Source organism: Polypterus senegalus, chromosome 1, assembly GCF_016835505.1.
Source record: "Polypterus senegalus isolate Bchr_013 chromosome 1, ASM1683550v1, whole genome shotgun sequence".
NCBI lineage: Eukaryota > Metazoa > Chordata > Cladistia > Polypteriformes > Polypteridae > Polypterus > Polypterus senegalus.
Genome location: NC_053154.1, coordinates 93,672,958 through 93,961,315, shown reverse-complemented (window position 1 = coordinate 93,961,315; position 288,358 = coordinate 93,672,958). Strand labels below are relative to the sequence as shown.

Genomic DNA, 288,358 nt, shown 5'->3' with positions numbered 1-288,358 from the left:
ATCAGGTGGAGGCCACAGACATTTTTCCCTCCTCATATTTTCTGACTGTTCTTTCACTAGTTTTGTATTTGGCTATGGTCAGTGTCAGTACTGGTAGCATGAGACGATACCTGGACCCTACAGAGGTTGCACAGGTAGTCCAACTTCTCCAGGATAGCACATCAATACGTGCCATTGCCAGGTTTACTGTGTCTCCCAGCACAGTCTCAAGGACATGGAGGAGATTCCAGGAGACAGACAGTTACTCTAGAAGAGCTGGACAGGGATGTAGAAGGTCCTTAACCCATCAGCATGACCGGTATCTGCTCCTTTGGGCAAGGAGGAACAGGATGAGCACTTCCAGAGCCCTACAAAATGACCTCCAGCAGGCCACTGGTGTAAATGTCTTTGACCAAACAAACAGAAACAGACTTCATGAGGTTGGCCTGAGGGCCCGATGTCCTCTAGTGGGCCCCTGTACTCACTGCCCGGCACCGTGGAGCTTGATTGACATTTGCCATAGAACACCAGAATTGGCACTGGCGCCCTGTGCTTTTCACAGATAAGAGAAGGTTCACCCTGAACACATGTGACAGACATGAAAGGGTCTGGAGAAGCCATGGAGAACGTTTTGTTGCCTGTAACATCGTTCAGCATGACCGGTTTGGTTGTGGGACAGTGATGGTCTGGGGAGGCATATCCATGGGTGGATGCACAGACCTCTACAGCCTAGACAATGGCACCTTGACTGCCATTGACTGCCTTGAACCCATTGTCAGATCCTATGCTGGTGCAGTGGGTCAGCGGGTTCCTCCTGGTGCACGAAAATGCCTTGCCTCATGTGGCAAGAGTATGCAGGAAGATCCTGAAGGATGAAAGAATTGATACCATTAACTGACCCTCATGCTTGCCTGACCTAAATCCAATAGAACACCTCTGGGACATTATGTTTTGGTCCATCCAACGCCGCCAGGTTGCACCTCAGACTATTCAGGAACTCAGTGATGCCCTGGTCCAGATCTGGGATGAGATTCCCTCAGGAAACTCTCCGTCGTCTCATTAGGAGCAGACACCAATGTTTTCAGGCATGCATACAAGCACATAGGGGCCATACAAACTACTGAGTACAATTTTGAGTTACTGCAATGAAATTTCAGCAAAACGGACTAGCCTGCTGCATCATTTTTTCACTTTTATTTTCAGGGTGTCTTTGTATTCAGCACTCTGTAGGTTGATAGTTTTCATTTCCATTAAACAATGTGGCATCCTTTCATTCCTATATTACCCAGTCCATATCAGTATAGATATCCAGCATAATTTTTTCCCTTTTGAGATCTGATATGTTTTCAAAGTATTCCTTTAATTTTTTTGAGCAGTTTATATACAGTAATCGGCCAATATACAGCCGACCGAGTTGAGGCAATTAATATTTGCCAAGGACCTTAGGAAAACAATAAAGTTATAATGTTCTAGAAATTCCCAAAACCAGATGCAATAATAAATCTTTTTGTTACTATTATTATGACTTTACAGGATTTCATATGTTTTCTTACTTTTGGAAAGCCTTTTAGATTTGTTTTGATCAGCACTCCTCCATGTAGCTAATGCATTCAGCCTGTACCACCATCCCTTGTACCAGTGTTTCTCATCCTTTATGGTTCTCCATCCCATCTTTGCCTTCTTAAGTTAGTTGATGACTCACTAGCAACAATTGCAAACCACCCCCTTAATTTTGGTCCCCCTAGGTAAAACAAGCTCTCTTGGAAATGGGGAAACATCCTGCAGCACTGATGATCGCTTAAACAACCCACCACTTGCCATTCAACAATGGCAACCTGCGACCCATCAATGGCAACCTGAGTGACCCAATGGTTGAAAAGCACTGCCTTAGGCAACCTAGTACCACCTACCTGCAACATACCAGCGGTGTGATGATGGTTAAGGAGCACTGCCTTACATGGACCCAGCATGTGGATGCTGAGACTGAAACACTGGTTTGTTTTACTCTGTACCAGTAGTTAAAGCATAAAACTTGTGATCCACACCAGACCCACAGATCCTCAGATTACAATGACCTGTACGCTTTCTGACTGACATACAGACAAACGGCCAGTCCCAAATGGAGCTGTAAGTCGAACCATGACTATATATATAAACATGTCTACCACAATTGCAGCCTATGTGGCACCAGAAGAAACAAAGACATGGGTGGACAAAATGTGCAAAGGATCCTGTGGACCCAGCTGGAGGAATAGAAAATGCTTATTGTTGAGGATTGTAGTAACAAACGGGCTTCTCTGTTGTGGAATTTTGAACGCTAAGTGACTGTGGTGCAAATAGGTGGATGTCTAGTGCCTTTGCATTTAAGCAGCTATGTGGAAGAAGGGATGGGACCTCTGGTTCTGTAATGGAAGTGATGTTATGGTTCATTCTAGGACTCGCCCTCTGGTGTGTGGGGAAGAGATAGTTAGCAATCACTTCCTCTCCTGTCCTGTGGTCGATTATTTTACATTGATAGAGAGACTTACTTGGTTCCTAAGTGCTCATAAAAAGCTATATACTATATACATAGTTGGGCTCCGTGGCCTCCGCCTGGGGGAACTGCACAGCCTAATGAGCTCGTCTGGGAGGAAGCGCAGCCACACTTGGAGGTGTAGCTGGAAGTAGGTCAACAAGCACCTGCAGCAGTTCCAGGTGGGCTATAAAAAGAGCCAACAGTCACCACTCTGGGTGCCAGAGTTGGGAGGAGGAGGGAGAAGCTGCCTTGGAGGAGTGGAGGAGAAAGAAGATTGTTTTGTGGTGGTGTTTTGGTTTGTGTTTTTGTGCGTTTTGGGACTGTGTTAGGGCTGAGGGAACAGGGATGAAAAACATAATTCTTTTTGTTTCATTTTTACATGCCTCCATTGTCAGTCTGTGTCGGGTTGACGCCTATATAGCACCTTTGCCACAATAGCTTATTGTATAGACAGATACTGTTTATTTAATAAAAGCTTTTTAGAAGAAGTTCAACATAAAGAAGGCTGTGTTAATTAAAGCTTTATTAATGGTTTGATTAAATGGCCATTATGACAATGTTGATTTCCCTTCATCCATTTTGTAACCCTTCTAATCAAACTCAGAGTCACAGGTCAGACCTTCAGATCAAAATAAATGTTATCCCAATTACTTAACCAGGAAATGATTGCATCACACTTTTAAAAAAGTAAAGTAAAATGTTGTCTCTTTGTGGTTATGGGTGCCTCATCATTGTCCCAAGCTATACATGCACATATCTCGAGTCAGTATTAACATTTTTTTATGGAAAACAGTATTTAAAAAATTGCAACACAGTCATTAAGTAAATACCATTACTACAGGGGTCAGGATTCTCATCACAAATAAATGTTGTAACTGTGGGAGTCCCTCGATTGCTGGAACATGCTCATAATCCTTGAGCCACACCTTGATGTTGTACAACTCAGAGCAGCAATTCTACTCACATGATGGAAATCATGAAATTACCCTCTAATAATAAATAATAATTAATAATAATAAATAAATAATAATTCCCATGCTCAAGGCACTTTAGAGAGTTTAAGAAAGAACGGCCAGGTATACAGTATATACCATTGTTCTAAACCAGATAAATAAATAAAGAAGGTTAAGACAGTAAATAAAAAAAAGCCTAACAGACAACATAATTGATGGTCTAGCACACACACAGGTTACATGAGCATCTTGACATAGAGGTAAACTGAGAGAAAGGTAGTAAAGTCAGGTAGAACTAAAAGCCTTCCTGAACAGATGAGTTTTGAGTTGTTTTTTAAAAGAATTCATGGAGTCAGCTGACCTGATTAATTTCAGTAGGTCATTCCGGAGTCTAGGCACTATACGGCTGAAGGTCCTGTCACCCATGGAGTGTAAGTTAGTGTGGGGCACAACAAAATTGCCAGAATCAAAGGACCTTAGTGGGCGGACAGGCACATAGTGATGGAGAAGGTCACTAATGTAGTTTGGCGCAAGGTTGTTTAAGGCTTTGTAGGTTATTAGTAGAATTTTATATATATAAATATATAAAATATTAATATATATTTTTATATTCTGTAAGACACGGGGAGCCAGTGAAGGTGGAGCAGGATGGGTGTGATGTGCTCGCTGCTGCTGGTTCGAGTAAGGACTATTGCAGCTGAGTTTTGAATAAGCTGGAGCTGTGATATAAGATTAGAAGGGGCACCTGCCAGTAGGGAATTACAATAACTGATGCAGGATGTGATAAAAGCATTAGAAAAGGAGAGGAAGGAGCGAACACGTGATATATTAGGGAGGTGAAAGTAAGAAAGTTACTTAATGTGATTCATGTGGGTGGAATAAGAAAGTGAGGAATCAATAATTACACCAAGATTCTTTGCAGTAGAGGCAGGTCTGTTGAGATCACTGCCAAGATGTACTGGGAATGAACTCATTTTATTAAGTTGCACTTTAGTCCCAATTTGCAGGAGTTCAGTTTTGTTGCCATTTAATTTTAGAGTTCTGCTCCATCCAGGTATTAATTTTACTGAGGCAGGTTGTGAGCTGAGAAAGCTCTGATGACGTTTCACTTTTAACATTGAAATAGAGTTGAATATCGTCTGCATAAAAATAATAACCAAGTCCAAAGCTACGAATAATATGGCCAAGGGGAAGCATATAAATACAGAAGAGGGCAGAAGACAGAGCCCTGAGGAACTCCTTGTGTGACTGGCGCTGAGCTGGATCTGCTGTTGCCAAGACTAACAAACTCTTGCCTATCAGTCAGATATAACTTGAACCACTGGAGGGCAGTGCCAGAGATACCCAGCATGTTCTCCATTCTGGACAGTAGAATGTCATGTTTGATAGTGTCAAATGCTGCACTGAGGTCTAATAGAATTAATATGCTGGTCTGTCCAGAGTCTGCTGCCATAAGCAAATCATTGGTTACCCATAGCAGAGCAGTTTCACAACTGTGCTGTGCTCTGAAACCAGACTGAAAGGGTTCCATCAAATTATTAGAGGTTAAGTAATTGGTGAGTTGGGAAGCTACAACACGCTCAAGAACTTTTGACAGGAAAGGTAAGTGGGAAATCAGAACTGTTTAGTGATGAGTGAAGAAGTTTCTCCGGAAGTAAAGCAGAATTTTCCATTAGCAAAATGAAGCAGTTGGCAAAATATGATTTGTGGTCTGTTCATCAAAAGGAGTGTGTTTTGTTGTCAATGGAAAAAAAGTACAAAGCACAGTGTTGGGGAACGTTAATTTTAAAATTGACTTAGTTACATTACTCATTACTTACTAAAAAAAGCAAATAAATGTTATATAGTTAATTATTATAAAATGTAATACATTACAAACAGTGTGCAATGCATGGCACATTTCACTGGTCAACATTTTGTATTAAATCCTGAAACCCATACATGAACCTTTGTAAAACTGATCAGAAACTTAGCCAAATTTGATCATTTTCTTGAGTTTTATAAGTACATTTTGTCCTTCATGTGGTGTGAAGTAAATAACATGCATCTCCAAAGCCCCAGAAGATTCACAGTATGAACACTGGCTGCTGTGCCACCTGATGACACTGTTTCAACATATCTATAGCAAACAGCTGGATGAATACTAAACTGACACTTAATTTGTAGGTTTCTGTTCCTGGATTGTGTGTAAGACACTCTTTTCTGCTTGACTGTGCAAAGGACCATTCACCATGTTTCCTTCTTGCTTTATACCAAGTAGTGCTGCAATATTCATTGGCACCTTTTGACTATAAACTGGACAAATTCATTTTACTCCTCAGTACATGCAGGATTAAATGTGTACTGAACTATGTGTTCAGTTCTTCTCAATTGATTTCATGCTATGCACATGCTTAACCTCTCCCTCACAAGCAGTCACCAGATGACCAGACCACATTGTTTCAGAATAAATGTAATTTCTCTGAAAAGTAGCACAATAATTTTTTTGTTTTCATTTTTGGGAATACATTTCAGTAGTAATGAATGCAGTAACACATATATATTTTTTAAATGAATGCCATTAATTTACTTCAATAAAATAAGTATTGCATTACAATACTTTTATTTTGAAAAGTTATGTGACTGCATAACAGACATTACTTTAAACATTGTTAAGACATGACTTGGTATGTGACTCTGAGCAAATCAGTCAGTCAGTCAGTCATTTCTTAACCCACTATATGCTAACACAGGGTCATGGGGGTCTGCTGGAGCAAATCCAAGCCAGCAAATGGCGCAAGGCAGGAACAAATCCCAGACAGGGCACCAGCCCACCACAGGGCACATACACACACACACATACCAAGCACACACCAGGGACAATTTAGGATCGCCAGTGCACCTACCCTGCAAGTCTTTAGACTGTGGGAGGAAACCCACTCAGAGAAGGGGAGAACATGCAAACTCCACGCAGGGAGGACCCAGGAAGCGAACCCAGGTCTCCTTACTGTGAGGCAGCAGCGCTACCATTGTGCCACCGTGCCACCCTCTGAGCAAATCACTTACCCTGCAATTACTCTAAGTGTGGATTTTACAATGGGCACCATGGGGGTGATGAAGGTAGTGCTGCTTGTCATGAATCCAGCACCCTAGGTTCAGATCTAAACCCTTGGAATTATCTATGTGCAATTAACAAGTTCTCCTCGCGTCTTTACTGGTTTCCTCTTTGGTACTGTAGCTTCAGGTTAGTTTAATGGTCATTTGGGTGACTGTTGGTGGTGAGCCCTTGAATGGACTAGTGCACTCTCCAAAGATGTTCCTGGCCTTGTACTCAGTACTGCTGGGATTTGATGTACCCCACCCACCACAAACCTGAAGTAGATTAGGCAACTTGGGAACAAGATATGAAATTACAGAAACTTTTGAAATAGGTGTTCATTTGCAGTTTCTGAATCACTTAAAAGATCAGATAAATTAAAAAGGTTTCTTCTTTCTGTTCATCCATAATGTGTTTTAGTATTCGTTATATTATAATAATTTTTACTTTCATTTTTCATTTTTATTATTTAAATTTTTTATTTCATTTTTTACTGTTTAGTACTATTTTTGTGGTATAATCTTATTAATTTATAGCATATTCCTCCCTTTTTCATTCTAGTCTAAATGCAGAAAGTTTATTGAGGATTTTTCACTTCTGCTCAATTCAAATGGAGAAATTGCATGTGATGTGGCAGGAACGGTGTTAACTGATCACAGACTCATTTAATATAAGGGGCTGCAATGAGACTGACTCTATTTACACCACCATGCAACAAATAATAAAACGGTCACATTTACTCAAAGACTTGATCCTGTTTTGCAAATAATTTCTTTTGCCATCATTTTATTCACCCTGATACTTCACATATTGCACTTTTTTATTAATTTGCTAAGTCCAGCACTGCATCCATCATAAACCAAAGAGATTAGAGGGTCCCTTACTCATATCATTTTCTCCCATCTCTCATTTTTTTATTTTCCTTTTATTCATTTTGCCTTTCTAGAACTCCAGCCTAAAGGTGGATTTCTCTCACTGAAGACAGAATGCAAAGTCTATTTGACAGATGAAGGAACAAAGGCTTATAACAGCAGGGATGCCTCTTTTATGTTCTCTTGCATCTGTAAACAATTCCCCACACTCATTGATTTATTTATTTATAATACAATAAGCCAAATCTCCTTTCCCAGGGAAGTGTCGGATCACCCAGTTCCTATCCAAAGAAATTTCATCTTTCAAAAGAAAATATAGAGGACATTTGAAAACCTAACTGAAGAAAGTTTTCTAGCATTCAGTTTGAATTTCTGACGTCTTAATTTTTCAACAATCATTTAAGTACTGGAAAATAAAAGCTGCTGTGCTTTATGCATTTTCTTTCTCAGGAAAGACTGCCCTCTAGTGATTTTCAGTTAATATTGTTCCAGTCTATATATCTTTAAGGAAGAGCATCATTCATAATGTTTCAAAAAAAGTGCATAAAATGTAATGGCCCTGATGCATACAATCTGGATTAATCAAATAAACAAATTCATTAACCAATGTTTAGTTTAGATTGCATTTGCATAGTTAATGTCATGCAAAAGCACTTTAAACATTTTTATAACAGGAATAAAAAGTGAAGGCAGCCCATACTGAGTTGGTTGACTGAGTCTGGGAACCTAGATTAACATTGTGCATGAAGGGGAAGCACCATTCCCATCTTTTCTGCAATGCTTGTGTTTTAGGGTTATTTTTTCCCTTTGTATTTTATACAAATATTTTTACTTTTGCGCAAAAAACACCATAATCAGGTTTCCAAGTTGATTTGGCAACACCCATAGTAAAGTGTAGTCCTTATCTGAATCAAAACATATATATATATATATATATATACTATATTCGTACATTTTTAAATATGACTCCTATCCGAGTGTGGATTATGCAGTGTTTGCAAGTTGCGTGGCTCAAAGTCTGCATCACGAAGTTGTAAGAAATGACTGGCAAATTTTTAATTCTAAAGCGTGCAAACTAGACCTGTGGTATATCGTGGCTCCAGGACACTGAGTTTGAATTCCCACCTGATCACTATCTGTGCAGAGATTTCAGGTTCTCATTGTACTCTTTGCAAGGTGTCCCAACATGCATTGGCTTGTTAAGAGAGAGTGAGTGAGAGGGTGTGCCATCCCATAAACGTACACCACATCCACGCTTGCTTTCTACCTTTAGTCTGATGCTGTAGAAATAGAATCTTAGCCCCTGTGGCTTCCCGTGTATCTCTGAATTGGATTAAGAATAGCCTTAAAATAGACTTGTGGATCTCTGCCATGGCCTGTAGATTAATTTATAATCACTATCACTTCTAAGAAAAATTAACTAGTAATGTTACTCTACTACTGTATGTGATTTCAAATAAGGAAATATGTGGATCAGGCACTATAAAGCACACTTTGCTAGGAATCAGAAAAGTGATCAAATCCATTTCTGCACGTACAGTATCATGGTCCCCCAGCATGACATAAAATGCAGTGAATATAAAAAGTTTTGAAATTTTATTATTATACAATACTAAATCATAATGGGTTTAATTTATCTTTTCTGACAGTAATCAATAGAAAACACTCTTTAATCTTAAAGTGAAAACAGATCTGTGCAATGTGACCTAAATTCATTAGAAATGTAAAATACATAATAATTTAATGCATAAATATTCTAGTCGGTCTTCAGTAGATTATTATTTGGCAGCCATGACAGCCTTAAGTCTGAGTGCACTGGTCTCTCTCTCTCAGCTTTGCACATCTAGACAATGATTTTCCCCATTCTTCTTTGCAACACTGCTTAAGCTCTGTTAGGTTGCACAGTGATCATAAGAGAACGACCTTTTCGTGTCCAGCTATAAATTCTCAGTTGGACTGAGATCTTGACCCTGACTCGGCCACTGCAGGACATTAACGTTGTTTTTAAGCCATATCCACGTAAATTTGGCATTAATGCTTGGAGATGTTGTCTTGTGGGAAAAGCACAAGTTCCTTGTACACTGCATCCGATTTTCCTCCTAAATTTCCCCATATTTTGCCAAATGCATTTTACTCTCTCCAGGGCCTGCAACAGATAAGCATCTCCACAGCACAATGATCTTGCCACCTTGCTTCATGGTGGGAGTGATTTGTTTTTAGTAATGTGCACTGTTCAGCTTACAGCAAACATGGAATTTAGACTGATGTTCTTGTATGCACTGTCCATTCAGTCTCAGCTATGTTAGCTTGTAACTCTTTTAGAGTTATCATAGGTCTCTTGGTAGGTTCCTTCGCTAGTCTTCTTCTTTCATGATTAGTTGTTCTTTGTGGATGGCCTACCCAAGCCAGATTTACAGCTGTGCCATACACTTTCCATTCCTTAATGATTGAATTAACTCAGCCCTGAGGGATATTCAGTGTAGGAGACGGATGCCATGGGTACTGCCAGGAGACGCTGCAGGGAGACTGGGAAGTCCCTACTGTATACATAGCCCGGAAGTACTCTAAAGTCACTGGGTTGGAAGTACAGAAGTAATTCCGGGCTGAAGAAAAAACAAGTTCTCCATTTGACCCGGTCAAGGACTATATAAACGGCTGCTGGAGACCCAGCAAGCGAGCCGGAGTTGGGAGGTAGTTGACAGAGCTTGTTGGGAGGTGTGGAGGAGATTATTGTGTTAATTTATTGTGTTTATGGTGGCTATAGTGCTTAAAAGGTGTTGTGAAGAAGAAAAGGAAAATTAAAAAACTTCTTGGTGCTTTTACCTTGTGTCCAGAGCATCTGTCTGTTGGGGAAAGGTGGGCAATAGTGCCTCCTAGCATCCACTCTCTTACATCAGACACTTGAATATTTCCTTGTATTCATCCCCTAACTTGTGATTTTCAACAATCTTTTTGTATAGTTACTTAAATGTACTTTTGTGTTCACTGTGTAGGCCAGATCATACGGAAGCTCTGAACCGCACAGTGAAAAAAATTATGGGATAACCCTTATCTCGTACGTACATGAAAATATCTCGTACGTACGTGAAAACATCTCGTATGTACGAGATGTTTTCACGTAAGTACGAGATACTTTCTCGTACGTACGAGATGTTTTCAAACAAGTTATGAAAGGAATTCATATTTCACGTATTTACTGCGTGTGAAGTTTACCCAGTTCAATGCGGGTTCACTAATTTAATTCTCTGGTAAACCTGGCACACTCAATCGCTTATCTGCACCAATGAACTGTGGGATTTAACGTGTATCTAACAGTTAAATCCAAATCGGGCCACTTTAACTCCCGCCGTTTTCAGACAAGAAATGTACCCTTGTTAAAAAGCCAAACTTGAATATCCTAGTGAAATCCACTGGCCAACCTGGCACACTGGGTCACCCGTTGCATTGTGCAAAATGAACTGCGATCTTTAAAAGTACAGCAGAGATCTAAATCGTGTTGGTGCCATTTTTATTGTCACGTTTTTGACAGGATGGATCACTAAGTTAAATTGCAGGTAATACTTGCTTAGCCCAAATGTAGGTACACTTGGTATATTAATTGGCTAACTTATGATGTCATTTTGTTTACGGTAATGGGAAAAAATAAAGACACCTTCTTTCAGTTTTATTACATACTAGCAAAATACCCGCGCTTCGCAGCGGAGAAGTAGTGTGTTAAAGAAGTAATGAAAAAGAAAAGTAAACATTTTAATAATAACATAACATGATTGACAATGTAATTGTTTCGTCATTGTCATGAGTGTTGCTGGCATATATATATATATATATATATATATATATATATATATATATAAACTGCTCAAAAAAATTAAAGGAACACTTTGAAAACACATCAGATCTCAATGGGAAAAAGAAATCCTCCTGGATATCTATACTGATATAGACTGGGTAATGTGTTAGGAACGAAAGGATGCCACATCGTTTGATGGAAATGAAAATGATCAACCTACAGAGCCCTGAATTCAAAGACGCCCAAAAATCAGAGTGAAAAAATTATGTGGCAGGCTAGTCCATTTTGCCAAAATTTAATTGCAGCAACTCAAAATTGTACGCAGCACTTTGTATGGCCCCTGTGTTCTTGTATACATGCCTGACAACATCGGTGCATGCTTCTAATGAGATGACAGATGGTGTTGTGGGGGATCTCCTCCCAGATCTGGACCAGGGCATCACTGAGCTCCTGGACAGTCTGAGGTGCAACTTGGTGGCATTGGATGGACCAAAACATAATGTCCTAGATGTGTTCTATTGGATTTAGGTCAGGAAAGTGTGGTGGCCAGTCAATGGTATCAATTCCTTCATCCTCCAGGAACTGCCTGCATACTCTCACCACATGAGGCCAGGAATTGTCGTGCACCAGGAGCCACTGTACCAGCATAGGGTCTGACAATGGGTCCAAGGATTTCATCCTGATACCTAATGGCAGCCAAGGTGCCTTTGTCAAGCCTGTAGCGGTCTGTGTGACCCTCCATGGACATGCCTTCCCAGACAATCATTAACCCACCACCAAACTGCTCATGCTGAATGATGTTACAGGCAGCATAATGTTCTCTATGGCTTCTCCAGACCCTTTCACTTCTGTCACGTGCTCAGGGTGAACCTGCTCTCATCTGTAAAAAGCACAGGGCACCAGTGGTGCATCTGCCAATTCTGGTATTCTATGGCGAATGCCAATCGAGCTGCATGCTGCTGGGCAGTGAGCTCAGGGCCCATTAGAGGACATGGGGCCCTTGGTTCACCCTCATGAAGTCTTTCTGGTAGTTTGGTCAGAGACATTCACACCAGTGGCCTGCTGGAGGTCATTTTGTAGGGCTCTGGCAGTGCTCATCCTGTTCCTCCTTGCCCAAAGGAGCAGATACTGGTCCTGCTGATGGGTTATGGACCTTCTATAGCCCTCTCCAGCTCTCCTAGAGTAACTGCTTGTCTCCTAGAATCTCCTCCATGCCATTGAGACTGTGCAGGGAGACACAGCAAATCTTCTGGCAATGACACGTATTGATGTGCCATCCTGGAGAAGTTGGACTACCTGTGCAACCTCTGTAGGGTCCAGGTATCGCCTCCTGCTACAAGTAGTGACACTGACTGTAGCCAAATGTAAAACTAGTGAAGAAACAGTCAGAAAAGATGAGGAGGGGAAAATGTCAGTGGCCTCCACCTGTTAAACCATTCCTGTTTTGGGGTCATCTCATTGTTGCCCCTCTAGTGCATCTGTTGTTAATTTCATTAACACCACAGCAGCTGAAACTGATTAACAACCCCCTCTGCTACTTAACTGACCAGATTAATATCCCATAAGTTTCATTGACTTTATGCTATACTCTGATTAAAAAGTGTTCCTATAATTCTTTTGAGCAGTATATATGTATACACATACATGTGTACATATACAGACACACACATATATATATATATATATCTATCTATATATCTATATATATATCTGTATATATCTATATATATCTATCTATATCTATATATATCTATCTTTCTACAGTATATCTATATATCTATCTATATGTATATATCTATATAATCTATATATCTATCTATATGTATATATCTATCTATATATATATATCCCACAGGGGATGCACAAACCAGTGTTTTTCTTCATTTAAATGGAGAGGGTTATGTCAGTAAGGGCATCCGGTGTAAAATTTTGCCGGATCAATATGTAGATGATAAAGATTTCTATACCAGATTGGTCAAGGCCCAGGTTAACAGTGGCTGCCACCAGTACTGTTAGTCAACAGGGTGCTTGCAGAAATTGGACCATTGTTGGCCAAAGAAAAAGAAAAGAGGGAGAACTTTGAATGTTGAATCGGAGGCAGGCTCAATTTGTTCTACCATGGTGTGAGGAGAAATGGGGTAGGGGTTATCCTGAAAGGGACAGTATGTTAAGAGTGTTTTGGAGGTTAAAAGAGTGTTGGACAGAGTGATGATTATGAAGCTTGGAAGTCGAAGGTTTGATGATTAATGTTGTTAGTGCATATGCCCTGTAAATTGGGTGTGTAATGCATGAGAAAAAAGATTTCCAGATTGAGTTGTACTGTATGAAGTGGTGGAGAGTGTTACCCAAGGGTGAGAGAGAAGTGATTGGACTGGATTTCAAAGGACATGTTGGTAAAGGGAACAGAGGAAATGAGGATGTGATGGGTAGGTATGGTGTCAAGAAGAGGAATGCAGAAGGTCAGATGGCAGTGGATGATTTTGCAAAAAGGTGCGAGCAGTTGTTGCTGGGGGTGCCAGAATCCATCGAGGAAGAAAAATTCAAAACATTATTTGTACAAAATGTTAATTTATCTATCCATTCCTAAATAATTAAATGGGCAGGCTATTTCGTGTCAGTGCAATACGCTGCTTGTTAAAACGGATGACTCCTGCTCATATGTGCACTTAGTGCTGCGTGGGTATTATGAACTATAGTATCTGTTCAAGTTCAATTTAAATTTTAAATATAAGTAATTTTTATTTAGTCGACAGAAATATGTTTAGTAGGAATGTAAGTTAAATTTAGTCATCATTGCATAAATTTTTCTTCACCATAGAAATTTAAAGACTAAATTTAACTTCCATTCCTACCAAAGATATTTTTGGCGACTAAATAGAACCTACTTATATCCGAATTCAAGCTATTGAGCTGTCGCCTGCCTGCTTGAATAAGACACCCTCGCTTCGCTCTTACTTTTTTACCGTTCATTTAATCATGGCTAGTCGCAAAAAAATTATAAAATGGAAAGGGGATTTCACTGAGTATGGCTTTACCAAAACAATTATTGATGGCGAATAAAGTATCCATTATTCATAAAGCTTCAATTGGTGATCTGCTTTTCTGCGTTAACCTCATATTTTTTCATACTTCTCAAACCAAGGGGGTGGGAGGGTAAAATGAATCGGGAAGCGCTGATCAATGTAATCGTGTACCAGGAAATCATGCATTGAGAGAAGTTCCCCTTTGCTTGGAATGCAAAGTGTGATTAAATGCGTTATTTTTTTACGCCTTATGGAGCACATGCATCGAAGCTTCTCAGCTGTGCTTGTGCTAAGAAAAGGAAACATTTTAAAAATAACGTAACATAATTGTCAATGTAACCTTTTGTAAGTAGTGCCTGCAGGATTCAGAGTGTGGAGAAACTGTAGAGGGTAAAATGAATCGGGAAGCGCAGATCAATGTAATCAGTATATCAGGAAATCATGCATTGAGAGAAGTTCCCCTTTGCTTGGAATGCAAAGTGTGATTAAATGCCATGCTTTTTTTCCGAAGTAGCTGCACTCATGAATATGGTTGTATGTGTCAGTCGCTTGCTTCTTATTGTTTCGCTGCCTTCTCAATTGTATAATGCATGTTTTCTTCAGCGCTTTTTTTGGAGCTCTTCCTTATTTTCTACGTACTGCATTGACAGTTCACATGATTATGTGGGAGGCGTGATGATGTCACACGAAACTCCACCCCCCACGGCCATCGAGCTCAACTCCATTACAGTATATGGAGAAAAATAGCTTCCAGTTATGACCATTACGTGTAGAATTTCGAAATGAAACCTGCCCAACTTTTGTAAGTAAGCAGTAAGGAATGAGCCTGCCAAATTTCAGCCTTCTATATACATGGGAAGTTGGAGAATTAGTGATGAGTCAGTGAGTGAGTGAGTGAGTGAGTCAGTGAGGGCTTTGCCTTTTATTAGTATAGATCAGAGGCATGGATGGTTATTTAACCTGATTGCCCCTTAAACAGCGGAGTCCGACTTGTTGCTAAAATGGGAATGTGTAAACTTTGCTAGAAAAAAAGGACTTGTATCCGCATTTGGGTGTCAAAATCTAACTGCAGTCTCTCTTGTTACAGAACTGTAAAATGAAAGTGAGCCAGACTGATTTAACAATTTAGAGTGTGACTTCAATATTACAATCAGTCTTGTCCCGTTTATATGAAGACAGATGTATGCTAAATTTACTAGTCAATTTGACTATACTCGGGTTGGTCTGGGCAAAATTCAATTGCATTTAACAAAATATATCTAAATATTATATATATAAATTAAAGAGATCCAAATCGATATCACTCTTTAGAGCGCATATTATATATCACAGTCGACTGAAAGAAAGTGTCTTCTTCGCATCACCGATAACAGGGCAAGTTAGTCAATGAATTTCCTTACGTTTGGGCTTAACTTAACACGATTTAGATCTCTGCTGTAATTTTAAAGATCGCAGTTCGTTTTGCACAATGCAACCCAGTGTGCCAGGTTGACCAGTGGATTTCACTACGATATTCAAGTTTGGCTTTTTAGCAAGGGTACATTTCTTGTCTGAAAAAGGCAGGAGTTGCAGTGGCCCGATTTGGATTTAACTCTTTAGATGCATGTTAAATCACACAGTTCATTAGTTCAGATATGCGATCGAGTGTGCCAAGTTTACCAGAGAATTAAATTAGTGAACCCGCATTGAACTGGGTAAATTTCACACGCACTAAATACATGAAATATGAATTCCTTTTGTAACTTGTGCGAATAACAAGCTGCGGGCTAGAAAGTAAATGTCTAACTAATGTAATTTCCTTTTACTATAAATTAGTGTATTGGTTAGTGGTGCTGCTTTGCGGATTTAACGATCTGGGCTTGAATGCATAGCCTGCCTTTATAAACTTGCCAATATTAATTTCTGTGGACTGTAACTGTGTGAGGAAAACATCAGACTGTTCAGTGATATGTCCTGTTTCCAGAAAATGATGTACAGTAGCACGCAACGGCATTTGGTGCTCATCTGAAAGTATGCGGCGCACACGCAATATTGGCAGGTGCGACTTTAAAGAACCTGGGGCCTCATGTATAAACGGTGCGTATGCACAGAAATGTTGCGTAAGAACTTTTCCACGTTCAAATCGTGATGTATAAAACCTACACTTGGCGTAAAGCCACGCACTTTTCCACAGTACCTCATGCCTTGTCGTACGCAAGTTCTCCGCTCGGTTTTGCAAACTGGCGGCACCCAGCGTCAAAGCAGTGCTACTGTTCTTGTGTGATTACTCATTATTTTCATGACGCGGCTTTATAAATACACAGAAACTAACCACATATTGTTTATTAGTGTAATGCATCTGATTGTAATTAACTCGTAACAATATAATGGTCCAGGGAACAGCCATAGTATTCCAAATACCATAACTGCTTTAGCGTTGTTACTCTCACTTCTTCTTCTTCTTCTTCTTCTTCTTCTTTCAGCTCCTCCCGTTAGGAGTTGCCACAGCGGATCATCTTTTTCCATATTGCTCTCACTGCACGACTCGGAGTATTTATATCACTGTATCTGAGTGTGAATCACAGCAGCAGCTGATCGGAAAGAGAATTATCGGTATACGGCATTAAGCACACGCTGTCTCAGCCACTGCAAAATGTTTTAAAGCCTTTCCTGTACGGACCTCGCGGTTCAGAAACAGTTTAATCCCAAGAACTTTAAATGCACTCAATCAATTGCTCCTTGTAGAACGGTTTGTACTTATAAGTACAATCACCTCACTGTAAACTTGCACTACAGTTATAATATCTCACAACCTGGGCCACTTTATAAAGCGCTTATTTACATATGATGACGATATCATTTTTAAGGTGAAATGCAGCAAAATATGTTGTAAAATTATACATATAAAACTTTAACTTCATTTAAATAATCTATATTCTTCACTGGGAGTGTCGTGAAGGATAGAATAATTAAACATGTACTACGAAGATATTTCAATGTTCTTTAAACGTTTTGAAGAATCGGCGCTAAGCTTACAGATGGCTCAACTTCTATTACGGAGCTGATTGTATGGCGATCGGTTACTTGGGGAAAGAAAAGCAAGGACTCTTGGGGCGGCCACGCCAATATATATCTATACTAATAAAAGGCAAAGCCCTCACTCACTCACTCACTCATCACTAATTCTCCAACTTCCCGTGTAGGTAGAAGGCTGAAATTTGGCAGGCTCATTCCTTACAGCTTACTTACAAAAGTTGGGCAGGTTTCATTTCGAAATTCTACGCCTAATGGTCATAACTGGAAGGTATTTTTCTCCATTAACTGTAATGGAGTTGAGCTGCAATGACATGGGGGCGGAGTTTCGTGTGACATCATCACGCCTCCCACGTAATCACGTGAACTGACTGTCAACGCAGTGCGTAGAAAACCAGGAAGACCTCCAAAAAGCGCTTAAGAAAACATGCATTATATAATTGAGAAGGCAGCGAAACAATAAGAAGCGGCGAGTGACATATACTACCATATTCATGAGTGTTGCTACCTCGGAAAGAAAGCAAGGTGTAAACCTAAACTTTAAATTAAGTTCATAGACAGGCTACCGCTGGCGTTTCACATGCCCACAGGTAATGCGGGATACAAGTTTAATGAGAGGACGAGGATATAAACGAGAGTTTTGATCACTTTGTAACTAAGTTAAAATTGTAGGTGAAGGGTGTGCTTATGCAAATTCCGGAGACTGTGTTTGTGGGGGATTGACAGTTAAGGCGGGTGGGGGAGTCACGTCATCATCACCCCTCCCATTTACCTCATTTTGCTCTGAGCTGAGCTTCGCGGCTAACGCCGTCTTCCGAAGCAACTTCGTCACACTGCCACCAAATACTCACAGAAAAATCCACAAGTTAATACACACGCTGTCTCTAGAGTTTCTTCACACTGAATCCTCCAGGCACTACTTACAAAAGGTTACATTGACAATCGTGTTGCGTTATTTTTAAAATCTTTCCTTTTCTTAGCACAAGCACAGCTGAGAAGCTTCGATGCATGTGCTCCATAACGCGTTAAAAATAATGCATTTAATCACACTTTGCATTACAAGCAAAGGGAGCTTTTGTCAATGCATGATTTCCTGGTACACGATTACATTGATCAGCGCATCCCGATTCATTTTACCCTCGCACCACCTTAGTTTGAGAAGTATGAAAAATATGAGGTTAACACAGAAAAACAGATCACCAATTCAAGCTTTATGAATAATCGATTCGCCATCAATAATTGTTTTGGTAAAGCCATCCTCCTTCCATTTTATAATTTTTCCGCCACTAGCCATGATTAAATGAACGGTAAAAAGTAAGAGCAAAGCGAGGGTGACTTATTTAGGCAGGAATATATATGACAGCAACACTCATGACAATGTCAATCATGTTACATTATTATTAAAATGTTTCCTTTTCTTTTCATTACTTCTTTAACACACTACTTCTCGCTGAGGTAGGTATTTTGCTATATATATAATATATGAATTACCTCCAAAGAGCGCTGAGACTTTTGATATCATGAACGTGTGTACAAAACTGGGGTCTCCTGCCCAGCAAAAGTCGAGCAGCCAGCGTGCATAGCTGTGCCGGCCTTTGAGACGCTGACTGCGCTTCTGCCTTAAGTCAAAGTGAGCACTTTTAATTTTTTTCTTCCTCCCCCTGCGCTATAGCCCAGACAAGTGCAAACACGGGACCCCTTTTCTACACCACGGCAAAATAATATTAAGGCGATTCACACTTTCTTTTGCACGTATACGATTATGAGGTCCTCAGCTCGGATTATGAAGATACGCACAGGAGTGAAGGACTGACAGTGCCATCACAGCCGATTAATGGCGGGACGTCTCACCAGTCTACACAAGACCCACGCGACTGTCCCCAAAAGGCGATCATAACGTCAGCAAACACATCTCTATACTATATAAAAGAAAAAGGCAACTTTCCTTTCTTTACACCTTTTTTCCTTTTATCCCAAACCAAAGCCTTTCTCTTAACACTGCAGAGGACACAAAACTAATTTTCTTTAATTGCCAGTAAGGCACATTACCAGAGGCACAAATTTGAACGTTCACATAGAAAATGTAATTTCTATACCACAGCCGTCGTGTAGCGCCTTTCAAAAGGGATCTACTACCGAGAGATGATCCATATACATTTTAGCTGCTGTTAGTTACTTACCTGTTGTGTTACACAGTCTTTAAAATGTAGTTTACCCGCAACCACTTCAGTAGTGCTCAATGTACCTCCATCCATCCATTTTCTAACCCGCTGAATCCGAATACAGGGTCACGGGGGTCTGCTGGAGCCAATCCCAGCCAACACAGGGCACAAGGCAGGAACCAATCCTGGGCAGGGTGCCAACCCACCGCAGCTCAATGTACCTGTACTTCTTAAAACGTTAATGTTTTACTGTTAAATAACTTATAGACTATATTTTATTTTTCCCTTGCACTCAGTGACCAAAGCTATACACACACATATAGACACATACAAACATACACACACATATATAATTTGTGTGTGTGTATGTATGTGTGTGTATATATGATGTAGATAGGTATGTATATATATATATATATATATGTGTGTGTGTGTATGTATGTATGTATGTATGTATGTGTGTGTGTGTGTGTGCGTGTGTGTGTGTGTGTGTGTATATGACAGCAGCAATCCAAGCTGTGAGAAAACAGTAAAAAGGAGGCGTGTCAGACGTCATGGTACATTTTCTGATGCAGCTAGACGAAAATAACTTTGTGATGCTGCCACCAAATACACAAAACAATTACTTTGACAATCATGTTACATTATTTTTAAAATGTTTCCTTTTCTTTTTCATAACTTCTTTAACACATCACATCGCTGCGAAGCGGCTATTTTGCTATATATATATATATCACAGCGACACTCATAACAGTGACAAAACAATTACATTAACAATCATGTTACGTTATTTTCAAAATGTTTCCTTTTCTTTCTCTTTCCTTCTTTAACACATTACTTCTCCGCTGCCATGCGGGTATTTTGATATATATATATATATATATATATATATATATATATATATATATATATATATATATATATATATATATATATATACATACAGATATATATATATATATATAAATAGATAGATATAACAACAACACTCATATCAATGACAAAACAATTATATTAACAATCATGTTACGTTATTTTTAAAATTTTTCCTTTTCTTTTTCGTACCTTCTTTAACACACTACTTCTCCGCTGCGAATCGCGGGTATTCTGCTAGTTGAATATAAAACAGAAAGAGAAAATAACAACACAGCTAAAAACGCAGCGACAAATTTCGACAAAAGATAAATGCTTGTCATGAGCACGAGGCTCATGAAACACATGTTTAATAATGTGCTTTAGCTCCTATCATCATGAAAATGACATCACGTATACATCTCAGTATTTTGGTTATTCAGAGAGCTGTAATATCACAAATGTAATGGACTCTGTGTCCAGTTTAGGAGAGCCAGTTTAAGAAGCAAGTAGTGATTCACACACATAGATCACATACGAGTAGAAGATCAAATACAAAACAAAGCATTTAACGTGCTACTTTAATTACGATGTAATTTTGAGAAACTGGTTAATTAAACGATTTTAAGATGAAGTTTATAATGTTCTACTAAATGACAAAATAAACTACGTGATTAAAGTGGAAAATTCGAAATTAAAGTTGACATTTCGTGCTTTTTCCCCACCGTGTGCCTTTTTTCTCTGTACCCTAATAAGCTTTCATATGACACTCAGACAGTGGGCTTACAACTCTTCTTTTCACGGCAACTTTGATATGTGACTTCTTTTTTATTTCCGGCACTGTGCGATTTTGTGAATGTGAAAGTTTCTCCAACACGCTATGTCACTCGATCAACTTCATTTTGTTGATTATACCATGGTTTATTTGAACAAATAGTATGTTTTTCCCTTGCCTCCACTTGGTATTCGCTGAAATTCTTATATTTTCCCCGTGCTTTTCCCATTGTCTTTTCACAGAAGGCTGCGCTTAAGGGCGATTTATATTGATTTGCATATTCAAATAGGCGTAATTCTGGGAGGATTTGGGGCATTACAAAATGCGCGTGCACGAGCGTTAGTTTTCACGCTGATCGGGATTTATGTAGCGGAAGAACGTGGAAGTTGAGACGCACAGATTCCTGCATCTGGATTTTCTGTGCGTAAGCACATTTCGGCTTTTGTGCTTACGCCATGTTATAGTGCGAGTTCTACGCACGGTGTTATACATGAGGCCCCTGGTGCGCAGGCTATGGTAAGTGGTGGGCACAAGATAGTAAGGTGTACGCACCAAATTGTTTCCCAGGAAGAAACAAAACACCAAATCTCCTCAGCTGCTCCGTACGAGTGTGCAGACGAATACCTGTAAACTAAACCCTTACCCTCCCACAAGCCTACTCTTAACCATAGTGTAATTGGGCATGCGATGGGCATTTTGTGACTGATGTTCTGGGCATTACCTGACGTAGGTATTGCATGCTGCTGTTAAACCCAACTCTAACCATCCCACACTCCTTTGCCCATCCGTCTGCTTTTTCATATCACCGCGCTACAAACGCTGGAAGTGACGTCAAACTGAAGCGCCACTGCCTTGGTAAGGTCGTAATTAGAAAGCCCCGAAGCACACTTTTGTAATATTTTAATCTAAGTTTATCTCTAAGTTTATCATGTACGTACGTGAAAACATCTCGTACGTACATGAAAGTATCCCGTACGTACGTGAAAATATCCCGTACGCACGTGAAAACATCTCGTATGTACGTGAAAGTATCTTGTACGTACAAGATATTTTCACGTACGTACGAGATAAGGGTTATCCCACAAATTTTTTTCACTATACGGTTCAGAGCTTCCGTAAGACCATGATAGTGACTCGCCACATTTTGAACCTCCCAGATTCAGTTGTATTTATGCTGTAATCTACTGAAGCCCCTTGACTATAGACAGATGGTCTCCAGTTAAAATAAGAATGTGATATCTACTACCAACTGGCTACACCAGTAATTAACTAAGTGCTGGCATATTACTTACACAGTCAATTATTTTGTGGTTTATATTTGTAATTTGTTTAGATCACTTTGCAATGATCACTTTCACTTTGATAATAAAGAGTTTATTTTTTGTTGATCAGTGTAAAAAGTAAACCCAATGTGATTCAGTAACAAAATGTGAAAACTTCTGATCTGTACACTTTATATAGGCACTGTACAATGTCTCATCATTGCTCCAAAGCATGTGTGGTCCTCTGTTTTATTCCATACTTATTAATGTGAGTATATACATATGTAGGACACATTGGGGACAGAGGTAATGCTATTAGTAGCAATCAGAATTAAATATGTGCAAAAAAAACTTTTAAGGATCATGTTATCAAAAAGAAAAAAGGAACATCCCATTTCTGAATTTAGAATATGCAACCACATGCAAACCAAACTGGATGAAGTATATAGAAAAGAAACAGAATTGTGTCTTATAAACATCTAGACTAAATATTATGGACATATTAGCAATTTACTTACTACGGTTCTCAGTATATTCACTCTCTCCTATACAAAATAGCACTTTGCCACATTAATCATCCAGTGTAGTTAGTTTTGTTTTGGAGAATGATGGAGAAATATTTTACATTAACAAAGTTTTAGTGTAGACTCTTCACTGGAAAGTACATACTGTGGAATTTGGCAACATTAAGCCGATGTCATATTACATGACTTTTTGTCGTGGAGTATGTTAGATTTGCTGATTGCAGTCACTGATCTCATCACTGCACCATTTCAAATTATATGACTGAAAATCACAGCCCAATTCACATTTACCAACTGGATGCCAATCTTCCATCATGGTTGTGTTCATCCCTTTTTTTGACGGCCAATAGTGTGCTGCCCGACAGAGCCACACACTACAAAATGTTAACAGCTGCAGTGAATACAGCAGCAACCCCTGCCCTTAATTTCTCTTTTACATTCCATTATGGTATGTAAAACACAAGACATCAAACAGGCAAGCTTCTCTTCTGTTTGTGAGATCTACACAAATGTGCTTCGTGACAGCTGGCTCTGTATGAAAGGTTAAAAGGTCTGGTGCATTCAACCACAGTCTCTCCTTTTTCCTTTTGTTTATACTGTTTTAGTACTTAAAACAGAAGACGTCAGACAGGCAAGCTTCTCATCAATTTGTGAGGTTCAAAACACGTGTTCCTTAGTCCTAGTCACTTACATTCTATGATTTGTACTTATTGGTTCTCAACTCTCACATGACAAAATCAAACTTTCCTAGACTAGTTGGTCTCAGTCGTTGGGTAAGTCACATTTGATGGAAGTGCACCCTTGACTGGCTAAGATTATATAAATAAAGGCTAAGACTGAAAATAATTGAAAAAGTCAGTGTGCCTTTAGAAGAAGTATTAGCTATAACAAAAAAGTGCTCTCAACTATCAGTTATATACTGACAAAACCGAGTGCCATAGGATGTCCAAGAATTATAAATTCTCAGGCATTTCAGTACCTTCCCAGTTCAGCCTGAAATGTATTTAAAGTAACTGTTGTTGGCTCCCATGATACCTTGGTATAAATAAAACACACATTCAAAGTATCCAGAAATTTAACTGATGATTTAATACAAAACAAATCCCTTACAAGAGACAGTGGTTAGGAAAATGCTCTATATCTTTATTCTATGTTAAATGCAAAGCCCTTTATTAATTTTTAGCCTTGTTGTCTTTGTTAACTGCTTTCAGGAACATTTACTTTTATTTTGCTTAGTGTCCTAGAGAGACTTTATCTCCTGAAACAGTATATTAGCATTGCAGGTGGAAGGATGGTGCAGGATTGGCAAAGAAACTAGAAAAACCTAACAAGAGTCCAGTGCAGAATTATTTTTATATTAATTTTATTGATCCAGCATTTCCTTATTGGCTTACTGTCCTACAACATAATGTCCCTCCCTGTGCCTTTAATTATATTTAAATCTGTCAATCTTGATATTTTTTAAATTGGATGAGGTTGGAACATTAAAAGTAAGATAAATTCATACTCATGCAAAGTATTAATATATAGGAGGCCGGCATTTGATTTTTGATCAAAGGAAGCAGGCAGTTCTGTATCACCACATTGTGTGTACAGTAGTTAGTAGTTAGTAGTAGTACAGTAGTAGTACAGTAGTAGATACTAATGAAAACAGTCTGTCTGTTCAAAGCAGGTGACTCTAGCAAGATAGGTACATATTTATGTCCTGTAAACAGCCATCAGCAATAGCCTGAAGCAGAATTTTCCAAAAAATGTTGCCCTTTCTTTAAAGCAGTGATTTATAGCCCATTACACTAAGCTCAACACACAGAAATGTGACTTTCTTTAAAACACTGAATTCTAGCCCATTGCATTAACACCTAAAAATGATCTGTTCTACTCTTCTGTGTCTCCCACCAGTGAATTCATGTGCGTTTCCCTACTTATAAATGTGTTTATAGACATTTATTGTTGCTTCCATAAATAGTACTGACTAAATTAGGGTCTACAATTAGATCCACAACAAACGCAAAAGTGCCATTCAGTAACAGGCAGTGCTTGAAGTTGACTGGTACTCACTTGTACTCCATACCTACATTTCCCCACTCTGCCCTAATGATAAGTGGTATTCAATGTATACATACTAATGTTTACTGGCACTTAGATAGATAGATAGATAGATAGATAGATAGATAGATAGATAGATAGATAGATAGATAGATAGATAGATAGATAGATAGATAGATAGATAGATAGAATTTTATTCATCCCTAAATGCAAATTTGGCTTGTTGAAGCACTTTAAATAAATAGATACAAAAAGAGAGAGATCTATAAATACATATATACACATCAGGAAAAAGATTTAAAAAGAAAGAAAAATTCTGACTTGGCAGGCACAGTTACAGTGATGCATTATGCAGGCATATTGCTGTTGATATAAAAGAGTCCCAGTAGCGTTTCTTAACACACCTTTGCTGAATAATTTGTTGGCTGAAAATATTCAGTGTTTTTGTATCAGAGAGCGGATGTGCATCAGTGTTCATAATGACACTCTGTCTTGCCTCACTACCACTCTGTATTTAGAAAAAAAAATCTGTCCTTTCACCAAGCCTTCACTTTTCGCAGAAATAGTTTGTATAGATGAGCATGCTTTCAGACCCCCATTACCACTCCCACTTCCAGTCTCAGCTATTGTTTTAATAGTTATCAGCCAAAACAATAGGGAGTAGCTCCGCTATCTTTTTTCCACGCCATCCATCGATAATAGGCACCCACTTCTCAGGCAAGTGCTAACTACATCAACCTATTACAAGGCTCAAGAAAGGTAAGCCTGCTGCAACGAGTCCCAACGCATTTGGTAAAATCCCAAAGAGTCCCTCAAGTGTAAGAAATACCTAGTTTTATAAGGTGAAAAGCTTGCATTATAATGATAGGATCCAAATCCCCATCTTGCAGGGTAAGTGATTCAGTGCAGTCTGACCTTGAAAAATTTCATTTCATTACATCTGTACATCTCTTTCTACTTTTCGTCCTTGATTTTAATATTACATAATATTCCCAAATACTATAGTCATAGTATTTTAAAAACTCCTCCAACTCATATGTATTCCCGAAAACCCAGTAGGTATAACCTGAAAGGACTCACTCAAAACTAACTAAAAAAAGTTTGCAAAAAAAAAAAACTCTATACATAGCAAAGGAAAAGAGATAAATTACAAGATTTATTAATGTTCTTCTGAGTGGGAACAGTCAAATTAAAATGCCATTCAAGCTGAATTGAGAAATCCAGGGAATTAAAAAATGTATTAGAGTTACATGTCAATTAGATAAGAAATAGCTAATTCCAAAAGCCTTTACAGTTATGACACCAATTAAAAGGAACTGAAGCAGCCAATGAAGGAAAATAAATTAGACAGAATGCCAAACTAAAGCTAAACTGCTATTTTATACAGAACATTTGAACCAGGCAGTAGAATTGTTTAAGGAAATGGAATGAACAGAACAGAGCTAAAACGACGATAGGTGGATAAGTTCAACTACAAGATAATCAAGGGCCAGGCTCATAAGCTACAATCAAAATGAGGCAGAGTAATATAAGGGTGCATTTAGTTAAGGAGCAAAGAAAAGAAAATATTACTCATGAATGAAATAACTATTAAAAATTTACTGAAACTGATTTGACAGCAGTTTAAATATGGAAGTCAAAGTCCAGACTACTGTCAAAAACAACTGCAATTATTGCAACACAAAATGACAACATTTGAGAATCAATGAATAAAAACAATGTGTCTTAAGGTGAGCTGGAGGTCCAACAAAAATGTTTTTCGTATTTTATACATTTTTTTAGTTATACTATCTTTTTTCTTTTTTGCAGGTCATTTGTAAAAGATGAGGAGAAATGTTCATGCATAGATGAGTGTCATTAGCTTATTCACAGAACATCATGTTATATTGCTAAGCTAGACATACCATTGACAGTAAATAGCAAAACCTCACCATCCTGTGTCATAACTGCTTGCTTTGTGCAGTTTTTTAATTGGAGCTTCCAAGTCAAAATATTACTGCTTGACTAACAAATGTAGAAAGGAGTACTGGCTGTTAGTAACTGGACGTTATAAATAACAGATAGAGTAACCACAAAAACTTAAATCCACGAAGATTAAATGAACGACAAGTCAGATGGGCTTTATTCTTCTTCATGTTTTCAATAACGTATTGCCTAGGTAGTGTGTTTTTGAGCCAGATGAGGGCAGGGAAGACCCAGTACCTATTATACCTGACGGAAAATTCATTGGTATACTCACAGTATCAGACATAGAGGGAAATTATGAGTAAGATTTGTGTGTAGCCCAAAATCAAGAAGATTCTTCTGAAAGCATAACACAAGGAAAACTATTCGTACTGTACCTGTTGAACTCAGAGGCGAAATATTCGACTTATGTCATTGTTCTGTTATGTTTGGTCACCCTGGAGGACCTCAAATTCAGCGTGATAAAAATGACCTTTTGGTGGAGGGATTTGACAGCTTGTGCCTCCATGGGTTTCCATCATCTATAATATTGGACAGGGTTCCACAATTTTTTAAGGTTTTGGAAATCTTTTTTGTGAAAAGCTTGATTGCACAGTGAACTTGACTTTAGGGTACCATCCAGAGACAAATGAGCAAACCTAACGTATTAACTGGAACCCTGAGAAATTTCTATATTGTACTATAAACTGGAATCAGGACAATTGTACTGATCTGTTGCCTATAGTTGAATTTGCTAGAAATCATCTAAACCATTCTGTATTGAAAATGTCCTCATTTAAGTGACTCTATGGATTTTGTCATTGCCTTTTTGAATTACCATCTCTAAGTGGAAAACAGAAGAATTGAAAGACGACTGGTATTTTGGCTAAATGGTTTTCTGACAGAAGGGTGCCTATTCTAAACATGGAACATTCGCCTTGGGGTCCATGCTTAAATTAGCTCCTTGATATTTTTGTCCTTATGTCATTTGGTCCAGATTGGGTCCAGTATCATAAAGCTTATACCTGTTCAGCAAGATTCACTCCACTTTTCATGTTTCATGGTTACATCATTGCAATCCATATTATTTTCCTTGTTCTCCACCCCGGCTATGTCAGTGGATGATGCAAAGGAATACGAAGTTCAGTACATTGCAATGCTAGCAGACAAGAATCTACATTTTTGTATCTTTTCCATTGGATGGGTTACGGTCCTGAGGACTGTTCCTGGTTACAGTTTGATACCCTTCATGTTCCATGCCTGCTGGCTCCCTTTCAAAGCAGGTTCCTGAAACCGGATGGTCATGGACACATCATTGATAGGGGATTATATAATGATTTGGTTTTGTTACTGATTTATAGTGTTATCTTCTGCTTGAATTGAGGGTTTTTGAGGTCAAGGATTCTATTTCTGTCATTTTTTGCTCCAAATTCTTAATTCATCAGGTGGTGTTTTTTTTTTCTTGCAACATCTTGAACACAATTGTAAGTCCTTAATCCCTGTCATTTTTAGTTCCCATCATTAAGTCTGCTTTGACATTTTTCTAATGCTGTGGCCTTAGAGGTTGTGACCTATTTGTAATGGATGCAACAAGTTAAAAGTACAGGTAGTGGTTGGCTTCCTTATTGGATTTGTGGATACCACAACTCTGTCAGAAAAACCCTTGCTCTAATATTCTCATGTGTTATGTTTATTTTATTTTCTTCTTGCTTGTTCTTTTTACCTCGATGTTTGTCTCATGTCTTGGCTTCTGTTTCTATTTGTGATTTTCCAGCTTAGTCTCTTTTTTGTTTTTGTATGCGCATCTCCTGGTTTTACTCTAAAAGTTTACGTGCCAGTTTACTTTCAGGGTAAAATGAATGTATAAAATGTGTGCCTAAAAAGCCAACCCAAGCAAAATAAGTCCAATCCACCATCCATTAGTTAGTAAAAAAAAAGCAAAAATATCCAAGGAAACAGAAAAAGTACTCACAAAGACAAACAACACTGCAAAAATCTTAATGAATCTCTGAGGGACCTTCACCTCAGCTTTTAATATAAAGGGTGAGGGCGGTACCTCAACAGTGATGTCACACTGGGCCCACCCCTTGGGGAGTTCCAAATATAAATCACAAGGAATGCAGCCATGAAACACATACCTGTATGCAATACATAACCATTAAAATCACACAATAACAATAAAATGAACATAATAGCTAAAACACACAAAAATAATTATTAGAACTTCAATAGAAATGACAATAAAAGGAAAACCAGACAGTTCTTTTCCTTGACCTGATTATGTTCTGATCCCCCATGACTCTGAACTGGAAATGAAGATTCCATAAATAGTGGGTGAACTTGCTTTTGGCTTCTTTAAAACCTACAGGCCAGAGTCAGTGCTTTTTTGAGAAGCTTCTTAGTGTTAGAATTTATGTTAACTTTATAATGTTTTGATCAGTGCCTGAGTTTATCATTCTGTTGCACAATGTTGTATTTGCCCTATTTAGGTAACTAGTTAAAATTTGAAAATTGTAGAATGAATAATGTTTATCAATCATTTATCAATGAACTGTTTAACACATATTACCATCTTCCACACCTTGGGGAAGACAGCTGAAATGTATCTTGACAGCATGTTCATTACATAGTCAAGAAAAACAAAATTGAGTAGTAAAATGCAGATGGTATGTGTTTGCTTTACAAAAGAATATGGCTGACAATTTCATTTTAACACAATAATGCAGGGGAATATTATGGTGTGCATTTATTTTTTATGTTTATTCTCCTAGTCTGTTTCAGAATATAGCAGTGGATTGGTATCCCATGCAGCAAAGATTTTAATTTATTTTCCTCCACTGGCATTTGGCCCTATTTTCTGTTGGACATACTTTCTGTTAGTATGATTCTGCTACCTTTGCATATTTTTACTTAATTCTTCATTTATAAAAAGTTAAGCCAATGTTATTTTGTTACTGTTACTTTTATTTAATTAGATGCAAGAGTTTATGTATTCCAATTTTATGTGGTTAAATGGTTTTTGCTGCTGTTTTGTATTTGCAAGTCTTTTAAAGTCTGTTTTCATTAAAGAGTGCTATTTAAAATTAGTAAAATGTGGTGTATAGCCAGGTAGCATCATTAATGCCTATCTAAGAGTGAGGCTTGAGGCTGCACTGCTAAGAAGCCAGATCTTATCTACTAGTGGGAAACACATGCCTTGCAAAGTTGGGACTGCTGGGATGTAATGCCCAGGACTGTGGAAAACATAAGGGGAAACATTCAGAGAAAGCGAGAGACAAAATGACAAGAGAAGATGATGCATTGGCAGGCCCAGTGGGATAGCATGATGGAGTTTTATCTTGACCTTTGTTTTGACCTTTAGATTCTTTGTGTTAGGCTTTATTTAATGCTTGTGTGTGTAGTTTATCACTTAAAAATAAATCTGTCACTGCAAAAGCCAATCTTAGAAAGTTAACACTTAATGTTAAATTCATGTGTTTCCTTAATTTCTATAGAATACCAACTGCCTAGAATATGATATTGCCTTTTACCTCCTGTAAGTTAACATGGGATAGAACTTTCTCAGCTGTATCTGTAGAAGCGAGTGTTAATTAAGCCAGTTAGGAAATAGTCTTACTGGTAGCATGAACTATTAAATATATCTGCAAATAGGAGATGGCATGCAGTTTTCTGAATGTGTTTACATCCTTAACTTGCCTCAGGTACGACTGTATGGCCAAACTTCAAGAATGAAACAAGACATACAAGCCTTAAACAGAACTTTTCTTTTCTTTGAGACCAGTTTTTTCTCTATTATTTTATGTGAACTATTTTGCCCTGTATATTACAAAAATATTTAAAATGAAGATATTTGGTCTGTGGAATTATTTGAACACGTATCACACTATTACCTGAATTATCCTATGAAGGAAACTAAAAGCTGCAGAACTCTGTTAATTTTGCATAAACGCAGCTACAATTACTTATGTGAGAGTTTTGTGCCCTCTGAATTATTTTAGGAATGGAAAGACACCAAGAGCATAGTCACTACTAACATATTAAGAGATTTCTGTAGCATCTATAACAAATAGTTCTAAATAGATAGATAGATAGATAGATAGATAGATAGATAGATAGATATGTTTTCTTCAGAAACAGTACATTATATTATTTAATACTAATAGTTCTAATACTATTAACAAAATTCTACTTCACCTACAGCTGCACTCTTCTCACAGAATGTGCTATGTTTTCCTTTCCTAATAGTTTTATATTTGAAGGCTGGGCATCAGTTTTGAATAATGTATTTCATATTTGTGGTTTACAATAATAACCTACATAACTATTTTTATTAACAATGTCTTTCTGTTATTATTATTACTTTTTATCTGATCAAGTGTTAAAGTGTCATTTGCACCTATGCCAGTAATGCTGAAGCATACTGTATGTTGCTGTGGATGGCTGGAGCGACACTCGAAACATTAAGGAGTTGTTGGGGTGCCAGCTGGGTTAGCTCTTTTAATCCAATCGGAAATAATCTCAAACAAAAAGAATGCTCAATGGCTTCTACAGATCACATAATCAAAATAAAGAGGTGTCTTCTTCACGTATTTACTGAAAAATCAGCTTGATAGAGCAGGTTGTCTTCAGGAACTTCGCGCTACTCCGATGCTATTCTCTGAGGCGTCCACTCTTTCATAGTCCTGTGGCCATTAGGGGCCATTAATTGTCCTCAGTGGGCATCTGCTTGCTGCTGTTGGTGATTAAAGAGACAACAATGCTAGCAAATGTGCCCCCTCTTCCTCCAGGGTAATATGGCTTACCTCCATAAACCTGAAGGTGATCCTCTGATGTTCATACAAAGACAGACATGGAAAGTACAAATTTGACTGTACCTGTACACGTGACAGTATATATAAATTTGAACATTAAAATTAACAAGTAATTTCCTGTGCTAGCATAAGAGGATGGCTTCCATTGGAATATTATAGCCATTTTCATGAGGCAAATTAAATCTTTACCAGATTTAAGCAAATAATTGACAAAGGAAAAAAGATAAAAATAAAGCTGCTAGCCAATTATGTAATCAGTATAGTATAATTTTTAATCAAGCATATTCGTATCAGCTCCTTTATGAACATTAATGGTGAAAGTTCTTTAAATATTATCCTGTTATGTGCCTGACTCTTAATATATTTTATGACCTTATCAATCGACATTGTTTTTCAGGCTGCCATCCTTGTAATATAAAGCACTGCCCTACTATACTGATATTCATTTTCAAAAGATTTGTAGGGTATGCAGAAATTTCTTTTTAATTCCACTTTTAAGGAATATGACACCGGAAACATACAGTAGCCATGCATATTAGCAATCTGAGATGACAACCAGATTGCAAAGAATTTTCAAGTCTCTGGAAAACTTTAATAATAGTAATTTGAAATGAGAATGAGAAAGTACAGTTCAATTTCCATATTCTTCTTTTTAAAGCGGAAGTCCTGTTTATCCAATAACTTTCAGTGTCACATCGTTTTAACATCATTTTAATCCTGTTTGCACTGTCATTACTGATAGTGAGGTTGTCTCCTAGGACCCTATCTCCCACAGGAAATTGCTGCAATCTTAGGTATAGTCACACCATCACAGTGCCCTCTATATGAATGGCTGGTTTAAAACACCACCTCAGCCATCTTTTTACTATTTTATTCGCCCATCTGGGACATGTTCCTCATGGCAATCTGAACTCTGTTGAGTTTGCATATGTATACATATATGTTATACAGTAACTGCCATATAATAATATATAATATAATAATAAGAGTACACAACACTCTTATTATTATATTATTAAAGGCTTTTCACCCTTATTGGGGCTCAGCAGGTTTATGTACTTTTGCATGCCCTGAGGGGAAGCCTCTGACATTGCACCACGGTGGCTGGTTTTCTTACTTGACAGGGTGATGATCAAAGTATTACATTCTTATGTTTGAAATGCAATCTGATTATCTAGAAGGTTACCTACCAGGTAATACTTATGGTTGGTTGGCCAGTCAGCAAACATCCACCATGTCCTCTCAGTTGCGAGAAGCAGATCATAGATATGTTATACAGTATCTGCCAAATAATATAAAGAGTACACAATATGTGTTTTCATAAATATATACAATATTTAGTGCAGTCAACCATGAATTAATTCTATACTTCTGAAAAAGTGATTGTTCTAATGTTTCAAGGAATTTATTGAATGTTTAAATATACTATTAGGATGCTGCCCAACAACTTTAAAGTGCTGGGTTTCAATTCCCAGCCAGTCCCTGTCTATGTGGAGTTGCACATTATCCTGTCTTTTTTGTTTTTTCTCCATGTACTCTAATTTACTTCTACATTCAAAAGCTATGTATTTTGTGCTAATTTTCAGCTTAAAACTAGTCTCATATAAGCGTGGATGTGTGCATGAATGTGCCCTGGTGATGAATTGGCTTCTAGTTCAACATTCGTTTCCTCCTTGTGCACTATTCTGAGTAGACTCAAGGCTTCGAAAAATTCCCATTTTCAGTAAGAGATTTATAGCTTAAATACAAAAAAATTAAATTAATGGATTAACATTTTAATTTGTAGTGTGGTATAAAGTGCTAGCATACCCGGAAGATCTGCTCATATCAGTCATATAAAGTCATAGCAGAATTTCTCAGAACATTAAAACCTAGAAATCACCCTAATGGCTTTACATAATCTGGTGACAAAAATGAGGCACATTTCATATTTGGTTTAAAAGCTGCCAAAATTTTTAGGATGCTGGGATGCGGTTACTAAATTAGCCATGAAATGGTGGCTTACACTGGGTGAATCAACAGATGTAATAGCAATACTGAAGACTGAAAACCTTCAGCAAGATTTTGTTGTTATTGACATTGCAATAGTGAAGTGAACATTGGATGTAATAATGCTTCAAATACATTTCTGTTTAAAGATGCCACAAAAATCAACAAACATTTGTCTTGCATTATCTGACTTTATTTGTTATGACTGAATTTGGACTCCCAGAGGTTTATTTTCACCAGGTAGTACTGCTAACTTAAGTTTTTGTTTTCCTTTCCTGCATTGTCAACAGGCCATAGCTCAACAATAATGCTTATTGTCAGGTTCCGTTAATTTAAATCAGTTTGGAACTGCTTTATTTTACTGGGTGCTAAACAAATATGTATTTGTATGTAGTTTAGACTAGACCAGTGTCCTATCATTACATCATGAAGACCTTTGAGTGACAGGTACTGGACTATATGAGTCCTCTTGTGGTAAGACCACCTGGACCCACTGAACTTTAATTATCAGACAAAGTGGATGTTGTAATTATTTATCTTCTCCACAAGGCTTATTCTCACCTGCACAAAGCTGGTAACATTGTGAAGATTATGCTTTTTGATTTTTCCAGTTATTTCAATACCATCCAGCCATCCCTGTTAAGATGTAATCTCAGTAATAGGCAGTTATCTTGGATAATGGACTCTGTTGGCCAGGCCACAGTTTGTAAGACTCAAGGACTGTGTTTCTGATACTGATGTGTGTGACACTGGAGCACCACAAGGAACAGTTCTGTCTCCTTTTCTCTTCACTTTGTATACTTCAGGCTATTAATATAACACCAGGGTCCTCATGCATAACACGCTAAAACATGGTGTACAGACAAAAGTGGAAATTTGCATATACACAAATAAAATCAGATGCACAAAACCATATGTAAGCCAATTTCCACGCACTTCCAATCCATAAATCCTAGTCAGCATAAAATGTAATGCACATGCAAGTGCCTGATACCCCACTCTGACTCCTCCCAGAATTATGCCCTGTTGAATATGCAAATCAATATAAATAGACCTTTACGTTCAGTTTTTTGTGAAATGACAATGGCAAAAACACAGGGGAAAAAAAACCTCAGTGAATGCACAGTGAAAGTCCTACTCAGTGAAGTGGAGGCAAGGAAAAACGTACCTTTTGGTGGCTTAGGCAGTGGTAAAAGCAACAAAAGGAAACCGATGGAGTGGCACTCAAAAGTTCAAGTTCAGAAAGTCTCACAGTGCCGAAATAAAAAAGAAGTGGTCAAATGTCAAAGTCAAGGTGAAAAGGTGAGTTGTAGCGCACCGCTAGAGCATCAATACGGAAGCATAGTAGTTCACAGAGAAAAGAAAAAAAAAATAGGGACACAGTGAAGAAAAAATGGTCGGAATGTAGACTTTAGTCTCAAAATTTCCACTTCTATCTAGCACTAACTAACTATCTATTTACTAACTCTTTACATTTTTTTTTGCTTCTATGTTTCACTCATGACCCCTTCTGGATAATTAGTAAAACTCCGACTATGCATTAACTCTTTCAGGGCTGATGTCGACTTTTGTCAAAAGGAGGCGCAGACGATGGTAATCAACTGGTTTCTGACAAAACGAACTGTTATGTTTTAGCTGGACTCTTGTCGCTAGAAGGAAAGTTATTTTCATAGGTTTGACCGAGATTTTCTTCGCTCACACGAGTAGCAAGGTGCAAACAACGGCAAAAATGGCACTGACATCTGGCAAGAGATCAAAGTTGATGTGTAAAGCAAAATGCTCCGTGGACAATGTTTTGCCTGTTATCTCCAAACTGGACTATGACTTGTCGAACTCCGATTTTTATACAAGTGATTAAAAATGAATGTGAGGTTCCCAGACAATGGTGCTCACAATGTTTGCCAGAGAGGACTGCCGCTTAACAATGATAAGAGGAAGACACCAGATTGCAATGCATTGCGACCATGATCACTGCTGCTGCCCCAGCCACACAAAGACAACATGGCAGCCACAGCATGCAGTGACAGATGTTTTATGTTGACTTTGGTGTGAAACCATTGCTTTTCAGAGACTATGTTTTTTGGAAAACATATTTAGCCCTCAGAGTTTATTTTTGTAAAGTCTGATGAGGGTTCTAAGAAAAGGAGATTTTATTTCCACACCTTGTCACATATTTGTTTATTAATTTGATTGTAAATGATGAATATGCATTTCATTATTCATTTCATTGTAGTCATTCGTGAAAATCCAGTTTTTAATACATGGGTACCAATATAATCCCCTATTACTTGAGATTAGAAAACTCTAAATGTGTGTCCTATTTGCCTGATCTTTGTATACATAAGGCTGTCAAACTGACAGACCAGACAGTGTATTCTTTAATTCCTTGCCATCAACCATCTGGGAGAGCAGAAGGGGAGCTGAGTAATGTCAGAAGTTTTCTTTGTTTTTAAATTTTGCTTCTTTTTAGTCATTCTGTAGTGTGCTCAGACCATATTATTTGTATATATATTTATTTATCTAGGTATTTATTTATTTAAAGCCAAATGTATCTCTGGGGACATTATAAAGATCTATCTATCTATCTATCTATCTATCTATCTATCTATCTATCTATCTATCTATCTATCTATCTATCTAATAATTTGTAAAGTTTGTAAATGCATTTTACATGTAAATGTGTTACAGTGCTCTGAGACTGCACTCATTGAAGACTGCACTAAACAAAAATTAACTAAATTGAATTAAATATCATTAAAGTATGTATTTGCGTCTCACAATGAAACAACATTTGCAGTCAAAACAAAATTATAAGGTTGGGATTGAGAATGAGCTGGGGACTGATAACCTGGGTTCATGTGAGATAATGGCTGACATTCAAAATAGAAACAATAATCATGTGGATTTGGCAGTGGTTAAAACTGATAATCAGTTGACTCAAAAAATTCAATGAATTCTATTTAATAAAAAAAACAGACAAACTCATTATCAGTCCTAGTTTTTCTCCGTGAGCACTAAAGAGTTCCATGTTTAATTTGTACATGCATTTTCTGGCTGATTGGGAACAGAAATCACTTTAACTTGAATCCATTTACAGTTGGATCTTCAGAAATGTCAAAGGGAACCATATACTATATATATATATATAATAAAGTCATGGAGTGGTCTTTCTGCTATACACAAAATATTGTTCTAAGTAAAGATGTGCCATATTTTGGTACTGTGGATAGATCTATTTTAAAACAGCGATGGGGCTGAGGACAACAAAAAGTCAATTATGAAATGTAGCAGCAACATTTTACCTATGTCCCTATGGGAAATTACAGTTAACAGTACAATTCTGACAAAATGAAACAACAAAGTGAAGCATTTTTCAAAAATGATTGAAAATATTCCAGATATTATTTGGCATATTTGCAGTGTCACCTGCAGATGGTTTTAAAGACTTGAAAAGTTGTTGATGAAAGCAATGTGATGTAAACATTAGGACTGTGTTGTAAGTGTTCTTAAGTGTAATTAATTTTAAGCAAATCTTAAGGGAGATTTAATGTCACATCTATGAAGAGAGAATCAGAACACCTGGGTCTTTGAATAGCTCTCCTGGGTTAATTTAATCTGCTGAGCCTGCTGGTTTCTAATGCAGTTTTTATATGAGGAAAAAGAGCCATATACACTCAGCATGCTATTTCACTACAATGTCAGAGTAATTCTGTTCCTTCTGAACATAATTATTATGACTAAGATATTTCTTTTCACAGCAAATGCTAGCATTATTTAAAATTTTACAGGCTTACAGAATTTTATTCGGCTGTTTTGCCAATAAATGCTGGAATGATTCTTATGAAAATATTTTATTTATGCTTTAAAATACCAGACAAAATGTAACACACACATATTTAAACATACAATACAAGAAAACAGGAGTACACCAAAATAATTAGTTGGTAGTACATAGTTGAGGTAGCAGTGGAGATTCTCAATTAGCTCCTTAACTAAGCAAAGATTCCCGGACTCAGAGCCCAAAGAATTGGAATGACCTTAAAAAAGCAGGAGCTCCTATTGAATTCAGCTGCGCAGTCAATGCTGACAGCAATGTATTGGAAGCCAGGGGGTTTAGGCAGGCATTTGAAGGAATGCAAAAGAAATGACAGAAATATTTTCTTAAATTAAAAAACACAAGTATTGAGTATCGGTGTTGTTGGTGGTATCGTAGCAGCACATTTACACAATGTATTTGTTTGTTGGAATTTTATTTTAAGATGTCGTATTTGTATCTGTCAAACATTTCAGAACTCATCAGGAAGACAGTTTTCCATCCACTTTTATAAAGTTGGTTAGTCACTTGCAGCTTAGGGTTGTGGATAGCTGGAAGGGGGGTGTTTACCCAGGCCTGAAAACCAGGGATTGGCCCAAGATTTGATTAGACTGTTCTGAAAATATGCAATAGGAGCTGCACTTTCATTGCCAATGACAGTCAACATGCTTTATCCTTGAAGTGCTAATAGCATGAGCCCCTGTTCTGAGATTGTAGTCTCTGGGAGCTGAAACTATTGAAATCAAACTGGATTGTCTGCAACAGAGAAAGGCCAGTTATTTCCATCCATCCATTATCCAACCCACTATCCAACTACAGGGTCACGGGGGTCTGCTAGAGCCAATCCCAGCCAACACCAGGCGAAGGCAGAAAACAAATCCCGGGCAGGGTGCCTGCCCACCACAGGACACACACACACACCAGGGACAATTTTGGATCTCCAATGCACCTACGCTGACACAGGGAGAACATGCAAACTCCATGCAGGTAGGACCACGGGAAGTGAACCCTGGTCTACTTACTGAGAGGCAGCAGCGCTACCCACTGTGCCACTGTGCCGCCCAACCAGTTATTTGGATGAAGTAAATATATCTGCTTAATTCTCATGATTAAGGTAAAAGGACACCATGTTGCAATTTGTTTTCCTAAACAACCAACCAACCATTTTCTAACCCGCTGAATCCGAATACAGGGTCACGGGGGTCTGCTGGAGCCAATCCCAGCCAACACAGGGCACAAGGCAGGAACCAATCCCAGGCAGGGTGCCAACCCACCGCAGGACACACACAAACACTAGGGCCAATTTAGAATCGCCAATCCACTTAACCTGCATGTCTTTGGATTGTGTGAGGAAACCGGAGCGCCCAGAGGAAACCCACACAGACACGGGGAGAACATGCAAACTCCACGCAGGGAGGACCCGAGAAGCGAACCTGGGTCTCCTAACTGCGAGGCAGCAGCGCTACCCACTGTGCCACTGTGCCGCCCAACCAGTTATTTGGATGAAGTAAATATATCTGCTTAATTGTCATGATTAAGGTAAAATGACACCATGTTGCATTTTGTTTTCCTAAACTGTTCATTTTTAATTTTACATACACTCATCATGGACATAAATGTAAGTGTGGGCTTTCAATGATGTCTTTGTACCGTTCAATTTCTGAGGTGGAATGATCATACAAAATACATTGTTAATGACTCTAAAAACAAGAATTTGGTGCACAACTTTACATTTAATTTGGATTTTCTAAAATCCAAACAGGGTCAAAATTATACATATAGGCTTAAATATATACATACAGCCCAACCAATATTTGATAAGTGTGCTGTATGTAAACTTCTGATCACAAATGTAGTTTGCTTTAGTTGAAATCAAATGATCAAATTATATCATCCAATAAGATAATTTTTTTGAATGTCTAGCAATTGCTTGCTTATCATTTTTTTCTTTGCATGTGTCACTTAAGAAAATGAATTTAAATGGGCAAAATAGCCATAAAAATGTTTATATGTGTATTGCTGTGGTTAGTGCCACTGCCTCAAAGATAAAGTGTTTTAACTTTGAATCGTACAATATATGTAGAAATATGTTTTTCCGAATGGATTTTAGTACCAGAACTCTAGTTTTCCTTCCTCATCTTTATTCTGAAAAGGTGACTGTGTTAAGTTAATTAGTCACAGGTGAGTGAGAGAGCTTTTGACTTGTTGGGTTCCCATCTAGAGATGATGCTCTAGATTGGCTCTGGAACTTTGAAACCTTGGATTAAATGAAGCAAATATAAGATGATGATGATGATGATGGGTGTTACTTGCCCAATCTGTCTTTACTGATGATCAAAAAAATGTATCTCATTTTCTCATGCAGAACAAAGAGAAAGAAAAGTTTACAATATAATACAAGCCAATGGTGAGCAATGTTGTACAATAGTGTAAAATATGAAAATAGTGGGATTTTTAAATAAAGATCTACCTCTCCCCCTCTTTCATTGGTCAGAAGTCCTGTCTTCAATTCAAAAGCTCACTATTATGTGAATGTTTCCTGTTTGTGATGTGTGGTGATTTTTCTAAAAGTATCTATCAATATTTTTTATTTTACATGTTTGAGCAAACAAATGAATAACTTACATATGGATTATGTAATATGAGTAAGGATAATTTTTTATTTTCGGTAGAAGTTTTCCAATTTATTTGCCATTGTAAAACATTAGTCAATAATGGCTCATATTATAACATAAACCTTTTAATTTTTTGTTTTCCATGAAAACATAACATTAGACATTTTTCTCAGTCATCGCTATAAAACACATTGGGAAAGTAACATATACAAAAAATATAATTTTGGGTGGAGTATTTATTTAGGTTGTGTAAAACTGTTTGTATTATAAACATTATGATTAAACAGAAAGAAAAATTAAAAGACATAAGTAAATGATGTATTATCTTTGAGTCACTAAAACATAACTATTCAATAATATTTGAGAGGAAGAGGTAAAGTGATCATTCCACTTAAAAAGTTCTACAACAGTTAATTCAAAGCCAAGAAATCAATCAAGATATCTAAAGGCAGAAATGCTTAAAAGTCAGTCTTGTAAACATAGATCTTTAAATGAGATCCCCAAATAAAGTGCTGTTTGGATATTGAAAAAACCCAAGCAGTCTCTCAGGTGATGGGAGCCACCATTATACCTTTCTAAGCTTTTCTTACACATGAATGAGATGTGTGTTTTTGTGTGTTTACTTTGCCTTAGGTTTGTGCTTTGCACTTTTTACTTTCTTGGATTCTCCTTGGAAGATACTTTGGAGATTCTTGGTTGAGTGGTTTAAGCCTTAGTCCTCACTCTCTGGATGAGTTCTCCCATCTAAGTCATTAAAGGCTGAAATTCTGGCTGATTTATGGGATGTCTCTGAACACTCATCATTTATTCCACACATTAGTATTGTAATACAGTAAACTATTTAAAAAGTCATCTTTTGCAAAGAAAGAAACATATGGGTTGTGGACCAAATGGATTTATTTGGTCAGTTTACAATTAGCTTACAGGAAACTGCAGCTAATTTTGCTTGCCTGGCATTTGTAACTCTTGAATAATTGCAGCATGTTGTAAATCACAGAGATCAATACATTTCTTTGCATAGACTACCTGTGGCACTCAAGGCCTTTGATGCTAAAGCAACAAATATGAAAGCCTGCTTTAGCAGATAATCTAGCAATGCTGTTCTTCCCTAAGCCCTCATCAAACTGCATTGCAGAGCGGATAAAATTTTGAGGATCGTTTTTGAATTGTTAAGGAAAAATATGCTCATTCTGCAGTCTGTTCTACTAGCCCACATCCAAAGATTGATATTCAACTAGACCTTTAAATTTCAACCTCAGACAAGATGTTTAGCTTTGACATTTAAGGCACCATTTAGAGGTGTAACCTACAAAACTGGATGTCATGTTGATTAATCACCAGGGGCCTCATGTATAAATGGTGCATACGCACAAAAATGTTGTGTAAGGCTGCTTCCATACTCACATCACAATGTATAAAAAACTAATCTTGACGTAAAACAACACACATTTTCACGGCAGCTAAATGCTTGGCGTACGCTAGTTCTCCGCTCAGTTTTGCAAACTGGTGGCACCCAGCTTCAAAGCAGTGCTTTTGTTCCAGTGTGGTTCCCCTTTCTTTTTTAGATTCACATATTTAACGCAGCTTTATCAAATAAATTGAAATTAACTATGTATTGTTTATTAGTTTAAGTCATCTGATTGTAATCAACGTGTAACAATATAATGGTCCACGGAATGGCCAAACTATTCCAAATACCATAGCTGCTTTAGCGTTGTTCCTCTCAATGCAATACTCCGAGTATTTATATCACTGTATCTGAATGTGGAATCACAGCTCTACAGCAGCTGATCAGAAAAAGAATTATCGGTATACAGCATCAAGCACACGCTGCCTCAGCTATGCACACAGTCTATTGAACTTCACCCATACAGCAAGCGCTTCAAAGCCTTTCCTGTAGGGACCTTGCGGCTCAGAAACAGTTTCATTCCAAGAACTATAAACGCAATCAATCAGTCTATCAAGTGCTCCTTGTAGAACTGTTTTTACTTATAAGTACAAACACCTCACTGTAAACTTGCAATACAGTTATAGTATTGCACAACCTGAGCCAATTTATAAAGCGCATATTTACATATGATGATGATATCAAGATGAAATGCAGCAAAATATGTTTATTACATTATACAGATAAAATGTTAACATCATTTAAATAATCTATATTGTTAATAATTAAACATGTGAGGACATGGTGGCACAGTGCTAATGTCGATCTTGTGCCCCATTCAGAGATTGTTTCTACCTCGCACTGTATACTTGTTGGGACTGGTGTGACCCTGGATGGATAAATGGATTGAATAATTAAACATGTACTACAAAGATATTTCAATGTTCCTTAAAAGTTTTGAAGAATCTGCGTTCTAAGCTTACAGATGGCTTAACATCTACAGTATTACAGAGCTGATTGTGTGGCGATTGGTTACTTGAAGAAAGAAAAGGAAGGACAGGAATTTGGGGTTAGTACGTTTGAATGAGACAGCAATAAATTATTTCATCAAAGGTCGCGCATGGCGCAGCAAGCATCTTGCGGGAGGCAGGAACAATCTTTGGACAGGGCTCCAGCTCATCACTATCACTGCGCCACTGTGTTCCCATGTTTAATAACATCCTTTAACTCCTATCATCATGAAAATGATATCATGTATACATCTCAGTATTTTAATTATTCAGAGAGCTGTAATATCACGAATGTAATGGATTCTGTGTCCTGTTGGAGGAAGAGAAAGCCTGGAAGCACATAGTGATTCACACACATAGAGCACATAGAAGGTCAAATACGAAACAAAGCATTTAATGTGCTACTTTAGTTGCGATGGGATTTAAGAAACTAGTAAATTAAATGATTTAAAGATGAAGTGTATGATGTTCTACTTTAATGACAAAATAAACTATGTGATTAAAGTGGAGATTTCGAGATTAAAGTTGATATTTCCTGTGATGGGCTGGCACCCTACCCAGGGTTTGTTTCCTGCCTTGCGCCCTGTGTTGGCTGGGATTGGCTCCAGCAGACCATCGTGACCCTGTAGTTAGGATATAGAAGGTTGGATAATGGATGGGTGGAAGTTAATATTTCAAGCTTTTTTCCCTACTGCGTGCCTTTTTTTTTTTCTCTGTACCTTAATAAGCTTTCATATGACACTCAGATGGTGGGCTATGACTCGTCTTTTCATGACAACTGTGATATCTGACAACTTTTTTTTTATTTCAGGCACTGTGCGACTTTGTGAACTTGAGCTTTCAAGTTTCTCCAACACTCTATGTCACTCGATCAACTTCCTTTTGTTGTTTATACCACTGTTTAAACCAACAAATAGTACGTTTTTCCTTTCCTCCACTTAGTATTTGCTGAAATTCTTCTATTTTCCCACATGCTTTTTCCATTGCCTTTTCACAGAAAACTGACCCCAAGGGCTATTTATATTGATTTGCATATTCAAAGAGGCATAATTCTGGAAGGAGTTTGGTAGTGGCGGCAGGCGCGTGCATGTGCGTTACTTTTCACGCTGACCGGGATGTATGGAGCAGAAGAACGTGCAAGATGGTGAACGCACAGATTTATGCATCTGGATTTTTTTGTGCATACATACAGTTCCGCTTTTGTCTGTACATCATGTTTTAGTGTGAATTCTATGCATGGCGTTATGCATGAGGCCCCAGGAAATGAAGCGTACAAATAAGAGGAGAATCCTCTACATGGAGTGAGGTCAACAGAGTCCTTCAGGTCTCTGTTCTTGGACTGTTACTTTTTATGATTTATATTAATGACATATTAATGATTCTAGTATAGTTAAATAAACATGAAATTCACAGATGACACTAAAATTGGAGGAATATCTGACACCATGGCAGCAGCAAAAATAATTCAAAAATGACTTTAGTTTTAGTACTGGATGAATACTTGGAAATGCATTTAATGCAGAAATGTGGGTGAAATGAATGTCATTTATAAATAAAGGATGGGAGACACTGACCTAAAAGAAGCAATCTCTGAAAAGGGTTTAGGGGTCTGTGATGACACAGTGCTTTCATTGTTTAAGCACTGTGCAGAAGCTATTAAATAAAATGTTGGTTTATATCATTAAAACTGTTCAGTATAAATCAAGGAACGTTATGCTTAGGCTATATAATGCGATAGTGAGACAACACTTGAAGTATTGTGTTCAGTTCTGGTTATTACACTACAAGAAGGACGGAGCAGCAGATCCAACAGAATTCTTTCAAATAAATGGTGAATCACGCACTTGAGGACACCAGTAGACATTAAGAGGAGTTGTATTTAGGACTGAAGCCAAGAAGCAGATCTTTACGCAAAGAGTTTTGAGGCACTGGAACAATCTACTGGGACATGTAGTTAATGAAGAAACCCTGACAATCTTTAAGAAGAATCTGCATGAAATATTGGGACAGCTTAGCAATTAGATAAACAAACAAGCTTGATGGATTGAATAGTCTCCTCTTCCTTGTCAAATTTCTTATGTTCTTAGGTAGTGTTTGATTTTAGAGTTTCTAAGCTATCATTGACTTTTGACTACACATTTGGCTTGTCCATTTTCATTTACGTACTGTTTAGAACCTTGCAATTTTCTTTTATTTGTGCTCATGCCTGAGTGGTCTGTCCTATTTTGATCTCTTTAAAGATTTCTGCAGTTAGCTGTCATTGCTCTCGGTGTTCAACTGAAACTCCTAGTCCTTGCATAGTAACTAAAATTGCAGTCTACTTAACACTGTATGTATAATGTGTCTGAATTTTTACAAGAAATGTAATGAAATATTATTTTTTCATACCTACAGATGCACAAACAATAAGCTGACAAATTACTTCCTAGGGCAATAGAGTCTTCCACTCAGTTTATGCTGATTTGGTCATGCATCCTTGCAAACTGTCATATTTTTCTGTTGGACAGTCTTCATTGTAATGAAAAGAGTCACCTGTGACATAAAAGACAGCATCATTTAAATAAAGAAATATTTTTTACAGCAGTCTTGCTTGAGTATGCCTTACTATGGCTTTAGTTATACCTTAAAAGATGCTGCCAACCCCACATTGACTTCATGCAAAAGTCAATCAAAGAGCCTTAATCAATAACTGAGAGGAAACTAATAATACAAACTTTCATTTTAATTAATTAAATGTGCTTACTTTGAAAACCTCATTGATTATAACCTTTAATTAATATGTTTTTGTTTTATAAAGTGATATGGAGGCTGTGAACCTTAAAATGACTAGATATGCCAAATTAGTTTATTGACTAATTACTTAAGCAAAATTAATTAACTGATGACTAACCAAAAGTCTAAAAGCAAGGATACAACCAGACTAACGCTAAAAGAGAGGCTAAGCTAGAATGCAATATGCTAAATGATACAAAAACAAAAAAAAAATAAACATTAACCTCAGCTAATACAATCTAAAGTTTCAGTGAAGTAAGAAATGGGAGCCAACTTCCAAACTTCCTGGCAGTAAGCCTCATTGGAAGCACACCTACATAGCTGGAACATAACTAATGTACAATAATTTAACTGATAATGTATTTGTTATGAAAGTGGCATTATCCATATTGATCCGGTGGGGACTGCAGAACTGTGGTAACAACTATGACTATGATATTAATGTGAACTTAAAAAACGTGAAAGCAATTAAGATAGGTGAATTTTATGAATTAGGACTTTTAATTAATCATTACCACATTTCGCTTAAATCTTCTTCCAATTGTGTACTTATTGTATATTTTTGTAGTCTTCAGTCTTTTATTTCTTTGAATTATTTTTGACTCTGATTGCCGCCATTTTGTTTCTCTCAGGTGCAGCCAGTATGTCGATCCAGTTGCTATGATGTGTCCTCTTGTTCCCTGGGTTGTGCTTACACAGGTCATGACAATGACCTCATTAGGTCAAAAATTTAAAAGTTGTTTTGAGTGGCCGTGTTATGCAAGTTTGTGGATACAGAACCCCTTTTGACCCCAACTTTTCAAAATAACTTTTTTTATTTATTATTTCTTATGATTTTGACCTTCAACTTTAAAGTTTTTGACTGCGATCCTGGATTCTTGTTTTAGTGATGGCAAAAGAGATTTTTTTCTTTAATCAATGTTTTATTGATAAAATGATTAAGGAATAGAGTAAAAGAAAACCAACCATAATAACTGATTTTTGAACTTTATGTTTTGGATTTTTTTCTGTTTCAGCTATGTCTATTCTCCTGGTCCTTCTCAAAAATTCTTGCCATAAATATCTAGCATAACAGCAAATCTGTCAGTAGTACAACCCTCAGCAACCAGGCTCAATAAACCAAAAGCCAATGGCCCAAAGCTAGTGATGTAGCCAGTACAGAAATATGTAATTGAAATGCATTGTTTTTACTGTGTGTGGTCCAGCAGTACTAGTGGCTGGAATATTCAGTTGTAGCAGATGTTCCTCTCCATTTTGCTTGCTAGCAGTTTATTAGCAGCTAATCTCCAGGATTATGTAGTGAAACAGCTTTCACACATCTTGGATTTAGAAAATGGAACAATATTTCAACCTCATTGAAAATATATAATGACAGAAAATCACATTGTTTTTAGATTAAAACAAGAGTTGAGAATTAAAATTGTAATGGATTCTTCCAAGGAAAAGGTAATCTCAGAAAACTGCAGGTACATTTGTCCTATTATTAAAGCACTATGTTTTGCCACCATACAGAGCTTTGCATAAATTTGTCACACAGAGAGTGAGTCATCAGGTAATAAGAGTCTTTTCTTATCTCTAATATAACCGATCCAGCAGTTGAAGTGAAAATGACTGGTGGCCCTAAAAATGACAGATGCATGTATTATACTGTAATATTTAAAATATAAAAAATTGCTTTGATGATAAGAAAAAATATTGGTGATGAAATGAAACAAGCTTGCCAGTTTGCTCTGATAGTGTTAGAGATTCTAGATATTTCTAGAAAGGGCAGATTTGTGTGCCTGCTCATTATTTTAATATTGACCGTGCTTGAACCTTGATGGAGTTTTTACATTTTATCCTTGATGAGGACCTAGATATTATTTTAACTAAGAAAATTTTATTTAATTGAAGTAAACATGCAGTCGGTAATATTGATAAATACATCACAATGATGGGCGGATAGACAGGGCTGACAGAGTGAGAGCAGTTTGTCACCTTTGCGTGGCATGCTGGCATTGTAATGCAGGAGACTATGGTGTCCATGATCAATGGTGATGTCAAAACCTGCTTTTAAAAATAGATTGTATTATTTGTATGGGAAGGAGACTGTGAGTATGAGGAAGTTTCGAGAGAGACTGAGGGAGAGAGAGAAAGCAAATATGAAGGTAGTTGTAAGGAGTGGACTTGTAAAAGACAGTTAAACAGTCTGCTCTATTAGAGGCATTCCATGTTTTACTAACAGAAGGATCATTCATTAAAGAGCACAGACAGTAGGCAAATCTTATAAATATATATATACAGTGTGTATATATATATTTATATATATATATATATATATATATATATATATATATATATTGTGACAGATTAGGGTTTTGTCGCACCCTTGTACCCTCAGACCACACGTCAGACACCAGATAAAAATCCAATAATTATTTATTATAATAATAATTGTGCACAAAGCACCACCACTCCACTATTCTTCAATAACCAATAATAAACAATACTCAATCACAATCCTCCACTCCCAGACGCTTAGCCACCCTGCCTCCCAACTCAGCTCATTGTCTGGGAGTTCCCATGATCCTTTATACTCCCTGACCGGAGGTGTTCCTGCCCAACAGTCCACAAGTCCTTATTCCTTCCGGGTCAGGGTAAATAGTCCTTTTCTCACCCCGGAAGCCCGTCACTCTTCCTATGACGAACTTCCGGGTCATAGGGCACGAAGAACTCGTTGGTCCTCCCTGCAGCTCCCTCTCGTGGCCCCCATGGCATCCAGCAGGGTGGTGCATAAAAACTCCATTGTCCATGATGCCCTGCTGGTCTTCTGGGGACCTCCATGCTGCAAGGAGGGCTCCACCTGGCGGCTTGGCGGTATTGGCCAGGATAAACAGCCGGCCATCCTCCACAATATATATATATATATATATATATATATATCCAAGTAAAAGAGAAAGTGTTATCTAGTAATCATTGTAATTTGGGAGTAATAGTGTACAAGATGAAACATTTCACAAATAATGTATGTGCATTACTTTGTGCATTAGCTGAATTTACTCTTGGTCATTTATGTGAACAATCTAAGTGGCCAAATTTTATTTAGCAATTTAATTATTTTTCTAGTTCTTTTCTCAGAACATCTACTATAAACTATTGTCACAGAACAACTTGCATTTGATTTGTGTAAGATCACCATCAAAATGAAAAGACTTTCTACGACCAAACTATGCCTAGCCTTCATTGTGCAACAAAGGAAACAGGACCGGGAGGGCTTTTAGACTGCTTTTCGGAAGAAATTTATTTTACTGGAGTAACCATTTCGGATCAGAAAAAAGGTTTGGTTATCATACAATTCCAAACTATGTTTGTTCTTGACTTTGGTTGTCTGTAATAATAAACATTCTTTACATGTTTGGTTCTCTGTATTTTTGGAGTTTGATCAATGGGAATTCAGATTCCGGCATTTATTTTATATTTTGAATTAAGGTTACAAAGTTTTAAATTACTAATCAATCAATTTTCTTTACTCATGTGACAATCATGTTCAAACAATCATTGTGCTAATAATGTAACTGAAGTGACTCTATAAATATGACGGTGATCACACTATGCATTATCTTACTGTTGATAACCCTTTTTTCAAAAATTGTTCATGCCAGTATATATTTCAAGTACGGAAACTTATTTTGGTTTTGACTTTGCATTGCTGCTGACTTTTGAATTTCGTTTTGTCTATTTATTTCATGGTTGTCTGGTTTGGATTGATCACACGGTTTCAACACTATGTCTTTCTTTTTATTATTTGTCTCTGTATTTTAAACTGCATACTCCATAGTGTCCGTAACAATCTCATTCACAGAGTAACTGTGTCACTAAATAACCAGCAATTTGCTAATGCAATTGTTATATTATATATTTGACCAACACTCTTACTCATATTGCCTTACTACATCTGGATATAATTCATTATGTATAAAATTAGGGAACAGGCAAGTTAAACTAGCTGTTCAGTTTCACACATTGAGGGACTGAACTGGCAAATTTGTGAATTAAAGTTGCTACCCCACATGGTCTGACACAAGAAATGAAGAAAATTTTTACAAAAAGAAAATAAATTGCAATCCACATTGACACAAAATGACAAACAAAAAGATAATATACACAATTTATAAATCTTCAAAATTGTACTATAGCTCTTAACAAGGACACCAACACAACTTGAACACTTTTGACTGCTACTGTAAAATGTGTTTTTATTCAGCCCATAACTACACAGTGAAAGGGTTGAGCAAATGATTTAGCAATGCTTTTTACCGGATTATGTCCATTTTAAGTGAACTGAACCCCAAACACCCCATTTTCCTGGATAGGCAGGTCTCTTCGGACATGATTAAAAAGTATTTGAAAACAAACTAGCAGTGGAGCTGCTGAAAATCTGAAACGTTCATCGCAATAGTGGAGTTGGTGACAACGCTGTAGCCCTTTGAAGATATTTTAGTCAATTGATCTGTAGAGCTGTCACACTACCTGTCGGGTGAGCTGCTTGTGTGAGCAGCTTCCCTTCCCTTGACCATCTTAAAATCTATTTGTGAAAGTGCAATGGGGATTTAAGGGCCAACAACCTGCTTCTCTTGTCAATTACTCTGACAACAGCAAATGCACCGGACAAACAATACAACCTGAAGAAAGCTTCTCACAAAGTACAGTATATTCTCTATTAGTTTTTACTGACATTAAATTATGAATTTACTTTCGGGAATGTTATTTTGATATTATTTTTCAAATGATAGGCCTAGCTACATTTAGCTGTAGGCTACTAAAGGTGCTTTGTAAATGGTTAGGCTGGTGCTAGCACACCTGAACATCCATCTACTACAAACAAGATACAGTTTCCAGCCCATTTTTATGTTTCATACCTCCACTTTAACCATTGAATTACTTATTTTCTGTACTCACTCTCAACATTTTAGGAATGAGGGCACTTTGGCCATATTTAATGGCTCTTGTATTTGGAGCTTTATAGTTGTCACTTTAACTAGCAATGAAGTGTGTGGATGCTGCAAAAAAAGTTCCCTGGGTTTAATTTACTGCTATTATATATTTGTATCACACAGACATTACACCACAAGCCGTCTGTTTAGTAACCAGAAACAATTCTGTCACTTCTCTGCTTATTAACATGTACAAACACACCATTTCAGTTGCAACAGCTATACTGTTATAATTACAGTATAAGGCTGCAGGATTTTCACTTCACTTATAAACTGCAGTCAGATTTATCACACATGTTTATGTGCATAAATGTACTTTAAGAAAATGCTATTTAAAACAAACTGCTGGTTAATATTGGATATTTCTAAATTTAAATAAATACATATAGGTAGTCTGTAGGAAAAAAATAACTTATTATGGCCAGATCAACAGGATATTTGTTGTGTTTCTTCCTTAATGTTAACAAATGTATATTCTGAAAGTTTTCTTTACTACCTTTGCTATCAGCAGTTCACTTGCTGCTGGTCAGTTATTTTACCAGAATGTTCCTGCCCCTAAATTTGCTTTACCATTAAATATGAATTAAACATATTTTAATATTGTTTTGTTTTATAATGGTCTTAAGATTTTTCTCAAATCTCTTTAATTCCATTTACTCATTTTTTAAAATCATTTTGGGAACTGTATGTGTGTGTGCCCCTGTATCTGTGTTGGTTTCTCCCCTGGTTTCCTTGATTTCTATCCTCATTCCAAAACTGAGTATTTTATGTTAAAAGAATACTCCACCCAAAAATGATATTTTTTATACAGTATGTCACTTACTACCTGTAGTTCATAGTGGTGACCAGGAAAATGTTTTATTCTCGTGTTTTCATGCAGAATGGAATATGACTTTTTTAATTGATTTTTTAATCAATGAAATAAAAAAAAAACTACTTGAGAGATTATGTTTTGTGTTGGGCAAGGGACAGTTTCGGGATAAATATAACTGGTGAAAACTCATTGGCATTGTCACGATGTGGGTTCTGCTTCATGCTCCCACTTCCCTTTTGGGAGCCTCTTGAACCTGACACCGTCGGTAATGTAACCGGAGGAGCTGGACAATGAGGACATCACAGCGAAGCAAGGGGAAAGGTGCAAAAGTGCTTTTATTACAAACATTTAAACAAATCCAACCAAAATCCCAAAAATAAGTGCAGTACTTCAAAACATTTCAATAAATAAATAATCCATTAAAACAGGGTGAAAATCTGGAGGTTAAAATCCAATAAATAGTTTAATTAAAAACGAGGTTAAAATGCTGGCTGGAAGCAGTCCCTTCTTTAAAAAGATATGGTACCTTCTTCAGCTGGTGGCTCCCTGCTTCTCCCATCCGGGCTATGAACCAGGGGAGTATGTTTTTTAGTAATCCAGTCATAGACTTCTACTGCATGCACAAATAGAAATAAGATTAAATATACAAGATGCTTAATACATAGTCAGATTCTTGCTGAATTACTGTATGCCAGTTTTGAAATATTTGTCTAAAAAGTGCTTCATACTTCATAAAGGTGTCTTAAGTAATTAGGTGCCAACCAGCAATATTTCAGAACACAGGAAGCACAGAATATGAAATGCCCACTGAGCTTGCCGCTGAGCATCAGCCTACAAAAGGGGAGTCGCCCTACCTGCAGCTGACTTCTCCTACTGGTCTGGTTGCCTTTCGGTCCATGGCTCCGTAGGGCTCTGCCAGACCGGGACTCAGCTTCCACCTCCCGAGCATCCGACTCCCACTGCCTTCCTCTGCCTTACGTGGCAGGCCGTTCTCAATCGTAGTCACTCCTGCTCCTCTGCAAAACTCAGCAACAGTGACCCAATCCATTTGCCCCTAGGAGCTGGCCAAACACCCCGCTAGGGCTCACTTCCCAGCTACCTTCCTTCTTACAGCGAGCCTGCTCTCGCTTGCTCGCTCATTCACACCCACAGTGGCTCTTGGCTTCCAGCTTCCCTATTTTTTTTTTTCCTTCTCTAACTTCCATTCTTCTGATCTTTTTTCTTCCCTCCACACTTGTGCTTCTCCTATTTATAATGGGGACATGGCACAGGTGTGGTGATTAGCAGCTCCTGGCATCAATTACAGATACAGACAATTCCTCAACTGTACACTTAAGCGAGGAAACACCCGCAACACCTCACATCCGAGAACCACTCCGTCCACACTACCACACCCCCTCTATAAGCCGCGAGTGCGGCGATTATTCATTTAAAAACTGCCCTTTTCTTCTAAGCTGCGGACCCTCTTTACCACAGGCATAAGCAATAGATACAAGAGTTAAAGGAGACAGTGAGAGATGAGCATTGAGGAGAAGTGTTTATTTTGGGGTATCAGGAGATGCAAAATTTAGGGAACTACTCTGCCTGATAGGAAGGGTTCAAAAACTGATTTAGTGAGGGTCCAGACTTTTGTTTACTGTCTATTGATGTGATACTTTACAATTTCAATGTATTCATCTCTTCTTTTTACTGTGTGTTTTATAAGCATTTACACCATTTAGATAAAGCCTTAGTTGTACGAATTTTACCAACAAGTGCTTTCCTCATACAGAAGATGACTATTAGTGATGCAAACCTCCAAAACAAGAGCTATGGATTCCCAATGTTTAGAGCTAAGATGTGACTCATCTCATTGGTAGTCTAAACACTGCCACATCATGCTTCAACAGACACCACAAGGCTCCTAGCAACTGCTTACTTGTAATTTTGTTTATTTCCGGAATGGGCCACTGAGCACACTAACATTCTTTTGCAATTGCACTGGAAAGAAAAAAAAGCTGCTATATCTTTTACAGCACAGTGTATCTGATTCTGTTTCCTTCCTTACTCAATCGCAGTTTATAATGTGACATTCTTGCTCGGTTTCTGATTTGAAGTGATTTGGTGCTGCTGATGTCTGCATCATTTCTCTTTGCAATGTGTGTATTTATTTTTTGCCTGATATATGTGTAAAGGTATTATTTTTTTATTATGTGTATGTTTTTAGTAATCCAGTCATAGGCTTCTACTGCATGCACAAATAGAAATAAGATTAAATATACAAGATGCTTAATACATAGTCAGATTCTTGCTGAATTACTGTATGCCAGTTTTGAAATATTTGTCTAAAAAGTGCTTCATACTTCATAAAGGTGTCTTAGGTAATTAGGTGCCAACCAGCAATATTTCAGAACACAGGAAGCACAGAATCTGAAATGCCCACTGAGCTTGCCGCTGAGCATCAGCCTACAAAAGAGGCCAGCATTTGATAAGATTTCTACTGGCTGCTGTTTAATTCAAATAATACCTCCAGATGCTGGTTGGCAGGTCTTTCATTCATAATAAATTATAAATCTAAATACGCACAAAAGCCAAATACAAAATCATGTTTACAAAACAAGTGTATTCCATTCAGATTTAATATATGACCAATTATGTCATAATAAGTCACCCCTCAGGAGAAAAAAATAAAATCTGCAGGGATTCCAGACCACGAGACCACCCAGTCCCCTCTGGGCATTCTACCTCATATAAATTAAACAGTTCTCTTTGTATTTTTGGTTCACACTGAAGGACTTGATGATGATGGTCATGTAGACTTCTGGCTTTTAGTCCATCAATGTTAGAGCATCATGATGCTTTGAGTAGGAGGTGGTGGCACAGACCAAAGAAACCGGAAAAAGAAACAGAAGAGAGAGTAGGGGTTAGTATGGAATTTAGAGCCACAATGAATAGTTATTATGATGAATTGAACATACAGAGTATCAGTATTAAATTAAAGTGAAGCTATGAGAAAGCCATGTTAAAGTAATGTGTTTTCAGCAGTGTTTTAAAGTGCTCCACTGTATTAGCCTGGCAAATTCCTATTGGCAGGCTATTCCAGATTTTAGGTGCATAACAGCAGAAGGCCGCCTCACCACTTCTTCTAAGTTTTGCTTTTGGAATTCTAAGGAGACAATATATAGGGTGTCAGACATTCCAATTAATAGGATGGAGCGAGATTATTTAAGGCTTTATAAACTATAAGAAGAATTTTAAAGTCAATTCTGAAAGACACAGGTAACCAGTGTAGTGACATCAAAGCTGGAGAAATGTGTTCGGATTTTCTTTTCCTAGTTAGGATTCTAGCTCCATTCTGAACTCGTTGCAAACGGTTTATGTCTTTTTTGGGTAGTCCTGAGAGGAGTGCGTTACAGTAATCTAGTCGACTGAAAACAAAAGCGTGAATTAATTTCTCAGCATCTTTCAATGATATAAGAGGTCTAACTTTTGCTATGTTTCTTAAGTGAAAAAATGCTGTCCTAGTGGTCTGATGAATATGCGATTTAAAATTCAGGTTACAGTCAACAGTTACCCCTAACTTTTTTACTTCCGTCTTGACTTTTAATCATAATGTGTCAAGTTTATATCTGATAACCTCATTGAATCTATTATTGCCAATCACTAAAATTTCAGTTTTCTCTTTATTTAGCTTGAGAAAATTACTATTCATCTATTCAGAAATACAAATAAGACATTGTGTTAGTGAATCAAGAGATTCGGGGTCATCAGGTGCTATTGATATATACAGCTGTGTGTCATCAGCATAGCTGTGGTAGCTCACGTTGTGCCCTGAGATAATCTGACCTAACGGAAACATATAGATTGAGAAAAGCAGCGGACCCAGGATAGAGCCTTGTGGAACACCATATAGAATATCATGCGTCTTTGAGTTATAATTACCACAACTAATAAAGAATTTTCTACCTACTAGGTAGGATTCAAATCAATTTAGGTCTCTGCCAGAGAGGCTCACCCATTGACCAAAGCGATTTCTAAGAATATTGTGATCAATGGTGTCAAATGCGGCACACAGATCTAGGAGGATGAGAACAGATAAATGGCCTCTGTCTGCATTTACCCGCAAGTCATTTACTACTTTAACGAGTGCAGTTTCTGTACTGTGATTTGTTCTGAAACCTGACTGAAATTTATCAAGAATAGCATGTTTATTGAGGTGGTCATTTAACTGCATAATGACTGCCTTCTCTAGAATTTTACTTAAGGGCAGGTTAGAGATGGGTCTAAAATTTTCAAAAGCAGAGGGGTCAAGATTATTTTTCTTGAGTAGGGGTTTAACTACAGCAGTCTTAAGACAGTCTGGGAAGACCCCCGTATCTAATGACGAGTTTACAAGGTCAAGAATATTACCAATTAGCACGCCTGATACTTCCTTGAAAAAACTTGTTGGTATTGGGTCAAGGACGCAGGTGGAGGGTTTCATTTGAGAGATTATTCTATGTAAATCAGGCACATCTATCCTGGTGAAAGAATTAAATTTGTTTATAACAGAGTACTGGGGCTTAGGAGGATCCACAGTGTTAGGGAGATGTACTATGATATTTGTAATATAATTAATTTTTTGATTGAAAAATATAGCAATAATCTCACAGGTTTTGCTGGAAGTATTTTGGAGGCATTCCTTTGTGTTACCTGGGTTTAGCAGATGATCAGTTGTAGAAAATAAGACTCTGGGATTACTAGCATTGTTATTTATATTATTAGAGAAATAGCAGCACCTCTCAAGGCGGACTTTGTTATTGTATTCTGTTATTTTAGCCTTCAATATCTCATAATGGATAGTTAGTTTAGCTTTCCTCCATTTACACTCAGCTCTACGACATGTTCTTTTTAAATCAGACACTCTTTGGGTCTTCCATGGAATAACAATACTAGAAGATTTTTTAACTGTCTTTTCAGGTGCAACTATGTCAACAGCAGCTCTCACTTTAGAATTAAAATTTTCCACCTTACTATTTACATTATCCTCGCTATTACAGTTGGCACTATAAATGGACTGATTGCTTAGAATGTTTGTCATTTTTAAAGCTGCTGATGAGTCAAAGAAGCGTTTTTTAACAATATGCTTCTCATGAATGTTTTCTATCATTATTTCTATATTAAATAGTAGAAGAAAATGGTCTGATAGACCAATATCAATGATCTTCCTCACATCACCTTTTAGTCCTTTGGTAATTACTAAGTCTAATGTATGACCTGCTTTATGGGTTCACCGACAAAAGCGCGATAGACATATTAGCGCCGACAAAACCGCGACGAACAAATGAGCGCCGACAAAGGTTAGGTTATAACTGTTATAACTGCTGATGGCATGACAAATAACTCAGTCGAGGGTTGGCATAACGCGTCATATACAAAGTGGAATTACCAGCAGTCAGGCAGCCAGCAAGTCTAAATACGCTCAACTATCAAGACATCTTGCTGCAATTCTTCCTACATATGCAGGGTGTGATCTTAAGGACTATCTGCATGCCGTGTCTCATAATATCGACTTCTAAAATAAACATTATTATATATGCTTTAAACTAGTAATCCATATTTATTGAAACTTTTGCGATTTTGTCGGCGCGATTTTGACGCTGCGTTTTAATTGGCGCTATTTTGTCGGCGCTCATATGTCTATCACGCAAATGTCGGGTCACAGCTTTATGTGTAGGCTGATTAATGAGCTGTCTCAAATCAAAAGAGTTCAGGAGGTTCATGAATTCCTTTACTTTTAGGTCACACTGATTATCAATATGAAAGTTAAAGTCTCCGACTATTAAGAGTGTGTCATAGCTCATAATTAAAATTGACATTAGGTCTGAGAATTCCTCAAAGAAAGACGCGTTAAATTTAGGAGGTCTATACACAGATAATACTAAAACGTGAGAAACTCCATGAATAACAACGGCGAGATGCTCAAAGGACTTGAATTTACCAAAACTAACATCTTTTCACTTTAACCGGCAGGAAGAGATGTTTGCCAAGCCGTGCCCCCTTTTTCCCTGGCTATCCGCACGAGTAAAACTGTAATCCGGAGAAGCAGATTCGATTAAAAAAACCGTGCCGTCTGAGCTAAGCCACGTTTCACTTAGTGCAATAAAATCCATTTTTCTATCACTAATAAGATCGTTGATAAAAAAACGTCCTGTTAGCTAAAGCTCTAACATTTAATAGTGCCATATTTAATGTTTCGGAGGGGCAAGGCTGAATTCTGTGTGCGTTATTTATATTTGAGACAGAAACGAAGTTATTTTTTGTTAGCGCCGCTCTGTGTGTGTTTTTTATGTAATCTATAGTCTGTTTTTATAGTTTTAATGCATTGTTCATCTAAAGTAGTAATTGCAATTAAATTATTGGTGTTTATGCCGCACTGCCTAGATTTTTTATGTGCATTAAGACTGGAACAACCTTATGGTCTCTCTGGCTGAGCTCTAAAAAGCCGAGAGATGGGAGAAACTTCCAGAAAGACAACCATTACTGCAAAACACCACTGATCTGGGCTTTATGAAGAGTGGGCAAACAGAAGCCTCTCCTTAGCAAAACACATGTGGAATCCCGCCTGGTGTTTGCAAAATAGCACATAGAGGACTCTCAGACTGTGAAGAACAAGATTCTCTGGTATGATGAAACCAAGATTAGTGTCCTTTCTGGGGGACACCAGGCACCGCTTATTACCTGTGTAACACCATTCCAGGCATGTAGCATGGTGGTGGAAACATCATACTGTGTGGTTGTTTTTCAGGAGCAGGGACTAGCAGAGTAGACATGGTTAAGAGAAAGCTGAACAGAGCAAAGTACAAAGATAACCTTAATGAAAACCTGTTCCAGTGGTCTTCAGGCCTCAGGCCTCAAAAGTTTACCTTCCAGCAGGACAATGAACCTAAGCACAAAGACCACACAGGAGTGGCTTTGGGACAACTTTGAGAATGTCCTTGAATGGCCCAGCTAAAGCCCAGACTTGATCCTAATTGAACATCTCTCGAGACACCTAAAAATAGATGTCCACCAATGGTTCCCCTTCAACCTGACAGAGCCTGAGAAAATATGTATATAATGGCAGAATCGAGGTGTATGAAGCTTGTCACATCATACCAAAGAAGACCCCAGATTTTAATTGTTATCAAATGAGCTTCTAATAGGTACTGTGTAAAGGTTTTGTACCAGTGTGTTATTTCAGTTTTTTATTTCTAATAAATTTGCAAAAATTACTTAAGTTCTGTTTTTGCTTTGTGATTTTCGGGGGTATTTAGTGTTGCTTGTTGTTTGGACAAAAATAATTGAAACAATTTTAGCACAAGGATGCAACATACCAAAATATAAAAAAGTGAGGGGGTCTGAATACCTTCTGAATCCACTGTACAGTTCATCCTCTTCCATTTGAGTTGGTACTGGCTATCATCCACTTGGGCTATTTTTAATACCTGTGCTGTTTTAACCATAGGATGGCAGCTATACAGTAAATGTTTTTGTGAGTTAGCCATATTCTGCAAACATACTTTAAAATTCTTATTTGAAATGATTATTTGGAAAAATAAACCAATCATAGTGTCACAGTTCTAAGACATGCCTCATATAGATGAATTTGCAGTCACGGGCTGTACACGTGGTGGACAGGACAATGCATTCAGAAGTCTTTTGAATGCCTAACAGATGGAACCATCTGCAACTCACCATTAGCAAAACTGGATATTGATGGTGAATTTCAGGAAGAGCAATGCTTCTCTGGCTCCAGTCGTCAGTCAGGGAGTCAAAGCTGAGCTTGTTCAGCGATAGTAGATAATTATATAGGCATGTTCCAGGATTGAAATCTGTATTTGGCTGAAAACATAGAACCCATAAACAAAAAGAACACAGCTGGCTGCTTGAAGATGCACTACTAGTGGCCTTCTTACCAGCTGCTATTAGGTGTTACCACACAGCTTTTGGCTGTGATATTTTCTACATTTCAAATCAATCTATCTATCTATCTATCTATCTATCTATCTATCTATCTATCTATCTATCTATCTATCTATCTATCTATCTATCTATCTATCTATCTATCTATCTATCTATCTATCTATCTATCTATCTATTTGTAAGATGTCAGGTATGTTTATAATACATATTCAGTGCTATCATACAATTTATGCAAATCTGTGCTTCAGCAGTCGGTCACTTGCGACTTATAGCACACAGATATTTTAAATGTGTTACATAATTTGTTACGTAACTTAACGTTAGGTAACTTAAAGAAGAGTGGTGTAAGGTGACACAGTGATTTAGCACTGCTGCCCAGTAAAAAGAAATGAAGGTTCAACCTTGTGTGTTCTCCGTGTAGAGCTTTCCTGGGAATTCTTTCTTATGTAGGTCTGTGAGTTGTGCAGTAGGAACATGGGTCAGGCTGGCAGTCAATTACACAAAGAGAAATGATGGTATGTGAAAGTTATTCTTAAAAGTAGGAGCTGAGTAATAACTGGTGGCCTTCAGGAAGTGGGGAAAATGTTGTTGGCAGGAGTGAGAACTGGATGTTTGTTGTTGACTCAGTTCACCAAAGAAGTCTCCTTGACTGGGAGACCAGCACCATGTGGAGCTGAGCTGGATTGTTTTCTGTTTCAGTGTATTTTGCTGCAGTGTTCCCTGTTTGAAGCTCAGAGCAGCAATCGAGGGTGGCATCATCAGGGTTTGTTGGATGTTTGTTTGTTCTGATCAGTGGAGTGGTAGTTGGCTTGTTCTTGTTTAGAAGCCATTCTTTGTTTTGTTTGAGCATCGATTTGCTTTTAAAAGCACAGTTTGTAAATGAATAGATGTCTTAACACGCGGCAAATTAATGGAAAGTAAATGTAAGCCTGAGAGACAAAGAGTGTGTAAATGCTTTAAACAATGTATGTTGGAAAAATATTATTATTAATAATAATAATAATAATAATAATAATAATAATAATAATAATAAAACTTGAGTAATTTTAAATGTTTTAAAGACAGTGACCTTGAGTGTGTTTTGCAGTACGTGAAAGGGATCTCTGTGAATAAAATGTGTGTTAAACAAGGTTTAAGTGAGTTTGGGAATATAATTGGTTAAAGTCAATGTATGAAAATATGTGGTGCAGTTTAAAAGAATGAAGTGATTGATAAGACTATGCATAAAATTGGGAACATGTATGGTTTTTAAATTAAAAGAGCTCTAAATTCAAAACTGAAAATAATATGATTAGGTGCAATGAAAAAGTCTCCAGGATTAGTATAGTGTGTATAGCACCTTCCCTTTGAGTACTGGCCAGACTTAAATGGAAAGAGATACTTTCAGTAATTTTAAGTTACATGTAATGTAAAAAGAGACATATTGTCTGGGACAGCAAGGAGGCTGGTGTTGAGCACTGCCCTCCAGCCTAGGTAGTGTTCCATATGATGACATGTTGCACAAAAAGAGGGTCAACTGATAAAACGTAGACTGCTTTTTTTCTACAGAACCAACACTCTAGGAAAAATGCAAGGAAAATTCCTGAAGATATCAATGCAAAAGTATACACAAACAACTAGCCTTAAGAGGAAGTTATGGGTAATCAGTGCTTTTAAGATTAAATAAAATTTTATCTTAGTCTAAAGTACTGTTTCAGTTTCCAATAGTGTAATGTACTTTGAAGGCATTTTATATACAAATATATTTTCAATTATAAGGCATTTGATACAATGTGATACATGTAATTCTTTTCCCTTTCCTTCTTGTGTTATAAGTAATGTGGATACTTTAAATGTTAAATAGCATAGAATCTTGATGTTTGAATGGCTACATAGCTGATGGAAGGTTTAGTTTTATTTTCTATAATTTGCTGTTCTAATGAAACATTCTGTACACTATGTTAAAATACTGAAACCATATGTAGACATGTATGTGTCAATCTAATTAGGTAAAAGAGATATGAATAGATGTATTTCAAGACCATTTTTTCTGATCTAAATATTCTTTGAAAAAATTAATGGACTTAATGTGGGAAATGATAAAATGGACATAGTGAAATATAAAGTTCTTTTGTAAATTATTTAAATTTTAAGACTACACATCCTTAAACAATATTTAAGTATTGCATAGAACAATGGGAAAGGGAATGTGGATCTCCGTGACTGCCTTCTTTGAAGATAGAGGAATGTTTTTTTCCGTGAGAGTAGCAGAGTGAAGTGGAGCTCTTCTCTAACTGGCTACAAAAGTGCAACACAAACGTGTAACTTCAGGCATCGCTGAGAGATACCCCATGTGTAAAACAGAGGTCAACATTTAGAGAGCAGATAAATGTTAATCAATCAATCAATAGTCATCAAGCAACCAGAAGTCAAGCACAAATATCCAAGAAACCATAGGCAAAAGGGTCAAAAACCCAAACAATCAAAAAACTCAAAATAACACAATCCTATCTAAACACTAGAACAATGAAAGATGAAAGGCAAAATGTTTGCGCTTTTTGTTTTCACACTCCTCCAAACCAGTATGGATCTTACTTTTAGTACTGACAAGCAACCCAATTTGATGGATGGGATTTGGGGCAAGCAACACAATTAGGTGGTTGGATTTGGGCATGTGGCTCATAAATGAAGGGTGGCACGTGAGAGGGGATTTAGGGTCAGAGCCCCCTAGCCTATACCTAACTATGAGCATTTTTAGAGAAGCTGTGAACCAAACTTTAATAAACTATATAATCTAGAAACTATATAATCTAGAGCAAATTACAACGTAAATGTCTACTGCAGTCTGTCCTCTGGTGAATGAATTAATAATTTTAATCTACAAGAGAACAGATTGTTCATCTCATGTTGTAACCAATGAACAGCAAGCAGTACTTAATATTAAGCGTTTTTAGCTGTAAACTTCTTGTTAAAAACATTTGATTGGCATAACCAAAGTTTAATCACAATGTATGATATCACACAACCACTGACATATATGCAGCATGTTTTGAACCCCTGGCTGTTCAACCTAAAGTATGTTTTCTTTATCTTTAAATTGAAATGTGAAACATAATCTCATACAATTAATTTAAGTTAATGTTCAAGAGTGGGCTGAAACCACCCAGTGCCATTTTTTTATTTCCTTGTTTGTTTGTTTCCTTATATTTTTCTTGCCAATATGAGTGAATTCAACAGAACAAAATATTGTTAGGGAATTTTTGACTTTGCTCACAAGAATAAAAAGCAAGTATAGGCTTCATAAAGTACAACACTGGAGTTTCACTCCATTAAAAAGTGAATCTGCCTATACAACTCATCCTGAAGCTAGTGGCCAAGAAATCAGTGCCTCAGGCACTACAATCGACACCATGTTTGCTTTTCTATAATGAACTTCTTCAATCACACAGCATGAAATATTGACTCTGTTCCCCTGTCCTGGCTGTAGACTGGCTTTAGAGTTGTTTTATGTATTAAGGTTGTAGGATGTGGCATTCACACCACATTTCCACACAAAATAATTCAGTTTGGAAGCCTTCCTGTTAGACACAGCACAGATTAGGCTCACTGAATAATCCTGGACATGCTGTGCTAAATAATGTTAAATCCCCTGCCTCCATCACTCCTACACTTCCTTTTTATTTGTCAAGGTTAACACAGACATCTCAAGATTTTGGACTGAATTAGATAAGTTTCACTACCACTGTCAATATACATTACCAGTAAAACCCAACCAGCCAATACTGATGCAACAAATATAAATGGGTTGGAAAACTCTCAATTACCACAATGTTTTACTTTTTTAATTTGGCACTTTTGTAGTTCCTGTTCTCCTTTACACAGCATTGCTGCTCTCCTGTTGCCACTTCATCTACCAGTTTTCTGGAACACAAACATCCACTTTTTCTGCCTTTAATTGACAACATTAGGCTGCCTTATATAAAGAGACAGACTGTTAGCTAGAGAAGTTTGTCTTGTTGTAGGCTGTGGGGAGAGTGGTAGGTCTTCATTGCTTATAGCAGATTCAAACTCTTTCTCTATGCCTCTCTCAAAAATAATTCTTTTTCACAACAGCTTCCCTGTCCCCGGTACTAAGGTAACAGTTCTCCAGTGAACCACAAAGATTGTTGTTACAAATCCTCCTCCTCCTCCTTCTCCAGGGTGTGAATTTTGATCTTGTATTTTGTCTGCAGCGTGTAAAAATGAACAAGAAATCTGTTGATGTAATCAAACTATTCATTTAGCCCAAATGATCTTGTTATTTGGTTTGTGGCAGTGACCATCCTGCTTGTAAAAAGCTCACACAGAAAAGGAATTGGCAAACAAAAAATAGCTTAGGTGCCTGTTGTTGCTGTGTATTTTTGTTTAATATGATAGGGTAAGTTAAAGTTAATATTTATATGTTTTTTAAATGATGGCCCTTTTGTCGTTGTTGGATGAAATGCAGATGTCCCATTTGTCATCTACATCTCTATCAGTTTTTCTGCTCCCATGAGTCAAGAATTTGTTCTTTTTATGTAAGATTGGATTCCATAATTGTGAAAACACCTTGCTGGGTTGAAACTGTAAATGCTACTTCTTTGTATTTCTGGGTTTATTGTGGTTTAAACTGGTTGCTTATTGAATAAATGAAACACGAATACAGAATGTAAGCTGGGCAAAAAAAAGTTTTTCCTTCTATTGAACATCTTGTCATGATAAAAATTTTGAAACTCTAAAACTCAATGTTAAGTTGGGTTAAATGTAATATACATAGAAAATCTCATGAATATCCACTCAGCACTCCTTGTTCTCAGGAATCCCAGACTTTTTCAAACAGACGTACACATTACATCTTTAAGTTGGCCTGGTATGAGTGTGACTGGGATGTCCAGGCTTGGTTTCTGTCTTGTGATGCTTGGGTTTGTTTGATGATGCAGTGAAGAGAGTGGGTTTGGAAAATAGAAGGGATAGATATGTGGATGGACAAAATTAGTGATTGATAACTGTTGTAGTTGTGTTTTGTTTATGTTACAAGTTATGCAGCTACTGTAATGGTAGAGTTTTAAGAGTAGGCCATGGTACGGCAACTAGCTCCAAAGGACATACTCCACAGTCCAAGTAAATCTGTTTCAAACTTTAGTGAAAAAAATTACAAACAAAAATTTGTAATTTTGTAAAATTTCATATAGACATAAACAAGTAAGGTTTACCTGTAAAAAAGTTACAGTTCTGAACTCATCTATCTTCTGTATCTTTTGTGCTTTATATCATGTTATCCTTATACTATTTTTTTGTATATAATGATTCATCATGCTATTGTTAAGAAAGTATATGTCTTCTTACCCAATCATTTAATATCCTTACTACAGAGTCACTCATACTCAGAATAATGAGATAATAGGTCAGGGAATCCACTTATATTTCAGTATGTAGAGGACAAGGCAGAAACTTCTATTGTATATCTGTTATTCTGTTTAGCTAAGTCTAGCATTTAATCATAATAACGATGTTAAATTAACACTAGCATTTAATACCTAAGAATGGCTCTTATATACTGTATATCTTAAATACAGGTGTGCAAATGTTTAATTCCTATTTTTTGATGACAGCATAGTCTTCCTTTGGTTTAAGAACCATTACTCAGTATGTTTGTACTCTATGTGCAGCCCTGGCGCTGGGATTGCTTTTCTCTGAATGTCACCTGCTGTATGTGTGTTAGCATGCAATCAGTGCATTAATTAGCCATTTAGATTTTATGATTACAACCAGCCAATAAAGATAACTTCTAAGTGGCATCCTTGCAACATGAAAGGCAGCTTGCCCAGATTAAAGTCATTATACATGATTGCATTGCTAAGATAGCCTGTCAACCATCATAACAAATACAATCTACTCTGAGAAAACAGCATGAAAATCAATCATCAGTCACTTCTCAAAAACAGAAAACTGCTTGGTAAGTATCATGTACTGTCCTCTTTGTGAACAGAAGCTGACAGAAACCAAATGGCTCTATAGCCCAGATGTCCTGCATTATGGCACAGAGTAAACTGCATAATGCTGAATTTCATCTGAAAAATGTGCAGATTTAACATAAAATACCAAGCAGGTCAATTCCAAAATGTGATACTCCTTAGAACTTCAGGACCTTTCACTAAAACCATATCATCCATCCATCATCCAACCCGCTATATCCTAACTACAGGGGTCTACCAGAGCCAATCAAAGCCAACACAGGGCGCAAGGCAGGAAACAAACCCCAGGCAGGGCACCAGCCCACCGCAGGGCAAAACCATATCAGTATCGTGTTAATATAACTTAACATTCTAAAATGTGTTAAAACCTTTTCAGCATTGCTGAGACAGAATCTACCCCTGAAATATCAGATGAAGGACAGGAAACTACCCTGGATGGGGCACCAAACAATGGCAGGGATTACTAATGTACACACTCACAAGGGTAAATTTATAATTGCCAGGTAATGTAACAGGCGGGTCATTGGAGTACGGAATGAAGAACCTGGAGGAAACCCATATGCACATCGGAGAACAAAAACAAAATACTGACAGACAATGGTGGGTGGGATAGTGGGATTCAAACACTGGAATTTGGATTCTGCAGTTCATTGCTACCCTGCATTGTTTTAATACTTCCAGTATTTCAGTTTACTGTAACAAATCAAATAATTTATGCTTAAATAAGAAATCATGAAATCATTGTACTATGTGATCCTATGTACAGGGAACATGATCAAAAGGTGCCTTGGAAAACAAATGTTTCAAAATAAGCAGAGAACCTTCAAAATGTGATAAATGTTAATGAACCAAACTTAGAAGAGAACGCTTACCTCAAATGACCTGGTAAGTGGAAGCAGGTTAATAGTATAAGATGACACTTCATTAGAAGTAGGATCAGTGAAGTTGGTACAGAACAGTCAGCCAGATAATAAATTTAAAGGTGTGGCCAATCCGAGCCACAATGCTAAGTGAATGTAGGTTGAAACAGTTTATATTACAGAAAAAGGAACCAGCATAAGAAGGTCTTGTCTGTCTGGCAGGTCAATGTGATGACAGGGTGATGACATTGTTGTAAGTTAGTAGGACAATTTTGAATATAATGTAACATGTACTTGAGCTTAGTGTAGCCAGAGCCCTCTGAGGGGTCAGAACTCCAGTAACAGCATTTTAATATTTTTTTTAATTTACTTTCAGCACAAAGACCACTAAAAATTATTGCAGTAGCCCAGATAAAGGTGATGACAGAGAGTTTCCACTTTCAAGGAAGGTGAGAATGGACAAACTATTATAATGTTCAGTAGGAGTTGGAAATATTTCTTGATTGCTATATGTTTATAAATCCAGGCAGATGAATGGACAGATGTTCTTGTAAGTGCTTTCAATTAGAAGGGAAATAATTATGAAACAATCTAATAAAAAATATATAAGTTGCCAGAGGTGGGTTGAGATTGGAGTTGAAGATGGGTGATCCTGCTGGGCTGATGCCACCTGTTTCTGCATATGTACTGTATTTGTTTGAAGCAGATGGATGCAGCACCTTTCAGTATATTTACATAGTAGGGTCAGACTAAAACTGTAAATCAGTGCTTGAATGGAAATATATACAGCTCAAAATTTAAATTTTAAATATCCCAAAAGATTTTGCTTTCCATAAAAATATATCCTGTCAAAATTATACAAATTCAAATATGAACATGCTACATAACAAAACCTGGAAATATAAATAAAATTTGTTCTTTTCAGCAATAAAAAATCAAATCATTCAGTTGCCTTTGCTCTTATATCATTTTATCAGAGCTGGACGCCTGGCATCTTTTTTTGGCAACAAGTTCGTTTATTTTTGGTGTGAGGTTCTGTGTTGTGGAGATTCTCAGGATGGACTGCAGGTGCTCATCAGTGAGGCAACTCCTGTGTGCTGTTTTGTTAGTCTTCATGACTGAGAAGAGCTTCTCACACAGATATGTGGTACCAAACATGCACAAGGTTCGAGCCGCATGTAGACGGAGCTGGAGCATTTCTGCGGGAATGGAGTGAATAAACTGTGCGGGCCGTGCAGTATCGTACTTTGCCTTCAGTGTGCCATTACACTGCAGCTCAATCACCTCCATCTGAATCTGCACAGGTGCAGTTTCCACATCGACGGCAAATGGGTTGCGAAACAACTCAAAATTCTTTTTTTGTTCTTCAAAGTCACCAAAGCGCCATGCGAACTCAGTGCGCAGTGCGCTCAGTTTATCAGTAAAGTGCGTATTTGGGAACACCGTAGTGTCGAGTTGGTTCAACATTACTTGGCAACAGGGAAAGTGGGGCAAGTTGCACTGGTAGATTTGTGTCTCCCATAAAAGTAGCTTCACTTGAAATCACTTTGTGATTTTGCACGGGTAAAAACGTCTGCTGAAGTGTCAGATTCTTCTTTAACTCTTCTGCTTTCTGTATCTTGTGCATTGCATTCAGGTCTTTCAGGTTATCTTGATGTTTTGTCTCATAGTGCCGTCTTAGATTAAATTCTGTAATTACAGCCACATTAGCTCCACAAATGAGACACACGGGTTTACCGGCAATGTCAGTAAACATATACTCAGCCTCCCATCGGTTTTTAAAGGCTCTATGTTCAGAATCACCTTTTCTCTTTGGCATTGTGTGCGATAGCTTAGCAATAACTTGCAGCATCATAAGCTAGACTTGATTAACGCGGTAAGTGTTCGGCAAGGCAGCTGAAGCGCTGCATTATGGGATCTATAGTTTATTGTGTTACCAGCGCTTCATATCCCCAGGCCATTAATAACAATAATATATAAAATAATCTCGCGGGCCAGATATAATTACACGCCGGGCCGGATGTGGCCTGTGGGCCTTGAGTTTGACACATATGGACTAAATAGAACTTGAAAAGATATATTTTTCAAATGTGATCGCAATTCAGATCGAGTTAACACGCACTACAGTACATCGAGCCCGCGTGCTATTGTGGTTTTGCCTGCATGCCTCAATAAGTTACCCTCCCCTTGCTCTTACTTTTTTACCGTTCATGTAATAAATACACTGAGTATGGCTTTACCAAAACAATCATTGATCGCGAATAAAGTATCCATTATTCATAAAGCTTCAATTGGTGATCTGTCTTTCTGCGTTAACCGCATATTTTTCATACGTCTCAAACCAAGGGGATGCGAGGCTAAAATGAATCGGGAAGCACGCGTACATACTCAGTGTATCCCCTCTCGGGAATTGAACCTCGGATGCCGGCACTAGAGGCGAAGCCTCTACTATTGCACCACGGCGTGTGGTTTGTCTATTTGAGCGTAGCAGTGTAATTCGGTTTTTGTTCAGCACTCTTTGGAACTGTTGCTTTTTGTCTGCGCACTCCGTCAGTTCACGTGAGCCGCTAAATATGGTTTTATATGTCACTCGCTCGCTTCTAATTGTTTCGCTGCCTTCTTAATTATATAATGTATGTTTTCTTCAGCGGTTTTTGGAGCTCTTCCTGGTTTTCTACATACTGCGTGATTACGTGGAAGGCGTGATGATGTCACACGAAACTCCACCCCCCACGGCTTTCGAGCTCAACTCCATTACAGTATATGCAGCAAAATAGCTTCCAGTTATGACCATTACGCGTAGAATTTCGAAATGAAACCTGCCCAACTTTTGTAAGGAAGCTGTAAGGAATGAGCCTGCCAAATTTCAGCCTTCTACCTACACGGGGAGTTGGAGAATTAGTGATGAGTCAGTGAGTCAGTGAGTGAGTCAGTCAGTCAGTCATTCAGTGAGGGCTTTGCCTTTTATTAGTATAGATTTATATATCTTAAGTCTTTGTAGATTTTCAAAGTTCATATCTTTGCAGATTTCTAGATTTCAAACATCTGCTGGTTAGGTTATGGTTTTAACTATACACTAGTGAACTATAAATGTCTGTGTATGTAAGTGTGTAATATGATGGCCTGCAGCCCGATCAGGCCTGCCTTCTGCTAACCAGGCTCTAACACCCCACAAACCATGAAATAAGATTAATTGGATTTAGTACTTGGATAAATACAGAATTTAGTGTTCATCTTGATTATTTCTTTTACCACCAAATTCAAAATATAACTCTGCCACCCAAAAATAATTTCTGGCTGAGCTGTTGAATCAGTTTGATATTTCATAAATTTATTTGATTAAATGACACTTTTAATAATGGGAATATACTTATTTACCAGCAGAAGTAACTGAGCATAGTACAGAGAAGAGAATTGGTACAAAACACACAAATTCACCTTCACGTTGGGATAATTCAGTTTCTACACATACTGTATATGAACAAAATAGACAAAAACCTGTATTATAATAACCACAGAGGCATACGGGTCACTAAGGGCAAGTTTCTTTGATGCTGCAGCATCAGACTTTGTGAACCACTGTTATAAACCATCTAGTTGGACTGTGAAATCAACAAAGATGAAAAGAGAGGTGCTTTGTGATCTGATGGAAAGGCCCACTCAGGATTCTGCTCACTGTTAGGCTGCAGCACTCTGGCTCTGAATGCTACCATAAAGAGGAACTTCTTGTGGACCTCATGAGAGAGAGTGACTCACCCCAATCAGCATTGATGAAGGCGGCTGTCTGCTTTGGATTCCCAAGAGTCATGACCTGAACAGCATTGATGCAGATGACTGACTGCTCTGAGCCTCTTGGGTTACAGATATATGGCAATCTCAGCTCACACATTTACGACTTGAAAGCTGTTGAATAATATATAGTCTCTCATAATACTTGATCACAAAAATATATATTTTCTCATAATTGTACCTTGTCTTTTACAGTATATTGTTTTATGCTTTATGCAGTGTTAACTATGCTATTCCTTAATCTTATTTTTTGTTAAATGACAGTTTTATACCACAGGAAAAAAAAATCTCTACTGACTGGTGAAATGCAAAAAATAAGTTAGGGACTGACACTTTGTAATACTGTGGCCACATTTAACTTGTGTTTGCTAATTATTGCTATATTTTAGTCTATGTAGTCATGTCCAAGTCTATCTATCTATCTATCTATCTATCTATCTATCTATCTATCTATCTATCTATCTATCTATCTATCTATCTATCTATGTATTATTACTTAATATTATTTTTCAAAGTACCTTAATAATTACCAAAACTCAGGACAATGAGTTCAAAAGTTCAGTTATATGGTGTTATACTACATGTTTCTTTATGTCACTATATCTGCGCAATACTGTTATGAGTTTTATTTACATGTGCATGTTAACTGTGGCACACAGGGGCTCAGCAGTTAGAATTGCTGACCAAGCATTGGATTAGATAGCCAAAGACAACTGGAGGCTTGTATAGTCAGCTTAAACACAGGTTAGGGTATTTCTGTCTATCAGCACAAATCTTCTTTCCTTACTGGGAGAATGAGAATCGGCATGTAAGCACTATGATATTTCTGTATTTTGTGGGAGAGGAATTCAGCCCTTGTTTGGAGACAGAGAAGACCAGCAAATGAAGCAAGACATTATAAAGGCTTGGACAACAGCCAGACCCTTAGAGGCGGAATCGACAAAGCTCGAAGAAAAACCTCCCTGCGTGGTGACGCGAAAGATGGCTGACTGTGTTAATCCACCTGGATTAAGTCTGTCCATGCGCCTCTCCATCTGTAACCGCGTTAACTGTCAGTAAATGTAAGCTAAAAGATATTTTTTCTCATGTGATTCTTGTACCGCTGTAATCACGATGGGAGGGATATCGCCTTTTCTGGTATATTATGACATCGTTTAATTATTTAATATGCCACAATTGTAAAAGAACACATTTCCAAGAGAGCTAATGCCTCTGCAGGAAACATATGGGCTTTGACTACAAATTCTATACGTATCTTTGTTACATCCTAATCTTATCTAAATTCATAGATGTGACCTACTAGAACCCATTAGCATTAATTTCTTCATAATTTATATTTTATGCATAATTTTGGTGTGACAAATTCTAAAATATGTATTGTTTGCTTGTGACATCACCCAACATAAATAATAATTAAATGTAAGTGTATAACAATGGCAGTGGTGCATGTACATTGTGAGACCTTGTGTCTTCCCAGTTTTTTGTGAATTAATAGTAATATGGTTACTATTTTCATTTATTTTTCCTTGATACAATAGTGCAATAAATTGCATAGCCGACTAGAACTTTTGAACATTGCCTCCCTTTGTAATACAGCACTGGACAATGTTCATCTCCCGCTGGAGATAGCCAAACCAGCGCAGTCTACCGTCAACAGGAAGAGCCCAGCGGTGACTTCAAGATCATAAACAAAAGAGAAGGAAGCGTGGAGGTATTCAGGTGAGGCTTCAGCAGACCCCCCATCTACATCTGCCGAGAATCCTTTTTGTCAACGTTCGGTCTCTGGAAAACAAACTAGATGAACTACAAATCTGGATCACCTCACATATGTATTACGGATTACAACATCAAATTTTCACAGAGACGTGACTATATGACTGCATCTCGGACAAAGTTATTCAACTGGAGAAGCACACCGTCTTTAGGGCTGACAGAACACACCGGTAAGACCAAAGGAGGTCTGTGCATTTATGTGAACAATGACTGGTGTGCGGACCCTTTTGTAATGGAACATCATTGCTCTGCTGATCTGGAATAGCTGATGATTAAATGTAGACCTTTTTACTTACCCTGTTTATTATTATCACTGCCGTGAACATACCACTGAATGCTAACACTAAGGTTGAATAAAAGAACTGTACAATGCTGTCAGTAAACAACAAATGCCACAACCAGATGGGGCTTTCATTATTGTGGGCGATTTCAGTCATTGCAACTTTAGAACTGTATTCCCCAAGTGTCATCAAAACATCTCCTGCCCCACCCAGGAGACAGAACCTTGAATCATGTATCTACAAACATTGCTTAAGCCTACAAAACCTTTGTGTTCTCCCACCTTGGACAACTGGATCACCTCTCTGTGCCCTTTCCTGCCCAAATACACTTATCAGACCTTCACTGAAGATGGTGAAAGTCTGGGCAGAATATTTAAACTCTGTTTTACAGCAGATGTCTTAGCACACAGATTGGAGCTTGTTTGCCACCAATGCCACTTGGTACTCGGAATAGGACATTGAAATGTATACCTCTTCTGTCCTAGATTACATCAGTACAAGCATTAATGAAATTGAAACACACAAACAGATTAAGTCCTTCCCTAACCAGAAGATTTGAATAAACAGAGTGGTAAAACTCCTGCTGGAAGCATGTGATGCCGCTTTCAGATCTGTAACACTGAAAGATACAGCACACCCAGGGCCAGCCTAAAAAGGGCATCAGGGGAGCCAAACAGAAATGCAAGCAACAAATTGAGGATCATTGCAAAAACTCTGACCCCAGACGTATGTGGTAAGGCATCCAGACCATCACAGAATACAGGAAGGTGAATACAACCTCAACAACAAGTAATGTCTCCCTTCCTGATGAACTAAACAACTTTTATGCCCGTTTTGATATGGACAATAAAAAAATTTGCAGCCAAAACTGCCCCTTCCTCAAATGCACAGCCCCTCAGACTTACCACCTGTGCTGTACATTGATCAAAGTGAATGCATGCAGGGCTGCTGGTCCTGATGGCATACCCAAGCATGTGCTTAAGGCCTGCACTGGGCAACTGTCTGAAGTCTTCATTAGCATTTTCAATCTGTCTTTGGCCCAGGCTTTCGACTCTGCATGCTTTAAGTCCACAAAGATGGTATCTGTGCCTAAGCTCTTCTCCCCAGGGAGCCTGAATGACTACCGCCCTGCTGCACTCACCCTCATTATCACCAAGTGCCGTCTACCTCTCACACTAGATCATTAGCAGTTTCCCTGTCGTCCCAATAGATCAACAGAGGATGCCATGTCCTGGGCTTTTCACTCTACCGTGACACACCTGGATAACAACAACTCCTATATTAGGATGTTATTTGTTGATTTTATATTTGTAACACCATCATCCCCTCTAGTCAGGTAAATAAACTCAGCAACCTCGGCATCAGCACCTCTCTTTGTAATTGGCACTGTACTTTCTAACCAACAGACCCCAGTCTGTCATGTTAAACAACCATACATCGTCTACCCTGATCCTGTTCCACAGGGCTGTCTATTCAGGCCATTCCTCTACTCCCTCTTCACCTATGACTGCGTCCCTTTATATGGCTTCAACTCCATTATAAAGTTCGCAGACTCAGCCACAATAATAGGACCGATCAATGACAACAACGAGTCAGTCTACAGAGAATCACCTAGCACATGGTGTGCTGACAGTAATCATGCCCTTAACACCATAAAGACCAAAGAACTCATTATGGAATAGCACAAAACTAAAGGCAGCAGACATGTTCACATCCATATAAATAGGGCTGAGGGGGTATGTGTTTCCCCTTCAAATTCCTGTGCATCTCTTAGGACCTTTCCAGGACAATAAACATTTCCAGTCTGGTTAAAAAAACTGCAACAGTGACGTTACTTTCTGTGGAGGCTAAAGAAAGCCTGCCTGTCTCCTCAGATTCTGTTGAATTTTTACTGCAGAGCATATTGACTAACTGCATTACAGTGAGTTATGGCAACTTCTCTGTAACTGACAGAAAGGCCCTGCAATGGGTGGTGAAAACTGCCCAGCACATCATTAGCATCCCGCTGCTGACTATCGCTGACCTGCAGCATACATGGTGTCCGCAACAGGCTTGCAACATCATCAAGAATGCTTCACACCCAATCCATGAACTATTTACCCTCCTTCCATCAGGGAGGCACTACAGAAGCCTTCAGTCCCACACCAGCAGGCTCACGAACAGTTTCTTTCATAATGCCATCACCATTCTCAACTCTAAATCCTTACCACTCAATACCGGACCTTTCTAAATATTAAAACCTTTTGACTGTACTCTGTGCATATTTTCACCTTTTTTATACAGTATATATCTATTCCGTACATAAAATATTTCATATCTGTATTTCATTCATATCTGTACTTACAGATCAGAATTCATATCTATATACTCTTCCTTGTATATAGTACTATCTGTACATACAAATATTGCATATTTGTGTGATATATATATATATATATATATATATATATATATATATATATATATATATATATATTATATATAAACCCCATTACCAAAAAAGTTGGAACAATCCTTTAAAACACAATCTTGATATGCACACCTGTTAACAGTTAACCAGCTAATTAAGGAACCTTACAGAATGTTACTTGTATAACCTTTAAAGATTTACTTTGCTTTTGTTCCAACTTTTTGGAGTGTATTGCAGGCATCAATTTCTAAATTTGTTTATGTTTAACAAATAGATTAAGTTTGTCAATGAAAAAGTAATTATGAGCTTGAAAAAATAATTCAAGATACTAATAAAACTGACAACGCTTTACATTTTCTCTATAGTAGGCCTAAGCTAGTAGTTGTAAAGAATTTTGTTTCTCATGAATGACACTCAGTTAAGAAGATCATCACGAAACGTTCTGTGTAACATAAGTAGTGACAACAGTAAAGGTTATACTTAGAAATGGCAAGGGTTAGGTCACTATTTTTGTAGTAACATGTTGAAGCCTGTGCAGCTGAATTCTTGTTCATGCAAGACTGAGGGAAAAGGAAACTCCCTGAATTAAAGACAGCACTTTAAGCTTCTATGTGAAAAATCTAAAAGATAGATAGATAGATAGATAGATAGATAGATAGATAGATAGATAGATAGATAGATAGATAGATAGATAGATAGATAGATAGATAGATAGATAGTGTGGTGGTTCTGCAAACAGAATCATACAAGGAGATCAACAAAGAGGCGGGGTGTGACATGGGAAACTATTTAATGATGTAGTTTTTGAAAATTTTAGCCTCCTTTTAAATAGGATTTTGCAGGGTCGCTGGACACTATTGTACCTACTCCCTGGGCTCATCATCGGCAATTTTGTTTCATCCTTGGACTTGTGACGGTCTTGGTTTTAGTCATTGCTTGTAAGAAGGAAGACTTCCAAGCCTGGTTAGCTTGTGAAACACCAGAGGCAGCTGGCAGGTACCAACAGGTTATGTTGAGTGTGGCAATGTGTGGATGAGGTCGTGCTATTGGCTGTATGACGAAATGCAGAGAAGTTATACTGCTGTGTTCCACTCAGTTATTTTCCTTGTGTTTTCTTCACAATGGATCCCTGGAAATGACAGAGTAAGAATTTGTGCATCATAAGGCCTATTCCCCTTTAGCTCTGACCTGGAGTTCAGAGCTTATCAGATAACCTGAAGTAGTTCATTAGCTTTAGAGTGTGGATCCTCTTTTCTGTATTTTACTTTGAACTTATATTGTTTTAAATCAAAGAACCACCTTGTGACATGGGAATTCACCACTTTGTGAGTGACCATCCAATGTATTGGTTCAAGATCAGTCACTAGAATAAATTCTTGTCTCAGGAGGTAGTATTTAAGGTGTGACACTGCCAACCTGATGTAAAAGGCTTCCTGTTCAACAGCTGCTTACTTACTCTATTGGTCGAACAATGTCTGGCCCAGATACATTACTGTGCTCTCTTCTAAATTGATCAATTGGCTCAATATGCATGCATTGGAGCCGGTACACCAGCTGACTATTTTGGCACACCTCTTCAGGCTCCACATAGAGGCTGCAGGGTAGATAGTAAAACACTATGCACATAGCTGACATAAAACATCACAAAACTAATAAACACCATCTATATTAAAATAAAAAATAAAAAATCCATACATTTTCTCCTGCTTATCTGGGTCCAGGTTTGGGGGGCAGTAGTCTAGTAGTACTTTGAGCTCCTCCAGAATGTCTGCACACCTGTATAAGGCAGAGCCCAAACACCCTGTGAAGGAAGCTCATTTCTACCACTTAAATCCACAGTCTAGTTCTAAGACTATGAGGCTCACCAAAAGTCTGTACTACAAAAAAGTTAATGACTTAAATCCAAGTGGAGAAAAAAAATGAATACAAGGAAGAAAGCAAAAACAAAACAATGTTGCAAAGCTCCGAAAAGATAATTTCTTTATTCTTGAAATAACATGCAGCTTGATACTAGATACTGTATTTTTGTTAGAAGAGAAGGAGGTTGAGCCTTTTTAAAATGTGGCAACAAATGCAATAGCCAAAAAGAAAAGATAGCAACTGGATAATGCGCTCCCACTGTCAGAGTGTCATAATAATAATGAATGGTAATAATGAAAGCAACACCTTGTACATTCGGGGGTGGGCAAAGTGTGACGTGTGGTGCAGGTGCAAACAGCCTGCGAGCTGCTTGTAGAAGTATCTTAATATTTCATACCTCATGAAGTGTCCTTAATAAAATGACGGTGCACTATGCTGATATAAGCGTATTAAATTACCAATTGGTGTCATCCAAAGAAACCAAGCATTTACTATAGAAACAGGGATAGACTGCAGAGAGATAAATGTCAATGTTTTAGCTGGTTGCTTGCTGTTGTCTTGCATGCTCATTTTTAAAGAATGAGCTTGTGCATGGTGATTTGATCAATGATGGATTTCTTTGGTCACAGCATCCTGAAAGCACAATTTTGGGTGTCTATAGCCAAGTTTCCATCCAGTTTTTTGCGACGTTTTGTTATCGACAAACAGAATATACGTTAAAAAAATGTGTGAAATTTGCTGTCTCCAGCCTGTTTCCATCCAACTGGCTTTTTATCGATAAAATGGTGTGCGTGATGACGTCATCCCCTCCAAAACGAACTGTCGATAAGTTTTGTTGTATCGCGAAAAAATCTGCCCTTGAGCTGTTTCCATACATAATTTTGTTTATGTCGCAAATTATCTACCTTTTGTTTTTCCATGTTACACCCCCTCCACTAAACAAAGAAACAAAGAAATGGAGAGATTATTCAGACAGTTTTTTGAAATTTGCCAGCTTACTGTTATTTCAGTTTCACAAATAATTGGAATTGTACATAATATCCGAAGACGACAGCAGAATGAAGCAGTTGCTTGTCTGATAGCCCTAGAGCTCGAAGAAAGTACCCCAGTGCGACGAAACCCACGGGTATGGGAGAGACGACGGAATAAGACCTTCTGGGAGGAGGTGGTGGGGAGACACTTCACAGAAAATGACACGGCCGATGTGTGAGATGTTGTGTGGATTCATCATTTCTGATGTTGCGCCCATCACAGGTTGTCACCGACCATCGTTTCCAATCCCAAAGTGGATTGCCATCGCCCTTTACAAACTGGCAACCTGCGCCGAGTATAGAGTAGTTGGAGAAATTTTCGGGGTTAGTAAAATTACCGTCCATTGATGTGTATATGCTGTGTGCACCGCTATTAAAGAAAAATTAATGCGGCATTATATTAGACTTCCGACTGTAGCGGAAGCCAATGAAATTGCATACCGCAATTCCTTGATGCATCTTTTGCCACAGATTTACGGTGCGCTGGATGGCACGCATGTGCCTATTCTTCCCCCGACGGAAGGCTACAGCGATTAAATTAATTGCAAAGGGTGGCCATCTATTGTTCTCCAGGCCCTTGTTGATGACAGGTGCATGATACGAGACATTTGCGTTGGCACTCCTGGAAGTGCCCATGATGCAGCTGTGTTTGCAGCATCGGATCTGTACAGGTGAGCCTACCTTTACTGTAACCTGCTTCCCTTAAGATTTTTTATTAAAACTGAAATTTGAATTAATACAAAATAATGACGTTTAATAAAAAAAAACTAAAGTTAATATTAATGAGAGAATTTCTCATATATGCTAAAACACCTGCCATTTAATAATAAGAAAAAAATGTTTAGATAATGAAACACACGGTTTATTAAATATTTTGACTGGCACAGTAAATTACCTTTGCGGTTTTTGTATTATTTAGACATCCTGAGAGACACCCCCAGGCTACAGTTGATGTGGAGGGAGTTCAGGTACCCCTTTTAGTAGCAGGAGACCCAGCCTATCCGCTACTGCATTGGCTCATCACGAGAAATAACGAGTCTCTTCATCAGACCATGTGAAATGCTCCGCTATTCTCGTTTTGATTGCACGTGATGAAAATGTATCATGTGACACATTTACTGTATTTGCGTTAAAGCCCTTTTTTCCGACAAAAAGTGTTTCCAATGTAGTTTTTGCGACATCTGAAGTATCGATATGGAATTTATGCGCTAAAGTTAAACAAAAAAATATTATGTCGACATGTACAACATTTTATCGATAATTAGCATTTCCATCAGCTAAAATTTGAAGTGCTAAATATTTTTTCGCAAAAACTCCTTGGATGGAAACCTGGTTACTGTAGCCCTGGGTATAAATTGGCACAAAAAGCACCATTTAAAAACATGACAAAATGATTATTCTCGTTCTCGCCAGACATTAGGCTCAGGTTGCCATCCTTTGATTTCAGATGTTTGAGGGCTGTATGACATCTTTTTCAGTTTTTGAGCACCTTTTGCTATTAATGAGGACAATTTGCCAAATGTGTTGCAGCTGAAAGTAATCAAACTCCTTGGCAACAAGGCAAATCCAAAATAAGCTTACCAAAGTTTCTTTTCATGAATGATGTCTACAGACTGCACCTTGCTTAGGATTTTTCTTCCAAGGCTTTACAAACATATTGGCATGGCATTATTATGAAGCATCAATTTCAATTGTGTGCAAGTCTTTTAACAACTGAAATTACTTAAAAGCATGTGTAGAAGTGTACTAACAAATAACCAATCTTTGTAATAAATTATTGCAAAATCCAGCATTTCATTTGAAAGTAACCATTTGTGCCTAAGCAAGCAGTTTTAGGTTCATGACCAGAAAAACAGGATAAAATATGTGTTACTGTTTAGTGTTTGAGCCCTGCTGTTAACGGATTTTAATAAAAACCTGTATAATACAAGCCATTTTTTAGATCAATTGTTTTTAAAGTTAATGTTTGAGATTAACACAAATTAGTTTGACCAGGTTAATTGACACATCTAGATTTTACAGGACAGACTGCATGAGTCATTATTAACAATTTGTCCCACTTCCAGAAAAGTTTGTCCACCTCTGGTTTATGCTAATAAGTACGGAAAAGTGTGATCAATGGGATTCATGAGGGCCTCATTCCTATTTTTGCCTTAGGCCCCAAAATTGTTAAATCTGCCTCTTTTACAACAACAACAACAACAACATTTATTTATATAGCACATTTTCATACAAACAGTAGCTCAAAGTGCTTTACATATTAAAGAATAGAAAAATGAAAGACAATTATAAAACAAAATAAATCAACATTAACATCGAATAAGAGTAAGGTTCAATGGCGGGGGGGACAGAAAAAACAAACAAACTCCAGACGGCTGGAGAAAAAATAAAATCTGTAGGGATTCCAGACCATGAGATCGCCCAGTCCCCTCTGGGCATTCTACCTAATATAAATGAAACAGTCCTCTTTGGATTTAGAATTCTCACGGAAGGGCTTGATGATGATGGTCACGTAGACTTCTGCCTTTTAATCTGTCCATCATTGTTTGAGCATCATGAAGCTTTGAGTAGGTGGTGGTGGCGCAGGCCACCACCACAAAGAAACCGGAAAAAGAAACAGAAAAGAGAGTAGGGGTCAGTACGGTTTTTAGAGCCACCATGAGTAGTTATTATAAGGAAATTGAACATATAGAGTATCAGGATTAAGTTAAATTAAATTAAATTGAAGTTATAGAAAGGCCATGTTAAAGTAATGTGTTTTCAGCAGTGTTTTAAACTGCTCTACTGTATCAGCCTGGCGAATTCCTATTGGCAGGCTATTCCAGATTTTAGGTGCATAGCAGCAGAAGGCCGCCTCACCACTTCTTTTAAGTTTTGTTCTTGGAATTCTAAGGAGACACTCATTTGAGGATCTGAGGTTACGATTTGGAATATAAGGTGTCAGACATTCCGATATATAAGATGGGGCGAGATTATTTAAGGCTTTATAAACCATAAGCAGAATTTTAAAGTCAATCCTGAATGACACAGGTAACCAGTGTAGTGACATTAAAACTGGAGAAATGTGATCGGATTTTCTTTTCCTAGTTAGGATTCTTTTAGAAGGCATCCTTCTTCTGCTGATTACTCTCTTTATCACAGATGTCTACCATCAGGTTTTGAGAAATTCCATTGTGACAAGCACCAACGAGCTTATGGCTGCAGTAATGTAGGCATGGAGCATAATTCAATTGAGTTCAGTGTCTCAGTCCTCCCTCGGAATTTAAGAAAAATTCATCTGGAGGCGTGTGTTGAAGATCTCCAAGAAAGGGGCCACTGTCAAGCATTCCCAGCACACAAACACAATATATTTGGGTGTACCTGGTCTAACCAGCAGTTCCCCCACCATCCGACCCAACTCAAAGCCAGGTGGTGATCAGTTTACAGCTCAGCCCCTCTCTTCATCTGAGTATCCAAGACATATGGCCACAGATCTGATTAGATTAAATAAATATTTATTAATCCCAAGAGGAAATTTATATGCCTACAGCAGTAAATATAATATAATATAATTTTATCAACCTACAGCTCATGCTGTTCAAGTGTCAAGTTATGAACACCCTTATGCTTAAATGTGGTGTTTGTTAGAAGTCCAACAAGAAATCACCAATAATCACCACATCAATAAAAATAATAATATATAAATAAAAGACAAAGTAGAACAAGAACAGAGCTAATAATATATTAAAAAAAACAACATTTAAGTATAACAAAAAAGATTTAATAAACTACAAATGAACTTGATCCAGAGCAACAACACTGATTTTACCATAACAGTATATAGGCCAGTATATTTTTTAAATTAATAGTATAGCCAGCAGATGATGTAAGTATTTTTCCCAAGTGTCTGAATATATGTCAATATCTTCCAGGTAGACTGGCTGCCAGATGTTGGAAAGTAACTCAGCCCTTTTCTCTAAAAGGAAAGACACAATACTGCCAAGATCCACTTGCGCCAAACAAGGTTTTTTCTTTGGCTAATGCAGCCAGAGGTATTTGCCAATAGTGCTTTGATGCATCAATAGTTGTTATAAAACATGTCTGTCTTAGTCTGTTGATAAGATCATCACCCCTTGGCATAGGGTGGGCATCAAATTTTGAAACTTGGTACACTCAGCCAGAAACAGTTATGGAACTGCCAAAATCAGTCTGATTTGACAACAAGCACTATGGAGCTAGACCATGGGCTTGTACTCACCTCAATAAATACCAGATCAAGCATTTTTCTGTATCTGCAAGAGTCAATACAACCACCCTGAATTATTGTAAATATTGTTTAAGACGAGTTGAGAAAGTCCTGGCTTGGCAACTATTATATGTAGCACCTTTCATAAGTCTGCTGTTAATTGACATTGGGATAGAGACACCTGAGGCCTCATGTATAACGCTGTGCATAGAATTCACACTAAACCATGTCAGGTGGACAAAAATAAATACATAAATCTGTGTGTAAGCAAAATTCCATGCACATCCTCTTTAAAAATCCCAATCAACGTGAATTTTAATACACTTACACGCGCCTATGGACCCATCCCTGCTCCTCTCAGAATTACTATTTGAATATGCAAATGATTATAAATAGCCCTTTCTGTTCAGTGTTTTGTAGAAAGACAATAGCAAAAGCAAGTGTAAAAACGAATGCGAAATGTAGTTCCTGCTAAGTGAAGTGGAGGCAAGGAAAAACATTCTATTTTGTGGCTTAGGGAGCGGTACAGTATGGTGGAGGCAATCAGTAGTTTATGTTCAAAAAGGTGAACAGTGCCTGAAATAAAAAAGAAAAGAGGCTTTGCAGCCCATGTTCTGGAAAAAAGTCGAGATTAAATTTAAAATATCGCTTTTTAATCTCGAAATTTCCACTTTAATCTCATAATATATTTTGTCATTAAAGTTGAACATTGTAAACTTCATCTTAAAATCAATGATCAATTTACTAGAGTTTCTCAAATGCTTCATATTCTAAGTGTTCCTTGAAACCAGTCACTATGTGCTTCTTAAATGAGCTTTACCTTAGGCAGGCAGGAGTGCACAGGCAGTGATAGCCACACAGAATATATTACATTCATAATATTAGATCTCTCTGAACATTTTAGAAGATTAAGATATATACTTGATATCATTTTCATTATGAAATGCATTAAAGCATGTGTTAAACACATGGGGGTACGGTGGTGCAGCAGTAGCGATGAGCTGATGCCCCGTCCAGGGATTGTTTCTGCCTTTCGCACAGTGCTTGCTGGGATGGCTGTGACCTTGGATGGAATAATTTATTGCACCAGTACTGTGTCTATCAAACATTACAACCCCCAATTTCTGTCCTTCCACTTTTTTTTTTCCACAAAAACCAATTGCCACACAATCCTTGTCTTTAATAGATGTAAAACCAGCTGTAACCTTAGAATGTAAATTATTAAAACTTTTAAGGAACATTGAGAAAATTTTCGATATACATGTCTAATTATTCCATCCATCCATTTAGGGTCATGTCAGTCTCATCAAACACAGAGTGTGAGGCAGGCACCAGCACATTGCAGGGTGAATATAAGCACATTACTATAATACATTTCTTGACACAAGCTAGGGCACATCATCAGTAATGTTACCTGAGGTCGAACATCAGATACCCTCACTCAGGTGACCCAGCTGAGGGTGATCAAGCCTTAGCTTGTGCCCTAGCAGCCTTCTCCCACAGATCCAATCTCTTCAGCTAGAGCCACCTTGAGGCTTTCTCTGTTGCCACAGTGCTATTGTAAATTGGTCCTCCACCTCCTCTCGCCTGTGTTGCCTAGTATGGTATAAGCCCTGCAGAGACATTACCCTGCAAAGCCTCTACATCCTGCCTCCACAGGCAAGTACCTTTCCTTAAAGCCTTGCCCATATATACTGTCAGATGTCAGTCCTGTACAGTGTAGAAAAGCCCTGAGCTAGCCTTCCTTTTATTTTGCCTCTCTTTAATGATGGTCTGCTTTAGGTGCTTTATCCTCATGCAGCTGCTAATGCCACTACTGATGGTTTCCTCAATTGTCTCAAGCACTTGGTTGTGCCACCAGCGATATCAACTAGGACTAGGCACCTCCTCTCTTTCCTCCGAGCCTTGTCATAACAGAGGGCTGTAACTGATCTTAGCCCCGCTCTTCCTCTGGCTACTGTTCCCAGCAGGCCTCTATGGCATAGCCATAACTCTACCTGCTCCACTGCATCCTCTGCTCTCCACTTCCCACCAGTCCTGACTGATATCCCTGCCCCCAAAACATTAGGGTTATTAGACTCTTGGAACTGCAGCACCTCCCTGACTTGCAAAATCTTGAAATTCTTGATGGATATGAAGGGGAGTTTCAGTTTGCAGGTGCTCTCATAAAGGGTGATGCTGCCCAAGCTCCTTGGTAGACCTAGCCATCTCCTCCGGTAGAAGCTAACTTTCCACCACGCCACTGTGCCCCTACATGTTTAATTATTAAGAGTATTCATTATTTAAATGAAGTTAACAATTTATCTGTAAAATAAAATATACATACCTTAATGCATTTCATCATAGAAATAATATCAGGTATACATCATAGTATTCTAACAGCAAACAACTCCAAGAGGATAACTTGGAAGCCAGTCATTATCATCTGTAAATAGTGCTCTCTTCTAATTCTTCCATTTCCAATATTTTCTAACAACGCTAAAGCATCTATAGTAGCTGGAATAGTTTGGCCATTCCATGCACCATTATATTGTTAAAGAATGATGACAATCAAGTGAATTAAATTTGTAAACGATATGCGATTAATTTTAGTGTATTTGATAGAGCCTGCATCATGGATGCGAATCTAAAAAAGAAAGGTAAAGAACACAGAAACTGTACCATTGCTTTGATGCTGGGCACCACCCGTTTGCAAAACAGCAGAAACATGTGAGCGTATAGTGTGAGGTTGCCGTGAAAATGTACGTGGCTTTATGTCAAGGTAAGTTTTTATACCACAAAGTGAGCATGGAAATGGGTGTACGCAACATTTTTGTGCATACGCACCATTTATACATGAAGCCCCTGGTGTCTGAAAATAATCCACCAAATAATAAAATTTGCAAAAGTATTTGTTTTCTTTTGGAATAGTAATGCTGATATACATTCAAATACAATGTATAATATAAATTTTTTATACCAAGCACCAAAACTTTCTTATGAACATGCGCAGCAGTCTTCAAAGAACAGACTGAAAGACAGAAATGCATATCTTTTAAATGGTGCATGATGTGCTGCACAAGTTAGAAAATGATTTTGAAGACTGAGCCTTTGAATGTATGATATATAGTAACCCATCAACTCAGCTCTTTTAATTTATTTGACTTTTTTCAGCTAGCCAACACTGGCTGTCCCCTAAGGCATGTGCCTGGGTACTTTTTCTGTAAGGTGAGTTATTCTTCCTGTCACCAGTGAACTAGGCTTTCCCACTTCAGCATTCTAGGGCATGTGTCTTTAATCTGTTCCCTAAACTGAACTCTCAGGTTTTAGTTACATGATTCTAGACAAACGAATGAAACATATGCAAAGTGCTATCAGGAATGTTTTATTGTGTGCTCAGATCACCAAACACGAAAGGTACCAACTAATCTCTTATGTTCTTTTCTTAATGGGGGATTGGAAGACATGTCAAAATCATTTATATACCTGTTAGCTTTAACCTTTTACCTGTCTCACAAGCTGTATTATACTCAACATATTCAACCCTAGGGACTTGTAATGGTAGGCTACTTGCAGACTGGGGTTGTCTTTTACTTCTAAACCTTTACTTTAACTCAGTTTTACCGCCAAATACAGCTATTCTCAAAGACGTCCCCTTGAGCCCTTAAGGGACCACAGCAGAATAAAGAATGGATAATCCTGCACTCGGCAACACTGAATAATAATTAGACAAAGGCATTGACTTTTCAGCTTTTACTTGTAAATGATATCTGTTTGCATTAAAACCAGTAACCGTGTATATATGGCAATATATAGAATCATACAACCTGGGTGCTTTAAATCTTTACTCATTCCAAGTAATAAGATGTTGTTGATCATTCTGCTCTGAGACATCTTCTTTTTATAAAAGAAGAAGGATATAGCAAGTCAAGTCAAGTTTGGGAGCATGCACTGGTACAGTGCATTACTGCACCAACTACATGGTGAAACAACTCGGGATCCCGGTTATGTGACCCGAGTACTGCCATGTAGCAGTCGATGCCTCAGAACCACACCAGTTCCAATTCCCAACAGAACTGACCCTATTGGCTCTCCAATGGTTTCTACTCTTCCTGGGATGGGGCTCCCGAGGGCTTTCCCTCAACCCCTTCATGATGTGAGCAGCCTATGGGCGGCTGTAGCAGAGATACTCCCGCAGAGAGCAAAAAGGAGTCCTTTCTGTAGTCTCTGAGCTTTGTGAAGTTTTGTGAAGTCAATCCTGCCACCAACCCCCATGATTCCCTGCAAGTTGGAGGACCGCTTGCAGGGCCAGATGCAGTTTAACGTCATATCCAGGACATATATAGCAACCAAGAGATAAATAACCCTTTGACAGCTTTAAAATAGAAGCTTAGAGAGGGGAAAGGAAAATGGGGCTCTAGCAACTGATCAGCCTTTTTGTCACCCAAACATGACGTACACATACCAGTGGCAGAGCATGTTGACATTAACATGAAAATACTTCCTACATTGGCATCATCAGAAGGTTCAGTGTCAGTTTTATAATATTACTAGCTGTACCCCGTGGCTTTGCCCACATAGTAATGAAACAGGACAAACTTTAAAAATCAATATCTATGTTTTTTGAACAAACAGGTATCGCTAGCTAAGCGGAGGCAAGGTGCACTCCAACACGCGGAAAGATGTAGACCAACTCGAACAGAGGCTGCAAATGAATGCGGAAGGCCACGCCCCCCTGCTCTCGGCCCACAGCCACTCTCTCGGATTTGCATAAATACATCGGTACCGTAAGCTAACAATGGTACTTAGCGTGACGAGAGAAGTTGCAAAATCAACCGGAAAGTTCAAGCAAATAATAGAAAACAACCAGATCTAAAGCTGTTATTTTCTCATGAAAAGCGGGCAGACATAAAGCGGACAGACATAAAACAGAATGCGCTTGGACCTAGAAATTTTTAAAACCGTTTCTTAGCATGCACCTATTGGCCAAGGGTAAACTACATTCCAAATTTCAAGTCCCAAGTCCTTATGGTTCAGGAGATTTCATGATGAGTGAATCAGTGATATTTGGCTTTTATATATACTGCTCAAAAAAATTAAAGGAACACTTTTTAATCAGAGTATAGCATCAAGTCAATGAAACTTCTGGGATATTGATTTGGTCAGTTAAGTGGCAAAGGGGGTTGTTAATCAGTTTCAGCTGCTTTGCTGTTAATGAAATTAACAACAGGTGCATTAGAGGGGCAACAATGAGATGACCCCCAAAACAGGAATGGTTTAACAGGTGGAAGTCACTGACATTTTTCCCTCCTCATCATTTCTGACTGTTTTTTTCACTAGTTTTGCATTTCGCTATGGCCAGTGTAACTACTGGTAGCACGAGGTGATACCTGGACCCTACAGAGGTTGCACAGGAAATCCAACTTCTCCAGGATGGCACATCAATGTGTGTCATTGTCAGAAGGTTTGCAGTGTCTCCCAGCACTGTCTCAAGGGCATGAAGGAGATTCCAGGAGACAGGCAGTTAGTCTAGGAGAGCTGGACAGGACCATAGAAGGTCCTTAACCCATCAGCAGGACTGGTATCTGCTCCTTTGGACAAGGACAAACAGGATGAGCATTTCCAGAGCTCTACAAAATGACCTCCAGCAGGCCACTGGTGTGAATGTCTCTGACCAAACAATCAGAAACAGACTTCTTGAGGGTGGTCTGAGGGCCCAACGTCCTCTAGTGGGCCCTGTGCTCACAACCCAGCGCAGTGGAGCTCGATCGGCATTTACCATAGAATACCAGAATTGTCAGGTCCACCAATGGCACCCTGTGTTTTTCACAGATGAGAGCAGGTTCACCCTGAGCACATGTGACAGGCGTTGAAGGGTCTGCAGAAGCCATGGAGAATGTTATGCTGTCTGTAACATCATTCGGCATGACCAGTTTGGTGGTGGGTCAGTGATGGTCTGGGGAGGCATATCCATGGAGGGACGCACAGACTTCTACAAACTAGACAAAGACACCTTGACTGCCATTAGGTATCAGGATGAAATCCTTGGACCCATTGTCAGACCCTATGCTGGTGCAGTAGGTCCTGGTTTCCTCCTAATGCACGAGAATGCCCGGCCTCATGTGGCAAGAGTATGCAGGCAGTACTTGGAGGATGAAGGAATTGAAACAATTGAATGGCCTTCACGATCCCCTGACTTAAACCCAATAGAACATCTGTGGGACATTATGTTTCGGTCCATTAGGCGCCGCCAGATTGCTCCTTAGACTGTACAACAGCTCAGGGATGCCCTCATACAGATCTGGGAGGAAATGCCACAAGACACCATCCGTCGTCTCATTAGGAGCATGCCCCGACGTAGTCAAGCATGCATACAAGCTCGTGGGGGCCACACAAGATACTGAAAAGCATTTTGAGTAGCAGAAATTAAGTTTTTGAAAAAATGGACTAGCCTGCCACATCTTCATTTCACTCTGATTTTAGGGTGTCTACACAATTGAGCCCTCTGTAGGCAGAAAACTTTTATTTCCATTAAAAGACTTGGCATCCTTTTGTTCCTAAGACATTGCCCTGTCGTTATTTGTATAGATATCCAACTTCATATTGAGATCTGATGTATCTAATGTGTTTCTTTAAAGTGTTCCTTTAATTTTTGTGAGCAGTGTATATAGATCATCTTGTAAGCAGAAATGTAAAAAAAGGTCCTGCTTACTATCCCAGCTTCCGAATCATGCACTACAGTTCTGTTCCTTGACAAGACTTCAGACTAAGATGTCCAAAGTCCTCTTACCTGAACCATTTACAATATCTCCTGCATAATACAGTGTAGCTCGAGACCAAAATTACATTCAGTGCTCCAGGTGAGGCCTCAGCATTATGAACCTTAAGCATAACCTCCCTTGACTTGTACTCTACATTTTGTTCTATATAACCTAAAATTCTGTTAGACTTCTTAATGGCATCTGTACACTGGATGCAGATAGTGACACAGTGACTCCTATGCCCCTCTTATAAGGAATACTTTCAAGTTTCAGGCCTCTTATTATGTTTCTCCGCCTAATATTTCTATTTCTTTTGTGTAATACCTTATATTTACTTACATTTTAAGCCACAGGCTCTTTGTACCATGGTGTGCTAAGAAGCACCTCTTGGGGTCTTTTCTGCCCACTGCTATCAGGAAATTCAATGCTTCCACCTAGGGAACTCATTTAAATAATTCTGAAGTATCTGCACAATGAACATTTATTTATTTATTTTTATTTACTTTCAAATGAATCATCACTTCACCCTAATGGTTAAATCACTTCTACACCCTGAATTCTATACTGGTTATTACAAAATAGTCAATCTAGTTAGGCTTCTCCTCTCTGTGGTTTTTTAGCAGTCTGCTTAAAAAATGATTACTGACACTAATAAACTCCTGGTCTTGTTTGCCTAGTTAATATTAAGGTAGTTAAAGCCACTCCTGACTATAGTATCACTCTCCAAACTTGTCTTTTTAATATTATTAAAAAGTCTGCATTGAGGGGTCTATAACACACTCCAGATATCAGGTCTCTATCCCTAATTCTTTCAAGTGTAATCCAGATGTCCTCACTAAGATGTGGATTATTTAAATTACATTTAAACTCTGTTTTACATAAATATCATACATTTCTTTTAAGTTCTGCCTATCCTTTTTAAAAATGTTTAACCGTCTAAGTTATAGTCATCCCCATATCTGGGATTTAGCCAGTTTTTGGTTATTGCTATAATATTATAATGATGCTCAACTACATACAACTGTAACTCATTTGTTTTATATTTTATCCTCTTTTCATTAAAGCTAAAAAGCTTTAACATAATACTTATCTTACATTGTCTCTTTATGCTATAAATTTCTAAGTTACCATGTGCATTTGTTTTTGCAATACTGTTTTTACACTACCGTTAATGTGAAGTTATAAACATGGCCTGTGCTAAACTCCTTACGTCCCCGTTCCCTATTTTAAACAATCCTCTACTGAACCTACTTAAAACCTTCTCAATGCAGCGGTGCTCCTCTGGTTCAATGTAACCTATTGCAGAAAAACAGTTCCCAATGTCCCATAAGCCTATGCTCCTCTATACTCTATCATGATCCACAGATGTAATTTCATATTAGTACCACTGTGTGTGAAACCTCAATGACTGTAAACTCCAGTAAATAATTAATTTATATGACATAAGAAATATTTGAGTAAGTTAACAAAATCTCATAGCAAGTGAGAATCTTAGAATTAAAAATACAAAACCTAACGTTACAAAAAAAGTGACAAAGGTCATTATTTTAATAATTAATTAAATAATTAATGTAATTTGATGTTTTGTTCTTCTGTAAATAGGTTGATCCTCTTTTGGCTGTTCTGTCCAGCCGCAGATCTTACTTGCAGCTTTGCTAATGCACTTATGTTTTGTTCTTATTCCTCTGGGAATGGCAGCCATCAGAGAGGACATTCAATGCCAGACGAGAGTGCTTTCTTTCCAGACTGACACGTCTTGATGGAAAGCAGCGTGATGACTTATAATGAGTAGGATCAAGTCTTGGCAGCCTAATTCACTTTAAAGTGACACTTCTTCAAATGACACCTGGTTTCTTGCAGAAGAAATGGATGACGCAAAACAAACCTGAAAAGCCCCTGCAGACTGTCAGTGTGCAGATGCTGCATTACCTTCCTAAAATACTCAGTTTTTATCTGGAAAGGATTTGAAAGTATAAAAAAGTTATTTTTGGTTATTATTTGTGTTGGACAGATAGTGGTAATCACTGCAGACAGGGTTTTAGAATTTGAGCTCACAATCAGGACGAGGAATCTGATGGGATTCAATTGTAAATTGGCAGATGCGTGGGCTTTAGCATCAGACATCCCATCTTCTGAAAAGCCAATATTCTAACTCTGAATCTAATTATCCACAGGCCCCAACAAATTCAACTGAAAGCCTTCATAATCATGATTGCTGAACAGGGAGGCTTTTTCATGGTGGCTACACAATCTGCCCAAGGGGAAACAAGGTGAGTAGAGATAATTTTGCTCAGAATAAAAGCAGGTATCTAAAATGGTAATGGAACTTAAGACCTGCTACTTTCAATGTTCTCACTTGGTCAAGCAGTCTCCTCAAAGTGATTATATGAGGTCAGGGATTTTGCTAACCATAATGGTGTTTACGTCTAATGATAAATCCTGGTTTCAAAATAATTGTGCACTGGGCCAAAAGAACCCTTTGGACTCTACAAGGAGTGATGACTTGGCTCACTGATGCCCAGTCAGTTATTAGGAATTCAATTTTGGTTGCTCCTGGTTTAAAACCATTTTCCTACTTTACCTCACAATGGACTGAATATTCCTACTTACAGACCATGGATGATAGCTAATAGCTTACTGGTTTTAATCCTTAAAAACAAAGCCCCATAGCAGTTCAACTATAGGAAAACAAACATGTGAGTTGGCTTGGTTCTGGGAATCAGTAGACTGTCAATGGGATGTAAGTGAACAACAAATGCCTCAAAGTCTTCATCTAATGAAGGCAGTGTGGTTGTGTGACCCTGAGCAAGTCACTTGACCTGCCTGTGTTCCAATTGGAAAACCAAAAGAAATGTGGCCAATTATATCATCAATGTTATAAATCACCTAGGATAAAGGTGTCAGCCAAATATGTAAATGAAAATGTAATGAACTGCAGAATGTTCCCTAAAGTATAGAAGGTGAAGGCATTTAACTCAAAAACACGCTAGAGTTAAACACCCAGACTAGAATCAAAACGGCAACATATCTTTTATGTAGTGTTTTCATTATTTTGTTTAACAGATAAATGAGTTTGCTTACTACGTAAATGACCTGTCATTAACTGTGATTAGGTGCAGTGTTTTTTTTAATCCTACCTATTAAGAAATAGGTAACAATCCTGGTGTCAAGATTAGACAGCTACCAAAATGCAAAAATTAGAAGTAACCAAAGTAATGTAATTTTTTGCATTCTTGCTGTAATTGTATCAAATCTGACACATTATAGTACGGTTACTAACTGAAACAGACAGGCAACGCCTTTAAAATGTTCTAGTGTCGTTAACATGTTCCATGAAAAGTGATTTTTTTTTCACATAAAACAATGGGATACAAGTAAACAAAATAAGCAGCAGGTGTTTCAAAACCAGAAAAACGTTAAATCAGCTCCTTAGATGGACTCAAGGGGCTCCTCGAGCAGTCACCATTGAAATGAGCTGTATTAGCAGAAGAAAATTATTTCTAACTTCACGCTAGTCTTACACTGGTAGGAATGAGCAGTGACAATATGCAAACACAGAAAATTAAATAAATTACAGGAGTAGCAGTTAGTTACCTGTTGGGTGTATTATTTTCCCCATAGATGATTAAATCAACACTATAATGGTGCATCATGGCAATGATAATCAAACAGCAGAAAGTATAAAGACCCCTGAAACTTTAGAGGGTTAGAGAATGTGATGGGATGCTATGTTGCAGCAGTGTAATGCTAATTATTAAAATATTGGCTGAATATGTTTTAAAATATTCATTTGTTCTTTCTTTCTTTCCTTCTTTCTTTCTGTGAACAGCCACTATTGAATGATAACCTCCTGCAATGTACTCGACATTCACCTGGCACTTTCACAGCCCTCTCCCCATTGGGAATATATAGACGTGGACTCAATGCCAGAAACTAATATTACTAAAATTGCTTCTAATCTTCACAATGACTGCCTGATGGAAATTTGATTGGCTCGCTGTTGACACCTGGACCAGGACAGCTGGTTAGCTGATGAACAAGAGAGGTGACAGCACCCATAAGTATAATTAGCTCATCTAAAAGCCATAGCTTTTCAGTATGAAGGTCGACAAAGAGAGTGAAAAATTCTACACCAAACAGTCATAATGGATAAAAGATTGTCGATTTATTAAAAAAGTGAGTCATTAACTGAAAATGCAGGTAGTGTAGCTGTGACATGGGGAACGCTTATGTCTCTAAATGAGGCACATTTGGATTACAGCCCAGTGATTCAAAACTTCAAACTGCAAACCAACTCTCCTCACATATGTTTATGGTATAACTAAACAAAGCCTGAGTCCAGATACAATAAGGAAGAAAATGCAGTTAAGATTTAGTGGAAAGAAATGTAAGTCAGAAAATAATCACAATCAGAGAAAACTGCCTTATTGATGTATAATTCTGGCCCATACAAACTCAGTGTCCGACACTTGCACCACGTCATTAGAGCCTTACTTTTAACCAATGAAATATTATTTGATAATGTAATTTTTATAATGTCATCAATTCAGTTGTACCTTTTACTTTGCCACTACCCATCATGCAAGCATCATGAGCTTAGAGGGATGAGGATCATCAAACAGTTTAATGAATTGGAGTCATCCCAACAGAAAAAATCTTCAATCGGTCTGTTAAATCTAGCAGCTAAAGTCAAGCAGCCAAGTGAGCCTGTAGACTGAAAATCAGCTAAGGTGGTGAAACCACCATTATGAGCCAAACAGATGTTTAAATTTACAGACAGCAAATAAAACATCTACAGAATTTTGTGTTTGCCAACATAATATTTCAAATTATAAAAGTATAAAATATAAAAATGGCAAATATTGCATAAGAATATTTTTGAAGCCACTGTTTTGACTTGTGAACCATCCAGAATCGGCTCCTTCATTATGTCCAGTGCAACTGGGGACCAGTAACACATAAAATCGTAGGCTGTATTTATGTTTGTTTGTTCACCACTCAATAGAGAATTTAACAGAAAATTAACAACAAAATTCAAACTAAAATGATTCAGAAAAACTGACAATGACAAAGTTCAAAAGATACCACAACCAGTATGTGGGGTTAACTCTCCATTTATATTATCTACCCTGTCACTTAATAGAGTGGATTTTTTTTTTTGCTGCTCCTCTGTTTTTATTTATTTCTTTAATTTTGGGTGGGCAACTTTTCATTGATTCTCTGGCACAAGATGACTATTATGCCATGACTTCACAGATTGTGTGATCAAGGTGACCATTTTACCATCCAGTATAACAACAGGCCTACACAGTTCTCTTCAGCTCTCCTGCTCATTTTTGTTTTGTTGTCATCCTTTTTGAAACAACAACAAAGCAATAACTCCAGATATGAGCTAATCCTTCCAGTTGTTTTTGGGTACAGGAAACGCCTGATAAACTCCTTAATGTTTTAACTGTTAGGTTTGCCCTCCTTCGCACCTCACTCCTTCAGAAGAACCTTTATCCTTACAATGGATGCTATTTACCTCCCGCTACTGTCAGACTCCTCCCACCTTCCAACATCTTTCCAAAGGTACCACAAAGACATTTCCCTTAGCTTTCACATCTCACTGCTCTCCATCTTGTTCCTATACCTACCTACCTGCCTCAGCAGCCAATACATAGATTTCTTTGTTTATGTATGATTTCAGCACTATGGTGTTTGAACACATTAATATTTATTTGAAAAAGTTCTTGGTTACATAGAATGGGGTGAAGACAGCACTTTCATGCTCTATGTATGACTGTGATTTTGCTTCCTTTTCAGGCTAGTGTTAGAGCCTATTAAATCTTCCAGAATTGTAGCTGTGTTGTGTGTGTAAATTTTATATTTATGTTTATATATCTGTCAATAGTGACAGTGCGGAGTATTCCAGTGTAAACATAGTCCTGTTACAAATGCCACCCTTTGAGCTCTTGCATCAGTTATCTGTAAGTGTGGATTTGTTCCTTTGTTTTAATACATATAAATGAGCTTCACTATGCTTCTGCCTACTGTATCTAACTGGGGAAACTTTTTCATATTTTTGTAATGTTTTATTTTGAAAACATTTTTACTTGCAATATGTGTTGCAGAGAGTCAGTGATAACACTTCCTCAACAACTTACCCCTTGGTTTGCCTATAACTGATGATTTGAGGAGGCAGATGAATCAGGAAAGGGCACAGTCCATTTATCCAAGCTGACAACCCCTTTTGAAGAACAAATCATTGTGTGATCTTTTTCAGCAGTGACTAAGGAGTTGATATAGAGTGTCTCAGAGACAGAAAAAATTGTCAAGCACTTCGGACAGAATTTTCTCGAAGTCAGTAATATGTCAGATTTACTGTTGTTGTTGTTTTCAGTTGAAGGTAGTTGGCTTTGCTGTGTTTAAGTTCTCCGATAAGGACAGGGACTGTTGTTGTTAGCACAATTATGAAATATATCCACTTTAGGAGATGACAGGATGCAGATTTTGATAGCATAAGTGTAAATATTTTATTCAAATATATTTCATTCTGTTTGGTCAATGTTTGCTTTATGAGCTAACTGGAGTTGTGTATAATTCATAAATCATGGAGGAGGTAATAAAGGATATTCAGTGGGTAAACAGGTCATAACAAAAATGTAACATTTTCATATTCATTAATCTAATTCAGTGTCAGGAGCGGCCAAAACATATCCTGGTAGCTCTGGGCACAGGGCAGGAATTGACCCTGGATGGGGCGCCAGTCCATCACAGTGACAATTCAGGCATACACCTACACAGGGCCAGTTTTGACTTGGCACTCAACCTAATATGGAGACATTTGAGGATATGTAAAAATATACAGTACATACTAATGTGTTGCTTGATCCAAAGTAACAATGGATATAACCAACATGGAACAATGCTGATCAGTATGCCCTCCACTGACATCTGTAGATGTGATTTGTTACGTTACTGGCGGTGATATTCTTTTTTTTAACTTATGACTTTTTCTGTTCTTTATGTAATTATTATGATTTGCTTCATTTTAATGCTATTGTTTTTATTTTTTATTATTTACTAGCAAAATACCCGCGCTTCGCAGCGGAGAAGTAGTGTGTTAAAGAAGCAATGAAAAGAAAAGGAAACATTTTGAAAATAACGTAACCTGATTGTCAATGTAATTGTTTTGTCACTGTTGTGAGTGATGAGTGTTGTTGTCATATATATATATATATATATATTTACACACACACACATAAACATATATATATATATACATATCTATACATATACACATATATACATACATATATATCTACATATATACACACACATATATACACACATATACATACATACACACACATATATACACACAAAGCTATTTCGTATCAGTGCAATACGCTGTTTGTTAAAACGGTTGACTCCGCTCTTACGTGCAATAAAAATCAAATCATTCAGTTGTCTTTGCTCATATGTCATTTTAGAGCTGGACGCCTGGCATCTTTTTGGCCACAAGTTCGTTTCTGTTTGGTGTGAGGTTCTGTGTTGTGGAGATTCTCAGGATGGATTGCAGGTGCTCATCAGTGAGGCGACTCCTGTGTGCTGTTTTGTTAGTCTTTATCACTGAGAAGAGCTTCTCACACAGATATGTGCTACCAAACATGCACAAGGTTCGAGCCGCATGTAGACGGACTTTTTTTGTTCTTCAAAGTCACCAAAGCGGCGTGCAAACTCAGTGCGCAATAACTCTAGTAAGCGGTAAGTGTTAGGCAAGGCAGCTGAAGCGCTGCATTATGGGATCTGTAGTTTATTGTGTTACCAGCGCTTCATATACCCGGCTTTAATAACAATAATACAGTATATAAAATGATCTCGGGCGGATATAATTACACGCCGGTCGGATGTGGCCTCGCCCTTGAGTTTGACACATATGGACTAAATAGAACTTGAAAAGATATATTTTTTTCAAATGTGATCGCGCAATTCAGATAGAGTTGATGCGCACTACAGCCTGCATGCCTCAATGAGTCATCCCTCCCCTCGCTCTTACTTTTTTACCGCTCATCTAATGAATACACTGAGTATGGCTTTACCAAAACAATCATTGATGGCGAATAAAGTATCCATTATTCGAGTATGTAGTGCGGGATATATATATATATACATATATATATACCCGCGTATCGCAGCGGAGAAGTAGTGTGTTAAAAAGGTAGAAAAGAAAAGGGAACATTTTAAAAATAACGTAACATGACTGTCAATATACAGTATTTGTTTTGTGAGTGTTACTGAGTGTTGCTGTCATCAAGGATTTGATTATCATTATTTCTTTCAATCAGGTTCGTATTTGTAGGATGTGTTGTGTTCAAGTTACATTCCGTGTTTGTCAATCGTTGTAAAGATGACAGGTTTCATTCATCGATTCGTTTCTTACTGCATCAATAAACAGCTCGTCTTCTTCTTTATCTGAGACCTGACACACTGCATGCACGGTTTTTTACACTGTCTTCCTTTAGCGGGACATTGACTTTTTCCACGTGTGCTTTGTTTCCACAGTAGCTGCATTTATGAATATGCTTATCAGACGCTTCATATTTTTGCTGCCTTTTCAATTGTGTAATTCGGTTTTGTTCAGCTCTTTGGAACTGTTGCTTTTATCTGTGCACTGCGTCAGTTCACGTGAGCCACTCGGTGTACTTGCATCGAAGGTTCCCAGCTGTGCTGGTGCCATCTCGTGCTATGTCCATAGCTTTATTTAATGTTACCTTAGTCCTGGCACTTAAAACTTTCTCTCGTAGTTTCGCTGAGTTTGTGTCAAACACCACCCTGACCATCTCATCTTCCTCTCCATAAGCACAGTCCTTCACCCGTGAATATTTACCCGTGGCAGTTTGCTATTGGATTGCCGCTGACGGACGGCCTTATATGGGCAGGCACTAAATTACAAACGCCAGCGGCAGCCTGTCTATGAACTTAATTTAAAGTGTAGGTTTACATCGTGCTTTGTTTCCGAAGTAGCAGAACTCATGAATATGGTTGTATATGTCACTCGCTCGCTTCTTATTGTTTCGCTGCCTTCTCAATTATATAATGCATGTTTTCTTCAGCGCTTTTTTGAGGTCTTCCTGGTTTTCTATGTACTGCGTGATTACGTGGGAGGCGTGATGATGTCACACGAAACTCCGCCCCCACGGCGTTCAAGCTCATCTCCATTACAGTAAATGGAGAAAAACTGCTTCCAGTTATGACCATTACGCGTAGAATTTTGATATAAAACCTGCCCAACTTTTGTAAGGAAGCTGTAAGGAATGAACCTGCCAAATTTCAGCCTTCCACCAACACGGGAAGTTGGAGAATTAGTGATGAGTCAGTGAGTGAGTCAGTGAGTGAGTCAGTGAGTGAGTGAGGGCTTTGCCTTTTATTAGTATAGATTTCAGTTCCTGAGACCCATTTTGGTGTGCCATCATTTTGATAAATTTGTCAGTTGCCATTCTCACACTCAATTAAAGTTATAGTCGGCGACAACAAAGCAGCAGTGTATTGCACTGTGTGTCCAAGATTATGGATACACTCTTTAAAACACAAACCTTTTATCACTCTTTCTATAAGATATCCCTGTTCATTACTTCTACTTTTGTTTACAGACTTTGAATTTGATTTTCTCAAGCCCTTTCCTTCCATTTTAAGACAGTTTTTATGTTGCATTATGTAAAGCAACCTTCAGTATAAGCCTTTACATCTACATTTCATCTGGCAGCGTAACCTTCCATCCTCCATCACTCCATCCTGGAATACCAGTTTTTAAAGAATCGTTTTTTCAAAATGGTCAATCAACACACTCTGTTAAAATTTGCATGAAGTGTAATTTTACACTCTTTGAATTGTAGGAAATGGAACCGGATCACTAACCTTTTGGAACTGTTCTCCTCTATCTTCCTTTTCTGGTCCTCCATTTTTTTGCGATATTCTTTTTAATGTTTTATTATAACAGCCAATCAAAGGTATTGGTAAAAGTCTACTCATAAATACACTCATTCACAGCTTGATGTTCATTTCTAATACTCTTTCCTTCATCCTCTCTGCTGATTTCTAACCCCATATACTTATCCTCATTGACCTTTTCTCTCTTTCTCTCATTTCTATACATTTGTGAATTCTAGTTCTACAAAAGTAGCACTGGCCTCTTGCTGGAAGGTTCCAAACTGTCTTTCTGTTAAATTTTCTTTTTATAACCTGGCACTTTAGTTTTCTACATCTTGGATTAATGAATACCAATATTAAGAAATTAAATCCTGCTCACTTGGCTGGTGGGAAGTTGGTCATCCAGTGACCCTCTGATCTTTTATTTTCTGCCTAATGGTGAGTCCATAGTCCTCTCTTGTAGTTGTCAAGTTAGAACCTTTATTCATCATTTTTTTTCTAATTATTTTCCAGACAAGGTGGTAGGGTGGTTTCACACCATAGGTGAAGGATTCAATGTTTTTTTCACATGTTTCTTTGAAATTAGTTGTGATTATTAATGACTCTTTTGCATTTGTTAGCTCAGATTTTAATCTAATCGAGAGGAGTCAGATGAGGTGGCTCAGGCATCTAATCAGGATGCCTCCTGGACACCTCCCTGGTGAGTTGTTCCGGACACGTCTAACTGGGACGAGGCCCCAGGGAAGACCCACGACACGCTGGAGGGACTATGTCTCTCGGCTGGACTGGGAATGCCTCGGGATTCCCCCGGAAGATCTACAAGAAGTGGCCAGGGAGAGGGAAGTCTGGGTATCTCTGCTCAAGCTGCTGCCCCCTTGACCCAATCTCGGATAAGTGGAAGAGGATGGATGGATGGATGGATTTTAATCTTCACCCACTGATAATTCAACATGCAAGCATTAAAGAATATGTTTGGTATTTTTCAAGTCAAAGTTATTTCTTCTCAATAATGGTATATATTAAAAACTTTAAAATTGTGTTCTACAGAAAAGTGTTTTTTATACATTTTAAATATACCTTTGTAGTAGCAGCTTACAATGGGGCTCCATGGAACCTGTGAAATAAAGCGCCTTAACATAAAAGAAAGGTTTGGGGCAGCCACCCGCAAAATAAGCAAAATATTCAGCGTAATAATGTAGAGAACGGAGTCCAAAACAGAACTGATCAACAGAGGAAGGGAGTGGGGTGTAATAGGGAGATCTGTGGAAGTGATGTGGTCCTCAGGGCTGGGACAGGAAGTGACATCCTCAGAGCTGAGGCAGAAGTGACGTCTTCGTATTGAGGTGGAATTTCCCATGTCTGATCTGCGGGAAACAAATAAGAGGGTTAAATGCACCCCACCCCTGGCTGGGCATGAAATTCCCTTCTTTTGGTCCCTGTGGCTGGCTCCCATGCTCACGTGTGTGACAAACCCTATATCCATAACCGATAAAAAAAAGCTTTAAAACTTACCAAATATGCTCACTTTGAATGGCAAAGTTTTTGATTTAAGAAAACACACCTTTCTTATTTATGAGGTATCCATATGATAATGGATGGAAATTAGAAATAATTATTTTATCACAGATTCTTGTTCCTATTTTCACAAGGTAAGGATATGTTACTTGCTCATTTGTGTGCGGTTACAGAGGCCTTGGAGCTATGATATCATAAATATGAACCCCACCCATCCCTAATTTTTATAGTATGTGTGGTTATTTTCCATAGGCCATGAAGCAAGATGCACGGTGAGTGGCAGTGTGGTGAGAAGAGCACAAAGGAGTTTCACTGTATTTTGTACACATGACAAATACATCTGGATTGAATTTACCACTAATTGCATTTTTAATAAAAGCCTGAGATTTTTGAATGAAGCAAGTCACTTTGGCCATGCTGTGTCTTGCACACACATAATCAAAAATAAAAAAAAATTAAAAATAAAAAAACTCAGAAGCGCAGATTAAAGCACCATAAACCCATTATTGATTTTTTTGGTTAATGCATGTTGAGTCATGACGATGATGATATAGTAATAAAAGAAGTTCTGAGTGAGTAAATTCATAACCCTAATGCCAGCCAATCCGTAAACACATGCAGACTCCAAGTAGAACCAGGCGCTCTGAGGCAGGAATATAAACTTCAGCCTTACTAAATTTAGGTGAATTGGTGTTGCTAAATTGGCCCAATAGTGTATGTGTGTGTATATGTATATGTTCACCCTGCAATTGACTGCCATCCTTTTCTAGAGATTGTTCCTGCCTTGTGTCCAGTGCTTGCTGGGATAGGCTCTAGCTGGACCACACCCCTGCCCTGGATAATTAGGTTAGGAAAGTACTGTAAAAGGATAAGTATGTGTATGCAGGACTTGAAATGGGGCAGTACACACTCATACACCATACCGGCTTTCTCCCGTTGAAGCACTGAAAGTATGCATATGATGTCTAATCAGATCTTGTCATTTCATTGCCTGCTACGAAGCTCAAATATATCTATCATTCAAGCACATGCGTGGTTTATCAATCCAGCAAGAGCATATAGTATCATCCTTATAGTGAAATATATGTGATTATATGTGTGATTTTTTCCATTAACGTTGTCTAGCTGTCTAAAAAGCAGAAAGAGAAGTGTGGTGCCATGAAGTAAGATGAATGGGAAAGTTGTCAAAGATGTGAGGGTCACAGCCAGTCCCTTTTTAAAATGGCTGAATCTCAGAACAATGGTTTGCTTTTAGCTTTTTTCCCTTGTAAAAAGACAAGATACTGTACACTGTTCTGTAATGTGTGTCTAATCTCAAGATACTGATCAATATTCAAAAATATTTGAAAAGTGGGCATATTTGGGAAGTTTGTAGGCTTTTTTTATCATATATGGATGTGGGGTTCCATAGAGCCTACTGTAAGCTGCAAGAACAAAATATTTTTTTTAATATATAAAAAAAAATTTCATTTTAGAGTTATATGTGGTAAATTAATATAATGCTGCAGTGGGTTGGCACCCTGCCCTGGATTGGTTCCTGCCTTGTGCCCTGTGTTGGCTGGGATTGGCTCCGGCAGACCCCCGTGACCCTGTATTCGGATTCAGCGGGTTGGAAAATGGATGGATGGAAATTAATATAATGTATATCATGATGGTGAAGAAATAACTTCAACTTAAAAAATACCATATTTTTACTTTAAAGTAATTAGATGAGGCAGACGGCCGGTGTCCATGTCTGGCCGGGACGTGACTTCACTGTATATTCTGGAGTAGCAGCCCTGGACGGTGCAATACCTCTCCCTGGACGCTAGATGGTCGCCCCCCTGACCTGGAGCATGGCCTCGGTTTCCCCCAGGGCTGCATGGGAATTGGAGTTGGGTGCAGCCCTGTTGGGTCAGCAGGCACCGCCAGGGGGTGCTGCAGCTGGGACTCCTGTGCCCGTATGGGCAGTGTATTCGCCACACCCGGAAGTGCAGCCGGAACTTGGCAATCAACCACCTGGAGCACTTCCGGGTGAACTATAAAAGGGCCCAGCAACCACCACTCAATGCCCAGAGTTGGGAGGTGGAGGACTACGCTTGGAGGAGGAGTGGCGGTGCAAAGAGGAAGAGTGTTAGTGTTGTGGTGGTCTGCTTTGGGAATTTATTTTGCCTCTGGGACACGGGGAAGACGTACCCCACAGGTGAAGAAAAATAAAAGTTTATTTGGGTTTTATATGTGCCTCCGGTGTGAGTCTGTGTCGGGTCAGGCGCCAATATAGCTCCTTTGTTACAATAGATTTAATTTCTAGTCAGACTGTCTAATGTAATGTGCTATTTGTAATAATAATGTTTAAAGTGCCCTTTATGCAGCTTGCAGTTAATTCAAAATACTACTACGAGAATCATTGCAAGAACAAGACAGTATGACCCATAACTCCAGTCCTTAATTCTTTACAGTAGATTCCAATTAAGCTGAGGGTGGATTTTAAATGGACTCTACTCCATTGGGCCCTTAAGCAAGGCCTTTAATTTGCTATTGCTCTGTCCTGGGTATGATGTTACCTGCATCCTGCCCTGCCAGCAGGTCCTCCAACTTGCAAGAAATACTTGGGTGTTGATGGCAGGATTGGTACTCCAGCCACTGTAAAAAAGCTCTCACTGTTCCATTCCATTTGAACTAGTGTGGTGCTGAGGTGTCACCCATTTCATGGCTGTGTTCAGGTCCTAATTTCCTAATCAGTACATGCTCCCAACCCCGCTCTCCTCTTACATAATGCCTTACATGGTCAAGTCCCTGCTTATTTATCTGAATGTGTTATTGCTTACAGACTCGAGTGCACATTAAGATCTCAGGATGTTAGCCTACAATTACAAGGATTAACAAAATAATAATGGGAGGTTGAACTTTAGCTACAGGGGCCTAAGGCTGTGGAATGATCTTCCTGCTTATGCAAGGGATGCTTTTGATGACTACTCCTGATTTAATTTAAAAGTACTGTATAGCTTTTCATAGCTATTTGTAGGTTATCTATAGAAATATAAATAATTCAAGTTGTAAAGGTATTTACCCATTGTTTTGTCCGCACCGCTCAACCCCACTGCCCCAAGCCCAAGATGCACATTGGTTCAGTTTCCCCATGAGTGTTACTTACTGACTTGGAGGTCTACATATCAGTAGACTTCTCCAGTTTTGAACCAATGGTCAATAGCTGCTATGGGAGAAAGAAATGTTTAGAGAGCCAAGTTTAAAAGGTTGCCAGCAAACACAGTGTAATTCAGGCTTAAAGTCAGCAATAAAAGTAAAAGTTCACAGCGTAACTTACCCATGAGGTGAACAAGCATTAATAATATGCAGTAGTGAAACTACATTTCAACAGATGGCGACACACGGTGTACAATTCAACATGAGTCTGTACTGGATATCCTTGGAAGGCATGGGGCAGGACTGAATAAACCAAATAGTACTGCCATGGGCAGGGGTCACCAACTCCAGTCCTGGAGGACCACCATGACTGCAGGTTTTCATTCTATCCCTTTTCTTAATGAGTGAACTGTTTTTGCTACTAATTAACTTCTTTTGAGCTAATTTTATCTGACTTGCTCTTGAAGACTCAGACCCCTTAATTTTCTTTTTCCTTAATTAGCAGCCAAAGAATAATGAGATACAAACTGAGCCAAAACAGGACCAGCAAACTGTGACCATCATACAATTTCTGAAAATAAAGAAAGATGATGGTCTCAGGAATGTTGATCTTCTCAGGTCCTCAAAACATTTTAACATTGCTCTTAGAAAAGAGAAAATCAACAATTTCGGAAATGTCTGCGCTAATGCACCACGAGAACAGCAACAAGCCACAGAATTAAAGAATTAGTTTAATTAACAGCAAGGATGGGCACCTCATTAAGCAGCTAGTTGGAGTCTTTGGGTGCCATTTAAGGAAAGAAATTAAGCAATTCAGAGGAATGATGAAGAAATTCAGGGGAACAAATCTTAAAAACCAAGTCAATTAAAATGAATTCACAAGAAGTTAATTAGCAGCACAAACAGGGCACTCATTAAAAAAAGGGTTAGAATGAAAACCTGCAACCATGGTGGTCCTCCAGGACCAGAGTTGGCTACCCCTGGCCAGGGGTCATCTTTTGATCAATGCTCTGCTGAATAACTATAGTGTAGCAGTAAGGATAGGAGCTTGAATTTTTATATAATGACAGATTTACTTATATTTGTACATATTTTTTGGGTGGAGGTAATCTGTGGCTGTGGGTGCTCATTTTGTCATTATTGTCTTTGTGCTTGATTTTGTCACTTTTTAATTTTAATTATTTTCTGTTTGTTTTTTTGTGAACATTGTGAATAGAAGAAGAAAGAAGAGTCATTTTTTAAATTATTGTAACTAGCACTTGTACTTATTTCTTGTATTTGTTAATGTTCCTGCAGTGAACACTGTTTTGTTAAATAGTTTTGCCATGTCTATAATACACCAGAAATTCTGTTCTTGAACAGTTAGTTTTGTCTTTGTCTCAATTATTTCATTCAAGTGACTGGAGTCTAAAAACTGAGTACTGAGAACTTTTTATAGATTATTTATTTCTTCTTTTATTGTGATTTTTTAAAGTTCTTATTTTGTTTAATGTTCTTTGCTTTAAAAGAGTGCTTGGGTTGTTTTAATAGTAGGGTTTTGGTTTTATATTAGTGCAGGTGCACAAGGACCATATCATGGACCTTGGCTTCCAGTTTGCACATGTTGGTCTGATCACGCATCTCTCTCATGCAACTGTCGGTTTATGAAGAGTGAAATGTGGGAAAGTGTACTAGGGGTCCATGGCTGCGCAGGATTTTTAATTAAAAACAGTATGGCTCAGACTTGGTGAGGGTGGTTGATTGCCGCTGAAAAACCATGCAGCCACAGGAAAGACATAAAAGAGAATAAGAAAGGAAGTAGACAAGAAAGAAATAGAGAAAAGATAGAAATTTGATTGGGAGAGAATCAACAAAAATAGCTATGAAAAAACTCAGATGAAAATTGGGAATGGTAACTGGAGGGTTTAAAGGAGAAAAAGAGGTAATAAGCTCGATAGGTGAATTACTGTAGATGTATAGCACTCCAGGGGCATGTCATTGCTGTTGAGCCCTGAAAGAGCAGAAGCTGCAAATGACTTTGTGGATCATTCTTTGGATGCCTGGGACGGTGGTGGGACATTGGTTTTGGGCTTCGAGTATACCAGGGTGACTGACTGAGGTGACTGGGGTGAAAGCCAATTAATGCTTGACTGCACTTGCTGTTATCTCCATCCACTGAAAAGACCTGATGGGTTTACAAGGGAGACAAGAGAGAGGGGGAGGCACGGTGGCACAGTGGTAGTGCTGCTGTCTCACAGTAAGGAGACCTGGGTTTGCTTCCCAGGTCCTTCCTGCGTGGAGTTTGCATGTTCTCCCCGTGTCTGCGTGTGTTTCCTCTGGATGCTCCGGTTTCCTTCCACAGTCCAAAGACATGCAGGTTAGGTGCATTGGCGAGCCTAAATTAGGCTTGGTGTGTGTGTGTGTGTGTCTTGCAGTGGACTGGTGCCCTTCCCAGGATTTGTTCCTGCCTTGCATTCTGTGTAACTCTCTGGCTTTATTCTTGATTTTGTCACTCACTTTGCTCGCTTTTTGTATACAACAATGTAAGTAATACAATAACTATGTAATAGTTATAATAATTACTATCCCTCCTCTATTCTCTCTCCTTGGTATCTTGCAGTAGGACTTGGTGTTACTGCTCTGCTTTCAAGCTGTATAGCTGACCATGGAAAAACTTCTCTTATACAGGTACAGTGGAACCTCAGGTCACGAACGTCTCGGAACAAGTACAAATCAGGTTACGACCAAAAAGTTCGCCAAACTTTTGCATCTGTTCATGACCACACTTGGGTGATGAATAAGCCAGTTTCCCTTCCGGTTTGTACGCGTCAATGATTTCCACACGTGTTCAGTCTCTCCCTGTACATTCGCTCTGAACATTTTGTGCTCTATTTCGTTTCCCTTCTGGTTCGTATCCGCCGGTGATTTACGCATATGTTCAGTCTCTCCCTGTACAGTACATTGTTCTCGGTCAGACGTGCATCGCGCACAGGGACTTTACCTCAAGACTGTAATCCCCTCTCTACCCAGCTTCTTGCTCACTTCCTTCATGCCAGAACTCAACTCATGCAAGGTTAGTTTTCTTGGTTGTTTATGGTTAGTTTTTGTATAAATTAAGGATTTTTCAAATGTTTATTTTTTTCCCTGTGCTTAAAACTCATTAAAAAAGTGTTTACAGTGAGCAGTTTGTAAGGCTGTAGCTTGAACTCTTGCAAAGTTACTTTTTTCTGTTCAAGGTATTTCACAGCGGTTCATAAGGCTGTAGCGTGAATTCTTGCAATGTTAGTTTTCTCTATTCAAGGTTTTCTCAGTGTTATTCAATGTTTTACATTTAGTTTACTATTACACTGTGCATTCTATGGTATAATTAACTATTTTTGTGCTTAAAAATCTTTAAAAAAATATATTTACATACAGTTTGTATGGTCTGGAATGGATTAATTGTATTTATATACAATCCTATGGGGGAAATTACTTCAGGTCACGACCAAATCGGGTTGCGACAAGAGTTTTGACCCGAGGTTCCACTGTACTAGGAATCTTGTAATCAATGAATGGAAAGATTCTGTCATTATATTATATGGCCCAACACAGCCTCTTCTGTAGAATGTTCAGGATGGCAGGATGGGGTGGGCGGCCAATTGGCTGATGTCTCCAGGTCTGTGACCATGTCTGACTTTGCATTCTGACTTTGCGTTATATCTGACTGAACTGTTTATCTTTTCCTGGGATGCCTCTGACAAGGGTGGACCAATATTGGTAGATTCTCTTTATGTTAATCAGTTTCGAACTGCACTGCCTTAAGGTTTTTTTTAAATGTATTTTTGTGTACGCATTATGTAATTAGTAATTTGTAAAGTTTGCAATTGCATTTACCTGTGAAGTTATTACAGCTCTCTGAGTGTGTGTATGTGTATATATATTGTCATCGACAGAGGGAACACACACCAAAGAAATGCTGGTACACCAACAAGGATGCCCCTTTTAATAACTAACATGTTCAAAAGAAACAAGGCGCTTGATTGCACTATTAACAGAAATGGGTAAAGCAATATCGCAGACAAGCGTTCTGACTTTATAATTGCTGAACCAGAGTCAGTTGCTGCCACTGTGCGGTTTCTTTGGGTGGTACCTCTGATAAGTCTGATTAGTACACCCTCTGACGTGACTATATATATGTGACTATATAACCTGTGTTGGTTAACTATGGCTATTCTATTTTCGTACCAAATTCAAAAGCCATGTCCTAGATTATTTGTCAACCCTAAATTTACTATGTGTGATTTCATGGTGTGCATCAATGTGCTGTATGATGGTGTGGTGTTCTATCTGTCAGTTTTTCTTCTTTTAGGATAGGCACTGGCTCCCTGTGACTGTGAACTGGAAGAGCAGAATAGAAAATACATGGATGGGTAAAAGAATCTGTTTCTAGTTTTTATGTTATAATATATGGGGTTGATATTGGTTACCCCAAAAATCATGGGGATAAGTCACTTGTGTCCAGACATAAGTAGAAAGATCAAAGAGCCCAATCTTTAGTAACAAAGCACGCAGGAAAAGTATTAGGACTGCTCCAATCAACTCATTTTCTTCTTACTGAACTACAATTCTCTGATATAAAGGGTAGAATTTTTGGATACAGGATCTAAATGATTCACATGGTAAACAAAGACTAAGTACTGTATTACATGTTCAAGCCAGAAGTAGAAAAACATGTTTGTCTAGATAAGATAAAGGTCAAAAATAAAAACAAAAGAAAAGATAAAAAGTCATCAGGAATTTGGCTCAGACATAAAGGCCTGCTGTGCCATGTCTGTCTTTTATAGTGAGGATAATCCAAGGGACCGGAAGCAGTCAGTAAGTATAACCAGCTTGTCAGAACGTGACAGTAAGTTGCAAAACAACAGCATGCTATTTGCTAACTCAACCTTGGTGCTGCAGTGCAAAATTATTATACAATTTAACATGCGGTAGATGCATTAAGGCCAGAAATGTGCTGGGCCTAAACAGATTATTGAGTCAGTAGGGGTTAAATTGTAACAAGCCTTTGTACTTTATACATCCATGCACATGCAGTAGGTAAATGCTTGACAAAACATGATTTTACCTTCAAAGAAAAAAGAAATGGCATAAAGGGAGGACAGGTGAAGCATTATGGTTGATGTATGAGAAGTGCCTCACAGCTCCTTTGGTGTTGGTTCATGTCTTTTTGGTGTTTACCCCATCCACATGGCTTTTCAATGAAATATATATATATATATATATATATATATATATATATATATATATATATATATATATATATATATATATATATTGTGAACCACCACGGGCACCGCAGCTGCCCCAACCCGAAACAAACAGGCAGATAGAGGAGTTCCAGAACAGTACGTGTTTTACTGACAAGTGGGGAAGTACTTTTCCCTCACTCCCCACAACAGTACTGTACAAAGCACCAAGCACACACTTCCTTCTTTTCTTCTTTCTTCTCCTTTCTGCTTCCACTTCTCCACTGGTAAGTTTTGTCCATCTTCCTCCCGTCTCTGGCTCCCTGAATGGAGTGAAGCAACTTCTTTTTATATTACACCTGTGAGTGCTCCAGATGGCTCATCAGGGTTAACTGGAATTACTCCAAGATGTGATGAAAACCCAGTATAGTGGTGCTCTGCCATCTCTGCATCTCCCCCTAGCAACCCCCAAGGAACCCATTAGGGCTTGATCAAACTCCAACTACCTGCGTGCCCTGAGGGAATCCATGGTGCCACAGCCACCCAGGGGGCTAGCATCCCGAGGAAGGTCGTGTCTTCTGAATGCTCTCTCCCCCAGTTCTTTCATCCAGCTAGCATCCTGACCAGGTAATGGCTGTGACCACCCGTCACAATATACTATCTACTATGATCAGTTGGTGCTCCATCCAGGTCAATATAGTGTGGAAAATCTGCAGCTTTCTGATATTCTGTTTTGGGCTGAAAACAATAGGTGGATGATAGAATGGTAAATGTCTTCCTTTAACCAACAATAATAATAATAATAATAATAATAATAAAGGGGCATCTCTAAATTAGTAAAATAATTAGTGGCATCTCAACATTAGGGGCAAGTAGTGCACTATAACCATTGCCAGCAGATGCCGCTGTTTTTCAAAAATTACATTTTCTAAACTAGTCAGTTGTATTTTGTTTCTGGTTATTGTTCTGTTGGCATCATTTGTTGCTTGAGACAGGGTGGTACAAAGGTTAACGCTGCTTCCTCAAAGCTCCAGTCATATTTTTGGCCTCAATAATGGCCAGCAGATTTGGCACCTAGCCCCCAGGTACACTTAAAAGATGATTGCACCATTATAATATATTCAAAATTACTTCAGTTTCTCCTTCCCCAATGAAGTTTATGAATATAATTTTGCTGAATTCACATCAAAGTGAACTCTGTGGGGTTCACTCCTCACTAGTTCGTACTTTTCAGTCAACTGCTGCTTAAATACGTTCCACCAGACTGTGACATCAAAATCTTGGATTAAAAGTTGTAAGTAAATGGATGGAAGAATGAATGAAGTAGTGAGGCATTTACTCATGTTTGGATGTTTTATCCTAGCCTCAGGTAATATGTTGTTTGTATGATATAATATCAAAGTTATTTTTGGCTTCGGAAGTGTGCCTGTTTCAAGTTGTCTGAAGTAAGTTAGAAATATCACTGCATGTAATAAATTACAGTAACAGCCAAATGTGCTGAGAAATGAAGGTTGCTTGTTGAATAGAAGGCTTCTCCTAACCAAAAAACAATGCTGGTTTAGGTTAAAAGAATATTACAGAATAAAAAATCCACAGAACGCTTTATATAATACTCCTAATGATGATTGCATCACTTCTAGATTTATTATGTATGCCAAGTTAGAAAATGATTGTGAAATATTGTGGCTTTTTAAATTGCTTTTATATCTGGTATAACATTACTAATAGCATGAAAAATCTTCCATCCATCCACTCATTTACAGAATCAAAGAGGAGCCACAGGCTATCCTGGCACCATTTGACAAAAGAAAGGAAATGATTCTTGGTGAAATGTCAATAAATACCAGGCCACACTCTCATTCTGTTTCATCAGCCAAGTTTAGATTGTTGGTTAGCCTAACACACACATCTATCTATCTATCTATCTATCTATCTATCTATCTATCTATCTATCTATCTATCTATCTATCTATCTATCTATCTATCTATCTATCTATCTATCTAATTATAATTAATTAGCATCTATTTATTAACAACAAAATAAGACAGTTTTGGTTACTAACTTGTCATTTTATAGGTAACTATTACCACACATAATAAAAACATAATTAATATCAGTTATTCAGTCATGGTTTAAAAATGTTACCATTTTGGTATTTAACTACCCTGTAAGATAAAAATTTTGATGTAAAAATGTGACATTTTAAGCAGAGAAAAATATATACATAACTCTAGAACAAAAGCCTACTTTTAGCAATTGACAGTTTTAATACGAAGTTCCCATTTTGGTTGAATAGTTCCCATGATCAGAACTTTTAGAGGAAGGAAAAATACAAAGAAACAAAGCAATGAACTGTGGGAATGGCATGTGATGTTCATTCACTAAAACTTATGCATAGAAGATGGAAATCCAATCTGATTTAACAAGCAGGTTCTACTTACGGAATGTAAAACAGGCTGAAAAGGCTTCTGATGAAATAATAAAATTTTATTATTTTACAATTGAACTAGGATTTTATGAGTTTGTTTAGCTTATGTTTTTTTATAAAGAGGTGGCATCCAGTTCACAAAGGGAGACAGAAGTTTCCATCAGTAATCTACTGTGGTATCAGAAGGTCTTCAGAGGTTTCAAATCACTCTGGTGAAGATTGCAGTGTCCAAAGTTGCTGGTGTTCAGTTTACCGAAGGCACAAAATAATTTGGTTGCACTGATGCTGCCTGTAAAGGTTCATCCTTATGGCTGGAATCACCTCAGTGATGACTCTTGGTGTTCATACTGTATTTTAGCTTCCCACCTTCCCTTACCATAACCTATAGTCTATAGAGGAGGAGCAAAAGCTTTAGATTTCTCAAAAATTTAAATCTCTTTTCGACGGATCTTGGTGTGTTAGGGTCCTCTGATAGAGAAAATATTGATATCTTGATGATGTGTGTCTGTCTGTGTGTGTGTGTGCGTCTGTGTGTCATGTTTCTTAAGGAAAGTCAAGAGCTAAAATGGCTGGACAGAAAAATACCAAACTCGAACTTAAAGCCCGTTATTAGATGACGAAGTGCTGATTAGTTTTTCAGCCAAATCGTGCAAAAGAAAGAGGCACTTTAGATTAACCCTTAAATACCATAATTCTGCAATTAATTATGAATTCTTCTCATCATGTGCTATAATAATGACCTGTTTTATGATCAGAAAAATCAGCATCAGAGTGGTAAATAATTACTGAAATGTTATAGAATAGTTTGGGTAACTTGGATCCTAGGCTGCAAAGCCTACTGACGCTCACATCCGAATTTTGAAAACTAAGATATAGTAGTGTATTATAGCAGCTGGGTATTAAAGATATGCATGTGCTCACAATTATGAGTTGGTTTAAGCAGGTCTGAAGATGGATGAATGGGTGGATGGATGGATGATTTTGCTTTTTACCAATATTTACAGACAAATTTTCTTTCAGTAGTCCACTTCCATTTGCTTTTCATTGTCATTACCTTGTATTCTCACATTCAGCCCCTTTTTATCCCTCTTTCTGTATTTTCACAGCAGATATGAAAGTTAAAAGCTCATATGTCAACCCCTGAGTTCTACCTACACTACAATTCTGCGGATATTCATTCTGTGATGGTGCATTGTGTAGAGTGAATCTTCGTCTAGTTAGTGCCTTCAAGCACTTGCTCTCCCATGATGCAAAACACACTCCTGAGAAGTAGGACAGGTACTGACTAGCATGAATTGATAAACCAGCCCTGCAGTGGTTTTCTGAACTGCCATCATTACGGCCCACAGCTTTCTTACAGGCCAGACCTTTATGTTGTAAAGGGTAAGCATCATATATATATAGTATATACCACTTCTAATGATGTCATGACTTCATTTAATAGCTGTATAGGTGCATATTATTGCCTAATGGCAGCACAATGCCTTCATGGGCAAGGGTACTAAAGTTTCCAAAGAATCTGATGAGACATAAGAAGAGGCCCCTCAGACTAAAAAGTGCCTGCTTTTTGAGGGACAAAAGCTAATAAGGTCAAAAGGTATCATACTTGTAAGACATAATTTTGAGGGTAACTGGCTATAACTAGCATATTACTAAGATCTGGTGTGGTCACTTCGTATTATATGACTGTCCTTTAAGCATTTCACATTATTCACATTCTAAAACATAAAAAATACAATTTAAAATGCATTACAGTAGTTTTCAGACCAAAGAAAATATGCTGTCACGATGAAAGTACACTATCCATGGCTGGTGCCTGCCTTGCAGCCAGTGTGTGCCAGGATTGGTTTCTTTCCTCACCCTGAACTAGACAAAGCAGGCACTGTAGAGTAGCAGTTAAGGCTTTGGACTTCAAACCCTGAGCATGTGGGTTCAAATCCCGCTACTGACACTGTATGAATATGAGCAAGTCAAATGCCCTGCCTGTGCTCCCATTGGAAAACCAAAAGAATCTTAACCAATTGTATCATAAATGTTGTAAGTCGCCTTGGATAAAAGCATCAGCCAAATAACTAAATATAAATATTAGAAGCATTGATGGAAGAATTACTATAAATGCAAAGAAATAAGCATCTACTATCCCACTAACTACCACTAAGCAGATCTCCCATGAGTGGATGCCATAGCTAGTTTGCCCCTACCCATGACACCACAGATGATGTGTAAACATGAGACATAAATGACCCAATCAGAATGTTTTGGAATTAATTTTGTATAATCAATGATCTTTAAGGGTATCAGGATAGAACAGTGGTTTGCATTGCAGCCTCAAGAATAAACCGTGTGGGCTTCATTCCCAGGCCTATTTTGATGTCTGTTTAGTTTACATGCTCTGCCTTTGTCAGGGTGGGTTTATCTCCAGCTACTCTTGTTTCACTTCCACATCCCAAAGACGTGAGTGTTAGGTTAAATGATGACTCTAAATTGGCCCCAATGTGAGTGTGGCTCCTGCAATACACTGGTTCTTCACTTTAGGGTTGGTTCCAATTTTCTGTTGATTTTATGGTCCTGAATTGGATTGAATGGTGTGGAAAATTTAGTGTTATGTTAAATTATGTGTAACCTATCTCTCCTTCAGGGCTCTCAGAAAGCAACAAACGTGTCAAGCATTTTAACAAAATGAGGATTTCAGGCACAGATTTATATAATATCAAAGTGTTGGAAGTCACAAAGTGACATTTCTGAAGGCATGTAATAACAGATATTTATTGCCCATAACATATCATTATCGTTAAATCTAGATAAATTGTGACAGATTAGTAAAATCAGCCAACCAATGACCAAAATGGTTATGGAGTGTCAAATAAAATTAAAATCCTGACAAAGAACATTGACATAAATAACAGTCAAAGATTTTTTTTGAAAACACAGCAGTGATGGGAACTGTCGTCTGGACTCTTTCTCTGGCATTTTGCTGTGCAAAAAGTAGGATGTTCTATAGGAGTGAGACGCGGCCAATGAATTTAACTGAATATTAAAATCACTCATTAACAGCTAAATATTTATAGCTAAATAAGATAAAAGGTGGTCAAATACAGTCATGAGCAAAGAATATGGTCCTGGTGGTTTTGAAATGAATATTACTGTGATGGTGGATTATTTTTTAATATCTAAAATAAGCACCACAAATAATGTAAATTCAGCTACATTTTTAGAGGCAGTATCGATTTCATCACACAAAATTATTCCATGTCCAATTCCTCAATCGTTATCTTTTGATTTATGACATAATGCCTCAAATAAGGGAAGAATATCAGATTTACTAAGTCAAGTTTCAGTAAGGAGAAAGACAACATCAAATTTTGTTCTGTTTATAATGTCTTTCTGTTACGAGTTAAACATATTTTTTCTGTAGTTTTTTTGGTGGTTGTTAAAGCCTTTTCTAAAAATTTGGAATATGTAGATTTCATTTATGTCTTTATTGGGCATGTTAAATTTGATTTTGAATCAGTTTAATTATTTTACCAACTTGTTTTTTGTTTACCATGACACTATTTTTGGTGCCACTATTTTATACATACTTTGGAAGCTAATATATCAAAAAAGTCATTCCAGTTAGCAACATCCTTATTTCTTTCTGTATAAATAAGGAGGCAACTGGCGTGTTTGTTATCCCCCAGTGGTTAATCTCTGCCATAAAATGTAGAGGTATTTAGCATTCAAGAGTTTAGTATTAGGAATCATGTTTGGTAATGAGTGTTTTCTGTCTATGACTTTCATTCATGTTTACTTCTTTTCATCTAAGACCCTTCAGTATTGTTTGGCTCTTTCTAGCTGGGACCCTGACACTACCCTGACCTAACAATTCTTTTGCCTGCTCCATGTTGATCAATTTCTGATTACTTACCTCATGCTCACAATTACTTCAAGTCTATTATATTCTGCCTTTAAAAGTCACAAAAGCAGCTTTATTTACAAGTTAGTGAATATTTAGTAAATAGTATTTCAAACCCAAAGATCTTTTTGAGCCAATGTTATAGCTTCTATTTGAATTTGAATTAAGTTATTCTCCTCTTATCTGATTTTAATTATTGGTTTACTTATGCTCTTTTTGGTTATAAAGTTTGACATGCTGTGAAAAAAAGGATTTTGTGTAGCAACTACAAAAGAATAGCAAATGCAATAAAAGGCAGTCTATGATTAAAGATACTTAGGCTGTGGCCTGGATGGTGCTTTGATTAGTCAACCAGGCAAGTTTGCTGCTGTATTTTTAGGGTGAGGTCGTCTCTCTTAAAAACTCTAGGTCTGCCCCAAAAATCATCACAATTATTTACAAAGGCTAGACTTTTATTTGCACACCATGTTTCTAACAAGCAGCAAAAGGATTGCAATCCGCTACGGACCATATCCCCTCAATAAAATCTGATTAGTGGCTACACACAATTAAGTTGTGACATTTTCTTTTGAGTTTGGTTAGCACAGGAAAGAAGTTCCACTTTAGTACCTCAGATTTCTGAAAAATGAAGGGAATACCTTATTGTCATTCAGGATGTCCAAATTTGCTTCAATATTGGAAACCTTGACATGCAGGAGAAATTTTACTTTAACTGCTAGAATTATAAAGTGTGCAATTTTAACATTTCACACCATTTTCACACCTCAGGAGACATACTGCTGAGTACTGGTACTGTGTCCAAATTATTGCCCTAGAAAAAAAGCATGAGCTTTGGGACCTGAGAAGCCACCTAAACTATTTTTGGCCTAATATATTCTCTGGTGTTATAACCAACACAATAAGTTTTTTGGCATCAGAAAGTGGCACGTGTTTTGTATAGGTCAAGCATGGAAATAATAATTTTATTGTGCTCTAAACAAAACTGATTAAACTGCATTATACATTTAGTCAAATCAAAACCTTAGATGTTTGAAAGAGCCAACGCCATTGGTCACCTACGTGTGGTCAATAAGTTTGCAATATTAAGCAACACTCAAATCAAAGTGTTACATGCTTTCTGTGGTCTGGCATTTGTATTCATTATAAAAAAAAAGTATTAAGGAAACAGAAAAAAAGACAGGTTATATAATATAGATCTAAACTCTGTGAAAACTGAATGAAGTACCAAAAACCAATTGCTTATTTTTTTTATAGTGCATGCTGAGACGCTGTTGTTGAGAATATGGTAGAAGACAGATAACGGCTGAGGTGACGTGTTTGAATGTGTTAGAGCAATCAGTAACTGTCACTGTTTCTGATTGGTACACATTTATTCAGTTGGATGAGACAATTCTCCTTTTAGGTTTTGATACTAATACAAAGTTAACATTTGTAGCAACTTTAAAGCAACCTTGTATGATTTTTCTCTTTGCCTAATGGTGATGTCTCCAGTAGTAGGGAGTGCTATCAGGTTATTAATGGTCCTAACTAACTCGAAGTTAACCATACATTTTTCTCAAGGGAAGATATCTGTACTACCTTCAATAAATCTAAGTTATACTTATTGCCAAACATCAAAATACAAATGTGCGCTACACAGACAGAGAATAAATTAACTAAGGACTTACGTTTAGCCTCAAGCTCATCTTCACCTGTTTGGCTATATTCCTAGTGTAGGTGAAATGAACCTGTTTTACTGGATGGTTGCGAGAGAGTTGTGTTCAGGCTTGCATCACCAGCTGGACAACCTACCACGTTCAACTATTTTCTTAAATAGTCAGATGTCAGCTTTTGTCTCACGCTGCAGTCATTAGGTGCTTATTCACACTGATTCCTTTAGGACCTTTCCAGTGCACTTGTTGATCCCTCCATGACCTCTCCCTTGTCCCCAAAGTTTTAGAATTTTTGTTGGTAAGTTCAATAATTCTCACCTTGTACCAAAAACAATATTGTTGAGTATCAGATGATGATCTGCATGATGATGTAACTTTTTTGACATCTTTTAAGGCACTTTGAGCTACATCTAGTGTAGAAATAAATGTTGCTGTTGTTGCTAGCATCTACTATATTTCATGCCTTCAGCTGACAATTCTTCTCCCAGACTGTTGCTATGTCCAAGTGACATAATTTGCTGAGATAATTTGCTTCCTCTATGTCTTCAGTCCTTATTTAGTTCTTTTTAATTTGCAGCAGCCCTCCTCTAGTGGCTTCTATACCTTATTAAAATGCAGGTCATGTCTCCATGTTCAAATAATGAATGATATAAACATAATGTCATCATTACTTGATTCTTTGACTTGAGATTAGGTTCTTATCTCATTTATTGGCTTGTTTTATTTTTATGCTCCCTTAATTGACCTTGGATTCTCCTTTTGTTTTTTCTCATTTTTCCCTTGTGCAGTGTCTGCTTCATTATAACATCTATTTACACTCTTCTTTCACATCCGTAACTTTGGCAAAACATAAAATATTTACAATAAGAATTAAGTCGTAATTGAAATATAATCACGTATTTTGTGGAGAAATCATGACAACAGTTAATATCACAATAAATACCAAAAGGCAGACATTCAGATGAGTGGATGAAAACCTAAGGACAGCAGAAAATAAATGTCAATCAAATGTACAGAATGCAACTTGTTATAATTAATAGACAAGGAGTAGTGAAACTGAACTGTGGAGCTGGCAGGCGGTAATAATGACTGGGTGGTGGGCAGGATATTGACAGATAGGAAGCCATAACTGCTGAGGTAATAATACATCAAATGTCAAGTGGAACTTAGAAACCCAGAAAGAGAAGTGGAAAGGCAGAAATACCTATGATGCCAGTGGGGTGTGTGTGACTGTGACAATAAGTGAAGGTAAGGACAACCCAAGAATAAAACAGAGGTATCAACAGTGGGGCAGCCACTAGGGTAGCCACTATGGCAAAGTCTGAGAACAGAGAGGATAAAGCGTGTCTTCCCAAGTACAATCATGTCTTGAGGAGTGAATTGTTGGCCTGAGCCCTTCAACAGTAGGACTGATTCATTGTATTAATTATTACATTATCACTCCACATTACACACCTCATTGGACTTACATGCAAAAGCAAACACCCATCTTTAACTGAAGATATTGTTGCACACCTTAAACCTTACAGGCCCTGAGAAGGTAAGCAATACCACACTGGGATGGGACAGGAAGGGGTACTGAAGCTAACTGCTGTTTCTCTCTTCACTACAGTTCCAGGAGGATGTCAGCTAGCTCTGTCCACAGTGCCCGGAGAAGGCCCTGCCCCTTCCACGAAGGACAAAATAAAAATCCAAAAATCAGATCAAAACTTTTTTTCAGTGAGTCAACAATTATAAAAGTAAACAAGAGCAAAGAATCTGATAATTAAGTCCAAAAAGTAAATACAGAAGTTCAAATTACCACAATAGCCATTCAAATGAAGAATGTTTTAAAATAAGTAAGGTACACCTAAGAATGAGTTGAACTGCTTGTAGTATAAGATTTATTCCCTTTTACAGGGCTAATAGGCTTAGTCCAGAGGCATGACATATTTTATGGTCAATATGATAAATTAAATTAGGTGCATGCAGCCTGAAAATGAACACTAAATTGATAAAATGAAAAAAAAAACAGAGCATACCACCAGGGCTGTGAATATTAATAGAGTGGGTGCAGTTATGAAGGCCTAGGCTAACAGTTTGTAGAAAGAAAGTCCTTATAGTAGTGAGGGCACATTAATGATGCCCCTGCATCCCTTATGAGGCAGAGGAACCTCTAAGCCCATAAGGTTCCCCTTGTCATTGTATCCAGCAGGGGGCACTCACACCCTGATAATGGGTTCATTTGTGATTGCAGCTTGGTACTAACCTAAATCTATATAGATATAAATTAAACATTGATATCCCTCCCCAGTGATATGGTGGTAATGTTAATTAATAATCACTTAGGAGGAATACACTTAGCTTGATTTTAATGTTGGCCCCCACTCCAGGACTAGGTTTTGTCACCGGCTTCATTTGTCTTTGTACTGTCAGCAGTTTAAACTGGCTTGATGATAAAAAGGCTTCTTCCCCTTGTTGTCCATTCCCACCTCCTCCACTTAGAGGTGGCCACAAGCTTATTAATAAAGATATGCTGGGTGACCTGCCTGCCCCAGAGCCAGGTAGAAATTGTGATATGCAGTATGTAATAAACAAACAAACAAACAAATAAATAAAAACACTGATGTCTGAAAACATACACAGTATGGATTTCATTTAATTTTTTTTTCTAAAAAAATTTTCTATAATTTCTGATCTCAGTGGAGAGGCAGGCACGAGAGGAAGACAAATTTTTTGCTGTGCCAATGTGAAGCCTAAAGGCAGTAGGTGCAGCTCTAAAAATATCCTGTGCTGAATATACAAAGGAACACATCCACTCATGTTGAGGATCTAGAGACAGAAAAAAATTTCATACAAACATTAGGAAGTTTTTTTTTATACTGAGAAACATAGACACTTGGAATAAGCTACCAAGCAGTGTGGTAGACAGTAAGACTTTAAGGTCTTTCAAAACTCGACTTGATGTTATTTTAGAAGAATGAAATGGAAAGATCTGGCAAGCTTTGTTGGGCTGAATGGCCTGTTCTCATCTAGATTGTTCTGTTATTCATGGGAATCTTCCACATCATTCAGGGAGGCTGAGTTCTCACTACCTGGATCTCCATATTTCACCCCATGATCGCCGAATTTTGCTGGTCTTACCTTAAGCTGATATTATATTACTGCTCAAATCTTTAAATGGGTGTTTGATGTAATCGATCTTAATGTGCTGTCAATTGTTAACAGCTCATTGCAGATGGGGACTGTTCCTAGGTGTTTTAAGCATACAGTGATTCAACCCCTGTTAAAAAAGGCAAACCTTGGTTCCTAGTAGCTTCCGTCCCATTTACAAGTTACCATTTCTCACTAAAGGTTTGGAGAAAGTTGTGGGTACCCAGCTACAGGCTTTTTTGGAGCACAACAATATTCTTGATAAGTTTCAGCAGGAATTCAGAACATTTCACAGCACAGAATCGGCGCTGCTAAGAGTGATGAACGATTTGCTGCTGGCAGCTGATTCGTGGAAGTGATCTGTTCTAATATTATTGGATTTGAGAGTTGTGTTTGACATGGTTGATCACAACGTTCTGATTAACGTGCTTGGTTGGTGGGTTGGTATTCAGGGTACTGCTCTTAAGTAGTTTGTGGATTATCTCAAAGGCAGGACATTTTCTGTACATGTGGGTACTTCAATGTCTCCTACTGCTTCAGTAACCTGTGGGGTACCTCAGGGGTCTGTTTTAGGTCCAGCCTTCTTCTCTTTATATATGTTACTGCTCTGCTCTGTAATAAACAAGTACAACATCCCGTATCATTGTTACACTGATGATACCCAAATTTACTTCCTGTTGTAATCGGGTGAAATGAAGTCTGTTACAAAGCTTTTTAACTGCTTAAATGATATAAAACACTGGATGGCACTTAACTTCCTGCAGTTAAATGAGTCAAAAACTGAAGTCATTCTATTTGGTCAACCTACTGTTACCCGAAACATTGTTAGCACATTGGGTCCACTTGTCTGGCACTTAAAGCCATATGCTAAAAGTCTTGGAGTGATCTTGGTTTAAAATATTTTAAATTTGACAAACAGATAAATGGTGTGGTAAAGAGTATTTTTTTCTAACTCACTGTGATCAACAAAGCTAAGCTGTTTTTGTCATTCCATGATCTACAAAAGCTCATTCATGCTTTTGTTATGCCTTGTTTGGATTATTGTAATGCACTGTATGTTAGGATATCCCATACGACACAAATGGTACAGAATGCAGCTGCTAGAGTTTTGACCAGCAGCAAAAAAACGGATCACATCGCTCCGGTGTTGGCCTCTCTTCTTTCGCTCCCTGTCAGTTACAGTGTGAATTTTAAGATTTTAGTGTTTGATTTTAAAGTCCTACATCGATCAGCTCCTCCGTATTTATTGTTCCATATTTGCCAGCCGGGCAGCTGAGGTCTTCAGATCATCTATTGCTTACTGTCTCACACACATGGTTGAAGCTGAGGGGCGATTGTGCTTTTGTGGTGGCTGGTCCTAAATTGTGGAATGGTTTGCCCCTTGTAAAATTGTCAGCTCCCACACTTCATAGTTTTAAGTTTTTGCTAAAAAAGCACTTTTATTCATTTGCTTTTTAGCTTATGAATTTAAGTGGTTTATACTGTGTTTATCTTATGTATGCATTTCTCTATGTTTGTGTGTTGGTATATGTGTGTTCATTTATGTATAATGTTTTCTTTTGTTCTTTCTTTTTAATAATTCTTTATCTGGCTTTTCTTTAATACTGTTACCTTTTATTCTATAAAAAGCACTCTGGTCAACTTCTATTTGAGGTTGCTGATCTTGTCACTTGAATATGTCAATTTATACAATTAGAAATTACAGGGTATTTCAAATTATGTGACTGCATGATGACATTCTGCTGAACTGCTTGGTAGTGTGGCTTTTGACATACTGTATAACACATTTTGCTTATAGGAGCAAATAGTAACTGTTCCTCTTAATATTTGTAAAAGTGCATTTTCAAAGTGTTTCTACTGATAAAAACGGGCATAGTTAAAAAAAAAAAAGTAGAAAAAGTGAGGATCCATTAAATTACAGGTTTATTCCTCAGTACAATGTTGTGACTTGTAAGGTATTGGGACAGAGTAGGGGAGGGCGCGGCCCTCAGAGAAGAAGGAAGAAATCTCAGCACACATTGATTTTTGTCTGGCAGCAGCTCATTCCCCATCATTACACACCTACTTCACTGAGGGACAAGCAACTCGAGGTAAGAACACACAACTACCCATCTACCTCTCATCCTGGGGGATTTTTTTTCCTGGCTTCAATAAGATCAAGTGCTGCAAAATATGTGCTGTAATAGGAAAATGAATAATTATAGATAATTTCCAAAACTTCTATTTTTTATATGTTGATTATTTGATTTTCAGTGTCTTTGCACTTTTCAATTCCTAAAACAGCAATAAAAAGCTTCAGTTATAGGTAAAATTAATTGTATTGTAATCTAATGGCATTTAAAAAGAATTTTGAAGTTCCTAAGTTTGCCAGAGGGTGATGTTTAGTAAACCCTTATGTTGCAATACCTGCTGTTAATGCAGTGTAAGAGCTTGCTTATTAGAAAACAGGCATGACATATACTTTATTTTTAAAAGGATGCAAATACTTTGAGCTGTAATTAGGAATTATGTTGATGTGCATCATTGCCTATGAGAGTAGCACGCCTGCTAATATTTTTAAGAAAAAGATACAGAACATGTTTGAGTGATATGCGTGAAGTGATATAAGATTTAAGGACTGCACTGGGGTGTGATTTAGTTAGCTTTAATTAATGAAAGTCACTTAGGTCACTTAGGTTAGGTTAATAAGTCACTAATAAGATATATATATATATATATATATATATATATATATATATATATATATATATATATATATATATATATATATATATATATTACTACACAATATATTGACAGTTGTGTACTGGAAAAAAAATTTAATTCTAGCATCCTGTACAGTGCCACAAAATGTGTGTCTTGCCCTAGTCTGTGTGCTATAATTGCCTCCGGCATATGTGTAGTAAAACTGTACTCTGCTGACTACCAAGTGTAACAGGGAGTGAGGTGTATTACCTCTGAGATGTTGCACTGATAAAGAAGAGCACATGTGAGTGAGCATGTATTTGTACAAGATGGTCACTTCAAACTGTGGTTCGCCCTTAAGCACAAAAAAATCTGCTAGTCTGAAGTTTGTGAGACAGGGTGGTTGCACATGGGACAGTTTTCGTTGGAACTCAGACATTCGGCAGTGGGCTTGTTGTAGCCTGTTTTACGCTCTCTTCCCTCTGTTTATAAGCAATTGCATTCTTGCTTTCTGGAACGGATTATGCAACAACAACATTCTAATGTTTAGGGAGATTTGCCTCACGGCTGGGGATGCACTGCTGCCCTTTGAATTGACAGTGTGTCAGGTATGTTTCAAGCAGAAGACCTGCCTATGCTTACAAGTACAGTGTTTTGACTATTTTAATACAGACTGTAAAACAACTACACACACCAATATTTCGTAATGACCTTGAGCTTCAAAGAAGAATACCAACACTGTTGCAACCACATTGTTTCTGCTACTGCTAATAAGTTGCGTTTAATTATTGCACAACTCTTTTCAGTTACACAGGGTGCTATTTTACTGTGCTGAGAAGATGTATGCCTGCCTCTTTAAGGCACCACTCTTAGTTTTTACCAAAAGCAGGTAAGAACTTAAAGTGAGATATGGAGCGTATTATTCCATTGCATCTCGAGTCTAACAGAATCAAATCGGAATCTGGTGTATACACAAGGTGGTCTAACTACTCTAGATTTGTATTTTTAACATAACACTGCAAGCACACAAGTTGCAGTATACTCAAACATTAAGTGTAACATCATTACACATACCTACGGTCTTTCTTTCTATGCATTCAGACAATTAAAACACCCTATGTAAACTGACTATATGAAAATTGAGATATATATGCTGTACAGTAACACCTGGCATCCCCTATGGTTACCCTAAATGACCATTATAAATTGGATCTTCACACTCACGACAAGTTCTACCACTAACCTCGGTATAATCTTATAGCCTTAGTCTGTATGTCATAATTTAATTTTGACATACATAAAAATACATTCAATTCAAACCAAAAAAAGATCAGCTCTTTTAACACATTATTTAATTGCATACTCCTGTCTTACTGAGAGAACCAAAGGAGACAAGTGTGCTACAAACTGATGCAAGCTATGGGACAGTGTTCTGTATATTTATTTTTTGTTCCATATTTCAGTGTTAATTATTTGTTTTATTTTTTGCCCATGATGAATATAATCCATATTTCAATGTTATGGCTGTTCATATTATGCATATTTTAAAAAATAGCATATTGAATTTAGTTGGTACCATATTAGTAGTACTATATAGTTGGTGGTGCTTCTGATTCTTGCATCAAGCATCCTGGGTTTGAATCCTATGTTCTCTCATTGTCTTTGGGGAGTTTTGCACACTCTCCCCATGTCTTTATGGGTTTTTCTCCAAGTTTTCTAGTTTTAGTCCACATTCCCAAATAATTCTTATAACAACAACTGTAATAATAATAATAATAATAATAATAATAAAAAGAAGAAGGAATAGAATTGTTGATTCCAAATTGGAGAATTGTGAGTTTCAATGTGGGCATATGCCTGAGCAGGCACTGTAATGGACTATTGCTCTGTCCCTCTGTACTTCTGTGTTTCTGTCCCTATTTTTCTTTTTCTGAGGACAACTGCTTATTTTTACCAGGTATTCTCAATCAATACAGAAAGAGTAGCCCAATCATCATTTTTCCACTGATCAGAGAAAGCGGGCAGCACTCAACATATGACATTAAACAGATTTTTCCATTTTAAAGGACAACTGCCTTTGAAATGGACTGCAGTCCCCTCCTTGGCTATATCTTGCCTAATGCTAAGGGTTGCTGGAATTGACTTCTATTCCCTGAGGTCCCAAATAGAACTGGGCTAGTTTGAGAATATTAGCTAATAAAAACAACAAAAATCAAGATGTTTTAAAGGGACATGAGCTGTGCCTATAACCTGTTCAATTTCTAAGCATCAACACACACACAAATCAAAGTAACATTTTTTATTTTTTATGTAGTGCATTTCAAACAGTCAGAACTGATCAGTTTTTTCCTCACTCTGCTATTTTCATCTACACCTATTGTATTTCACTGTTGCGTCTTTGTCATATGTATTGGATTTCCTTTTTTATACAGATCTCTTTACAGGATTCTACTCCATGGTGACGCTTAATCTGGCATTTGACAGTTAAATGTAAACGGAACCATCTGCACCATCATATTGATGCTGAGTATTTTAACTCAATACTGTACATTTCCTTTACATTTTTTAGGTGTGAGGTCTAACAATGAGGTCAGCTCTCTTTAAAGTTGTTCTGTGCATCAGTCTTACAGGGCCACTACTTGGTGAGTACATATTCCTCTGGCTTTCCATTTTGCATTTGTTTCTTGAAAAGATTTGCTTTTCTGCCATGCCCTAAACTTTTTTGCTTATTAGTGGATCTCAGTAGTTGAATAGGTACGTGAAGAAAGGAGCCACATCTTTTTCACAAATTTACGAAGGTAAATTTGCAACCATGTAATATAATATTATTTATTTACAGAGTGTGTAAATGTCATGATAATCACTAAAACTGTCTGAAAAAAGTTCACATAATGATCATGAAAAGACACCCAGTAGATTTTCAGGCACTCCACATGACATTATTCCCTGAAATATACTTTGTACTTCAGAATGTTATCATGCAGTCTTTGAGACTCTTGCAGGTGAATTAGGTGTTTTTCTTGTTTGTATCCTAGAACATTTTTTTTCTGCTTCAAACATAGTTAATAGTGCTAAGTATACTTATAAAGTAAATTATTATAGATGTCATGCCAACAACTGCTTGAAATATGCCCAGTACTCACCAGAATGGCTGAAAGCTAAATTATATGCAGGAATGTAAATGCTTATTTGCCAAAACTGTAAAATTAACTAATGTAGCAAATTTGTATTGTATTTACATTACTGTGAAGCATAGATTTATCTTTTTTTTTCCAAATTATATTTGCTACTTTTCCAGTGGGGTGGTGCACTGGTTAGCATTACTGCCTCACAGATCTTATGTTCTGGGTCCAAATCCAAGGGTTTGAGGATGTTATGTAATGTTATTTCTCCAATTAATTAATTAGTTGACATGTCCTAACACCTTTTAGCAAACAGACACATACATTTTTTTTAAGTTTTACCTGTTGCAGTAAAAATGCACAATAAATGGAAAATGAGGCCTAACATTCATTCATAGTTTGTGACTGGAGATCAAGTGTGTTTCATTATATAGCAAGGATTGTTTTCTATGATCATGTGTGCATCTGAAATAAAGAGAAGAATTTCTTTCTTCCATATCTACGAATAATTCAACCCACATTGTTTCAATGTATATCACCATTATTAACAACAACAATAACACTTCTATAGCACATTTTCATTTACAGAATGAAGCTCAAAGTGTGCTACAAGATGTCAAAGAAACAGTTGCAAGAAAATTAAATTAAAATAAATTAAATTAGTTAAGAATAATTATGAATAACATATAAAAATATATCAATATGCATTTACAAAAATGAGTTATATAATTAGTAGAAAAGTAGAGTCCTTATATAATGTATCATTTTTTTTAAGTCACAACAGATGAGTACATTTTTAAGATCAGTTGGGCAGAAAGACAGAAAAAAATATCACAAATTCCCAATAAACCGTAGAAAAACAAAATCTGCAGGGGTTCCAAGGCCAAAGCCTGCCCAGCTTCCACTGGTTAGCTCTTTTTTGATGGTTTCCTTGCCTTGTCCTCTTTGGTGCAGTGGTATGTTTATTGAAATGTGCCACATGTAGAAAGGCTGAATAAAGATATTGGCAACAATTCTAAAAGAATACGAAAGTAGGGTGGCAAGAAATTCACTAGCCCTTTTTAGTGTATAAGAAAGCCTTTACATCCATCTATCCAAACATTCACCCATCCATCTCTCTATTCTTTTACTGAAACTGCTTAACCAAAATTGCCCTCCCCATTTACTTTCAGTCACAAACAAAAAAACAACACTTAATGGCGTAAAGAATCAACAAAATTTAGTCACCATGTAAAGAGGGTGTCTGCTTATTTATCCAGCTATGCCAATGGTTTGGCTGTTACAGAATTCTTTCCTTTAGGTCAGGGGTGCCCACACTTTTTCAGTTTGCGAGCTACTTTTAAAATGACCAGGTCGAAATGATCTACCTACATGAAAAATGCTATATATATATGTGTAAACCTAAAGTTTAAATTAAGTTCATAGACAGGCTGCCGCTGGCGTTTGTCATGCCCACGGGTAATGCGGGATACAAGTTTAATGAGAGGACGCAGGATATAAACGAGAGTTTTGATCACTTTGTAACTAAGTTAAAATTGTAGGTGAAGGGCAATGCTTATGCAAATTCCGAGAGATTGTGTTTGTGGGGGATTGACAGTTAAGGCGGGTGGGGGAGTCACGTCATCATCTCCCCTTCCATGTACCTCATTTCGCTCTGAGCTGAGCTCTGCAGCTAACGCCGTCTTGAGGAACCAACTTTGTGACGCTGCCACCAAATACTCACAGAAAAATCCACAAGTAAATACACACGCTGTCTCTAGAGTTTCTCCACACTGAATCCTCCAGGCACTACTTACAACAGGTTACATTGATAATCGTGTTACGTTATTTTTAAAATATTTCCTTTTCTTAGCACAAGCACAGCTGAGAAGCTTCGATGCATGTGCTCCATAACGCGTTAAAAAATCACGCATTTAATCACACTTTGCATTACAAACAAAGGGGAACTTCTGTCAATGCATGATTTCCTGGTACACCGATTACATTGATCAGCGCTTCCCGATTCATTTTACCCTTGCACCCCCTTGGTTTGAGAAGAAGTATGAAAAAATATGAGGTTAACATAGAAAAGCAGATCACCAATTGAAGCTTTATGAATAATCGATTCGCCATCAATAATTGTTTTGGTAAAGCCATACTCAGTGTAATCCTCCTTCCATTTTATAATTTTTCCGCCACTAGCCATGATTAAATGAACGGTAAAAAAGTAAGAGCGAAGTGAGGGTGACTTATTCAGGCACACAGGCGACAGCTCAATAGCTCGAATTTGAATATAAGTGGGTTCTATTTAGTCACCAGAAATATCTTTGTTAGGAATGGAAGTTGAATTTAGTCTTTAAATTTCTATGGTAAAGAAAAAGTTATGCAATGATGACTAAATTTAACTATATAAAGTCAAAACTTGTATATATAAAGTCATTCCTGAATATATAAAGTCAAAACTTGATTATATAAAGTCACTGTCGGAATAAATAAAGTCAAAACTTGAATATATAAAGTCAGTGTCGGAATATATAAAGTCAGAGCTGGAATATATAAAGTCAAAACTTCAATATATAAAGTCAGCTCTGGAATATCCATCCATTTCCCAACACGTTGAATCCGACCACATGGTCACGGGGGTCTGCTGGAGCCAATCCCAGCCAACACCGGGCGCAAGGCAGGAACCAATCCTGGGCAGGGCACATGCATTATCATTTTCAAAACATTAACCGAACAGTGTTTTTTTAATTTATTTTTCTGAATACGTTTTTGTTAACTTAGTTCAGTTCAGAGTCGTTTCAATCAATATATTTTGATTTTGACTTTATATATTCAGGAATGAGTTTATATACTCCGATGTTGACTTTATATAATCAGGAATGACTTTATAAATTCCGACGCTGACTTTATATATTCTGACGCTGACTTTATATATTCAACTTTTGACTTTATATATTCCAGCACTGACTTTATATATTCTGACGCTGACTTTATATATTCAACTTTTGACTTTATATATTCAGACGCTGACTTTATATATTCAAGTTTTGATTTTATATATTCGGGAATTACTTTATATATTCAAGTTTTGACTTTATATATTCTGACACCGACTTTATATATTCAGAAACACAATGTATTTGCCTGTTTGGCACCCCATAGTATATGTGTGTATGTATATATGTACACATGTGTATATATATATTTATATATATATATATATATATATATATATATATATATATATATATATATATATATATATATGCCAGCAACACTCATGACAATGACAAAACAATTACATTAACAATCATGTTACATTATTTTTAAAATTTTTCCTTTTCTTTTTCACAACTTCTTTAACACACTACTTCTCCGCTGCGAAGCACAGGTATTCTGCTAGTATATATATATAGAGCAGTGCTTCACAACCTCTCCCAAACCATGGCACCTTTAGTGAAATCTTTTCAGCTAACGGCACACCTTCGCTCTGATATGTAACTACTCAAATTAACAATTTAATCGTGTTTTCGTTTTTGCAACTTTACTGCTCCCCGCATTATCATTTTCATTGAGGTCGTTGATGCTGCTGTTGTTTTTACGTTTGCGACTTTCACTACAGTCGGCCATTTTCGGCGCAAAAAAAAACAAAACAGACAGACAACAGGAAGCAACGTCACTTACCCTGTGGTAAGGAAGTAAATTAGAGCTAATATTTATTAACTAGCCATGTGTGCCCAACTACGTTGCTCATGTTAAAGTTGTCTGTGAAGGGGTCCCTGTTTAAACGCGGCTGGCTGCCAGTCGTGAACTGGGCCCTTTGTCGCACAACATTATGATTTTTTATATGGAAAACAAAATTACAAAAGAAAACCCTTGGATATTGATTCGATAGGAACGGCCTACTCGGAATCACTGTCCGAATCACAATTACTGTATGTGGTGGTGTAGTAGCATTTCTGCTTCTGTCTGTTCACAGTCCGTCTCGTTTTCACGACGCTGTCGTTTCCTCTCATGATCTCTTCTCAACCTTTCTCCAATCTCGCAGGTTGCTTTGTGGCAATCCAAAGAGTAAGGCAATATACACGGAGCAATGGTTATAAAAGAGGGACACATAGGTATCCAGGCTCTTTAAAGCATAAATAGGGATCACTTCACTGACATGTGAGCAAGCCACGGATACAACTGTGAGACGCACAGCACTCACCAGCTACAACGTAACAATAATAATTTCCGGAACGTGCTGTTACGTTGTCATTCATTTTACCCACTGTCTTTCTTTCATTCATATGTTAAGTAGGCATGTACCTTTTATCTTCAGCAATCTCATTCTCTAACCAGGCCTCAGGAGCTAACCAGCATAACACTGTCCACCACCCCTTTCTTTATTCTGCCACATTGTTGACATCCGTGAGTAACAACAACGTATTGAACTGGAAGGTGGTCTACGCATGCATGGAATTCGCGGACAAAGATCATGATCTAAATTAAGATCTCTTTAGTTAATCTAAAGCACAACAATTTGTTTAGTTTGAATGTCTGTGTTTTGAGGTGTGACTGGAGTACTACAGTCTTCAGTAGTATAAGCCTGGAGGAGATTCTTAATGCAATGCCTATGTTTTAGCTGTCTCTCTACTGCCATCTAGTGCTTCTTCTTCTAATTCATTCGCAGACAAACAAAGATCAAGATCCAAATGAAGATTATATATAGAGATTCGTCAGACTGCAGTTAAAATAGGATACACACTGGACTGTATTAAAGCACACAGGTAGCATGACTTTAGTCTTGAGGTGTAACTGGTATTATTATTATCAGTTCAGATCAAATTTTTTTATGTTCTGACACCTGGCAACGGCACCCTTAGTCCGTGCTCACGGCATACCAGGGTCGTGAGGGTTGGGAAGCACTGATATAGAGTATACTTTATACATAAAATATATGTTGTTTTACCTTGCATAACTGAATAACCATTATGGTAAAATAACAATTCAATACATTTATGGTCACTACACTATTTGGATTTAATAGTCTTCATGTGGGAAAAGGCTGACTCGCATAAATAAATAGAGTCGAATAATGCAGTTAAGGAGGTACATTTCCTCATGTTTGGGTACTTTTCCTCTATAAGTTCCAAAACTGTCCAAGAGCCCCAGACTTCAGCTGAATGTCATCCTGTAGTGTCAAAATCTCTTCCTCCACTGTAGAGGAGTTTTAGGTGAAGCAATTTTTGATGTGGGTGAATCACCCTCAATATCTTCCCTAAATGGATAGCACTTAAATGTAGCGAATGGCTCAAGTAAAGCTAAGTCTTGAAATCATCTGTCAAAGTCTGCTAGGCAATTTTCAATCTGCTCTGTGTAGCGAATGCTGTCAAGTTGCGCACACACCTTCCATTGCGTCTTCAGCTCTGACGCAAGGTTTTGGATGTTCCCCAAATCAAGGTGCTGCAGCTTTGAAGGCAGATGTTGCATTTTTTGTTTGAAAGCATTAACTGTGCTAATCATATTGACCATGGAGTTTTCTTTTCCTTGCAGCTGTAAATTAAGCTCATTCAACGTGTTGGTCAGATCGGAAAAAAAATGCCAAGTCTAGCGGCCATTGATCGTTATTAAGTTGCTTGTTATCTGCATGTTTAATGACAAGGAGAAACTCCTTTTTCTCCGGCCAGGGATGTGAAATCTCAGCACGAATTTCTCCTTAGCCATCTGCCTTAGTAAAGGCATCTTTTTATCATCTCTCCATCTTGGAAGGACTTCTTATGCTTAATGATTGACTGACTCACCCAGAATGATGCTTCGGTGAGTCTGCCTTTCCTTTTGAATTCAGACGAGTGAAAAATGATGCCAGTCAGATTAAATGCAATTTTAGTTCCCTCTCCTTTCTCTTTCTCAGATCGCTTTTCAGAAGGAAGTCAGTTTCGTAGTTTTTATGAACAGTTCAAAAGTGTCTTTCCACATTTTCCTTCTTCGGAATAGCAATGATAGATTGACAGATCAGACAAACGCACTTCGAATGTGACATTGTGAGAAAAAAAATCCTCTTCCAATTCCACATTCAGCCCATAATCAACAATTTTTTTTTTAAATCCCTTCTTTAGTCGATATAAATTGGAAGGCTAACTAGATCACTTAGATAGCCGGAGTTTTGCAGTAGCTCGCACGTTTAATCATGCATGCGGGATGACCAGTGTGTTAAAAGAAAAGAGATCTCAGACTGGCTGCCCTGTATGTCAATCAAGTGGCAAATGCCATAGGGAGGATATATGATAGACTAACATTTAAAAAAAATTTTTTTGAATGCAACGCGATCTACCTGTACTACCTTTCCGATCTACTGGTCAATCGCGATTGACACATTGGGTACCCCTGGTTTAGAAGTACAGTATATTCTGTGCATATTCATATTTTAAACAAGATATTCATCTGACACAACCGATTTATTTTTTGTCCACTAAAACTAACAATAATTAAATGACCAAAATGTTACTAAAACTAAAACGCAGTTTAGTCAGAAGACTAAGACAATAACTAAATCAAAATGTATTGTCAAAATTAACACTGTGTTGGATATCATGGCCAGCGTGTACACTGGTACTGTGAGTTCTGTGCAGAGTAGAGGCAGAACTTCTGCATTTTTCCCAGTTGATTCTGGGGTGCGTCAGGGGTGTGTTTTTGCTCCTACTCTGTTCAGTGCTTGCATGGATTGGATCTTGCGCAGAGTTGTGAGCTCCAGAGGCAGTGGGGCATCTGTGGGTGAAGAAAGATTCACTGATCTTGACTTTGCCAATGATTCTGTGATCTTTGCAGAGTCAAAGGAGGCTCTGATCGGGGCTCACGGGAGCCTGAGCAAAGAGCCCGAGTGTCTGGGCTTGCGAGTAACCTGGATAAAATACCAAGATCCAGGCCTTTAATTACCTCTAGAGCACAGCTATCAGCGGTGTGTCTGTCTGCAGACCTCATTGAGAGGTTGACTTAACTTGGCAGCGACATTCATGTCTCTGGTGACTATTCCCATGTAGTCAGAAGACAAATTGGGAGAGAATGGGAGGTCATGAGGTCACTGGAAAGGGGTCTGTAGTGCTCCCAATATCTTAGCAAAAGGACAAAGGTCCAAGTTTTGCTATAAGTTTGTGAGACATGGACACTATCCAGTGACCTGAGACAAAGACTTGACTCTAGCAGTATCGTGTCACTTCAAAGAATCCTTGAATACTGCTGATTTGACTTTGTGTCACACGCGCGGTTGCTCACAGAGTCCCGAATGAGGCATTTTACCTGCATTGTGAGGGAGCAACAATTATGGCACTATGGCCATGTGGGGCGATTCCCTAAGGGTGGTCCAGCTCACAGAATCCTCATTGGTGAGGACCGAGTGGCTGGATCAGGCCAAGAGGATGCCCACATAACACCTGACTGCAGCAGAGAGGCGGTAATTTCCAGGTTACTGGATCGTGTGTCTGGCTGGGTGATTACCAACCAGGATCCCGGACTGTTTTGTCGTGTGGTGGGTGCAGCGATGCGCTTTATGATGTTTGCCATTGTGTCTGATGTTCTTCTCCAATAAAGCTGTTACGTTGATCTATTTGTTTTTTTGCCTCCACACTACTCATGAGATTTTGATTACTCCACTAAAAGCAACTCTCCTTTACTTTCATTTGATTTATTTGTATTACATATCCTGACACACTCAAGAGATTTTCAGGGGTTCAGCACCCAGATATTGTGTTATAATATAATCTTCCTGAGTGCTGTGATGAATCTTTGTCTACTCTTCTTTAAAATTCTTGAACTGATTAGACTGAACTTTTACTCCAGATTTCTCTGTGGTGGATTTTCTATAAAGCATAGCAATCTTTAAAAAGTCATTTGCTCTTCTTTTGCAGGTCAACAAGGAAATGCTAAAGAGGACAATAGCAAAAAGAAGGTGGGTTTGGGTTCCCAGGACATAGACTAACATACAGGATTAAAGTTAGTGACAAAAAGAATAAACCAAACTGGTTTGACAAGTTGTATTTATATTGCTCTCATATCTTTTATGATAGATTGTATGTGTGTTGATATGCTGCCAGCAGCAAACCTTACACAACATTTTTTAATTAACTGCATTCATACCCAAGCTAGACTCAGGTTGGGTGGAGAACAAAAACTACACAGTCAACTCTGAGATAATCCAAAAGTGGGCCCAGCAAAATGGAGGCACCATAGTACCATTAGATGATTATGGCTGCTTTAGCTCTTTACTCTTATTTTTAAATATGTAAGCAATTTAACATTAAATTTGCCAGTAGTAACAGTGTTGCTTATAATTGTTTGCTGAACATGTCTACCAGACAGTTGTATGACAGGGTATAACTGAAAAAAAACAAAAACAAAGGAATACCAAACATAAGCCTTCATGAATACAAAGGAGATCATGATGACCATTCACTGACCTAGAACTATTCTTGGTCCTGATGTTGGTTGTGTTCAGAGTACTTGCCACAGGGTATTTCCTAATTTCAGTAAAGCATCCTTAAATTGACCAAAGAAACTTAAATATCTTAACACTTTTGGTTAATAGATATAAAGTAACAAGTTAACAAGGCCTTTTTCTTTGTTTTATTTTATGTTTTTATTCTTTAAAACAAAATGAGATACATTTGCATTTTATTCTATAAAAGCATAATACGTCTCTATCTATCACTATGGCAATGTTTATGATTGTCGATTGCCAGTTTCTTAAAAGAATAAAGAAGCCCAGGTTTCAGAGCTTTCAAACTTGTAAAAATGCTTCATAAACCCTTTAAAAGGCACCTGCACTCAGGCTAAATCAGAAGCGATTGACTCTGCTCCTCAAGACTGTATGATGGTAGCAATGACAGGTACAGTAAGTGAGGGGGTGAAAAGAGACATACAGATTAATGGTGTTCTCAAAAAAATCTTTTAAGGTTCTGCAGGTCTATACCTACAAACAATAAGACAAAATAACTAAACAAGCACAAGATAAATAATCAGTTGCCTATTGCTTCATAAATTCATAGCCTCTTATATTAAGGTACTATGGGAAATAAGATGCTGCACCAAAAAAAGGAAGAATAATTGTGCAGAGAAGCAGTGGCCCAGTTTGCAGGAAAATTGGCACCCGTGAGAAAGAGAGAAAGGCCAACACCCAGAGTACAACTTCTGAGAGTAGTAAAGAGAGTGAGGAGTCTTTCTCTATATTATAAATATTCTAAAATGTTATTGATTAGATTCTGCCAGGATTTTAAAAAGTTATGAACAGATCCTCTAAGACAGAATTTGATTTTTTCCAGTTTCAAATAGTAAATAACATCAGTTACCCACTGACTTAAAATAGGTGGGCTGGAATTCTTCCACTTGAGAAAGATAAAGATAAGTCTACATGCTAATGGTGAAGTAAAGGCAATTCCAGTTTGTTTGTCCTTCTCCACTTTAAGCCCATCTGGGAGCACCCGAAACACAGCTGTTAATGGGTTAGAAGGGATTGTGACACCAAGGCTGTCTGATAGGCATTTAAATTTTTTTTGTCCAGAATGATGTTAATTTGGTACACGCCCAAAACATATGGCCTAGTGAAACTGGAGTTTGATTACAACATTTGCAGGTTGAATCTTGTCCTGGAAACATTTTGGACAATTTTAAGTGAGATAGATCTGCTCGATAAAAGATTTTAAGTTGAGTAATTGAATGCTTTGCACATATGGAGCTCGAGTGAATTCTGTGTATACCTGCCTTTCACTCCTTTTCTGAAATATTGAGTAAGAGATCCTTTACCCACTGTACTCGAGGATCTTTAAAAGTAAGGGGCTTTAAAATGGTTTTCTATATTATAGTAATGCTGTCTGAGTCCCCAAGACTGATCAGTATCTCTTCTGGAATAAAAAGAGGTAGGAGGTGATGAAAATTGGACAGATTTCTTTTAGCAAAGATTCTTATTTGGAGATAGTAAAATAAAAAATGTGTTGTCATAGGATGCAAAGATATTATTTATGTATAAATCTCTGAGATGTACTGTAATCCCATATGTTTTCCAAACAATAAAAACTGTGTAAGTTTGAGAGGGTGGAAAAAGGTGGTTATCATTTAGAGGTGCCACAGATAAAATATAGTACTTCCTACATTGGTTCCATATTCTGAATGAATGAAGCACAATTGGGTTATTAGAATATTGACAACACCTTGTATTTACTGGTGTACAAAGTAAGGAATATAAAGAGGTACTGTAGAATTTCATTTCTATTGCAGACCAAGCTAATGTGTGTTCATCTATTTGTGTCAATGTCCAGGTTTTTATAGCTAGTATGTTTGTCACCCAGTAATAAACTTGAAAATTAGGTAGAGCCATCCCATCTTCTGATTTAGGTCATTGTAGGGTTGCCTTTTGGAGGCGTGGATATTTCGAATTCCAAATGAATGAGGTTATGATTGAATCTAATTTCTTAAAAAAATATTTGTGGCGCAGAGGGTAGCGCTGCTCCCTCGCAGTTAGGAGACCCAGGTTCGCTTCACTGGTCCTTCCTGCGTGGAGTTTGCATGTTCTCCCCGTGTCTGCGTAGGTTTCCTCCGGGTACTCTGGTTTCCTCCCACAGTCCAAGGACATGTAGGTTAGGTGCATTGGCGATTCTAAATTGTCCCTAGTGTGTGCTTGGTGTGTGTGTGTTAACGCCCAGCGTTGGGCTGGCGCCCTGCTTGGGGCTTGTTTCCTGCCTTGCGCCCTGTGTTGGCTGGGACTGGCTCCAGCAGACCCCCGTGACCCTGTAGTTAGGATATAGCAGGTAGGATAATGGATGGATGGACATTTGTTAATGTATATGGGGATGTTTTGAAATAGAAACAGAAGCTTAGGGAGGATATTCATCTTGATTGTTAATTCTCCCTGCTAGACCATCTATGCACATCTTGTTCAATTTTGTCCATTTTGTTGAAAAAGAGCTTTATATATTTTACCCGTAGATATTTAAACTGATCTGCAATGATAAAAGGGGAGGTGTCCAATCTAATATTGTTTGATAGAGAATTTGCTGGAAAAAGCACACTTTTGTTCAAATCAATCTTGAGTCCAGATATCTTTTGAATTTTTTTCTAGTACAGTTAAGGGTGTAGGCACAGAATATTGTGGGTCTGATATGTGTAGTACCTATATATCTGCATATAGTGATATTTTCTGTTCACGTCCTCCTCTAAAAATTACATTTATCTCAGAAGCATTTCAAAAGTGAACAACCAATGGCTTACTGTAGATTGAAAATAGAAGTTGTCACAAGGGGCATCCTTGTCTAGTACCTTGTTCTAATTTGACGTAGTCTGAAATAATGTTGTTAATACAAACAGAAGCTTCAGATCTTCAAATCTTTGATCAAATCAAGCATCTATCTATCTATCTATCTATCTATCTATCTATCTATCTATCTATCTATCTATCTATCTATCTATCTATCTATCTATCTAAATCTTGCAAATACAACACTATTGTTATCTCTGATCTGATCATGGAGCTCATATCACTAGGCCCCACATTCTCATCTCGTAGCTGGTGTCTTAACACCCTGTTATTAGCTGACAAGAACTGCACAGAGTTTACTGTATATCCAAGTTCGCAATGCAATATCAGTAATCACCAAACACACACGAAGACAGAATCCCTGGCCATTAAAATATAACTTACACATTTAGAGACTACAAAAATTAGAGAAACACTTTTTAATCACTGTATAGCATCAAGTCAATGAAACTTCTGGGATATTGATCTGGTCAGTTAAGTAGCAGTGGGGGTTGTTAATCAGTTTCAGTTGCTTTGGTGTTAATGAAATTAAGAACAGGGGCAGTAGAGGGGCAACAATTAGATGACCCCCAAAACAGGAATGGTTTAACAGGTGGAGGCCACTGACATTTTTCCCTCCTCATCTTTTCTGACTGTTTATCCACTAGTTTTACATTTGGCTACAGTCAGTGTCACTACTGGTAGCATGAGGCGATACCTGGACCCTACAGAGGTTGCACTGGTAGTCCACCTTCTCCAGGATGGCACATCAATACGTGCCATTGCCAGAAGGTTTGCTGTGTCACCAGGAGACAGTCAATTACTCTAGGAGAGATGGACAGTGCAGCAGAAGGACCTTAACCCATCAGCAAGACCGGTATTTGCTCGTTTGGGCAAGGAAGTACAGGATGAGCACTGCCAGAGCCCTACAAAATGACCTCCAGCAGGCCACTGGTGTGAATGTCTCTGACCAAACAATCAGAAACAGACTTCATGAGGGAGGCCTGAGGGCCTGACGTTCTCTAGTGGGCCCTGTGCTCACTGCCTGGCACCGTGGAGCTTGATTGGCATTTGCCATAGAATACCACAATTGCAGGTCCACCACTGGCGCCATGTGCTTTTCACAGATGAGAGCAGGTTCCCCCTTAGCACATGTGACAGATGTGAAAGGGTCTGGAGAAGCCATGGAGAATGTTATGCTGCCTGTAACATTGTTCAGCATGACTGGTTTGGTGGTGGGTCAGTGATGGTCTGGGGTGGCATATCCATGGAGGGATGCACAGACCTCTACAGGCTAGACAACAGCACCTTGACTGCCATTAGGTATTGGGATTAAATCCTTGGACCCACTGTCAGATTTTATGCTGGTGCAGTGGGTCCTGGGTTCCTCCTGGTGCACAACAATACCTGGCCTCATGTGACAAGAGTATGCAGGCAGTTCCTGGAGGATGAAGGAATTGATACCACTGACTGGCCCCCACACGTGCCTGATCTAAATCCAATAGAACACCTTTGGGACATTATGTTTCGGTCCATCCGACGCCGCCAGGTTGCATCTCAGACTGTCCAGGAACTCAGTTATGTCCTGGTGCAGATCTGGGAGGAGATCCCCAGGACACCATCCGTCGTCTTATTAGGAGCATGCCCCAACATTGTCAGGCATGCGTACAAGCACACGGGGACCATACAAACTACTATTTGTACGATTTGAAGTTGCTGTAATGAAATTTCGGAAAAATAGACTAGCCTGCCACATCATTTTTTCACTTTGACTTTTGCGGTGTCTTTGAATTCAGCCTTCTGTAGATTGACAATTTTCATTATCATCAAACAATGTGGCATCCTTTTGTTCCTAACACAGGAATGTCCAGTTCATATCAGTAGAGATATATAGCATGATTTTGTCCCATTGAGATTTGATATGTTTTCAAAGTGTTCTTTTAATTTTTTCAGCAATTTATATTAACCCGTAAACACTCTAGAAATCTTATTATCTTTGGGTGCAGAAAAAATAGAATGGGATTACCTATTCACCACTTTGCATAAATTTGGGTTTGGCCTGAACATATGTGCATGGATCAAACTACTGTATACCAGTCCAGACTTTTTCGTATTTTGTAATTTAAAAAAAAAAAACTTACATGAAAATGATGGCTGCAGGACACCAGGCTTCAAAGTTTAAAGTGCTGGCCATAATTTGGTACTTGTAGTACTCAGTATCCTGGGAGAGCACTGATTTGTCTTCAGCCACAATAGATTGATGGAATATCAGATATTTACCATAAATCCGAATCTGGAAAAATGTTTATGAGTTTGACAGCAACCTCTGTAAATTGTGTGTGGACTTTAGACAGGCCTGTGATGAAGTGAACACATTTAAAGTTTACAATTCTTTCCAAGATTTTGGCACTGCAGCAAAAAATACAGGAAATAAAAGTAACATTCAAGATAGTAAAAGTTTAGTCAAAGTAAAAGAGAGACTTGTCAGGCAGATTTAAAGTGAGGACTGTCAATGTAAAATGAGGACAGTATCATTAATGCTGTCAATGATACTGATGAACCTTGGTGCTGGAGAAGGTCATGCGGCAAGTGACAACAAATAACCCAGAGGTCTCAGGTGTTTCTTTAGTTTTAGGAATTGCTTTTTACTTGTTTTCTTTGGTTTGTGAATGTGGGTTGATAATTGCTTATTTGATAACTGATTTTTTATTTGCAAACTCCCTTTCTTTTTGACATAATTAAACCTTGGGGGGCAGGGCCTTTCAATTACTCAGGTGTTCTTTCCTTTGTGTAGTCACTAAAGGCTTCTCTATTTAGTGTGTTTCTGCTCTCAGTTTAGCACTGGTGGACTGAGGACTTTCTTTCTGCCTGGTGTGTCCCGTCACTTAGTTAGCCCTTTCTGTCATGATCAGGCTTTTTCTTTTCGATTTTTTTATAAATCGACTTTGACTGTATTTTAGATGTTTTAGAGATCGAGAAATCTCGCGGTCATGTTTAATTGGTGCTTGATATGATTCTAACAATATTAAAAAGAATTAGTGTTCTCCTGTAATGCCAATTTGTTTTTCTTTTGAATGCTGCCAATATTAGGAATGTTTGTGGGCAGTTGCTATGCCATTGCTAGGAAGGCTAGCTCAACCAGTGGAGTGCAGTGTAACATTTCCATGTCAAGAGTTTAAATGTTGCATTGTGAACATCCTGGTTGTCCTTAATTAAATTCTACTAAAAGACCGTTGTTCTAGATTTTTCTTTTTATATAGTGGTATAATACTGAAATCGAATAATGAAAATTCTGGTCACAGGGCTGCTTTTTCCTTTAGGATTTTGAGCTGTGAATTAGCCTTAAGAACTGGAATTTTAATTTAGTATTTAGCATCTTAGTAGTTGGTCAGCTCTCTGTGATTCTTTTCTCTTATGTATCGTTTAGCTTTCTTCTCTCAGTAAGTCTTTTATCTCTGATTTTGTAGTACCTTTAAAATGAATTAGATTTTTACTTGTTTATGTGAAGTTTAAATTTTTTTAACCTCTACAGGTTTGTTGTTTGGTTGGTTAATTTTCCCCATTTTTCTCTTAATTGTTCTCTTAAGTATTGAGTAAATCAGTTCTCTAATTAGTTTATTGAGTTATTTTTCTGAAGGGCATTTCCTGTAGTGTACTGGTGTCACACTCTGATCTTGGTGGGATGTAGCAGTTTCAGGTTTTCATTCCAAAAACTTTTTAATGAGTAAACAATTACCATTGTGAATTTAACATTCTTCTTTTTCCTTCATTTTAATTGACTTCCTTTTGTGATTCAGAACATTTAATTATTTTTTTCTTTCTTAACTAGCTTCTAAACAATAATGAGGTGGTAAGCGAGCCAACACATGTCCAGCTAAATCTGGGGTCTCAGGTTCAATTTCTGATGGGCTGGCCATTTTCTGTATAACTAATTCTTTAAATGAAAGAAAATTCTTGTTGTTAATGAAACCTGATATTTAAGTCTATGGCCTGTTAGTGCTCTAATTTTTATTTAGTTATTTTTCTTTTCTTTTCTTTTTCGGCATCAAAGTATTTAACGAAACAAAGCAAAGCAATATGTCTGTGATATTTTTTTCTTTTCAAATGTTTTATAAAAACAAATATTATGTAATAACACATAGATATAATGGATTATGTTAGTCTGTACATTGGCTGATTCACTTGAATCTCATTATTTTTGGTTGATTGATAAAGAAAAATAAAACAATTAAAATGCAAGTCAATTAAAATCAAGGCAATAAAGAAGTCTTTATTAACATTATTAATTAGTTACTAATGAAGAAAGTATATTGAATGAAGAACTATATCAACTGTGGCTCCTCGTGATCTGCGTTTGAAACTCCTACAATTCAGGAGATAAGAGAAACCACAAGTTGCAGGATTTGTGTAAGCCTACTAACGTGCAACTATTACTAAATTGTGGGCAAGTGAACAAAAGAGGACTGAAAAAGGATATAGAGTTAAGTGCTTTTATTACTAAACTAATATGGGAAACACAAATAAACCACACAAAATGAAGAACTTTAGAACTCCCTGTTATAGATAATGAGGTGCTGCTGTATCTGACAAAGTTTTTTTATTCACTTCCTTTCTTTCAAATAAATTTCACCATCTCACCTCTCTCCTTCATGTCTCATTTTCTTATGCCAGAGAACTGTTGGCTTCTCCACACCCTTTGATTATAATTCCATGCCCTTAGCACCCTTTAAGCATTTCTTCTCTTGAGATGCCCCCAGGCTGCCATCTGTCTAGCACACTAGGGTGCTTCTTCCAACTTGGGAATTGGACCAACCATTGGACCTTCCACTCTCTCCGTCTAAGGCTAGTGTCTAGTTTACTATGCACAACGACAAAAGTTACACTCCCTTCTGGTCTCTCAGGTTTGTTACTGCATGGCCTACATCACTTTATACTGGAGTATGCCTGATTTTGAGATAGCCACCAGGAGGCAAGTTACCCAGACTCCTCTGTTTCTGGCCTACCACCTGTCTATTCTGATGTTTTCTTTCTCTTTCTTGCTGACTAGTAGCCCCCTCATGCTGCTCACAGCTACACAGGCATAGCACATGCATAGATGCACAAGGAGATGGATAGATACAAATAAATATAAGGTCAACTTGTGTGCTTTGTGGCTGAATCCTTGTTAGATCTGATCTAAGGATGAAAGGAGAGTGAACTGACTGAAAGATTTGATGTTCAATCTCAAACATGTGGAGAAACCTTCTATGTATTATTGGTGCACCAGAATGATGGTTTAGTAATGCTATCCTAGCCTTCGTCTATTCTTTATACACATCCAGTATTATTTGGTCTGATGGATGAGGCAGCAGTCAGTAATGACCTGGACACATTTACGCATGGTGTTCTTTATGTCAATTATCCTGAGGACTAATTAAAAACAAGGAAGAACTCATTTGCATACATGTATGCACTTTATCTTTGAACAAAACAATTTGTCATCAACGAAAAAATATCCACAATTTGTATGTGACACTTTAATTGGATTAAGCAGGTTTGTAAATGGATGGATGGCTCTTCTTGTCATTTCTAGTAATGGGACAGTAGTTGTCACTCAGCCTGTTGAATAGGTTATTATCAGTGATTTATGAGCTTATCAATATTCATGTTCATATATGTATATATACGTTTAATGTTTTGGATTTTACTATTACTGTCTTATAATTGGAGAAGCACACTGTACAGCCTCAGAGCTTCTGGGTTCAAATTCTGACCAAAGCACTGCATGAATTTTTTTCACTGAAAATTTCCATTTTGATCCCACATCCAAAAGACATGTATGGTGGGTTTATGGACAACTTTAAAATAGCCCAGAATAAGTTAGTGTGGGTGAATGCGTGAGTATGTCCTGTGATGGCCTCTCTTTCCATTGGGTTCTGGCTTCTATCTTATGCACAACATTACCAGGATCAACACTTGTTTTCCATTTCCTTGATATGCTTCTAACCTTGAGTTTGAATAAGTATGCAATGTGTAAATGTTATGTCACTGTTGATGTAGAATTTCTACATTTACCCAATGTCTACCTTGGTTTTGCCTGGGTGCTATCAAATAAAGTTTGTTTAATTTGATTGGTTACTTTGGTGCTATTTTGTCATGACAGTGACTGTGGCATCGATTTTAATATGGTGAACGTCATAGCAAAATAAACCCATCAACTCAAACATGCGAGGTGAGGATAAAAGTAGTCCTCATTCTCATCTTAACAAAAGCACACTTTGAAATATTCACCAAATTTGTACAGTATATACAGTACATAGGTAAATGTGCATATATGCCAAGTTGGTTTCACCCTTTATTCAATGCAGCCAGAATGGCTCTGACTTCAATTATCTTTTAGAAGAACAACAACTACAACAAAAATGGTTAGTAAACAAATGGATTATATTGTCTGAATCCTTATCTATACACAAAGAAAGGTACTCCATGAGAAAGAATTAAATTAAATTAATTAGCTTTGTTGTTTCCTTGCACTCTAAATTGGAAAGCATGTAAGAAAATGTATGGATGGAGATTCGATTCATTTTTCTTAATATGACAATATTGAAAGTTTCATATTTAACACTAAATAATGTAACATTTTATCTATGTGTTAGTCAGTTTAAGCTGAATTATTGTGGTGTCAGTATTCTTGTATAGAAGTATACCAAGCCTCAGTAATGATAGCTCATAACATTTTTGCTAATAACTAGAAACTTGTTCAAATTTAATCATGATAAATATTTTATCATTCATAACCTCTGTGTTAAAAAAATCAGAATATAAGTAGTGAGAGGAAACCATTGCATTCATCAAGGTTATTCTATCAGTTTTCAGCTTATTTGTCCCAGTACCTTTAAAGTTGAAATTGTTTAGCTATATACCTTAATATTTTCTTCTAGATTTTGTATGTAGAAGTGCTTCTGAGTTTCCATCTTGATTGCACTCCATATTCATTTTCAATGTTGTTCTCCTGCATGTGGCTAATTATTTAACTTACATAATTTTGGTGGACCAGTTTTATCAACACCCATCAGAATTTTATAGAACTGGGTTTATAGCTTCTCTGGTTTAAGGCTTAAAAAACTAGGGTTCCTTTGCCTACCAGGGGCTGTCTACTTGGCTGTTCTTTTCTGTTTAGGTTCTAATGTTGTTGTGTAATTTTTCTGATGTGCAGCCATAAATATTTACACTGTAAACATTAAATAAACAGATATATCAAGTGATGAGAAATGTTTGGTTATTCTTTTGAAGCGAGAAGTACATCTTGTAGACATGGCTTAAAATGTACAATACTTGTAAAGCCTTTAATACTGGCGCAAAGCTTTAGAATTAATTTGGTAAGTTCATCAGAAGTACAGTGTGCCACTGTTGTAGGCATCTTAAACTGAAGCAGCAGAGTTGCTCCACAATGGTAAGACTTCTCAATGATAATCATATGCCAATACTATTGACCATATCCAGAAAGATATAATTAATAGATTTAAAAGAAACAACAGGTACAAGAGAATTTCTATTTGTGTACCTAACTTTTTTTAACCTTGTGTATTTCGAACCTGCAGGGGAATTGTGAAGGATGGGAGAGTTCTCTACAAACTCAGCTTACAACCCCCGATAAGTTTTCTGAACTTCTGCAGACCTACATGAAGGAGCTGCGCAGTCTCTCTGCGAAGTGTGTGGAATCATTTAATCTCACACCCCAGTCGTCAGCTGTAAAGGATCTGTAAGTCTACTATGTCTCTAGATGTTAAACATATTGTAAGAATTAACAATGATCATTTTCCTAAAATATTTTACAAATGCACTAATTTATAAGTTATCCTCACAATTGTTAAGTGTGAATTAATTGGCTGGTTTACTAATCTGTAAACTTGACAACACAGATCTGAAATTATCATTAAAGTTGAAACCTTAAAAAACTCTCTGCTTTCACTTAAGATCACAAAATGTCCCCTAATGTTCAGAAGCAGCATATTTCTGATCATTGAATCTTATAAGCTGGAATGTTAAAGGTCTCAATCATGACCTAAACAGAAAAAAAAGTCTAGTGTAAGCTGCCTTAGGTCAGGGTATTTATTTTCATTTACTTCATGAGGTAGACGTACATAATAAGCAAGAATAGTCACATTAAATATTTGAAATATTAAACAGTGAGCTTTATTTAAATGTTTAATGTCTAAATACTCTCAATAGAAAATTGTATTTTTTTACCCTAAAAAAGTGCTTTTCTGAATAAATGAACTTGAAATAGTATAACACAATACCTCACTTTTGTATGTTTGAAAATTGTTACATTTTGGCTTTTAGAGGGCTAGGACCACTGCTAAAGAATCGGATGTCAAAAATATTATCATTTTTGTGATAATCAACCTTGAAATAACATAAAACAACAATCCCCATGTTTATTTTACCATTTCCCATGTTTTCAAAGTTTTGTGAAAAAGAGTAACTTTGACTCGTATCCCATTAGAGGTTCAACACTTGGGGTTTGTTGATGTGGCATGCACAACTTCAAGTACTTCTGATCATTCTTGCTGAAGACACCTATTGGTTTACTCTTTGTCATAAGGATGTAGTTTTCTGCACAAAATGTGGGCCAAAATTGCATAAAAATAAGACTTTGCTTTGGGTCTAGAAGGCCAAGAAAGGGTGTAAACCCCAAAAAGCTTGATGTTTTGCTGGACAAAAAAGACTAATGTAATTTCAAAACATTTGATAAGTAATTTTTACAAACACAAAAAAGTTACAGTAATCCCTCGCTATATCGCGCTTCGACTTTCGCGGCTTCACTCATTCAATGGGTCTTTTAATTTATGATACATGCTTCCTCAGTTTGTTTGCCCTGTTTATTTCATACAAGGGACGCTATTGGCGGATGGCTTAGAAGCTACCCAATCAGAGCATGTATTACGTATTAACTAAAACTCCTCAATGATATAAGATATGCTTCCTGCGCGGTGCTTCATTGTTTACTTTTCTCTCTCTCTCACCCTCTTTGACATTCTCTGCGCCTGACGGAGGGGGTGTGAGCAGAGGGGCTGTTTGCACAGAGGCTGTTTGCCTAGAGGATACGGACGTTCCTCTACAAAATGCCGCCTTATCATGGTCCTTCGGCATACTTAAAAGCACGTATTGATTTTTTGATTGCTTGCTTTTATCTCGCTCTCTCTCTCTGACATTCTCTGCTCCTGACAGCGCTCCTTTGAAGAGAAGGTATGTTTGTATGCTTTTAATTGTGAGAAAGAACTGTCATCTCTGTCTTGTCATGGAGCACAGTTTAAACGTTTGACTAAAGGGTATTATTTCATGTCTAGAGGGCTCTAATAATGTTAACAGTTTGGGAGAGTTTATAAGGGCTTAAAATATATAAAAATAACTATACAAACATATGGTTTCTACTTCGCGGATTTTTATCTATCGCGGGGGGTTCTGGAACGCAACCCCCGCAATCGAGGAGGGATTACTGTATCTTCCATTTCACAAATTTAAAGGTTAAGATAGACTTATAGTTGACTCACCTAATAATTAAGGATTAGCTTCAATTGAAAACAGACTGGATCAGGCAAACATTTCAATCTAGCTATAACAAGAAAACTAGAAGTGTGGGAATTTTAATCGATAAAATAATACTACTTGCAGTAACAAATGTAGCATCCAATCCTGTAGGGCGATATGTTAAGGTGACCAGAATTTTTTGGGCCAATCCGGGGACATGGGGGGTTAGAGGAGCGTAGACTACTCCCCTCGTGTTCCGTGATTGAAGTTCTCCCACCACTACCGATGGAAAACTTTGAGTCGCACATGCTGCAGATCACAACAGAAACATCCGGGGTCGGAGACAAATACGAAAATTCACGCTGAAGTCCATCATTGAACTGACAGTTCCTTTTAGCACTCATGTTGAATCGCAGGGATCACAGCCCCAAAATGCAGAAATAACAGGTGGAACAGGCCACACGTAGACACATCCACAGGCAGAGGCAGATCACGTTGTGCCTCCCTTAGAATCTATAGATCACTAGTAGGGACTCTAAACACTACAGAGTATAAAACGAAAGCTTATCACGTGATTTCTCGCCAAAGTTGCAGGATGCGGTAAAGCATAACATCCGTCAAAACACTGCACACGCTCGCCGAGATCAAATTATCGTGGTGATGAGATACATTCAAAAAAGTGAACCAGCTGAAACCGGGGACGAAATCTTAAACCGGGGACATGTTTCCGAGTGGGGACAGTTGTCTGAAAAAGGGGACTGTCCCCGGAAAACGGGGACGGATGGTCACCTTAGATATGTCACAGTGGTGGAGATTGTGATTCTTGTAAGCATATACTGTATGCACTTAATGTTGATGATAGAGAAACTAGAAGAATTGCAACCCGCCTTCTGATGAGTAAGAGAAATTGTATATTATCTCAAATTAGAAAAAAAAAAAATAAATCTTTTATAAAGGATATGTCCACAACATGGCAAGAATACATTAATATTATTTTAGAATAAGCATTCCAGGCCTGTGATTGACTCTGTTATGCTATTAACAGTTCTACTAATTGTACTATCCATCTAACATGGGTTAAAATCTAAATTATCAATGTAGACCTCATTGTTAACATTTGCAGTGTACCATGTAATACATTAGCTCTGTGTTATACGCTATTTGGTAAGGGATTTGTAAAAGCTTGTAAATATTTAATATGCACCATCTATTTGAATTACAGAGACATAGAAATCAGATGGACACATAAACACACAGGCGCTAATCATTTTATTAAGGTGGATTATATTTAAAAAGCTAGATGAGTTTTTCTTTTTGCTTGCATCTCTTTTCCGTTCTCTTTCTCTTGTGTAGAAGTTAAATCTTATTTTGCTTTTTTTCTCTTCTGTATTTCTATTTCTTTTTTGTTTTCTATGTCTTAATTTTGAAGTAAATGGCTTGTAATGGTAATATTATTATTATTATTTGTTTGAATGAGTAGTATGGCATTTTAATGTTCTGCCTTTTGAAAATGAAATTGAAGCATATTCATTTACAAATTTACTAGAGGATGCAGGCATTAGCTTAATCATTCTAAAAACTGGAGAGTTGTAAACAAATTGGAACAAAGGCCATGTAGTTATGGGGATTATAAATTACCTATTCATAGTTTTTTTTTTTAATTTACAATACAGTATATGAAACCAATTGAATGAACTACTTGGATAAGGGGCATACTGTACATCATCTTCAAAATTAAAACAAAACTAAGCCATCAAATCACCAGAAAGTGCAATTAACTGTCAATTACAAATAACAGAAAGCCTGCAGTACCAGAGTTAGAAACACCAAAACCGATCATTTTTGAATGAGTATTAGAATAAAAAAGAAGTTTGGTTGTTTAGCTGACGTCCCCTTAAAGATGTTAGAGGCTCATTGAGGTCAGGTCAGGTTGGGGAGCATGCACTTGTACAGTGTGTTGCCACACCCACCACACGATGAAACTGCTCGGGATCCTGGTTGGCAACCCCCCCAGGCCAATCCTCCAGAAATGACCATCTATCTGATGCAGCCAGGTGTTAATGTGGACGTTCTGTTTGCCCTGTTACATCTTTTCAGGTCCTCAACAATGAGAATCCTGCGAGCCGATAACCCTCAGGGAATAACGCCACATGGCCAGTGCTAGTGTTGTATCTGACACTCCCTCACAATGCAGTTAATGTGCCTCATTCGAGACTCCATAAGCAACTGCTCATTCGATAGAAAGTCAAAAAATTCCCCGAACAGACACAGTACCGAAAGAGTCCAGCCTTCATCTCAGGTCTCTGGATAGCATCCATGTCTCACAACCATATAGGAAAACAGGAAGCACCAGGACTCTGAAGACTTGAACCTTCTTCATTTTGCAAAGATATCGGGAGTGCCATATACCCCTTTCCAGCAACCTCATGACCCCCATTCTCCCAATCCGTCTACTGACTTCATAGGAAGAGTCACCAGAGACATAAATGTCATTGCCAAGGTAAGTAAACCTGTCGACAAAGTCGACACTCTCTCCGCAGACAGACACACTGCTGATGGCTGTGCCCAAGAGGTCATTAAAGGCCTGGATCTTGTTTTATTCCAGGACACTCGCAAACCCAGACACTCCTCGCTCAGTCGCTCAAGAGCCCTGCAAACAATTGCAGCATCATAAGCAAAGTCAAAATCAGTGAATCTCTCTTCACTAACAGATGCCCCACAGGCACTGGACCTCATTTCCCTGCCCAACATCCAGTCCATGCATGCACAGTGAGCATGGCCAGAATGTTTACAAATTATAGAGCAGCCTGGGTGCTTATATTAAGTCATTGAAGAAAACAGCTGGCAATGTTTTGCATACTTCACCAGTATGGTAACATAAACAGAAGATCCCAGGGAACGAACGTTTGAATTGTTTTAAGGTCATTTTAAGGAGTAGGCTGAAATATTGCCAGGAATGTTGAACACAGTTGGTACACAGAAATCATTATTAATCTTTCAGCTCGTTTGACAATGCCAGAAGTAAAAACGAAAGATAAGTCAAACCAGTAATTCTTTCAGTAATTAATTTTTAAGTTTTTTGGTTCTTTAGAGTATGAATGCACTCTGAAACGTCTTTTGTTTGACTGAGCTAAAGTTATGATACTTTATTGTGTGTATTGCTGGCTTTTGTCACAGAAAGAACAAGAGAAAAATTAGAATAACAAATAATACATCCAAATTAAACAAGAACATTGCAAATTAAATATATATATACTGTGGTGGGCTGGCGCCCTGCCCGGGATTTGTTCCTGCCTTGCACCCTGTGTTGGCTGGGATTGGCTCCAGCAGACCCCCGTGACCCTGTGTTAGGATATAGCGGGTTGGATAATGGATGGATATATATATACTAGCAAAATGCCCGCGCTTTGCAGCGGCGAAGTACTGCCTTAAAATTTTTATTAAGAAGAAAAGTAAACCTTTTTAAACTGAGGAAAAATATACCAATAATTATTTGTTAAGGATCTCTTTGTATACTAGGGAATCCATTCCTGGACAGGATTATCCATTCCTGGGAAATCGGGAACCCCGCATTTCATTCCCGGGAAACCCGGGCACCCAGGATGACACAGTGCACGGGCATCTCACATGTGAACGGTTTTAGAAAGACACTTATTTGTAATAAAACTATTGTAATGTGTTGACACAAATAACAGACTAACCTTAAAAGCAGTTCATGCTTTCATACAAGTACATGTATCTGTAGTTGCGATAATAACTGTGTAGAAAGCACAACATGTCCAGCGTGCGGTCGTCCAAGCGAGAGCGAACCTTCGTGCAGAGTATGCCAGCCGCTGAGAAAGCACGCTCTGCCTCCACTGAAGTAAGCGGCACAGTCATCAGATACTGGTAGACTTGTTCTAAACAACGGCCGCGCTTGCCATTACATTGAAACACCGCCATTTCAGCTTTTACTGATGCATCCAGTATCTTGCCATCATTCTGTGATGGCAAGTTTCTTGGCACAGATAATACGGATGCAACAGACTGACGCATTGCAAATTCAAGTTGCTGTTCAAAGCTGTTGTCTGATGAAGTGCAAGCTGCAGCAATGGTGCCACCTTCTTCCAGTTTTATGGATGTTGCAGCTGCTGCCAGTTTGTTCAAGTCTTGTTACCAGACGACAAACAAATTTTCGGATGACATCATTAGATGGTACCGAGAACATGTCTGTAGTAGCTGTCTTTCGTGCAGAAGCTGTATGCAGATACTGGAGAACAGCTGCATGTAATCCTCGTCTGTCATTTATTCTACAGTAGACTCAAGAACATCTGCCAGAGTCTTTGCAAGTTCTGAGCTCTGCTTCTGTAGCTGGACAATGCAGAACTTCAGAGCTGCTTCTGCACTGATCAGATTTGTTTCACACCTGCACAGTGCATTAACTACAAGCTTCAACGGTTCCAAACAGGACACCATTTCACTGATAACTGTGTCTGCGTCTGCGTCAGTTAAGTGTAAATGTTGCCCCAGATCAATCAGTGCCTTCTGTATTGGACCCCGTAATTGCAGAAATCTGCTCAACATATCAACCAGACTGTTCCACCTTGTCCTGCAGTCTAGCAGAAGACCGATTTCTTTGACGAATTCACGCTTCACATATGGCTGAAGTATGCTGTCATTCTTCGTTGGTGATCGTCTAAAAATCTTGACGATTTTATGAACATTGTTAACAACATCGTCATAATTCATCTGACAATTCCACAAGAACATTGTAGCTGTTCAACAACTTCTAGACCTTGTTCACCATCATGACTCTCAAGTATATCATTCTCATCGTCGTCGCTGCTGTCAGTGTTGCAATGAGACGGCTCAGGCTCGGCTGTAGCAGTAGTAGCAGGCGCAGCACGACCTCTGCGGCGATACAGCACATCTAGCACTGCCAGCTGGATACAGTGCGCATAACATAATTGATGCTCAACTTCCAGTAGTCTTCCGACCTTTGTCATGACACTGGCACCGTCTGTACAGATGCCTGCTACATCACTGGTAAGACTGAGCTCAAATTCTGCCAGTTTACTCTGCAGTAAGTCAATGCACTTCTCCGCCGGCATCGGACCTTGTTCATGGACATTTATTTTCATATATCGTCGATTTCTAGTGGAAGTCCATTCATCAAACATTATACTAAAGTGCTGACTTTGCTTCTTCTTGTTAACCATCTCTTCTGTTACCAGCAATTGGATCGTTTGACCGTGATCCATTACCAGACGCTTCACAGCAAATTTCTGAAACCAATTGCGGACAGTGCTATGCGTAAATCAGCTGATGAAACGAATATTCGAAACGGAAGTCCATCTCGAGCCGTCATTCGTGCTAATACTGCCTGCAATGTACTTTCATTTTTCTTCTGCAGATATTTCGTCATTGGCCCCACTGCTATGCGCTTGGACATCGTCATCATCATCTGGTTTTCGTTTCATAACAGTTATTTGATGAACTCTTCTCAGATGCTCATGTAATCCCTTTGTCGAGCCACCAGCTCTTTTCAAAATAGTCTTACACAGTTTACACTCAGCCGACTGGCCTAGCTTTTCGCGCAAAAAATGCTGCCATACTCCGTTGTTTTTAAACTCGACAAACCTGGCCATTTCTATGAGGCTTTGAACACAAACAGCTGATGTTCCGACTGCCAACTGTACCCGAGTTCTGCTCCAGTTGGAAAATTGACTCCAGCCTGTACAGTCAACAGCACGTGCCACAGACGTCAATGAAGTCTGCCCCGTAACGGCATTCGTGAGCTGCAGAGTGCGGAGCGGACTCCTCCCAGTCCACCGTGCTCAGTCAACTAGGAGAGTGACTGCTGCTAGTCTATTGTTGAATGAATTAATGAGGAATACACTACACCGTGGGCCAAAAAAATGTGCCACTTAATTATTTTCAACTATAACTCTGTTATTTCTTGATCAATTTTTACACTTTTACACGCTATATATGCGAGCTTGGCCGTTCTCGTTTTCCCAAAAATTACAACAGTTTCATTACCGGGAACACGGGAATGAAAAATGGCCGGGAATCCGGGGGCCCAGGATTGGATTCCATATTGTATACCACGTTGTCAGTTGTGGCCTTCCAGTTGTAATATGACCAAGGTGTGCGTTGAGCTTACTCTTGAGCATGCAACGTACAGTTGGCCATGTGAAAAACAATCTTGCCTCAAATCTCACAGCTTGGATTGCTACTGTCATAATCGGTTTGAGTTTCATGGTTTGTTTCAATTATGACAGTATTTGCAGGACTTGTTGTGTTGAAGTGACATTCAGCATCTGTCTAGCATTGCAAGCATACAACCGGTTTCATTGATAACTTCGCATCCAGCTTTTCAGAGTTTAAACATTAATAAACATCAAAGTGTCCACTACTGAAATCGTCACCTGTGAATCTAAGATGTTTAAGAGGCATTGGCGGTTCTCCAAAGGTGTAAAATATTTGGCCATTTTGGTACACTTGAAAGCGACAACCGAACAATTCAGCCGCAGCCATCAACTCACATGCAGAACCATAGGTGAAGGGCTTAAGCATTTCACTCTTATAGTGCTCCTGTGTAGTATAATTATCTCCTGTACCGTCATCAGTCCACACCTTGAACCTGTCCCAGTCATTCAATACATAAGACACAATGTTCCTCTGGATATCAAGAGTGAGCCTGATATGGCCGTGCAATATGTAACACAGAGAATAGAAAAGACAGGTGCCATCTCCGGGAATGGAAACCACTCGGGAAGTGACAGTTCTTTGATCGATGGTGAGCACCTCGATAAACATGTTAATGGGGGTATGGTTTGAACGATAAAGGAAATGGGTACCTGAACAATGTAAAGTAAGTCTGAAATACCTACACAATAACTATAATCGTAATAAAAGAACAATAAAAGTGGAGAAGCCGTGGATTAAATAAAAAGGCTGCAGTTATCAGCAGGGAGACGTGAATCCAATGGCAAAGCAAGGCAGGGAATGAAGAGACCAGAGCGACGGACGACCTTTTATAGGCAGGCAGCCAACAACGTGGGAGGTGTTGGGATGGGGGACCCAACGGCGCCTCATAAAGTGACCGAGCTGCAGGCTATGGACGTATATATGTACGTAAGTAGGACTCAGTTAGCGTTGGGAACCCACGTACCAAATTTCTTGAAGATGGGCCCATAAGTAACAAAGACCTTTGGACAGTTCAATATGGCAGCCGACAGTGGCGTCACACCACCGAAATAAGTATGTACATCGGTTTCGGTTAGCGCAAGGAAGCTTCCTACCAAATTTCGTGAAGATGGGGCCATAAATAAAAAAGTTCAACATGGCAGACATTGTCGACTGTTATGACCGTTACGTGTAGAATTTCGAAATGAAACCTGCTTAATTTTTGTAAGTAAGCTGTAAGGAATAAGCCTGCCAAATTTCAGCCTTCTACCTACACGGGAATTTGGAGAATTAGTGATGAATCAGTCAGTCAGTAAGTCAGTGAGGGCTTTGCCTTTTATTAGTATAAATATACTTGTATATATATAGTATATATATATATGGCCACAGACAGACATGAAACCAATGTCCAAAACACACGGGTTTATTTATACTACTATTTACAATATGGTTCCACCCACGCACACACTATTCCTCACTCGTTTTACCTCTTCTGCTGCCTCCACTCCTCTCTCGTAAGCTCCGTCTTCCTCCTCAAATGGAGTGAAGCGGCCCCTTTTATCCCGCCACAGATGTGCTCCAGGTGCTCAGTGATGGTCTTCCGGCAGCACTTCCTGGTGTGGTGGAAGTTTTGTCCTCCAGGGCTCAGGAACCATCCAGGCAGCCCCTTGCATCCAGGGAAAATATTGTCCCTTTCCCGGTCCTTTCCTGATCCAGTGTGGCTGTTCATTTGTCTGTCCAGGATTTTAAATCACCTGTAGCTTGCAAACCGTTTGACCTATTGACCTGAAATTTGGTTCACATATACTATGTGACATCTTACTGTCTGCTTTTGGGGTGATGATTGACTTCCAATGTTATTCTTCTTTTTATTTTTATTTTATTTTATTGTGGAATCAACTCTCGGCAGCGGCCAGCAGGGCGGCTGTGCGGCACAAGCTTACGGATGCCTTTCTCATTCCCTACCACCTTCACTGTCACTTCCCCTACCTCTTCATATCTTAAATCATTCTTGAGGAAGATTGTCAGCTTAAGTTAAAAATTAAAGAAAACATACTAAGTAATTGCAACACAAACACTGTCTCAGTTTTAACGCAAAAAGATGCCGAAGAAAGAAGTGAAGAAGCAGGCTGCTAGGGTGGAGAAAAGAAGAGCTGCTCAGGAAGCAGCAAGCGCATCAACCTCTGAGCAAATGAATGGTAAATGTACAGAAAAAGAGGACAAAAACTAGTCAAGTGCATTATATATATATATGAACATTCCTAACATAAGTATGAACAAGACTCCATTCAAACTATATCCGCATACAGTACTAACTTGACCCACCTAGAAATAATGATTCTTATATCAAATGTAATAGAGAAACAACTATTGTACTAGATTCTCTTTATTTTTAATGTTATCAACATACATGATGGCTGCCTCACAGGTGTAGATTGGGTTTGATTCCCAGTTTGTAAGAGTCCCCTGAGTTTCCTTTTCCGTGTTGTTCCTTCCTTGTATTCAGGTTAGGCTGTGGCTCCCCAAAGCCCTAGAATAAGTAGGTCAAGAAGATGAATGATTTCAGTTTGACCCGGTCCATAGGATTCTGTAAGAAATGCTTAAATCCAGGTATGCGGAATCATATAACTGGATAATAGTGATTTCCATCATTTTAAAAATATATGCCACTGGCTGCAATTAAAGACCACAGCTTCAAAACCCCAAAATAAGTTAAAGATTAAAAAGGTAAAAAAAAAATTCAAAAGCAAAAGTATAGTTATATGATAAACATTTGCTGCAATCTGAAGAAGTTTAAATGTTTAAAGTTTTTCCCAGATAGTAAGTTAACTTATTCATTTTAACAAACATTATTAAACAATTTTCTTTAGAGCAGACAAAATGGACAAGGCAGAGGCCATGAGACTAGACTGTACAGTAGATCAAGAAAAGCAGGCATTTTTCACTTACAAATGTTGCCCAGAACTACAGTCTCCTTATCTGTTTGATGACATGGACTGAAACTGATCGTTGACTACTACATCAGCATGGTGTTGTGGAAGTGTTTGTCATCAGGCTCCACATATGTCAAAAGAGCCAAGTGAGCTATAAAATTTCATTGCTTATTCCAGGAGTCTTTGCGAAAAGGATAGTAGAACAAGGATTAGATGGGTACAGCCTTATTCTTGGTGCTAGCAGAAAATAGCATAAGGATGTCAGATTTTTACAGGGGTATTGATCTCCTTTCTCTGACAGTGTGCTGACGGATATAACATCTTATCTGCTATACTGTATATACTAACACCATGAAACCAGCTCTAGCATAATGAAAGTGGTGAATTAGGATCATCCTTTGTTCTACTTGGCTGAAAGTGGATGACACCTTCTTGCCCATTGAGGACTGATATATACATTTAAGGGCATGATGCTTATTTTGTTCTGCTTTTGCTGGACACACAATCAAGGTACTGAGTCCTTCTTATTGAAATGAGGCAGCTCGTGACAAACTAAGGCATAACCAAAAATTAAATAACATGATGAGATACTGGGACAGCTTATCAATTAGCTACCAAACAGGCTTGCTGGACTGAATGGTCTGCTCTTGTTTGTTAGATTTTTTATGTTCTTAACAGAAAAGCTATAAAGTAGCATGCTGAATCAAAGCTGAAAAAACAGGGAGAGCATTAAGGAATGAAAATTCTTTCTCCATTTATTTGTTTTTTTATTAGACTTGTAAATCCAGTTGAGCGTGGTTGCAGTAGCGGTGCCAGGATTTCATTTAAGAGTGGGCCTAAATTTGTTACAAGTGGGCTTCATGTTATTTGTAAAACTGTTTATTATACACTTATTTAAAAAAAATTAGAAGTCCAGTTATACTAACGTAAATGTAACATGAATTTATATCAAAATGCAAATGGTGAAGATAAAGCATACCAACCCATTGCAAAACGCAAATGTCCAAATAAAATCCATTATAATTTTCACAAGCATAGCATGTACTTGGCAAAGCGCATTTCAGAGCTCCAACACCAGGCACAACTCAGAACAACCACAATTTCAGGTAAAAAAAAACAGGACTTTCTCTCAAGACTAAAGCTCCCAATATGTCCTTTGGGTTACAAATGTGAGTCCCACCAGAGCAATGTTGCCACCCTTTGTAAGGGGGGATGCATGGCCCTGGGAAGCAGCCTCACTCTGTCCTTTCCAGAACCAACCCGGCTGGGATTCCTGTCCATCCACATCCTTACGTTACAGCTTCCCAGTTAGGTAGAGAATTAACCTTGATCAACACTGAGATACCAGTCCATCTACTCTAAAACTTAAGAGCATTATATAATAGCAAACAGATTACCATTTAGCCATTTACTGCAATATCTGATACATGACTGTTTTCTGTTATATCAATAAGCCACCAAGCTGCACGCCTTAACTGCTTTAACAGAAGTCAAAATTTTCATACCAATTAAGTTGGTGTCTTCGTGGATATCAGACAAATCAATGGACTGGGAAATCGTTCTGCATTTGGTGGCTGGGTGGTTGTAGATTTTCCACCGCACTCGGTAGTTTCTTTGGTAGCACACCCTTTGCTAAAGTGATCACAGCTAGCAGCGGGATTTTCAGCCATTTGGGCATGGCTGAAGTTTCCAGTGCCAACATCATACTGGCACGTGTTGCTCTTCTGTTTGTTTCCTTTAGCTAATTAAAATCTAAAACATCTGTTTGTTGAGACATCGTTCACATTGCCCTCCAACAAGACATACAGTAGCTTAACAGTAGTACTAGTGATGAGCGATTCATGGACCATTCGTTCTTTTTGAAAAACTCTTTTCAGTGAATCATACAAATTGATTCAGTGGGACTCAGTGGGAGTGCTAAGTAACTTCAGCAAATTACTAGTTTTGAATAGCTGTGATTGGAAACATTTTAAATTATTCTTATTTTCTAAACCTTGTTATGCAGGAGTATACTGTACAATCGCCATCCATATATCTACTTTCCAAATATTTTTTCAAAAATTAAATGAACATTTCTAGTGATAGTTTACACAGGAGATTTTGTTGTGTAAGTTCATAATTAATTGATGATGTGTATTAAAATGCATCTATACAGTATAGGCTAATCTGAATTTTAGTAAAAATATTTTTAAAACCGAAGCTACAGGGTGGGCCAGTGAGGAAAGTGGGTGGACCTACGCCCACTTGGGTTCAGTACTGGAGTTGTCTCTGGGTGGGGTGGATCCAGAACTTATCCTGGCAAAGATGCCATATAAATAAAATTAATTATTATTATTATTATTGCAGTTTCCACTTATGCACACACGTTCAGACAGGGTCAGTTAATAGTTAACAGTCAATCTAAGATTGCATATGTTTGGATATTACACACAGCCAGAGTACATAGGGACAAACCCACACAGACATGGCAAGAAGCAGTACTAACCACCAAACCACCATGCTATCCTGCCATTTTATATGGCTTAGTGGATTTTGTAGTGGTTTGAATAAATGATCAAGCAGAACCAGTTGTGATGTTGACTAGAAAATTTAAAGCACGATTTAATGCTATTTAAAATTATAAAAAATGATAGGGAACTATGTTACACAACAAATGTCATCATAAATTGCCTGTATTTCTTTAAGTTATACTTAGACTAGCTGTCCCCAGTGGCTCCACTCGCATAGTAGTGAAACAGGACAGCGAAGAGGGCCCTGCTCGGCTCCCCACTCCTGACGTGACGCTTCCCCCTCCCCTCGGCCTGCAGCCTCTGTCTCAGATTAGAGCGAATAAATCGTTCCCGCAAGCCAACTATGATTCTTAGCACAACGAGAGAAGTCGCAGAATAAACCAGAATGTTCAAGCAAATTAAACAAAAAAAAAACAATCTAAATCTGTTAAGTGGACAGAAAGACATGCAGGCGTTGGATTTTATATATATATATATGTTGAAGTGAGTTAAATGAAGTAATGCGGTCAGACAGTGCAAGGTGCTACAGGTTAGTTGTTTTGTTTTGCCTGTAAATAACAGACTGATCACTTTCAAAAAAAAGTGTGTTAATGCAAGTGTGCATATACAGTATAACAATGTCACAGAACAATGTCAGTCTGTGCCTTTTCTAACACATGAAGTTAAATGAATTAAACATACTGTAGTTGCCCTGAAATGTTCTTTCTGAGTGTACATAGTTAAAAGCATTTCACTCCCCATAATGCAAAGCTGTACCCTAAGGTTTTGTTATCTGATAAAAATCCATAACCTTTCCTGACCCCTAGTGCAGTGTTCCCACTTCCAAAAATCCAAGCAATCATGCAGACTTTCACTTTTACGTGGAACATAATCTTCTGTGAATTATTTAAAATTTGTGCAGAGAGAAAAGTAAATCAGTACATCAAGGCCAAAACCTTGACATCTGATAAATGGTAAAGAGAAACTGGAATCAAATAAAAATGAAATTCTCCTGGACACTCCAAGCATACAGTATACCTTTCCATTTCAGTTTTGAACAAAAGCCCCCATTCATTTGCAGAAAACACTAAATGAATGCATATGCTTGGGTGCACTCAAACTATTCCGGTTTAGACCTTTGAAATAAAAAAAAAAAGAAAGTAAAAACAACAGAAATGTGATGTTTCAGCATGCATAACACTTCCTTGCCACTCCTGCATCAATCTGTGCTAACAGTACCTAAACTGGACTGGGATAGGCAGTAACACAATTCTGGCACATAGTCCCAGTCCCATTGCAAAAGACACACAAAGCAGATCAGCGGAAGTCACTCTCAATGTCTTTATAGTAAAGCTCCTGATATTCATTCTGGAATACTAACCATGGTGTGTACCTTCTGCTTCTGTAACATCAGTCAGAGTACTCAGAGCACAAGAACTCTGGCTGGCAGATAGCTCCAGACATTAACAAACTGGAGAGCCAAGAGCAGTATGCCAAACTCTTACCTGCACTTCACTGATGAAGAACAGCACCAAGCAGCCATAGCCACGTGAGCTGGAGTCTATGAATATTGTTTTGTCAGTTCAGAATGGTTTTATAATGTTGATGTAATTGATTTCGTCAGAGCTTTCTTCCTGGCTTTAGTTTTTGTGTCTCATGCCAGTTTGTTCTGTTGTACTTTTTAAATTATTTGTGGCTTATATTACTAAACATGTTTTTGTTATGATTCTTTTAATATTATATTTTTTAATTAGTATTTTCTTATTTACTTATAATTATTTTACTGTGTTCTTTGTTCTACATTTATGTTAATGTATTTTTTACATTTGTGGTTTTCTGTATATTGGAGTAGCATCCACTTGCAGAGCCACAGCACCATACGTCACCGCAGTTGTAGACCCGCAGTTACAGACCCGGAAATGACGTCTCCATTGTTTCAGGACTGACTTCGTAAAATTACTTTTGGAAGGTTTCAGCAAGTCTCAGCAAAGCCCGGAAAGTAACTTCAGGTCAAAGACCCATTCAGAAACGAAATAATACGCATCATTGTGAAGTTCAGAGGGTTTCTACCATCATATTGTGTCATGTATGAAACTAAACAATACGGATCGTTTCTGTGAAATACACCATTAACATTTACATTGTGTTTGGGTCTGTGGGAGCCATTTAACATGTCGACAAAATTAAAATCATCAAGATCTGTGTTAATTGAAAATAGTTTTTCGTTTACATTCATGAAACAAAGTATACAATATAATTACAATGTTTGCACCACATTAGAGTTTAGTAAAACGTTAATAATAAAAGCGATTACGTTTTTTACAATGTACTATGCATGTGTGCAATATTGTTCTGAACCAATTTAGAATAAACATTTAAGCCAATCTAATATTTTTGAACATGTATGTGAAGAAAACGGTAATACATATTCTATACTGAATTATACAATATATTAATTGCCTTATATTGAACTGCTCTATATGGGCCATTAAAAGAAAAAAAAAGAAAAATACTAATAAGAACACTATTTATTTATGTAGCACCCTGCCCAAATTTCAGAAAGAATAACATGACCGATATAACATATTCTACAAATTATATCTTCACTAAATAAAGATAAATACAGGATATACAAAACATTCAAATTGAATTAAGACAATAATGCAGACTAAAATACAACATATAATACTACAAAAAAATCTTGAACAAATAACATAAATTGTGATAAAAATTCAAAAGAGTACCTAAACAGATAGAGGGGTGAACTGAAAAAAGGGCAGAATGTCAGGTCTGTTTAACGTCCTACTAAACAAATGAGTTAGAACAAATGAATGGAGTCAGCTGATGTCATTAATTTTAGGAGGTCATTCCAAAGTCAGGGCGCTATACAGCTCAAGGCCGTGCTGTCACCCACAGAGTGCAGGTTAGTGAGGGGCACAGAATCAGAGGACCTTAGTGGGCAGTTAATAACAGAATTTCATATTCAATCCTGTAAGACACAGGCAGCCGTGAAGGTGCGGCAGGATGGCTGTGATGTGCCTGCTGTTGTTGGTTCGTGTCAATACTCTTGCAGCTGAGTTTTGAGTCAGCTGGAGCTTTGAAATAATATATTGTTATAAAATTAATTTAACTTAATTATTATATTATAAATTAAGGCATGGGGGTTGCCCTGGACATGACATAAGCTACATAGGATCTGATAGTGGGTCCAAGAATTTCATCCCGATACATAATGGCAGTCAAGGTGTCGTTGTCTAGCCTGTAGAGGTCTGTGCGTCCCTCCATGGATATGCCTCCCCAGACCATCACTGACCCCCGACCAAACCGGTCATGCTGAGAGATGTTACAGGCAGCATAACGTTCTCCATGGCTTCTCCAGACCCTTTCACGTCTGTTATATGTGCTCATGGTGAACCTGCTCTCATCTGTGAAAACCACAGGGAACCCACCAGTGGTGGACCTGCCAATTCTGGTATTCTATGGCAAATTCCAAAGGAGCTCCACAGTGCTCACTAGATGAAGTCGGGCTCTCAGTCCACCCGCATGAAGTGCTCATCCTGCTCCTTCGGTCCTGCTGATGGGTCAAGGACCTTCTCTGGCCCTGTCCAGCTCTCCTAGAGTAACTGCCTGTCTCCTGGAATCTCCTCCTTGCCCTTGAGACTGTGCTGGGAGACACAGCAAACCTTCTGGCAATGGCACGTATTGATGTGCCATACTGGAGAAGTTGGACTGCCTGTGTAACTTCTGTAGGGTCCAGGTATCACCTCAATAGTGACATTGACCGTAGCCAGATGCAAAATGAGTGAGAAAACAATCAGAAAAGATGGGGACGGAAAAATGTCAGTGGCCTCCCTCCACCTGTTAAACCATTCATTCCTGTTTTAGGGGTCATCTCATTGTTGCCCCTCTAGTGCACCTGTTGTTAATTTCATTAACACCAAAGCAGCTGAAACTGATTAACAACCCCCTCTGCTACTTAACTGACCAGATCAATAGCCCAGAAGTTTCATTGACTTGATGCTATACTCTGATTAAGAAGTGTTCCTTTAATTTTTTTGAGCATTATATTTTAATGTAATATTATGGTTTTATAAGTCACTACACAAATTACTGAAATACACTCAATGATAGTTTTGGATAGCCCCACACTTCACAAATGCAGTAGGTTACAAACAATGTATTTTAATTTTTCTTTTAGAAGCATGAAGAATAATAGTGTTTAATCTCCACTTATGATTACATTTTTGCTACGTATGTACTATTGAGAATTTTTTTTTTTTTAAATCAGATGGTCACTTTATTTTAACAAGCAATATAAATAAGCTGTTTACTCTTTACCCTAACTTTATCAAGCAGAATTGAATATTTTCATTTTCTATACAATACTGTAATAACTGTACAGTTCAGCAGGCTAAAATAACACAGTGAGACATACAAACACACTCACTATGCATACACACTACAGGTGCCGTCATTGGTTCCCCTGTGGATTGGAATGTTGAATCTACACAATGGCTGTACATGCTGGGGTCTTTGGCACATGTTGTCCCAGTGGCATGTGAGGTGTCACCAATGGTTTACCCTGCTTCTCAAGAAGGCTCTGTCTCCTTCTTCCTGTTCCAGTCTCGGTTCAAGGTTGTCGAGATGACAAAAGTATTTTTTTCTGAGATGTTCAATATGTTGAAAAAATTGCCTATGGCCAGCATCCAGCGTAATGTTTTGTCTAAATTCTCCACTCCTCTTTTTGTAGCATTATAGTCCATTATCATTTCTGGCCATGGAACTGCCTATCTCTGTGCAGATCACATTGTGCACCAAGGATGTGTCATTTGTTTAGTCAAACTTTAATGTCTTCACTGGCCTATTCTGTGTGGCCAGCAGTTGAGGTGGGAGCTCTGGCTTATTTTTCCTTATTGTACTAATCATTGTTACCTTCCTCTTGAGGATCTACTGTCCCAGTTTGTGTAAAAGTTATTGCATATGGCATTTTGGCTATGCAACTTATGTCATGTCCTGGGCAACCCTCATGCCTTAATTTCTCACAGGAGTTCTTCCATCTGACTTCCCTTTGTTAATGAAATGACATCCTCTGCTCTTCTGTATTTCTATGCTTCCCCTTGAGCATGTTATTCATAGCTTTGGACTGGGTTATCATTTTTATGGAGATGATGCATAGATCTATTTCAGTGTTAAAAGTGACACTTCATCACAGCTTTCTCAGCTCACAATGTGCCTCAGTGAAATTAAAGTAAAATTAAAACCTGAACAGAGCAAAACTCTTTAAAATTAAACTGAAACATAACTGAACTCCTGCAAAGCGGCACTAAAGTGCAACTTAAGAAAACAAACTCCTCTTCAACCATTCTTGGTGATGATCTCATCAGACCTTCTTTTACTGCAAAGAAACTTGGTGTCATTTTGATTCCTCCTTTTCTTATTTCACCCATGTAAACCATATTAAGAAACGTTCTTACTTCGACCTGTGTCACATTTCTTATATTTGCTCATTCATCTCCTTTTCTAATGCTGAGAAACTTGTCCCTGCTTTTATCACATCGCGCATTGATTATTGTAAGTCACTACTGGCAGGTGCCACTTCTAATCGTATATCACAGCTTCAGCTGATTCAAAACTCAACTGCAAGAGTCCTGACACAAACCAACAACAGCAAGCACATCACAGCCATCCTGCTGCACCTTCACTGCTGCCTGTGTCTTACAGGATTGAATGTCAAATTCTGTTATTGACCTGCCCACTAAGGTCCTCTGATTATGTACCCCACACTAACCTGTGGGTGACAGCAGGGCCTTCAGCTGTATACAGCGCCCAGACTGTGGAATGACCTCCCAAAATGAATTAGATCAGCTGACTCCATTCATTTGTTCTAACTCATTTGTTTAGTAGGACGTTAAACAGACCTGACATTCTGCCCCTTCTTTCAGTTTACCCCCTCTACCTGTTTAGGTACTCAGGGTTTGAATTTTTATCACAATTTACGTTATTTGTTCAAGATTTTTTTGTAGTATTATATGTTTTATTTTAGTCTGCATTATTGTCTTTAATTCAATTTGAATGTTTTGTATATCCTGTATTTATCTTTATTTAGTCAAGATATAATTTGTAGCCAATGTTATATCGGTCCTGTTGTTCTTTCTGAATTTTGGGCATAGGAAGGATGCTATATAAATAAATTTTGTTTTTGTTAGTATTTTTCTTTTTTTTCTTTTGATGGCCCTCGTTTATAAAAATAAGTGACAAAAACTAGAGCAGTTCTATATAAGACAATTAATACATAGCATAATTCAGTGTAGAATATGTATTGCCATTTTCTTCACATACATATTTAAAAATATTAGATTGGCTTAAATGTTTTTTCTAAATTGGTTTAGAACAATATTGCACACATGCATAATATATTTTATTAAACGCAATCACTTTTATTATTAATGTTTTACTAAACTTTGACGTGGTGTAAACATTATAATTATATTGTATACTTCGTTTCATGAATGTAAACAAAAAACTATTTTCAATTAACACAGATCTTGATGATTTTAATTTTGTCAACATGTTAAACGGTTCCCACAGACCCGAACAAAATGTAAATGTTAATGGTGTATTTCACAGAAACGATCCATATTGTTTAGTTTGATGTATGACACAACGTGATGTCACCCTCTGAACTTCACAATGATGCCTATTATTTGGTTTCTGAATGGGTCTTTGATGTGCCGAAACCTTCCAAAAGTAATTTTATGCAATCAGTCCTGAAACGACGGAGACGTCACTTCCGGGTCTGTAACTGCGGGTCTACAACTGCGGTGACGTATGGTGCTGTGGCTCTGCAAGTGGATAGTATTGGTATATTGAGTCCAAGGGGGCAGGGCATCCTGAAGCTGCAGGTGAGAGACTACCTTTAACTTAAACAGTCGCAGAAACCTCATTTCTCTGCTGTGACATTAGTTATTCACTTCTGTTTGATTGACTCTCCATTATTGGGATTTGTCCTTTAGATTTTTGTAAATGCTGTTCTGGTTTATGGACTTTGCTATTGTTATTAAATTTTCTGGATTGTGGACATCATATTTCTTTCTGACAGGCATTTTAGACTCCTTTTTGTTCTTGTTTATACCTTTTTTTACTTTCAAAATACATCATCTAATTACATTAAGCAGCATTGTTTTATTATTGGAGGACAGGGATTAAATATTTTTATATAGTACCCTTTTCTTTTTCTTGTAAACATTCAGTCTGGACTCCTTATGGCCTGAATAGTCTGTGAAGAGTGCTGGTTGAGTTTTGGAACAAGGAGAATGTGTTTGTAGGCCTTATATAAGTCTAGTTTTTTTCAGAAATGTCTATTTTTTTGATTTTTGTGAATTTTCCACTCATAACTATTATGAATTTCCAATTTTAAAAAAATGTATCATGCACATTCTACCTACGCTTCACTGTAATTGTACATGAATTATAGGGTCTTAACATGGCAGTAGAGTGTTGTACCGTGTTAGCTATAGACTGATACAGGAGACAGCAGGGTGAAATGACACCTTTTATTATAATCTATTTAGTAAGCCAATAAAAGGTGTCATTTCACCCTACTTTCTCCAGGGTCTTAACATGTAAAGATTTCAAAGCTGAAGTTTGTTTTTGTGTTTCTTGCACCTCAACAAAGTTTAAAAATCACTTAAATTTTACAGTAATGCCATTATGTGGATTTTTGTGGTTGTTAGAATCCATGCTAACAGAAATCACAACCCTGACCTCACTAGGGCAAGAGTTTAAAGGCTGGCTTGAGTGGCCATGTTTTATCGGAATTTTACAGGTAAACCTTTAAACATTGAACTTTTGATTTTTCCCAGTTTTTGACTTTAGCTTTGTTCTAACTGACTTTTATTCCTGGGTGTAGATTTGGTTTTTAGGAAAGATTGGTTTGACCTCTTTTTAATGAACTTGACACAAATCTTGACTCACATTCATCTCTTGGTCAACTCTCATCTAAAATACTGTCTCGAGTCTTCAAGATAGCACAATAAGAGTTACCAATAGCATGCATACCTGTACTTTCCATTCACTTTAGCACTGCTCATAGCACTATTTTACCCTTTTCAATGTTAGAGATTTCTTGTTCATGATAGGAAATAATTGTTTCTTTTTTAACTGTATGATGTGAGATTTACTAATCTTCATTTTTTACTGGATGTAGAAGCATAAAAACATTTCGCATATCAGATCAATTTACAACTTTAGAGGCATTATCAGCCACCAGTCACCAATTGGAAACAAAACCGTGTATGCCACCTGCTCAGATACATGGAGTACCAACAGCAACAGTCCTTATAGCTTTTCTTCTGTTAGGGTCACTTGGCCCACCCATCCATGTTCGTACTCCCAGTCTGTGTGACTTAAGGTTTTGCAGTAAGGAAATGTTTTCTAATTTGTCATGATATCTTCTTTTCTTTTATGTTTGCCACTCTTGGCAGTAGCTCTGCCTTCATTCAGGTCCCTCTGTCTTTGGAGATACTCATCCCTCCATTTCTGTTATAGCATATCTTTGTAAATAAATACATATATATATATATATATATATATATATATATATATATATATATATATATATATATATATATATATATATAAGACTACACTACTGTTCAATTAAAGCAGTAAAGTAAAGCTGATGTCACATTATGCAACTAGTAGTCATGGGGTATATCAGGTTTGCTGACCACATTTACCGGTCCATGTCAGTATAAACAACTGGAAATCACTGCCCATGTCAAATTTAACCAACCGAGTGCAGATCTTCTAGCACAGTTGTGCATGCCCCTTTTCCTGACAGCCAATAGCATGCTGCTTGATGGAGTTGGCGCTATACAAAGGGTTAGCATCTATTGTGAGTTCAGCCTCAATTTTGGCTCTCTTTTTTTTATTCATTCTATTGTGGTACACAAAAAACAAGACATCAGACAGTCAAGCTTGTCTTTGGTTTGTGAGGTTCCTTACTTCTCATCGCTATATTCTGTGCATTGCATTCCTGCACACACACAGCTTGCTCCCATGAGTAAAGACCAAGATTGAATAGTTGGAGCGAGTCCCTAGGTATGTCAGGCCTCCGACTCGTTAAGATTACATAAATAAAGGCTAGGTCTGCAAATCATTGGAAACATTGTCTGATGTGACAAAGCTATAAGTAACAAATAATATAAGGTAATGGACTAATCAGCAAAGAAAAGAAGATCATGAGCAAATCACAGCAAAACAAATTAGACAATGGGGTTATAGTGTCACAGTGGGTGGGGCTACCACTTCAGGGTCTACCATTTTTCATGTGAATCCCAAAACCAGTTATTGCCTGAGTGAATTCTGCAAGTTCCTTCTATGCCAGTAAAGATTTTCCTCTTGATAATCCTGTTTTCTTCCCACGTCCCTGAAGACATGGAGGTTAGGTTAACTAATGTTTGAGTGTGGGTACATGAGATGAGCCGGTGATGGACCAGTTCCCTCTTCATGACTGTTTCCTGCCTTGCACCCTGTGCTCTTGGGACAGGCTCTCATTCCACCCATTACTCTGAAATGTGTGAACTGGGTTGAGAATGTAATGTTGAGATTGACAACTCTTTTTGGATGAGGGAAGATTCACACATCAGATTTTCGATTTGTGCTTCCAGGTTGTTACCCAGTTCCACCTTCTGTTTATTTTTATGTCTCACCGCAATCCATGTAGAACAGCCCAAAAATCATTTTTTTTTAATTCAGCCAAAAGTGGCCAGTTGCCAAAAAAAAGGACATTAAGCAGAGTCATTGGTTTAGTTTAGTTTATTTATTAATACTAGGGGGCTTTGCCCCCTGCTCGCTTCACTCGCTAATCAGATATACAATTTAAATTTTTTTTTTCTTTGGAATTGTTTCAATTTCATTATCTGCACTTTTACTTAAAAGCTTCATTAAAAACAATATTTTTGGAGACACATTGTGACAACACATTGTGACAATGCAACGTATAACTGCCCGTGAGTGAATATTGTTTCTGTTTCTCTAATAAATAATCTGACTTTTTCTAATGTTTGTCCCTGTGATTTATTGATTGTCATAGCAAAAGCTATTCTCACGGTAAACTGTAAACATTTTAATACGAATGGCATATCATGATCTCCTTTGATGTGCAATGATATTCTCGGAATATATACATTACCTTTCTTTTTAAATTCTTAAAATTTGCACCGCTTCTCCGTGATCATAAGTATAAACCTGACCAAATTGTGTATTCTTTGAAATTCAACTTGTCGTTGCTTTAACTGTTCCGGAACCACAGATTCTCATAGTGTATGGTCTATTATTGTCTAAATCCACGTTTTGTGCATTGAATGATGCGAATGCGAAATGACTGTTGTCTACTCTTTACCTTTTATTTCTGATTTGTCCTGCTCTTTTTTCAGTTACACCTGGTTCTGATGATTAATCACCTTTTGTTTTTCGGTAATGCAATCTTTTCTATCTTTTCTTTGATACTGTACCAACTGACATGATAAAGTGTCACAAAAGTGTTACTTGAACAATCGCTGACTTCGTAACCCCAAACACAACTTTCTAGCACCTTCTCCAATCCCTCATTCCCCGTGTCTCACCCACCCCTTACTGCATCTATCGATACCCCGCTATCAGTCTTCCATGCTGTACTCCGCCCTCCCTCAATCGGACCAAACAGCCACTTAAAACCAAAAAGGCCTCAACCTGGCTGGAACGTTAAAATACTTTCTAATTTTACTGCTTTCATATTCTGTACCTTTCTCTGCATGTGTATCGCGCCATCGTTTGTTTGAGCCTTTCGAATTGCACTGCTTTCATAATCTCTTATCTGCCTTTTTTTCTCTCTAATGCCTTTGGGTCTCTATTTTCCGTATTGTCCTTATACGCTTTATGTGTGTTGACAGCACATGATCTGTGTGCACTACGTGCATTTATATGATATCTTTTGCAAGTAAGGCGTGTCTTTCAAGAATCTCATGTTCCACGTCCCCGCAAGACGGCCCTGGGAAAACTCTTGGCACCAAGTCTCGTGTTTACGGTCCCTGCGAGACACTCTTTTGTCTCGCAGGTCTTTTAAATGTCTACCAAGAACTTCTGAGAAGATCACGTATCGTCGCCTTGCTTTTTCTTTCCAGGATTTATATAGTACAGTATAAAAACAACCAATGCTGGCATTACAACATTAAAATAAAATCAATAAATGAATAACAAGTAATTAAAACATACAATAATAGATGGGTAATACAAAAACAAAAACACATATAAACACACCAGTAAAAGACCTAAAAAGCCAGAGTACACACATGAGTTTTTAGCCTGGATTTAAAGCGTTCAATGGTGGGGGCTGATCAAACATGGAGAGGAAGACTGTTCCACAAGTTGGGCCCAGCCAAAGAGAAAGCACGGTCACCTTTACGTCTCAAATGACTGTTTGGGACAGAAAGCAGCAGCTACAAGGACAGTTGGGGTGTATAAGGTCTTTGAGGTAATTTGGACCTAACTTGTTCTAAAGTTTAAAAACAAACAATAACATTTTAAAATTGATTCTAAATTTCATAGGTAACCAGCCTAAAGATGCTACAATTGGGGTAATATGGCATGATTTCTGTTTTTGTTAGTAGACATGTGGTTGCATTTTGCACAAGCTGAAGACGAGACAGAGTAGTCTGACTTACCCCAAAATGCAGTCCATTACAATAATCCGGACACGAAGAAATAAAAGCATGCACTAATGTCTTAAAATCTCCAAACCTAAACATGTGTCAACTCTCAGATGATAAAAAGAGGCCTTAAAAACAGCATTTATTTGCTTATCATATTTAAAGTCAGGATCAAATAAGGCACCCAGACTTTTAGCATAAGGGTTAACTTAACCAGAAAGTGACCCTAGATCACAGGATATGTTATTAACAAGATTCATCCATCCATCCATTATCCAACCTGCTATATCCTAACTACAGGCTCACGGGGGTCTGCTGGAGCAAATCCCAGCCAACACAGGGAGCAAGGCAGGAAACAAACCCCGGGCAGGGTGCCAACCCACCACAGTAACAAGATTCAGAGATCCAAAAATTAAAATGGCTGTGTTGTTCTCATTCATTTTTAAAAATAAATAGCCAACTAATGCCTAAAGTAATTTACTAATAATAGTAGTAAAAATAATAATACATTTTATTTAGGTAGCACCTTTATTTAAGCAGCCAAACAGGCATTTCAGTGCATCTGGGTTGCCAAATCTCAAAGGGAGGTACAACTGTGTATCATCAGCGTATCAGTGGTAGGACAATCCATGCATTTTTATAACATGTTTTGGTAGTAACATATACAATGAAACACAACTGATCCTTGTGGTACACCATACAAGAGGAGGGCAGGTTCAGATAATGATCCATTAACGAAACGAAAACCTGCAGCCACTGAGGCCCTCCAGGACTGGTGTTATCTACCCGTATTAGGATCTCATAAGATATCTGTAGCCTACTTTTCTTCCACAGGCTTAGTGCTCTGGTGGCTGTATTGAGCCATGGCTGAAACATGGCTCTAGATCGCCTAGGTTTAAAGGGGGCCACTGAGTCCAGGATTGTTTCATGTTAATCAACTTATCTGAAGTAGAATTTTTAAATGAATTTACTGCAAATGTTATGGAAGGCATAGCAGTAAAAGTGCTAGCAAACCGTGAGTTGTGGGGAAGAGGGCGACACTTCCCAACAGAACACGGGATGTTCGCTCTAAACACAATAGACATATGATCACAAATACAGGGTGTACATATTTGTAAGCTTTGAGCAGTGGCTCATCGAGTCAGTATTTGATCAACTGTAAATTGAAACACTCATAAGATTCTGAGGTTTGCAAACAACATCTATAACAGTTTTTATAAATGGTAGAATCCCTCCACGTCTACCAGATAATAATAATAATAATAATAATAATCTTTATTTAAATTGCACCGTATCATACATTTACATGCAACTCAAGGTGCCTTCCACAGATTAATCAACAAAAACAAACATATACCACATCTAGATAGCCTAGGTGAGTTAAAACAGCCACAGTCCTCCAGAACAAGTTCATTTAAAACACCCATCTCACCTGCGCACACCCAAGTCTCATATAGGAAGAAAAATGCAAACCACAGGATTTGATAAACTTGTTTAAAATAAAAATCTTGTTCATGATAGATCACGTTCACGTTCATCTTTAGGACAGATATCACATGTTGCGGAGCGCAGAGCTTCAGACACAGGCACGCGAAAACCTCAAAGTTAACTCGCCACCTTTACATAAGTTAGCTAGATACCTGTGACACCCAGCAAGATCAAACAGGACAAACGAAATACGGGAATGTGGTACTCTAATCTCGAGGTGCACCTGTGCTCATGTGAACAACACCCCAGTTAAGCCCCTGTCACTGCAGCCATCTCCACCGCACCTGGAAGCCAGAGTGGCAGCCTCAATACTTTCACCTTCTGGGGTGCGCCATGCAGATCGCCTCACCAAAATATGGCTGGACAGAAGGGTCTGCAGCACTTCTTGGGCATTCAAAACCAGAAAGAGTTAAAACAGGAGTGTAGGAGCTTTTCATGTACCATCTTATGAGCAGTAGTGTCTGTCAATCGTACTTAAAAACTGCACTTGTAGATGTTGCAAATAAGCACATAAAACAGAACAGTACAGACAAAAACATGATAAGCAAAGGCAAACTTTGCACGGTGAAAACCAAACGCAGGCACCATTTGGAATCACAAATCTATGAATATGGTTTTAATGGACACTTGGAAGAAAGTAGGTGTTCTTGTGTATGAAGTGAAAAGAGTGAAGTCTATCTTCTAACTGGTGCTTCTCCAAACTGAATGAATTTAAAAATGAACTTAAGTGACCAAAGTATAATGTGTAGGAAGTGATCCATGACTTCTCTTTATGGTACCTGATCCTCTTTCTTTAAATAGTAAATGTAACTGGAATGTTAGCTTCTCATTCTTCTTCAGCAAAATGAGTTTGTTGATTGTTTTCTGTTCTCTATAATTGTTTTCTGATCCAAAATATTTCATAAAACACATGCAAATACAAGAACTAGTAACTGTAATATATTGTTCAAATAGAATACATTGAGTAAAAAAGAGAAGATAAAAGCAGAATAAAAAGTCAAAGCATTATGTTAAACAGAATACACTGACTCACAGGCAGAACAGCTTTCATTGATTGTTAGAATTACTCATTCAGATATTGAACAGCTTCTTGCAAAATACAGGCAAACTCGGTTTCATTTGGATTCATGCAGAGAGCATCATGCCAGCTCTATTAATAGATTTTAAAATTCCAATCTTAGCTGCACGTTGTTACCATGGGATGTTACCATTTAAGTGATGGAATTCTTTATTGTTACGTTTCTCGGAATCTGTTGCTTTTTGAAAGCTAGTCCAGTACTTCACCTTCACCTAAGAATGATTTTCACAGAATAACATAAGTAACAGTCAGAATGTTTAACTGTTAGATCAATCACACTCAAGTCAAACATTCATTTTTTTTCCTTTCCCAAATCCTCATGTTTTATTGATAAATAATCAATTCATCCATCTTCTGAGGAAACTGTTTTCATTAATATTGTTTTTTCATTATTAATTTATCTGACACTTGTGTCCAAATTGTCTTACAAAAACATGCAGTTGTACACATAACTTAAGTGATCTGAAAAGCACAAAGTTAACGAGCAATAAAGAACAAAATTGAAAGCTAAGTACAACAACAGTAGAATTGTAGTTAGATGAAAAACCTGAACTTGCACAAAATCAGAGCTGTCAGACAATTGATTGGCTCAGTGCAGCCGCAGCCGGTTTTCAGTAGGAGAGCAGACGAATAGCATGAGCTTGCTATCCCTGGATGTTTTGTAAAACTCACTCCTCAACGACACTCTTAAAAGTAATGGTACTGTAATTGCATTTTATAGTTCTTTACTGGATTGTGTGGTTCCTCATAGAACTATGACTTGACCAAACAACATTTCATTGTAGGAAGGGTTCTTTGCATATGACATTGGTTCTTTGTGCTTTGAAAAACTTCCTAATATATAGAAATAAATGTGAATGTTTGGTAGACAGCCTAGTAGGACAAAAGATGAAGAAAATCTGCTTGTGTTATTGTATGTAGTAAGAGTCCTTTTAAAATCAAGGCCCATTAGTATTTCACAAATTTCTCACCATGTATTCATGGTTATTTTCTGTATGTGTGCCAGTTATGGATCTAAATAAATAAAGGTTCTTTCCTGAACCTTCATGTGGATGGGTCTTTTAGGAACCAAAAATGGTACCCCTATGGCATCACCATGAAGAACCACTCTGGCATCTTAATTTTTTAGTAGTGTGGGGAGAAGCAGCATCCTGTTTTAGTATGTCTAGAAAGAGGAGGAATAAATTAAAATGGAGACTTCTATGAGTACTTGGACAGACCAGCGGCCCAAGGCTTTGAAGAGTATTAAATTCAAGACAAGAGTTTTGAATTGGAGTCCTGCTGCAGCCAAAGCCAACAGAAAGAACAAAGCAGTGATGCTAGCATTAGTGAAGCAAGGAATAACCTACAACAGTCAGGCTCTGGAGTTTGACCCTTTCTTACCCCCTTTGTCACCAAATTGTATGAAGAAGCTGAAGAAAGAAACAACTGGACTTGTGTTGTTAAAAAGAAAGGAAATTATCGAGGCCCTCAGGGTCCACAGCCTATCCTGGATCAAAGTGTGAACAAACTGAATGACTAAACCACAATCCACAACTGATGTATCCCCTTCTGTTCAGTTTACAGTTACTAACTTAATCAACAGCAAACATAAAGGTAACATTTAATTTCTTTACTTAAGAAATAGTTCTAGAAGTTGAACTCAGATCCCTGAGTGTGCTAGGCTGCAAAATAAATAGCAAACATTGCTGCCACTCAGAACAAAATGGTAACATTTTAGTTTAGGTACTGCAAAAATGTATCTATTAATCAGATGCTGTCATGTAAGATGACATTAATAAAAGCATTTTGGTGATAATCACACATGCAATGTGGCTTACTATTTAGGAATGGTTAGAAGTGGCATAAGTGAGACAGAATGCTATTGATAATGCATACTTCAGTATAAAACTTGTAAATCTTTATTGTTCAAAAATAATTTTATCAGCGTTATCACAGGTTCCTAATACTGTATGCCATGTTGCATAGAGATGAATAACCACTTTAATGATGCTTTGTAAGCATTACTACCACCAAAAAAAGCCTTCGTTAAAGTATTGTTATATAAAATTAAAGGAGCAATAGATGCATTTTTGGAGTACCTAAACTAAAGTGTCACCAAAAAAGTATAATAGGTGGCACAGTGGTTAGCATAGCTGCCTCACAACTCCATTATCATGGGTTCAAATTATACACCTGACCACTGTTTGGGTGGAGTTTGCATGTTCTCTCCATATTTTATATGGAGATTCCATCTTTCCACATCTCCAAATACTTGCAGGTTGGTTAATTTGCAATTTTATGTTAGCCTGGTGGGTGTGTGTGAGAGTGAGTGAGCAGGCCCTGTAGTCCTGTAGTGGACTGCATCACTTCCAGAGTTGTTTGCTGCTAAGATAGAAATTGGATTAAGTGGAATGTTTCATTAAACTGTAAATCATCAACCTGGCCAGAGTTGGTTTCTTCCTTGTAGATGAAGCTGTCAGGCTCTGTTCCCTTCCAACTCTGAGTTGTATTAAGGATATTCCAATTAGTGGATGACTAATGTGAAGTTGTAATCACACAACTGCAAAATTGTTTCCATTTTATTTTATTTACTTCTAAAATTCTGTGAAATAGATAGATAGATAGATAGATAGATAGATAGATAGATAGATAGATAGATAGATAGATACATAGATAGATAGATAGCACTTTATTTGTCCCCAGGAAAAAATTTTACAGAAGTCCAATAAATAAATATTTTTATAAAATGACAAACAACAAAGCCCCTCTCAAATACACAATAAGAAAGAAAAAAAGAAAGAAAACTAAATAAAAAAAGGAAACTACTGACATGGCTAAAGATAGAAATAGCAACCATGAGGCATTATACCTACCTTTACAAAATGGAACTTTATAAAATAACTATTTTATGTTATACTTAATAAAAAAGGACAGTCAACACGTTCTTAGCAGTGCCTCCTATCTATGTCTTCAAAAGCAACAATATCCTTAAACAGTCAAAAAGAGATTTTTCTCTCATATTAGCTTGTGCAAGATATCCGTATGACATCAGAGCTATCTAAGCTAATATTATCTAAATTATTGCAAGAAACCTAGGACTGCACCAAATAATGTATAAAGCCTGAAATGCACTTCAAAATTTTAAAATATCTTAATCTTTGTGAACAGAATACCTTCTAATGAATTTGGAAACATATTTATATTTTGCATACATGGCTCATAAGTAAAAACTGAACTAAAACAAGCACAGGAATAAATAAAAAATAAAATTGCTTTGTGCAAGCCTTAATAAAAAATAAAGAAATGAATGTAAAAGTCAATTTGATTCTTAATAGAAAATTTACTTTTTACAAGAAAATAAATCTGCATTTAAAAAATTACAGGATGATGTTTACTTTCAGAGGGGATGAATACAACTATTTGTGATTGGTCTTGTTTAGGTTTAACACTGGATTTATGCCTAAATCTAAAAAAGGGGTTTTGTGATTATTTGTAAAGGACGATTGAGATAAATTTATTGTACTCTCCTCCTACTCTGCATTGGATTAGGTAGGTTTGAGAATGCGATTTTTTGTTATCAAGCTCTACATTTCTAAAGCATTATGTTGGACAAAAGATCACTCCTTCTATTTGTGACCAGTGGTGGGCCAGAGCCTCTCCCAGTCTCAAGGTATGCCCATCTCAGTAGTAGGCATCAGTTCATCAGAGGGTACACTCACAAGCAAATTATTTTAGAGGGTCATCAGTTCAAGTACATCTATTGGATGTGAGAGGGAAACAGGAGTACCCAGATAAAAACTCATGCAGTCTTAAGGAGCAAGTTCAAACTCAGTGCAGAAAGTGACCAAATGGGACTAAAAAATGTTTTATTTTCACTGTCCTGCCATGACGAAAGGAGTGTATTAAAAATACAGAAGAAGCATTTGGCATAAATAATGAAGAACTGCTTCTTTAAATGGTTTAGTTTAACTCTGTCTTGTGTTTGCCACAAGTGGATAATGTTCACCTTTGTTTTGCTCTATTATTGCTTTGAGTGCTGCTCTGAAACTTACATGTCAGGCCACTTTCCCTGACTTGCAGTGCAGGTAGTTCTGCTCCGATAAAAATAGTCAGTAATTATGTAAGGCAATATAGAATATGCTTGATCTGAAATCAGAATTTCATAAACTTTAGAAAATTGGTTTTCTTTAGTTTTTCAGAGTGCTAAATATAGTTCAACAATTACTAATAAGAACAGTTTATAATGCTGACGCCAACAAATAGATAGGATGACAATAATGAGTGAATTTTTACTTTAACAGTAGGTGTTGGCACCTAAGCAAACATTCTTTATTTTTTACTGCATAAGTCATCACCATGCAAAAAAAAAGTAGGAAAACAGAATTAAAAGCAAAAAGGTAACAAAGTGCATCATGCAATAATTGAAATGCTTGATAAATACTGTGAAATTATGATATAACAACAGGCCAGAAAAATAACCAGAAGAAAAACTGAAAGGACAAAAGCGTAGCATAGCCTGTTTATAGGGTCGCAGGTGCACAGGAATAATTGGACAGTAAAAAATGAGACATAGTGTAATAGAATCATTATCAGCCCTGTGGGTGCGAATGACGTAATTAGAATAAAAAATAAGCAGAGGGACAGAGTATCTAAAATACATGGGAGAAAAATATGGCTTGTCAGGATCAATTAAAACATTAACACTAAAATAGAGCCTAGGTAGAGAGTTCAAGCGGCAGTAAACTAAAGGAGCATTAGCTGACCATCTGTCAAAGTGATGTCATTCACTAGAGGATACAAGTGCCATAGTTGCTATTCATATTCAAAATCTGTAGACTGCTATGGCAAGTTTGACCCTAATTTCATTTAAATCTCTTGTATTCTACATGCACAAGTAATTTGAACTATTCAGAAGCTGCAAACATTGCTAAAGTTTATTGTCATGAACACCCAAATCCTTTCAACATTTATTCTTCTTGACTTTACAGAATGAATGCCCTGAACTCTGTTTATGATGATTTGAACCCTGGGACCAGGAAAGCTGTCTACAACTGGATTGAATCAGTTTATAATCAGAAGAAAGGAAAAGGTAAACAACTCTGAATTATTGCTGACATGTGACCTATAGCTATTAATTGGCAAGAGCTTCAGAGGAACAATGTTATATAGTAGTTACGGCAGGATCTTCCTGGATCACCTTTCATTTCAAGACCTATTACATTATTACTCACAGAAATGTCACACAGCACCTGTGGTCAGTACTGTTGTTGGCCACGGCATGCATGTAGCCCACCAAATTACTTACAGCAAAATGCCTTTCTGTCATCAGATGGTGGGAGTGAAGTACCACTGCCTCATCTGCATCCAGTTCTTTCCTTGAAAAATGTCAGTGATGACTGGAAGTGTTCATGCGCAATGAGAATTATCACTTGTAATGTCTCATCTTCCCACATTGTTCTATACATGTGAAATTCTGGTTACAATAGGTTGGTGTTATATCCAGACATATTTATTTTTATCTTGGTTGTAACTGTAATTGTTGAAAAAGAGAGAAATGAAAAAACAAACAGCTTTACTTTACCATCATGATTAAAATAAAAACAAATGGCTAGAGTCTTAAAGCTCTGATTTGTTCCATGTTCAACAGTCATTGACCTTTGTTACTATTTTATTTGAACAAAGCTGAAACGCTTATTGAAAAACATCTTTGTATTCAGGTAAAAAATAATAATAAGATAACAACACTGTTAGTTTTTTAATACAAAATGAATATAGGAGACAAAATAGGGAAGTCATACTCACCTTTAGAAACTTAGAATATGTTACTATGTGTAAGGACTATATCTACTAGGTCCGTGTACTTTTTGGTATTTAAAATTTGATTTTAGAAGCAAACATGAAAAAACGAAAATGAAAGGAATTTTCAGATTTAGATTTTTGATTAAAGAATAAAATGAGGGAAAATAAGGTATTTTGTAATTCTGTGGTAACAAATAGCAGTCATAAACTTAAAATTACACATACTTTTCTGAATTTATTTGTGATTCAAATAATGAATCTGTTATAGCTCAAAAACAACAAAACCAACGCATTTTCGTTGTCTGAAAACGGAGGAACTTCTTCTTCTGCGCGATTTTTGAAGACACGTGCGAACCTCCCAACGTATTCCTCACAAGACATCGATCAACAGCCTTGAAGTTACACTGCATGGCATCAGCAAAAGATGGACCGTTGCGTTGTTTTTCAGAACAGTAAAAGAGTGACACTCCAGGACGAGGACACTGAGTCGCATCTTTCAGGTAAAAATACAAGCTTTGCAAACTTTGCTTCATTGATGTAACAGCTCGTATATGAACATTATTGTTGTTACTTACTGTGAAACAGCCAACATTTGGTGATTTCATTTACTAACAGTAAGTCTGGCAATTTTTAGAGTGCTAGCATTTTGAATGGTTACTCATTGACTTTTACCGGCTACTATAGCTAGTAAACGTTTCGAGTATTAACAGTGCGCAAAAGTGTAACACGTTAGTAGAGCGACGTGATTTACAGAAAGTTTTCTTAACATGTGTTACATTTGTCAATGAGTAATAATTCACACATTTACACACATTCAAAATGATAGCACTATAAAAATTGCCAGACTTAGTGTTAGTAAATGAAATCACCAAATGTTCGCTGTTTCACAGTAAGTAATAACAATAATGTTCATAAAACACCTGCTACATCAATGAAGCAAAGTTTGTATTTTTACCGGAAAGATGCGACTCCGTTTTTCTGCAGTCATGTCCTCGTCCCAGAGTGTCACTCTTTTAGTGTTCTGAAAAACAACGTGATGGTCCATCCTCTGCTGATGCCAGTGTAACTTCAAGGCCGTCGGTCGATGTCTTGTGAGGAGGACGTTGGGAGGTTTGCACGTGTCATCAAAAATCATGCAGAAGAAGAAGTACTTACGGTTTCAGACAACGAAAATGCATCTGTTTTGTTGTTTTTGAGCTATTACACTTTCATTATTTGAATCACAAATAAATCCAGAAAAGTGTGTGTAATTTTAACTTTATGACTGCTATTTGTTATCACAGAATTACAAAATACCTTATTTTCTCTCATTTTATTCTTTAATCAAAAATCAAAATCTGAAAATTCCTTTCATTTTCGTTTTTTCGTTTTTGCTTCTAAAATGAAATTTCAAATACCAAAAAGTACACGAACCCTACTACTTATGGATCTATTTATATGTAAGCCTGAATTTGATTTGCTTTTGTTATTTTACACATTATTGTTCTTAACTAATTTAATTTATTTTTCTTTTCCTGTAACTCTTCCTTTGAACATCCTATAAAGCTACTTTGAGCTACATCTAGTGTATGAAAATGTGCTTTAGAAATAAATGTTGGTTTTGCTGTTGTTAAAGAAAGGCTTAACACCTCTCTTACACCTCCTGAAGAAAATTAAGAGCAAAAAGGGTTCAAAAATGAGTCTGAGTCACTTGCAATATTCTTCTCAAGTGATAGAAAGAAGTATGTTAGCTTTTAAAATGATTTCTGAAACAATTGTTTTATAATAAAAAAAGCTGAATTATTCAGGAATCATGTAACTTAACCTCCACCTTCTGGCCAAAATGTGTGGTCTCTTTTATATTAACAAAGTGTGACCTGACTACTTAAGATTTTAACTCTGATCATATACACTAGTGTGAAAACAAAAACAAAAGAAAACTTAATTTCTTATTTGTCGTTAATTGGCTTAGCCGTGTCCTCACTTTAGCTAGTTATTTATTAATTATTATTTATTACTTAATTAAAAGTTGCAATGAAATACTATGATAGTTTCAAAAGTTTAGCATTTTACAACTGTTTATCCTGTTTGACAGGCTTTATTATAGATGTTTCTTATCTCAAACAAATGTTATATTAGGCTTTGGGTCACAATAGCCTAAAATTAGAAAAAAATAGAAAAAATAAAAACTAGAAACTAAAATTAGAAAAAAATACTACACAAATGAAAAGTTCCCTCTGCAAGGGTTAAGTAGAAGTTACGATATTTCCATCCATCGATTGCTTTTCTAATCCGTTTAAACCAGTTTAGAATTTCTTTAACAACAACACCATTTATGTGCGCTGTATAGAATATTTTAAACATACAGAAGTGTAGCCCAAATTGCTTTCAAATAGTGAAAGAAAAATGAAAGTTTTAGAAGTTAAAATGAAAGAATTCTAGTTTGTAAGTCTATAATGGTTAAAATGGTAAAAGACAATGTCCAATTTGATAACATATGCTACGGTTAGATGATTAAAGAGAAGAAAAGAGGAAAACAAAATACACCTCTAGGAGTTCTAAGACCAAAGGTCCATCCAGCCCTATTGGGGTTCTATAAAACATAAAAGTCAATATTATCTATGTCAATATAGAAAGTCTCTGCAATTTCTGATACTGCATGTGTCACAATATTGGTGGTGTCCTTCAATTGTTTCATTATCAAAAGCAAAAACATTTTTTTTCTCATCATATAAGTGCCAGAACCTGTAGGTTGCACAGTATCTATGGAGCATAATGAGTACCTTCTTTTGATTTCTACAGTCTAGAAGTGGATTATTTAAAGAGAAGCTCATTGTCTTTAACTTTAAATGGTTCTGTTAAATATTTTGCACAAAAAAAGAATTTTCAATTGAATAAAAAAAAGAGAATGTTATTAGGACCATTCCATCGCAAAATAAAAACCTTGGTGGTTTCTTCTAAACCAGACTATTTAAGCATCATGATAGAACAGCAAATCAAAAGAAAATGTTTGCATGTTGATATTTTTAGTGACATTGTCTAGTCAGATATTTACCTGAAAGAGTGACATTCCGTCTAGAACATCCATGAGGTCACTGTGTTAAAATTTGAATTAATTAGTAGATGGATTCAGGTGCAGGATGACAGATATGATTGTTCTGTGTAAAAAAACTTGTCCGGCAACTAAAAATACACTGAGATAACATTACATACCATCTGCTTATAGTTTAACCTGAACATGTGAAAATCGTATTAATTTGGAAATAACAACAACAACATTTATTTATATAGCACATTTTCATACAAAAATTAGCTCAAAGTTCTTTACATAATGAAGAACAGAAAAATAAAAAACACAGTAAGACAATAAAATAAGTCAACATTAATTGACAAAGAATAAGAGTAAGGTCCGATGCCCAGGGTGGAGAGAAAAAACAAAAAAACTCCAGACGGATGGAGAAAAAAATTAAATCTGCAGGGATTCCAGGCCATGAGACCGCCCAGTCCCCTCTGGGCATTCTACCTAACATAAATGAAACAGTCCTCTTTGGATTTAGGGTTCTCACGGATTGTTGTTAGGTGAGATAAAACAGTGTAGTCACCATACCAATGAACAGTCAGAAGACATGAAAATGTTCTAAGTACATTTCTCTGAAAAATCCCCTCCATAACCTCCAGGAGGCGCTCTCTTGGAGCACTTTTAGACACAGGCTCATTCCACCACGATGAGCTAAGAAGCACCTCTGGGCATCTTTTCTGCCCACTGCTATCAGGTAATTTAATGCTTCCACCTGATGTACTCTTTAGTTTATTTATTTATTTCTCTGTTAATTGATTGATTGATTGATTGATTGATTGATTGATTGGCTTTGTTATCTGTCCTGTTAGTTTGTATCCTTGATTTTTTATGTTTCTGCTGCAGGATGCATCTGAATTTCCTCATGGGGTTAATAAAGTTTATCTAATCTAATCTAAATACACAAAAATTTCAAACATCAAAGTGAAATAACTAGGATAAGAAATGCTGTTGCCTTTTAATAGAGCCATGCTAAACTAGTGGCTTTTTCATGGTACCTTTTTTTGATCTTTTAGCGAAGGTGTTATAATTTACTACCACACTACAACAACTATTTATCTTCCTTTTTTATCCAGGTGAAAACCTGTTGATGTTAGAATCTGTTACAAGGTACTACACTATAGAGTCAGCAGCTAGATACTTTTTGATTTCTCTAGGCAAAATGTGAATTTTATGCACATTACTAACTCTAAGTACAGTGGAACCTCTAGATACGAGTTTAATTCGTTCCAGCACTGAGCTCGTATAGCGAATTTCTTGTATCTAGAACAAAACTTCCCCATTGAAAATAATGGAAATCCAGTTAATCCGTTCTGCACCCCCAAAAATATCAACATAAAAATCAATTTTCCTAACAAATAACACTGATAAATAATATATACTGTAGTTTACCTTTAATTAAAGTAATTAAAGTTTACCTTTAATAAATAACACGGGTTACTGTGGGGAAGGAGAGTCCCCCTCTGATTCAGGAAGGCTCTCTCTTCTTAAGAATTTTACCCCACTGGAAGCAGGTTCTGGGTCAGAATCACTTAACTTTCTTTTAGTTGCAGGTTGCTTTACCAAAAACTTATCTAAAGACACTTGCTTCTGTCTTCTTTTTAAGATGCCCCTAAAATGCGACACTACATTGTCATTACACAAGTTCATGGTGCGCCCACACACTGCTTTATTAGGATGATTTTCTTCAAAGAACGTTTTAACTTCTTCCCACTTTGCCAACACTTCTTTAATCTTACAGGCAACAATCCTCTTGACAGGCATCGTGGAATAATTATTTTCACATTAAATGCGGGCAGCGTCAGCCTGGGTGAATACCCGAGTCGAGGTGGATCGGGAAACGCATCACGCATACCCACAGCCTGGCTCGTGGCTCTTTACGCAAGCCAATGCTCGTTTTTAGATACGAATTTTTCGCTCATACTTTCCTCTTATCTTGAATTTCTCGTATGCAGAGATGATCGTATCTCGAGGTTCCACTGTAAGTCCCAAGTGAGTGATTACAAATGTGTATAAGAGCTCTCCATGTGATGGACAAGTATGTTTGGCTCCAGTTTCTGCCACCAAATGCTACAAGTTCCCTGCTGTGTTGTAATGAAGAAAGCAGGTTCAGATGGGTGGCTAGAATGAATGAAGCTACGCAGGGTTGTTTTTTATTCTCAAGATCCTAAGTATTAACAACAAATACAAAAAAACAACAAAAACCAAAAAGCAACATTTACAGTAATATGGGCAGATGGGAATTCAAACTTGGAGGAACTAAACAAAACTTTCATTTAATAATTTTACAGTAGCTCTGAAAATTTAAGGCAAAGGACACTAAATAATAATGTCAGATAACAAAACAGTTTTCATTGTCATCAGTTTTTTTTCTTGAATCAAATGCAGCTTATCTATCTATATAAAATGCTATGGGCTTCCATTTGCCATGCAAATCCTTCTGACCTTTGATTTTGTTCTTAATTATATGATGTGAAATGTGTAGCAAGACACATAGATTGGAGGTGTGGGTTACCTTGGCCAAATAATTGGGATAAGTAAAAAAAGCACCAAGACTGACAGGTAAAGAACTGCAGAGTGGGCATGCTGCATGGCTGACAGGAATAACACTGCAACAACATCTACTGACAGTAAAGCACATTGCACAGTCCAACAGATCGTTTTTATCCCAAATGCATATTATAAATTCTGAATGCAAATGGAAATCATACACACCATTAGGGCACAAAAGAGGTGGTGGCACCCTAGCCAGATTGGACTGGCATTCTGTACTTCATAAGATGCACATGAACTATCTTTCTTCAAGGACACGAGGTCTGAGTGTTTCCCAGTAGTATATAGGATAAGTGTCTAAATGCCTGTTTTAAGTACACTATTCAAATTTTTCTTCTAGGAATGTTTAAATTTCTTGTTTGTATTTAATACATCTAAAGTGACATTCTTAAAGATACTGGGGTCAAATCAATGCCTTGTTCTATCAATGTGAAGGTTTCACATGTACTTCTGTAAAACTGTAGAGTTCCTGGGTTGGGTGGGTTTGGGCATTGTGATTTAGCCTTTGTCAGTATAACTGTCCATGCACTGCCAGGGTTTTTTTCCCTCCATATGTTAACTGGAGTTTTTGTTATTCTCTCCATCAACTGGCCATGTCTCAATTATAATGATTTGAAATTTATATCATCATTAATTTGATGACTTCACTTGTCGAGATTCACTGTTTTTATTGCTTGTTTAAAATAATTTGTGCATTTACGTATATAAATATTGCATTTAATCATTTGCTGTCAATGCATTCCATTTCTATATATATTCAGTACTCAGAGCTTGTACTTGGTAAAGCGTTCTATTCAAAATAAATTGAATTGTGTGGGTGTTACCCCAGGCTCTTTGGTATACTTCCCTTATGATTGTGCCCTGTGGTAAAGCTGGCACCCAATCCAGGGATTGTTCCTGTCTTGAAGATTTAGTCACCCTATAATTCTTGGGTTAAAGATGCTCTAAAATGCATGTATTTCTTTGCAGACAAATTTAGAAACTGGAGTGCTACTCTTGCTCTGTCAAGCTGGCAGATGTAGTGTTGGAACTTAACTCAACAGCAATGAACTGATCATTTCTTTTCTATTGTGTAATATCTGTGAATTCATTGAAGGTCATACTTATACAGAAGTGGAATTCATTTTTCCTGTGGTAAAATAGAATTGTTTCTCCAGGATTTAACAAAAGTAAACTGTTTATTTTATACAAAGTTACAAATATAAGAGAGATCTTAGTTTGTGATTTTTGCTATCAGTAGTCTGATTGAGTCTTTCAATAGTGATTTCTGATGTGGCCACTTTATAGAGAATGTTGTATTCATTATTTTGACAAAATTAATCTTTGTTTCTATTTTTTACATAGATACTGCTAGTTGGATGACTGTCGAAGTGCTCCAGTTGCTAATGCGTTTTCTTTTGCAAGCTCCGATGTCTACCTTGATGGCCTTGGCTGAGAGAAGCAACAGTTCAGTAAGTAACTGAAGCTTTCCATTCCCACTGCTTTGGAAAGAGTGAGAGGTCTATCAGTGTGTGTAAATGTAGCACACTTAATCCGTGAATGAGGAGTGGATGGGTTTTATCTTCAGAGCAATTGAATTGTTTACAAAATTCCACAGTAAAATAAAGAAGAAACCTTCGCAACCCTGAACAGGATTAAGCAAATTTGCAAACAAACAGATGGATGCATGGATTGATGGATGAGGAAAGATGATCCCTCTCTGCAATCTCTGTGTTTTACCCACCTAGAAAGGGGACGTTGTTATTAATTATTAATTTATTAGTTAAGAATTATTTGCTTTGTGGATAGTATGCACATACACAAAGCAAACATTGTGTAAATATGTGTACACGTACAACACACCGTGGCAGACAGAGGGTACACTTTGACCAGACAGATTAGTCACACCAGAGCCATTCCATTGTTCCATCCATCCATTTTCTAACCCGCTGAATCCGAATACAGGGTCACGGGGGTCTGCTGGAGCCAATCCCAGCCAACACAGGGCGCAAGGCAGGAACCAATCCTGGGCAGGGCTCCAACCCACCGCAGGACACACACATACACATCCACACACCAAGCACACACTAGGGCCAATTTAGAATCGCCAATCCACCTAACCTGCATGTCTTTGGATTGTGGGAGGAAACCGGAGTGCCCGGAGGAAACCCACGCAGACACGGGGAGAACATGCAAACTCCACGCAGGGAGGACCCGGGAAGCGAACCCGGGTTTCCTAACTGAGAGGCAGCAGCGCTACCACTGCGCCACCGTGCCGCCCCGCCATTCCATTGTTTCCAAACAAAATTCTTAAAAATGAATTCTTTCAATTAGGGCAGTTCAACTCCAACAAATCCATCTATGACCCTATTTAAGCAATTCTGTCGATTACTCTGTCTCTGCCCCCTGAGCGAGACCATGGCAAGCCATTCTCTCCAGGCAGCTCCTTTCTGTGATAGGACACCAACAACCACAAAATCATGAAGGTTGGAGTTCCCCGGTGACCCTGTAGTTAGGACATGGCGGGTTGGATAATGGATGGATGGATGGCGTTCTTTCACCGTTGGCAGCTCGGAGTGAACTTTCACTTTCAATTTCCTATATTATGAACCCAAGTGGAGTCAAATGACTGGAAAGGGATTGCCCCATTTTCTGAACCAAGGTCTTCACTAGTGGCCCTTGGTTTTCTGACTTTTTGTGACCTTGTAAGATGTACCTAAAAAGAGAAAATGAAAGGTGGTGAGGCACCAGGAGTGCTTCACCTGGAACGATAACAGTAGTTGCCATGATTACAGAAGTTCTTCTTTAGCTGAATGTGCCCATTCTACAATAAGGCATTGAGCCTGCAGACTATGGCACAAAGGCAATCTCAGGAAGAGGATGACTTTGTAAAGAACAAGGCCAATTTCAGTTACAATATGCATGTGTCACCATCTGTGTTTAGTCAGAAAGGGGAAGATTCAATATGTCCACTTTCTGCAATTTTCTTTTTTTATGGTTCCCATAAGATAAACATTTACACCAAAACGAATTAATTGGTCAATCTTCTATCATCAGTACAAAGAAAATTGTTGAAATAATGAGTTATCAATTGTTATAATAGTACTACACTGCACTAGAAGAAATTAAGACGTCATTCCTTGCCTAAGAAAAAAAAACTTTTATTCAAAGTAAATAGTCTATGTCATTTATTTTTCATTTATTTCTTTAGAACACAATTTGACAAAATGCACTACCTTGGGAATATTATAACAATATATAATATATAAGATATATCTGAAGAGGGAAAGACAGACACATACACAAAAGGCTGTGTGTGAGATAGTCTGACCCTCTGCCACTTCACTTTCTAACTCTTTCTGTATTTTTTAGCTGTGCACCTTCTACCTGAATGATTCCAAAATCTGGAGCAGCCTCTATGATTTAAACTCGGCGCAAGCAAACACGATTCTCAAGGGGCTTCAGAAGTGCAACATCTCTATTATAACACCTGACGTGATTCCCAAGTAAGGTTTTATGAACTATTAGAGCTGATAAGTCCCACTTCATGATAAAATGCTCAATTAAACCAATTTGGGAATTACACTGTAAGAAAGAAACAGTTTCTTTTAACCTAACTTTATTTGCACAAAAAAAGATGGAACAAGGCAAATCAATTTCTGCTTTTCCAATAGATGAGGTACTGTATGCGCATTTTGAATTTGGCAGACAACTGTTATATTCAACATTGGCTTAGATGCCTGGAGATGAGAAGAATTTTGAAAATCTCATGAGCTTTTTCTGTCTAACTTTGATGCAGACTCGGACAGCTGACATGTTACTTCACCCCCTATGTCAGTAAGTTGAATGAGACTGCCACTGCCGCTTTGATGAACCAGCTGAAGAACTGCAGCAACAATGTCAAAAATGTAAGTAGCATCAAGCCAAAAGCACCAACAGAAAGTCAACAGGGAATCAAGATGCAAAAAAGTAGGCAGATTTGAGACGGAATTCATTCTGCTAGAGGCATTTTTTCTTATTTGTATAATTTTTTGTTATTGTATTTATTCACAGTTTAAGAAATCACCACTAGAGTCATGAATGAAAGACACTAGGAAGCACTTAAAATTAAGAAATGATAACAATACATTATAGAAATTCACTGAAGCCAAATTAGCAAAGAATAATACGGTAGAATAAAATAATACTGTAAACACATTCATAGGAAGACAGAAGAATGCATGTTTAGTCTTTCATTACACACAGACCTACTACAGATGAAGTAGATAAAGACAGGAATTAGAAGATCATAGTTTATTAACTTGATACACTAAATGGGCTCCTCGTATTAGTAAAATATCTTATGTTCTGTGCATGTCTTACCTGGATATACTGGGTAGATAGATAGATAGATAGATAGATAGATAGATAGATAGATAGATAGATAGATAGATAGATACTTTATTAATCCCAAGGGGAAATTCACATACTCCAGCAGCAGCATACTGATAAATAAAACAATATTAAATTAAAGAGTGATAAAAATGCAGGTAAAACAAACAATAACTTTGTATAATGTTAATGTTTGTCCCCTTTGGGTAGAACTGAAGAGTCGCATAGTCTGGGAGTAGTTCATGGACTTAGAGGTTTATAGGTTTGTGTTGACAGGTTTGGAACGATAATTTAGCTGAGCCATCTGAGATGCAAAGTAATGTGTTCCTTCTGCTGTTTGCCTACAAGCAAATTTATTTTTCAGCGCTGGGAATCGATTACAAAAAATTAAGTAATTAATCGTATGTAATTAATTGCGATAAATTGCATCTCACATTAAAACAGGTAATTATAAAATGAATACATAAATTATGAAGTAAATACACAATAAATCACAAATTTAGTGTAGAATCAACAGAAAGGAATTCAAAAATCAATGGCATAGTTTAAACTTAAACAATGACCTTAAATTCGAACCTTTAACAAAATATTACTTGAGCAAGTACAACCTGAATTTGAATGCCATCGTATAAGACAAGTCGAAAAGAAGACATAAAGATAATGATAATATTAAAGATAATACTGGGTGGTATCTCAACACTGCAGGGAAATAAGGAGATGACTGCCTTAGTGAAAGCGCCCCCTCTTGTCCTGGAGGGTTAATACATACCTTGTTACAAAAGGTATTACACTAACCTCCAAGATTCTTTTTATTGGTAAACAAAAAGAAATGCCCCTAAACTGTACCTCAGGTTGTTCACCTTGTTTTGCATTCATACCTCGCAATACTCACCCCTGGGAACCTCAGCATTGGTAGGCTGTATGTTTCTTGGACTACAGCTTAACTCAGTTTTCCACTTAGAGAGCAGAACAAGGAAATCTCCCTGTTTTCCTGCAGGACCTCAGTTAGACAGAAAAAGCCCTAACACCTTAGCGATTGCTTTTGTCTGTAAACACAAGGTAGTTTCAGCGCAATGATTATAAGCTTTATTTTATCTAAACTTACAGAAGTTTAATTACAGAGAAAGCTAAACAGAAACCACACAACTTGTAGTTAGCCATGAGCCATTACAAAGGCAGAAGTTGTTCAGAATGTTGCAGATGGCAGAAAAACATCAGAAGATCCTTTGCAAGTGGCAAGTTTCGATTGGACAAGAATCAAGTGAACCCAAAGAAGAGGTAGAAAAAATTAGAGATGCTCTTAAACTATCTCTTTTGTATAGTACCTTCATGACTGTCCATGAGATTTACAGAAACAAAGCAATAGCTACATGCTCATGCTAAAATGAAACAATTGATAATTTGTCAATTGCCATTTTTTTGACTGATTGCTACTTCATAGCTTATTTAATAATTTATTAAATAAAATGGTTTCAGTCACTTACTCTGTATGTTCTTATAATTCTAAACACTATCTATTAGCCAACACACTTTATACTGTAAGTAGATGCTTGAGGATGCCTTTATATTTACATACATCCTAGTATTCCTTTAGCCTATTGGCTTATGTCCCAGCAGCCCTCATGCTGTCTTTAGCATACAGCATGCAGGTTGACTAAACATGCCAAAAAAACTGACTGTTAAAGGTCTATTTAAATGTAGAATATACATGAAGCTAACTTCTCCTAGATGAGCTTTACATAATTGTAACACTAATCATTCATTTAAAAACTACATTGAAATAATCATATTCTGATATTAACCCATCATTGTGATGAGAAATGTTTGTGGTATTATGCTTTTTAAAATTAAATAACGAATTCAGAGCATGCAAACTCCAGGCAGGTGCAGGTGCCACTCTGTTGTTGATTGAGGTGTGTGACTGATCGCTTATTCATGTGCAGACGCATTCAGGTTGATCCGTTGCCTAATTTGCGCCTCAAAGTCAGTGAATTCAGCACATGCATCCAGCCTCAGCTTAAAAAGAAGCTTGAGCAAAAGGCAAGGAAAGCAAGAATGAGAATGATGAAAGAGCAAGACGCAGGGTATGATGTAAACTGAAAGTAAAAGAAATGGCAAGCTTAGGAGAGGAGCCAGTGTGACATAGAGTGGAGGCTGGCAATCAAGAAAGTGAGCCCCAGTAGAGCAGCGTGCGGCCGACGCTCACGAAGGTGCAGAGGTCTAGAAGCAAAAGCGGCCAACTGCTCCCGTGTAAGGGTGAGGAATGGATGGAGCAAAGCTTGGCATGGCACCTCACAGACACTGAAGAACTGCCAACGAGGACCCGAGCCCCATTAAAGGCTTGACTGAGCCTGTTGGAAGACATTTCTTCATGCTGAGGACTGTTGCTTGGGTATAGTTTTAAGAAATGGATTCTGCCCATAGATTTGTAACCTCATTTTTATGGACCGTTTGTTTTTTGGATTTTAACCTCCAGCCACCATAAAAAACCTCACACTGTTCCATTCCATCTGAACTAGTGCGGTGCTGAGGTGTCACCCATTGCATGGCTGCACTTGGGTCCTAATCTGGGGATCTTGAGTTGATGTGTCAGGTGGTGGGTGCATCAATGAGCTGTATCAGAGTTTGCTCCTAACCTCTCTCTCTTAACCTCAACCTGAACACTTTTTTTTTTTATCATGGCTTATTTATTTATTGATTATTTGGGAGCACTGCACTATTTTGCACAATAGGGTCTTAAATGAAGGTTTGTAATAAATACACATTTAGTTGGCTCATCCTTGGTTACATTAACAAATGGCTCTGGGTTCAATCCGCCAAGGAGTGTGGCACTAATTTGGACTGTCACAATCACATACATTTTATGATCCTTATTTCCAAACAAAGTAAAAAGGATTATTTTAAACCTCTATCAAATATGTATCACAGACTTTAAAAGTCCCAGGTATTAAAAAAAATCACTTAAAGCTTTAATATTCTCAAGCCCACTTAATGCAACTAAGGATTGTTGGAAACAACAGCCTATCCCTGTAGCATTGGACACAGGGCAGTTTCCAGCGCTCAGAACAGGAGAAAACACATGGGTTTAGCTTTGCCAAAATGGCAGCCAGCAGAATTGATCAAGTTGTATTGACAGTTCTATAAACATGTCTGCATTTCATTTGTTTTAATGGACATGGATTACTTGAAATGCATTACAGTATACAGAGTATTACTCTTTAACTACCCTATTAAAATAAATTAAGTTCAATTATTCCTACAAAGTGAATTTTATATTGTAAACCCAGCATGCTATATATGATTACAATTAAGGCATAGTCAGAACACAACACAAAAGAACTAGCAAATGATGGCAATTTAATTAGAATAGCACAAAGATTTAATTGAGGGTCAACCACTGGAGATAACATATCTCCTCTGTGGTATAGAAGGTGCCAAGGAAATAAGGACAAATAACAGCCAAACAAAATGCATTTCTGCAATCTATGAACACATCATAAAAAGCTGTGTAGAGAGCAGTTATGGTAGCTCTAACACATGTACTGTATATCTTCTAAAATGTGTCCTCAGGGCTGATTTAAAGTAAATGCTGAGAATGTTAATTTCATTGTGAGGTCTGTGACTTTTAGGATATGACATTTTAAGATGAAATTATTGGCTACGGACTATAGAATTGTTTATTTTTATGTACTAGACAAAGTATTTGTCGGCATTTCCCATTATATGTTGCCTTGACCTAGAACTTAAATTTATAACTTTGTCTCAGTGTTATGTCAGTTACATTTAACATGAGACCAATGACCTGATAATATAAAAGTAAAGAAATGTTAATGAACCAATGATATCAATAGCTACAGTATTTGTATTAAAGTGATGGACTGTGCTCATCAAGAAATGATTGCATAATAGAAACATTTTGATTAGCATTTTTGATTAGAAGATTATTGGTTCTGTAATGTGCTATGCTAAAACTTTACGTGGCGATTACCGTACATCTCTACATTGAACACAATTGTAAATCTACTGTGTCTCTTGCAGGTGTACCAAGAGATTGCAAGATCTGTAAGTCCAAATAATTTGAATGCTGAAAAACTGAAGAACATTGGTGAAGCTGCAGTTGGACTAAGCATCAGCCAGCTTGCAAACCTTAGCAAGGATGCTGTTGTTGGAAGCTTGGCATCACTAACAAAAATGAAAAGCTGGAGCAACTCCCAGAAGACAGTGTTACTCAAGAAGATCTTGGGTTCCATGAATGTAAGCTATTATGAGTCAATTGTTAGTGAATTCTATAACAATTATTTCTTACAGTCTCATTTAGTATTTGAGTTCTGGTGTCAGGCTAACTGTCACTTCACCAGAAAATGGATGCCAGTAGTGTTCCCTATTGATCTACCATACAAACTGGATCAGCACTGCTCAGCACTATGGCTACAGTGCTTCTGTCTTATTGAACAGCTAATCATTTGATGGCGGAAGGTAAACTTTAAGAAAATCTATTATTTTTTTAATTATAAAACAATATCATTTTTGACATCTTCAAATAAGTTTATAATTTTGAATGCTTGAGGTCCATTTTCACTCCTGATAACTCCAGTCTCTTTGTATTTGAATGGATCCATTGTCCTGAATTAGAATCCTGCATCTCGCCAGTGCCTCTTTGTGGCATGTTGTGTATGTTAGGTGAATTAATTTTGAGTGAGGGTGGGTGATGGCATGAGTGGGTTATGTTATGTCATACAGTATTTGAACCCCACAAAGTGATCATTTTAAAAAGAGAGACTGCCTAAGATACACGAGCAGCCCTACAAATGTACTTTATCAGTCAGTGAACTCTTGCCAGTGAGCAGTTGTTCCTGTCCTCCTAATTGTAAACTCACCAGTCTTTTTGGAGATGGCACTTTTTAAAGTCCCTAATCAGGGGTAGGCTGACTTTTTTATCATGCAGGACTGAATCTATATATATATATATATATATATATATATATATATATATATATATATATAAAAAGACAGTGTATGTGTGTGTATGTATGTATTGTAGCGTTTTGTTCTTTATTGTAGAGTTCTGTTCTGCAGTTTGTGTTCTGTGATTTACATCCTTCTCAGTTATTTATTCTGTTGTTCCTGTTATTTCTGATGAACTGTAATAGAGTGGAAGGTAAAGGAGGTTCCGGAGGGATGGGGGTGGAGCCAAGGGGGGGGACAAGCGCTGTGAAAAAGGAGGAGGGGTGTGGGGTGAGGGAGGAGAGGAGGACGTTCTTGTCAGCCTAACTAAGAGAGTTTTTTTGATTGCTGTCTGTTCGGCGTGGTTGTGGCCAACAGCAACCATTTTTTTGTGTGTGACTAATAAAGAGGGAACTAACCAAGTGACCGTCTCGGATCGTCATTACGTCTGGAAGATGCTACAGTATGTTCCAGTATCACCTCCGAACAGCTGGAGCAATTTTCATGAAACTTGGTACAAATGGTTCTCATTGTCGACTAAAAATAATGTGAATTCAACCTTAACCCACCCCCTTCTGGGTAGGGTGGGGGGTGATCTTGCAGTCTTGTATGCATGTTATTATCCAGTTGACACGCTGAACGACCACCAGAGGGTGAACTGGAGGTGACTGCCAGCATTCTCTATGTTTGAGTGGCACCGCTCCCCTGTTGCCTTTGAAATTAAATAGAGTTGGCCGGTTCCGAGCGTCAGCTGGATGATAACATACATTCAAGACCGCAAGATTAGCACATAAGCGAGTCTTCATTGTATGTTATTTTTTTTTATTTTTAAAATTGTGTTTTTTTTTTTAAATTATATTTTTACTCAAACAATTTAAAAAAATAACAATTTATTTTCCTCCCAGGCAACGCTGGGTATTTCAGTTAGTTGTTAATAAAGTCTCATTCAGTGCATTGTATAAAATTCCACAACTGAAGTGAGCTAACCTGGAAAGTCGAAACTGTCTCTTCTTCTGACTCAGTGATGAAACGTTTGAAAACATGCACATTGCTCAAAGGCATGATTGTGATGCCACTGTGCATTTACTCCTTGACATACAGTAAGTAAATAAGCAAGCTAATTTTATTTATAAAGCACATCTACAAAGAACATTGTGTTAACCAAAGTGCTGTACATATGAAGGCAAGGAAAAGGACAACAAAGTTTTAAATGAAATAATCATTAGGACAGGCACATTAAGGCAAAAAACAAAAAGTCAAAAGAAGACAAACTAAAAAGCTAATCAGAAAAGGTGTGTTTTGAGTCTATAATTAAAAAACAGCAAATGAAAAAGACGCTTTAAAATTGAGAGATAGACTGTTTCATAATCTCGGGGCAGCTACTGTGAAAAAACAAAATCCCCTTTAGGTTTTAATTGGGATTGAAGCAAATCTAATTATACCTGACATGACCTGGTGGGGGGCGCAAATCAAGTCAACAGTATGTGGAGGGGCCATGTCATTTAAAGCTTTATAAACAAAAAGTAATTCTTTAAAATGAATCCTATAATGAGCTGGGAGCCAATGAAGGGAAGCTAAAATGGGAGTGATGTGGTTTCCTTTCTTAGTTCCAGTCAATAATCTCATTGCAACATTCTGTGCCAGTTTCAGATGCAGCAAAGAAGACTAACTGATTTACAAAGAATTACAATAATCTAAACAGGATGATATAAATGGATGAATCACTCTCTGTAAATCAGGAAATGATCATATTTGCTTTACCTTAGGGATCATTCTAAGCCAGGGTTCTCCAGCTCTGGTCCTGGAGCTCTACTGTGCCTCAAGTTTTCATTCCAACCCCTTTCTTAATTAATGGCCAGTTTTTACTGATAATTAACTTCTTTTTTCTTCATCTTAATTGATTTTTTTAAATACGTCGTCCCCAACTGCTTCATTTTTTTCTTAAAAGGCACCCAAACAGAAATGAGACGTGATGTGAGCCAATAGATGAGCAGCTACGTCAGGGCTTCAAACTCCAACAAGGGGTCTGTGCTAGGGCCACTGCTATTTTTAATATACTGTATATAAATGTTTTTCATAGGAATAGAAGTAGCAAGCTGGTTAAGTCTGCAGATGAAACCAAGCTTGGTGGAGTGGCAAATAATCTTGAATCTGTCGAATCATTACAGAGGGACTTTGGCAGATGAATGTAAGATGAAATTTAATTCAAGTGAATGTAAAGTATTACATGTAGGAAGTAGAAATGTTAAGTTTGAATACACGATGGGGTTTCTAAAAGTCGAAAGTACACCTTATGAGAAGGATTTAGGAGTCATAGTGTACTTGACACTGTCAACTGCCAGACTGCGTTCAGAAGCCATCAATAAGGCTAACAGAATGTTAGGTTATGTAGCACGATGTGTAGAGTAGAAGTCCAAGGAGGTCAGACCTCATTGTGTGTGCAGTTTTGGTCTCCAGGCTACAAGAAGGACAGAGCAGTGCTGCAAAAAGTCCAGAGAAGAGCGACTAGGCTGATTCCAGGGCTATAGGGAAAGGATTACAAAAGATGAGCTTTTTCAGTTTAAGCAAAAGGAGATTAAGAGGAGATATGATTGAAGTGTATAAAAGTATGAAGGGAATTAGTACAGTGGATTGAGACTGTTATTTTAAAATAAGTTAATCAAGAACACAGGGACACAGTTGGAATCTTGTTTAGGGTAAATGTCACACAAACAAGAAGTTTGTCTTTACAAAGAGAACAATAGACACATGAAATACCATGTAGTGTGGTCGTACTTTAGTAACTTTCAAAACTAGACTTGATGTTATTCTGGAAGAATTAAGTGGATAAGATTGGCTTTGTTGGGCTGAAAGGCCTGTTCTCATCTAGGTTGTTCTAATTTCACTCCAACCAGTTTCCTAATTAAAAGCTAATTTATGTTGCTAACTAAATTCATTATGTAATTCTACGGCGTGTTGGTGCTCTCATTCTGCCATAACAGACATTTCGAAAACTGTTTACATTTTTGAACCGTTCAGAAATATTTATTTTTTGTAATAGTACCATCAAAATGTTTTGAGGACCTGAGCAGATCAACATTACTGAAACCTTTACCTTTCTTTATTTTCAGATATTGAATGGTGGACACAGGTAGCGCTGGTTATGTGTTGGCTCATTTTTTATCTCATTACTTTTTGGTTGCTAATTAAGGAAAGATAATTAATAAAGAGGTCTGAGCCTTAAATAGCTAGTCAATTAAAATAAAGGCCAAGGAGTTCATTAGCAAAAAAGGAAAGGGTTAGAATGAAAAGTCCAGACACAGTAGTTCTCTAAGACTGAAGCTGGAGATCTCTGTTCAAAGCTTAAGAAATTTATTCTTATAGACAGACTTGACTTGTTTGTCAAATTTGAGGCCCGACTTAAAAATCATCCCTAGATTTGTAATCTGTGATTTCACTTCCATTGGCAAGTGCTCTACGCTTTCAGAGAGGCTTGAACAACTTTTTGGCAGACCAAACAAGATCATCTCTGATTCACTTTCATTCAGCTGGAGAAAACTACTTGCCAACCAGCTTTTAATCTTCCCCAAGAAGTCAAAAAAGGTCTTCAAAGAGCAGGCGTTGTTAGGTTTCACAGACAAATAAAGCTGTATATCATCAGTATAAAAGTAAAAGAAAATATTGTCTTTCCTAATGATCTGCCTCAAAGGCAGCATATGAATTGAAAAAGAAAACAGGCCTGAAAATAGAAACAACAGCAGGTGAGGAGAACTGCTTTCCAATATTGGCAGAAAAGATACCAGTAAGAGTTTTTATGGCCTATCCACTACTGGAAAACGTTTCTCCTTCTAACATCATTATTTTATAATTGTAAATAGCACAGGTCCAAGGTAAAACATTCCTTAAATTGTTTAAAAACACACACACTGGTCAAGGTGTGAAAGAAGATAAAAACAAAAACACTTACCCTTTTATGTGCCAGTACCATAGACTGTCCCTGTTTATATGGTAAAAGTTTGGTTTGCTTAATTACTTTTCTGGTGACACCACACAGCCATCTTACAACACTTATGCCAGCAACAACATATGAAAAACTGAAGAACACCTCAGGAAGGCCAGAATATTAGACAATTTGACAAGTAGCCAGTAGGCTGCTGGCACCTGTATCACTAGCCAGATCCAACAACAACATTTATTTATATAGCACATTTTCATACAGATAATGTAGCTCAAAGTGCATTACATAATGAAGAAAAGAGAAATAAAAGACAAAGTAAGAATTAGAATAAGACAACACTAATTAACATAGAATAAGAGTAAGGCCCGATGGCCAGGGAGGACAGAAAAAAGGAGAGAAAAAAAAAATCTGCAGGGGTTCCAGGCCACAAGACCACCCAGCCGCCTCTGGGCATTCTACCTAACATAAATGAAACAGTCCTCATTGTATTTAGGGTTCTCATGGAAGGGCTTTATGATGATGGTCATGTAGACTTCTGGCTTTTAATCCATCAATGTAGAAACATCACGGTGCTTTGATTAGGTGGTGGTGGCGCAGATCACCACCACAGAAAACTGGGAAATGAAACAGAAGAGAGAGTAGGGGTTAGTACGGATTCTACAGCCACCATGAATAGTTATTATAATGAATTGAATATACAGAGTATCAGGATTAAATGAAGGTGAAGTTATCAGAAAGCCATGTTAACGTAATGTGTTTTCAGCAGTGCTCCACTGTATTAGCCTGGTCAATTCCTACTGGCAGGCTATTCCAGATTTTAGGTGCATAACAGCAGAAGGCCGCCTCACCACTTCTTTTAAGTTTAACTCTTGGAATTCTAAGGAGATACTCATTTGAGGATCTGAAGTTACGATTTGGAATATAGGGTGTCAGACATTCCGATATATAAGATGGAGCGAGATTATTTAAGACTTTATAAACCATAAGCAGTATTTTAAAGTCAATCCTGAATGACACAGGTAACCAGTGTAGTGACATCAAAACTGGAGAAATGTGCTCGGATTTTCTTTTCCTAGTTAGGATTCTAGCAGCTGCATTCTGCACTTGTTGCAAACGATTTATGTCTTTTTTAGGTAGTCCTGAGAGGAGTGGGTTACAGTAATCTAGTCGACTGAAAACAAAAGCGTGAATTAATTTCTCCGCATCTTTCAATGATATAAGAGGTCTAACTTTTGCTATGTTTCTTAAGTGAAAAAATACTGTCCTAGTGGTCTGATGAATATGCGATTTAAAATTCAGGTTACAATCAACAGTTACCCCTAAGTTCTTTACCTCCGTCTTGACTTTTAATCCTAATGCATCAAGTTTATTTCTAATAATCTCATTATCTCCATTATTACCAATCACTAAAATTTCTGTTTTCTCTTTATTTAGCTTGACAAAATTACTATTCATCCAATTAAACACAAGTAAGACATTGTGTTAGTGAATTAACAGCGCCTGGGTCATCAGAGGCTATTGACAAATACAGCTGTGTGTCATCAGCAGATTCAGATCACAGACTACAGTTTGCTCACCTATACCCTATTGGTCTCTTAACACTTTCTCATCAAAAGAATTGTGGTACCAACGCTGATCTCTTTCTAGAAAATTAAACAGGCATAATGGGAAGACTGCCCAATAGTAGGCAACAAAGGGTTACTTATATAGGGTGGTCCAGATCTAAATATGCAATTTTCATTACGCTATAATGCATTAAGTTTATTACAAAGGAAATCACCCGAAAAATCCCAGACCATTGAGAAGTGTGCGAACTGACGACATGAAGAATCATTCTTCACGCCGTACTGGAATCGTCCCCGCATAAATCAAAGTCATCCAGACGATTTGGATCTTCATAATTAGATCTGGACCACCCTGTACTATGGTTTTCCACCGTTTTTGTCGTGAGTTACTGTTGTATTTATTGGTAATGGGTCATGGATGGTTTGCCAATTTGGTTACTGTGGGTCATCAACATTGCCCTGAAGATCATCTTGAATTGTCCAGATCCCCAAATTTTCTGAATATACTGGATCCTACTTTTACTGACAATTGTCCATTCAACAAGGAATGGATTTAGTCACGAGAAAACTGATTAAGAAACCCTGGTCTTGTGTTCTTCACACCTGTTATGTAGTTTGTTCTGCTTTGTGATTAGAGAATGTATTTAAATATCTGTATAGTACTCAGAGGACAGTTCCTGTAGATGCATGGTGAATGTGAAAATTCTGCATTTACATCAACCATGTATTGAATTTGAATCTATTTTGACAACAAATTTGTGAGGCAGCAGTAATGTACCCTACTGCTATACTGCCATAACACTTCATTTATAAGAATTAGCAGGTTTTACATCAAACTGTGCCTATTTACTCCTGGTTATCTCTCAGCATAAGGATGGCACTTGTACAATGATTCAGTAACATTAGCTTTATGGTATTCACTTAAAAAACACTCAAAATAATACTGAACATTTTGTCTTTTTTGCATGTTGTTTTCTATTTTTTCTGTGATATTCCATTTTGTCATCATAATCATTTAGTATATTCATAAATTAATAAGCTGTGTGACCCTGAAAGATGAATAGATAGATAAATTAATTAAACTGACACTCATCCAGGATGCATCCCTTCTATACTCCCAAAGCTGCCCAAAGTGTTTCCACACACTTTAACCCTATATTGGGATGAGGATGTTCAGAAAAGGCTAACTGCATAAAGTCATTAACACACTCAAACCAACCTGCTTGTCCTAAGCATCAAGCCATATCAAAATCTGCTGTAGACCTGATATCCAAAAAACTATTTTTTTTTTACTGGAGACCACAGTTTATTACAGGAGATATTTGACTATAGCAAGTCAGAAGAAATCCTTGTGTGTGTCGCCTGCACAATATTGTTTGTTCACTCAGAGCAACACACCCCACAGCTTACTCATCCTCCCTGAGATGGTAGTAATAGGATTCAAATTGGGAGACTTTACATTATAGAATGGCCTTCTCAGCCAGCAGGGTGAAAAGAGAGCTCCTTCAACCCAAAGGTTCTTCAGCTTGTGTCTTCACAACAGTTGGATGTATCTCACTCTTCCTCTTCTCACTCTCTCTTCTTACTTCACTTCACAGCACCATTTGTTTCTGCTCAGAATTATGCAATGCTTCCTCTCAGTCACTCCTTTCTGACACAGCAGCAGCAGCAGGACTCAAACTCAAACTGTTACAACTCCTGGTCTGCCAACTTAAAGGGGGTCACTGCTTGCTTTCCCTGTCACACATGTGATGGCCAGCAAAATAAAAACTGTTCATTTATTAAGTGTTATTATAATAGGATCTAATACTGCTCCCTCACAGATTTCATGCCCTTGGTAGGAATTCCATTCCTGGTTGCTGTTTATGTGAAATTTTCAAGTTCTCCCTGTGTCTTTGGGATTTTTTTTTCTTCTTTTCTGGGCACCCAGTTTTTCTTCTAATTCCCAAATGTGTGTACTTGTGTCTAACAAGCTCTAAACTGTGTCATTTGGCTCTATGAAGGATCTCCACCTCATCCAAGGTAGGTTTCTGTGTTATGTTCGGTGCTAAATTGGATTAAGCAAATATGAAATTTATATATACTGTATTGAATGTTGATTTATACCAGCTCATTTGAGAATGGCAGTTTTATTGTGAAGTCATATACAGACTGCCTCATGTGTCAGCAATAGTAACACAAAGGGGCAGCAATATTCACAAAAAAATATTCAAACATTATATGTCCGATCTCTTTCCCAGAGAAAAAATAATAGATTTTTTTAGAATAGATGGTGCAGATTCTACCCAGAAAGTGAGTGAAGCAGCAGCTGGGATAATCACCATGGTACCGTGATGGCCTAATAGAGCAAAACACTGATTTATAGGACAGGAAATTGTCCATTCTCTGTTGGAAGACCTTTTGTACTACAATTTTTTTCTAAAGATTTTATAAATTCCTCTCTCATTGCAGTATTTCTGTTTGGAGTGGTTCCTCAATTCATATATAGAAGTGGCTTACAATTGTCCACTTAGCAGTTATGCCCAAACAAAGCAATCTGTACAAAATATAAAATGTTCAATAATGCAAAGTAAATTATTTAGAATAAACAGAAAAGGTCTGTCTGTGGCCAAATATGAAATTAAAGTGATTTGTCAAACACAACACACAAAGGCAGTAAATGCTGCTTAACAACACTCCTCATTTAAGAATTTAACATAAAGGGAGTAATTCAGGTGTTACTTTACAATGTGTTCTGCCATGAGGATACAGTGCGACAGATGGGTGTTAGTTAAAAATAAATGTTATAAAATCTACCACAGATATACATACAGCAATATCTTTGCATTGTAGCTGAGTGCAGCACCTTAGGGACATTTGACATTTTTGACCCAGCGTCAATAGAAAGGTCATCTGGTTAGAAAAGCAGTGCTGGAACACTGATACCAATGTGTCAACTGGCTGACAGTTAAAGCATAAAAAAAGACAGGGATGAAGTGAAAATAGTGCCTCATCAAACAGTGCTATGGAGCTGTCTGTTATGACTTCAATCACATATATTATTTTATTTGTGAATGAAAAAACACAAGATCATCACTAGAGCTGTCTACCTCCTGCTCGTTTCTCCTGGTGTGAAGCCTAAGATCTTTTGCTTTTTATATTATAATGATCATTTTCCTTTCAGCTTACTGCCGCTAACCTGACCCAACTTGGGAGTCTGGTCAGTGCTATGAAGTCCAGCACTTTACAGACTTTAAAAGGCAAAGATTTTCTGGATGCTTTCAAAAACAAGGATGTTACAGACTCCATGGAAACCATGCAGCCTGTTCAGAAGAAGTCCATCATTTCTAAGGTAGGAGTGTATTTAAATCTGGTTTATAGTAGACCCCAAGTTAGAGAATCAGGTTACAGATGGAAACCAAGGATATGCATCAATCGATAGATAGATAGATAGATAGACAGATAGATACATAGAACTTTACAGTATATAAATTGAAATACAGTAGATAAATTATATACTTTAATTTAGTTCTGTTTTTCTAACGGCATAGAAACCACAGAGGGTCTTATTAGATGGCTGCATACCAAAAAACATTAGGTTAGTGGTTGTGGATCTGGTTGGAGTGTTTTGCTTTAAGAATTCCAATGGGGTGCACTGCTGGAATGAGGACTGCACTAACAGAAAAATGTTACCAGGACAGGAAAAGCTGGCCAAGTCAAAGGTGACAAAATCCACTGCTGATCAGTGGACTCTGTAAGGCCTATGAAGGTAAGAGTGATAAGACACATTAAAATGGTGTTCAGGCCAGACTAGATGCTGCCACCTGCACATATCCCAATGAGTGTGCCTTCTCTCCCAGTCTGCCTTTCTGGCACAGATCTAAGTATGGATGAATGACATAATCAGAGTTGAGCTAAACCACCATTTGGGGTCCTGTGGCCAGTGGGGGCAGCCAAAATATACAGCTGTTATTTAACTTTACCAATATATTTCCCTTTTATACTCGTGTATAAGTCGGGTTTTGAAACCCGAAAAATCGATCATAAAATCAGACCCTGACTTATACGCCCGTTCAAAAATGTGACACGTAATATTTTTTTTTACATCTTCTTGCCTCCTCCAATCTCGCACCAGTTTCTCAGATACATCGAATTTTGTTGTAGCAGTGCAGTTACCAATTTCTTTTGCCACTTCAATGACATTTAATTTAAAACCAGCTTCCTATTTTTTTTTGATCGAACACTTCATCATAGATAAGGGATACTCTTATGATAAAAGTGTATGAAGGTGTAAGATACAAAAAACACAAAACAGTGCAAACGTTGCTTCAGAAGGAACAATACATAGAAAAAAAAAGACTGATTGATCCATGGTTACTCTCTCAGATGGGCATTAGCATAGCATAATCTCTTGGACCAATAGCGTGAGTTTTCCGCATTTGACTTAAACAACCGGAAATTTGTTTTACCGGAAATTATACTGTAAAATCAAGCCCTGACCTATCTGTGGAGAACTTAAATGAGTATATATACAGTAGCTATTACAAGAAAATGTGGACACAAGAAAAACAAAGGTCAGCATTCAATGCCCTGGCTTCAATTACTTTGAATTTCTGCAATGTGCATTCATCTGTTTTGGAACTCAGAAAATATATTACTTCTAATATCACTAGTACTTTAAAATACTCACTTGCATGCCTTCTGTTGCGCAAATTTCTCAACAATATTTGACACATAAAGTTGTCTGGCACACTCATTTTCGATGTAGAGTACAGCCAAGCCACTAAGTCTGTCTTGTGACGTGGTGCTTTTGAGGTAATTTTTGATTGGTTTTAACTTGGAGGATGATCGTTCATTCGCAGGAACAGTTGCTGGTATTGTCAGCAGTAACATGTAAGCTGTGCAAACGTCACTGAAAGTAGACAACAGTGCACAGTGATCTATCAGCAACAGTTCAGTTTCTCCAAAAACAGTGGACTTGGTTGACAGGATGAATTGAAAACATCCATGAAATGACAACAATCGTGCGCAAAACACCCGTGAAATGTCAGTGCTATAGCGTTCAATGAGAAGATCGGCAGCAGCATACAATTTGTCATCAACCATAGAGGTCAGAGTTGATGGTAACAAGACAGTGAACGTTGAAGCCACTGCATTGAGACTGTGAAACCGCTATTTTAGTTAAGTTATTAAATATTTTTTAAAAATCTATATGGCCCCAAGTGGGCCCCCCAAGTTCATAGGCCCTTGTGCTTAGCACAATCCATTGCTACGCCAGTGAATTATATATATATATATATATATATATATATATATATATATATATATATATATATATATATATATAAAATATGTTATATACATATAATATTATACCATTGAGTTAATTTTTTATGATCTGATATAGGTAGCAACTAAGTCAAGTGGCTTCACAACTTCCTCTTATAGAATAGTATTGGGATTTGTTCAAGCCAGTGATATGAAATGATAACTCAGTTTAAATTGAGTCTTTTTCTATGGCTCACTGCATATTTTTCACATATACTTAAACTGAACATGTTGAAAATAATTTTCTGCTGTGGAATAATAAAGTTTATTTGACCTTGACCTGCCTCATATCTTTAATCTTGCCTGCAGATTTTAAAAGAGAAATCAATCAGTGAGACTCTGAAGGATATGCCAATGGCATTGCTTCCAGAGATATCCACCAAATCTTTAAGGGATGCTAATAAAACAGCTTTCACCTTGGATTTCCTTGATCGTTCCATTCTATGGAATAAAGGCCAGGTAGGTGGGTAAAGTTATAGGGTAGAAAGAAATTAAATGTTCCTCTAAATAGGAAAAAATCACACTTTACATCAGGGTTGGCCAACTCGAATCCTGGAGGGCCACAGTGGCTAAAGGTTTTCTAGCCATTTGCTTTATTAGTGACCAGTTTTTGCTACTAATTAACTTCATTTAATTGATTTGCTGTTTATGTCCCTTTATATCAGGAGTGAGCAACATCAGTCCGGAAGGGCCACAGTGACTGTAGGTTTTTATTCCAACTCAATTGCTTCATGTGAAGTTAGTTATTGCTGATGAAGCATTTACTGCTCAAATGCCATTTTTCTGCTTCATTTAAGTTGTCTTGCTTGTTAAGATTTTGAACTCTTAATTGCTTATGTAGTCTTAAATAGCTTCATTCATGGTTTTTAATTGCTCTTTATTAGCAATAAGATACAAATGACAAAGGAACCATGAGTTCTCCATTTACACCAGTGTGTATTCATCATGCACTATTTGGTTTAATAAAGTACTCAGAATGAAAGAGACGAGAAACTGAAGAACTGAAAATTAGACTGTGTTAGACTTCAAATTATTTGGATGATATCTTGAGAAAGGAAAAAAAAATCTACAATTTAAGAATGACCTGACATTGTAGAGTTAAAACACTAACAAGGCAAGGTAATAAAAAAGATCTGTTATTGGAAAGGATTGTTTTCTTGTTAAGCAACTGGGTTGAAACAAAAACCTGCAGCCGCTGAGGCCTTTCAGGATCGACGTTAGTCACCCCTGCTTTAAGTGGTCTCTTATTACGGTTTACTTACTCCTTAATTACTAATGTAACTGAGCCCATTACTGTGTATTTACAGTATTGGTGACTACAGCTTTCATTCTTATTCCTTAGTTCATTGTGTACTTATTTACAGAATAAGGTATGTAATAAGAAATTACATATTAATAATGTTTACTTACACTGGTAATTAAAAATGAAGTGCACTTTAATAAGAGACGTTTAATGTAAAGTATAACTAAAAACAAATATGAGATCAACTGAAGAGATTTTGAAATAGCCTGGCCACATCAGCTATACTATCAATAATAAAATTCATGTTCCAATACATTTTTTAAATTAATTAATTATTATTATTATTTTTTTACAGGCTTTGGTCATCATAAAAAAACTTGCTAACAATGTGAGCTCCTCTGATGACTTCAAGTACGTATCTAGAACTATACTCACAGCTTCAGATTTACCTTACAAAGTGTACCTACTGTATACAAAATGAGAATAACAGAGCCCAAAGGGTTAAATACAACTTTCTTTATGTATATTACCTGAGAATAATGGAATATAATTCACCAGTAACGGCGCACTGCACGATAACGTGCAGTGAATACACTTGACTTCAGCATTTATAGTTTTCATCCTCTTTCTCTGTACGTTTAGCATTTGTTTGCTCAGAGGTTGATGCGCTTGCTGCTTCCTGAGCAGCTCTTCTTTTCTCCACCCTAGTGGCCCGCTTCGTCTCTTCTTTCGTCTGCATCTTTTCACTTTAAAAGTGATTAAATCAGTGTTTGTGTTGCAATTACTTAGTACGTTTTCCTTAATTTTTCACTTAAGCTGGCTCTTAAGTCTTCAATCTGACTCAAGAATGATTTAAGATATGAAGACGTAGGTTAAATGGCGGCGAAGGTGGTAGAGATGAGATGAGCCCTGCTGGCCGATGCCGAGAGTTGAATCTACAATAAAATAAAATAAAAATAAAAAGAAGAATGACCTTGGAGGTCAATCATCACCCTGAAAGCGTATAGTAGACGTCACGTAGTATATGTGTACCAAATTTCAGGTCAATAGGTCAAACGATTTGCTAGCTGCAGGTGATTTAAAATCCTGGACAGACAAACGAACAACCACAGTAGGGTGTTATATAAGATAAATCAAGAGAAAACTTAAGAGCTTGATAAATGAGGGAAAACATCAGAACAACATAAAATCAAAATTGAGGAAAAATGAAGATTTGGAGTGGAAAATGTTATCTAAACATCAAATATTAACTACTCTGCCAGCATGCCACTCTACATTATATTATACTATACACCGATCAGCTACAAAAGTAAAATCACCTGCTTAATATTGAGTAGGTCCCCCTCATGCCACCAAAACCACTCTGATTTGTCAAGGTATGGACTCCACAAGACCTCTGAAGGTGACCTGTGGTATCTGGCACTAAGATGTTAGCTGCAGATCCCTTAAAGTCTGTAAGTTGTGAGGTGGGGTCTCCGTGGATAGAACTTGCTTTTTCAGCACAATGGCAATTTGGAGACCAAGTCAACACCTTGAGCTCTTAGCTATGTTCCTCAATCTATTCCGGAACAATTTGTGTAGTTTATTCTGGTGAAAGAGACCATCGTCAACAGAGAATACTGTTACCATGTGAGTATTTGGTTTGCAACAATCTTTAGGTTGGTGGTACTTGTCAAAGTAACATCCACATGATGCCAGGACCCAAGTTTCCCTAGCAGAACATTGCCAAGGGCATTACATGGCACCGTTGGCTTGCCTTCTTCCCACAGTGCATCCTGCTGCCATCTCTTCCCCAACAACTCATATCTGGTCGTCCACATGTTCAAAAAGAAAATGTGATTCATCAGACCAGGCCTTTTTTTCCATTTCTTCATGGTCCAGTTCTGATGTTCATGTGCCCCTTGCAGATGCTTTCAGAGGTGGATAGGAGTCAGCATGGGCACTCTGACCAGCCCATGCACTGTCCAATGCACTGTGTGTTCTAAAATCTCTTTGTCATGGCCACCGTTAAGCTTTTCAGCAATTTGTGCTACAGTTGCAATTTTGTTGGATTGGACCATTCAGACTATCCTTCATTCCCCAGGCACATGAATGAGCCTAGAGTGCCTTGAGATTCTGTTGCTGGGACAGCAGTTGTCCTTTCTTTAGAGCACATTTGGTTATACTAACTGCTGCCCACCAGGAACACCCCACAAGACCTGCTATTTCGGAGATGCTCTGACCCAGTCGTCTAGCCATCACAACTTGCCCCTTAATCAAAGTCGTGTAGATGCTTATGCTTGCCATTTTTTCCAGCCTACATATCCCACCCCTTGACATGTTATTCACTTTATCTGTCCTTGGTTTTAATGTTTTGGTTGATCATTGCATAATGACATAACACAATATTCTTAAGCCCGCTTACTGAAAATCATGGTCGCTTATGACAAAATCTTATTCTAGCAGGTATCAACCTACCACAGATCACTAGTACATCTTAGGGCTGTCTTATGCACACATCCCCTTAACTTATCCTTGGATGAAATAATTCATTAATTGGTTAAATTATCCTTCTGTTCAGAATAAATGTTACACTTTGTTATTTAGAAAATCAAACACTATGTTTAAAGACGTCAGCCATCACACACAGTCACTTTTCTCAATGCTTCTTTCTGGTAAATGGCATAGGACCATTGGTCCTTAAACCAGTAAATTCGAGGACATCTTTTCTCCACGTTAATAGGCATTACTGAACTGTCCATGATGAAAACAAATATTACAACAATTGTTGTACTGTTTTATTGAGAGATGTATGTAAGAATTTCATTATACTTTGTGCACTATGTAATATCTACACGTGATAATAAGCATGAACTTAAATCTGACCTTGAAAATGTGCCATATGTGGGAGGAAAGCCAGCATACGCCTGAATAAACTGAACAGGAAAGACAGCTGTATCACATGTCTAACCCTTGACTCCCTGAGGGCAGTGGCATTAAAGAGGATAACTGGAAAATTAGAAAGCATCATGACTAATGCTGCTCCTGCTCTCCATAATGTGTTCATGTGTTAGCCACTGTCTCATTTCACCATGGGGTGCTCTCTGTATATCTTTTCCTATCATGCCTTTTTTCACTCTAGATGGTTATAACAGGCACATATCACATAAGAAGAATATTTCCTTATTAACATCAAAAATTAAATGCACACTGGGTATATTATATTTACAGTTCTGCACTTGTGTATTAGTTTGCACTTCATTTTTACTGTTTTGCAGTTTGTGTACACATTATGTTGGTTTTCTGTCTAGGACAAATGAAATTATTTTTACTGTGCCTTTGGTTAACATCTTTAACACAAGGTCTTACAAGATCAAGATGTACTGTAGTACAAACATATTTTTTACAGTTTGGAGCACAAGCACATGATGTGACTTGCATAGGTTCAAACAGCAAGTGACAGGCAGGTCTTGAAAATGACAACCTCAGGGGCTTAAAGCTTAGTGCCTTAGCCACTACACTACATTATCTGCTAATCTTGCTGTTATGTCATCGTACTCAGCTTGCTTCTCGGTACACTTTTCATGTTCCATTTAATGTTTTGGTAAATGTTCTTTGAATGCTACAGTGTCCTTCTATAGTCACCAATTTGGAATATTGCGCGTTTGCTTACCTCACATGTTCAAAATGAGATCCAGCCTAATGTATGTGTGTTCTGCAAAGCTCCAAGCCCCTATTGTTGTATTATCTATACTGTAAATGAAAATAGTCATTGTTGCAGTGTCTCAAGAAATAAATGTAAAGACCTCACTCTCTTAATGTCATATGTAATTTTCTTCTTTGCTTGTTTATTATTTCATAGGAAACTTAGGGGTGCAGTAAAAGGCTTCACATGTGACCAGATAAGGAATTTATCTTTGGACAGTCTGCGCACTCTGGCCGCCAATGAGAACATCACCCGGGATCAGGTCAGCATGTTACATGTTTGGGGAAAAACAGTGCAAGTTATGATTTAGAGACCAGTGACATGAAATTCTGATCCAAAAACCTTTTCTGTGATGTCCAACTCAAGACATTTTTCAAACACATTTTGTGTAGCTGTATGATATGTTTTTTTGTGCACCTAACCACCCTCCAACACTCCCCCTGGGAGTAAAATCCCAGGTGCCATCCTACGTTCTATTAAGATTGTTTGATTAAGATCTATTAAGGCTCCATTGATTATCACTCCCTTTTTAAAGCAATCCTGTCTAGAGTAGGGTAGCCTAGTCTAGATCTCCATTTAACTGTTTCTTACTATGAGTAGCACAGATGCTCAAAGAAGTTTAATCCTCTCATGTAGGCATATGGGCATATAATGATTTCTATTGCATTATTGCCCATGTTTTTCTTTTGTGTCTAAATGGTTAATAATGGTCTCCATTTAAACATCTGTTTTTGTTTTATTTTGAGTTTCAGTCATCCATTCAATTCTAAAAATCAATATATTGTAAACAGAAAAATCAGAAACCTTCAATGCCGTGCTTTTAACATGCAGTACAAAGCTCTCAATGCAAACCTCCATGGTACCCATTAAAACTAATTTCTGAGTATAAACTTACAAGGAGTCTGTCTGCCTTTTAAGGGACCTCACTGACCTCCTTTTAGTTTCTGCCTCTGCGTGTTGGAATTCTCCCCCATTTTTTTTTCTCAAACACATCTATTTTTAATTATAAGGAAGCCCTGATGATTTATGCAGCCATTTTTTCTTAACCCTGTCTGTTTTTTTTCCCTATTTCTCATTTTTTTTAAACAGAATTCATCTCATTATGAGCTTGGTTTTTTCCAGTTTGTACTGATAATTGTGAGATTTTATTGGATTGTTCTTTGTTAAAAATGCTCTGAGATTATTTGGGTCAGTAAAGAAGTGAGAATCACAGAAGTTTGACTCAGTTTTATAATTTTCTTCAGGTTTTTGGAGGCCTCGTTCCGACTCTGAGCTGCTTAGCACAGAGACACTCTTACCTCTGTGTGCAGTATAATAATAGAGATTCATTCAAAGAATGAGCACATTTAATGTGGGTCTCTTTACTTTATTTGTATATTTGTTTTTAGGTCCGATGTGCCAGCAACTGTTATTTTAAGGCTATAAATCTGACCAATTCCAGTGCCTTTGTCAACATGACACAGGAAAGCATTAAGCAGATTCCACCCAATTTTATACTAATGTTAAGGTGAGTGACCTCATTAATAAACAGCTTAGAATTTTCTTCCAATAAAATTTTTATGAAATTTCATAATAATGTACAGGCAGCATTCTTTTGAGTACACAGCTTCTGAGTGCAGGCATATAATGCTGTGAACAAATTCTTGGGTAAAATATAAGTATAGCTTACATTATAAATGCATAATTAGTACATATAAAAATACAAATTTGTTAAAACAAACAGAAAACAACGTAGAAGCTGATTAACATAAATTGAAACCAACAATATCTGGCCATTAATTCATTTATGAACTATGGCCAGTTGACAATGGAGATTAAAATTGTAAAGGGGAAAGTCAAAGACAGACACAAGTACACTCCTGGAGAGCTCGACCAACTGGCCACCTACCCCCTCCTGGGCATTCTGTAGTAGAGTCTGTGCTTGATCGTTCAGTCTAATGAGAGGATCTTACCGTCTGAAAATTTCAATGCTACCATATCTGAGATGACTTTTCTATACATAGGAGAGTGGCTTAGTAGTAGAGCTGCGGCACCAGGTGCCAAATCCAGATGCAAAGAAGAGACATGTGAATAGAGTAGGGTTAGTAATGGTTTATAAATACAGTATTGCATTGCATATATTTCAGTGCAAATGACTAACAAATAGAAATGCAGCATGTACAGCTAATCAGCAGCTCTAGTAAAGGTATTCTAAACAAACACTGTGAATCTTCAGCCTAGATTTAAAAGCTGAGACTACAGGGAAATATCTTGTAGCGGTCAAGTGCCACTAAGATTCACACCATCAGTGTGACGGTGATTTATTGATTTTAGTGGAGGATTACCAGGGACAACCCCAGCCTTGGAACGACACACACACACACACACACACACTACTACAGAGACCAAATAAAGGAAGCTGAGAACATTAAACAATAAAGAATATAATGAAATTAAATTATCTAAATGCAAACAATAATACCACCCCTGACCCTTTCGGCATTTTTACATTTAACATATAAACACAAACAACACACAGCAAAGTCCATGAAAAAACCAAACCGGATGAAATGAGAAGTGACGAGATTGAGTCCAGCGATCTGTATGTAGAAAGGGAATGGAAAACACAGTCCTACCGGTAGTTGCTGAAAAGATGACAATGGATGGATGGTTCAGGAGTGCTCCACTCTTCCGGGAAAGCCAATGAATCCAAGCACAGTCCTCATTATACAGTATACAGGTAGACAGACGATCCAGACTCCAACAAACAAACACAATCCAGGACACAATGATGATATATGGCAGAATTAACAGCAGGCAGTCCAACAGATAAATGCAACACACAACGTACAACAACAACAACAACTCTCCTTCCTTCCTGACACCTGCCCTCCTTTTAAACCCCTCTGGCCACCTTTGACCCCAACAGCCCATGCAAGGACTGCTGGAAGATGCAGTTCTAACTAATAGTAGCATTGCTACAATCTTATATTAGCAAACAGATTGTTCCACAGCTTTGGGGTCCTGCAACTAAAACCTCCTACTATTATTTTATTAATTCATAGAATCTTAAGTGGGCTGGCATCTTGAGATGTCAATGTGCAAGTACTGTAAGTAGTGATAAGTTCCAATAAGTAAAAAGGGTCTTGGCCATTTAAGGCTTTATGTGTTAAAAGGAGTATCTTGAAATCAGCCTTAAACTTAACTGGGAGCCAGTGTAAGGACTGGAGAGACTGGAGTTACGGCAGCTTGGATGGTATGATGATCCATCACCCAGGCAGTTTTGCTGCCTTATTTTGGGATAAAACAAAAGATCCCCCCAGTTAAGATAAAGACCATCTCTCTTGAAAACCCATGCCCTTTCCAAAAATTATCTCAATTGTTCACAAAGGCCATGTTTTTATTTGCACACCAGGTCTATATCCAGCAGTAGAGGGAGTAAAATCTGCTATAAATCACATCCTCTCTATTTACTGTAATCTTGATAAGGGGCCAGACACAATTAAAATTCCGATATTTTGGTTTAGCTTTGGTGAATAAAGATATGAAGTGAGAAAACTCACTTTCTTCTGTGTCTATAGTCTACTTCTATTTATTTTATATTGTTAAAGTGGTATATATTATTTCTTATATTATGTGTTATATTGTTAAAGTAAACTTTATGTTTATTAAAATCAGGTTCATAGCTCAGATAATTTTCAAATAAAAGAGTCCTGAAATACACACTTTAGTAAATGTATGATTACCATATACTGTAATGCAGCGTTTCTCAACCTTTAAGTATTTGCGACCCAAGTTTTCAAAACAGTTTTAATCGTGCCCCCCCCAAATTTTTTTGAAATGTAGATGCATATTTTATTATACCTTCTTAACTTTTATCGACATTTATTTAACTCTATATTTATTTTTCTAGTATCAGAATGCAGTTTAAGTTAATTTGTTTTGTTTTCAACAGATGTTTTTTTCATATTTTTGATTCTTGTTTTCTTTTTTTCACATCTTCGCGCCCCCCTTTTTGTTACTTCGCACCCCCCTAGGGGGGCCCACGCCACAGGTTGAGAACCACTACTGTAATGCTTACCTTCTGGGTAAGTGACATTTCTATCTGCAGTTCTGTAGTTCAAATTAGAGACATGCTGGATACCAAGAAAACAATCTGCCCACATTATAAATGTGTAATCTAAAGGTAATGACCATTCTTGAGCGTAATAACTGAATGCCAGGTTACCAACATGGTCTTGGCAAACAGCTGGTAAACCACTTGGATCAGCAATGAAAGCAAATTATACTTCTGAAAAAAAATGTGCAGCCTGCAGTAGAGACTGGAGCAGGCCATCACGACAAAATTCTTATACCACAGAACCCATTTTAATGTAACATGGGAATTTTCATTTCATTCATTACTGCTTCTGACATCACACCTCTTTACTTTGTTGTGTTCATGACCAGCATTTTGAGGGAACCATGAGGCTACTGTTAACTTGGTCTGCACAAAATCTAATTAAAGATAAGTTCTAATTATTTTAGAAAATATAGATGCAAATTAAATGTGTTAAACAATTACTGCATCACATCAAATACAATTCAACCACAAACCTACCATTTCTGCCTGGCCTAATTTTTATTTTATTTTGCATTGTTAAATAGATGAGAGGTTAGCTTTGTGTCACAATAAAGATTATATGAGTAGCATTGAGTTCTACAGATTGTCCTACTTGGTGTTACTTCTAAAGGAGTTTGTGTGAAACTTTTATTTCCTGCCTGTCTCATAGCAATAGAACTAAGTAACCTAAGGTGGAAGAGATCCACTCCCATGATTAAATGCATCTTCCTGGGGATAAGCAAAAACAAAGAAAAATAAATAAATACATTTGCCAGTGAAGCACTTACTAGCTGATGTACTTCACCAGATACTCTCTACTACTCCACTTTTGTAGAGTTGTTCTTACTTTTTCTAAGGATCTGATTACCTCCATTCTCAATAACCTGTTATTTATTGACAAGCTGCAATATGTACCAATCCAAGTGCCTGCTCATCTTGAATGCACTTGAAACAGGCTGCCAAATTGGATGAAATCCCAAAGTGGACCTGAAGACTGCCTTATGTCTGAAACACCTGGAAACGTAGGAGACACTGAGAAAAAAAAAACAGGCTGTATAAGGTTTGGACTTGAAACCCTGAAGCTGTGGGTTCAAATCCCGCTACCAACACTGTATAACAATAAGCTAGTCACTTGACCTGGCTGTGCTCCAATTGGAAAACCAAAAGAAATGTATCCAATTGTATCATAAATGTCGCCTTGGATAAAAGCATCAGACAAATAAGTAAATGCAAATGTAAATGCAAACAACTTTTTCTTTAATTGTGAGTGCTTAAGTAGCTCAGTTTCACTTTACTGCAGGAATTATTTGTGCGAAGATGGAGAGAGTGACATACCGGTGGGAAAGTAAAAGCAAAACAAAAAGATTTAAGAGCTCTTCTACCATCCATTGTAATAGGCAATGTTTGTTTGTTGTCAAATAAGATGAACAAATGATCTGCTCTTATAGAGGGGTCATGGCACATACAAGTACAGTGGCCTCTTTGTCTGGTCACTATTCAGGGAGTGGATGTCAAGTTGGTGCACTTCTACAAGTACCTGGGGGTCCACATCAGTGACAGGTTAGACTGGTTTTGTGACACAAAGGAACTAATTAAGAAAGGGCTCTTTTTTTCTTAGGAGATTGTGTTCCTTTAATGTGGGAAGTGACATCCTTCATATCTTCTACAACTCACTAATTGCCAGTGCAATTTTCTGTGTTGTGGTGTGTTGAGCTGGTAACATCACTTCAAGAGAGGCCCAATGAATCAACAAGCTAATTGAAAGGGTAGGCTCAGTTATGGGACACACTCTGGACCACCTGAAGGTAGTAGTGAAGGACAGAATGAAAACTAAACTGAGTACCATTACAAATAATGCTGCACATCCTCTCTCTGACACACTACAATTTAGGATTTTCAACCAGTGCATTATTCAGCAGAATAATTCCTCACAAGGATTCTGACTGCTAAGTCAAAAGTTTTCTTTCTTTTTAATGTTCTTCTTTTTAGTCATTCTGGCTTGTGTTCATACTAGTGTGTGTATAAATTTATTTGTTTATTTATTTATAAAAAAGAGTTCTATCTATCTATCTATCTATCTATCTATCTATCTATCTATCTATCTATCTATCTATCTATCTATTTGAAAACTCTTTTTTTTTCCAAAAATACAGTAGAACATCTGGCTAACGTCTGTTTGAACTTGCACAATGCTAAACATAATAGTATTTGAACTCTCTGCAGTAGGTATAAATCCACAACTCTTTTCCAATTGCCATAACATCATTTTGATCTTCACGTCAGAATCTCAAAAGAAATTGTACAACCCCAAATCAGAAAAAGTTGGGACAGTGTGGAAAATGTGAATAAAAAAATAAAGCAGTAATTTACAAATTTCCCTTAACTTTTATTTCATTGCAGACAGTATGAACACAAAATAATTCATGTTTTTTTTTTGGTCAACATCATTTGATTTGTAAATAAACATCCATTCTTGACATTCAGGCTTGCAACACATTCCAAAAAAAGTTGGGATTTGGGCAATTCAGGGGTAGTAATGAGGTATAATAACTAAATAATGATGTGATTTGAAACTGGTGATGTTAACAGGTGATTGCAATCATGATTCGGTACAAAAGCAGCATCGAGGAAAGGCCTACTCCTTTAGGAGCAAAGATGGGCAGAGGATCGCCAGTTTGCCACCAAGTGCGGGCAAAGATCTTTGAAATGATGAAGAAAAACGTTTCTCAAAGACAGATAGGAAGAGATTTGGGCATTTCTCCCTCTACAGTGTATAACATAGTGAAAAGAATCAGGGAATCTGAAGAAATTACCGTGCGCAAAGGCCAAGGGCGCAAGCCTAAACTGAATGGCCGCGATCTCTGAGCCCTCAGACGGCACTGCATTAAAAACCGTCATTCATCAATAAATGATATAACTGCGTGGGCTCAGGACTACTTCAGGAAGTCACTCTCAAGCACTACAGTATGTAGTTACATTAGGAAATGCCAGCTAAAACTGTACTGTGCCAAAAGGAAGCCATACATAAATAGTGTCCAGAAGCGCCGTCGACTTCTCTGGGCTCGGAGGCATCTGGGATGGTCCATTGTGCAGTGGAAACGTGTATTGTGGTCAGGCGAATCAGGTTTTCACATCTTTTTTGGAAGAAATGGACGCCGTGTGCTGCGGACCAAAGAGGAAAAGGACCATCCAGACTGTTACCAGATACAAGTCCAAAAGCCAGGGTCTGTCATGGTATGGGGTTGTGTCAGTGCCTTCGGCAAAGGTAACTTGCACTTCTGCGATGGCACCATCGATGCTGAGAAGTATATCTCAGTTTTGGAGGAACAAATGCTGCCTTCAAGATGACGTCTTTTCCAGGGACGCCCAAGCTTATTTCAGCAAGACAATGCCAAACCACATACTGCGCGCATAACAAAGGCATGGCTGCGTAAGAAGAGGGTGCGGATGCTTGACTAGCCTGCCTGCAGCCCTGATTTGTCTCCTATAGAGAATGTTTGGCGCATTTTGAAACGAAAAATGCGTCAACGAAGACCCCGTACTGTTGCGCACCTAAAACGTTGTTTGCAGGAAGAATGGGACAAACTAACACCTGCAACACTTAGTCACTTGATTTCTTCAATGCCTAAACGTCTTTTAAGTGTTGTGAAAAGACAGGGGAACTGTACAAAGTGGTAAATGCTCTACTGTCCCAACTTTTATTGAAATGTGTTGCAAGCCTGAATGGCAAGAATGGATATTTATTTACAAATCAAATGATGTTGACAAAAAAAAACAACATGAATTATCTTGTGTTCATACTATCTGCAATGAAATAGAATTTGAGGAGAATTTATAACTTACTTTTTTCTTTTTTTATTCACATTTTCCACACTGTCCCAACTTTTTTTGATTTGGGGTTGTACAATACATGCTTATACAAAGAAACTCACTTCAGTAGTGATTGCAAAGCAAGCCATTAATATAGGCCTTTTAAATCTTTCATATAATTGTAAAGACTTAAATTTCAGCATTTTATTATTATAGATAAGGTACATTTTCAACTATACTGAAGAAACAATTTTGCATATCATCCAGAGGTTAAGTACTCAGCAGCAGTTCCCCACATTAATCGCACACCCATAGAAATGGCACTGAATTTTGTATTGATTTGCATTTGCTTCACTTATTTTTCAGCTGTACTTGTTTAAATCTCTAATCTACAGACTGTGGTATACCAAGTATCTACCTGACCATTTTTTGTGTTTTCAAAAGATGTCTATATTGGCATAATTTAGTACTGCAGAATGATCTCTTTACACATTATTTCTATTATTAATATCCAATTATAAATCATTTTCCTAAACCTACTTCAGATAAACTGGGAAAAGTGTCTATGATAGCAACACAGGGTACAAGATGAGAACCAACCTTAGACATCACATCACTCAACGTACGTAAGCACACAGATGCTCACACGTTCATACTGAGCCATTTGAGACTGTTATTATTATTACATATAATATGATATAATTCTGAGATTCACTTCATCTTATTCACGGTCCCTGAAAGCCAATGCCTATCCCAGCCACAACAGCCAAAAACAAAGCATGGGGTCTCAATCTATCGTAGGGCCCACACAACAATACAAACTCATACTGGGGCAGTTTAGACTAACCATCCATCCATTATCCAACCCGCTATCTCCTAACTACAGGGTCACGGGGGTCTGCTGGAGCCAATCTCTGGAGCTATTATTGTTATTATTTCTGAAGTAATTGTTATTTTCTGGAAATTCCTAACAGTTACATTTTGGCTACAATTTGATTACTACAGCGGTTCTCAACCTGTGGGGCGGGCCCCCCTAGGGGGGCGCGAAGTAACAAAAAGGGGGGCACGAAGATGTGAAAAAAAGAAAACAAGAATCGAAAATATGAAAAATACATCTATTGAAACCAAAACAAATTAACTTAAACTATGTTCTGATACTAGAAAAATAAATATAGAGTTAGATAAATGTCGATAAAAGTTATGTAGGTATAATAAAATATGCATCTATGATATATCATTAATTAAAAAAAAACAAATTGGTATTAGTGGGCTCCTTTCAAAAAAACGTTAGGGGAGCGCGATTAAAACTGTTATGATAATGCGGGTTGCTAATACTTATAGTTTGAGAAACGCTGGATTACTGATATAACTCCACAAGTGTTTCATCCTGGTGTAACAGTAAATCCAATGTAATACCCAGCATACTCTTACATTAACACATGACTGGTTATCAGAAATGCTGTTTCATCCCAACTCTTGGCTCCAGGCTTCAGGCTGGCATTCTTTCTGTAAGGAGTTGGCCTGTTTTCTTCCCTAAACAACAGACATGCTGTCAGGTTAATTACAAGTGTTTTATTGCCAACTGTATGTGTTCTGTTTAAGGCAAAATCCTGCCTTTCTATTAGGTTCTAGGAAACAGGAAAAAGCAGTGTCTCGAACAGGGAAGGGAGGATTATAATAACTTCATGTCCAATGTGTTTTCCTAGCTCATCTGCTTTGCACCATTTGCTGAAGAGTAATTTTTGTCCCTTGTAGTGTTTTTTTTTATTATGTACAATCCATTTATTTAATTCATTTTCTGTTTCGAGCTTTGTTATTTGGTTCTTTAGAAATGTTATGAGGGTCAGCACCATTTTGGCAATTTTTTGCTTACGGTTGTTATGCTGTGGCTATGGAAAGGCAACCAGAAGTCCCAGCACCTGATGTTACTGACACAATGGCATGATGGTCGGCGTCGTGCATTTCCTGAGATTATGGAATTAAAACAAATGTTTTGGTGCAATGAATGAGACTTAGTCTTCCCTGCTTTTGATTATTTGCTCTTTTGTGTGTTTTGATGCAAACATTATGGTTAGAAGGAACTTTCTCTAAAAAAAAAACTTTGTCCTGTTTTACAGCTATGGCTCTTCTCCTGCCCTCTTAATCCCTTAATCTGCTGCTTCCATGTTATGGTAGAACACTTGCCTGTATTAATTAAAATAAAAGATAACACACCCATAGTTATGAATATATTCATATAGTCTTAGTTGATGTTTGCTTTTCTTCCATTTTCCAAAACACTTCTTGTTTTAATTTAAGGGTGCAAATCCAGATGAATTTCAAAGTGTGTCACAGTGTATCTCCAGGTTGTAGTGGGCCATTTTTATAAAGCAACTTAATTTTATTCACAACGTCTGATTACTGTGATGCATGTTGTATATCAGAATTTATGTATCAGATTTATTTATTTAATCAGATTTATCTGTCAGAAAAATGTTGTTACCCTGAATAAAACGTCACTAAATAAACCAATATAAGTGTACTTAAGGTTTGGACACTGAACTGGTATATAATGTAAAAAGCACATGATCCCTTCACATGTCCGTTTCAGGTCTTTCAAGGAGCTGATGAATATTTCCAGTTCTGTCTGCCCTACTCTGATGGCCCTTCTTGCACAAGCTAACCCCAAAATCATACCCAGAAGCTCAGCAAGGCGCACAGAAGCTGCACAATTCATCAAGAATTGTTTGGTAAGGTCCCAAACCCAGTTATGCTTTTTATGCAGATTTGTGCTCCATGTATGGCTGGTGACGGATATAATGTGAGCAAATGTGAGTTTTGTGTAAGGCAAAGTTAAAACAAGATGTAATTTCTAATTCAAGCAGCCTACTTTAAAATTGATATATTTCATTGAGTCTTTATCCTGCTTGAAGTCATACCTTTAGTTATGCTTATCGTCACTTTGTCACATCTTTGATTTGTTTCTAAGTTTCATATACATCAATATGTAATGAGTTAATTAGAGTGGTGTGGGATTTGATGACTGAGGTACAAGTTGTTTTTTGTTCCAGTGAAGAGCTGGCTTCTCTCTTCTTCCTAAATATGTTAGTGTTAGTCTGATTGGTGTCTCAGAATTGGTTAGCCACTGAAAAGTGTAGAAGTGTATATGAGTGTACTTTACAAAGTTGGCCTCAGTCTTGTCTCTAGTTCTTCCAGAATAGGCTTTGGTTTTGGATGATACTATAATGGCCTAAGCTTTTTTTGCAAAATGAATGAACGATTGAAGGCTATCATACCCCAGGATCTAATTTATAAGAAAGCCTGAATGCTCCAAATTTCCAAATAGAGATACAATTAAAAGATATTTAGTGTATGTTCTGCCTGGGGGGTTGCCAACCAGGATCCTGAGCTGTTTCGTATGCTCCCCAACCAGACCTGACCTGTATTACCATACTTTATCCCTGAGAGGGGATCTTTAAAAAAAAACAAAAAACTTTAATTCTCATTATAATAGGTTGGAATTCAAACCCCCTGCTAGAGATCCACGTATGCTTCTTCAGTGCAAGCCTGGGTGGATCTTATATCCTCGGTTTCTGTTCTTTCTGCAACAATATTAAAGTTGTTGTGTCAAGACAATAATTCACTTTCAAGTAATCAGCTTTAAAGTTGGCCTCAAGCATCATAAAGCAGGAAAGTGCACAAAAAAGACTGGCAAATCCAGTTTTTGATTTTGTAGCGCTGTATAATAATTCTATTCAAATTTATTGTGCACATTTGTCTTCTTTTAACCTTACTTCCATATCTTTACAACAGAGTTGACTGATCTTAATGAAATAAGATGTTATTCTGATGTAATAACATACATCAGTATCACATTTAAAAGAGATCTTTTTTCTTCTCTTCCTGCGAAATTATATTTGGCTGATGAGTCAGAAATAATTAAAGCCATAAATGCTTATTCATTTAAACAGGAAAAGCCCATGGCATCTCTGGAATAGCACTTCAGAATTTAAAAGCAGGCATTTAGTGACCTATTCAGTTAAAATGCACAATGCATTTCATTCCTTTTTTCTTGCCTTATTTTGCTTATAGAAGGGTAAAGAGCTTCCTTGGAGAATAACTAATGGAAGAAGCCTTCCTGCTGCTCTTACTGCACACCATTTGATTCATTAATGATTTTGTGGGTCCAGATTGCTTTTTTTTTTCCTGGCTCAGTACTAAATAATGTTCTGCATAGCAGATTCTGAAGCACCATTAAGCAGCTCTGTTGCTAGCAGTATTCAGAATATTAACCCTGCAGCAATTTTCTTTTTTTTTTTTTTGTCTTTTCAGAACATCACAAACACCAAAGATTTAACTTCCAGCCAAGTTGCCGATCTGGGGTTCAGCATCTGCTTTTTTGATTCTAAAGACATTGACAACTTAACCGCCACTTCTTTTCAGGAAGCTATTAGCAGGTTGAAAGAGTGCGGTAAATTTGAAGGCAATTTGAACAAATCTCTTGCCAATAAAATAACAGAAGTGTTTGGGTAAGACCTGTCATTTTGACTTTTTGCTTCTATTTTGTTTGAAATGCTGACACAAGCATGTACTGGAAGATGGATTGCCATTCACTGACCCTGGGTCAGCTTCATAAAGTACATGTTACTGGAAACAACAGTTGCTGTGATGAACAAGGCTGCTCAATGGAGGCTTTTGGCACTTTAATCCATCTCAGGCCAGGGCCCCTCATGTTTGGAGTTTGTCCATGGCTCTGGATGCCTGAAGGGCTGTCTACAACAACAGGTCAATTGAATTCTGTCAGTCTGAGGGCATGTGTGCCTCTGTTTTACCTGCATCACATTAGTGTTCTATATATCAGAGCAGAATAAAGCCCTAAGTACTCACATATGGAAATTAAAGGATAAAGGACCATTTTCCATGAGTGCGACAGATAGACTAATTTAGAAACATGTATCTATCAATCCTTTTTCAGTGTTATAGAGGTCACTGTTTAGTCTTTAATCCAAGTACATCGACCAGGCACTATATGTTTGTTCTACTTGTAAAATCAGAAATAACATGGATAGATTTTTAACAGTCAGTTTATCATAATAGTAGGCATTCATCTACACTGAAAAATATTTAGTCTTATTTTACCATTTGCTAACAGAAAACCCCAAAATTGGACTTCAGATGTCTTGAATCAGCTTCAGTCTTTGCTGTCCGTGTTTGACATCTCCCAACTGCAAAAGCTCAATGGCACAGTAAGTATTACGATTAATTAGCAAAGCATGTTACGAAAGTGAAATCTCACACTGTATTTATTAAATTGTTCAAACATGTGTTTTACCTAAATATATTGAAAATACACAAAAAATTGGTATGGGTATGGTATGTGTGATTATTTTGAACCCCATTGACATAATTGCCAGTGGTTTACAGAGTGTATTGGCACTTCTGTCAATGTGTGGCACATGAAGAAGCAGGGCTGAAAATAATACGTTTGTTCTTCAGTATCTGATGCTGATCATTTATGTTACTTTTAAAGTAATACTTTTTTATATGCTACTTAACCCATGTAGTTCATAGTTTTCTTGCAGAATAGAGATAACAAAGTTTCTGATATAATAACGTGACCAACACTGGACAACACCAAACAATATCAAAATATCAGCTAAAAAAAAAATCTCACATTACTTGGATAATCCCCATGTGAAATCATTCAGTCATATGTTCACAACATATTTTTACAAATACAGGGTGAGCCAAAATGAAGTACCACATTTCTCAAGGTCATTGCGCGAGGTATAGGCAACCAAGTGGGATTGGGTGGGGATCCTTTGATAGGCGATCCCTTGTAATTTTCATTTGGCAACATGCCTTGGACCGGTACGCACCATGCTTTTGCTGTTGAAGTGTTCTTCTAAAAACAACACATCAATCATCACTATGCAATGCGCCTTTCGAATGCAATTCAGCATTCCTCCTAATGGTGACATCCCAAATTGGAAAGCAGTTCTTCAGTGGCTGGCTAAATTTAGACAGACATGTACAACATTAAACAGCAAATCTCCAGGCCTTCCTCGGACTATATGAATGCCTGAAAACATTCAGGCTGTAAGGGCATAAATTTTGCAGTCTCCTAGACGTTAAACACTCAAACATGCTTTCGCTTTAGGCATTTCCAACATATCCTTGAGGAGAATTTTGCATGAAGACCTTAATTTCCATCCGTATAAAATAATGGTAGTGCAGGAACTCACTGAGAGAGACTGGGAGAGTTGAAGAGAGTTGTGTGTGAACATTCTGTAAATCGTTCATCGAGATGCCATCCATTTGAATGGTTGAGTAAATAAGGAAAACTTTCACTACTGGGCTGAAACCAACCCTTGTGAACTTCATCAGAGACCCAAGCACATTGAGCGTGTTACAGTTTGGTGTGCCATTGCAGCATTTGGCCTTGAGGAGTGGGGACTCCTTTTTTTGAGGAGTGGGGAGCAATGGTCACCGTCACTTCAGAACGTTACATTGAAATGCTAGAGAAATTTTTTTGCGGCCCTAACTGGAAGAAATTAATGTGATGGATGCATGGTTTCAACAGGATGGAGCAACAGCTCATAAGGCACAGAGATCCAAGCAAGTTTTAAGGGAGAGGTTTCCATGAAAACTGATCTTCCTGTGCCGCGATGTAATGTGGCCTTCACATTTGCCTGGTCTCACTCCGTGCAATTTCGTCTTGTGGGGCTATCTCAAGTTGAAGGTATACACACACTGACCTCAAAACCTTGAAGCTGTCAAGGGTGCTATTTACCACAAAATCACCGCTATTCCCATTGAAATGGCCAAATAAGTCATACGAGCTTTCAGAAATCGTCTCGAAAAGTGTATCACTAATGATGATGGCCACCATCTTGAAGACATCATTTTTAAAACACAGTGAAAAAAATCCATTTTGTATACCCTTTTCTTGTGTCGTAATGAAATTTATTTTATGTTGCAGCATTTTTCTAGAATAAACGTTTGAAATGTGGTACTTCTTTCAGGCTCACCCTGTATATTATTAAATAAACCATTTTGGAAAACAATCTTGTGAACAAAAATGGAACGTGCTCATACATGGATCAATATTTGAATTGAAAACTTGCCTCTCTGCCTCATTTACTGTTCAGGAGTGCATCCCACCAGCAGCTTAGTCATTGGCTAATTTTGCACTTCACGTGATTATCAATAAAAAGTGTGCATTAAGGGATGAGAACAACCAAAGATTAAAAGTTAAAGAAAAATTAGTGAAAACATTATCAGGAAGTGAATATGACTTGTATTTGTGCATATCTGGGATTCTCTGAGAAGCAGAAAGTCAGTTCATCTGGGCCCTTTCACAGACTCCCGTAGTACTGCAGTAGTAGATATAAATATAAATGTAATGGCGGGCGGTAGTCTTCAGTTCAGATGCTCATTAGTACCTGTGTGTGATCCATTTTTGCTCATGACAGTCTTTTCCAGGGGTGGCTTATTTAACAACATTTAAGTAAAAGTCCTTGTGTTTGGGACGTTATGAACATAAAGCTGGATGTCTTGACATGGGGATTATGTGATTGGAGTAATGTGAGATTATTTCACAGACTTTTTGATATTGTTTTCTGTTGTTTGGCATTGGTTGCCATAGAGCCCTGTTATATCAGAAACTTTGTTACCTGTGTTCTGCATGAAAACATGAGATTAAAATTGTTTTCTCAGCCATCACTACAAAGTACATTGGGTAACTAACATATACAAAATATAATTTTTAAATGGAGTACTGCTTTAAGTCGATATGTGGAAATATTCATCAGTTTTAGAGTGATACAAGCAATAATCCCATTACAATATCTCAAAAAGAGTAATGAATAAGCTTTCAGGCTTTATAATGCACTGGTGAGTCCTCATCTTGAGTACTGTGTGCAGTTTTGGTCTCCTGACTATAAATAAGGACATAGCAGCACTAGAAAAGGTCCAGAGAAGAGCGACAAGGCTCATTCCATGGCTATAGGACATGCATTATGAAGAGAGATTAAAAGAGCGGAGTCTTTTAAGTTTAAGTAAAAGAAAATTAAGAGGGGACATGATTAAAGTGTTTAAAATTATGAAGGGAATTAGTACATTGGATTGAGACTGTTATTTTAAAATGAGTTCATCAAAATCACAGGGACACAGTTGGAACTTGTTAAGGGTAAATTTCACATTAGCTTTAGGAAGATTTTCTTTAAACAGAGAACCATAGAAACCAAGTAGTGTGGTAGACAGCAGGAATTTAGGGACTTTCAAAACTCGACTTGATGCTTTTTTAAAAGAATTAAGTGGATAGGACTGACAAGCTTTGTTTGCCTGTTCTTATCTAGAATGTTCTAATGTTCTAATACTGTGCCACCTTGCTATCAGTTTATGAATGAATGGACATACGAGTCTCTGCTTCTACTCTAAGTCAAGAGACTTGGTATAGACATGTGAAATCTCTCTTTTTGGGGACACAGATGACTCCCAAGAAGAGTCCTCCCAAAGAACCCCTTAATATACTAGGACTCCGAAGTCTTATTCATTTACTGCACTTACTAGCTCCAAACACCCATCTGTGAGAACACTCTTATTATTTTCTGTCCTATGTATAAAACTTTATATGTCTTAAAATTGCCACTTTCAAATTCTGAATTCTACAAGCATGAATCTCCATTAAATCTCCTCTTATTTCTCTTCATTTAAAAGTGATCTGCAAGTTTTTAAGTAACTGACATATATACTTTAAATTACAAATGGCAACAACTCCAACAATATAGCCCAAAAGACCTTACTTTAAGCAATTCTTGGTATGGAACAGCACATTATCTATAATCTCACTCTCTGTGTTAAAGCCAATTGCATTGGATCTGCATATGTTGTCCTGAAATTTAACCTCTTGTACTGCAAATTTAATAATTAGTTAGCCGTGAGACAACTTACCAGACACTTTCAAAAACGCATACTAAACAAAATAACATGCTTTATGGCTACTCAGATATGTTCTCTTGCTATCAAGTCACTGAAATGTGTTATCCAGATATTTATGCTAAGATGTATTGCTCACATAGTGTGCAGTGATGTAATTCCTACTTTAGAGTCTAAATGGCCAAAGAACACGTTCACAAAAACATAAGCTAAATGTCCATGGTGGAAATCAGATATGTGCATTGTTTTCCATGAGTAAGAAGAAATGTAACCTGTTTTTGTTCCTTACTAGGCAGACATGAAGTTAATCATTGGAGACATTCTCTCTCGAGTAGTAAGAGAAAAAGAGTTTGTAGTCAAAGATTTAGATTTCATTCCCAACATGGACTCTGTAAGAAAACTGTACTCTCAATTGATTCTTGGATCATCAGGATCGTCACCAAGCAGCCGAAAGAAAAGAGCAGGTACTGAATATTTAATTTTGGAATACAAATTGCAAAATTGTCCTTCATTTTGCTATTCTTACTTATTCCATGCCCATACTTTCATTATGTTGTAATGCCACCCATCGACATAGGTGCAATGCCACCCTGGTGGCCCTCATGAGTGGCTCTACATGTCTTTTGGAAAGTTTCTGTCCCCTACATTCTAAGGTATTACACTTTGTTTTAGTCCATGGATGATTATATTGGTAGCAATTTTAGAATTTAATCAGATCCTGCTTTTGATTGGAAATTCCCAAAAAATGGCATTTATTTAATTAGACAACTATGGCTAATCTTTAATGACCTGGCTTGATAAAATTTTGCCAATTTAAGACTTCAATTACTAATGATTTTATGATTTTACAAGTGGAAAAAATACTGAAGTAATGGCTCCTCCAGCATTCACTGTCGTTTTCGCTTTTGTCACATATTAGTTAATTGTCATTAATTGTACAATAAATGATCTGAAAATTAAGAAGTAGATTACACTAAATTAGAGTGGTATTTTATTTATAATTTTATGGGGAAATAAGAAAAACCACTACTGGCTTATAGGTGAAGACGGTCTGTGCACATATAATTTCAAGACACAATTGTATATTGTTTTTTAGAAACCACTAATGTTTTTTTTATTGAATTATGCTGGACAGATAGTCTGACTGTGTGATGGGTCACAGTTGAAGCTCTGAAGCTCTTACATTAATGTAATGAACCATCAAGAACCAATACAAAGCAGATGGCCTGTTCCAAACTGCTTTTCCATTACAAGCAAGAATGCTGAAGGATGCACTACTTGTATGATGATTATCCACACAGTTATGAAATGTACCGAGTACATTAATGTGGTTTAAATATTATGTTGTTTACTTTTTATATTCTTGTTGGAGTATTGTTATAATGCTGTTTTACGATGCACAGGAGGTCTGTTTATGGCAACTTCTTTCCTATTTGCCTATATGCAACATGTCATCACTGATCTGATTTCTGAAACTTACAGTCCAGTACACCTGCTACATAAAGCAAAGCACCTCAACACAGTTACATAGTGCTCAGAGCAATAAACCTATAAATATAGCTACAGGTACAGGTTTGTCATCTACATAGTAAGGGGGCTGTAGCCAGTAGGACTTCTTAAAAACTTACTTGACTCCCTGAGAGTAAGGGCCGGTTTATACTTCATGCTCAGAATGCGTACACGCACGTATCATGGCTGCCACACGTTCCCAGCGTTCATTTCACGCGTCCTCTGAGCAGGTCCTCAGAAATTAGAGCGATGCGTGCACGAGTTGCAGTACCAGCAAAAAGTCGGGGGGCGCAGTGTGCTAAATGTTGGAACGTGACGTCAGTGTCTCTGTTACTATCTACATGTGACAGAAAGCCTCTATGCAGATCCTACGGGATGAATGCTTCGATGTGGTGAAGCAAAATGCTAAAATACAAATGCATTCGTGGTGCTTTTATATTCAAGCGTCACATATTCCCGATTGTAATGAGGCGATACATTTTAAAAGTCTCACATAACCATCTTTTGTGCCGTCTTTTTTTTTATTTTTGCAACTTAACAACAGCAACATAATGTATAGTGCTGTATTTGAGCCACTGAGAAAAAAATAAAGGACACGGTGAAAACGTGTATTTTGTGATTAAAGTGGAAATTTCAGCTTTAATCTCAAAATGTCCACTTTAACCTCGTAGTTTACTTTATCATTAATGCAGAACATCGTAAACATCATCCCAGATTTTAATCGCTACGAGCTTCTTGGACCTGACAGCAGCGGAAAGCAGCCATAGATCACCACACAGAACAAATTAAATGTATGATATTCCAACTCTCTGCACATTTAGAATCTTTAGATTTATACTTGATATCACTTTCATGATGAAATGCATTAAATTGTGTGTGTTACATTTTACATATAATTTCGTTTAAATAATGAATACTGTTAATAATTACACACATGGGGGAATAATTACACAAATGGGGGTGTCATGGTGGTGGAGCGATAGCACTGCTGTCTCGCAGGGAGTTATGTTGCTGGTATTTCCTGCTTGTATTGCACACTGTGCTCCGGTTTCCTTCCAAAGATATGCAGATTTAGGGATTTGGTGCCGCTAAAATGACGCTAGTGTATGTGTGTGCTTGTATTCACCTGTGAGATGAGCTGAGGCCTCGTCCAGAGATTGTTTCTCACTCGTGCCCAATGCTTGCTGGAATGGACACATCCCTGGATTGATGGATTAAATCAATAAATATAATTTTCAGAAATATGTCATCAGAATTTAATGAGTGTTCTAGGCAATTCACAACACAGAGAAGCCAAACATGTTCTCACCGTGATAATACCTCGCACTGCCACCTGGTGGATTCCTCCAGATTTACGTAAAGTACGCACGCAAGTATGAACACTACAACGCTTGCGTAGCAGGAGTGTCCGCTGCAGCATGTGTCGCATCGTGTGAAGTATAACTCCGGGCTAAGAAGGAATCTTCTAAATAAACAGAAAATAAAACAAGAAGCAGTCTTAGCCTGGTCCTGGCTGCTACTGAAAAAGTGTCAGCATTGCAGGAATTAAAGAAGTAAATGTATCTGAGCCAGAAACAGCCACCAATTTTTGCCTTAATCAGACATAACTTAGTATACAGTACCGATTTTGGTTAACTGCAGCGGTGGGCAGCATCAGGCATGGAGGGCCGCAGTGGCTGCAGTTTTTTGTTTCAACCCAGTTGCTACGTGAGGAATCAATTTTTGATGATGAAGGATGTATCACTCAAGTGACATTTTAATGCTTCATATTAGTGGTTTTGCTTGTTAAGTTTCTTCACCCTTAATTGCATATTTCAATCTACATTCACTGATTTTAATGGCTCCTTATTAGCCACAAGATGCAAATTGAAAGGGAGCTAGCAGTTCTCCATCGAACTTGTTTCTGTTTACACCTGTATGGATTTATCATGCACTATTTGGATTAATAAAACAATTAAGAGTAAAACGTGACAGATTAAAAATTATCCATTTTAGGCTACAAATGATTTAGACGATATCCTTGGAAAGGAAAAAAATGTAAGGCATAAGAACCTAACATTGTAGGCTAACAAGCCATAAAATTATATAAGGTCTGAGACTGTCAAGGATTGGTTTTTAATTAAGCATTTGGGTTGGAACAAAAACCTGCAGCCACTGCACCCCCTGAAATGGCATTGCTCTTCCCTGGTTAAATGAGTCAGTACTCTTCTGCATATTTTTAAAACCACAGGTTGATTCAGAGCACTACAGTGCTTATAAGAAGTATTTACCTCGTAGAAGTTATCACATTTTAATATTATATAACAAATAGCTGTGTAAGCTCGTGCTGTAAAAAGCCTGGAGTACTAGAAACTATTGAAATCGTCAGAAAAAAATTGAAATGTAGAGATGTCAGGTAATTGAAGGGAACTACTCTGGGCATCTCTCTCCTAGGAGGATTCGTTTTGCCGACATGCCCACATCACTTGTGTATTAGCGTCGGGAAGAAAAGTAAAACGGATACCGTTTTTCCAATGTTAGCTGCTAAGTGACTTTGGCTTTCCTCTGAGGTTTCGTTTTGCTGACATGCTGGCCTCCCTTGTGTTATAAGCGGCTAAGCAAGTTTTCTGTTTCCTCGGAGGTGGAGCCCTTACCCTGACTCCACCTCTCACTTCCGGGCCGGACAGACACACACACTTCCACACGTAGATGTTCATATATAAGATGAATCACAGTGGATTTACTTTGGTGAAAATAAATCTCTGAAAAGTGGTCTAAATTTATTACAAATATAAAAAAAAAAAAATTAATTGATCACATAAGTATTCATGCCCTTCAAGTAAATATTTAATTTTGGTAAACATGACAGCCTGGATTCAGAGTGTACAGGTGTCTATCAGCTTTGCACAACTGGACATTGCAATTGTTCCTCTTTCTTTGTTGCTAAGGTGCTCAAGCTCTGTCAGGCCTTTAACAAGTCAAGCAGCAAATTCTCAGTTGAATTGCGATCTGGACTCTTGACTTGGACACTCCAGGACATTCACATTGTTGTTTTTAAGGCATCCCTGTGCAGCTTTGGCTTTATTTTTAGGTTTGTCATGCTAGAAAACAAATCTTCTCCGAAGATGGAGGTTTCTTGGAGATTGCATCAGGTTTTCCTCCAGGATTCCTCTGTATTTTGCTGCATTCATTTTACTCTTTACCCTCACAAGACTTCCAGGGTCTGCTGCAGAGAAGCATTCCTACACAATGATGCTGCCACCACCATGTTTCACAGAGGGGATGGTGAGTGTTTGATAATATGCAGTGTAACGTGGCATTTAGTCTAATGTCTAAGGTGATTTTGCAGTCTTCAATTTGTCTTCTGACAAACTCTACCCAAGATGTCATATGTGTTTTTTAAACAGTGGCTTTCTATTGTGAAATAAAGCAGACTCAACACACTCCAGAAAGGTTTGGGGCAGCCACTCGTATAATATTCCTGGCTGCAAAAGGTTTTCGAATATCACAGACATGTTCACAATACTGAGTCCAAAACAGAACTGCTTAACAGAGGAAGGGAGTGGGGTTTTATAGGGAGGTTTGCGGAAATGATGTGGTCCTTGGGACCAGAACAGGAAATGATGTAGTACTTGAAGCTGATGAGGAAGTGACGTCTTCGTATTCAGGATGGATTTCCTGGGTCTGGTCTGCGGGGACAAAATAAGAGGCTTTAATGCACCCCACCACCCCCTGGCTGGGCTTGGATTTCCCTGCCTTTTGTCCCTGTGGCTGACTCCCATGCGCAAGTGTGTGACACTTTTTACCATTCTCCTATAAAGCTGCAAATGGTGAGCCAACCAGACAAAAGTTGTTTGCACAGTCTCTTCATTCCTAACTCACTGTAGCTTATAACTCCTTCACAGTTATTATAGGCTTCTTGGTGGCCTATCTCACTACTCTTTGTCTTGCACAATCACTCTGTGTTTATGTACTGCCTGGTCTATGCAGATTTACAGCTGTACCATACACTTTCCATTTCTTAATGATTGATATTCAGTAACTTGGATATTTTTTGGTATCCCTCTCATGATTTTTGCTTTTCATGGAGTTCCTTTGAGGGTTCTTTTTGTTTTCATTGTGTAGGTTAGGCCATGATACTGACTCACCACAAGTTGCCCCTTCCAGATTAGGCTCATTTATACTACAATCAATTGAAACTCCTTGACCCAACACAATGGTGATGTCCATTAAACTAGTTATGGGACTTCTAAAACCAATTGGCTGCGCTACTGATAATTTTGGCGGTCATATTAAAGCAGATGAGTAATAAACCGATGATATGATTGCACTCTAGGATAAAAAAATAAACAGAAAATAGAGGAAAGTAAAAAATACCTGAATGACAGGCTAAACCTCTAGGGCTCAATAGTAAAGCTGACAAGGACCAAACTTGTATGTCCATCCCAATTCCTTGGCTTTCTAATAGCATACAACTAGAAGGTCTGTCCAGTGTTTACTTTTGAGAAGGTAACGTACATCAGTATGCTGTAGATGTAAGACACTCCAGTGTATCTGTGCTGATGCTGCTTCCCGCAGTTCACTGTTTGTGAACTTTAAATAGACTGAATTGCCAAAGGTGGGAGTGAGATAGGTGCTAAAGAGATTGACCTTTTACCAGATTAATATTGATCACTTTATGGTTGGCACACTGACATGGATCAGTACATAGTGAATAGCTTTATCAGCTGTTCTAAGGCCAGTAAGCTAAAACATAAAAATGTGTCTGTATCCCGATGCTGAAGGGAAAACATGCCTGTTTTCTTCATCCAAGGCATTGGTATCTGAATACATCGCATCTCTCTTCAGTAATTATGTTTTGCCCCAAACCACTTATTTTTAAAACCAAAAATGGTGATAATTTATATAGAAGATTTATGGGATTGATCACAGTGTAGAGCAATAACTCTGTTGCCTTAAGTGGCCAGTTGCTAAACTGTATCTCGGTCTGCAGGTTTTCTCAGGCAATGGTGACCCTTATGCAATAAATTCATTTAAAAGACAAATGCTTGGGTGATCCATAGTATCCCTGTACTTGCTTTATCCCCAAGACATATTGCTTTATGTGCCTGAAAAGGGCAGACACTAAAGCAGGCTGTCTGGTAGCACATTAGTGTACTTTGTGAAACCCAAATGAGTCAGATGCAAATTCTCAAATAACGCACTTAGGCTGCCATCTTACCTAGGGCCCAAGCTGTATGGTGCTTCACTTGCCATATACAGAATGGTTATGAAATGTTCACTTTATTTAAAGCTGTTTTCTTAGCAAGCAACATTGTGTGTTTTTAAATGATGTATGGAATGTGCCGTGTTTTTATTCAGGCCCACACCATCATGATCTGCTGTTAGGTGTCTGTAATTACAGTTTAGATCACGGGTGTCGAACTCCTGAAGGGCAACAGTGGCTGCAGGTTTTCATTCTAACCATCTTCTTCATTAGTGACCAGTTTTTGCTACTAATTAACTTCTTTTGCCTTAATGTTAATTAACACTGACTCAGGCCCCTTAGTTGTCTCATTCTCCTTAATTAGAAGCCAAATAATAATGAGGGGCGGCACGGTGGCACAGTGGTAGCGCTGCTGCCTCGCAGTTAGGAGACCCGGGTTCGCTTCCCGGGTCCTCCCTGCGTGGAGTTTGCATGTTCTCCCCGTGTCTGCGTGGGTTTCCTCCGGGCGCTCCGGTTTCCTCCCACAATCCAAAGACATGCAGGTTAGGTGGATTGGCGATTCTAACTTGGCCCTAGTGTGTGCTTGGTATTTGTGTGTGTCCCGCGGTGGGTTGGCACCCTGCCCAGGATTGGTTCCTGCCTTGTGCCCTGTGTTGGCTGGGATTGGCTCCAGCAGACCCCCGTGACCCTGTGTTCGGATTCAGCGGGTTAGAAAATGGATGGATGGATGGATAATAATGAGACACAAAACGAGCCGCCACATGACCAGCTCACCTGTACCCATCACACAATATCTGCAAATAAAGAAAGGTGAAGGTCTCAGTAAGGTTGATCTCTCAGGTTAGCAAAACATTTTGATGGTGTTCTTAGAAAAAAACAGAAAAATCAATAGTTTTGGAAATGTCTGCTGTGGCAGAATGAGAGCAGCAACTAGCCATGGAATTAAAAAACAGGTTTAATTAAAATCAAGAATCAGTTTCTCATTAAGAAACTGGTTGGAGTGAAATTGGTTGGTATTTGAAACCCCAATTTAGCTGGTCATCTGTTTGCTTGTTTTACATCTCATTTCTGTTTGGCTGTAATTCAATGAAGAAAAGAATCTATTCAGAGGACTGAATCCTTAAAAACAGGGCTATTACAATGAAAGAAAAATAAGTTAATTAGCAGTTAAAACTGGTCACTGATTAGGAAAAGGGTTAGAATGAAAACCTGCAGCCACTGCGGCCCTCCAGGCCTGGAGTTTGACACCCTGGTTTAGATAGTTCATCATGCAATCAATCATTTCTTTCATTGTATTTTTTCACAGATCACTTTACAAATTTCTAAATAGTATAAGTGAAAATAACTAAAAAACAAATTTAAATAAAAAAGAGCTAAAATGCACACTACATGTACTTTATATGACAGAAAGTTTAGGGACACCCGTCCATCACATTTTTGGACATTCCATTCCAGAATCATGGAATTAGTATGGAGTTGTCCTCTTTTGCAGCTATAGAAAGCAATACTCTTTGGGAAGACTTTCAACAAGTGTTTGGAGGGTGTCTGTAGGAATTTGTGCCAATTCAGTCAAAACAGCATTTCTGACACGGGGTAGACGTTGGTTGAGAAGGCTCCGCTTGCCATTCAGCATTTTCAGCTCATCCCAATGGTGTTAAATAGGCCTGATTTCAGAGTTCTGTGGAGCTTACTCGAGTTCCTTCACTTCAGGCTCATCAAACCATGTCTTAATGGGCCTGGCTTTGTGCAGAGGAGCAAAGTCATGCTGGAAATGAAACAGGCTTCCCCCAAACAGTAGCCACTAATTTGGGAGCACGCAAACTTAGAAGTGCACCATTGTCTCAAATGTCTTTGTATGCTGTAGAATCAACAGTACCTGGAACTGAGGCCCCTAACCCAAACTGCGAAAAACAGCCTCAGACCATTATCCCTCCTCCATCAAACTTTACGGCTGGTATCATGCAGTCCACAAGGTAGCGTTCTCCTGCCATCTGCCAAACTCAGATTTGTCTATAAGACTGCCAGATAATGAAATGTGATTCATCACTGCAGAGACCATATTTGCACAGGTTTAGAGTGCAATGGCAGAGTGCTTTACACTATTCCACCATTGCATATTGACATTAGGTTTGTGTGCAGCTGCTTGGCCATGGAAAAAACCTCCTGATGTACAGCTGTTGTGCCGATGTGGCTTCCTAAGGCACTTTGGAACTCTGTTGTGAGCAATGAAGTTGAGAATAGACGACTTTAATGTGCTATTCACTTCATCATGTGGTGGCCCCCACTCTGAGTCTGCATTGTCTATGACTTTGTTGGCTGAACTGCTATCACTCCTAGGCTCTTACACTTCACAAAAGTAAGACTTACAGTTGACTGGGGCAGTACCAGCTGAGCAGAAAATTCATGTGCCGATCTGTGACAAAGGTAGCATCCTATGACTGTGCCACATTTAAGGTTACCAAGATCTTCAGTTTGACCAATTCTACTGCCAGCATTTGTCAATGGAGATCGTCAGGCTGTGTTCTTGGTTTTATGCACCTGTTGACAATGGCAGTGGCCAAAACACCTCAACTCAATAAGTGTCCGCATACATTTGACCAAATAATGCATATAGGAACAGATTGATTAAAAAAAGCAAGTGCTTCAGTTGAAAACAATCCACCCTAAAGATTTTAAAATGATATGTTTTTTGAAGAACATATATGATACTTGATCACATATATGATTTAATAAATTGTTCATAGGACACATAAAATCTTATGACTAAATCTAATAGCCGGAGGAGAGCTCTAAATTTCCTATCTGAAAAGTGTTACACCATCACAATAGTACTGTGAAACTAAATTTAGCCTGACAGTATATAGCTGCGTTAAAAGACACTGGAAGTGTTTTTTTATTACATAGAAACGTCTTTGCACAGGTATGGAGTAAAAAGAAAGTTTTTTGTTGCAGTTTTTCTTCATATTGCTGCTGTTGAGTAAATCACTAAAGAGACTGTACTGAAATCATACTACAAACAAAAAACTTCAGAAACTAGCTAGCAGGAAGCAAGCAGGCAAACAGAGTTAACAGCTTTACTTAGGCCTTATGTGCATATATGAGAGTCCACAAATCTCTGTAATTTACCTTAAGAGTACATCACTGAAGAAGAACATTATGACCTGCCAAAAACTGAAAAGCTGCAATTACAATTCACACACTAAGCCCTGAAAACCTATAGAATGGTGCACATGTAGACACCTGACAGGCCACTGGACTGAACCAACAGCCAGTTATGAACTCAACAATTTGGCCAGTCACAAAACGTTTAACACAGCTCCCGAGTATAATGTTAACAACTCAGGTTACGTGTTGAGAGTTGTATCTGACATAAGCAGAGAAATGTTTGTCAGCCATTCTGAAGCTCATCCATGGATGAATCGCTGTGGGTCATGTGTACAGCCCGCATAGTACCTTATCAAAGCAGGTGCAGGGCAACTTCAAAACCAAATGAACTGAGATTGTCAGCATTTGCCAAAAGGTTTCCCTCAGCTGATCGTTCTTGTAAGTAGCTTCCTTTATCAGTAAATCTACCTGCTTGGTATCCTTTTGTGTCAGATCCTTCATTAATAAGCTGGTCTTGGCAGTGTTGCAAGCTTGACTGACATAGCTTTTCTACAGGAGTTGCAAGGTCTGATGACAGGTTACTGCATATCATAGGATGTGAACTTCAAAAGTCACGGTGACTGCAATGTGTGCCTCAACAGGCAGCCTACAGTCAGCAGGCTCTACAGTAACCATCCAACAAGAAATTAGTATTGAAAAACTGAACAGAAAATTAACACAACATAACAAAGGCACTCATTATTTTGGAATCATGATACTGTGAGGTAGCCATGCTATTTATTACACCTTCATATTTATTTACAATGAAATGAAATGAAACTTTTTTTACCATTAACATTGAATACACCTAATATTATTATTATGAATATTATTATTGTCTTTACATTTATATTCTGAGTTATTTTCAACAAATGTACGCTGATGTGACCTGTATCTTAAGTTACAGATTCGTTTGTGTTCTCATACTATTTGCATTGTTGGATTCTGTGTGTTCTGTATTTAACACCACATAGCAATCAACCCACTCAACTAGTTTAAGGGAGTTGGAAATGGATGGATAGACATTAGAGTCTAATAGAACTGTATATATAGGGTTTAAACCTATAAAACATTAAGTGCATGGGCTCTGTACTAACTGCCAAAGCCATTTTCGTTTGGTTTCTTCTCTTGTGATTCCTACTGCACTTCTGGAGCCTGTAATTCTATGAGCTCCTAAACAAAGTTCATCATTGAGTACTGCTGTTGCAAAGAGTCACCTTCAATGGGCAAGGAAGCTGTCAAGACAAAGAATTTAAAAACGATGTAAATTACATTACTGGCAACAAGGTATTGTGGTGTTTAAAACTGTTGCCCCACAGAATGACTGCCCAAACTGTAAACAATCAATATGCAAAAACTACACAAAAAACTTTAAAGGTAAGTTGTTTTACTCTTGTTTAGCAAAAAAAAAAAAAAATCCACCAACGGGGTAAGAAACATTTACTTCTTAAAGTATGCCAAATAATTGTAAATACAAGTTTTTTGATAAGTCAATAATTCATATAATAAGGAAAAACACAATTTAACGTCATGATATAAATACTTTTTACTTGCTTAGATTTCATTTTTTGCAGTGCAGGGTTTGAATGTCTTGCTTGTATGGAATTAGCATGATTTCAATATGGAATATTTTCTGAGTATTCCAGTTTTCCTCCCACATTATTATACATTACTTCTATAAATTGTACTTTAATATATTCCAAAGTACAACTATTGCTAAATTATTTTAACTTTGCCATTTCCACATGTGCATTTAGAATGGGATAGTTGGTAGAGCTAAAGATTGAGATATCCCAGAACAGCTCAAGTCTTATTGTCTTATAAGGAGTGACAGGGGAAGTAAGCTGCCATTGCTGAAAGACATTGATAACCAGATCAGAAAGCAGAAGCATTTAATGTTGTCTATAGAAATCTTGCATGCTTGGATATTTGGAAGCTTTGTTTTAAAATGCTGGAAACCTAAATACATGACAAGTAAAGTTGAACTTTGGAGAGATCTGAGTGTTTTGAGATGATGGAGGGTGAAACAGGTCAGTGGTAAGGAGGACAACATTTCCTCCGAAGAGAGGATGAGAGCTCCTTATTTTTTCAGCATAGAATTAAACTTTACATCTTTTTAGTTTTGCACATAGATAGATAGATAGATAGATAGATAGATAGATAGATAGATAGATAGATAGATAGATAGATAGATAGATAGATAGATAGATAGATAGATAGATAGATAGATAGATAGATAGATTGATAGATAGATAGATAGATAGATAGATAGATAGATAGATAGATAGATAGATAGATAGATACTTTATTAATCCCCAAGGGGAAATTCACATACTCCAGCAGCAGCATACTGATAAAAACAATATTAATTAAAGAGTGATAACAATGAAGGTATAACAGACAGACAATAACTTTGTAAAATGTTAACGTTTACCCCCCCGGGTGGAACTGAAGAGTTGCATAGTGTGGGGGAGGAACGATCTCCTCAGTCTGTCAGTGGAGCAGGTCAGTGACAGCAGTCTGTCGCTGAAGCTGCTCCTCTGTCTGGAGATGATACTGTTCAGTGGATTCTCCATGATTGACAAGAGCCTGCTCAGCGTCCGTCGCTCTGCCACGGATGTCAAACTGTCCAGCTCCGTGTCTACAATAGAGCCTGCCTTCCTCACCAATTTGTCCAGGCGTGACACATCCCTCTTCTTTATGCTGCCTCCCCAGCACACCACCACATAGAAGAGGCGCTCACCACAACCGTCTGATAGAACATCTGCATCATCTTATTGCAGATGTTGAAGGACACCAGTCTTCTAAGGAAGTATAGTCGGCTCTGTCCTCTCTTGTACTGAGCATCAGTATTGGCAGTCCAGTCCAATTTATCATCCACCTGCACTCCCAGGTATTTATAGGTCTGCAATGTCTGCACACAGTCACCTCTGATGATCACGGGATCCATGAGGGGCCTGGGTTTCCTAAAATCCACCACCAGCTCCTTGGTTTTGCTGGTGTTCAGGTGTAGGTGGTTTGAGTGGCACCATTTAACAAAGTCCTTGATTAGCTTACTATACTCCTCCTCCTACCCACTCCTGATGCAGCCCATGATAGCAGTGTCGTCAGCGAACTTTTGCACGTGGCATGACACCGAGTTGTCTGATGTATATAAGCTGAACAGGACTGGAGAAAGTACAGTCCCCTGCGGTGCTCCTGTGTTGCTGACCACAATGTCACACCTGCAGTTCCCGAGACGCACATACTGAGGTCTGTGGTCTCACGATCCATGCCACCAGGTATGAACCTACTCCCATCTCTGTCAGCTTGTCCCTAAGGAGCCGAGGTTGGATGGTGTTGAAGGCGATAGAGAAGTCCAGAAACATAATTCTTACAGCACCACTGCCTCTGTTCAAGTGGGAGAGGGATCAGTGTAGCATATAGATGATGGCATCCTCCGCTCCTACCTTCTCCTGGTATGCAAACTGCAGAGGGTCGAGGGAGTGGCGGACTTGTGGCCTTAGGTGGTGAAGCAGCAGCCGCTCCATGGTCTTCATCACATGTGACGTCAGGGCGACAGGCCGGAAGTCATTTAGCTCTGAAGAACTGAAGAACCCTGAACCTCAGCACTTCCGCCACACCAGGAAGTGCTGGGGGGAAGAAGCCTGGGGACACCCGGAGGGCTTCCGGGTGGGCAGCCGGCACTTCCACCACACGGAGGTGTGTCCAAGGAGGACTGCCGGGAAGCAGCTGGAGCCCCTCCGGGCTGCAATATAAGGGGCTGCCTCCCTCCATTCGATAGCAAGAGTCGGGTGGAAGAGGACGGAGCTGAGAGAGAGGAGTGGAGGCGGCCAGATGGAAGGCACTAGAGACTGTGAGGCCTCGACTTTGGGGGATTGGTTCTGGAGGCACTGGGTTGTGCACTGCTTTTTATTGTAAATACTGTAAATAAATATGAGTGTGTTGAGTGCAAAACCGTTGTCCGTCTGTCTGTGTCTGGGGCCCGTTCCACAATAGACATCATAAAGATTTGGGGTAGCCACCCGTATATTGTTTTCCCGGCTGCAGAAGTTTTTTAAGCACGATGTGCATAGAACAGAGTCCACAACAGAACTGAGTATAATAGACCAAGATGGAGGCTTTAAAGGCCCGTAGTGGAAATGACGTCATCAGAAGGGCTGGAACCAGAAGTGATGTGAGCAAAGGGACTGGCTTTGGTGGTGACGTCAGCAAAGGGGCCGGCTCCAGAAGTGATGTCTTCTGAGGCGCTGGAACCTTGCAGGATTTCCAGTGAAAGGTCTGTAGGGAACTGAGAAAGACAGTCAGTGCACTCCGCCGCCCCCTGGTTGGATGTTATATTACAATTACTCAGACCCTTCAGCTGCTTCCTACTCGAACGTGTGTGAAACAGCAAGGATCCAAAGATGTTGAAAAAATAGGTTGGATTAAACAGCTTCAACGTGGACAATGTATCCTGTTTAATTTGTATGGCTTTACATATCAAGATGTAACCAGGGCCGGTGCCACCACTAAGGAGAATTAGGCACTGGGCGCAGATCATAAGGGTGGGAACAACCCAGCCACATGGGTTAGCTACCGAACAGTAGATTGGTGCACTAATAAACTTGGCCTAGGGTGCAAAATAACATCACTGGTACTGGATATAACTAACAATCAGTTATGTTTATCTAGCCCTAAAATTACATAAGACTAACGTCAGGTTAGAAATTACCTAGCAGGAGCGTACTTTATTATTTTGTTAAATCACCATAATATTAAGTCATCACCTGTCTAGATTTTGCATATTCTTCCTCTGTCTGTGTAGGTTTCCCCCTACACCTCCTAAACACATTCTAGATGATTCTAAATTGATTGTGTATGCAAGAGTGTGCCTCCTATCCAAGGCTGAATAGGACTAAATGGATTTGTGAATGAGATGAGATTTTTTTTATTAAACAAAAAATAAGACAACATGCAGAAACCATATGTGAAGATGCAAGCACACTGTAACCGCTTACATAATAATTAAGAAAGTTAATTAGCACTTGGAGCTTCTAATTGAGTGCATTTGATCAATTGATAATCAGGAAGTCACATCGCGTATACATTTATTTGCCAAAAGCTGATGTGTAGATAAACAAAGCACATACTGCAACAGTGATAGCCATGCAAAATTAAATGCTAGCCGCAGGACATCAGTGACATTGTTACCCAAGCAATACTGCTCAAAGGATCATATTTTCGGTAACTGACCTAACCTCAACACAGGGCTAATATGATCTGACAGCTGACACTCTTTTAAGGTGTCTGTAAACGAAGCAGTCTGATCCACATTTGCTTACACTGGAGTGACACATATTAATGTATGACCCATCGCATGGGCTTAGAATTTCTAAACCAATTAATCAACCTGTCACAGTACATCTTACTGCACCAAATCATGCTGCTTCAAATTAATAATGAATTATTTTCATGAAAAAACAATAGTATTGTCCTTAATTTACCTACCTTTCTTTCAGATTGTACTGGTGTCAGGATACCCACAACAGATAACATTCGACAGCTTGGAGATGCTTCTTCTGAATATTCAAGTATGGAACTGTCATGCATGTCCAGTGAAACTTTAACTAATACCTTAGACATTTTGTCCTCAGTCAATGGATTTAACATGGAGCAACTGACTTCCCTTAAGAATAAAGCTGAAGAGGTACAGTAAACCGAGCTGACAGGGTCTTGTGTTAGTTGCTTCATTGAAAAACAAACTGAAAAGGATTCAAATGAGTAAATGGTTGTTAAATTGTAAAACTGTAAAATAATTGCTTTTATAGAAAACTACTAGTAATTTTAAACAGAAAAAGGAATCACAATTAAAACAGTGAAGTAATAACAGACATTTTATAGCTACTTTTACTATTACATATACATGTATATAATAACACACTTTAAATCATAGGTTGGCACCATTTTCGTAGAACAGGCCAAATATAAATATTAAAAAGTGTGGTGGGCTAGGCAAAAAAGGAATATTTGAAATCCAAGTATTATTATTTATTTATTATTATCAAATACTGTGCAAAATTGTAAAATAAAGTTTATTTCATAAACATAGCTAAAAAAACAACATTTCATTCAATAATCAAGATGTCGAAACTCAAATATTTGTAATGAAAAACTTTCAATACTGACAGATTAATCTTAACATGCATTCAAGTTTGAAGTGGGATTACATCAGGGATCGGCTCTGAGCCCTTTCTTATTTGCAATGTTGATGGACAGGTTGACAGAAGAGATTAAACAGGACTCCCTGTGGACTATGATGTTTGCTGATGACATTGTGATCTATAGCGATAGTAGGGAGCAGGTCGAGGAGACCCTGGAGAGGTGGAGATATGCTCTGGAGAGGAGAGGAATGAAGGTCAGTAGGAACAACACAGAATAACTGTGTGTAAATGAGAGGGAGGTCAGAGGAATGGTGAGGATGCAGGGAGTAGAGATGGCGAAGGTGGATGAGTTTAAATACTTGGGATCAACAGTACAGAGTAATGGGGATTGTGGAAGAGAGGTGAAAAAGAGATTGCAGGCAGGGTGGAATGGATGGAAAAAGTGTCAGGAGTAATTTGTGACAGACGAGTATCAGCAAGAGAGAAAGGGACGGTCTAAAGGACGGTAGTGAGACCAGCTACTGTATGTTATATGGGCTGGAGATGGTGGAACTGACCAGAAAGCTGGAGACAGAGCTGGAGGTGGCAGAGTTAAAGATTCTAAGATTTGCATTGGGTGCGATGAGGATGGATAGGATTAGAAATGAGTACATTAGAGGGTCAGCTCAAGTTGGACGGTTGGGAGACAAAGTCAGAGAGGCGAGATTGCGTTGGTTTGGACATGTGCAGAGGAGAGATGCTGAACATATTGCGAAAAGGACGCTAAGGATAGAGCTGCCAGGCAACAGAAAAAGAGCAAGACCTAAGAGAAGGTTTATGGATGTGGTGAAGAGAGGACATGCAGGTGATGGGTGTGACAGAGTACGATGCACAGGACAGAAAGATATGGAAGATGATGATCCGCTTACGGCATTCCCTAACGGGAGCAGCCAAAAGAAGAAGAAGAAGGCAATAACTAACGCATCTCGGTATCAGTTAACTGGCTTCGGAAACGGATTCTTGGTAAACATGTGATGCCAAAAATTGATGCCATTTGCTTAGCATGGTGCAATATATATTTTTCACAATCAATGTACTTTTTATAAAAATGAAATTTCTCTTGAACTTTATTCAAGCCAACATCAAAGAGAGTAGCAAATAGCTTCACTTCCCTATCATATTTTCAAATTTCTGCAAATTGGGAAGAAAACTCATTTTTTATGCTGCTAATAATCGAAACAAATTCTAGAATGTTAGCTGGTTTTCTATCTTGTAAAGTCAGAGAGTGTGCAAAATTATGTTGATTAATTTGATTTTGCCAGACAGTTTGATCTTGAAATTGTGGATAATCCGAATTTTTAATTTCAAGAAATGCAGCAATTTCATCTCACAATTTGTACATACGTTTCAACACTGCACCACGGCTTAGCCAACGCACATCGCAAAAGTAAAGTAATTCACTGTATTAATTTTTTGTTTCAGATAAAAATTGCTGAAATTGGCGATGATTTAAACCTCTGGAAAGTATCAGGTTTACTACTTTGATAATAACATTCATCACTTCTTTAATAGTTGCAAATTTCCCACATAGTGTCTCCTGTGAATAATGCAATGTATTTTCTTTATTTTGTGATCAACTCCAGGGCTTTCCACATGTTTTTGGAGTAAAGCTACAGCACCCTTTCGTTCTTCTACCATTGCAGGAGCTCCATCATCTGTCACGCTAAAAATCTTTGATAGATCCAGATTATAGTGATTGAAACAATGTAGTAATGAATCTAAAATATCTTTCCTAGTAGTAATACCTTTCACAGCAACAAGCTTAAGAAATTCTTCAAATACATCAAAATTAGATAAAACACTTTGTTTGAAAAACGCAAACTGTGCAAAATCTTTGGTGTCTAAACTTTCATCAATGGCTACTGAAAAGATATTGTACACATTTGCAATCATCCTTCAAACAATTTTTTATTTTCAATGATATATCATCAATTCATCATGTAACTAACTGTTCTTGCAGAAAGACTAATATTTGAAAATAGAGATTTCTTTTCAGGAAATGCAATATCTGTAACAGCCAAAAGACATTGCTAAAGGGTTTCATATTTTCTGTTAATAATTTTGAGACAGCATAGTTTGCTTGAGTATTGCGCTCTGATTCTTCAGTTTGGTTCTTAAATATTGCTGACAGTTTTTTAGGCCTGAAGGTGTTTGAATTTTATCTATTCTAAATTGCCCAGAAATTTTGCTTAAATTAGGATATTTAGTTTCATAATGTCTCTTTACATTGTATTCCTTATTTACCGCAACGCTAGAATTACACACTAGGCACAATGGTTTTCCAAAAACTATGTAAATTATTAATTAAAAGAGTTTACTCATACAAAACATTAACTTTTTCCAGTGAATCGTGCAGGGTCCCACGAGACTGATGGGACTAAATAATTGCATAATTGTTATCAAGGTTTCTGCAAGATGGATGAGACCAGCATCTCACTCCTTGCAATTCACATACCAGGTGAAATGCTTCCTGTCCCTGGCAGAGTACCCAGCAAATGTCTGGTTCTTGCAAGATGTCACTCAGATCAGCTGTCCTCAGTTCAGTGGCTGTCAGTTGACTGCTAGTCTCGAAAATCGGTTCTCTTTTATAATAGTCAGGACCGTTGATAATGCCAACATCAGGTATGTCACTGTCGCCCAGATGTCTTCTTCTTCTTCTTTTGTCATTTTATGGCAGTTGGCAGACCCACTGATGGTGCATTATTACCACCAACTGGACTGGAGTGTGGTTGCCCAGATGATTATGCTAAACTTTTTGCGTGCCAAAATGCATTTTTGTTACCTATTAGAGACATCATTGACATGTTTAAAATAATGAATTAACTATCTGGGGGCTAATCAGATTTTGGTGGTGGGCTGGATGTGACCAGCTGGCCAATGATTGCCAACCTTTGTTCTAAATAATATACAGTACAATATTTAGGCCATTTGTGAAAATTGTATGTACTGTGTATATACAAAAATGTAACAAAAATGCATGTACTGTGTATTATGTTAAAAGAATACTCCACCTAAACTGATATTTTTTATATGTTACTTACTCCATGTACTTTGTAGTGGTGGCCATGAAAAATATTAAATCTTATGTTGATAAAAAATTTGACATAACACAAGTACAATATGTACAATAAAATACAATACAATTTATTTAATGTACAATAAAATACAATGCAATTTATTTTTGTATAGCCCAAAATCACACAAGAAGTGCCGCAATGGGCCTTAACAGGCCCTGCCTCTTGACAGCCCCCAAGCCTTGACTCTCTAAGTTAATGTTTTATAATGACAAATGATATAAAAAATGTGCACAGAACAAAGACAAAACAAAAAAACTCACATTGCTCGTGCTGCAAAGTCCATATTGTTATCAATAGCGATAGCTAATATACAGCTTTAAAAGTAAATTTTAATAAAGTGTATTGCGTAATGGAACTGATAATGAAGCTTTTATTTGTTAATCTTCTTTTAATGTCCTACTGTCTTATTAATGTTCTATTAATGTCTAAATTGCCAACATTCACTTTTGATTTCTTTGTTTTCCTAAGGTTTTTGGTAGCACTTTAGTCAATGAAACCAGTAGCCTGAAAAGAATATGCCTGGCTTTTACCGGCACTGAAGTCACGACATACTTTCCAAATCCTGATATTGATGTTCTCTCAAGCATTGGGCCATATCCTGACTGGCTAAATGTAAGCACACAGTGGTTCCCTAATGGAAATTATTGTGAAGTTGACTTGTTGACTTATAACCAGCAAATTTAATGTGTCATTTTCAATTAAGTGATGTGATGTGTGCGGTGGTTAACATTGTTGATTCACTGTGTGATGAGACAGAGTCTCTAAGAATTATTGTCAGATGTGAAAAAACCAAAGAGATAACAACATGAACTAGCAGGGGGGGAAATCTGAAAACAAATTTAGAGTCAAAAAGAGATTGAAATCAGAATAAACCCAATACTTAGCTTACTTAAAAAGGAAACTAATTAATGCCAAAGATTTGATTTTGAATGGATTTGCGGCCATGTTTATACTGAAAGTCTGCTCACGTAGCAAATGCAAAAATCACATCACATAACAAGAATGGAGCAAAATAAAAGAATTTTAGAAACTTTTCAAATGATAAGAAGCCTTCATAAATGAGGTTTAAATGAGAAGTTCCCCAAAGATAACGTGTACTATGACACCAGTCCCTAGAATCCAGTCACTATATGGATTTTGCATGTTCTCTTGGTGTTCATAGATCTCCTCTGAGTAATGCAGAATTCTCCTCTCATGATTCAGTTGCCAGAAAAACAAGACAGATCAAAGGCAAAAGCAAATGTTTAAAAGTCTCTCACGAGCCCTGTAACCAGACTTAAGTTCTTTTGAAATTCTTAATTTCTAACTAAATTTGACACAGTTATTAAGATGTAAACACAAAATATACCTGATCACATAAAACAAGAAGAAATAATAATATTCACATTATATTTACAGTTATTAACTTAGCAGATGATTTTATTCAAAGCGACTTAAAAAAAAAAAGAGGACAGCATAATCGAGTAAACTTCAGTCTGGGGGACAGATCTGAAACAAGAGCTGCAGGATGAGGCTACAAAATTAATCATCAGAAGTGAAGAGCAATAAATCAAACAGAAAAATGCCAGACTAGTTCATCTTTTCTAAGTTGAAAGAACCTATAAAATCTACTATCAATTAGATATTTTGCACATGATGAAAAAATATGCTTCAAAACATAACCAAACTGGTTGCCAAAAGAGTACGGTCTCAATGATGTCACTCTGTTTCATGTGACCACGCCTGTCATATCAGATAGTTTTGCCCCTGTGACTCCATGATAGACAAAGTCAACAAAACTAACAAAAACAGGACAAAAGCCACTCAGCTGGTGAACAGAATTTGAGACTTTGTACATCTATAAGTACAAGTAAGGCTAATAGGTGGCTCCTAATCAGATCTCTGTGAGTGTGGGTGTTTGTCGTGTAATGGATGGCACAAATGGGCTGGCATCACAAAGCAGGGACCCTTACCTGACTATGAGGTCATTGTTATGGAGGACCAGGGTAGATGTTGTCTGGTTTATATTTTCTCCCCCAATATGCCAGATGGCAAATTCCCTGGGCTTCTTTAACTGGAGTCCCAGAGTACAGCCCTGTGGGTGCCACCAGGGGGTGCTGCTGGAATTTACAGTCCCAACTTCATGGGACTGCTGCCTGACCCAGAGGTGCTTCCAATGGCCCATGTCCAAGAAGTATGGAAGTATTCTTGGGTGTGAGGTAAAGGGAAGCAATCCGCCTCACCTCAAGGTGTTTGAGTTGGGAAGCAGTGGGCCACACTCATCAGAAGAATAAAAACCTCCGAATTGTGTTGGGTGACATTGTGTCTGTGGTTTAGGGCTCATTGGCACCCCCTTGTAGTCACAGCCCTGAAAGAGCCAGCATGGGTGTTTAAACCAAAGTGTGCCACCACAGATCAGCTTCTTGTACTGGGATGGTTTCTGCTTTACATCCAATATTGCTGAAATAACCTCAGGTCGCTAATGCTCTTGAAATGGAATGAATGAATATATGAATTAATGAACAAATAAATGAGTGTTCATTAAAAATATATATTTCTTTCCTTCTCAAAATAACAGTACATTTTCAATTATTCACGTCTCTTTATTTATTTTCAAGCACATTTTCTAAAAAATACTAGGTGAGTGTAAATGTTTCGGCTTTCACACAGCTATGCACAACCACACAACCACACATTTATAAACATTATATTTCAGTTTGATATTTGATTTCAGGAAAATCAATACTATCAGAAATTCGAACATAATTAGGAAAGAACCTCTAGGTGTCACATAAAGGTGACACCCTGCCCTGTAACCTTAACGTAAGTTAAAAAACAAGGTTTCAAACTTGCTTCATTTACAGTATATGCTTATTCATCAGACATAACTTGACTCAGTGAATTTATTTCCTCCTGTCCTGGTGCCAGTGTTATACTGACGCAGTTTCTTATGTCTGTTGCAGGTTACTTTCTTCTCTAATGCCCAGATAATTGCAAACAACTTCTTGAAAACTATGCCTGCACGTAGCCTGCTCAGTAGTGACCTGGTGGGCTTGGGTTACTTCATCTGTGCTTTCAGCCCTGAACAGATCAGCAATATCAGTCCCACAGAATACAGGTATAGTAATTGCAGTGCAAGCGGAGGTGTTCAAAAAGACCCTTTTTTGCTATAGAAACATTTAAAGTTAGGAGAAATTGAAAGAACAGAGAAACTGTTTTTATTAGTCAATTGCTGATTGTACTGTCATGATTCAATGGTGGGCTACAGTTAGAATTGGACTAATACACCATACAACTACAGTATGTCGTGATCTTGTGTTACATGTTCTACATTCTTAAAAATGATGGTTCTTTATTGTATTGCATGCTTTTTATTGGATTGTGTGCTTCCTTGTAGAACCATTGCTTGACAAAGCACCATTTTGTTCTGGGAAAAGTTGTTTCTTTGTGCTTTGAGTACTTGGGCCGTTGTACCGTGTTAGCCATCATGGATGTAGTGAAAAGTCAAGCAAAATTACACCTTTTACTGGCTAACTAAAAAGATATTTTTTATTTTAATTTTAATGTTTTTGGTTAGCCAATAAAATATGTCATTTTGACTTTGTGCATTGAAAAACTTTCTTATGTGTAGAAAAAACTGAAATCTTTAATGTATTGTGGTAGGCTATCTAGCAGGACACTAACAGATTAAGAACATCTAAACCTAGTTTGTGTGATTGCATGCAACAAGAGTCATTTTCAAATCATGGCCCATTGGTATTTCACAAATCTGTTACAATCTATTTATGAATATTTACCATATATAGCCTGTTATAGATCTAAAAAAAAAATAAGGCTCTTTCTGGAACTTTCATGTGAATGGGTCTTTTGGAAACCAAAAATGGTTTCGGCATGGCATCACTCTGAAGAACCACCTTTATTTTTATAAGTGTACTGTAGATAAATCAATTGGCTATTCTTTGCATGGTTGCTGTTGACTTCAGGGCAGCATGGTGACACAGTGGCTAATGCTGCAGTCTCACAAGCCCAATGAGCTTGGATTTGATGTTTTGTTTAGTGTGCTCCTCCTACATCCTAAAGAGGTGCATATTCAGTTCTAGGGCATTTCTAAACTGGACCGGTGTATGTGCCTCATGATAGACTAGTGCACCATTCAGAGATTGTTTCCGTCTTTTGGCTAATGCTGATAAGATTCGCTCCATCTCCCCATAATTGAGAACACTGAATGTTGGGGATTTGTTCATTCCTTGAAACAAACCAAAAATGATGTGACTAGTTAGTGGTGTTCACTACGTAAATATATTACTTTAGAAGTACAATATTGCTGGCCAATAATGAAAGATGTAGAATGAAGTCAAACAATCTTCTTTTTTGTTGTAGTAATTTATATTCTCCTAAACCAATTATGTTGCAGTTGGGGGCACAAAATTGACAAAAAATTGCTAAATCATTATTTGTGTAAAGCATAATGTATTTGATGTAATTTTGCTCAAAATCAGGAAGGAGGCTTCTGGTATTTTACAATGTTAATAACTATGGTGCCCTAATTTGATTTTGAGTTATCATACCCATAGACTTGCATTTTTAGACACACACACACACACACACACACGCACACACAGACAAACATCATTCTAGTTTGGATATAATATATGGTATACTGTACAGAGAATTGAGTAGACTCCTGTGTATTTTGCCAGGAATAAATTTCCTTTTCACTCTTAAAGTAAAACCTACATTGTTATTTGCTTCTGATACTGAAAAAAAAGATAAGGGAAGCAATATAATTGAACAGAAGGCCCGATTAAAAACAAGGATTGATGTCAAATTAAGAAACTGGTTAGAAAAAAAGGAGCTATGCAGTTCAAACCTGCCAGTTAAGCACAGTGGTCTAATTGTTGTCGTGATAAAAAATTTCATGTCCTTTTGTACCACTAAGTGTATTTACATGAAAACCTCTCTCAGTACTTCAGTGTGCTATTAAATTGAATTGCAATTTACAGCCTTCAGTTGTCACAAGTCACATGCGAGTCTAAAGCACTGGCCATGCATGTTACACAGTATGTGCTAACCCTAACAACATTACTCTCCGTAGGCCATCAACATCAATCAATAAATCTTAATTTTATAATACACCATTAATATAAGCATACAATTAAACAAAATCTGAATAACAAAAATAAACAGTATTTATGGTATGGGTATATACAGTATATTGTCAACCATAAAACAAATGCTTATTGGCATGAGGCATCTTGCCCTCGGGCTTACAATAAAAAAGGCTCAGGTTTAGCTGTAGGATCAGGGTCTGTCTGCTCAGGAGCTCTGTTCAGCAGGTTGCTCTTGCCATGCATGACTATATATACATACATACATATATATATATATATATATATATATATATATACATACATACATATATATATATATATTGTTACAGCAGATGGCGCACACATAGACAGACGCAGGAGGTAAACTTATAAAAACACAAATTGTTCTAATTTTCTTCACTCGTGGAGAACGTCTTCCCCATTCCCAGGAGTCCACAACACAGTCTAAGCACCAAACACAATAGTTTACTTTTTCTACTCCTTTTCTTCTTCTTTGGCAAACTTTGTCTCCTGACTCTGGCTCTCGGAGTAGTGTCTGCCGGCCCCTTATATAAGTCACACGGAAGTGCTCCAGGTGCTCGCTGCCCCACTTCCGGGCGTAGTGGAAGACCTGCCCACATGGGCTCAGGAAGAGATGCAGCACACCCTGGCAGCACCCCAGAACCCAACAGGGCTCTAGATAACTCCATCTCCCATGATACCTTGCTGGAGTCCAAGGCACCACTGCAACCCATGGGTGCTGCCATCCAGTGTCCCGGAGGAGGTAATGTTCCGCCTACGCTTGCTTCCTGGTCCTCTCAGTGAAGAGGCATCCCGGCCAGACAAGGACCACGGCCATCTGTGAAGCTATATATATATATATATATATAAATATACAGTCATATGAAAAAATTTGGGAACCCCTCTCAGCCTGCATAATAATTTACTCTGCTTTCAACAAAAAAGATAACAGCGGCATGTCTTTCATTTCCTAGGAATATCTGAGTATTGAGGTGTTTTCCAAACAAAGATTTTTAGTGAAGCAGTATTTAGTTGTATGAAGTGATATCAAATGTGAAAAACTGGCTGTGTACAAATTTGGGCACCCTTGTAATTTTGCTGATTTGAATGCATGTAACTGCTCAATACTGATTACTTGCAACACCAAATTGGTTGGATTAGCTTGTTAAGCCTTGAACTTCATTGACAGGTGTGTCCAATCATGAGAAAAGTTATTTAAGGTGGTCAATTGCAAGTTGTGCTTCCCTTTGACTCTCCTCTGAAGAGTGACAGCGTGGGATCCTCAAAGCAACTCTCAAAAGATCTGAAAACAAAGATTGTTCAGTATGATGGTTTAGGGAAGGCTACAAAAAGCTATCTCAGAAGTTTAAACTGTCAGTGTCAACTGTAAGGAATGTAATCAGGAAATGGAAGGCCACAGTCACAGTTACTGTTAAACCCAGGTCAGGCAGGCCAAGAAAAATACAGGGGCGGCATATGTGCAGGATTGTAAGAATGGTTACAGACAACCCACAGATCACCTCCAAAGACCTGCAAGAACATCGTGCTGCAGATGGTGTATCTGTACATCGTTCTACAATTCACCGCAATTTGCACATAGAACATCTTTATGGCAGGGTGATAGAAAGAAGCCCTTTCTGCACTCACGCCACAAACAGAGTCGCTTGTTGTATGCAAATGCTCATTTAGACAAGCCAGATTCATTTTGGAATGTGCTTTGGACTGATGAGAGAAAAATTGAGTTATTTGGTCAAAACAAAAAGCGCTTTGTACCACATTCCTGCTACTTACTGTCAAAATTGGTGGCGGTTCCATCATGCTGTGGGGCTGTGTGGCTAGTTCAGGGACTGGGGCCCTTGTTAAAGTCGAGTTTTGGATGAATTCAACCTAATATCAACAAATTCTTCAGGATAATGTTCAAGCATCAGTAACAAAATTGAAGTTAAGCAGGGGTTGGATATTCCAACAAGACAATGACCCAAAACACAGTTCGAAATCTACAAAGGCATTCATGCAGAGGGAGAAGTACAATGTTCTGGAATAGCCATCACAGTCCCCTGACTTCCCCTGAATATCATCGAAAATCTATGGGATGATTTGAAGCAGGCAGCCATCAAATTTAACTGAACTGGAGAGATTTTGTATGGGATAATGGTCAAAAATACCTCCATCCAGAAACTCATTAAAGGCTATGGGAGTCACGTAGAGGCTGTTATATTTGCAAAAGGAGGCTCAACTAAGTATTGATGTAATATCTCTGTTGGGGTGCCCAAATTTATGCACCTGTCTAATTTTGTTATGATGCATATTGCATATTTTCTGTTAATCCAGTAAACTTAATGTCACTGCTGAAATACTACTGTCTCCATAAGGCATGTCATATATTAAAAGGAAGTTGCTACTTTGAAAGCTCAGTCAATGATCAACAAAAATCTAAAGAATTAAGAGGGGTTCCCAAACTTTTTCATATGACTGTATACATATATATGAATAGAGTCATGTGCCAATTTACGAGTTAAGGCTATTTGTACTTATGGCTGAGGGCCATAGAAAAGCAATAGTGTAATAATGTTGCAGAAATTGCCAAAACCTGTCAGTACAAGCCAAAATGGTTGTACACCTTTTGTTTATCATGTACATGTGGCAGTGCTGCCAGCCATAAAATGATACATTATACAGAAACAGTGAGAAGAAGCCTCGATGAAGTTGCAGAAGTCGCAGTTTCTCAGTTGTTTTCCTTCCTGTAGTGGTGCTGCTGTACTGATGGCCAAAAACTAGAATAAGTAAAGAAAAATATTGCGTTCACAGAGTTCCAATCTTCAGGGCATTGATTGGCCATGCCATTCAGCATTTTTTGAACTTTTGCTTCACACAGCTGGCATGTCTTTGTTGTTTCCAATCTGATCAGATGGTTTTTACTTTTTTCATTTATCAAAAAGAAAGAAAGACATTGTAAATAGTAAATCTTTTATTATTATTATTTCATATTTTTTCACTTTTGGAAGGCCCTTTAAGGTTGGTTTTGATCTCCGCTGCTCCACATGGCTAATTCTTATGCATCTGGTTTGCACTACCTTCTCTTACATGGACCAAACATGTAGCCACCAAGACTTGAATATCAGTTTGGGTTACACTGTACCAGCAGTTAAAGTATATGTATGAGTGACACACACCATACCCATAGTCTCAATTGCAGTAACCCTTATACTTTGACCGACATATGGCCAATTTGACATTTGGCCAAATGTCTCGTCCCAAATGGCGCTGTATGTCTGCATATGATTGCATCGTATAAAGTCAAAATGCAAAAATAAAAGAGCAGGGGCCCTGTCTGGACATTCCATTTAATGCCCTAAAGCAGGGGTGTCTAACTCTGGACCTGGTGGCCCACAGTGGCTGCGGGTTTTCATTCTAACTCTTTTCCTAATCAGTAAGAAGTTTTCACTGCTAATTAACACCTTTTCTCGTCATTTTAAAAGCCCTGTTTTGAAGGATTCAGTCCTCTGAATTGATTCGTTTCTTCATTAAGTGGCAGCCAAACAGAAATGTGATGTGAAACGAGGCAACAAATGACCAGCGAAATTGGAATGTCAGACATTCCGCCAATTTCACTCCAACCAGTTTCTTAAGCCAATTCTTGCTGTTAATTAAAGCCGTTATCATGACTTTTTGCGGCTCTCATTCTGCGACAGCAGGCTGTTGATTATCTGTTTTTTCTAAGACCACTGTCAAGATGATTTGGTGACCTGAGCAGACCAACATGACCGAGACCTTCACCTTTCTTTATTTTTAGGTTAATTGGTCATCTGGCAGCTTGTTTTGTGTCTCATTAATGTTTGGCCTCCAAGGGGTCTGAGTCATGTCAATTAAAACTAAGGCAAAACAAGTTAATCATCAGCAAAAGTGGCTCACTAATTAAGAAGATGGTTAGCATGAAAACCTGGAGCCACTGTTGGACACCCCTGCCCTAAACGCTGCAAGTAATGCAGTCAGAGCTTCATCTTTTTTTAAATCCAAATTTCCAGCTGAGCAGCAATTTATATATCCTGGTGACTGGAAGACATGGTCACTCATCTTCTAGCATCCTTTTTTCCATTCTAGTGGAAATGGGCACCATGTTAGTGAAAGTGCATCACTCTCTCCCCCTAGTGGTAAGTCAGTCAGTCATTATCCAACCTCCAATATCCTATCTGCAGGGTCACGGGGGTCTGCTGGAGCCAATCCCAGCCAGCACAGGGCGTAAGGCAGGAACAAACCCCGGGCAGGGCACCAGCCCACCGCAGGGCATGCACACACACACACACCAAACACACACTAGGGACAATTTAGAATCGCCTGTATGTCTTTGGACTGTGGGAGGAAACCGGAGCACCCAGAGGAAACCCACGCAGACACGGGGAGAACATGCAAACTCCACGCAGGGAGGACCCGGGAAGCGAACCCGGGTCTCCTTACTGTGAGGCAGCAGTGCTACCACTGCACCACCGTGCTGCCCCTAGTGGTAAGTTCCTGACCATATAGATACTGTATATATATTCAGGAATTTAATTGTGTTGTAAGTTGTATTCTATCTGTATGAAATGCGTAATGATCCCCCAAACTGCCCAGACCTTTTTTAGTTTCGCAATTTCCTACTTCATTCCAGTATCCTACAAGTGAGTTTGGTGACATTATGGATATCCTACTTCATTTTGCACTTTTTTGCCCACAGCTCACAGCCCTCAGCAAGGTGTGCAACTTTTGTAATGAAGGAGGTCTATCAAATGTTTTGAAAATGTTTCTCAAGGTTGTCAACCCTTGACGTTTCCTTGAACAGTGAGCATGTCTGCTGAATAATTGCTTTTGGATTTATGTCCAAAGTAGTATAGAAAGGACTGGGTGATTTTAGTAGATAGCCTCATATTGATACTAAGTTCTTTTAGTATTAATTTGTTAGTGCAGTGAGGTGTCCAAGTTATTCTCAAAACTCATCCCTATGCACACATATCAAACTCATATACTTGACTCATATCTGTCTGCTTCATAGTCACTGTGTATTTTGTGATGTTGAAAATAAGCTACTGAAATGTTTTCATTTATTTTCAGTTTGGTTCTTTTTAGTAACAGCTAAGTCTCTTTTTTACAGTATTCAAATTGTTTTAAATTAAAAAAGTCTTTCATAATTAATTTTGTTAATGGTGGTCCTCCCTCTTGATCTCACAGTACTTCTGCTAACAGCATTGGAAAACTAAACTGCCCATTTCCTGTCTTGAGAGCATTGAAGGATATTGCAGTTCAAGCCTTTGGAACCCCCAGCTCTTGGACCGCTGATCAGCTTCAGGAAGTTGGCACTGTAACAGGTATTGCTATTATTATTAGCAGATGCCTTTATCAAAGGTGGCTAACAAAAACAAGACATAGTGCATACATTTGATTGACTATAAAATTCAATGTTTGTAAGTAACAGCAGAAAAACAGAATGTTTCCAGAGGAGGAACAATCAAAAAGGTTGATAGACAAAGTCAATCAGGTTCTTTATATCTTCACCACTTTCTTTTGATGCACACATTATTTCCCAAAAGAAAAAGGCATATTCGCTCTTTTCCCCCCTGCCGTGGTGGAAGCATGGGAAGCAGCATCAGCAAAAAAACAAACAAAAAAATGAACCCCAAAAGGTTAAATAGAAAAACAAGTTTCCATAAATGTCAATGGAAGTGAAATAAGTAAAGAGCTGAGAAGACAAGCACTGTGTGTGTGTGTGTGTGTGTAGGATCTGATACAAAAAAAAGAACATGTGGATAAAGACTCAGGTTTTCTTTACTTGTTCATTCCATTTCTGCAGACTACATTGAGAAAAGGGGGCATAACAGCGCAATTCATCTTTAAGGGTACACCCATCAGCCAGAGGGTAAAGAAAAACTCAATTTAAACCAAAGTAACATATTTTGGAGTTGTGAACAATTTATCCATCTATTCACATCTCCACACTTTGTGCCCTCATTCTTCTGCTCCGTTACGTAAATGAAAGTTTCAATTGTAGCCGCAAGCACAAGAAAGCAATCAGTCTTAGCAAACAGTTGCTAATTAATTTAACAAAACCTTCTTGATCTGTGACAGTAGAGTAAATTCAAGGAAGTAACCGAGGTACAGGTTACGTAAGTAGGACATTCTCGAAAATATTCACACTGTAATCCTTAACTCTATTATTGTTGGAAGTGTGCACTTGTATGAAATATCAGACAGCTTTGTAACCATTTTCTAAACAAAGGAGAAGAAACATTTGATGAAATCAAAAAATGCAGTGGGAAAAGTTAAAGATCATTTAACCAAAAAGTGAAAACAGAATATTGTAAATATAAATATCCATCCATCCATTATCCAACATGATATATCCTAACAGAGGGTCTCAGTGGTCTGCTGGAGCCAATCCCAGCCAACACAGGGTGCAAGGCAGGAACAAATCCCGGGCAGGGCGCCAGCCCACCACCAGACACACACACACCAAGCACACACTAAGGGCAATTTAGGATCACCAATGTACCTAACCTGCATGTCTTTAGACTGTGGGAGGAAACCGGAGTACCCGGAGGAACCACACAGACACGGGGAGAACATGCAAACTCTACGCAGGGAGGACCCGGGAAGCGAACTCAGGTCTCCTTACTGCGAGGCAGCAGCCACTGCACCACCGTGTCACCCGTATATATACTGTATATATAAATATATATATAATCACACTGTATATATAGGAAAGGCTTGATACATAATGTGTTGCTTTGTGACAGTTAAACAAGTAGAAAAGTGCCAAGAATAAAAAATATGCAAAGAATTGATTTTTTGCTATAAAATAAATATCTCCCAATGACCAGATGGCTCAACAAAATCTGAATTTAAACCAATATTGTACACAGCCTTCATTGCTTGAAAATGCCCATCTGCTCTTCAGCTTGTTACAAACTTGGCGGTTAAAAGACATGTCAGTGAACAAAGGAAACAAATTGTTTTGTTCATCCTCAGTGATGGGTCACCAAGAGAATAAAGAAACACTTTCTGTAAGTTAAATGCATTTTCAGATATCTTCAAATTGTTTCAAGTGAGTTGGCCTTTTTGAATAGGAACACTTCCACAGGCGATGATTTCAAGATATAATTGAAAAAATGTGAAATATCTTAACAAGCACAAGAAGTCTGTCTGAGTTACAGATAAGTGGGAATGCAATAGAAATTATTTTGACACCTCCTTATCCACTTTTAATACTCACCTACATTTGACATTCTGAAAAAATTTACTTTACTTGAAATTTTGTTTTATATATCAGTCTATTTGGATGGCTTGTGGTGGGCTGGCGCCCTGCCCGGGGTTTGTTTCCTGCCTTGTGCCCTGTGTTGGCTGGGATTGGCTCCAGCAGACCCCCGTGACCCTGTAGGATATAGCGTGTTGTATAATGCATGGATGTATTTGGATGGCATTATGGTGCACTAATTACTTCTGCCTAATAGCACCAAAGACCTAGATTTGTTTCCTGGCCCCAAATATTCCTGGTGTGTCTACACAGGATCTGTCTGGATGCTGTGTTAGACTTGCATGTTCTTAAGATATACTGTACACATAGGCATGCGCAGAAGCGATCAAGAAGGCTAATGTGATGATAGCTCATTTAGCCTGATGTGTGTAGTACAAGTCAGAAGGAGATTATAAGCTCACCAGACCAAATATTACGGGTGGTGATACATACGTCATACACATAACAACAACATTCTTTTATATAGCACATTTTCATACAAATGATGTAGCTCAAAGTGCTTTACATGATGAAGAAAAAGAAATAGAAATAGAATAAAAGTAAGGTCCGATGGCCAGGGAGGACAGAAAAAACAAAAAAAAAAAACCCAGACGGCTGGAGAAAAAAATAAAATCTGCAGGGGTTCCTAGGCCACGAGACCGCCCAGCCCCCTCTAGGTATTCTACCTAACATAAATGACTTCACAATCAGTCCTCATTGTATTCAGGATTCACATGGAAGAACTTGATGATGACAGTCATGTAGACTTCTGGCCTTTAATCCAATCAATGTAGGGACATACATCCCATGGACAGGTGATACATACTTCAGACACCAGCAGGGTTCAATCCAGTATGAATACCCTCCTACAAATAGCTGTCCCATGTGCTGCAGGGTTCATACAGTGATGCTGAGTAGTGGTGTGCCACATGTGTTTGGTTCTTTCAGTGAAAAACGGGTCACACTACAGATGTAAATAGGTGGTAAAAACAGATTACTACATTTAGTTGTGCCAAAAGAACATATATATACAGGAAGTTGCCAACTCTGTGGATGTGTCAAGGCATGCTGTCCAACAGGTCTTCCAGCAGTGGCATACATTGCAGTCAACTGAGAATCGTCACCAGCACTAACTTTTGAAAGGTGATGCTCACAGGTAGGGACCTTCCTTGAGTGTCATGCATTGTGACAGCTAACCGTTTTACCACCAGGCAAGAAATACTGCAGACTGTCAATGGAGGGCAACAACATGCCATTTCTGAATGAACACTCGGAAAGGAATTGAATGCCATGGACATCTCCAGCTTTTGGGACCTTTGATCCTTGACCTAATGTTATTTTGGGCAATCTAGGCAAATTGGATGGACAAGCTAATTGGACTGACTATCTGTTCTCATCATAATTGTTGTAATGTTCTAATATAGAGTATTAATTGTGGAGTCTAAACTGACTCAGAATGAGTGAGGATGCCAAGTGATGTATTGGCATTTCATTTAAATTATTCTTGCTTTGCATGAGGAACTGTAGGGTAGACTCTGATTTGCTATAGTTAGATTAAATCATATTATTAATTCCAAAGGGAAATTTAGATGCATACAGAAGAAATATAAAACACGAAGATACAGATTCATAGGACAAATAATATAATTAATCAATTAATTGATCAATAAATAAATGTATATTGTGCAGAAACTGAAAAATGAATTTAAAGAATTCATATTTTGGGACATTGGAAGGAAGCATTGAATTGCCTGATAGTAAAAAATGTATTCAGGAAATTGATTGATTAATAAAATTCTGAGCAGTGTACTGAAATATATCAATTGACTTTCGACAGCACTGTGTTAAATGATAAAAACTGCATCCATGTTTTCATTTACTAAACCTGCTGCTTGATATATAATATCATATAATATCAGCATAAGGGTGAAATGAACTGCAGGGCATTCTCACCCAAAATGCGCAATTTAGAGTACTTTTAGAGTTGTTATTTAACCTAAATTGGATATATTTGGAATATCAGAATACATACATTTGAAGAACATGGCATGCATAATTCAATTCAGGATTGCAAGGGGGCAATGACTATCTTAGCAGCACAAGGCAGAGCACAACCCTCAATAAAACACTAATCCATTGTGAGACATACACACTTTATCTTACACCTCATTTCTCAAGTTCGCTTCTTGACGCCAATCGTGTCTTGACTATAATTTTAAAAGAGTGCAGAGATTGCTTACCATGAGATTTCCAAGAGCCTACCATTTGTGACACCACGTCTTCCTATTGTATTCTGCTAAAGTGAATTTAAACCCTTGTGGTCATTGTTAATTTGCTACTTGTCTTGCAGAAACACCAATTGAAGATTTGTGTGTTATTTTTTGAGAATAAGATAGCAAAGGAAACATATTAGACAAGTATTGCATCCCTCCAAATAAAACACAAGCGTAAAATGTGATTTCTTGCTGAGCTGCATTTTTTTAAAAATTAGGTGAGAGATCAGATTTATATCACAACTCAGGAAAATTAAGTAACTGGTAACTTGCCATTTAGAAGGATATTCACATGAAATTTCCCATGGGTATGGTTTTATTTTCCACAGCACATGAGTACAATTAAAGAAAAACATATAGTTTAATCATCCAGCATACAGTTTGTGTGTCATAAGTTGAAATCAAGGCCAGAATTCTCCTGTGTATGCTCTGCATGTTTATTTATTTGCCAGGAGTTAGTTGAAACACTTTAGCTGATTTCTGAGGGTTGTTTTCTGGTGAGCAGACCTGTGGCTTCTCATGTTCTGCATTTTCCCAGTTCCTCTTTCAACCCAAACATCATATTCTAGGTAGATCCTCACACAGGACTTACCTTAAAAATATTTTTAGCTTTGATAAAGTAATGCAGCTGACATGTTTTTGGATTCACAGTCACTTCTAACTCCTGAACTGCGACTGATACTGCCAGGATACACTTGGGCTCCCCATGATCCTGAATTGGATGAACTATGTTTAGGACATTGATGCTTGGATACATTTGAATCACTTCACTTTGTGTTTTAGCACTAGACCTCCCTTACGTCTGCACCTGAGAATGACAACATTTTACTTTCAAGGGCAGAAATTCTACTTTGGTTCTCATTGGTAGCTTATTTTCCTGTGGTCAAAAGAGAGAGGTTCTGCTGTTTCAGTAGTTCATCACATGCACTTCTTCACAGGATATCGTCACACTGAACCCTCATGTTTGTGATCTGTTCATTTAAATGGATTAGATATTCAGATTCATATATGCATTTGGAGTATAGGTATATATTTGTTTTAATGAATTTTACAATTCTTGGTAAATGATGCCAAAGATTTACTGCAGTTATTAAGTAAATGAATGTAAGTTTAGCTTAGCATTTAAGAACTGGGTATTTAGAAAAAGTGTTAACACAAATACAGTAAAACATAAATATAACATAATAATAGAGGATTAATTCCTTGATGGTAGTTTTAATTTAAAAACTTTCACTTTTAAAAAGTAAACATTAATAATATATATATATATATATATATATATATATATATATATATATATATATATATATATATTATAAATTTATTTAAAGTTCTTCACAATTAAAAAATACAAATCACAGAAACTAAAAAATGTTTTGTCGTTTTTCTTTTCAATTTACTGTTTGAGCAAGTTCATTCTCTATTGATAAGGCTGCAGATAATCACATGAATAATAATGATATATATATATATACAGATATACTATATCTGTGTATACTATTGAGATGCTTAATTTTCACTAATTTCATAAATTATTTATGTTAATAAATGTTCCTCCATCTTCTTACAATACATATTCACCACAGCCATGCCTATCCTTTTCACAAAGTCCACTAGCATCTGCCCTTCAGCATTCCTCTCCTTGACACCATACCTATCCATCACCTCCTCGTCTCCACTATTCCCTTCACCAACATGTGCATTGAAATCTGCTCCAATCACCTCTCTCTCTCTTTCTTGCATACACTCTCCAATACTTCATCCAACTTATTCCAGAAATCTTCTTTCTTATCCATTGCACATCCACCTTGCAGGGCACTTACACTAACAGCATTCATCATCACACCTTCAATTTCCAGCTTCAAAAAAATAACAGGCATATAAATGATCTTTCCAAACCACTCATGATGACAATGCACTGTGCTTGGAAAATAAAGACAACGGTATCAGAAAAATATAGGTATGCATCCAAAATCTGCAAAAACCCAATAATGAAAAAAGGATGGAAAATCAGATAAAGAACAAACTTGCTGAAATGGATACAGTACTACAACAAAGGTAAAACTACCAACAAAGAAACAGGGATATTCAGCATAAAGAAGGCCTTCTTAAGCCAAGTTAATTGTATCCTGGAATTTAAAAGATCACCTATAAAGGGCTCATTTAGTTTGTCAGACCAAACATCTCTAGTATGCAAAAATAATATAAAGCAATAAAATCAGGTTAACTGGAGTCGGACAGTTGTATTGAGTTTAAATGTTTGTAAGTCAAGGTCTGCATTCTTTAAACCCCCCCACCCCCAATCTGTCTTCTTCAGTGCCTGCCAGGTTCATCTAAATGGTAGAGTTGGCCCTGAGTAAAAGGAACAAATTAACTTTGTAAATTGGGCATTTAAGGTGGTTCTCCAAAATAAAATCACCTAGAAAAATATCTAGGTCTCAAGTTATAACAATGTTCCATGAGGACATTTGCTAATCTCTTACTGTTTTTCTGTTCTTTGGCAGCTGGATTGAGTAGCTCTGAACTACAAAGTATCAATAACTCTGTGGTGGCGTATATAACTCCAATGGCTGTGTCTCTGATCCCTCTAGATGTTTTCAAAGTAAGTTGGATGGTTGTTGATTAATGGTGTCAGCAGTCCATGATCCATTTTTGATTTCATTTTGATTTTATTTGTTTTCTGTCACAATTGAAATAGAACATATTGTGAGAATGTGGAATTTACATTTTATATTTTATATATACATAAAATACAAAATTGACTTACTCATTTATCAACAAAAACACTATATCATTTGTAGTCAAACGTCTGAAATTTGACAACATTATATATAGGCCAGTAAGTATTCCTCCAGAAAGGACATTTCAAAATATCAATATTTAGGAATATTTCCCCCAAATAGAATAACTAAATACTCCAAAATTTCTAAAATGCTTTGTTTTTTATTGAAATTTGGTGATGTTATAGAAAAAAGAAAATTAGCCAACACGTTTTTTTTATTTGTTAATAAATAGAAAGAGAAAACTCTGCGAAACTCAATTGTTAGCAAGCATACTATAAACCTTGAAGGCTGGCATGAGATGCTGTGGGTGTGAGTGTTAGTGTTGCTTCCCTAAAAGCAAAAAGTCAAGGAGAGAAAATTAGAGGCAGAAGTGGCATCCTCAGATCCAAGACAAAGGGGAAGTTTAAATTTTAACAGGTACCCAAGAATTCCTCCATTGTAATATACATTAACATCTACAGACTTTGAAAGGGGATCCCTCTGAAATAATTTATATTTACATGTGCATCTGCTGACTTTGAAGGGGATGCCCCACCCACCATTCCGCTGCTCTACAAAATCTTTTACATACTGTACACAGCACATTTGCATCTATGGACTTTAATGGGGCACCTGTGATCGTTTGGGAAGCCATCAAAACATATTACCAGCAATAACAGTATTTTCTTCCACTTCAAGCACTAGAGAAAACAACCCAAAAATAAAAACATTTAATTTATTTCATGGGCAGCATAAACGTGCAGTCTATAAAATATCATTAGTGTTTATAATAAGTTACAGTAAAACACAATTCAATGTTAGAACTTTATTGTCTGCCTATGGCTACTGCAAAAAAAATTCCAAAACATACACACACACTATATTTATATATATATACTGCGGTGGGTTGGCACCCTGCCCAGGATTGGTTCCTGCCTTGTGCCCTGTGTTGGCTGGGATTGGCTCCAGCAGACCCCCGTGACCCTATTCGGATTCAGCGGGTTAGAAAATGGATGGATATATATATATATATATATATAAAACACAAGTGAAAATCGTAACCATCTAATAATGATAATATACAGTATACTCAGATTTCGCATTATTCCTACCGATTACCCATTTCAACTCAAAAGAATATACTTTCTTCTAAAATTTTGTTTGGCAATGACCATTAACAAAAGCCAAGTCAGTAGGAAAAGCAGGAATTGATCTAATGCAGGAATGTTTTACTCATGGACATTTGTGCATAGCATGTTCAAGAGTATGCTAATAATATTATTATTCCTTATTTGGCTGGTGTGTTTATCCAAACAAAATACATAATTTGAGATACAATTGATTACATTTCTTTTGTTTTTACAATTGGAGCACAAGCAGGTAAGTGATTTGTCATGGTCACACAGTGTCAATAGATGGATTTGAAGTCCTGGGTAAAAAAACATTTAACCATTACACCACATTGCTTGCCAATAATGTTAGCACCTTAGTAAGAAAAAAAAAAAAAAAAACTAATAATAATAGTACTATTGAACTTCTGATACATGTGATTATACTATAGCTGACGCCTATTGTCTTATGAAATTTCCTGGGTGAAGCTAAGTAACACAGCTACTATGAGTTCTGAGTGAAGATTATAAGAGAAGGCAGCTAGGCACTTTCAGCGCAGAGGAATTGGATAAACCTCTCAAATTATCAGAATTACTAGACGCTATAAACTCAATTCAGAGTGGGAAAGCACCAGGTCCTGATGGCTATCCTGCTGAATTTCACTCAGAATATGGAACCAATGTAGGAAGCACTTCAAGTTAGAGAATATTTTATCTGTGACACCTCTACATGATAACCACCTTTTTCCACCTTCTCAAACTTACACAGTTTTAAAAGTATGGAAAACGTATGGGATTAAATCATTTAGAGATTTCTATATAAATAATGTATTTCCATCCTATGAACAATTACACTCTACATTTAGCTTCCCATCAACACAATTTTTCCACTATCTCCAAATTAGAAACTTTGCTAAACAAAATCTGCCCAATTGTCCTCACCTCCCACCTATTTCTATTCCAGAAGAGATATCGATCAGTCTTGAGGACCCAGACAGAATTTCTATAACATATAAAATCATTTTAAAGTCCCTTCCTTTTAAGGATCCCAAAATAGTGTGGGAAAAGGATCTCTTATTGAAAATTTCAGAAAAGGAGTGGAAGGCAGCTATACACAGAATTCACTCTAGCTCCAAATGTGCAAATCATTCAATTATTCAACTTAAAATCTTTTATTGAGTACATCTGTCTCATTTAAAATTGTTCAAAATGTTTCTAAGGCAAGATTCAACCTGTGAACATTGCAATCAAGTTCAGCTTCACTGGGCCACATGTTTTGGGTGTGTAACAAATTAACATCATTCTGGACAAAAATGTTTAAATACCTATCAGAAAACCTTGGTGCCACAATCCCTCGTAATCCATTAATAGCTGTACTTGGTGTACTCCCAGATGGACTTAAAGAGGAAAAGGACAAACTGTGATTGCCTTTACTTCAGTATTAGCACGTAGACTAATCTATCCTAACCAACATCTTTTTAGTCAGTGGGTAACTGATGTTATATACTATTTGAAATTAGAAAAAAAGAGGATCTGTTCAAAACTATTTTAAAACCTGGCAGGATCTAATCAGTAATATTTTAGAATAAGCATTTATATTGGGGAGAAAGACTATACTACTCTAAAAAGTTGTACTTTGGCTGTTGGCCTTTCTCATGGGTGGGGGTTGAATTGAATTTAGTTTTGTTACGTTTGATTTGATTGTATGGATTGTTACATGCTTTACATAAATTTAATAAAAGTTAAAAAAAGAAGTAAAAAAAGAAGATAATGAAAGCTGGGAAGCCTGTTTTGACTATTTAGCCAATTTTTGTGCTTGGATTAAATGTTTGAGGTTAAGAGAATTTTATATTTTAAGTGTCTTTTAGTGAATTGTATTTCTTTGCTTGATAAAGTTTGTAATTTTGTTATTCATTTAAATTTAACTGTGTCACATCACTATTTTGAAAGGCGCTAGTGGTAGACAATTGGTTGCTACAGGATCTTGCATATTCAGTACCAGTAGTCAACCCATGGTGGCCAGTTAGGGAAAAAGAAAGGATGGTGGGTGTCTGAGGTGCAGACCTTTGAGCTATTTCATGTTCTCATAACTGACACAACATAAGCTCGAAAGAGGTTCATTGTAAGCACATAAAGATTAGGGAATTAGTAGTGTGAATGCTAACTTTGATTTTATAATGGGTTTGTCAACAAGAACACGTGGACAAGGATGGAACCTGGTTAATGGTAAATTTAGATTATTGATAGGTTAGTAAAGCAGTGTTATAGATAATAGTACTTTGGGAAACATCAAATGTTGACAGTTTTTTGAAACAGTTAAAAGTTAGTCATTCATTAAGCTCTGTAGAAATATTTGATCCCTGACTGAGAATGAGCTTTGCTTCTTCTGTCTTTCTCTGAAAAGTGTCTCTAAAGCTTTGTGAAAGAACACAAACATGGAGATCAGTGAGGCTATGATTAAGCAATGTGAAGTGTTCAACAATAGAGAACAGAGATTCAAATAGAGCTGACTGGGTAAATGTCCTGCTGTTGTCAAAACCTTTCATAAATTCTTGTGTTCTAATTCTCAATAGCTTAAAAACTATTTATAGTTCAGGTTTAGTTTATCTTTTAAAGAAGGCTCTGCAAATGTTCTGTTGTACATTCCATGGACATCGGCAGCTTCTGGCATGAGAAGGTTGGCTTTCATACATGACCCTCAAATCATTCTCCTTTTAAGTATTAGATACCTGCTTAGGCTCCACCAAGGCACGATTCATTCTTACAAAACTGAACTCTCTTTGCTAACTTGGTAGAAGAAATGCAAAATGAAATTGCTATCATTCAGGTATATTACTGTTTCTGTGATCTCTGTTATCTTAGTTTTTGCTCTCATCACCATCATTTGCATGAGGTACAGCATCCTTGCTAGTTATGGTCATGACATTATGAATGCTGAATGCCAGGAGTTTTCCTGAAAAAATGTTCTGCTCACAATATTTATTGTTTTTCTTTGAAGGGCTTTACTGTACAACAACTCGAAAACTTTGGGATGGAGAATGAAGTGGCTGTGACAAGCAGCCAGCGAAGTGTGCTTAACTCTGACCAATCAAATGCTTTGGCCAAGAACCAGATTTCAGCAGCATTTCCAGGCAGTAAGATTAAATGCATTCATTCATTAAAGCATTACCAAACCATCTTTATTCAAACATTTTACTAACTTTTAAATCTTATAGCAGTTTGCTTATTACTTTGTCACCTGCATTGTATAGAGCTGAGGAAATATTTTCAATTCAACTATTATCAAACTCATTTAATCTAATGTAGTGTCATGGGTAGGTCAGATTTTGGCACATTTAATTAGAAAAGAGTTATGAAATTATTTGAAAACCTTGCTGGGAACCTATCATTGTCTGTTCAACATCTGGTGCTGTCCATATAGTAGAAAGCTTAGCTGCTCTTGATGCATTTTATTCTGTTGAGATTAAATGTCCAGATTGTGCATCTTTATAGCACAGAATTTGAGCACATTAAGAAAATTAACTTTAATTAGCTGTGAGAAATTATAAAATGGTTTCCACTTATATGATCAATTTAAAGGACATGAAAAGTACATATTTTATTTAAATATTTCAATATAGGGTGTATACATTATATCTTGTAATTTACAGTCTTCATCATGAATAGGCTCAAATGCTAATTTTATTTTACACCAGAATGTTTTAACAGTTACCCACCCATCCTTTAACTGCATCCACTGCAATGAACCCAGAAAGTATAATGCAGGGTACATTGACTCACACAAGTGCTCCATAAACAATTTATATAAATCATAGTTTTTAATTCAAATTGTGCTAAAATAAATTAAACACACATGGACAGCAACTGATAAATGCTAAACACCCATTGCAAATGTATAGCATATTATGTAGTGTGTGGGAGAGAAAAGGTTTGTTAGCACTATGTGCTCTCTGTTCAGCTTCTCTCCTGAGATAAAAAAAAAGTTGTTTGCTTATATTATAAATGTACTTCTACTGATTTTCCTATATTTTCAATTTGCAGGTGGGTCATCCAACCTGATGAGACCTTTGGATGCTCATATTCTTCTCCTGCTGACTCTCGCTCTGTTGGGAATCCCACATTAACCATTGAATCTTCCAGGCTGACAATCCAATCCATTTTTACTCGGATGTTCTCGTCTCTCCAGAACCAAAAAGGCTTCAGAATTAAAAGATCAAAGAGACAGGCTTTTTCTCCTTAGATAAATTAATTACTTTTTATCAAATTCTTATATGACCATCTTCATTCATTTTTCATTCCAAGCATATGTAGCACTCACTATGAAAGCATAATGTTCTTTCCTTAATGAGCTATACAGTACATACTGAAACGTTTTGGTTGTACAGTCAAATGACTATCTTCCCCTACTTCTACAGCAAACACACCCCTAGAAAACCAGTCTGTTTTCTTTAGGATGGCCTTTGCACTTATCTGTCAAATGCATCACATTTCTGCAACACTGACAGGACAGTACCTTATATTTAATGTCTTTTTATATGGGGTAATCTTAAGTTTTTAAATAAATACAGTATGAAAGTATAAAATATGAAAATAAATATATACACTCTACTTCATTCCATTGCTCTAAACTGGTGTAACACAGGAGACCAACACACAATTAAAACACTCTAAAGAAAAATCAGTGAACTGTCATTCCTCCTTACAACTCCACGTTTCCTGACTGTTCTCTCTCCTCAGTATAGCCAGGTTAACTTTCAAAATCGCAAGCCTGATCAACTTGAACTGCCTGTCCCCTGCTTGCATCTCTACTGTAGCAACAAAACACTTCAGGGAAAATGTATTAAAAACTGATGGCAAATCGACTATGATTTTTATCTGGTGAAATGTGAGGGTCAGGAATAGTAACTATGTTTTTAACCAAAACCAGACCACCGCCAACTTCAAAACCTTTAAATAATTTTCATTTTTGAATTTTTTTTATTTAGGGCCAAAAATATATAAATGGAGTAGGCCTGAATATATCAACAAACAACTATAACTATTTTTTATCAGTAAGATATTCTGTAACTGTACCTTTCTGATCATTACAGCATATCAAGTCGGGTGAGAGCAGCAGTCAGGACACATGTGAGAACTTCTTTTGTAGATCACTTTGGGTAAAAGCATCTGATAATTAACTGAATAAAAATTTTAATTATTAGCTAAAGCAAGCTACTGTATATTCGTTAACACATGTGTCACAATTGAATGACACTTGACCACATCAAAAAACATGCTGGTGACAGAGCACACAGACCACATTCTGAGTTGGTCAGAAATGAGCAGTGATCACATTTAATGAGAGTCGAAATGCAAATGTGTTTTCTATCAACATACATAATCCAGTCAGCAGAAAAGGTAAAAGAATCAATTAGCCACAGACATGTGTGTGAGTGGAATAGCAGCAACAGCATGTGAAGTTGCACTACCATCTCTTCCTTGAGGCTGTCATATCTTTGGCATCAAGCTAAAACACAAAAGTTCTTTATAGCAGTGTGGCAGGTCACCTTCTTTTAACTTTTTCGTGATGGGTCATTGCAAACAGCCAGTTCTCATTCTAACTACAGCTTAGTAGCTTCTGTGTGCTGTGCTGAATAGGTAAACACAAGCAGACAATCGAGATGGATTTTAATACCAGGGATAAATGTAATCTAGCTAAATTATATATGGACAAAAACTGTGCATGAAACTAAATTTAAAGGGGGTCTTAAAACTAATACTCATTACTGGTTGTACATAACATGTTTTGAATATTGATGAAGCGGAACACTTTAGAAAGGTTCAGCCTGTGGACCTTATGTTTGACAGAAGCAAACTTCCTCTAAAGATCTGCTGGTAATACTTTAGTTTAGGTAGTGCAAAAATGCATCTATTACTCATTCATCTTATGCAACAAGACTTAATAAAGGCTTCTTTTGGTCTTCATACCACGTATAAAACATCAGTAGATAAAATATTCATCTTTGTGCAGTTTGGCAAACTGATATGACAGTATTACTTGTTAATATGAAGGATTCTCAGACCTTATACTAAATACGTAAGATCAACAGAAATGTGTCTCAGTTAAGCCACCTCAGAACACTCCAAAGTGACGTTTGTTAATTGATCATGAATAAACACTTTACTGATGTTTTGTAAGCGTTATGAAGAAACCCGAAGTACCTAAACTAAAATGTTACCGATTCGCTTGTTTATTTCGTATTGTTGAGTTTGCCCTGTTTATATCAAATTTGGACACACAAAGCTGTACATGCTCATGATTTCATGGATCACGCGTGCCTAGCAAAAACACAGTATTGTAGCAAGCAAACAAACAAAACGGTTGCAAGAATAAATAAAAAAAAAAAACAGTCAAAATGGTGGTGCCAATAGACAAACAGACACAGAATAGAGATAATAAAATAATTCAACCACAAAAACAGTTATTAACTTAAATAATTCCAATGAACACAGCTCTATTGAATTCCTACCAAAATCACACTTGTAGCTGAGCTGAGATCTACTACCAAACAAGTACCACATCTGATCCTCTCAAAGTTCCTCTCATATTAAAAAAGGTTTAGGGCCAAAGACAATATGAAGCTTTTTGTAAGTGGCATTATGAAGTGGCCCAATTTACAGCAACATTGTATTAAAATGTAGGAAGAACTCTTTGACATGAAGAAGCTTGTGAAACAGAGGCATAGAAGGAACAGACCGTGACAAAAGAAGAATAGTTGGGGAACCAACCAAGTTGTCCCATTTAATGTCCTTTCTTTTCTTTCCTTTAACTTAAAGTCCACACCTTTTGGTGGCAAAACAATGCAGCCCTAAGGGCAGCACAACATAAATAAGAGGCTCTATCTAGCCAAATCTCTTAACAAAACAGGTCTCCCGAGGAGCTTGGGCTTCTTATCTTGTGAGGACTTAAAGGGGCGGGGCTAAGTGCCCTCAATGGGTGTTTCTCTGAGCTGTGGGGAGAGAAGAAGACATGGTTAGCATAAGCACCCTCTCTGATGCTGGCTGCATATGCATGATGACATTTGTTAAAACTGAAAGTACACTATATACTACATTAATATACACTATATCTGAGACCCTACATGTATGTATATATATATATATATATATATATATATATGTATATATATCTTTCACAAATGCTCATAGTAACAAAATCTTTTTGTAGCATTTGTTTTCTGTGTGTTTCACTGTGAAATTTTGAGACCACAGAAGAAAAATAGGCAACTTTTTTTTTTAAATGGGGTGGGGGTATTTTAACTAACAGACACACTTTGTTGTTTATATTCACACTTTGGTTAGTCTTACAAAAGAATATCAAATGGTGAAAATAGTTTCTTGATAAAAAAAGAAAAAATATTACTGTGGCCTAAAACTTTCCTAATGTTGTTAAGTGCAGCTGAAGGCATATGTAAATATAATTTGCAGTTAGCTCATGAAGTGTTACTGAGAAATTTTAAAGCTTATGAACATACTATCAGGAATAGATTTCTTTCCAATATTATTTTTCTTTTCTTTACTTATTTTTTTAACAAGAAGATTTGTTTTGTATGAATGTGCATATTGTAGGTGTCATGATTATTTTTAACTAGCACTGGTCATGGAGTCTTTTTCTCCAAATAAGTAATTTTCTTCAAACAGAATTAATTGTCTTCTTTCATGTTAGTCCTGAGATGGTAATGACTGTAAACATTCATCATAATTAACACATATATTTAAGTTCTTTAATTTGCTTTTTATTTTGCATTTATTAAGTGAATGTACGTGTGTTAGAAATCGGTCCAACAAAAACATGACTAAAAAGCATTAAACCCCTACCTTCAGAGAGTAAAACAATGTCTTGAAGTGACAGAAATTTCCATAATTTGGTGTTCACTCATTTGCCCCACAAAGTAAAGAGATGGTGTTAATTCTAATGCAAGTTTCTAAATAAAGATGTGATGAGATTAGCAGTGTTAAGAGTTGAGTGAAAAGTCAAATATGTAATTTATTGGGTTATTTGTTACAGAAGACATGTTCAGTTGTTTGCAAAGGAAATATTAAATATACCTGTATGCTATGGCTTCATACAGCAATGCTCATTGGCCAAGCCACCATAGATCAACGGACAGAGGTCCAATTGCTAAGCATATATTATTTTCATAGACACCTAATTATATAAATGAGTTTATGATTAAAAGATTTGTCTCAAAAGAAGAATGGGGCTGCTGTTGAGAAAGATGAAGATTATCCTATGTTATGCTGAGGTGGTGCTGATTCAGATTTAAGGTCTTCATCTGCATTTGTGGAACTACAAAAATAGTTCAAAGATACACAATATGTATCAGTAAGAGCCTTCAGCTCTAAACAACTTTCAATGAACTGTTAAAGTTTACATATGCAACACATGTTATATGACAATCACGGAAAACAAAAGTGCACAGCCATGTTAGGGTTCTCTTTCACAATAAAATTATTTAACACAGGTTTCTGCCAACCAGACAGCCAGAAAATCCTGCTGATTACCCAGGTTGTGGATGACAAGGGGCAATACAGAGCCCCAAACCCCAGACAAAACTGACACACACACACACACACGGTCAAGGGTTCAAATAAAGGTTTTTATTTTTCCAATTCCTTTCTGACCAAGACAAACACAATCAACATTAATCCTTTTCTTCTCTCTTCTTTCCTCAAACTCCTCTTACTCCTGTTAGAGTTCAACTCTTCCTCCCAACTTCGACTTGCTGAATGAGGTCAAGTGGCTCCTTTTATCTTGGACCCAGGAGTAGTTCCGGTGCCACTGCCTAGCCCGATGGAAGTACTTCCGAGTAAATCAGAAGTTCCCTAAAGCAGGGAGCATAACTCCCCGTAGCACCCTCTGGTGGCACCCACACATCCCAGCAGGGCTGCCTTACAGCACTATGAGTTCCATGAGTCATGGTGTGCATCAGAATGGGTCCTGAAGCCCATGGATATTGCCATCCAGAGTGTTAGTGTTGGCTAGACAACTGGGGCAGTGCATTTCCAAAACAGCAGGTCTTGTGGGGTGTTCCATATATGCAGTGGTTAGTACCTACCAACAGTGGTCCAAAGAAGGACAACTGGTGAACAGGTGACAGGGCTGTTGGCACCAATGACTCCTTAATGCATATGGGGAGCAAAAACTAGCCCATCAGGTCAAATCCCATAGAACAAATTGCTGAAAAACTTAATACTAGCCACAACAGAAAGGTGTTAGAACACACAGTGCATTGCAGCTTGCTGCTTATGAGGCTACTTAGTTGTAGACTAGACAGGGTGACCATGTGGACTCCTGTCCACTGTCAAAAGCACCTAAAATGTTCTGTTAGGAAACCTTGGATCTTGTCACTGATGTGGATGCTACTTTGACACATATCACCTACTTAAAGATTGTTGTACACCACATACACCCTTTCATGGAAATGGTATCCCCTGATGGAAGTGGCCTTTTTAAGCAAGATAATACACCCTGCCACATTGCTTGTTTGGGAATGGTTTGAGAAACTTCACCATCAGTTCAAGGAATTAAACTGGCCTCCAAATTCCCCACATCTCAACCGAACATCTGTGGGATGTGTTGGAAAATTTGTCTGATCAATGGAGGCCTAATCTCACAATTTACGGGACTGCAAAGTATCTGCTGCTAACATCTTGGTGCCAGATACCACAGGACATCTTAAGAAGTCTTATGGAGTACATGCCTCGACTGGTCAGAGATGTGGTGCCACTGGGAGATCCTACACAATATTAGGCAAGTGTTTTTAAAGCTGTGACTGATCGGTGTATACAAATCCAATCTCATTGATTGGAACTCCTGATATCAATTACCCTCTTTCATATGATATTTCCATCCCTGTTCTTAAATATAAAAAAAAGTATCACTAAAAATATTACAGTGTAAAATTAACATGTCCTTTCTGTTTAATCAAACCATTATTCATTCATTCTTGCAGAATAATTCAATGCATGTGCCCAAGAGATGAACCTTCCTTTTCCATAAAGAATCACTTCAGAGTCACCAGTTAGCATTGCATGAAACTGGAAATCGGAGAGCCCAGAGGAAACGTCCACAGGCAGAGGGAGAAATTGAGCAAACTGGACTAGAACTGAGGAGTTTGGCTCTGTGATTCAGCAGCACTAACCACTGTACCTCGTCACACTGTATCATACTACTGTACATTCAACTCAGGTTTTAAGAGACAGCATATGCATTACATATTTATACATGCTGGTTAGTCACAAGACATGGACCATCTCTGAATCTTGTGTAATGCAAAACTTCATCCAGATTTACTTTATATGTACAATATGTAACAGTTTATATTAAAATATGAATATTTCATACAATGAGAGTACAGGCAGATCAAATGAGTTGCTCAAAATCGCATACTGCGTCAGATGTGTGACCTGAAATGAATTTGTCAACTTGTGCTTTCCAAATCAAATCTGTAGTCCTGATAAACCTCATATTCCCTGCACTTTAAAAGTTGTTATATGGTATATTGAAAATGTTCTGTAAAAAAAATTGCCAGTCCCTTTCAAACAGTGTCACCTAGTGGAAATTTCAGTGAAATTTCTAAGTGAAACTGTTTTATAAATCTTGACATGCAAGCACTAAAGCACTAGATATAATTTAGCCTGAGTGCTTCAAGTTCATTTTAACACTCTATAAATGTTAGTGGGCTAGTTGTGACTTTTTATTTTTAGAGAAACACGTCAGGGTCATCTGATCTGCACTTTCTGTGGTTTTATTTCAAATCAGTTTGCAGTTATAGAGAACACATTATGGTTTAAGCTAACATACAAACATAAGTAAAAATAGCCATTTTACAAGTTGTTAATAGAAACAGCAGTTGTGGTGATTCTTTTAATGAGCATTTGATTATATGCCAGAATACAATTATAAAAAGATTAATTGTTTCAGCACATTCCATTAATATGGAAATGTAATTTGTGCCCAGTATTGTAAACTAGGTGGTCTAATCCACGATAAATTGTGGACTATTGGTCTACCACTTAAACGTAAATGCGAAAGCATCACATAATGGAAATTAATTTAATTGAGTGTAACTGCAATCTGCAATATTTAGGATGTCACTTTATGGCACACATGCTCAAAGGTGTTATTCTCAACACACCCATTCTAAGGCATTAGTTACATGTAGTAATAAAATGAATTGTAATTTCCATTCCAACAGATGGTACATACAGCTGACTGCTCAACATAAAGAAATTCCTAATAAAGTATATATTGAAATAAAAAGCTAATAAAGGAAAAAGTAATCCCTTTGGAGCGCATTGACTGTCACACAGTGGGAAGTGGTTGATGGTATGATAGCTTGGTCCTTGGAGGCCATTTTGTCCTCTTTATTGTTGTTAATGGAATTTGTTATTAATTCACACTATTTATATATATATATTGAGTTTGTCACATTAATTAACACAAATCACCAGAATGTTTAATGGATTCAAATAAGATTAGTACTTCCTCTATGATTTGTTTTTATTTCCTATATTTGTTTTCTTTTCAAAGTTTCCTTGATTAAGTTATAGATTTAGTTTGTCTGTTGTCTCAATTATATTGTGTTTCATATTGGATTCTGAACAGCACTGCTTAGGTTGAAGAATGAAAAATACAATGCATTACAAAATGTACTCCAATTGATCACAAATGTTAACACTTAATGCAACTGCCAGATAGACAGAAATTGATTTATAGCACAGCAGGATGTAATAATCATTTTTGTTAGGATGAAGGTACAATGCTTTATAAAAGTTTGTGAAATATAGCACTGCACATGCAAGAAAAGAAAGGAGAAAATACATTGATATTTGTCAAAATGGCTGTTGTACCCTGCGAAAACTCACACTCTCATTTGGATATATCAGTTAATATAAAAAGTGTAAAAAACAATGGAAATCTCACACTTTGGATAGGCTGTTATATCTGAGTATTTCTAGATAATCCAAAAACTCAAACCACAAAACGATAATTGATTAACCATTTGATCTATTACAAAACATGTAATTTCTAAATGTCTACATTTCTGCAAAAAATACATAACTTTTCATCATGCAGTCAATTCACAGATTCCACAAATCACAGCGAAGAACCAGAATACAATACTGTACATTGTCAACTAATAGCAGCATGTCACAATGAATCTTTTAATTAAAGCAATTAAAACACATTGTGCACTGCCTGTTCCACTTAAACACATATGGACACTAGATTTTTTATTTTGTATGTGTATTATTAAAATGCCCAGATGCAGTCTTCTTGGCCAACTAATGCAAGTTTGGTTTTATATTTATTTCATTCCAAAAATATTGTGCCTTTAATTTGTAAACCACCAGAACAGAACTTATACTATTTTGAGTTTGTTTTTGTTGTATTTTCCTTGTCTTTTGGTACATCTATAGTATCTATGTATTCACCCATCTGTCTTCTTATGCATTTTCTGGACTTGCCTTTTTCATTAAAGTCATGGGGAATCGAAACAAAACAGAAGTCAACCTTAGATGGCACACAAATCCACAAGTTAAAATCTTTAACCAAAATCAAACTTCAAATTTAAGTTGTGTGTGTGTGTGTGTCTGGGTTGTCACTTTAAAGGGTATTGCTAGAAACCCTGGAAATGCTTCCTTTTCCAAAAGAAATTAGTTCAGAAAGTAACCTGAAAATCTCAGATCAGCAGGTTGATATGTACATATATTACTAAAATAATGTAGCTGTCAAAGGTTGAAAAGTGTTTACAGATGTAGGGGGAATAGTGGAGTAGTCAGTAGACTATACAAACTCTGCATAGACAGTGACCTTGCCAGGAGTCAAATTCTGGTCCCCTGACCATTGTGCCAACATGTTGCCAGCTGTGGTTTACACTGTAAGTTTCATTGAATTATTCTCTTGGTTCAAAGCTCTGCATTTAAAAATCTGTGCAATATGAATCCAACTGCAAACAGTGCTCTGTAATATTGAGTTGTTCTTCTTGTTTGCTTTATAAATCCTACAGTATGACTACAGAGCTTAACAGTTCATACAGTTTTCTTTTTTTCTGTGTGCAGTTATATCTCTCTTATTTATTATACCCTAAAGGCGCTTCAAAAGCTCAAGAAACTGAAAATATATATGGAGCCAACATTTTGGTCTGTTCATCCTCAAGGTATCAACTACTTCATGAGAGCCCATAATGAAAATGGCAGGTTTGAGCTGGAGATTCAGGATAAGAATACAAAAGATCATAACATTTTTATATTTATGTATTATTGCCCTGCAGCTAGGAGACACCCACCTGCTATATATTCTACAGGGATTGTTGTGGTTAACTGAATATTTTTCACATAACTTGCTCTTAATGTATTTTTTCATGCGATGGATTTTGAAAACTCAAGCTAAATAATTAAAATTATTTTTAATTTATTCAGTTCATTTGAACCTATTTCAACCTCATTTTTTTTACTTTTTTTGCAATCATGTTTTCTTCTGCAATTATAGTGGAACAGTCACTGGGGATTAGTAATACTTTTTTATATTGCAGACCAAAGATCATAACATTTCTGAAAAAATGCCGATCCAATTTTCAACATGTAATAATTAATTAATTGTGATTTTGAGTTCTTCCATTTTTAAAGGACGAGTTTGTTTTAATTTTAATGAGATTAAATACCAGGTTTTCTTAATAATTGTGTTTTTGTGTTTAAGTGCAAAGAACAACTATGGAGAAGAAAGAAATAATTGTAACATTTAAGAATAAATTAAAAAGACAGCTGTTCACTTTTGTATGAGAAAGAAAGCCTTTGTGTGAAGAGCTTAATTAAATTGTCATCTATGCTTTGTGTGCTCGCTTTCTGTTTATTAACACTTTCAAATGTTCAAACAGTCAGGTTGGCACGGCTGTCACACACACACACAAAAAAAATCCATATCAGACTCAATTTGTCTGATAATTGTACACTTTTTAAAACTGTCTCCAAGTATTTTTTAACAGTTAAAATGTACTTTTGTCTAGCAGGCTTACTGTTTTTAGATACAAATTTTAGAACAATTCTTACTTTTTATCCAGGCATTTTCTAAAATTTCAACAGCTCTTCAGGGATGCCATGTTGGCACAGTGCCAATTGCTGCTGCCTCACAGATCTGGTGTCCTTAGTTTAAATCATAAACCCAGTTGGTGTCTGTGTGGAGTCTGCACATTCTGCCTAAACCTGTGTGCATTAACTTGCATTACTCTGGTTTTCCTCCACACCCACTGATGTTCATGCTAGGTTAATTGGCATTTGTAAAACTGATCCTATTGGGTTGCATGCATGTGTGTGTCTGCCATTGGTTGGCATCTAGTCCACTGTTGACCCATGTCTTGTCCCAGAGGAGCCATAATAGGCTTTAACTCCCTTTAACCCAGAACTGGACAATATGCTTTAGAATTCTTTGTTGCAGTGGATAACATAATCCCTTTTGTTTCTGTACACTGTCATTAGCCAATTGTTTATTGTGTGGTTATTTTTTTTCATAGGTCTATACAACAATATTGAACACAACACAACAAGGAATCCAGACATTCTGCCGACATATGTTAAATATAAATACTTGTAGTATATGTATTTGTATTTAACATCAGATATAAGCAGTACATGAGTTTATTCTGCAGATGTATCACTGATGCATCCAAAAGAGTAGAGGAATTAAACTTATCCTAATCCCAGTATATCAGTAGACTTTTTTTTACTGTTAATTCCTGTGTGGCTTCATCCCTCTGGATTTACAGGGGTTAAATAATCCCCAGCATCACTGCAAACATTGGTGGCTTCGTCACTAATTGATGGGACATTCTTTTAGGTGTATCCTGCAAAATCTTAAATATACTTCTATGATATTTATGGTATATTTATTCTACCTGAAATCCTTTGCACCACTCAGTATGTTCTCTCATTGTTTACATGCACAGAGTATATTTATACTGTGAGAGATAGCCCGGACACAGACAGACACTGAGGCTCACGATGTCCAAAACACGAAGTACTTATCTTAAATCCTCAGCTACACACAATACCGTGCACAATCCACAAAGCTCAGTCCTTTGCACTTCTCTTCAGCCGCCTCCACTCCTCCCTCGCAAGCTCTGTCTTCTCCCTCCCGACTACAGCTCCCAAAATGGTGCAAGGGCCCCTTTTATCCCACCCCGGATGTGCTCCAGGTGTTCTGTGATGGTTTTCCGGCAGCACTTCCTGGTGTGGTGGAAGTGCTGCCCTTGCACCCGGAAGCACTCCGGGCCTTCACAGTTCCTGGTTTGGCAGCACTTTCAGGTGTGGCAGAAGCACTGCCCTGTTGGGCTCAGGAACCATCCAGGCACCCCCCTGGCAGTGGCCATGGACCCCCACAGGGTTGAGCTTCCCAGTCCCTGATGGAATCCAGGGGCGCTGCCCTCTTGTGCCCATGGAAGATATTGCCCCTCTCCTGGTTCTTCCCTGCTCCAGGCATCCCGGTGGGGCAAGGTCCCTGGTCATCTGCCACACTGCCCCTCTACCTGCTGAACCCCATAGGGCAAAGTGGCCTGTCCCGCAAGAGCTGGTTTACTCCACAGCAGAATGCTGGCATACTGCAGTCCATGGCCATGTTCTGAAAAACAAAAACAGGGTGCGGATACGCTGTGCCGACGGCTCTACCAGGCGTCCTCTGCAATGACATACGGACAGCATCTCCACATATGCCTACCCCTGGGGCACTCGTATCACCAGCGCCATCTGTGTATCTGCACCCTCGAGGCTTCAAAGCAAGTGAGATAACTCCGCTCCGCCTCATCCCCAGCCAGGTTTGGAGCTTCACTCCATACCCGCGAAGAATGGTCCTTTAATGCAGGTGAGCACACCAGCTCATGCTGCACTTTGTTAGGAGACCCGGTCCTCTGCTTCCGGGGTCCTCCTCGTTTTATTATGAAGAGCAATGACAGTCTAGGTTACCTTATGAGGAAAAAGGAGACCCCGCACAGTCGGCGCCCCTGTGGACTTCAGCAAGATTGCCGTCGGCACGTATAGCGCTGTGCTCTGGCAGCCAGCACTCACTAGCCGGCTCCTCGCACTCACCTCTGTCGGTTCCGCCCCCATGGCACAACCAGACACTGTCGGAGTTCCTGCTGCTTAAGTCCATTCAGAATCATCCCGGCTCCTTTCACTAGGGTTTCCCTTACTTTTGGTACCAACAACACTCACCTGTACAATGGCATTGGTCTGGCTGGTGGATCCCACGTTGCGCCACCTCAACCATTCCTTCAGGACCCTCAGTGTCATGTCAGCCTTCTCCTCCAGCCTCTTGATCACCTCCTGTAATGCTTGTATGGCCTGCAAGATAACCTGCATGGGCTGAAGGACCTCCTCCACCTCACGTACAGTCAGCCGCCATTCATTAGAGGCAGCCTGCGGTGGATCCGTGCTTCGCCTGTACTCACCTGCCGGCTGCGAGCCACAGAGCCCCTGCGCCGATTGTGCAGACTCAGCCTGGTTCCCGTCAGAATGGGGTTGAAGATTCACTGCTTTTGCTTGCACTCGCCTGCTCGCAGGAGGTCAGTACACCTTCTCCACCCCTTTACCTGCATCACAATGCAAATCACGGCCCTTCCCCACCGCCTGCTTCGTTAGGCCACTCCCCATAGGATAGGACTCGAGGTGCTCCTTCGCAAACTGCGATTCCCTCCACAACAGCAGACACTCATCTTCCTCGGACCTCATCCCACCATCGGCTCTGGGATCGGTCAGCCAAATGCCTCTGGATAGTCTCCCCCTACGAGGTAGGCACCTGGACAAATGTCAATCCCGCCCTGGATCCGGTACCTATCTCTGGGATCTCTTCTTCCAGAGGTAGCTTTCATGGCCTGGCCACTTCTTCAGGCTTGCCAGTCCTTTCATCGACGATGGGCTCCTTTGATTTGCCTGCTGTCTTCAGGCAGCCCCTGGTCGTCTTCCTTCCCATTGGGGAGAGTGGTGTCTTCTCGGGCCTTCAATATTCACAAAGGCAGAGCCCCTTGTGCTGCGTTTGTGTGTCATGGGAGAGCGCGTACTACACACCACTATGATGCATGCCTCGCGCTGCTGCACCGGGCTTTTACAAATTATTTTTCTGATGGGTCCCTACCTTTTAACAGGCAGCGAGTCCCATCTGGGATGCCATGTAAGAGATAGCCCGGACACAGACAGACAAACACTGAGGCTCATGATGTCCAAAACACTATTTAATTTTAATTTCTAAGCTACACACAATACTGTGCACAATCCACAAAGCTCAGTCATTTGCACTTCTCTTTAGCCGCCTTCACTCCTCCCTCACAAGCTCCGTCTTCTCCCTCCTGATTCCGGCTTACTGAATGGAGTGAGGCGGCCCCCTATTATCCCACCCCGGATGTGCTCCAGGTGTTCTGCTGTTTCCAGCAGCACTTCCTGGTGTGGAGGAAGTGCTGCCCTTGCACTTGGAAGCACTCTGGGCATAAACAGTTCCTGGTTCGGCAGCACTTCCAGGTGTTCAGGAACCATCCAGATGCCCCCTGGTGGTGACCATGGACCCCACAGGGTTGAGCTTTCCAGCTCCGTATCCATGGCCCCTGATGGAATCTGGGGGGCTGCCCTCTTGTGCCCAGGGGAGATATTGCCACTCTCCCTTTCCTTCCCTGCTCCAGGCGTCCTGGTGGGGCAAGGTCCCTGGTCGTCTGCCACAATACATATGTATAAAATTCAAAGCTGACAGACTGAAAGACTCACTCACGCATTTATAAAAACACTTTATCCTGTTAATTTAAAAATAAAAAAATTGGCAGGATGATACATTTAAGTCTGCTATCTGTTATCTGCTAAGAAAGGACATTTCATTAAATTAGCATTAAAGGGCAATCTCTCAACCTTCACAATACAAAAAATAAATACTCCAAGATCTCAAAAATGCCTTGGAGGATTTGAATGAAATTGGGTGATGTTATAGAAACAAAAAAAAACACCTGCCAATTTTTTCTTATTTCTTGATATTTCCCACCAATAAAGATTTATCGAGGGGGCTATTCTTAGTGACTTTCAACAGTGATTGCACAAAGAAATAAAGTGTACAGTTCATGCAAATTAACACAGCAAGCAGAACCAGCAACAGTGACCAAGATATGGAGAGCTGAAAAAGGCAGCTGCCCTGTACAGGAAAAAGAGAAGAGGTGGTATGCTGCAAGGAAAATTAGATGTGAAGTGGATGAAAGAAAGTAAGGAAAAACATAAAAAAGATATGTGGTTAGCAAGTGGCCTCTTGTAGGTATATGCAATACTCCTTATTCTGTCAGGTTCTTCTCACAATGCAGTATACTATAATCCATCCATCCATTATCCAACCTGCTATATCCTAACTACAGGGTCACGGGGGTCTGCTGGAGCCAATCCCAGCTAACACCGGGTGCAAGGCAGGAAACAAACCCCGGGCAGGGCGCCAGCCCACCGCACTATAATATACATACAAATTCAAGCCGGACTGGATTAATGATCAATCTTAGGTACATAAACTTCAAGGACTGGGGGAATGCATGGGGGTTGGGGGGCTTGGTAATAAAATACATGAAATATTGTGGAGAATTAGGATGTCCCTATGGAGGTCAGACTGCAATGTGATGCTATACTCCAGATCACAAACCAGAAACAGAACTGCTAGTACAGTGTACCAGCCCTGTGTACAACACAAACCAGCAGCGATGACACACCTTAGTCAGTTTAAATGCTTTCATAGCTCACTAAATGGGTCCCACATGGATGGAACACAGTGGAGATGGACATTGTACACAGTTCAGAATGTTACTTCTTTTCACCTCTTCTTATCTGTATAGTTCTTTAAATGCTGAGTTCATTTCATGGGACACATAAATGTACAGCCTGTAAATGTCAATGCTGTATGTAATAAGTAAAAGGAAAATGCAATTCAGTGTATATTGCTTTTGATCTAAACTCTTTAAAACTTTGTAATGGTACAAGATTATAGATCAAAACATTAAATTCAATTTTTTTACAGGGTCTGTTACAGTTAAAATTATATTTATACCCAAAATTCCCATTGTTCCTACCAATTGCGTGTTTGGATTCAAAAGAATATACTTTCCTATAAAACTGTGTTTAGCAATGACCATCAACAAAAACTAAGTCATTAGAAAAAGCAAGGATACAGCAGGAATGTTTTACACATGTGTAACTGTATGTAGTACGTTCAATAGGAAGGAGCTCCAGTGAACTAACAATATTAGCTCATAGGAGTGAAAAAAAAAAAACTTTTTGCTATGTTTCAGTCTTGTGTTAAAATAACCTAATAACCCAGAATGGCAAAACTGAAACAAGGTTTTAGATTTTTGCAAATTTATAAAAAAATAAGATACGGAAATTTCACAATTATTAACTTAGGGCTACAATGATACATCGACGTAATCGACGACATCAACTACAAAAAATCATTGACATGGATTTTTTATTGTCGACGCGTCATAAACAGAACCTTCAATAGAGGCTCCAGTCACAAAGAACCACATTGGTTTTTGTAACTGCAATGCACTACATGAACGTCTGGGGGCAGTATTGTTATAGCTTGTCAAGACTGCACACAGTCCTACCAACAAAGAAGAACATCTGAGGAGAAGAAGAATGTAGAGGAAAATAAACGTGGTTGCAATGGCGAGTCAGATAGAGGAGGGGGAAGGAGATGGAAAAAAATTGAGACAGAAACTTTCTGAAGTGAGGGAGCACTTCACCGAAAAAGAAAAAAAAAGTTGAATGCAGATTATGTAAAGCGGAGCTTTCTTTTCACAGCAGCACCATCACGATGCCTTGAGCATCTGAAACGAAAGCATCTTGGAGATATGCTGCCGTCTCTTGAAAATTTATGCTTCTGCTGTTAGTTAGTTAGGGTCAGATCAGGAGGGGAGGGAGACCGTGAACGAGACTGAGAAAATAAAAGTAAAAAAAGCTAACTTTTACAAGTAACAAATTTACACCAGATATGTTCGTTTTCAAATAATATTACATTAGTGCAATGATGTTTTCTGATTGGTACAATTCAGGTCATACAATGATTTCTTCAAAATGTCACATATATTTGTCTCTTTCTCCCCACCTTATTTCCTCTGCATGTCTTCGAGTCCTGAGAAGACTGGGCAAGATTGGGGGAAAAAAAAAAACGCGGTCATTGATTACAACTGCAAGAAAGTCCATGAATGAATATGAATAATGTTGCATCCATGCCACAGTTTTTTCCGAAATGTACTATAAGGTCATAAAATGAATAATTCCAAATATCATATATACCTATGTCTCTATTTTTTTGTCAGTGCGGCTTTGACATCACGGGCCTTAAGGCGCATAATAATTCAGCGTAAGCAGCAACACTCAATAAAATTGAATAAAAAAAATCAAGTGACAATGAGATACGAATAAGGCAGATTTGCCCGTGTTTGTGTGTCAGCTTTTATCCATCCAGATCAGAGAATTTCCAGTTCGATTGTCTCAAAACACCACTCACATCTACAGTTATTCCCAGTTGCAGATAAAAAGTAACAGTGTCAGATCCCTGGGGGGAACGGTAGTATGCATCATGATCGTGACTGACAGAATAAAAGTGAAAAAAAAAAAACGGTAACTATTACAAATACTATACATTTAATACAGTGGCTGTTACAGACACAAATCAAATGTATGTGTTTATTCTATAATATTAACAATAAGAGCAACTCATTACTCAAAACAGTAAATATACGAGGCAGTCAGGATCGAACCGGGTGACTCTTGATTATAATGTCAGCAATTCCTACCGCTGCACCACGGAAGCTATTGTATCATCCTTGAACCTTTTGTGAAAGTGTTTATTTGATCTTGCCACTTCAGGCTTTACACATTATATAGTTTATGTCTACATTTTGTCATTTATTACTAAAATATGAAAAAGTTTCAGTTTTAACGATGTATTTTTTGGTTAAGTTAAATGCACTTTTTTGTTTAAAGACTATGTGCACTTTAGTTTGTATTGTTTAATGTATTTCTTTTTTATTGTGATGGTCACACTAATATAAAAACATCTGATTATTTTCAAATTCATATGTTTCACTGGTTATTTTAATTTAATTATTATTAATTTTAATCGTGTTAATGCAGAGACATCAGGGTGACATTCACAGGTTGACAAACGTGAGCAGATGAGGTAAGACATGCACTAGAGCCCAGAACAGGATGTGCAACCGCAGGTCGCAGGCATCAAAATAGTCAGGCATGAAATAATCGTGACTTATCGAAAAATAATTTGAACGATTAGTCGACTACCAAATTATCATTAGTTGCAGCCCTACATTTACTCCAGTATGCAGCTGAAGCTCCTATAGCAGCAATTATAGCCTGATGTCTTCTTGGGCATGATGTGACAAGCTTCACACAACTGGATTTGGGGATTTTCTGTCATTCTTCACAGACATACTCATAACAAGGTGTAGAAACATTTCAACGATAATCAAAAGGAAGGAAAACATCTGAGACAAGTGTCATAGCAAAGGGCCTGAATACTTGTGTCAATGTGATATTTCAGTTTTTTATTTTTCATAAATTCCCCAAAATTCCTGAAGTCCTCTTCTTGCTTTGTCATTCTCAGGTATTGAGTGTTATTAGAAGAGGGAAAAAATTAAGTTAAACGAATTTAGCACAAGGTTGCAACATAAAAAATATGAATAAAGGTTCAAAAAATGATTGAAAAACACTACTCCACCTACACCTTTGTTCCTGGCATGTTAGCAAAGATCTCCGTAGTTGTTATCTCACTTAAAAACTAACATCATGCATTACTTAGGTGGTTATGTTGCACTCTTTGCATAAATTAGCAAAGACACTGCAAACTGGAATAATGGGTAGGGGTAAGTTTTTTTTTTTGCCCTTTTTTTTATCTAAGCTCAGATCTACAATGGTTTCTCTTACAATTCTCTCAGATTTACACCTTGGCGTTTGTATCTCCTGGGTACAGCCCTATTTTTACTTGCTTTTTTCCAGCTTTGGCCACAATAACTACTTAGATGCTGTAGTTACCTGAGACAACTATAAAAGTCTGCTGATAACATTAGATTTTGCCTGAGCAAGTTTCAGCTGCTATGTTTTTGACTCCTCTTTAATGTTTATTCTCTCTTAGGAAAAGTTCTAAATACATGTAACCTATATTTGGTTTGCAGATTTTTTTGAAGATTTGATTTGGATTTCTGGATTGTGAATTATTGTTCGGACTTAGAACTTTGCTTGTTGGATTGCATTTTGGCTAAGATAAACTTCTTATTTTAATAAAGGTATTATAATGTACCTGTTTTATTTTTCTCAGATTCTATTACATTACATTATGTGTTAATTATTTTTGATTTTTTGTTTCTTGTTTTATTTTGTGATGTTTAGAGATTGCATAGAGTTACTCTACGATACTGACAGACAGGTTATGATTGGTGAAGTGGATGTTTTGAGCAAAACCATGACATGAGGTAAAATGATAATCAGTAAATATTCAGTTTAAACACAAGTACATCTATGAAGGAGGGAATAAGTGAAAAGTGTAAGCTTAAATAACAATCCATAATCATGAATGACTGTTTGTGGGTAATGTATTAAGACAGAGGCGTACATAAGCAGGAAGAGTTGTGGACATAGACAAGAACCTCGATTGGCCATAGCAGCACACTCCCTTTAAGGTGTGACTTTCTAGATATTCTCAAAAAGCAGGCATTTAATGAATTCCAATTAACATTGAACTCACTGCACTGAAAATTCACATTGTTTAAGTTTAAATGCACCAAAAACACTCATAGCCAGGAAATACTATTTGGTCCTTTAGAGTGAGCAAATCTCTGAGAATCTTTGCTAAATGTAAAAGACAAGTATCAGTGTAAAGCTTTATTGAAAATCTTTCCTTAAATTGTTCCATCACATGTATATCAGGTTTTAATCTTTCTAAAACAGTAACTTTAACATACTTCAGAATACATGGAGCACAAAAATGCATTACTGCTTGCTTCCCAGTCAAGAGGTCAGATGAACTTTGAGCCAGAAGTAGAATGAAAGTAAAGATATATTGTTTGACAGGCTAGATAAATTATTTTTAAAGTATCTTCCCTAAACAAGGAACTTTGGTGATTGGTGACTTTTTCAATGAAAACGAAAACAAAATGCCCAAAACCTGTAGATTAATATTCAAGTAGATACACACCTGTCCTGTTGGAACCAGAGTACCAGCGGATGTGAAATGTTATCTAAAGCATATTCCATTAAGCTCACCTACTACCTCAATAGACCTTCCTCACTTAATAGACCTTACTACATAGAACAGTTACAGAGGTGGGTTCTTCCAGAAATTTCCATATGACACAGTTGTTTATGCCTGGGAAGAATCATGAGGGCTTATTCTTACAAACAACAAGGTGGCCTGACAGTGATTAACAGCTGCCAAACAGGTTTAAAAAATGGACTAAAATTAGCAGGATTGGGAGTAGAAAGGCTGATTACCTGATTATTTCAAATTTCATATTCCACATGAATATGTCAACTATAGTTATTACATATATACTACTAATATCCTTAACACATTTAGAACATGCTAGCAATGATATAGTGATTTTATTTTATTTAATTTCTAATAAATTTTGACCAGCATTAAAGCATACCGGAAAGCCATTCAGAAACCCAGACAACAGACAGCCAATAAGGAAATCAAAAGTATGCAATTAAAAGGATCACTAAAATGTCACACAAAACTGAACTTTCTTATGGCTTTCTTAGATGTGCTTTTAATTTCATTAGTGGGCCTTCAGCACCACTCTCTGGTTAAAGAAATAACTGCATGCTCCAAAGGTCACAGTCACTGAAAAGTTGAATGTAGATTTTGCTTAACCTTTATCTAATTAAACTTGTCTGGTGTTTGAACACACACACAAACACACAAAAATTATTCCATACTGTGGCAAGAAAACGTACAGTATGTGAACAGAACAGTTTGGTAATAACATTTATATATACATTTGTCTTAAAATATGACCTGATCTTTTCTAAGTTACAATAAAAAACAAACACAATCTTCTTTACCTAATAACACAAAAATTATTGGATTGTTTTTGTACATATTGTATACATCATTCAAACATTCACAGGTATAGGCTGGAAAAAGAATGTGAACCATTAGGCTTAAGACTTCAACAGAAGCTAACTGGAGTGAAGGAGTTACCAAACCTGGAGTTCAATCAATGAAACAAGATTGGAGGTGTAGCGTAGAAATAATTTGACCAATAAAAAAGACTCAAGATATTTTGAGTTTGCTAATCACAAGAAACATCTGCAGATGTGAAGTATACCTTGCAAAATAGACGTCTATGATGAATTAAAGTTGATTTGCATGGAGCTTGAAAAGTTTAAAGAGTAATTTCAAAGAATTTAGATATTCATCTTTCCACAGTTAGACAAATTGTGCATTAATGGAGATGATTTATTACTGTAGCTGCTCTCCTTAGAAGTAGGTGACCAGTCAAAGATGAATCGAAAGGCATAATGCAGAATGTTCAATAAAGTTAAAAAGAACCCTAGAGTAACCACTAAAGGCTTAAAGGAATCGATGGAACATGTTAACATCTCTGTTCATGAGTCTACCATATGCAAAACATTGAACAAGCAATGGTGTCCACAGCAGTGCACGAAACAGGAAGCCGCTGCTCTCCAAAAAAACATTGCTGTACACCTGAAGTTTGCTGAACACCACCTTGATACTCTTTAATGCTACAGGTATAGTGAAAATGTTTTGCAGACTGATGAAACTAAAGCTGCATTTTTTACATAAAGAATATGCAGAAGTATGCATGGTATAAAAAGGAGCAGGACACAACATAAAAACATCGTCCCAAAGACAGAGAAAGCATCATGATTTGGAACTGTGTTACTTCCTTGGGTCCTGTACAACTTGCCATCATTAGGGGACAATGAAGTTTACCAAGATATCCTTCAGGATGATGTAAGGGTGGCTGTCTGCCAGCTGAAGCTCAGTAGAAGTTGGGTAATACAGGAGGGCAATGACCCTAAATACTGAAGTAAACCTGGCTTCAAAAAAAAGAAGACCATCGTTTTGGAGTAGCCTGGTCAGAGTCCTTAACCCAACAAAAATATAGTGGAATGACCTCAGGTGAGCCGTTAACACTAGACAGCCTAAGAATATGACTGAACTGAAGGAGTTCTTTAAGGAGGAATCATCAAAAATTTCTCCTGAACATTATGCTGGTCTGATCTGCAGCTACTGGAAGTGCTTATTAGAGGCTATTGCTGCCAAAGGAGGTTTGTGGAGTTATTACATCCAAGGGTCCACTTACCTTTTGCACAGCAAACTTTGAATGTTTGATAGATGTGTTCAATAAAGACATGAAAGATTTATAATTATTTCTGTGTTATTAGGGTAAACATATTGTGTTTGTCTATACTTGTGACTTTTTATGGAGATCAGATAACATTTTATAACCAATTTATTCAGAAAACCAGGTAATTCCAAAAGTTTCACTTTTTTTTTGCCTTTGTATACAAAATATAATGATTGCTCTATTTTTACAACTGCAGAGTTTCAACAGTAAAAATATTATTTATAGCCACAAGAAGGATGCACTGGGTCACACAATGGGTAATATCTGGAGACTGAAGCCCAGGAGTATAGCCATTCATTTAAACGTCCTTACTACAGAATTTATTACATTTTGTTTAACTACTAGAAAACAGAAACCTGTGTATGTATACATTTATCAAATCAAAATGTTTCATTTAAATTATTTTCCAGTTTTTACAATGAACCTACCCTACTATATCTAACTTTTTAATGGATTGGTAACACTATGTGATAGAAGAACCCTGCAAGCTCATTTTTGCTGAAATTTTATTTATTGTAAGGTTTGATCTTTATTCCTTCAATCTAAAAAGAGTGTGGCATCAAAATCTGTAACATACGGGGTGGAATGATGCCAAAAAAGGAAATGTTCTGAAAAAAATTCAAGCTATTTCTGATGGGAATACAGCATCAGATCAGGGCCTTATGATGTAATGCTTTAGCCAAAATGCTAAGTGATATCTGAATGACAAGATGACAACATATCTTCATTTTAAAGCAATCAATCATCCTTCAGTTTTAATTATTTACTTATTTATTTTAGTACGCAGAAACAGAAAGAAATCTTTTTAGAATGATACAGTAATACTTGAAGACACTTTTTGCATACAATGGGCCATAAATGCTGTATATAAACAAGTCTTGTGTAAAGTAGCAATCTTAATACTGAAGAGGAAATCGACTGGTAATAATCAGTTGAATCAGCTTACTGCTATTTTTGACTTCACCACAAATAAACTCTTCC

The 288,358-nt window shown here is 37.7% G+C and overlaps 1 protein-coding gene across 1 annotated transcript; it reads left to right on the top strand.

Annotated features, from left to right (window-relative positions):
• Positions 1-120,694: 120,694 nt before the first annotated feature.
• On the top strand, positions 120,695-269,930 carry LOC120529640 (otoancorin-like). Its single transcript, XM_039753623.1, has 25 exons — positions 120,695-120,789; positions 123,954-124,026; positions 132,372-132,412; positions 143,329-143,489; positions 176,081-176,181; positions 183,844-183,950; positions 185,851-185,984; positions 186,278-186,386; positions 190,888-191,103; positions 200,459-200,626; positions 202,912-203,061; positions 204,201-204,256; positions 207,687-207,792; positions 208,919-209,037; positions 218,012-218,150; positions 219,733-219,929; positions 220,553-220,646; positions 224,633-224,804; positions 239,680-239,867; positions 243,906-244,049; positions 246,380-246,534; positions 253,730-253,866; positions 260,566-260,663; positions 264,931-265,066; positions 265,974-269,930. The coding sequence occupies exons 2-25, from the start codon at positions 123,969-123,971 to the stop codon at positions 266,054-266,056; spliced, it is 3,069 nt and encodes a 1,022-aa protein (XP_039609557.1). The 5' UTR covers positions 120,695-120,789; positions 123,954-123,968; the 3' UTR covers positions 266,057-269,930.
• Positions 269,931-288,358: the final 18,428 nt, after the last annotated feature.

Excerpts from the sequence above, each read along its gene's own strand:
- LOC120529640 (XM_039753623.1), top strand. The coding sequence starts at position 123,969 with ATGAGGTCAGCTCTCTTTAAAGTTGTTCTGTGCATCAGTCTTACAGGG. Across the intron at positions 209,038-218,011 it reads AATTTTATACTAATGTTAAG|GTCTTTCAAGGAGCTGATGA; the intron begins GTGAGTGACCTC and ends TGTCCGTTTCAG. Across the intron at positions 220,647-224,632 it reads TGCAAAAGCTCAATGGCACA|GCAGACATGAAGTTAATCAT; the intron begins GTAAGTATTACG and ends GTTCCTTACTAG.